This window comes from Nipponia nippon, unplaced genomic scaffold (genome assembly GCF_047370975.1).
Source record: "Nipponia nippon isolate SJK-2023a ecotype South Korea unplaced genomic scaffold, ASM4737097v1 scaffold_8, whole genome shotgun sequence".
Lineage (NCBI taxonomy): Eukaryota > Metazoa > Chordata > Aves > Pelecaniformes > Threskiornithidae > Nipponia > Nipponia nippon.
In genome coordinates this window covers 26,373,586-26,661,943 of record NW_028262402.1, presented here as the reverse complement: position 1 = coordinate 26,661,943, position 288,358 = coordinate 26,373,586, and the positions used below count along the sequence as shown (strand labels likewise).

Here is a 288,358-nt window from a genome sequence, read left to right as displayed (position 1 = left end):
AGGTGTCCTCTGCCTTTTCCTCCTCCTGTCACTTCATGTTTAACATCTTTATCTCTTGATGTGCACACACTCCCCTTTGGAACACACTTCTCATAAACATCTTTCGAGGATAAGGTATCTGGGGAGACTCCACTAGGCTACTTTTTTTAACATTTACTGTGTAGCTGACACAGTTTGCTTATCCATAGCCCTGATAGTTACAAAAGCAATCTGTGGATGGTTTAAGCCTTTTCGTATCAGAAGGGGATGTCAATCTGGTTTGACTTACCATTCACATAATTAGAAACAAACAAACAAACAATCAAAAGCCTGGCAAGGCTGTGATTTGAACCAGCATCTCCCTCATGAGCCTAGTAAATTCAGGCTACAATGTAGTTTACCTTGTTTCTGTGGTACAAAACTACAGAGATTATAAATTGTCTTGAAATCAGCAAGTACGTAACTCATCCTTTCATATGCACTTTCCAAGTTTTAAAGCTAAAATGCCAAAAGAGTAAAAGAGTAACTTGTGTTGAAGGAAAAGGGATTTTTGTGGCTTTAGACCAGGGAAGCTCTCATTTGTGGCTTACATATTAAAAGCTACAGCAAGGAAAAGAATCCTAGTGTCTCCTGGTCATAACATAATGACTGCATAAAACAAACCTTATGGCACACTAAAACCTTATGACACACTAAAAATAAGCTTTTTGCCTCCCCTTTTCATGTTAACAAACCCTAGGAAGAAAACATAACAAAAGGCAGAAATAGCTGGTACCTTTCTACTTTACTTTAATCACCAACTCTAAGCTGATTTTTGGTCTAAAACCTCTGCTAGGAATAACATCTTGCTATTAAGTTGGATTACACAGTAGAATTAAGCAGTTTTCTCCTCCATTCAGCTTAGAAGAATGTATGTTAAAAACTTAAAATCAGTAAAAACATTAACCACAAGATTCAATCAAGACTTACCTATTTGAACTGCAAAAGTGATAGTGGAGCTAAGAGATGTACAGAATATACCAGAACAAGGACAGACAAGTCTTATTTCCCATTAGTCTGATGAAGCCGAGGTAGTTAAGAGATACTAAATCAAATGGATTGTACTAACATAACCTGACTTGACAAGACGTATCTGTAAGATGCTGCCATTATAACTGTCTATCAGTTTTCTGTAAGTCTTTAACACTGACAATTGCCTGTTTTTCACAGTTTATACCTGAGTAGCCAAATGCAGACTATGGACTCAGAAGCATGTAGGCAGTAATTTCCTTATAACTGGATCCAGATGACAGAATTTCTGGTTGCAAAATTTATTTTGTCAGTCAACTTTGTATGCTGCATGGCATATGTTAAAGAAACAGATGTGGGTAAAGTAACTTAATTTGCTTTATTTCTTTGGCTTGTATGTGGATGGGTTTATTGTCCTCTGTTCAGTAACAGTTTAGCAAGTGGCTGGTGCAGACTACAGAGGCTAGAACATGCCTGTGCACTGCATACTTAGATATCTTTTATCTGAAAAGGGCACAACATAACCCTGCCCTTGGACTCTGCAGGAAGGATAATGTGGTAGACAACACCAAGAAGCCCACTGAACCCTAGTCCGATAGGTCATTTAAAATTAAAGAAGCACTTTGCTTCTACTTGGCTACAGAAGCATGAAGTATTTTGCACCTGAGTTTAAGTGATTACCTTTGTTCAGATACATATTTTAGCTGTGTATTCTGTTTCATGTCGATTCACCCTGACAAGCTGAAGAACACACATACCATGCAGTTCATTTTCACAGAACCGTTTTTTCTATGCCTCCTATTTCCTCAGGTCTTAACCCCAAAACAATTATTTGATTTTGCTTTACACTATATAAATATGCAATGCTGATAGATAACCTCACATAGTTCTCATAAAAAAAAAAAAAAAAAAAAGACTGGTGCTTAACTCTTGAGCATATAATGTAAAGTGAAAGATTCATTCAGAAGAAGTACCCAATTGTTCACCACCTGGTATGTGCAGTATAACTTCCCAGCCATCTTGTTGAAAGTACATTTGAGCTAATACAAACTGGTTTTATGTGAGACTAGAAGGAGAAGAGGAAAAAAAAACAACAAACAGCAGTGCACTCAACATCCTCCATGCATGGCATCTAGGCAAAAGATGATGTGGTTTTGTTCAGTACATGCTCTAATCTTAGTCTCAGCAATGTTATTTCAAGGTGTACTCTGTAGCGAAAACAATAAACTTCATAGACTGACAATGTAATTTGTGTCTACTGTGTCCTTAAGGAAAAGAGGGGTTAATGCTAATAAATGCCTTAATTAACTCTAATAGGGGTTAATAAATCTGTATTAGTATAATTTTATAGAATGATTTTAGCTCTCAAATCCAAAATATTGTACAAACTTGGCATAATCTCTCTGAAGTCACTGAAGAGTTTACCTCTCTTATGCAAAATTCAAATACAGAGGACGAATTTTGCTCACATCAAGTTCTTTTTGACTATCATCAATTCAGAATGACAGTGGTTAAAAAAATACAATACCATTGGTTGCATTACATGGGTAATATCTCTAGAAGATTAATTATTCTTGAATAATTCATCCATTGCTTGTGTCAAACAAAAGTATGTCTTCAGGAGCAGGGAAGCAAAGGTCTTTTCCCAACTATACCTTTGCCTTCTACATAATCTCCTGTTCCTGTGTGCACGGCAGAAGCAGGCATATGCCTGGTTCTTTTGAAGGACTGATGCACAATCATTTTTTAAGATGGCTTCCTCTAAAAGCTGTTCAGCTGCACCTTACATAGCAGGCAAGAGTCCTACTGGTGACTGTCTTACTCCTCCCCACCTCAATATTTATATCAGACTCCACCAAAATATTGCACAGAGAGAATTTGACAGGGAAGAGGTAGTGCTTACTCGTAAAGGCAGAGGTGCACCAAAGGGGTGTCTCCAGGAGAGCAAATACCACCACTACAGGCATTTGTAAAAGGTGCGTGCCCTGAAAAATGCATTACCCTATCCCTAATTCTGGTCACACACATGTACCACCAGGGTCACACAATAGCTCCTGGGAGAACACCACACCACTGTGCAAGCCTCACTGCAGGCAGACTGTGTTTCTGGCAGGCTGCAGCCTGAGAATCACAGAAACTCCATGCTAAAATTTGCCATCTCATTTGCATAGAGATTCAAGCTATTAGAAAACTATCCATTAATACTTTTTGATACATCAAGAAGATGTGTACATTTAATAATCTTGCATGAGGTGGACCTTCACCATGACAGTTGACCAATTCCTACAAGAAGCAAATGCAATAAAGAGACCTGTTAGGAGAGCTGAGTACCTTTGTCCCCAATGGGACAAAGACAAGAAATCCTTGAGCATTAACAATTACTAACAGGAAAGCCTTTCTCTTTAGAGACTGTGCCTTTCTAACCTACTGTAACATAGAAGTAAATTAACACTAGTAAATTGATGGTTTTGTAATAAAAGAATTATCACCTCACCTGCAACTATGATTCCCTGCAATATTCAAGTACAGTTGTTATTACAGATTTGCTGTGTGATACATCAATTTTAAATGTTAATCTGCTAATATCCTTGAAGCATCTCAATCTCCAGTGAGTATAGTATGACCAGATCAGGAGAGACAGCATGCATCATTGCAAGATTACAAGCACTTTTAATTCAGTCATGTTGACCTTCCAGCAGTGAGCTTAAAAACTGCTGAAAAATGAACCTTTCAGTGATAAGACTGACTGCCATTGAAATTTAATTGCCCCTGGTGTTTGTGTGACTAAAGGCCTCACCTTGTCAATGCTTGCACTGGTTTTGGTAGCACCAATAAACAGAATGCTTTATCAGCTTTGACAGTTATGCCTGAGAGCAAGGATTTAAAATGAACTAGTTAAAAGAACCAAAATATCCTAGCTGCTATTTTAAAAAAAAGAAGTATTTGATATTTCTTACTCAGACAAGTGTCTTCTAGGATCTGCAGTTCATTTGTTCCCAGTACTTTTAGGGTCTTGAAAATACAGTAACTAATTCATGAACTGAACTTACACTAAATTTTCATTAAACACCATCCTGCCCTCCCACCCACCCCACGCTGCCAAAAAAAAAAAAAAAAACAAAACAAAAAAAACCCAGAGTGTTAAGAGTTGTTATGGTTGACAAATAAACATCACAAGTGGAAACTGACCCACCTCTCAGACGTATTGGTGAGCATTTTTCTGCTAGAAACTATGGAAACGTACAGTGATACACTCTGCTTAGCTCTTAAGTCTAAGATGTATTTGCACTTCAGAAATGTTACCCATGCAGTGAAGTTAAATGACCTAATTACAAATTCAATTAATTCAATGAAAAGAAGTTGAAGTCAGTGACAGACTAAATTAACTTCATCTCTAACAATAAAGCTGGAAATGCAGGGGGAGCATCTTTGTAGAAGATACTTTGGATAGGTGCTCTCTGCATGTTATATTTTTTTTGCTCTTTCATGTTAAAGCAAAAATTCTGTTTTAAATTGCGCTAAAAGTTCATGTTAATTTCAGTTAATAACTTAAGGCCAAGTTATAAAATATGACTTCCTGACAAGGACGGGTAGGAAAAGAGGAGTAGGAAGTTTTAGAAAACTAATAGAAATGACAGATGTGGCATTTTTATGATCACTATGTCACACAACTGCACGAACAAATGGCAAGCTAGAGGTTGTCAATTTAATAAGATGCAAATATGGGGAATCTCTCTCATGATTTATAAAGTGTTGGAACAGTCTTGAAAATACTGTTGACAGCAGAAGGGGTCTTTAAACTAGAAGGAACTTGTTGAGTGATGCTCAGAGGAGAATGAAGGTGAGCTCCAGATGGAAAGTGGGCTCTGCCTCCTGCTACATTCACTTCACCCAGCAGTAAAACCAGGAGGAGTTCTGTGGAAGGAGACATGAGAGAGAATAAAGAGTTTCCACCATGAATACAGGAAGGATAAGAAAAGGTAGTTTTTCATCACACTTTCTGTGCCCACATCCTGCCAGACAGTTTGTGCCCTGTTCCAGCTAAGGAGGGATCTTACTGTGAAACACCTTCTTACTTTTTTATATGAAACAGTTTCCAAATTTATAATCAAGAATTTAATCAAGAATTTAACCCTCTCTTTTGCTAGACTAAATACATAGCAACTTTTAAAAATAAGAAATTAGCTTAATCTGAGCTCAGCCAAATATAATAAGTATTTCTGGGATTCTTCACAACATTGCAGATAAACCCTTTGGGTCCCTACATGCAAAAGCAATTTTAGGAAATCTGGAAGGCTGAGGTTTTTTTCTATTATTGCAGGTCCGTTTGGGGATTAGTGGAAATGCAGTCTATAATGGACGTGAGAGGAAAGCTCCTGAATCTAGATGTGCTTAGCAAAAAAAAATATCCTGAATTATTAGTCCTCTGCTGACTCCTATCAAATTGTAGCTGAAAAGCTTTCAAAAATAGGGGCCTATCTATCATTCAAAATAGAAGAAAAATCTTCTGGATAGATTTCTAACACTACTTCTCCTTAAGAAAATGGAAAAAGAAAACAACCTACACCCCCAAAACACCCCATGAAATATTGACAAACGCACACTATTGAAGCAAAACTTTATATTGTTCCAAACATGTGTCTCTATATCTGACAAGAAAAAGAGAGATCTGAAAAGGTACACCTGACATGCCTTTAAGGATCTACCAGAAGGGGCCCAAACCAGCAGAAACGCATATGCAGAATGAAAGACAAAAATAAAAATAGTAGAGACAAGATGATGACTATTACTAGGTGAACCAGCTTTCCAGTGAAACATACCTCTTGCTGTTTCCTTGGTAGATGATTATGTACAGGTATCAGACTGTCAGTGCCTGAACAATTCGTAAGTATCTTTAAAATAGAACTCAAGTAATTGACAATTTTTTGTTAAAAAAGAAGGTAAAGTTATATCCCATCACAGCTGTCACATGAGCTTTAAGTCTCATACCAATAGCTCCCGACCTTTCTTCTTCTGTGGGCTCCCCAGCAGTTCCAATAGGGTGTAAAATGGAGAGTGAAGGCAAGACTACAGGTAGACTGGTTTTCTCCTCTTTCATAAAGATCCTAAAAATAGCCTATGGAGCCTGTGTTTTCTGTCCCTCAGGCATCTATTATCTGGACCCAAAGCTATGGAGTACTAGACTTTCTAAGACATCATCTCATTCACCTAACAGAAAATTATAACCTACATTTTCATCAGTGCTTGTTTAATGGAGAAAAGCACCCAGAGCCATTGCTGTTCTAGGTGGCGTCACCTGAACAAGCTGAGCTGGAAACCTCCAACTGGAGCAGAAACGCAACGCAGAGTAACAGAAAAATATTCTAAATCACTGCCAAAGACATGACCCAGACAAGCACACAAATTATTTTCCTAATGTAAGATGCCTCTGTACAAAAGATTCTGCCATAATAGCACTTTCTTATGAGCGTGGCTTCAACCTAAAATAAAAAGTTTTGCCTTTAGAGCTATACTATATTGACCTTAAGAGCCACTGAACAACCTAAAATAAAAAGTTTTGCCTTTAGAGCTATACTATATTGACCTTAAGAGCCACTGAACAACACAAAACAAAACAATGTGCCATGGGGATTATGCATTCATGCAAAGATATTTTGATAATTTGAGATAAAATGTAACTTCCTTACTACCTAAAATGTATTTCTGTTTTTTCCAGAGTTATATCAGATATGACATTTTAAATTATAAAATCATAGTCATTTTATAATTTAAAACACCATGAAATAATAGATTTTCAGATCAAGTCACAAAACTGCTAATGCATTATGTCTTTTTATATTCACTTAATCCAAACCCTCCAATGTAATTAACATAAACCAGTCTGCACAGGGGCATATTTAGCTACTAATCCCATGGAAATGAGAAAGGAATTATTAATAAAAGCTCAGGAACTCAGTTTGCCCATCCTTCTACATACAAGAACACTGACTCAAGCTCACATTTTAGAAAGAAAAATTCCCAATCTGGACCCAAGTTTATTATCCTATTTGTAAAGCAGTTGCCATTTTTGCCAAGTCAGGCACTAAAACCATGTAATGAAAGGGTTTAAACCCATTCATAGTTATTTTCTGAATTGTAGGCTTGATTCTGTCCCATTTATATGAAATATTTCTCCTTTTATATATCCATATATCTATACCTGTCTATCTATATAAATAATATAGCCACACCATCTTTAAAAGGTAATAGCCAACAACACAAGAATAAATTTCAATTGTTGATTAAAGAGTATTTAATACTTTAGACTAAGCAATATTTTTACAAAAAAGTTTTAGAGACTCCCTAAGAAATGAACATCCTGAGCAAGCAGGATGTGTGGGAAGTGTCTTATCCCACAACATATTTCCTATGATGCATTTATGAGTCTTCTATAACTCTTCTTTCAGGTTTGTAAATGTTCAGAATCCTCAAGGGACAAAACAAGGATGTGCCTTAACTCCTCCACAGTCTTTGATAGTAACTGAACTTCCTGCTGTAAATGTAGTTAATACACTCAGTCTGTGATGTCTGTATGTGATGTTTTGTGACTAACATGGCTAGCAAAACTGTAAGAGACATGACATGAAGGAAGAAATACAGAAAACTCACTCCAAAACCATACTGTAAAGAACAATCCATTCTCCATAACATTGTTTTGACCCATCCCTTCTTTCACCATTAGGTAAAAGTCATGATTTGCTTTATTCAACTGTTACAAATTTACAATTTGTTACTAACATCACAAGTATTTCTCTTGCTTATCCTTCAGCCATCAAAAAAATTAGGTAAATAATTCTTTTCAAAGATGGTGTTCTTTGTCTTAATTAGGTATCATAAGAAATTAAGCCCATTGATTGAAAATAAAGTGAAAAAAAAAAAAACAACCCAAAAAAACCCCACTCCACACCAAAACCATGTTGTATTTATAAATGCCATTTGTTAACTGGTAACATAACTGATAGCAGTTTAAGAACTGAGTGCCAGCAGCAGTTATAACGTTATTAATAATGTTCAAATGTTATGACTCCTCACCTGAAGAAATGCTAATCATCTGTTTAGATTTTGCTATGGGAGCAGCCTGGCTCCTCTCTCTCACCCATGCACTCATCTAAATGTCTGTCATGCTCTTCGTGAAGAGCATGTGAGACAATTAAGCCAGTTTTTCTTTTGAAGTTCTTGGCTACAAGAAGGTTTAACTACTTTTTTCGATGAGATCTAGTATTCCTAGTGATATTTTATTAACTTCATCCTTTGGCAAAAAACTCTCCCCACCCCCTTACTCAAAACAATTCTGAATTTATAATCCTATTCCCTGATCACACAGGAAAATAAATCAGGACAGGGTTCAGCTCAGCCACTGAACTGCCCTGTGGTTTCCAAGTGCCCTGTGCTTTCCAAGCACCCACCCATGGCACAATCCTCTTACCAGAAGGAAGAATTAGGGAGAAGGAAAGCACTTCTAGCAAACCTGAGAAGGGCAGGAGAAGTTATATTTTACTTCTATTTGTGTTTTCCTCCAGTACATCTTCCTCTTCATCCTATGTCCAAAAGCACGTTGCACTTTTTATGGTTTTTGCTGCAACGTACAGGCTTAGTTTACTCAAGCACTAGTTCCTAGAGGTGTGAAAGACACTTTATGTCACTTCTAACCCACATTGCCCAACCCAAATTGTTCCTGTCCCAATTCTCCTAGCCCGGATGAGCTCTCAGACCAATATGCTGCAACCCAACCAATGATACAAAAGCGAAGAGGATAAGTGGTACCAGCCCTACAGTCTTCCACACCCTGATCCAGCCCTCTTCTCCAACTGCAGCTTCGCAGTTTCCACCCCTGGTTTCCACCCACCCAGCCTAGTTAAGTCACCAGGTGCCAGCATGATTCAGCTGGCCATCCCTGCTCCCAAAAAGGAGTGGCGTAGTGGCAAGCATGAGGCAGGGGAAGCTGATGGGAAAAGGAGACAGGTGATCTCCCAAGCTGTACTTGTACCATGTTTGGGCATGCAGCGTCCACCTCCACCAGCAACATGGCAGCTGCCATGCTACAAGCACTCCCAGAGGCCAGATCCCATCACCCAAGCATTTCCACCCACTCCAAATCACAAAAAATGCAAGCTGGGGTATCGCAAGTGGCTTTGCACCCATGAAAAGCCGCAAGAGGGGTCACTGCTTGCTGCCCCTTGTCACTTTGGCCATGTCTCTAACAGGCCACCAGTAGTTTTTATGAGATCACACAGTGACCCAGATTAATTCAGAGAATATCAGGCCTTAAAAAAAAAAAAAAAAAAGAAGAAAAGAAAAATAAGGGGGACTTTTCAGGTGGATCAATTTGCTGGATTTTAAGTTAACTAGCTCCTCATACACATTTCTGAATAAGAATGGAGGTAAGCTAGGGACCAAAAAATTTCCTTGTCAGGGCTCCTGAGTCTTGGTTAGATACTAATTTTCAAAGCACTGCTGTTATACAACCACATAATAAAGCATTTAACAATAATAGGAATTCTAATTAAGCAAAATGCACTTTATGCTGTAGCACATAAAATACGATTGCAGAGATTAAGAACATTTGTCCCTAGTTGCCATACACAGATAATGCTTTTATACATGGAGAATCATTTGTTAACATATCTAATATTTTAAAAACCCAAAGAACTAAAAAATATAGTTAAAAATTATAGGAAATGTTTCTTAAATCCAAAGGCAGTGTCTAAAATCAGAAATATACACAGAACAATCACTAACCATTAAGACATTTTTACTGCAAATTGTGCCAAGAAAACTATAATGTAGAAAGAATCAGAGCTATTATCCTCACACATTTTCCACATATATACATTGACGTATGTATATGTACATTGTGTACAATGTGTACAAATATACATGTACATAAATCAGCTTCTTAAAGGCTGAATGGCGGCTAATCTCTCTTGCAGAAATAAGGTACTTCTGTTCAAAGATTGGACCACACTGGAAAATCAAAGTCCTGGCCTTGAAAATGCCACATGCCTCTTGGGATGTGCTCACTTTGATAGAATGGAAGATATTGAACACTTAGCTGGAAACTTCTGCAGATAGTGTGGGCTTTAATTATGGTGTCACAGATAACATGGTGTAGCTGAGAGTTAATACTGGTTTGCTATTATGCTAATCTTCTGTATTTAAGATTTTAATCCTCAAAGATAGGTAAAATATAATTTTCTCCACTTCCAATATTGTATATTGTATTTCAACATTGCAGTTCTGGGCATCTGTAATAAAAAAACAAAAATCGAAGATCAGTCAGTGCAAAGCTTTGACTAAATTTTGCATGGTTATGCAATGTTGTAGAAGACAGCTGATGCTTGATATTAAATCAAATACTTCTTCCTAGAAGAGTTTCACAACATGAATGGTGTTCCAGTGGCTGGTTACATGTTGAGTTGTAACATGGCCTGGACTAGTAAATGGACATGTTAAATAAATGTCTACCTGAGAAAAGAAACTGAAGAGGAAGAAGACAAATCCCTCATTTTACTCTATTGTTCTGAATGCTGACAGAAATTTTGCTATCAATGTAGATAGCAATGTAGATGGGTCAGGCCTCTGATCTACAGAGGATTTTGTTCTACTTTGTTTTAAGGAAAACATCTCTTTCTTTTCCACTTTCATCAGGAGATGTTAAATCCATATATATCTTACTTTCATGATATTTGGCATAATTGGCCCAAACCTGAATTCTTTTCTCTCTGAGGTTTACTTTCTATCAAATTGTATTCATTTTCCATCTAAACGCCCAAAGGATAATTTTAAATATGTTACCTAGGGACCCCACATAAAAGAGATCAAATGGTAAAAAATTAATGTTTTGCATAAAATTAATCATCTTGAAATGAAAACAAAGCCTTAGCCTATTGCATTTCAGGATAGCTCAGGGACACCATTAAAATGCCTTTTATGTCTATGACTGCAATAATTAAACTCTCTATTCTCTTATTTTGCATACCTAATAAATACAAAGAGAATAATCAAATTTTTGTTTAGCTGACATTGGGTGGTAAAGAAGTTAAAAACATCCCCTGCTTTTCTTTTTTTTGTTGCTTTTTTATTATACAGGCACAGGTTTGTGCAGTGGCAGTATCATAGCCAATGAGGTTAATCTGAGGTGTGATTATGGCTACATGATTTCCACCAAGCCACTCTCCATCATCTGTCAGCAGTCCTGGCTAATGGGGGAGGTCCCAGTTGACTGGAAATTAGCAAATATGACGCCCATCTACACGAAGGGCCAGAAGGAGGATCTGGGGAACTACAGACCTGCCAGTCTGACCTCAGTGCTGGGGAAGGTTATGGAACAAATCATCCTGAGTGCAATCACACAGCACGTACAGGACAACCAGGGGATCGGGCCCAGTCAGCATGGGTATATGAAAGACAGGTCCTGCTTGACTAACCTGATCTCCTTCTATGACAAGGTGTAAAGCTTAGTGCATGAGGGAAGGTCTGTGGATGTTGTCTACTTCGACTTTAGTAAGGCCTTTGACACCTTTTCTCACAGCATTCTCCTGGAGAAACTGGCTGCTCATGGTTTGGGCGAGCGTACTCTTCGCTGGGTAAAAAACTGGCTGAATGGCTGAGCCCAAAGAGTGGTGGTGAATGGAGCCAAACCCAGTTGGCGGCCGGTAACAAGTGGTGTTCCCCAGGGCTCAGTACTGGGCCCAGTTTTGTTCAATATCTTTATCAAGGATCTGGATGAGGGATCAAGTGCCCCCTCAGTAAGTTTGCAGATGACACCAAGTTGGGTGGAAGTGTTGGTCTGCTGGAGGGTAGGAAGACTCTGCAGAGGGACCTGGACAGGCTGGATCGATGGGCTGAGGCCAATTGTATGAGGTCCAACAAGGCTCAGTGTTGGGTCCTGCGCTTGGGTCACAACAACCCCATGCAACCCCCAGCTACAGGCTGGGGGAGGAGTGGCTGGAGAGCTGCCTGTCAGAAAAGGACCTGAGGGTGCTGGTCGACAGCTAGCTGAATATGAGCTGGCAGTGTGCTAAGGTGGCCAAGAAGGCCAATGGCATCCTGGCTTGCATCAGAAATAGTGTGGCCAGCAGGACCAGGGAGGTGATAGTGCCCCTGTACTCAGCACTGGTGAGGCCGCACCTCAAATACTGTGTTCAGTTTTGGGCCCCTCATTACAGGAGGGACATTGAGGTGCTGGAGGGTGTCCAAAGAAGGGCAATGAAGCTGGTGATGGGCCTGGAGAACAAATCTTACAAGGAGCAGCTGAGGGAGCTGGGGTTGTTTAGTTTGGAGAATAGGAGGCTCAGGGGAGACCTCATTGCTCGCTGCAACAACCTGAAAGGAGGTTGTAGCAAGGTGGTGGTTGGTCTCTTCTCCCAGGTAGCAAGCAACAGGATGAGAGGAAATGGGCTCAAGTTGTGCCAGGGGAGATTTAGATTAGATATTAGGAAATATTTATTCACGGAGAGAGTGGTTAGGCATTGGAACAGACTGCCCAGGGAAGTGGTGTAATCACAGTCCCTGGAAATATTAAAAAAACGCGTAGATGTAGTGCTTAGGGACATGGTTTAGTGGTGGCCTAGGCAGTGCTAGGCTAACAGTTGGACTTAATGATCTCAGAGATCCTTTCCAACCTTAATGATTCTATGATTCTATGATTAGTACCATCTGGCAGAACAATGAAGATCTCCGAATCTTCACATCCCCCTTGATTTAAATATTACTGTTGAAAAGTTAGCAGAGGTTTCAGAGGGAAATGAAAGAAAAGACAAACCCCAAACAACAGACACCAAATAAAAATTTGTGAAAAAGATGTCAATCATGTCTGTCAATTAAACAGCATTATTTGGTGTAATTTTGCCTTACTGTGAATACGTCCCATTCACCTCCATATGCAGATATGTAGAGCAACACCCTTTACATAAACAGAAGGTATTTGATCCTGAATTTTCTTTCTTACTGAAAATATCAAAGAATTGTAATCTCCATACAGTCACCAACTTGATCTAAATTTACATCTTGCTTTTGTTTAAAATGGCTTGATTGTTTTCTTTTCTTCCTTGTTTTGTTTGTGTTTTTTTTTTTTGAGAAAGCTGTTACTTTCACTTTCAAAAGATGTGATATATTCCTTTTATCTAAACATTTCCTTAGTCTTCTGTATAAGTACATTGAATAGCTTTGCAGAATTTGGATAGACTTCGTTTTAAACTTTAGATTTTGGTGCACACTATTGCTACTCAATACAGAAATTGTTTGGGGTTTTTTAATTAATTTTGTTAGGATCAAGATAGATGCTGTTTGAAAGACAAGAAATATCAGAGTGAAGATTGTTTAAAAAGTATGGTCACTGGGTGACTCCTCTAACCTGAGAACTGCAGCCTAATGATACAGTCTCATCCATGGATTTATTTTTTCATATTTATCAAGGCACCATCGTAATTCCATTTCAGCGTATTAACTTAAGGGACATGTTCTCTGCTTGGTGCTATCACAAGTTAGTAGCGATACATAGAAGTGTGGATTACTCAGTGCTTTAATTCCATACAGAGTAGAGTGTACCACTCCTACTTATGTCAAATGCCACCCTATTGTATGAGAGATTTATTTGCTGCTTGGGAACTACAGACACAACCAAGGCCAAAATGAAAGAGAATGGCAGAAACCCTGTGTGCCAGGCATCTATTTCACGTCCTATAAACTGTAACGTAAAACCAGCCTGCTTTTTATATCTTCTTTTTCTTTTGGCATCTCTCTATTAAAACGGAGCTCCTCTGCACCACTTGCTTGAATATATCTTACACAAAATAATGGACAGCTTTCCCTGAAGTGTCTCCTTCAGTTTATTTAAGTGGGAAGTAGCTCTCAGAAACATAGCTTGTAGCAGAGCATTGAATGCATACACACACAGTCAGGTAAGCACTGTAGCAATATTAATCTTCAAATAACTGCTTAAGGATTTGCTTCAACTCCAAATTAAGACGTTTGGAGTTTAATCCTAAGCAGCTGCCTTTAGCAACAGCTAGGTTTATGAAGGATAACAACTAAATAAACTTCTTCCCCAAATGACTTATTTTACAACAAGGAATGCAAAAAGGAAATCTTTGCTAACATTCTCGCCATTTTGAATTCTCTAACAGTCTTTTAAATACAAAATCTGATGCTTCAAATCTTAATAGTTTCTGCCCTTATTGTGTCTGTTAACTGTGTATCACATCAACATATAACTCCCTTAGACCAAATAAAATACCAGAAGAGAACAGCAACAGGCAACCAGAAGGGCAGATGCCCATGCAGAGGGATAGCAGGGTCATAGCATAGCAGAGTGTAACCGATACGCGATCATGCTGCTCCAAAATGAGCAGTGTGTGGTCTCCGCTTTGTTGTTCACTCACTGTACAGTAGGAAGGAGAAGCAGAGGCTGTAAATGAGATTACTGGTCACAAATCCTTGGTGATGCAAGATGCTTTGCCCACCTTCTTCACCAGCAGCCACAAGTGCAAAGTAAGCGCATACCATGTTTTGGGTTTGGGCATTTTGTGTGGTGAAAGAGAAAAGGAAACATGTTCCTTGCTCTGCTCCCAAATCACTGCAACACAATGGTAGAATTTTGCCCAAGCTGGGCAAAAAAACCCCATGGATGTAATCTATTTTCTAGCTGTCCTGAGGTAGCCATGTGAAGATTCGACATCATTCTCAGACCTAACACTCTCTGTCAAAGAGTAACAAATGTATAGGTATACAAACAAGGGTGTCTGAAGCACTGTCATTGATTATTCCATTTAATAATTTCTTCACCACAAATGGACCCCTCTGATTTTAATAAGAATAGATTATCTCATTTCCCTCTCTGGGACTGGTCAGACTCTTGAGACAAAAGGTCTTCTTTTGGTTGTTGTCATTATTTACTGCATGTACTCTTGCTCTTCCATTGGAAAATAAACTGTTGGCTCTGCCAGTTTGAAATTGGAAAATACATAGGATTGGTAGAAAGACCCTAATTCTCCCTAAAATCCAAGGTGTTATAAACATTCAGTATATTATGTTGCTACTAAGCTGTTAGACTTAGGTCAATGTGCTATTCCTTTTGAGATTATAAAACCATTCTGACCTGGATTTGGATAATACAAGGATTTTTCACAGTAGTTCCTGTAGCTGGCAAGCTGTAATGTGTTAACATGAACATATCTGGACACTTGGCTTTTTGGATATTAGATGGAGCTTGGGGAAATTATTTGAAAATTATTTGCAATGTGCTTTCAAACAGTATAAATCATTCTCAACACATACATAGCAATTTACCCTAGCTGCTTTGAGGTATATGAATGGGATGATAAAAAGTCCGTAGCAATTACCTGTTTGACTCTGATTTACTATATGCGTATACAAATAAGGAGAAATTCAATACAGTAGTGAGAAGAAAATCAATATTGTATTACTTTAGATTAGACATTTAACTGGTGAAGACATCAGTACTGTAATACACTGCAGCTATTCTTTTACTTCATGTAGAAACCAAACTGTGATAAAGTTCATTCCTTGAATAGAACAAAATACTTCGTCTCAGGTTTTGAGTAGCTCCGCTGAGCCAGAAGAGAATTTGCTTTCTTATATTATGGTGTAGAAGCTATAATTCACAAAGCTTTATGGGACCAAAATAAGAAGAAGAAGGGAAGGGCAAAGTTATAAATGGTATTTGTGAGATAAAGAAGACTGCATCAGAGGAGTACAAATTTCAGGCCTTTTGATGCTTGCTCTAGCCTTGTTAAATCTTCATGCTCCAGCCTCTGCTTTGTTTTCTGTGAAAACTAGGTGTAGCTGTTTTACACCATTGAACACTAATGGAATGTATGGTGATAATTAACTACTATTTGTCATTAACAGGTGACTGTATAAACTATTCTCTATGTTTACCACATGTGAGCTGAATATTGCAGCAAGATCTGTTTCTTATGGAACACTGAACATACAACTTAGGATGAAGCAGAAGAAAAAGTGGCAAAACATACTGCACTAATGAAGACGAGAAAAGAAAGCCAACTTTTCATATATGTTCACTTCTCTCATTTCACTGGGAGAGGGAATAGTTTCGCAAAGATTTCACTGAGAAATTATGATTGATACAGAAAAAGATCTGATCCAGCATTAGAAGGCAGGATTGTCAAACTCAGCATTTTGTGTATATTTGTGGTTCTTTTTGTTGGCTGCATATATATATAATAATTTCTTATTAATTTGTTGCCAAGACTCTCATATTCATGAGTCCATGAATGGCAGCTGAAGGAACAAAACCCATCAAATGCAGTGAAACTCACAATAAATTGGCCTAGCTTGGCATTAGTGTACGGGTGTCAAAACAATAACTTTTTTTCTCAAGTGTAAGCATTTACAATACTTCAAAGGTCCAAGATTTTCACTAGGAAGCCAGCCAAGGGCTATACACTGCATTTGTATATCTTTTATATGAATTTATTTGGCAAAATTATAGACAGGAACTGCTACTGCACTTGAACACTTCAATATTTATGAAACTGCACATAACTAATCTGTATAATTTTGTTTTCTAAATCAATGTTAAGACTAGATCTCCAGCATCTGTCCCTTTCTTACAACCAAAAACTTTTTCAGCTGTAGAGATGGCATCTTACTAAATTTTTTTTCTCAGTTAAATTTTATCTGTTCATATGTAACACTAACCACAGTGCTTCAGGGAGTTTTGCTTTCTTTCCAGCTTGATACATTTCAGTATCTCTGTTATCAGGCTATTGCTGCAAACACAGCCAAGAGTAACTGCAGGTATAGAAAATGACCTGATTTCATGTGCAGAAACCAATCTCTTTCCTAACGGTGTGAAATCGTGCTGCTTACTCTAGATGCTAAGATTCTTGAAAGTGAGTGCACTGTCTGCCTGGGTGGATTAGCATCCTGCTGCAAAGCCTTGGGGGGCCAGAGCCGCTTGTTTCAGGGTTATTGCCAAATGTGCACAAAGCTGTTATATATGGGATGCAGCTCATCACAGGACACAAGATATAAACTGGATTTCTAAAAGGTTAGAGACTCAAAAAATGTGTACTGAATCTACCCTCAGCACATCTGTTATTTTCACTAGGCATTACCTTTAAAATGCTCAGGATGTACTCCTGTGGGATTTCCCAGTGCAGATGCCCCAAACACAAGGATGGTGTAAAGGAGTAATATATATGCTAACTAAGTGGGACTTCCCTTTGCAGAGAAGAATGATGGTCTCCTGGGGACACAATTTTACTCTAAGAGGTATCCATATGCAGTGCATGACTTTGGGGTAAAAAGAACAACAATGAAACACAAATTGAGTGTTTTGCCAGGAAAATACATTTTAAAAGAATTTCAGAGTGTTAAAGGTTTTGGTAGCAGTGTTTGGGGATTTTTCCATCCTTTATGTATTGTAAAGGCTATGTGTTATAGAACTTGTTTTTCATTTCTTAGGACTGTTTAGTGCAAAATAGGAATGAAATATCAAACGCCAGCAAGGACACGACAGACATGGAGAACTGCAATTGTTTTACTTATTTTCACTACGCTCTTGCTCTAATTTACTAAGCAGTTGCTAATCCTTCTAGATATTATTCACCCAGAGCTACACTTTAAAGAACTGAAAAAATTGTTCCCTCTGCAAGGTCTGCTGCATTTGAAGAGCACTTTCACCACTTCCTTTGCAGAACAATCACTTAGGTGTTGTATTGTATTAAGTACTCTAATGCCCCCACACAGCATATTTTTGGTTTTTGTTTTTCAGATGAGCAGGTCAGAAAAAGTACTTCTTTAATTACCATTTTAAAATCTGCTTTGAGGTGGATCAAGTCTTCATTTGCTGTGTGGTGCTCAATCCATACAATTTTAATACAAAACTGTATTGCAGAACATTGCAGGCATGGTATTATAGTCAAATACCAATAACTTCCATATACAACACTAGCAGTCAGATGCACTCACAAAGGTTCTTTTTTTTTTTTTATTCCATGGTTTTACTCTGTGGCTAATAAAATTATGCAAAATCACAGTACATCAAAAGATGCAATTACCCTGAATGAAGTACTCTACCATAATATAGAAAAAACCCAACCAGATGATGTTCCACATCAAAGCCGTTTCAGAAACAAACGTGACATTTTAGGGAAGGAATTTGTGAACTAACAACTTGGAAGCCGCAGAAGGAAATGGCCTTCCCAAATAAAAATGCTTGAAATCTCATCTTTTTGTCATCACAAGAACTTACTAAAATGATAATAGACATTTTCCTCTTATGTTCTTCATTATATATGGTTGATGTACTGGTTTCCGTTTTGCTATGCTTTCTAAACTTACTGCCCTTCCTTTTTGTTCTGCAGAAAAGAGAAGTTATTCATAGATATACTTCTAGTCCCTCGCCTCATTTTTGACGGAATGAAGAGGGCAAGTATGTCTGTCCCTGCAGAACAACCTACAGACCTTGTATCCTGGAAGAGGGGAAAAAGTGTGGTGATGATGTGGCACCTGGCCTTCTCTTGACTGAGAAGGTAATACTAGTTTTCCCACTTCGGTATGTGAGGTAAAATAGTTCTGGAGATATTGTGAATAAGAACACATGAACTGTTTTATTGTACCCTGCCTCTGACCACCATGACTTTTGGGAAAAACCCTAAAAAAATGTGGCTTAAATGGAGAGGCATAAGGTATATTTTCCAAGGCTCAAACAGCTGGGAAATTATGGATACATCCAGACACTTAATGCTTAACATAGCTGTCTTCCATTACTTTGCCTAAGTGCTATTCCAAACTCTTCTGTACTCTTTCCCTCCACAGCGTGATGACGGAAGGTTTTGTGCTAGGCTTGTAGGACCTGTAGGTGTATACAGCACCACAGTATTCTTCACTTAATTGTTCTCTTCTCCTATCCCCAGAAAGCCCTATGCTCTCTTAGTCCTTTTAACCATCTCTGCAGCTGGTCCTTAGAAAACTGTTCATAATGGACCCATGGTTTCTTTCCTAAAGGTAAGAAGTAATTAGAGCACCTTATGAAGTGAAGATAAGGTTAATTTTTCCTGCATGTGCTACTTTTCACTTACTGATACTGAATGACACTTGCCCTCTCATTTACAGTCATGCAGCATTAAAGGAACTTTCTGTAGCTCTTCCCAGGACCTTTCAATGCAACTATTTTGGATAATTTAGTAGCACCTTCAAAGAACTAGTGCAGAAGGTATTTAGTTGTTTTCCCAGCATCTCAGGTTTCTCTATACAAGCACAAACCTAGACCCTGGCAGACACTGAACTTGATTAAGAAAGCTTATTATATTATAAGGGAATGCAAGCCCTGAAAAAGATGTCTCTGAGGAATTTGTAAATCTAGGTCTGTTCTGTTCCTATCTGTGCTGAAATGATGGTGATTTTGTCTCTGACTTCAGATTTTTATTTCAAAGACATATATTTTGCCTTTTGTATCATACAATTTACTGTCATGTTTTTCATTTTCTTTGAAGCTTTACTTATAGTAAATTCCAGATAAAAAAATTCCCTATGTTTCTATCACTCCAGTTAGATACATAATTTTAATAATCATTTGTTACCAAATCTGTATTTTGTATTTGTCTAACATTTGCTATAGGTCTTGGATCTCCTGGATATGAAGATCTTGAACGCAGCAGATGAAGGATTTTCATGAATCTGAGGGACCTTTTACAGAAGTCGCTGGAAAATCATTCTTTCTCTCATTTATTCATTGTCTATGCTCTTTATTGTCTTTTTTATTCTTCAGGGATTCATGATGTATTTTCCGTTCCTGCAATTAGAAAGGACATTACTCAGGGAAAATCAGAGACACAAGTTAAATCCATGAGCAGTCTGGGTGACATTTTGTGTAAATCTCTTTATATGAAGATACTCTTCCTGTTTCTACCACTATCCTAATGATTTGTTTCCCTAATGTTGCTAGTAGATTTTCTGTAGAATAGGAGTTTTAGTCATAATCTGCTCAAGGGCTTTCATTCCTAATCACTCACTTCTCCAATTTAAATGCAATAGCCATGTATGTAGCTTCATCAGAACCCAAAACAAATATACATTAATACTGTTATGTGTATATAGCTCTACGTTCCCATGCTTGAGCAGGGGATTGGAGCAGATGACCTCCAGAGGTTCCTTCCAACCTCAACCATTCTGTGATTCTGTGATGTGTGTGTGTTATGGATAAAAATGTACATATAAACATATATATATATAAAATTACCAAAATTGGTTTCCCCTGAAGACTGTCAAGCAGGCACAGTTACCTCTCTTACGATTTACTGAATATCTTCTATCAAGACAAAGAGAAATCTTAATTTCCATTAAATAACTTGCATGATTTTCAAAGCATCATTTGGAATATATACCAACAAGTAAAATCCAAGAGTGATCCTCTAGACTAAATGAAAAACAAATCAGTTTAATTTTTTTCACTATTTTCACAGTAATTATGGAGCATTTTGAGGGAAGCTCTCACACTTTATCTGAGAAATCATCATGACCACGTGCCTGTCTGCAGTGCCTGCACACTAATGCAGGCAGGATGGGGAACAAACAGAGGGAACTGGAGGTCTGTGTGCCACTGCAAGGCTACAGTCTCACTAGAATCACAGAAGCACAGTGGAAAAACTCACATGGCTGGAGTGCTGCAATGGATCGGTACAGGCCCTTTGTAAAGGACAGACTGGGACTGCGAGAAGGGGGAGTTGCCCTGAATGTGGGAGAGCAGTAGGAACACATGGAGCTCTGCCTGGAACAGGTGGCCAGCTGGCTGAGAGTTTATGGGTCAGGATTAGAGGGCAAACCAGTGTGGGCAGCATTGTAGTGGGTGTCTGCTATGGATCGACTGATGAGGGAGAAGCACATAAGGCTTCTTCAGCCAGCTGGAAGAAACCTCACATTTGGAGACCCTGGTCCTCATGGGGGACTTAAACCACTCAGATAATCTGCTGCAGGGACAACACATCAGGACACAAGCAGTCCTGGAGGTATCTGAAGTTAATTGATTAATAACTTCCTAAGACAGATGACTGAGGAGTGGATGAGGGAAGGTGCTCTGTTGGACCTGATACTTAAAAACAAGGAGAACCGGTCAGGCATGCAAGGGCAGAATGGACTGCAGCAACCAAGGGAGGCTGGAGTCCACGAACCTGAGAGGAGGGAACAAGGCAAATAGCAGGATCACAACCCTGAACTTCAAGAGAACAATCTTTGGCCTGTTCAGGGACTTGCTTGGAAGAATCCCATGGGAGGTGGTCATGGAGAACAGAGGGTTCAGAAGAACTAGTTGATTTTCAAGGATCACTTTATCCAAGCTCAAGAGCCCCATGAGCAAGAAATCAAGCAAAAGTGGCAGGAGATCTGCATGGAGGAATGAGGAGTTCCTGACTGTACTGAAATATAACAAGGAAGCATACTGGAGCTAGAAGCAGGGACAAGTGACCCAGGAGAAATAAGGAGACACTGTCCAAGAGTGCAGGGATGGGGTTAGGAAACTAAAGCCACCTAGGCTTTACCCTGACAAATGATGTGAAAGGCAACAAGGGTTTCTACAGGTATATCAGCGACATAAGGAAGATGAAGGAAAATGGGGACCCATTGCTGAATGGGGCAGGGGACCTGGTGACAGAGGATATTGAAAAGCTCAAGGTACTCAATGCCTTCTTTGCCTACACCTTCACATATCATATTTGCTTTCAGGAATCCCAGCACCAAGACCAGTGGGGAAGTCTAGAGAAAGGAAGACTTACTGTGATGCAGGAGGATCAGGTTAGGGACATACAAACAAATTAGATACTTTTATATGTAAGCCCATGAATGGATGCACCCATGACTGCCTGGGGGCGGGGGTGGCTGATGTCATTATAAGGCCAGTCTTGATCCTCTTTGAAAGGTGATAGTGATCAGGGGATCAGGGGAAGGAGATGCTTCTTGAGGACTGGAAGAAAGCAAGTGTCACTCCTGTCTTCAAAAAGAGCAAGAAGGAGGACCCAGGGAACCTTGATCCCCATGAAGGTGTTGGGAGTAGTCAGCATGCATTTAAAAAAGGAGAAATCATCCCTGACCAACCTGACAGCCTTCTATAATGGGATGACTGGGTTGGTTGACAACAGGAGAGCAGTGGATGCTCTTTATCTGGATTTTAGTAAGGCTTTTGACACTGTCTCCCATAAAATCCTCATAGATCAACTTATGAAGCACAAACTAGACAAGGGGCTGAACTGCCAAGAGTCCAGTGAAGGGCCGTGAATATGATTAAGGGTCTGGAGCATCTTCCATATGAAGGAAGGCTGAAAGAGCTGGAACTATTCAGCCTAGAGAAGAGAAGGCTCAGGAAGATCTTATATGTGTGTACGAATACCTGATGGGAGGAATGAAAATGAGGGAGCTGGACTCAGTGGTACCCACAGACAGGAAAAGAGGCAATGGACACACAAACTGAAATACCGGAAAAGCTGTTTAAATGTGACAAAACACTTTTTTACTGTGAGTGTGGCTGAACACTGACACAGGTTGCCCAGAGAGGTTGTGGAGTTTGTACCTATGGAGATATGAAAAACATGACAGGACACAGCCCTGAGCAACCTGCTGTAGCTGACTGCTTAAAGCAGGGAGTTGGATTATATGATCTCCAAAGGTTCCTTCCAACCTCAACCACACTCTGTTTCTGTAGTTGCTGTTTTCAAACAGTCTATGCACTTTTAAATGATCACTTTCACCTCATTTTAATATTTTGAACAAGAACAATGTCAAGAATGATTCCTCAAGAACAGCACATAACACAAGAAATTTTAATAAAGACAAAGACAATGCACACAGCAACACTTTGACAGAAGAAAATACACTTGCCAGAATGTATTATAGTCATATAACATACTTTGAACCACAGAACATGACTTTATGCAATATTAAACATAATCTGAAAAGAAAAGAAACAGCTCGTCATATGAAGTTTTCTTCATTTTAAGTTAATCACAATGCATGTCCTGGGATACTGATGCTGTTCCAGTTCCTGTTTACTGCAGGTGAAAATCCCATAGCCACATAGTGATTAAAGCCATAATCACACAGGTCTTGTTCATCTTTTACAATATCTATGATTCTGTGAGTGTAACAGTTATTGCTCTCTGTTATACAGTGAAATGCATTGACATAAAGTACAATAGCCTGCTGAAGAGTAGCTCTGCTACAAATGAATGAAAAATATATATTTATTGTTCTTTTGTGCACATCATTATACTGCTCTAAAGCAGATCACAACAACCAAGGCTGAAGTGATACTTTCATTCTAGCTGACCCTTTTCAGTTTCTCCTAATTTTGCCTAATACATGTCTTTGGGACCAGCATTTCCCATACTTGGTCTTTGTTTAAAATGTGAATGTTTTTCTACATTATGAGCAAATGTAGTTGTTTTTTAGATATGTGACAGTGAAAATATTTCTCTCCTTGTATATTCCAAAGGGAAATGTCATGCTCAGACAAACCCATAACTCAGAAACTAGAAACTCCACTAAAAACGAAAGTAGCTTATTTTATAGACACCGCTGTTTTCAAGGATGTAGTATTTTTAGCATAATAATTGATATATTATCTGCTTCAGCATGGACAAAATTTTTCTTCTGGGATTCAAGGCATTTTCAGGCTCAGTGGTCACTGGTTGGAGAAGCAGGAGGTGTTCTGCTTCATGGAGGAAACCCAACCTAACAAAATTCAGCTGAAAAACCACAGTTCTATGGGAGGTGGAAAGGTGTAAGTCTGCTAATGACCTGGAGTCTTCAGCTTTTATAAATTCTGCCAGTAGAGCTATGAGATCAAAGAACTTTTAGCAAGCAGGAGGGTTATTAAAAAATAAAAACAAAAGACAAATGGATTTCAAAACAAAACATAGCAAAATAATTTCCTCTCATTTTCTTTTTATTTCTCCCCACCCTATTAATTTTGAAAACCTCAGAGATGTAGAGCCCAGGAACAATTCATATATTGCTACTCTGCTGCAATGTCAAGCATTTGGTGTAGGCTTCTACTAGAGTTTTCAGGAAATTTGTTTTGGACGAATAGTGATAATGTAGGTAAACCAGATTAATTACTGACAGGTCAGCTATTCGGCTCCAGAAGTCTTGTAGGGATAGAAAAAACCCAAAAACCAAAACTCAAAACTATTGAATAGAAGTTAGGGAAGCAGCAGTCAGATGAGATGGCTTACTATAGCCTCAGAGTTAAGCTACAACAGCCACAGAGGAGGGAGATTTGGAGATAATAATTCACTGAGGAGGTTTCATTCTACAGTTTGAAATTGTTTAAAGTCCTGAAATGCAAGAAGGTGAGGACAATTTTATTCACTTATAACAATGTGTACATATAAGACATAAGTGTTCAGCCAAGACTTTCAGATGGTGAATGATTTCCCTCATGATAGTGTCTGGTGAACGTACAAGAGTGTTCTGAGGAAATGTCAAAACGTGATTTATGGTTTTTTAATGCTCTCACTTCCTTGCTTGTCCTGACTTTCAGTTTATTGTTATCAGCTTAGTTCATACTTCCCAGCTACATGAGATGTTCCCAGATATACTTTCTGACACTCACTTGGGAAACCTCTGTAATTTTCTGTCATGCAGGATTAGGGGCCACAGTGTGAAAGGTTAGATTTTTTTCTTATAAGCTTTGTTTACAGCAAAATCCCGATGTGACATCAAGGGAAGGAAATGATTGGTTATAAAGAAAAACAAGGCAAAACAAAAAAAAATATTATCCCATCTCACTGAGTCTTAGATGTTTCAGTGGAATTTCTGAAAAGATTCTATTAGTAAACAAATAGAAATGTTTTTTGGACATTTTAGACATGATTTTGATTAAAAACAGACTGCGTAGTCCTTGGCTCTTTGCATTAACGGTGCACCAGCCAGCCTCTCTTGTTTGATGAAGGACTGCAAAAGCTGGCTGAGAGCAATTCAAGGGAATTACTTATATCACCCTATGAATTAAATCTCACCACTGCTGCTCCCAGAAAGTCTGACAAGCAATGAGAGCAAGGGGAGCTGCACTGAATTTTCAATGAAAGAGCGTGTTCACTTTTGGAGCAGATATTTTCAGCACATTTGGTTTAACTCATTGTCACAGCCCCAAGAAATAAAGGCTGACAACAAAGAGAAGAAAGTTGCAATAAAAGTTAACCAAGAAAAATACCAAAATGCTTTAAGACATTGTCCAAAGCAAACACGGTTATTCAATTGGTATGCAGTGTTCAGTTTCATGTTTTCAGACCTCTGCTGTAGACTCGTTGAAATGAGGTTGGAAAAATGAAGCTCATTCATGTTTTAATTTACATATTCCAGAATACTGCAAGGTGGTAAGCCAAACAGAGCCATGCTGAAATCAAATATGTTAGTGTGCAGACCTTAAGGCAATTTTCGTAGCTACAGCTGAGTCACTAAGGCAGCTGGACCACTCAGGGAAATTAAACATAGTAAATTAAAGACACATGTAATTGGCGCTCTGTATTTATTGCTCTCTCCCTTTTCAGTGCATTTGAATATGCTCAGGATCAATTTAATAGAATCTCTTTTGGCAGAATTCCTCTTTTCTGTTTCTTCTACTTTCCTGTAAAAAGGATCTTAGTGAATATCAAAAAACAGATTACAACTAGTATTAAATGAGGTATATAAGCAAAATGGTTCTTCAGGGGCTCTCAGGTCCCAGTGTTATTTGTTTGCTTTTTGTCATGAGGGTCTCAGGGGGTAACAAACTGATCGTTATGACCTGAACTGAGTCTCTGTGTTCCTTTTTAGACATTTGAGGCAATATTTTTTTTTTTACTGCCTCAGTAGAAGTTGGTAATGACAACAAATATGTACAAATAAAGGCTATCTTTCCTGTACTCAGACATTTCTTTGAGTTTAATAACCTGCCAAAATCTGTCATCAGTGCCATAATTACAGTAGCAAGTCAGAAGTCCTTCTCTTCCATTTACTTCCATCTGACACATCCATTACCAGTATAATCAGTGCTCCTTTGCACTGCACAATTATGTCCTAAGTGGCAAGGTAAATCTTAACAAGTTAACAGCATGTTGATGCAGCAAGAGCCCAGAAAAAAATAAAGCACTGTATTTCACCATTAAGATCTTCACAGTCGTGGGTGATCAAGTGCAACTATGGCCAACCTGCCACCGCAGGAAGGGCTATGCTACCATGCTCCTCTCCTTCCCCCCCTTTCTCGGCCAGGACCAACTGTTCAGCAGCAAGCTCAGATACAAACTAAAGTCCCCAGAACAATCAGCTCCAGAGATGCCTCCCCAGCCCTTGTGTTGTCCTGGCAGTGTTCAGTTTGTTTGAAAGATGGGGCAACCAAGAGACTGGCAGTGCAATATTAGTGCTACCATGACATATTCATCTCAGGGAGGGAAGCTGTCTTTTGGATTTGGGTCTGCAAGGAGCTGTTTTGAACTGCAGTGGACACCATTTAACAGGCTTGTGTGCAGGGAGGTGGTGTGAACTCCTTCCCAGCAGCTTGGCTAGCTTCTCACTCAGTTATTTGTAATTTATACAAAAAGAGATATTGAAGGGAAAGTACTCAGGCTCTAAGAGCATTTCATATGTCACAATGATGTGAATGTAGACAAATGTCTCTGAATGTAGACACAACTCTGATAGGGTGGCATAAATACTGACTTAAGACAAGCCTAAAAAAAATCAGCAAAAATAAATAAATAAACAGACCAGCAAATATCCCTCCCAACTTTTCTTCTTTTCCTTTCTTTTCCTGCATTCTCCTAGATTTCAATGCTTTCTATGGCCACTCTTAAAGCAATTAAAACACTAGGACTTTAAAACTGCTTTGTTTGTTCCTAGGCTGTGTAGCAGTGGTGATAGATACTGCAGCTCCCTGGTGAGGAAGAATTTGTTAACCTCCAGAAAAAGTAATTCTGCACGTCCGCAAAATCGCCCTAGTCTGTCAAATACAGCACGGTCTGAGAAGATTATATCCTGGACTTTATCACTCAGCATTATAAGGACAAGGCAGGACACTGAAGCTTTCACCACGTGAAAGTTAAAAGAAGATAGCACCATAACCTCATCTCTGGACAGCTTTGGTTGGGAACAAGAAGTACAGAGCCTTCTCTCTCTTACTAATTTTTAATGGGACTGCTAAAATCTATTAGTTATTCCATATTGCCCTGCCTTAGTCCCAAAAAGCCATTTCCTTCCCACTGCAAAGCTTAACACATTATGTGACTAGCTTTAGATACAAAGTCTACCCTGCTCCTCCTTGCTAATGCCGCTCAGCACCACACTAGTTCTTTTCATTTCAAGGAGAAAAGAAGACTTTACATCATTAACATTGGGCTAATTACTCCAACCAACCTAACCACACTTCTCAAAGAAAGGAAGTTCTTGCCATTTATAAAACAGATAATTAAGCTGATACCAAAGCGAATCAATCAACATGTAAAAAGCATGCAGAAAGTAAAAGGCACACATCTAACAGATTTAAAAGCCCTTTTGTAAACAAGAAGGATCTTCATTATTTTTAACTTAATAGAATATCAAATGTTACCAAAATTACAATGTTCCTGACAGATTCACATTAATTTCTCCAGTAGTTGCTGGAAAGCAATTAGCTATTAAAGGCTTTTTTTTTTTTTTTTCCTTTTACTTTTTTTCTTAATAGGTAATTTAAAGTAATTTAAAAACTGCCTTCTTTTATAATGGGTGGGGAAAACAGAATGGTTTATTTTGCTTCATATACAAAATGAATTGCAGAAGATGTGTGTCGTAGTTTAACCCCAGCCAGCAACTAAGCACCACACAGCCACTCACTCGCTCCCCCCACCCCTGTGGGATGGGGGAAGAATTGGAAGGGTGAAAGTCAGAAAACTCATGAGTTGAGGTAGGAACAGTTTAATAATTGAAATAAAATGAAATAGAATAGTAGTAATGGCAATAATAATAATAATCATACAATAATAATATACAAAGCAAGTGATACACTACTACACAATTGCTCAACACCCGCTGACCAATGCCCAGCACTTCCCCGAGCATCCATCGCTGCCTCCCGGCCAAATGCCCCCAGTTTATATACTGAGCATGATGTCATATTGTATGGAATAGCCCTCTGGCCAGTCTGGGTCAGCAGCCCCCCGGCTGTGCCCCCTCCCAGCTTCTTGTGCACCTGGCAGAGCATGGGAAGCTGAGAAGTCCTTGACTAGTGTAAGCACTACTTAACAACAACTAAAACACCAGTGTGTTATCAACATTATTCTCATCCTAAACCCAAAACACAGCACTATACCAGCTACTAGGAAGAAAATTAACTCTATCCCAGCTGAAACCAGGACAACGGGTCAAAAATTTCTAAGACCCATAGTACAATACAACAAAACCGAAACTTTCACCAGAAAAGAAAAACAAAAGAAACAAAAAAAACCAGAATTAAAAAAAAAGAATTTAAATGGCAAGATATAATTTTATATATCACAAATGCTTCACTATATTGTTCTTATCCCTACATTCCAGCAGCAGCTTTAAAGTGGTCAGCTCGTGTTCTCATAAGCATCCAGCTTAACATAGACTGGTTTGCCCTGCTCTCTAACTGAGCGGATACTGGTCTACCTCAGTGCCTAAACCAGCTGCTGCAAACCATTTTAAGTGCTGAGACTCTCACTGAAATGAGTTATCTCCCCCTAGCAACATTGGATTTACCCATGTGAAAATAATGGCAACACAATGACAACACAACTTCTAAGACTCAGAGTGCCCATCTGCCTAAGTACTGGAATTGTAGACATAGAAATAAGTACTGTGTTTGCTTTTCAGAACAGATGATCCCACCAAGTCGGGGAAACAGGTTGCTAGACTGGGAATAGGTAACTCACTCTTTCATTCCAGCTTTACAAATACTTTGCTTAGAATATCTGACTGTATTAATTTACAACTTTTTACCTCTATCTATTTTTGCACATGTAAATTTCCCCTGTCACCTTCTATTTCTTTTTTAAGTAGAAAAGGCAAAAGGAGAGGCCTTAAAAATGACCGAAAGTACACAAAGAAACGTAGAAAGGGAGCCAGTGAAAAAAAAAGTAACGTAACCATGTCAGCGAGACAGCACTTCAAAGTAAGGCAGAGTTGCTGAATCAATTATATTGCCAGCCTTAATTCTCATAGTTCATAATTTCCAAGGGACTGACTTAGCAATCTTTCTGGCATTTTGAAACATAATGACTCAATGTTACATTTCCAATGCTGCCCTCAAGGTCATTGCACGGGAGGCAAAATGCTTCCTGGGCATCCCTGGCTGACTGTCAGACTGCAGTCCGGCATGGGCTGCGCCCCGCTGTGTTTCTCTTCCAAGGATAACCACGTAGCTTCAGGCTCCTGAGCTGTCAGAGAGACTGACACCTTAAATTATCAATTAATTCCCTCTCTCTCTTCCTCCTCCACTTCCTTCTTTCTTCAAGAGCTGCTCAGTTGACCTGACAGGGTATTTCTTTTATTCCTAGGGGAAAAGGATCTGGTTTATTTTCATATGAATCTGCCAGCCTCAATTCATCTGCTTACTACAGTGCAAGTAATTTGGTGCATTTGTTTTGAAGAAAGACATTAAGCCAATTTAACTAACTCAACACATTTCCCCACAGGAGGAGAACAGAGATGTAGAGGAAAAACCCTCTCTCCTTCACTGTACTTCTCTGGCAGAAGGGTTTGCTGCAGACAGGAAGAAGACCATGCATAGTTTTGGGGCAGGGGCTAGAGCTGCATGAAAATTTTTCCAGCTCACTTGATCCTGAGCTGGGTCAAAGTGCTCAAGTCTTCCCGTCACAAACAAGACCATGTCTAGACCTGTAGAGGACAGTTTCAGTCTGCTAGCAGGTTAAAGTTATTTCAAAGCTACTGAATACAGCCGCCTCTCATAAACCAGCTGTTACAACCTGTTGAAGTTAACACGTTAAAGAAGAGTGTTTTTTCATGTGGAGAAGTGTGGGAAAGGCTGGAGGAGGATTCTTTTCAGCACTAGAAACCTCTGAGGTCTGTGTAGCCAAAAGGCAAGGCAATTCAAGGAGAGCGACAAGAAAGAATTCCCTTGTCAACCTGGCAGAATAATCTGGGTACGTAACCTTAGTGAGGACTGTTGCAGGTTTTCTGAGCTGTGCTATTCCCAGAGTATGCCCTCAGTATAATGACTGTAATTTATAATTCTGAACATGAGAAAAAAACAATCAGGTACATTTATTATGGAGTTGTCTAGTAGCATTAGAGATGTCTTATTAGCGTTCTTCTTATGATCTCTCCCCCACCTCAACCTCATGCATGGATTTATAAGTGAAGGCTGAATCAAAACTGAAATAAAATGGGAGTTTCCTTTACTGGGAACTAAGCATACCCTAAACTTAACAATATCAATTCAAGCTCCACCCTTTATTTTAGTTCTGGTCATATGTGCTTTTCTGAAGTCCTGACCAGGTTGGAATGGAAATTTTTGCTGGCTGGAAAAATTCTGATGAAATATTTTCCTTTTTTTTCCCCAGTTTTCTGCCATCTTGCCTGCCTCATTCAGGGGCAACCTGCAATAAATCCTCTCTGTATGGATTCCAGACTCGTATTTCAGCACACGGTGCTTTATTATATTTACTTTCAAGTATTTTGGGAAGGAATAGTAGGGAAATAGAGCAAATGGTGGGGAACACAGGTTTGGGGAAAGATGGACTGCACTGGGGACATAAGGGGAATATTTAAGGGAAAAGCTTATATTAGAAAACCTTTATTTTGGTCTATGCATACACTATGCTCTGTACAGTCAGTAAATTTGAGGAAAATTATTCTGGCAAGAAAAGTCAAGCCTTTGAAAGCTGAACAGTTTTTAATAAGCATACATCTGGTGGAATGAGAAAGAAAAGAACGGGGTTAGCTGACAGGGACAGAATAGAGTGGGTATTTGGAAGGAGCAAAGAAGAATGGTTTGGGGACAGAGATGTCAGAGTGTAATTGCTGTTGCGACAAGAGAGACAAGTGAGCAATGTGTGATCTTACAAGGATTTCCTTTCCATTCTAGCTTCAGTGTCAGCTTTATTTTTTTTTTATACAGACACGCTCAGCATATGCCTACTAAATGATTATGCCTTCAATCAGGAGATGATTCTGTCACAGCTATTTCAGGGTAAGTTACCAAATGATCATACTAAAAAAGTCAAAAAGTCATGGAAATTGCTTTTTTAAAATATCAAAGAACGCTACACCACTGCATGAAAAACAACATTTTCCCACTTGGTGCTGAGGACTGGCCTGTGAACTGCAATAATAAGGGATAATTTTTGACATGTCCTTTGTAAGCCCAATTTAGTTTCAAAGTCTCTCCATAAGTTTTCTCATCTGATTTGGTTTTTCATATGGACACAGTTTTTGTTGAGATCCCACTAGCCTTTCAGAAGTTGATATTTAAGGATCACATCCTCCAAGCTCAAAAATGGTCTATCCCATGAAGTAGGAAATCAAGCAAAGGTGGCAGGAGGCTTGCATGGATCAGCAAGGAGCTCTTGATTGAGCTTGGACATAAAAAACAAGTGTACAAGAGGTGGAAGCAGCAGCAGGTGGCCCAGGCGGAGTATAGAGCTGCTGTCCCATCTTGCAGGGATGAGGTTAGGAAAGTCAAGGCCAACCTGGAGATGCAGCAGGGAGCAGGGGATGTGAAGGAAAACAAGAAAGGCTTCCACAAATACATAAACAGCAAAAGGAGGACTAGGGAAAACATGGGCCCACTGCTGAATAGGGCCTTTCGTGACAAAGGACACGAAAAAGGCCAAGGCACTCAACATGTTCTTTGTCTCAGTCTTTATCAGTAAAAATTGCCTTCAGGAATCCCAGGCCCCTGAGACAACAGAGAAAGTCTGGAGCAAGGAAGACTTAGAGTTCACAGAGGAAGGCCAGGTTGGGGAGCACTTAAAAAAACTGGACAAATATAAGTCCATGGGGCCTGATGGGATGCATACATGAGTGCTGAGAGCACTGTCTGATTTCATTGCAAGGCCACTCTTGATAATCTTTAAATAACCATGGTGATTGGTATAGGTGCCCAAGGACTGGAAGAAAGAAAATATCACTCCTACCTTCAAAAAGGGCAAGAAGAAAGACCCACAGAACTACTGGCTGGTCAGCCTCACCTTGATCCCTGAAGAGGTGATGCAACAGCTAATCCTGGAGACCATTTCCAGGCACATGAAGGATAAGAATGTGATTGCAAGTAGTCAGCAGTGATTTACAAGGAGAAAATTATTCTTAATGAAATTAACTTCTACAATGAGATGACCAGCTTGGTGAATGAGGGGATACCAGAGGATATTGTTTACCTTGACTTTATTAAGATTTTTGACAGTATCCCATAATGCCCTTATAGACACCATGACAAACTATGGGTTAGATAAATGGACAGTGCGTTGGATTGAAAACTGGCTGAATGTCTGGGCCTAGAGGGTGGTGATCAGTGGACAAAGTCCAGCCTGTGGTATAGTAGTGGTGAACCTCAGGGGTTAATACTGGGATCAACATTGTTTAACATTTTCATTAACGATATAAAACTAGGAGGTATAGTTAATATGTCATTGCTGTCATTCAGAGGGACCTTGACAAACTTGAGAAATACACAAACAGGAAACTTATGAAGTTCAGCAAAAGTAAGTGCAAAGTTCTGCTCATGGGCAGGGATAATCCCAGGCAACAGTACACACTAGGAGCTGACAAGGACTGGAAAACTACTTTGCAGAGGAGGACCTCAGGTCCCGGTGGACAACATAGTGACCATGAGCCAGCAATGTGTCCATGTAGCAAGGAAGGCCAACAGCCTTCTGCACTGCATTAGGAAGCCCATTGCCAGTAGGAATAGGAAGGTGATCCTTCCCCTCTGCTCAGCACTGGTGAGACACCTCTGGGTCCAGTTCTGGGCTCCCCAGTACAGGGAGACATGGACATACTGGAGTGAGTCCCGTGAAGGGCCACAAAGATGACTAAGGGACTGGATATACAACAAGAGGCTGAGAAAGTTGGGAGTATTCAGCCCAGAGAAGAGAAGGCTCATGGGGATCTTATCGATATGTATAAATACCTGACGGGGGGGGGGGGGGAATAAAGAAGACAGAGACAGACTCTTCTCAGTAGTGCCCACCAACAGGACAGGAGGCAATGGGCAAAACCAAAAAAAACAACTAAACAAACCATAAAATTCAATCCAAACAGAAGAAAACACTTTTTTTTTTTTTTACTGTGAGGGTGGTGAAACACTGGAACAGGTTGCCCATGGACTCTCTGTCTTTGGAGACAGTCAAAACCCCACTGGACAGGGTCCTGAGCTACCTGCTCTAGGCAACCCTGGTTTGAGCACAGGGGGGTAGACTAAACAATCTCCAAAGGTTCCTTCCAGTATCAACCACTATGTGATCCTGTGAAATTACAAGTGTAAGACTGTAATTGTAGGACTGACAATTTATATGCTTCACATCAGCTTCATCCATCAACTTAGCCACATTCAATATCGTTAACTATCAGCATCACATATACCAACAAAATACAATAAATTGGAGATCTCAGATCATTAATGATGCAAATCTAGGTTTAGTTATTCTCATGTGATAACAAAAATCTGATATAAACTGTGATAAAAGATATATAGAACTAAGGCAGAGAATACACTTTTCTCCATGAAGTGAACCGGAGTTTGGTTTTTCATTTCAACAAGGACAAGACGTGTACAGTGACAGTGAATAATGTCAGACCCCCAGAATCGTCATAGAACACACAAAGGTGCAGCTTCAGGATAGAGTAGCAGCCTTTGTGTGAATTTTATTTCTTGGCTTGGTGAAATTGAAATGTTAATGCCATTTGGGGTTTGTTTTGATTTTTTTTTTAAATTTATAAGGATAATTGCTTTAGCAGCACTAGCTTTAATTGTAGCAATTAACAATGTCACTTTTTTCTTTAAAAAAAATTCCAGCTGAGAGTGTGGAATGAAATTATAAAAGAAATGAGATTGAAGGTACTGAAGACTTCCCATGATGGCATATTTCATTTATATTCTCACTAAATAAAGGGACAGCAGGATGATTTTAATTTTTGAGCTTAACATGCAGTTTTGAGAAGAAAAAAACCACGACCACATGAAGGAATTGTACAGACTACAAAAAAATTCTGTCTAGCCTAGGAGATCATCTGTTCTTCACCTGAACAAAACCTTAGTTTTCTATTTCATAATTCTCTTTGTTCTCATGTGCTGCTTATCCAGAGGCAGGTGAGTGACAATAAAAGCTTAGAGACTAATCAATAAATACATAGGTAAACAAACTTCTGACATCTGTGCTACATGTTGCGTCCTTTCTCTTCTTGCGTCCTTACTCTGTATTGGTAAAACTAATCATCTCACTGACTGCTGCATCTTCTGTTCATTCATTGCAGTGCTTGCGTAACTGGGAAAAGAAAAAGAAATCTCAAAGTCATTTACATTTCCAAAGACCTTCCTGAAATTTTTCTAGAAATACGTTGTAGGCCCAGCCTCTCCCCATTTTGCAAGCTAAACTACCCCATCAACTGCTTCATCCTCTTGGAAGGCAGGTAATGACAGAGGAGCTCAGTAGCTCCTCCTCTTGCCCCATCCTCCATCTTCGTCAAGCAAACACTAGTGGTGCCCAGTAAGGCCAAGATGGATAGAGATGCTCAACCTCTGCTACTCAAGGGAAATGCCACGGGCAGACAGTAAATCACTTACAGAAGCCTATCATTGGTCAGACGGAGCACAATGACACAGGCATTAGCTTTTTGTATTGGTTTTTATCATCAGTCTCTACTCAGCAAATGGGTATCCCAGTGTTCTCAAAGTCATGGCAGCTGCTTTTGACTCTTGCAAATCCATTTCAAAATCCTCTCAATCAATTACAGTAGCATTTTACACAGATTCTGGGCATGCAACTGAAATTAAGGCATGCCAGTTGTATCAGCCAAATTGAGAGAGGAATACATTTTTAAAGGAAGGATAAAGAGGCATTTAGGTGGCCTTTAGATGAATAGCTATGGTAATCCTAGTACCGTTCAAGGGCTCTTTTTCAGATGTCATTAATATACTAAGCAGCTGCATATTTAAGCCACTTTTAAACCATTCTCCCAGCCAAACAGGCACCTCTCTAGCAGCCTAAATGCAATTTCTTCTTTTCAGCTGGGACAGAGCATATTTAATAGTCTATTATATATCCTGAGGTAATCCAAAGTGATATACAACAGTTATTTTATGAAGCACTGATTTGCAGCTTATTATTTCCTGGCACATCACGTCACATATTAACATAACACAAAATGGCCACTGGCTGCATGCCTTTTGAGAATAATATTGCTATAAGGGGAAAAAAGGCAGAAATATGTAGCTGCTTGAGCTTACATCATGAACAAAAGGCTTTACTGCACTAGAGTATAGAGACTTTCACTATATTCCCAGTTTTTCCCTTTATGCTCCAGCAAGAAGGACATGCAAAGTGAATGTAACTCTGGATAGTTGCTCGGGTACTCTTGTGACAGCACTTTGTAGGAGGAAAGAAGGGAAGGGTGAAAGAGTGAGGTCTCGCTGTTGCATGTAGAATATATCTTCCTTGCAATAAGGCAGAAAGTCAGTGATTGGAGGCCAAATCATTTTCTGGAGAAAAGACAAAGGAGGAAGGACAGAAAAAAGGAAATCAAAGCAATGGGAAACAGGAAATCGGCATATACTTGATAGAATAGTTGATCGGTAAAAAGACAGAACAAATAAAATATGTACCTTCAAAACCAAGGATATATGAAAAGGTTAAGAGAAGTTTGCATATGTATCAGTTAGGATTTTGGGAAGTTTTGAGTTTTGATCTCCCTTTAGAGAAGGCCTATCATCATCTAGCTTTCAAACTAGAAGGTGTGAATGTAGATTAAATCCAGTGATAAACTACAACCTAGAAAAACTTCTGTAGAAATTGAATTTTGGCTGTGAAATGAATACAGGATCAGGCTGTGTTTCAGTTAGTGGAATTTGTTCTTAACCATTTGTTCCACATCTTGAATTAATATTAGAGCCTTCCCTGGAGTGGTTTTGGAGTCTTAAATAATTCTGCTTCAAGAAAACAGCCAGAACAACAAACAGGTGGGATTGGCCCTGATCAACATGAGTGATGTCCAAAGGCGTTGCTCTGGGTAGCCACAGCAGGAGCATCCGACAATGTCTCTTCTCCAAGCACACTGCAGATTAGCTTGTGCGGATGCCAGGGTTGTAAAGAGAAGAAAAACAGGTTATTATTGCCTTCTGACATCACTGCAAATGTACAAAGGGAGGGGGTAGAGAAACACATTAATTTTAATGGCTTTTTCTGGTAAATGAATTATTATTGTTACAGAGAAAATTCAGCTAGCTGACCAAATATCATTTATTCTTTGCAAGTTTTCATTTTAGGATCTTTTCAAAGGGAAGAATTTTAAAGAGGATAACTTTCCTTAAAGTAGTGCTCAGGGGAGTGATCCACCTGCACTAAAATGTCTAGCAGCTAAGTTCAGTTTCCTTTAAAGACCATTTTATTCTGGCAAATAAAGATTGAAGGGCAAGATACCTAACACATACATTTGTGCTATCGAAATATTAGTACAAGTTCAGTTTCCCGTTAACAATTCCATGCCACACATTTAATTTGTAAAAGATCAGGCATTCATTTCTGTGCATAACATTCCCAAGAGAGCTCCTCCAGTTCCCCACTATGACCTTCCAGATATCCTCCAAGAGGTCTCAGCAATTTGTTCAGCCTTGGCCACCAGATCCTCAACAGAAACCATAGAAGCATAGCCTAGAGCACACCTCAGTTATGAAATTCAGTATACTGCCAACTTCAGTAATAATGTTGAGGTCGACATCCAATCCCCTTGTGGCAGTAACCATGGGTTGTCCTCTCATTAGAGGAATTATGCTTTTTAAGTGAGGTGGTGACACTTTACTCACTCATGGGGGTTTCAGTCTGTGCTAAACTTTGCATAGTTTCCTGGCGCTTTGAACAATGATGTGAAGATGGACAAATATGGGATAGTTTCTGTATTTCTTCTGAAGGTTGTTCATCACATTGTACCACTTTTTAAAATATTAGGTGAATGAATACCGTGAATAACTAGCATCTTGTCCTTTTACACTTAATGAGCAACTGTAGCATCTTTCCTCTGCTCTACTTTATCTTAACAGTGAATTTGTCTTTGTAAACTGTGTCCAGAGGAGGGCAACGAAGTTGGTGAAGGGTCTGGAGCACAAGTCTTATGAGGAGCAACTGAGGGAACTGGGACTGTTTAGTCTGGAGAAGAGGAGGCTGAGGGGAGACCTTATTGCTCTCTACAGCTACCTGAAAGGAGGTTGTAGCGAGGTGGGGGTCGGTCTCTTCTCCCTAGTAACGAGTGATAGGATAAGAGGAAATGGCCTCAAGCTGCGCAAGGGGAGGTTTAGGTTAGATATTAGGAAAAACTTCTTCACCGAAAGGGTGGTCAAGCATTGGACCAGGCTGCCCAGGGAAGTGGTTGAGTCTCCATCCCTGGAGGTATTTAAAGAACGGATAGATACGGTGCTCGAGGACATGGTATAGATGGACTTGGCAGTGTTAGGTTAAGGGTTGGACTTGATGATCTTAAGGGTCTTTTCCAACCTTAACGATTCTATGATTCTATGATTCTATGAAACTCATTCCTTTTATATTCATTTTTCCGAATTTTTTCCCTGAGTCATCCTTGGCCTCCAGAGAGCATTAAGAAACATCCATGGCTTAATAGTCAGGCCTGTGAATCCCACAGTTCACGTCCTAACTGCAATAGGATTTTAGCTCCCTTGCAGCCTGGGAGTCCTTAAGCTGTTAATGGCCAGAAACTGAGGCTATAGTGTTAATGAGGATGTGCTGGAATTAGGCACTGCATTGGTGTGAATCCACCAATAGCTGGGGCTGATTTGTCTTATTCCTATTCGTCTATATTGCACATAGTGGATTTTGCTTCTGACACTTCTTAAAAGGTGTAATTGATACTTCATCCCAGCGTGTGAATGCAGATGAAACAAGGTGTAAGAGCCAGTGCCTTTCTTTCCCTGCCAAGATGTTGCACTATGATATGAGGCATCACTCATTCCACATCAGTCAACCTGTAGGAGAATCACGACTGCCTTTTGCAGAGCAAGGCACGCTGGAAAAAACATTTCCCTTTCTCCGGTCCAGAACATTGTCCCCAGGACCTCAGAGAATTTGACTGGCATTTGCTCATTGCTAAGCAGATACACGTTGTAGGACTGATGTAGGATGCTGAGCTGTCCCTCTTTTTTTCTTTCTCTTTAACTCTGCAATTGCTTTTAACCTAGCTCTCTTCTCTGCCTCTCTCTGCCAGACATGGCTGTACGATTATCTCAAATATTCAAAGCTGCACAAGCTCTTTGCCTGAAACTTATTTCCTTTGGATTAGATAGGAAAGGCTTGTGAGCTCAGTTGCTGTTCAAGTGAGGGAACATGAGGGTAAACCAGACAGAAAATCTTTGTATGCACAGAATCCCTTGAGATCCTGCATATAGCCAGTGTTTTATAGGTAAGTCCCAAAATTGTCATTCTCACTGTATGAGCAGAGTAACTAAGGACACTTAGGAAAGTTTTGGATTATTTGCATATCTTTCAGTTGGTCTAAGCTTTAACATTAGACTGCTCTACCTCACTGTAGCCTCACAGCAGTGAACAATGTAAGCAAAGAGTATTAATTAATACTTCCTAGACATCTGGGCCAAAATTTTGTTTCAATATGAATCTCTTCCAGTAATTTCACTGCTCTCTCTTCCTTACAATTACATATTAAATGAAACCATGACTATGAAAATAATTAATTTATCTAGAAATCCTGTGTGGGATCTCTGGCCAGAGCAGCTGCAAAACAGCTTAAATTTTACTCATCTCACACTGGAATCAATTTTAACAGATTTGGAGAGCTTGTGAATGTCATATCATCATAAGAATATTGTATCATCAGTGTTACATACAAACAGCATCTGATGTGTACCCAGGAAAATATGGTAACTTTTTAACAAGGACTGAATCAGCTAAGATGCTCCATTCAAAAATACAGAATACTTCTTATCCAGAATTTGCTGCTCTTCCTTGTGGGACTGTTCAATTTGAATAATACAAACCCTACAGAGCATTGGGGGCACAAGGGCTTAAGCTACTTATACTTCCATGAAATATACCTGGAGAGTACCTGGAAACACCACTTTGCAAAGGTCTGGCAGATATTTGAATCATCATTTTTCTGGCACATTTCTTCTTACACTGAGGAGCTAAAACTAAGGGTTATTACAGAACTTTTACCATTTTACTTTGGTGTGTATTCAGTGAATTTCATAAGCTTGTCTTCATAAACCAATACATTATTCAGTTCCTTTGCCATTTAACTGAATCTTTTACACTGAGAAAGAAAAATGCTTTAAAACATAAGAAATGACAGACTTAAAAAAATAGTCGCATGAACCCACATCACCATTTGCATGATTCAAAGACAATACAGCATCTGAACTAAGCCACTTGTCATCCTTTAAGCCTTAATATTTCATTGAAAAGGTTCTCCTGGAATTCTGAATTAATGTTACTCCTCCTCCCCACATTCACAGTGGTCATTTCAGAGCTACTGAACTATAGAACACCTCACACTTACCTGTCTGCTTGCTCCAGCAGTGGGTGCTGGCTGTGATGCAGTGCTTCATGAGAGTATAACCTGGAGACTGCACTGCTTTATCTCACTGAACATTGTTGGTGACAATTTAGGGTATTGTAACAGAATAATAAATGTTTTAGACTTTTCTTAAATTGGCAGGGCTAACAAATATGCATATGATATTTTGGATTAAAAGTTCTTCATGTATTGCAGAGCAGGACACTATGACTGTCGAAAGCTCTAGAAAGTGCTTCTGACATACAGTATGAGGCCTCTGAGGAAACTATTATTTTTCTCTTGCTGTGTTTACTTCAAAAGTCACATGTAGTGATGAATTCTTTAATGAAAAGTATTGATAGGCTGCATTCAAAGGGGCTGGCATTAGCCAGCATGCTAACAGACTCCCCCACCAAAAAATGCCTTTAAAAAGTAGACTTTTTTGTTGTTATTGCAATATTCAAATGATTATTCTTCTAGCACAAATGGTTAGGATGAATGGGTGACCTCTCTCTCTTTCAATAAAAATGATTGGAGCAGATTAGCACTTGCCTAGGAACACTGTAAATTTTTTTACCCTCTGTCTAGTTAAAGTAGAAATGTTTTCCCTTCAATGATTTTAAAGACTCAAGTTGGTCTTTCATGAACACAAAGCTTTCAAAGCCACATCTGTAGATTTGACAAATATTATTTATAAAGCAACACACAATTTAATCAAAGGAAGATATGCAGTCTTTGAGGACTGAAATTAACTGTGAATAACTAATTCAATGATAGAAATAAATTTGTTTTTTTAGATAATATTCTTCTTTAGGATTCTGATGATGTTTCCTAATTGTAAAGATACAGCCATCAGCTGAGGCATAGCTTTTACATAATTTTGTGTGGGTGCAGTTTTACACCTGACCTAATACTGGCATAAACACCTCAAACAACGGAAACATACAGTTTTAAAATCATTGTCATTACAATATTTTTGTATTATTTTTAGGTGGCACTTTTTTTTATCTGGGGCTTTTATTTTCTGTATTTCATTATTCATTTTTTCCAAAAGATGGTTTTAAAATAGTTTATGTATAAAATAGTACATCCTAGTATTTTGAAATGAGATTGGCTAATTAATCAACATCCCATAATGACTACAAAGGAAAAACACAGGAAACATCACTTCAGGTCCAGCTCTCCTGTAAAATGAGACCACACATTGGCAAACACTCTGTTCTTTGTTCTCATTTCCATTCCTCTTAATTTTAATTTTGTTTATAGCAAAAGAAAATCTGCATGCAAGAAAAGCCAATGTGTATCACATTTTAAAGAGAAATAAATCAGTAATCGGGCAATGCATTTCTGGGCAAATATAACAAGCCTGCAGTAACACTGAAAGGCAGGGGAGCATAAGCCAAATGGCTCAGAAACCTGCTACCTGGAGACCCTTATGAAAATGACCTTATACATTAAAAGAAGTGCAGCAGACTTGGCTGTGAGCTTTGGAGATCTTAGAGATATAAATATGAGATCACTAGCAGCCAATGCAAAAGCTTCATGTCTGTCACACACCTCTTACTGTTTCACATTTTATTATGTTTTCTTACTTAGAAAGTAATTAACAATTAACCAATGTAAAGGACTAAAAATGTGCAAGAGAAGTGACAGCAAGCCCCATTTCCACAAAAGACTGTTGTAGAGTTTTGTTATGAGGGGAAACACATGCTAGTGCCACCTTGGTTTTGGGTCCCCAGATAGTTCTGGTGCTGAGGAAACCAAACCTGGGGTATCCTGGAGAAACTGACTGCTCGTGGCTTGGATAAGTGCACTCTCTGCTGGGCAAAAAACTGTCTGAATGGTCGAGCCCAAAGAGTGGTGGTGAATGGAGTTAAATCCAGTTGGCGACCGGTAACAAGTGGTGTTCCCCAGGGCTCAGTACTGGGGCTGGTTCTGTTCGGTGTCTTTATCGATGATCTTGATGAGAGGGATTGAGTGCACCCTCAGGAAGTTTGCAGATGACACCAAACTGGGCAGGAGTGTTGATCTGCTGGAGGGTAGGAAGGCTCTACAGCGGACAGGCTGGATTGATGGGCTGAGGCCGACTGTATGAAGTCCAACAAGGCTCAGTGTTGGGTCCTGCACTTGGGTCACAACAACTCCATGAGATGCTACAGGCTGGGGGAAGAGTGGCTGAAAAGCTGCCTGTCAGAAAAGGATGTGGGGGCGTTGGTCAACAGCCAGCTGAATATGAGCCAGCAGTGTGCTAAGGAGGCCAAGAAGGCCAATGGCATCCTGGCTTGCATCAGAAATAGTGTGGCCAGCAGGACCAGGGAGGTGATAGTGCCCCTGTACTCAGCACTGGTGAGGCCGCACCTCAAATACTGTGTTCAGTTTTGGGCCCCTCACTACAGGAGGGACATTGAGGTGCTGGAGGGTGTCCAAAGAAGGGCAATGAAGCTGGTGATGGGCCTGGAGAACAAATCTTACAAGGAGCAGCTGAGGGAGCTGGGGTTGTTTAGTTTGGAGAATAGGAGGCTCAGGGGAGACCTCATTGCTCGCTGCAACCACCTGAAAGGAGGTTGTAGCAAGGTGGTGGTTGGTCTCTTCTCCCAGGTAGCAAGCAACAGGATGAGAGGAAATGGGCTCAAGTTGTGCCAGGGGAGATTTAGATTAGATATTAGGAAATATTTATTCACGGAGAGAGTGGTTAGGCATTGGAACAGACTGCCCAGGGAAGTGGTGTAATCACAGTCCCTGGAAATATTAAAAAAACGCGTAGATGTAGTGCTTAGGGACATGGTTTAGTGGTGGCCTAGGCAGTGCTAGGCTAACAGTTGGACTTAATGATCTCAGAGATCCTTTCCAACCTTAACGATTCTATGATTCTATGATCCCATATTTCATCTGTAGCTGGTGAGAATTTGTGTATGAAAATCTACCATGAATATTTACTCTTAGACTTTAAATGTCATAAGCACACTGTCTCACCTGGAGCAATTAAAGTTAAGCTTTTTCCTTTGTAACTTCTACACCTTCAGGGAAATCAGGAGTTGTTCTTTGCCAGACAATAGTTTTGGTATTGTCCTACTTGAAATATTATATGGAAGTTACTTTATACATAAGTATGAACTTGCTCCTGAGAGCGTTAGGGTTTGCAAATGTTTCCATTTGATGTAACTGATGTGACATATGAGAAGAAGAATCACATACTTTTTTCTCAATGCAAAAGAATGAACATACATTCCTCATTAGTAAACTGAGTTCACTGACAAGATAAAGAAATGGGTGTTCATCTGTTGTTTCTCCAGTCTTACTCAATTTTTTTGTGAATCAACAATAGAAACACAGTTAGTTTCAAGCAAATCAAACATGTTTATGAAGTTGTATCCTTTTGTTAGTCACTTTATTTATTGCTTACTTCTGAGCATTAGTGCTGAAACTAATTTAGGATGTTCTCAGCTGGTGATACAGGATGTAGTCACAGGATGTTCTGATTGCATCTGATTTTTGCAATGAACTATTATCTTTGAATTCTACTGGTGGTTCTACATAATTTCTTTCAGTCTCTGTGAATTATTTCCATTTTCATACACCTGATTTCAGAGAAATTAAGATAATGAAATATAGCAAGGTAACATGATGCCATAACATTTCCTGCCCAGAAATTATGTGTCTTTCAGGATAAAGTCTGTTCTTGTGGAGATTTTCTGACCAATGTCCCAACCAAAGAGCTTTGATAAGAATCTAAACTTCAGAGCACTTCACCTAAACTAGTAATCCTTTTGAGGTCTGCCCTTCACTAATCTTTATAAGTAATTCTGCTTTGACAGAGAGCAATTTAAGCAGATCTAGCTAACTAAAAAAACTCATTAAATCAAGGAAGGATGAGGGTTTACAAAATTTCAGCAGTTTTCTAAGGAATGACATGACACTGAAGATCTATGACATGCCTGCAAGATTATTCAGACATCTCACATGGGTTGAAGGACTGTAGACTATGTTGAACTTGAGAAACTGAAGAGACCAAATTAATTGACAGTAATTAGGTTATTGGACTGTGCTACTTTTAGTTTATGTTTCTATCAACCATAGTAGAGCAAGTGGGTTAATCCCTTGGCTTTCAGCTATGTGCAATAGAAATAATAAGTCGTTTTGGTTTCAGGGGCTATGGTTTCAAGAAGCTATACATGTGCTGGTATTTTCTTCTAAACTTTTCTTTCTGATATTCTTCCATTGAATTTGAAATTCAGCTTTTCCTGCTCTGTGAAGTGTTGTGCTCTCCATGGCCCGAACATGTGCACCCTCAGGATACAGCCTGAAGCAGAAAAAACGTGATGGAGAGCAGGAGCATTCCAGCAATTCTAAGACTTTATGTCGAGCCCCTCTAATATGTACACAACATGTTAGTACAAAGCCACTTTTTCTATACATTCAAGGCAGAGTACACAGTTAGGAAAACAGAAATATGAAAGCAAGATAAAGTATTGCAAAGGCAACACATTAAAGGGAAAGCAACATTACTCCTTCCACAGGTAGTATCTATTGCATGGCATGCAATAATTCATGATAATTAAACAATGGGAGATTAATTTCAAATTTTTTCATAATGTGTTAGATTTTCTCGAATTTTCCTAACGTGGCAAAAGTGAAATTAACATATACAGTCTCTGCCTGCATAATACATGTCAGAAGCCTCTGTTTGTTAGTACTCAGAGTTTAAGCACACTGCAGCAGGCTCCTGCTGGCTTGATCACAAATTCTCCCTGCAGTTTGTCTTTTTTTATGAGCAGACAGAAAGATGATTTAGTTTCCTTTAACTCTCCCATAGAGCCGTTCCCTCCCGGAAAAAGGCATTGAACACTTAAAAACAGTGCTTAGTAACCCCCTTATCTATTTGTCTACATTTTTTTACTTGAACTCAAGTCAGTGTCTGTAAAGTTTTTTCTTTTTTTGTTCAATGGAATTGCAACTAAATATAGCTTGTATCATGCTTATTTATCTCATTTTTAAACCTGTTTACTGTTTTCTCCAGGATTCTTCAAGTTTTAGAAGGATGAGTAGGATTTTTGAGTCACATTATCTAGTTCTTTTCAAGTCCTAAAAATGAACCCAGCATTGTTTAGAAATGTGACCATCACTCAATTCAGTAAGACTATGCACCACATGTAGGACAGCCCAAAAGTCTTTTTTGTTACATTTTATCTCCAGGAAATCTAGCATTCTGGCAGTGCAATATAGTGAAAAGCATGAAAGCTGAGCCATGAACGTTACTCTAGTCATACAAAGAACTGTGCTGACGAGTACATGGAGGGCTAATCCTCTTCAAGCCATTGCTCTTAAAATGAAGGGGGACTGTGGACTCTGGAAGCACATTTCTGTCATCCTTTCTCCTTCCCATGTCAAACTACATGTTTTTATCCTTCATGTGGAAATACTGCATTTTTCCCAGACCCCCTAGTATGTGCTAACTGCTAAATGCATCATTCCATGATGAAACAATTGCATAGGCTTCTTCACAGCATTCCTGTCAGAGTAGAAGAGGGCAGGAATATATCAATCTAGTTTGTAAATGAATGCTCTTGACACATTTTCTTATGTTCTTTTTAACTGGAAAATTACATATTCAAAGGCTCTAATATAATTACCATTAGATTCCGAAAATGGAAAAAGGTAACTTCGAATTTGTCAGACTGTAAGGATTTGTCAGGTCATTCTGAATTTTAAAGAGACAATTATGTTTCTATTTTTTCCCTAGTTCCCATTACAAGGAGCTCTGAACCCTCCTCTCAAGGAGGTCAGTTGAGGTACTGTACTGGAAATGCTACGGGCCTGAATCAGTATGGTAATTCCTATTCACTTTGTGAGCAAAGTATGACACAGCATTACCACTTAGGATCAGCATATGAATGCACAACCATAAATAAGTTCAGAATTAGTTACAAAGTGGTCACTGAAAAAGTATGCTGAAGGTGTCTCCTCCACCCTTAGTCCTCTGAGGGCCCGTTTTGTAACTATAGCAAATGGTATCAGACACTGCCAGCCAGCTGACACTGTGATGCTGTAACCACATTTCTTTTCAGGAGTCACTTCTTGTAAACACAGAGGCTGTCAAATTGAAGGGGAATATGTGAACACTAAAAGTGCTGGCACTAATTACTATGGCAACTCTGAAAATTCTGATGTTAAAATTAGACACTGTGGTTTACATTTCTCCTTTTCTCTGGAGGAAAAAAACCAATAAGATTTCATATATCTTACTTATAATGAAAATATTTAAACATATGTACATTCTTTTCATAGAAAATCTTTAAATACAAATTGGAATCCCAAACACTAACTGATTCAGATCTGAAATCCTTGAAAGATTGTAAATATGAAGTGAAAATATTCTACAGATATGTTTTGCAGATAGAATTGAGCAATGCAGTTTGGAATGTAGACAGCAATTATCTTCAACTCACGCTTATGTCACCAGTTATTAAAATGCTTTATTTCCGAAAAGCAAACAGCAACATTCTATGTGAAGAAGTAAAATCTTGTAAAATGTCATCCTTTGAAACAACTAGAGGAATGTCAAGGGTGCATTTAAGAGGCACAGAACACCTTCTTTGATGGCCTAGAATTAAAAAATTGATTTTGAGAAAGATTTATCTGGGGAAGAGGGAAATAAAAATTTAAAATCAAACTGAAGAACACACACTGAGATTCCCACCTTGATAGCAAGACTTCAACTGATGCTGCCATGGCTTGAACTAAAACCCTGAGTTATTCTAATATCTAAGAGGGGATGTAAAAATAATAGAATTAGAAAACCTTACAGATTTTTGTTGTTAGCCACTTTTGGATAGCCTTCCCCATTGCTTTAAATGAATGTTGAAATGAAGACTGACAAAACATCAAGGTATGCGGGGTAGAGCAGAGGGCACCAGTGCTGCTGCCAGTTGTAACTGCTGTGTTCACAAAGGTGGTAAGGTGACCAGAGGAAAGGGCAGCCCTGCACTCAGCATTTACTTTTCCTCACACACATCACAGCATGAGCTGGTCCGGGGAGGCACCCTCTCTGACTGCCCCAGGGCTCCTCCTCCCACTGGTAAGTGAGGATGGAAAGGGAACCACTGTGTGTATAAATCTTGTTTGCACTGGATTCTGGGAGAGGGCTTGAATGTCCTTCCAGAGCTAGGAAATGCTCTGAAGGCCCAGAGTGTAACCTGTATCAGAATCAAACTTAAAATAAATATTGAAGACCACTGACTTCAATAGAAATTAGCTCTGCTGCACCTGGTCTAGGTACTTGATTCAAGTCTCAATACTATATGGTTAGTTTTCAGACATACTCCTCCCATACATGAATGTCTCTTAGTAGGGCCAAAGCATACACATCTCTTGACAGAGACAGACAATTTTTGTCAAAAAAAGATTAACATGAGTGATAAGAAAAGAGCTCCCTCATTTTTATGTAGTCAGATACTGCTCAACAAACAGTTAACTTCAGTGCTAAAATGGTGAGGGATTTTATGCCTTTGTTCTCTTAAAACTAATCAGCAATCAAATGCATCTACATTTTTACTGGCTTCAAAAACGACTGCAAGAGCAGTGAGAAAGCTGGGAGAAAGTTACTGGTTCATGCAAACAAAGATGAACACCATAGTCCGTCGATTTCCATAATGAAAACCCATCAGAGCTTCTAGTTTCTTACAGTGGCCCAGAAATACAACACAACAATGATATACTACACTACATTATCTGTGCAGTTTCTTCACTTTACAAAGCATGGAAAATGTGTGGGAGATGAGACAAAGATGGGACTCTTGGCAGAGCAGGGAGCTGTGCTCATTAACAGGTTTCCCCTTCCCCCTCTCACTTTGTCACAGTTGTCAGCTCATCTCAGATTATGGAAATGCTTTCAATCTGCCTTTCTGTATTAGCATGTCATTAGTTTCACACTTTGTTCTTTCATCAGTGGCTCTTAATTACTGTAATTTTGTTCTACAGTCTTTGGTAAACTCATGCAGTGTCCCTTTTTCACATTTTCATCCCACTGAATTGAAGGCGATGACTCCAGCAGTTGCAAACGGAGTTAACGCAGGACTAAAATATCCCACCACACACAAACGATTACATACCCACATCATGGCTCCCGCTTTTGTGCAGTTATTTCAGGAGATAAGGCTTTGATGTGAGTTAAAGAAAGGTCATTGTCCAGCACGTGTGGAAGGGAAGGAGAACAAAACAGAATTCATTACCCTTTATCTGGACCTGGTTGTGTCTTCAGTCCAGTTCCCTGGACGATTCTCTGGTGCCTGCTTCTGATTAGGCATCAGATGTCCTTGCTTGCTTGCCAGTGCCAGTGGCCAGCAGGAATAGGCTTTAGCTGTATAACACTTGCAGGGATGGACTAGGGGTGGTATATTTTGCTCACTCCCAGCTAACAAAAGCAAAATGCTGAACAGTTACAAACATAAATATTGTTCTGAGGATAACTTCCAGCTGACAGCTTCCAAAAAAGTATGTTCAAAGGTAGAGTGACCCTATCTAAACACAACCTTTATAAGACAACTGTGTTTCAGGTTTGTTGGGGTTTTGTTTGTTTGTTTGTTTTGTGTTTTTGTTTTTTTTTTTCTGATCTGTGAAGACAAATTCTTGCCTTCTTACTGGCACTGTTTCTCTCTCTTCTTTTCAGGCAAGAGACATAAAAAACATAAAAAAACATTTAAAAAAAGTGTGCAAAGTTTCTATATGACCAAATTAATTGCACTCTTAAGGCTGATAGAGGGGCACTTAAAGTGGTAGATAAGGTAAGCCTCTGTAAGCAGACACAGATCAGTTTTCTGCAACATACATTTTTTGCCATTGAATGTGCTAGCTATAAACTTCTAAACCCAGAACCATTTAATTGAACTTTGAGTTGCAAGCTGCAAAACTCATTGATCTTAATGCAAATTGCATGGCTAGAAACCATGTTTCTTTGCAAATGTATGTATAGCTGTTCAGTCATTTTTTGTTATTTAGTATTTCTACCAACTGAGGCATTTATACATGAGGTAAAGTGAGTGGAAGTTACTATAACAGAAATTTCTGTAATGTTCGGATTTCTACAATTAATGTTTCCATACCTTGCAAGAGACTGTATGCCATCATATTATAGATAAAAGCATTATCTCCGCAAAGCTGACCTCATGAGATCTTACATCAGTGTATAATTTTATTAAAGGGTGAAGCACAAATACAATATAAGGCAAAAATCACATGAGGCTCTTTTGTTATTGGGGTGCACTGAAGCCTACAAACGGACTTGGCGGCCTATTGTACACAGTACACAGGCCAAGAAGTAGCATGGACCTCAGAGGCCTACTAGCCATGTGTCAAATAAGAGAAGAAGGGAGCAAAATGGAGATGTATTAGTCACCAATGTCAAGCAGAATCCACTCCAGACATCTGTATAAGGTGCTTGTTTAAAAACATAACAGAGTTTCGCCGCAGTATCTTATGTTGATGATGAAAGAGAGCTGATGTGTATGGAGGTGAGCTCAGCTCCAGAAGTGCAGAAAAGCAGCATTCATTTTAGGGAATGCAGAAGATGGTTGGCTGGCATGGTGCTGAGCTCTTAACTTATGTTTACTCAAAGTACATAACGAAAAAAATATGATTGTGTACTCTGTTTTGGATTTGCCTGGGTTTCTAATGGTTCTCATCCTAACTTTGAGTTCTAGCACGGCTTCCACTGAATTTATTAGGTTTGTTAGGGCAAAAATAAGGACATTATCAAATTTTTCCTCACACAATAAATGTAATTGCCCTTGTCAAAAATGTACACTCCATGTGAGTTACAATCTCTTTAATAAAGCTTCAGGAAACTGCATTATGTGAAATGAAGCATGTGTTGTTAATCAGTCAAAGGTTACTCAAGCCAGACAGGTATCCTCCACAAACCATTACTGTTAATTGAAACTGATAATGCTGAAACTGGAAGGATTTCTAAAGGGTCAATGGCAATGGTGATGATGATGTTTAATGGCATCCTATTTCTAGGAAAGGCATCTTGATCTCATATGTTTTAGCAGGTTGTCAAATTGCATTGCTTTGATTAAACTTTGAGCTGCAACCAGTTGTTCCCATGATCAAAAATATACTAGTTGACAAAGCAAGTCACGTTTGATTCCTTTGGCATTTGTTCAAGAACAACTCCTGTGACTGAAGAAGTTTTCCACCAGCTTCTGCAAGGTCCTCTGAGCCACTTCAGCTCTGACAGCATGGGCTTTCTCAAACAGGTTCCTAGCTTCCATGATGTTTGTATCCTCACCTTTTCCCGTGAACAAGTTAACAACCTGTTTTCCAGGGTAAGCAGTAAATTTCTTCCTGACTTCTTATTCTTATCTATATAACCATGGCATGCAGGGGGCTGGGCACAGACCCCATGGAGGTAGGCATGGTGTACACCCTATCATTATTCTTCTCCAGCCACTGGGAATTTCATCTCAAAATTCATATCCAGCATCTTTTCTACTCTCCTTTTTTCTTGTACCCCCTGATGCACAAGCCTGAAAGCTAGACTGTCCTTTCTTCATGTGACACTTGGCCATATCAAAGAATCCTTTTCTTCTCTAGTTAAAGGAAGAGGTGCCACAACACCTCCACAGCAGTTATTTATTGCTGTCACCCTGTGCTTCCTCAAGTTGTCCTGCATTTCCTCCAGGCCTGGAAGCACTAGTTGCCTATTAGCAAATGTAGTGCCATAGTTGCCTGTGGGATATCAACAGTGCAAGTAGTGACTGTCAGTTGATCTCATGTGAACCAACCAGTCCTGGCATAAATTAGAGCAGGTATAGGGTTGCTGCAGTGTGTGCTCACCAGCTGTGTGAGACTAGCATAACAACCATTTGTCAATGTCTTCATAGGGTTTTGTTAACTCCATCCATTCAGGAAAAACTGAAGATAGGCCCTAACAACCTCTCACAGCCCCGCTGTGGCTTGTTCGCAGCCGTCAGTCCTGTTCTCTCACTCTACAGACACATGCATTGTCAATCTTACTTTCTCCTTCTCAAAACCTTTAAGGTGCAGATTGTAATCGCAGTAATGAAGCTTACCTGAGTGGATAGTTCACAGTACTTCTCTTCCAACAGCTGCAGGAATCCTGCTGCCTCCAAACCTGTTCAGTTCAAGCCACCTGTCTCCCCCTTTCCTGAAGCTGGGTGCAGCGTTTTGTAACCTCAGCAATCACCACCCCCTTACCAGGGCTGAAGCTTTATAAAGAGTGATAGAGCTCACAAGAAAATTGGCTTTAAACCCAGTTAAGCACTTGATTCCTTAAGTAATCTCAACCCTTTGCATTCGTCATTATCTGCTTTCTCCCAGATGATGTTTTTTACACCACTTTTCCAAAAGCTGATCTTACCCTTACCACAACAGCAAAGATGCTGCAAAGCTTCTGAGACAATTTAGGAGTTTCAAATGATGTCTAGTGTAGCTTTAATCTGCCAAATAATGTCATCCAAATGACATTCATCCTTCACTCTATTCCCCTTCCCTGCAGAATTCCATTTTAATAAAAAACTCACTGCAGAAAATCTTTAAAATCCTCCATCAAAGCCTTCTGTAAAGATGGCTTTGTCTATAAATGGCCCATAAAATAACAGAAATTCCTTCTGTCTTACTCTCAAAGTGAGGGCAGATGAAGAGGCAACTATGATTTACTCATATGGCTGAATGAAATTGGTACAGATTTCTAAAATACTTTCTAAAAGTTTATTAAAAAATAGATATATTGCATCACAAAAAAATGGGTTATGTAGAATATGGCCTATGCAATCTGTCTTATCAGTCTGATTCATGAATCTTATCTGGCTGCAAAAGGCACTTTCTGAATCGCTTCACTTTGATACAGTCCTTCTTTTGATACTTCTCAACTCTTCTCACTTCTGTATCAAAATAGGATAAATATATCCTGCTCTGAAGGACTGCTTTTCAGTTTCTCAGGAACTGATGGAGCTTTTAGAAAAGGCAACTAGTTCAGCTAGCTTGTGTCCCCTCACTCCCTACCAATCTCATCCATTCAAGGTGGGTGAGACAGAACAGGAAACTCTGGTTCACCTTAAGTTGTGTTGGAGGGTAAGATGGCAGCAAAATACTGAATAATCATAAGTTAATTTTTAAAAATTTTAGGAAAAAAAAAGAAAAGAAAGACAAGGTTTTGCAAGAGTAAGACAGGTAGAACATCTAAACATATTTTGTTGGCAGTGTTGAAAGACTTGCTTCCTAAGCAAAGTTTTATTTCATTAAAAGGTAGATACAGAACCAGATCCTGAGTGCTGTCCAAATGTGGTTTTAGTGAGTGGCTGCCTTGAAACTGTCTACAAGTGTAAAGCCATTCCCAGCCCATCTGTTTTGCTTATTTTCTGAGCAAGACTACTGTGATACCACTTGAGCTCCTATGTCAAGTGGCAGAAATTGTGTGCTACACTCTTTCATGCTGCACATTGGGCAGGAATCATATTAGCTTTATGCTCCTCTTTTAGTGCTTGCATGCTGTCAAAGACTGTTGGAAGTTAGGTTACACCTTTATGTGGTCTGACTCATGCCAAAATTGGGTAAGTGAACTAGCCAGAAAGATAGTGTGAATATGCCACTGAGTATATTTATAGAGAAAAGTCCTCTAATTCCAGAGACATGTAAAATACACGCTCTGTATTACTGGTATTACTCTGTAAATTCTGAAATTGCTGTAGTAATCTGGAGTATACAGCTTGCCATTACAAGATCAGTTGCTTTTCAGTCATAGGAAACCTTGGAACACTTCTATATTGAGTGAGTTCTAACAGATGCTTCAGTCTTAGAGGTATTCCTTAATAGCTTCACAAAATTGTCATTTCTTCCTTCTCCTAAGTGTTAAATGTCACCAGCAATAATTTAATTGGTCACTTGCTGCTCTCCAGAGTTTTTACCTTTATTGGTCTCTGGGTGAATCTGTTTTGACAGCCTTATGATGAGGGCAATTTGGCATATGTTTGTTGCCATTACTAATGACCACCACATTTAGCAAGTCTAAGCAACCTGGAGTAGACAAAAAAAGAAAGAGATTATATCAGGCAGTAACTGAAGGAGCCATTTGTTCCCTTTCGTAGGAGGAAATGTCACTGCCTAAAAAAACTCAAGAACTGACAAAACACAGATTCTCTTATTTCTATAATCCTAACACCTAGCAATACATACAGAACATTTCCTGTCACCAGTGTCAGTGACATTCACCTTAGTGCACTTTCTTTTGTAATCAGGATTTTACTATTGCTCTTTGGTGCTTTAGACTAGGTTTTCAGTAATCAAAATTAAGCCAAACTCTTGTCTATAAATACCTAACATTATTATAAAAGAACATGAAAGGGGCAAATAAATTCACCATTTAATAGTAGTGGGATCACAGTCCCAGGTTTTCAAACCCCAAATATGGAATGTCTTAGTTTTATCAATAGCGTATCATAGCACTTAGCATATATCTCTGGCTATGCTGGTAGTCAAGCTGGTCAACTTAGTGTCACAGTTCAGTCCTCAGCAGGTAACTGCCTTCTTAACAGCAGCAGCACTGTGGTTTATCTTAGAAATATCAATAAAAAACTTCCCTGAGATGCTCCATATCTTTTCTGCCTGCTCATCCCTAGGTCTTTTCCCTGTGACATCTTTGTATCATTGGGTATCCTACTTACCACTGCAGGACAAGGTGGGTCCTGGACAGAAGCTTGTAGTACCTATTTTGCACCTATGTATTCATTCCACAGATGTTTTTTGATTGACAATCCAGCAGAGCTTTTAGTAGTACGAATTACATCTGAAAACACATTCAGGTTACTAACTGAGAGAGAAATCAGTGGTTTCTACTGGAAGGCTGCCTGAATACCATCATTTGAAAAACAGGCCTGCATGGACAAACAAAATTAAACATAAAGCACACAGGAGGTGAACACAGGGACAAGTAACCCATAAGAAATAGGGAGACACTGCCCCAGCATGCAGAGGTTGGTTAGGAAAGCCAAAGCCACCAGGAGCTGACGCTGGCAAGTGGCATAAGGTAACAAAAAGGGCTGCTAAAGGTGTATCATCAGCAAATGGAAGAGAAGGGAAAATGCAGGTCCATTGCTGAACTGGGCAAGGGACATCATGACAAAAGACATGGAACAGGTCCAAGTTACGCAATGACTTCTTTGCCTGCATCTCACTATTATGATTTGCTTTCAGGAATCTTCAGGACTCTGTTAAGATTTGCCTTCAGGAATTTGCCTTCATAGATAAGCTGTTGATGTGTGGACTGGATAAGCAGACAGTGAGGTGGATGGAAAACTGTCTGAATGGCCAGGACCAGAGGGTGGTGATCAGTGGTACAAAGTCTAGCTGGAGGCCAGTAACTAGTGGTGTACCTCAGGGATCTATAATGGGTCCAGCCTCGTTCAACATCTTCATTAAAGATCTTGAAGATGAGGCAGAGTGTATCTGCAAGTTTACTGATGACACAAAACTGGAAGGAGTGGCTGATACACCAGAGGGTCATGCTGACACCCAGAGGGACCTTGACAGGCTGGAGAAATGGGCTGACAGGACCCTCATGAAGTTCAACATGGAGAAGTGCAAATTCCTGCCCCTGGAAAGGAACAACCCCATGCATCAATGTATGTTGGGGGCCACTCAGCAGGAAATCAGCTTTGCAGAAAAGGCCCTGGGGGTCCTGGTGGACACAAAATTGAACACAGGCCAGCACTGTGCCTTTGTGGCAAAGAAGGCTAATGGTCTGCATGAGGAGAAGTGTTGCCAGCAGGTTGAGGGAGGTGATCCTACCCCTCTCCTCAGCACTGGTGAGGTCACAGTTGCAGTTTCATGTCCCATTTTGGACTGCCCAGTACAAGAGAGAGCTGGAGCTACTGGAGAGAGTCCAATAAAGGGCCACAAAGATGAAAGAAGTGGAGCCATTCTGTGAGGAAAAAGTGAGACAGCTGGGACTGCTTAGCCTAGAGAAGGCTAGGGGGGTTCCTATTAATGTATATAAATACCTGAAGGGAGGGTGCAAAGAGGACTGAGCCAGGCTTTTTCCAGTGGTGCCCACTGACAGGGCAAGAGGCTATGGGCACAAATTGAAACAAAGGAGCTTCCATATAAACATCAGGAATCACTTTTTGCTGTGAGAGTGACTGAGCACTGGCATAGGTTGCCAAGGGAGGTGGTGGCGTCTCCATTGTTGGAGATATTCATAAGCTGTCTAGACATGGTTCTGGGCAATCAACCCTGCGTGTCTCTGCTTGAGCTGAGCAGGGGGTATGGCCCAGATGACCTCCAGATGTCCCTTCCAACTTTAACCAATTCTGTGATTCTGTGAATCCCAGGCCTCTGACACCAGTGGGAAAGTCTGGAGCAAGAAAAAATTACCCTAGGTGGAGGAGGACCAGGTTAAGGAATATTTGAATAAACTGGATATACACAAGTCCACAAGACCAGATAGGATAGACTCAGGAGTGCTTGGGGAGCTGTCTGATGTCACTGTAAGGCCACTCTTGATCATCTTTGAAATGACACTCAAGGAAGGTTCTTGAGAATTGGAAGAAAGCAAATGGCACCCCATCTAGCAAGATGGAGGATCCAGGGAACTACAGAGTGGTCAGCTTCTCCTTGATCCCGGGGGGGAGATGGAGCAAATTAAGCTGGAAACCATTTCCAAATATATGAAGGACAAGCAAGTGACTGGGAGTAGTCAGTATGGACTTTCAAAGAAGACATCATGCCTGACCAACCTGATTGATAGCCTTCTACAATGAAATGACTGACTGGGTGACTAAGGGGAGGGCAGTGGATGTTGTTTATTTGGACTTTAGCAGGGCTTTCAACTCTTCCATATCATCCCTATAGGCAAACTGAAGATCTACAGACTAGATAAATGGACACTGAGGTGGACTGAAAAAGATCTGAATGGCCAGGCCCAAGTCCAGATCCAGGCCAGTCACTGGTGGTGTACCTCAGTAGTCAATACCGGTGACAATACTATTTCACATCATCATTAATGACCTGGACGATGCGACCGGGCACACTCTCAGCAAGTTTGCAGGTGATACAAAACTGGCAGGAATAATTAATATAGCAGGTAGGTGCTACCATCCAGAGGGATCTTGACAGGCTCAAGAAACACACAAACAAGAAACTTACGAAGTTCAGCAAAAGTAAGTGCCAAGTTCTGCTCATGGGCAGGGATAATCCCAGGCAACAGCACACACTAGGAGCTGACAAGGACTGGAAAACTACTTTGCAGAGGAGGACCTCAGGTCCCGGTGGACAACATAGTGACCATGAGCCAGCAATGTGTCCATGCAGCAAGAAAGGCCAACAGCCTTCTGCACTGCATTAGGAAGCCCATTGCCAGTAGGAAGAGGAAGGTGATCCTTCCCCTCTGCTCAGCACTGGTGAGACACCTCTGGGTCCAGTTCTGGGCTCCCCAGTACAGGGAGACATGGACATACTGGAGTGAGTCCCGTGAAGGGCCACAAAGATGATTAAGGGACTGGAGCATCTGTCATACAAGGAGAGGCTGAGAGAGTTGGGAGTCTAGAAAAGAGAAGGCTCATGGGGATCTTATCCATATGTATAAATAACTGATGGGGCGAATACAGAAGACAAGAGCTAGGCTCTTCTCAGTAGTGCCCAGTGGGTTTGGTTAAATAGGCGCAGGTTGCCCTTTGAGGCTGTGGACTCTCCATCTGTGGAGATATTCAAAACCCAACTGGACGCAGCCGTGTGCAATCTGCCCTAGGTGATTCTGCTTTTTTTGGGGTTTGGAGCAGATAATCTCTGGAAGTCCCTTCCCATTTCAGCCTTTCTGTGATTGTGTGCGATTCTGTAAAATAGGTGCAGTACACAACCATGAGAGTTTTCAGTAAGGTGCTTATTCATCTTCACGGAACCCAACCCGACGAGTCTGGGGGCACTAACAGAACCAGCCTTGCAGCAGAGAAGTATGGGTGCATTTTCCCTCCTTGTTTCCCTCCCAAACACCTTTTCTGACATTTTCAGTACTTCATTTACTTACAAATACTACTGTCAGACAACACTTAGCAGTTAAGTCTGTAATAAATCAACATAGTTGTCGTGTTAGCAGCAGAAAGAGTATTATAAAAATGTGACCTCATAAAGTATGATATGTGTCTCAGGAGCTAAGCACCTCCTGCTTCTTCAACATTTTCTCTCTCAGTTTTCAATGGTTCACTTCTCTGTGTCACTGAGCCCTTTAATATCTGCTGAATCAGTGAATCTTCTATGCTTCAGTCCTAATTTTCGAGATGCGTTTTAAAGTCTGGAAAGGTTGTGTGTTCCTGTTCCTGGCAAGACACTCAAGATGTCCGGAGAAGAGACTGAGGGAAATGGTAATAAAATTCAGGATAGTTTAAAGAGAAGTGACAGGCAAATGGAAATGGCTTGCAATAGAGCTGGGAACTAATTCAACAAAGTGCTGTAGTTTAGAAATTTTACACAGCAGTGACATCATTACAGTGTCTAACTTAATCATGTTTGTATGAATAAACTAGCAAGGTGTTGAAAAAGAATTTTACCTAGATTATATAATTTTGGGTTAAATACATAAGCTTACAACGAAATTTGTGCCAAAAACTTAATTCCTTGCTATTGAGATACTGAAAAGGAGATAGATTTCCTTAGTCCTCAAAGTTTGTCATCAGTACCTACAGTACAGCAGAAGCTAAAAACTGAAGGTGGAATAGGAAGGGGAAGGAAGATGGGACAAGACTGCAGAAGCTCCCTCCGACTGCCAGTTTTTTGTCATCAGTGGACATTACAATCTCAAAAAAAAAATATTTTTTTTTCTTCAGAAGATGTACTGTAGCATTGGTATTACCATTTCTCTACCACTAAGCTTCAACTGTTAGTACTAAAGACAGATCTCCCATCTTATTTACTCTGTTCAGAAAAAGAAAATCCCAGTAACACAGCACTGGAATAGATATTTACCACACAGGGTGGGGGTAAACCAACATGAAAACAAATGCAGGTATTTTAGGCTCGATAAAAAGCAAACAAAAGTAGGAATATTTTAATATTAGCTTGGCATTTGCTCCTTAAGCCACCTCCAGGTAAGGCAGTGGGGTGCAGTGCTGTGGAAATGTTTCCCATAACATGTTTCCCATGTTTCTCAAACAGCACTACACAGTATTCTGTACTCAATGCTTAACGGTTACATCTATGCTAGTCCTTCAGTTGCTTTTATTAAACCTTTCTAAGTTCTTCTTCTCTTCTTCCTGCAGTTGCTTTCCTTCTATTTCTTCTATTTCTTGTGCTATTTTTTCCCACCTATTTTAATGTCTACTTTAATTAAATTTTATGGTTACACAGGTGGTCCATTTTCTGTACTGTGTCTGTATCTTCTCCTTCCTTTCAAATTTATGTCCTCTTATTTCTTTGTCTCTTTATTACTGGCTCTTGTCCTTACATACCAATGCTAGTAAAATTGCTTACCCACAGACTGAATTTCTACTTCACAAGCAAAAAAATACCCATTTTCTTGGCTCCTTGTATGATTTCCCATGCACTTTCCTTCCCTTTGCCCACCAGTATCTGCTCCTGTCACATACACAGCATTTATGCTTGCTTCCCACAAGGTTTAATGAATGGGCTTCCCCATCTGGTGTTGAGCTGAATCCAGCCAGACCTCGTAGCTCCCTGCGGAGCACACCAACATGTCAAGCATAAAAAAGAAGACAGGGAATCTCCTTTTTGGTTTTCCTCTTTGGTTTCTTGCATGTTCCTTTCTTTGCCAGCCCCATGTTTCTCTCACAGTGGGCTCTCTTCTAGGGGTGTTTTAGGATAAATCTTGATCTCTCTGGTCTCTTTCGGACATGAGGGCAAGATCCAAGGATTTGCCCTTGTGTCTTTCCCTTAAACACCTGTTGGTCATGGCAGAAGTTATGACTGATGATACAATTCTACAAGCAATACAAATCTTCTGCTACTGGCAGTTCTGGAGTGGAAAACATAGCACTTCTCATTCACTTTTACCAGAGACATCTTCCTATAACTTGTTTTGTTAAAAGTACCTATAATCTCTGGATATTCTCCAGTATCAGCACATGCCAGGTGCATGGCTCATCACTTGGCCCCAGTTATTGAAATAAATTTGCTGAGCTTTGTCAACAGAAAATATTCAGTCATAACTCATATTCATTCTGGATTTCTCATCAAGCAAAGCCAATGCAGCAAATAGAAGACCATAGGTGAACATACTTTATTTCAGCCACGTAGCTGTGCTTGCAAGGTTACACCAGCTGTATACTACTGTCCAGAAGCCTTTGCTTAAAGAAACTCTTTCTTATTTAGAGCAGTGATGTGCCATGTAACAGTACAAAACAGTGCCACACAGCAGCACAAATTACAATGGAAAGACTAGAGCCTCTTAGGCACAAATAGAACAAAGATGTCAAAACTTTGTCAAAGCTCACTCCCAGTTAAATAACAATAAAGTGTGTCATGTCTAAAAGGAGAACAGGAAAAAGTCATAATTGCCAGTTAAACTATCACTGCAGTGAACTTGGGCTTGCTGGTCAGAACAAACCAGGTGTGAAAGGGCTACAGTTTTGGCATTGCTCCAAACAGTTTCAACATTTGTCACTGCATGTACAAGTGGAACGCAAAGCAAGGCAAAAAGCTTTCAGGAAGAAAGGAAAGCTGAGTTCTACTTTAAAACAAGTTTTGTGTTCCACACTCTTACCATAACAAAGACACACACAACTCTCTGGATTTACAGCATTCCTATCCATCCTGTCACCCATGAAACACTTTTTACTGCATTCCTAACTTAACTGCATTCCTCATTTTTGTCTTCAACTGGTGGTAGCACTGTGTTTGGACTTTGTGCCTGCTCCCAGCAGTCATGCACTAAAAGCATGAAGGCACATCCTGGGGTACCATGATGCTTTGTAAAAACTCAGGCTTCTACTTACGTCTGTCCGAGACAGGAGAATTGTCCTTACCTGGGAGCAGATCTGAGTTTTGGTTTTGAGGCTGAACTATGCTCAGCAGTTCTCTCTCTGGTCACTCATGGTTCAACAACCATCTTCAAAGCATTTATCTTTTCTTTAGTCAGCAGTGTATGGACAATTGTTTAAATTAAGCACAGTTTATTGCTCCATATTACCCTAAGCAAGGGCAAGAGCAAGTCATGAAGCCTTCCCAAATAACCAATAATAAAAATGTTCATGATCTCAAGCACAAACATTTTTTTTTCATCATTAATTTTATTCTTTCTATCCTTTTTTTGATGGAATCACCTAAAGGCAATTTACCTGCTCTAAGCAAAAGTATTTGGCACCTACGTTAGCTAGCATACGTCTCTTTTAGGAATATCTCCACAGAGCCCATTGCATTGCTGGGGCCTCCTTTTTAAAGGCATGCCTTCAGTGGGTGTGCCCAGAAGTTGTGCCCAGATGTATTTGACCTAGGTACCTACCATCTGATTATGCCACATCAGAGTCCCTCTGAATTTGAGGATCAGTCTTGCACACGTTTGGGTAAGTCCAGTAAGTCTTGCCTGCTGTATGAAGCTGGATGCTATGCCCATAGCTTTGCAGTCACTTAAAATCACTGGTAGACACGGCTGATTTGTGAAGAACACGACCACACTGCAGACATCCTATGCAGAGCTGAGGAGATGTTCCCACCAGCACTACAAAAGAAACAAAACCCAGCAGCCTACAGTATATAGTACATCTTTTGATCTCTGTCTACATGGTTAAGCTTTCCACTAATGCTAAATAGGCACTAAATCAGCAAGGATGCTTTTAATTTATCCTCAAAGTTTCTATAAATGGTGAACATTGAATAATTAGATGCCTAGAAAATAAGGATGTAAAACTACAGTTTGTGTTATATAATCCATATATGTGCTGTCTTACATCTTAATAACTGTTATTTTATTAAAATTACAGAACTGACAAATATGTTTCTGAAATTCTAGATTAAGGATTTGAAGGCAAAAAAAAGCCAAACAAACAAACAAACAAACAAAAAAGAGATCACGAAAATACCCAGATTCTGTTCATTTTGCTAGACTTAAGGATTGGAAAGTTTTTGCATTTCTTTGCCTTGGTGGGATTCCAGTATGAAGGAGACCAGAGGAAAGGATGAAGTAATAATACTCAGAACACTTTTAACTTACACTGACAGGCAAATGGAAACAATCTGAAGCAGGACTGGAAACTCATTCAGCAAAATACTCTAGTTCAGCAGTTTTATATGGCAGTGACATCATAAAACCATAACACAAATACCATGCTAGCTCAAAAAGTTTCAAATACTGTAGTAATATATATTGCAAATGGGAAGACCCAAGGAAAAGAAAAGTAGGAAGGAGAGAGTGAGTCATGAAAAGCCACCTCATTAATCAAGTGAATAAATGCTGACAGAAGAAAATGTAAAGAAAATTATTCTAAGAAATGAAAGAATTAAAAATGGACTGATTTAACTTTATATGTTACTTAAAACTTATGACAGAGTATAACCTTTGGTGACATTCAGTTATTGTAAGTAGTTAGACTTTTGTGAAATGTCTCATTGTGCTGCAGTTTAGGACCATAATCATCACTACAACCCTCACATGATGGCTGATTTTTGTGTGTATCTACTATAGACATTTTTTGTTTTCTTCTTATCTGATTCTCCTTTAAAAATAGAGCAGAAACACAAAACTTTCCTCCAGTCAGTGGAGGACCAATTCTTAGTCCACATTTTTTTCCAAAAATTTTAACCTATTTCAAGTTGCAGGAAAATCAGATCTAGACTGCACACATGTTTTGTTTATATCTTAAAGCTAGTGTTGTTCTTTGGAGCAAAATCTTGTGTGGCAAACTATGTCTTAACTAATCACTAGAATTATTTCTTAAGAAACCAAAATAAGTTTAAATTACTTATTTGCTCTATTTAAAGAAAGTGGTTGTTAACTCATGCCCCTTGGAAGTCTCCACAGTTCCTCAGGATCTGCAGTACACTCCTATGAGCCCTTTTACCAGGATTATAGTTTTTGCAAGAGTCTTGAGGCACTGTTAAGCACACACTGGTACAAAGGCTCCAAAAGGCACTTTTGTGCATGTCCTTCTGGTCTTTGGTGAGTGCAGAAGGTGCCTCTCTCTGTACTGCTTTTTGGGAAGACTGTTTGGCACCTTTTTCCCCACGTCAGGTCCCATGATATGGTAGGACTCCAAGTGCGTGGTCCAGGACCACGAGCCCCACTGAGTGGAAGGACTGCTGGTTTTGCCCCTTCCTTCACAATGCCCCTTGAGAGGAAACAGGGAAGAGGTGTGGCACCAGATTCCCTTTCCACCCAGTGACAGGCAGATACAGGATCTGCACAAGATATCCTGCCACCCCAACCCAATGAAACCTCAGTTCGGCATCCTCCTTTCACTCCTCCCAGACCCTTATTAAAATGGCCCTTCTGCTTCCCAAAAGCAGCTGGTGGCAGCAAAGATGCAAATGCTCTGCTAAGTTAAGTACTGTGAATGGGAAAACATGTCAGGATGGGGGTGGCATGGAGATTTCTGAGGTTTCTGTGTGGGGATTGCTGAGATTTTTTTTTTAAGAAAGGCAGTGTCTGAAAAGCCAAAGTGCGAGCAGTTTGCAACCCACTTCCCAGCAATGAAACCATGGAACCTGTTCCCACGGTAAGGAGGTTTTGGAAAAATTGGTCATTATGTTCTATTGTGAATTCATTAGGTACGCATTTACAAAGGGACATCATACACATAGAAATTTCATTTTACAATAAAGATTATGATTCAGACTAGACAAAAGCAAACAGTTGATTAGCACAGACATTCCCATGTTAATCTATACATCCATAACATTACTCTAACACTTTTGTGCTTTTTTTTTTTCTTTTAATATGATCTCCTTTGAAGGCATATTATTCCTTAAACAAACTAACACAAGTTCTCAAGTTATCTCAGGATAGTTCTTTCAAAAGACAATGCAATATTTCATAATAAACATTTATAATCAGTTTTTTAACAAAGTAATTCATCATATAAACAAATGAATCAGTCAGACACTAAATAAATATTTGTACTGGTAAATACTAGCATTTTGCCTATATCATGTAGGACCTGATCCTGCAAGCCCTCTGTATATGTCTTTATCCCCACTGAATGATTGGTTTCATTTCTTGTTCTAATCTACTATTTTACTTTGAGCTGAGCAAATACTTTCAGGCCACTAAGTTAAGTAATTGAAATAAGCACTGGAATGCATCCCAGCCGACGATGATTTCCTTAGATGTCTTTGTAAATCAGTATTTTTTTTCATGTTTATGAAATTGTCACAAACATTTATCAACAGGCATTCAGTTTTTGATATTTACAATCTGAGTTGCATCAGTTAATTGAGATTGATCAGATAAATTGTATGTTCCTTATTCTTGGCTCTCTAATTGAAAAAAGCATGACCTTTGCACTTAATTTAAAGAGCGGTTTTCAAGAATTAATTCAGAAGTAACAGTGAATTTTACTTTCTCCAGACATTTGAGCTAACAATACTGGGCCAGGTAGGCAAGAGCCTGCAGGAGAATAAGAAGCCAGGAGGTCTCCTTGGGGAGGGTAGACAAGCAAGAATTACCTTCTATTTCTTCTCATCTACCACAATTACTACCTTCTTCAAGGCAATGTGGATGGCCTTTTTTAAAGCATACAGAAAACTATGGCCAGCCCTTTAATTCTGAGTTTACTCACTCCTTTTCAGGGATGCCTTTTTCCTTGTGCGGTAAATCCAGAACAGAGAACCGCAGATAAGAGACATTAACTGACCTACACACCCTCCTCGTGCCTTACAAAATTTATCAGGATATCTTCATACCAATAGATGTGTCAGTGAATTCCAATCTTTTAGTTGTTTTTTGAAAGGAAACACTTTCAAACACACTGAAGAAGTCAGTTACAGTTGAAAAAATTACAAACTTACTTAAATTCAATAATTGCTTACTTTTTCTTGCCTAGCTCTATTTGAAATATAGTTTGAAATCAAAGGTACTGAGGTTATTAGATGTACCCACTGTATTAATTTAAGTTTGGCTGAATTCTGATGGTTTCTTGGATGCCTTTGAGCTCTTACCACAGTACAACATGAAACGTTTCAAGCATGTGGCAAAAATAACAATGATTGTAACAAATTGCTGCCTGAACTGAAGAGAGGAACACATTTTGAAATGCCTCTCTGTATATCTCTATATATATAGGGATATACACACACACACGTGTGCGCGCACACACATATCTATCCCTATATAAACATTTCTTTTAAATACAGAAATTGGTTTTATTATTTCTTATGTTGGTATAATTTTAAATACTTTACTCCGTGAAACCACAATATGATAACTTCAGGCTGTCCAGAGAGATAAATCTTAACACAGTCTTATAACCTCCACTAATATAAATATATTGGCAAGGAACTTTGACCAGCAATAGTAAAATTTGAAACTTAAATAATTATTCTACAATTATTTTAATTTTAACAACAAATTGCTACTGAGTACCAATGTTCATGGAAAATGTAAAAAAAAAAACCATACAGGTTTAACTTCTAACACTGTATCAAGTGCAGCTTTATGAAAGGAATGTAAAAGAAAATGATGTATTAGAGACTCATTCTAAAACGAGAAACAGCAACTTATACTACGCATTTCAGAAAAAGAATACTGTATGCCTGCACTTTATCATAAATGACCATGTTGTGTCAGTTTCTTCTTGCCTGCAAATGAAGGATGTTGGTTCACAAATCTTCTAAAGTGTACATGAGCATTTGATTAAATCCTGTTCCTTGTGAAAATAAAGTTCATTTACACTTAGAGTGAGCAACAATGAGGAGTTTGTTATTATAAGACATTTAAGGACCTTGGTAGCCAGTACCAGTTGTATTTGCAAGTAGCTCCTCAGCTTTTCTTCTTTTTTTTTTTTTAAAAAATAAAGGTACAATCATAGTTATTAATTTACTTTAAAAATTCTAAAGATGAAGAAAAGTAGCGTTTATACATATAAGTCCTCATATAAATTATAAAACTCAAGTTTATCTTATAGAGTTCCATCCCCAGAAGAAGCATAAAGCACTTTTGTGGTACCTTCACCAGTAACTATTTGTATCACATCAAATCTGATAAATGCAACAAAGATGATACTGCATCCCAAAGCCGAAAGAGAGCATTCTTCTGATGCAGTCTCTTATGATGGATATGCTCCATGGGATCATATGATTGCTGTGACTTGACTGAATTTCAAATAAACAAAATATGAAGGAATTCACCTCACCAGTTCAGTAGGTATAAGAAACATCAGTGAACAGCAGCCTCATCCCGTTTGAGGTCAACAGTCTTTGGAAGACAATGAGGAGGGAGTTTAAAACTATGACAGCAAAATCAAATAACAATAACAATAATGAGGTAAACCCCCTAGAAAGGCCAAATAGGCTGAGATGTCAGGAGAGAGTTCGATTGTACCTGACACCCAAGTGTTTCTGTAGCCAGAGTTCAGCAAGCTGCATGGTAGAGGCAAGAGTACTTGCTTTGGACCCTAAGCACATTTTATATTGTTTCGGATCTAAATTGGGGTCACACTGAACTGGATGAAAAATATGGACGACTCCTACTTCTTGACTTCTGAAAGCCTTCAAGCCAGATGTTATCACTTTGGTAAAGAGGTCTACATCCTCAAGTCCCCAGCCTTGAATTGAGGTATCAAATCCACCAGCAGTAAGCAGATCACTTTTGTAAATACAGGTAATTCCAAATCCATACTCCCTCCAAAATCCAGTTCTTTTTGTGAAAACAAAACTACTGTCAGCTGGAGGGTTGCCTCCATATATTACTTTTGGATCATATTGGCTAAAGATGATAGGGTAGTAAACCTGTTCTCCCTGAATAGTGTTATCTCTGCATCGCTGGAGGAAGTCTGGTGTGAATACCAGATCAACATCACAGAACAGCAACAAAGTGCCATTGCCAAATTGAGATGAGGCCATTTCAAGACCTAAACCTCTAGAAAACTTTCCTGCCATTGGAATCAGGGTCATATCTGCCTTGGGATACTTAATGCTGTATTCTTTCATTAGCTCTATGTGTTTGCTGGAATCTTGGCCTGACTCAGAACTGAAGAGAATTATTGCCAACTTTACATTCTGCCTGGGAATCAGACAAGTCTTCTCAAAGTTATCCATAAATCTTGAGAAAATGTCAAATCTTCCTGTGACAGGGACAAGAATATGTATTTTCTTGTCACTGTGTCCCCCAATGTCTTTGGTGCCTTGGAATGATGAGGCAAAAATCTTCAAAGAATTTGAAAGGAAAGAGAAAGATTGAGTGTCAGTGTTGGTATCCTCCAGCAGGCTTCTTACATCCAGCTCCTCTGCTTCTTTGAAGAAAGGTTTGCTAAACAATTGCTGAAGGTAAGCATGGCGTCTCACCGGTACTGTAACTTTCCTTCCTTTGTGCCTTTTGTACAAAAGCAATAAATCCAGGATGTACTCCACTCCATGCAAAGGGTCCACCCTGCGGTAGCCATACTGTATTTCCTTGAAATCAATGAGCCTTCCTCTAGATCTAGAGTTCTCATTTATCATTTCCATCACTTGCATCACAGTGTCATCCAGTGCAGCCCGCAGGACGCTGTTCAGGCTCTGCCGGGGTGGCTGGTTCTCCACCATCGAGTAAAGAAATTTTCCTGTCAGGAACTCCCACTCGATGACTTCGTCCCTTTCATGTGGCTGGAAATGATTGAAAGATGGCATCACTCCCAGTTGCTGATCTTCCTTATTTACTTCACTGTTACTGAGCTTGCTCATCAGGGCACTTTCTCTATGGAGCTGGATGGTCCGATAGCGCAGTTCAGAAATTTTGCGACTCAGTATGTAATTGTGCAGCCTGTATTGGTAGGCTGGTCTTTTGTTTGGATGAAGTGTTATGGCTGTGTGAATCTTACTGTTGTGAAGATCTTGAATGTAACCCTTGCGGTTGTGTTCATAGTTTTCATGGAACAATTGCTGCATCTAGAAAGAGAGAGAGAGGAAAAAAAAGACATTAAGTGGAAGCGCTTGTACCCACAAAAGGACCCATATTGGTAATTTGACCATTAACAGTTCTACACAGATCATGGCTATTTTTAAGCACAGAACTTCAAAGTATTCAGTAGGAATTATTTACAGTGTTTTGGTCCTAGTTTCAGTACTGTTCACAGTAGGTAAATATTGTCCTCTAACTAAACAGAAGGGCAGGTATCTTGCATTTATCTTTACTTCTTCTAACTGCAAACCTAAATGAAATACTTAACCAAAAGTCTGTACGTAATATTTCTGAGCTCCCAGGTGCAGGCTCAATGCTGCTATGTATGAAACACTAAGTCTTCACGTACATCTAAACCTTTATTAGCACAGATCCTTACTGAAAGGTTAGCCAACACTGATGATGTTTTTTAAGAGAACCTTGGATTTATGTCTATGAAGCACAAAGCTGCTTGTATTTCCTACAGACATATGCAAATGGATAGTGCTACTTAACAGTCAAAAACTAATGGACTTCAACAAAACTATTTTTTTTTTCCATATGGACAAAGAATTCAATGACTGAAATATAACCATTGGAATATGTGTGTTGGCAGGGATACATGCAATAGAGTATGTCAATTAAGCTATAGATCATGCCACTATAACTCACCCTGAGTAATTTCCAATGTATTTCTGTGGCAAGAAAAGACATTCTACTTCTGTCAAATTAGTAAATGTAATATCTTCTAAATAGTGAAGGGGGATATTTCATGGCTGAAGCACAGGTCTAGGATTTAAAGTATCTAGCCTTTATACCTTTCTGTGCTAACAGCTAAACTATGAGCAAATCATAAAACTTTCTCTGACTCAGTTTCCTCCCTAAAACAAAACTTAGCTCATTATTAATTTAATGTGATGAATATTTATTCTTAAATGGGAAGTGATCTGGAGGAGTAAAATATTAATATCACAAATACATTTAAGACCCACCACTCTTTGCTAAGCTAACACCTACTAACTCCAGAGAAAAAGAATTATTTCCCATGAGTAGCAGATAAAGGACAAGAGGCTGCTCTTTTTCATCTGCAAACAGACTGGTCTGTAATTAATACATAAAGAAAATGTGCTAATTAGATAGAAAATGTTGTTTAAGCAGGTGTTGCAAGCTTGAGCTATAATCGGATTTTGAGATGGGTATTGCAGTTTGTCTTTTATACACTGAGGAAATCACGAAAGAAGGAGATGCTGTTTGGTTGCTGAATGGTATCAGCGTCCTTTCCCACAAACCCTCCACTCTTTCTGAAGTCCTCTGATCATAAAGAATCACCTGAGTTTTTCTTCATCCACAACAAAGAACGGTATTTGAGTATAACTGAAACAGCCATTAACTACCTTTACACATGTAACTTATGGTACCTGAATTTTCACAGTAAGTTTTATTTAAAGTAGCATAATGTATTTTATCCAAAAGATTTTAAACAGATGACAAACTGTCGCTGTAATACTAAATGCTGTCCTCCTCTTGCGCAAGTTCTTCTGTAACCCTTGACTTATTACAAGCTCAGCTTCACAGCAGAATCATTAGCAGCACTCATTTAACAGAAATATTCTATTAATATACACACCGCATTTTTATTACATTCTAATTTCAGATGCCTTCGTTTATTTGATATGCTCCACTGAAATCACAGCGAGAGGATGTACTTCATTATACTAATGATTTTGTTTTTGATAATCAACAAATTAACAGCAGCAATGAAAAAAAAATTTGAATCAACCCAGTAATACAGTATTATCACACATATACAATACTGTACTAATCAATTTTAAATGACTTTACTGAACACTTTTAATAGATCTCAATACAGAGAAAACAATTCCAAACAAATATGACACTGCCTGAAGACAGCAGGTTTTAATCTTGGTGCCACACAGAAAATTGTTTTCCATATTGCAGGACAAAAATGTCTTTTTACAACTCAAATTATTAATACCTAGATGAAGGCAATTCAATGTGATCCTAACTTTGCTTTGAAATTTTTAAGCAAGGTGGTCGAGCCTAGGAGGCAAAGGGAAAGATGATTAAATTTCCTGCAGAATGGACCTGAATTGGTCAAGGCAGTCATAAGTGATCTGGAAAAGGAGGTGATTTGGGAGGTGGCGAGATTTACTGAATACAAATTAAAATCATTAAGCACGGTAAAAGTAAAGCTGCCTGCAAAAGTTGTGATGATTTTCAATGTCCAGGTAATAAAATGGCAGATTAAATTCTGTGTACATAAATGCAAAGCACATGTGAAGAAGGCAATCCTAATTATACCTGAAGAATGTCAGGCTGTGTGCAAGCTGTTAGCACTCTGGAAAGAGAACCTAGTTACTCAGTAGGCAATTCTGTGCAAATGTCATGTCGATGAAAAGAAAAGCAAATAGCATGAGGACAAGTCTAGAGTGAATCAGAAACATCATTATATGGTTGTGTCCATAGTGCACCTGAATCTCGAAGGCTGTGGGCAGGTACCTTGTCAATATCATGACGTCCCATCTGAAATTAATAACATATGAGTAGAAAGGTACTAAGCAAGGCCACCAGATGATCACACATGTGGATTGTTAGATGAATAGAGGGAGAAAGGGCGTAATCCAAAGAGGGACAACCCCCAGATCTATAGTCAGTAGCACCATAAGGGAAATGGATAGGAATAGTCACCATCTCTTCTCACATAAAGAACTAATACACATACAATGATGCTCTCAAGATTCAAAAACCGAAAAGGAAATACTCACGTAGCTCAACCACAAAACTTAGTGGCGTAGGAACTGCAGATGGTAAAATTTTGCATGGCTTCAAAGAGTGAGCCACCAGCTTAGTGGGAGACTTCCATCATTGCTATGTTAAACACAAAGGTACACTTTCTCCACAACATTGCTGTACTGCAGACTCCTGAGGCCTCAGCTGAGCTTATATCACAATATGTCTTTATTGTCTTACACCCCTGCCTCGGCTTCTTCTACTGGTTACTGCAGAGAGAGGGTATTTTGTCAAATGAACGTTTAGTATCACATGATACAACCACTTTACATTCACTGAAACTAGTGAATGGGAGTTGTCTTCAATTCCATATAATACATGGAGACACAAAATTTTTATTTTTTCATATTGCAGGACTTTGTGACTTTCCTGAAGAGTCTGCTGTCTTCTGAACAATTCTTACAGGACAACTAATGCATGAGTTGGCAAGGACTTCTGCTTGCCTCTTTTCATGCTAGCTGAAACTAGAAGTTGGCAAGAAATGTGAATAATCTAATCATTCTGAGGAACTCTGAACTGCAAGCAGGAATGAAAAAAATGAGAAGAAACAAATTAGAATAAAGGCAATGCTTTATTATAGTGGCAGAGAAATACAATAGCTAATATATAAGCACAATGTAATTTGCATTGCAAGCTCTGAAATCATTGTAATCTCTGTGATTTACTGATGTAATAAAAAAGGAAAGTTCTTATTACATATACACAAAAGCCCAAAATAACCTACTCTATTATTGCAAGACTATCACATATTAAAAGATTGAATGCAAATGGTGCTTTTTAAATTAACACAATTTTTCTTTGAGCATTGCTTAAGAACAATTTCTCCCATTTAACAGAGAAGACATGGAACTTAATTCTCCATCCACTCTAGCTCTTCCTAAATCTACAGCAGTACTAAACTGTTGACCATTTTATCTAAACTAGACTTTTAATAAATTTAGAAATAAGATGGACAGGAACTATTCCTGGTCTTTTTCTTCACCCTGCTCTTTAAGAGTTTAGCTCTCCTAAAGATGAAGATTTATTCACTATTTCCAGTGACTTCAAGGGGCATTTCACCCATATGAAGAACACATGAAAAACCTGTGTGTTCATGAAGATACTGTTTGGCTGAACAGCAGCAAGCTGAGTACCTTAATTGAAGGGTGAGTTAAAAAAAATTAAAAATCCAGGTAACTACAGGAAGATTAGGATGTTCTCAATAATGTGTACTATAATAAAATGCAACACTAAGCTATGGGTGGTCATAAGTTTCTGGACAGGAAAACAGATTTCAGCAAGTCATTTGGTATGGTGCTATGAGAAAAACTGTCATCCTGGAGAAGATAAGGATTAAGACTGGAATTATGAAATGCATATGAACTGGATAACAGAGAAGCAATAACTGGCTATGTTTAAATGGGGAACTGTCAGTTTGGAGGGAAGTCATTACAGAAGCTTCTGAGGAACAACATCATACCTAGTGACATTGGCACAAAATCTGGGTCACTGCTCACAACACAAAGTTGAGGACATCATGATGAGACAACAGGAGAAGACACCTCACAAGAAGAGACAGAGAACTTGGAGAAGCAACACTGCAGAAATTCAGTGGTTGTAATAATACAACACACATAATCCTACACCCGTGGTTTTAAGAGCTAGGTGCCTAAGTTATCTCAGGAAAGTTGGCTTTTTAAACTGGAAATAACTAACAAGTAAGAATAATGTAAGAATATTAGCAGACAGTAAGGTGACATGTAGAGATTATGAAACATCAGTGTGAATCCTCCACAGAAAAGGAAAACAGTATTTTGTGTTGCATCAGTCAGAATATTTCTGAAAGACACAGTGGACAACTTCACACAACCCTGAACCTGCATTTTTATCAAATGCGTGGGACCAAATCAATGCAAAAGAGATCTGCCAGGACCAGAAACTATCCTATGAGAAGAAGCTAATGTTATTCGGCTTGTTTAACCTTGCAAAATGAAGGATAAGAATCATATTGTCTCTAAATCCATTAAGTAAATAAGAAAGAGATAATGAAAGCAAACTAGCCTTAGGTTTATCTCGGCAGGAAATGAAAGGAGAATTTCTAGCTGTCAGAAGAAGAAGGGTTTAGAACAGGTTTTCAATACCAGTAATGCATACCATTTAATCAGGTTATAAAAAACTAGATTGCTTGTGAGTAAGGGAATCAATGACTTGAGAGATCCATTCAATTTTTCGTATTGATACAGTGTTTGGTTTTTAGTAAGAATTAATTACATATTATTAATTGGCAGCAGCCAACCTTCCTACAAATAGACATTACACTGAAAATACCTAACATCATCTTTCTGTTCACAGTCCTCAGCCAATAGTAGTTCCTTATGTTTACACTTGTGTAATGCCTAACAAACCAGCTTTATATCTGTAAAAACGATGACTGGTAATGTAATAGCTTTATAATACAACCATTTGTTTGTGGTTTATAATGCATCTGTGAAGCATTTTGCCACCAAAGCATAACAAGGATTCATGTTTCACAATTCAAATTATTCTAAGGGATTAAAACCTGCTGCTATCTTTATATTATGCCCATCACTTTAGCATATGATGCACCCAGAAACAACAGGGAAAACTGGAGTGTAATTATAGTCTATAAGTGATAGTAAAACACCATGTATACAAGAGTTACATCTTGCTGCATATTGAAAGGCATATTCCCTAATTCTTCCTAGAGAACTAAGTTTGAGCCAACACAGCCACAGAATAACACACTGAATACTATTCCATTTCACACATCATTAACAGACACAGTAAATAACTTAAGCACCAGAATCAACAGTATTCCTGCTGACATCATCCCCAGGATGAACAAAACTTGACGTATTGATTCCAGCTCTGGTGTGTAGGGCATAGTAAGCAGAAAAATTACAAGCGCACACCACAAATTCAATTAGTACTTTCTTCAGCATTAGGATTGTTCACTCAATAGAAAGGGATCTAACTTCTTATTTGCAGACTAGCTAGGTATGATATGTAGTGATCAAAATAAAAAAGAGCTAATTTTTTTAGACTCTTTAAAAGTAGAACTGTGCATTAATTATTTATAACTCTTCTGCTGGCCCTCACCTTAATGAGATTAATAAATAAAGGTTAATACAAACCCTTTTGGACCATTTTCCCCCCACCTCCTTTCTCACATTAGTCAAACCATTGGACTGAAATCAGCTCAGCACGCTGTAAGCCAAGTGATATCAAGAAAAGCTAAAATAAAGTGCTCATGAAACGGTGCTGCTCTGTTAAAATTAGTAGACTTTTTTGACATTGCATCTCTTTATAGCTTTAAACTAAAAAAACACACTCCAAATCCCAACGTTTTTCTGCAATGTAGGACAGACAATACAAGAAAGATGTATAAAGTCACGCTGTTTTATGTATGATTCTAGCTACCCTCCTGCTATAGGGATACTTCACCAAGCACACAATGTAATAAAATCCAACAAATCTGTACAGGCAAAATAATTTATTTTCCTATCATAGCGTAAGCTTTGTGTAATTCAGCAATCTTCAGACTTGTGGTTGCTCCTACATCGTCATGTCATTGAGGAAGCTCAGGAGAGGAAAGCACATCCACATTCTCATGGAGTTACACAGTGAGACGCTGGCAAGTGCACTGGGACCAGCTATATGTTTACAACATGAGTCTTGGAAGCTGAACATGCCCTCCTCAGCACTAACTGAATATACTTGCAGTCCAGCAGGTAAATCCATCTGCAGTTTTGGCATTCATTTGCCTCATTATTGAAGGTGATTTATCACAGTAGCATTGCCTGCTATTGCATCCAGGCAACAGCACTAAGCATGCATGTTATTTTATATCCTTTTGAAGACCTTGGCAAGACACGTGCACTTCCTTAGGCAACAGGTCCATGCTTAAAACTTTTCCAAATGACAAAACTGTTCTCGGGCTCCTCCCAGTCAGGTGAAGGGCCAATCCACCCTCGTGCAAGCCAAACCCTTCCATGCCCTCAGGGCCGTACTGCCAAACTGGATCTCGCCCAGGTTCCTGCCATGCCACAAAGGCTGCTGCAGCTCTCTGTACAACCACCCTTCCCTGGGGCTCTGCCCCTCGCTCACTGGTGGTGGCTGTGCCTCAGGTATTTTGTCTGGAAGGTCTCCCAGAAATAGGGACTCTGATTTTATTCCTGCAGTAAAGAAAGATGCCCAGTATTTGCTAGCTGGTACCCCGTTGGAAGATTTATGAGGTTGCTGCCTTGGTTACTGAGTAAACTGTTCCACCTCTGGGAGAAAGGAGAGCCGATAGCTGTTTGCTACTTGTCAGTGAGCTCTAAAAAAAATTCAGATCTGGAAGACCTGTGTCAAAGGTGTTGACTTTGACTAACTGTTTTTTTCTTGTCTGAGCTTGCTGACAGTTAACGTTTATTCCCAATCAATTCTTTTTGGTTGGAGTTTTCCTAAAAACAAGATGTCCTTTTAATAGCTTTGTATACAGCTCAGAGAACTTGGAAGTTGTGTAACATCCTACAGCAGTATCTATATAAATAATTTAGAAAATACATTTCTTTACATACTGAAACTCTATCTTCAGACTGTAAATGCTATGACAATTGTTCTACGATCAACAACTAGTAGAGTAAAATGCTCTCAGGCTGAGCCCTTAAATAATTTGCTGGGATCAAGGTGAAGAAAATGAATTTTCATTCCAAATATTAAGACGTACATTTCAACGATTTCTCTTTTAAATACACATTATGAGACAGGCACAGAGCTGATTAATAAGCGGTATTTCACAAATTTTAAGATATATTTCATAACTTTCATTCAGCATTTTAGAAACAATAAAAATGAACTATTTCAGCATTTGTATCAAGTCCTTAAAATATTTCATCGTTAAAATAGCATGCCTAATTTCATTATGATGGTCTGCTAGTTACCTATAATCTGTATCAACTACACTCTACAGGCCAACTAACTTTTTTATATACTTGCATTATTATTTACAGAATTCATATTATATTTTAAAAAAAGGCATTGCAAAATTTAATCACAAAAGTGATTCATAATCACTTACAGGAAAAGAAAAATACATCTTCAGTGTAAGTCACAAAAACTTCCTGAAGGTTAACACACAATACTTCATCAGAGTATTTAAAAATATTTCTACCTACAAAACATACACTTTTTTTAATATGCAGTTGGAAAATGCTTACTTGTTAACTTCAAGGAGCAAAAGAAGAGGAAAGTTACTTTGCCTACATCTTATCCTTAAGCGTAGACCATTTCTGAAGGTATTTTACAACCATCACTGAATCATAAAGTTAAAACCCAAATTTTTCTGTTAGCACAAATAATAATAATTAAAGTTTATTGTGGCTATGGAATTTTTTATTAAAATAATTACAACTAACTCATTTACATAATACATGTATTTTCAAGTGTGTAAGTATTTTTATTTCTTGACCTTAAACTGTCCATTTCTTGCTGTGTAACAGATTTGGCCATACAGAGGCAAAAACATTAAAATCTGTTAAATTATTAGCCTGCAACACGTGCATCAGAAAAAAATGGAAAAGTCTTTAAAGGTCACATATTTAGTCAGAAATACCAAATTCTATCCTTTGGATTATGGAAAAAAGACGAAATGGTGATTTGAAGACTGATGATCTTTCTGAATCATTTCAGTGTGTCTTATGAAATGAGCTAGTATATTTGTTTAATGATAAACTTTACTAAAACATGGAGTTCTGCATCTGTGTATCTGATCAAAGATCTGAACACTGTAATTATTCCTATAAGTGCATAAATAGCAAAAAAGCTGATTCCACATATACAAATTATATAGAAACTGGAAACTTGATTTTTTTTATGCTATATGGGTAATATCACATTTGGACTAGCAACATAGCCCACTTTACAGGATTACTCCAGAAGGAATTTTTACTGAACAATTTCCCTTTTGTTCCACAGACAAAGATCATGGGCAAGTCCATTATTTTAATGACAAGTTGAGTTTTTCAAGCTTTTGATTTTCTGATCCTGTGTTTTATTACAGGGAACTAGGAAACATTTTGTGGCTTGTGACATATGGTGTGGATATCCTCTGGACCCTTGTGCATCAAGCAACTAGTATGTGTTTGCCTAGAATTGTTGCCAATAATCTACAATGAATGCATATTGGCCTTTCCATTCTCATGTTCCCAGCAGTACTCATATATTTATATTCAGCTCATCCCAACAGCCCTCCCTTCCACAAAAAAACCAAGACTTCCAAGGAAACCATCCAAATCTTGACAATTTTTAGCATGGATGTACTCAGCACAGTAAGAAGGCTGAAGCTCTCCACAGTGTTACACCAGAGAGTAGTTTGTTGCATGACTGTACGAAGGTACACAGGACAGTATTTCATAGATACTTGGCTAGAGCTATTCCTAAAAAAATAGCCGTAATGCATCCTTTCTGTTCTTCACTTGTAGAGAGCAATCTTCCTGTACGATGTGTTTGAGAGCCTTCATCCATCTAGCCCTGTTTCATAATAACCAACCGCGGATGGGGACAGGAAATTAACATCCTGTAATGGGCCTGAGGCCACGCTGCGTGGCATGGCATGTGCTTCATGCCATGACTTCACTCCTATCATACACGCTGCTACAAGGACAGAGGCTCAGCACGTGATCTGCACTCCTGTCACATCGCCTGATGTGGGAAAGTAACTCCCTCCACTCACAGCCCTGCCATGTGCAATGTATGAAGTCTCTACCGCTGAATGAAGAATGAGATTTTCTTCTGTGCCTCAATTTTAGGGTGCAATATAAAAATTTAATGTTTCTGTAGCCTTTATGCTTCAAGTACTCTGAGTGGGTAATCTTAATACAGTGGGAGAGAACAATTTTATATAGCAAGAGAAAGCAGCCCCACACGTGCCTCGCCTCAGTAACGACACTAGCTATAAACACTATGAAGCTCCTTTCTCATGAAAAATCCTTCTACAGTAGTGGTATTTTACAAGGCACAATCCTCCTTACTGGGAGGTGCGAGCATCTGTGCAAACTACAAGAGTCTGACACAAAGGGTTCCCTGGTGTTTATGACTTTCCTGGAAAATAAAGCTAACGGAAGAATCTGCATGCCTGAACCTTCCTGAACGTGTTATCCACTACAGAAGATGTACATCTTACATGGCTCTGCAGGAGCTCGGAAGGTCTCCCTTAACTGATTCAGTCATAAGTATCCTTACTTTTGAAGTAATTCAGCAATTCAGATGTTGAAGAGAACATTGAGAAAAAGCCACTATAATTTCTCATTCATTTGAAAAAAAAAATACTAAAAAAAACAAGCTTCAGGGCTAAAAATTCTGAGATCTAAGTGCTGAGGTAAATTGTTTCAAAGTGGAAATGCTTCTCTGCCTCACTAGTTGGTCACATTTCTGCCTAAATGAAAATTTCTAAGTGAAAGCAATTATTTGTGTTTAATATTCACAGTATATTTATCATTATAGCCTACAAAAGGGAAGTGCTCTGAGGTATTATGTATCAGTGCAGTCAATTATTGGGACACAAAAGTTTTTTTCTCATCTTGTTTGATTGGGTTTTAGAGTCTTTAGTAAGTATTACTGTTTGAGGCTAAAATCTGAGGCTAAAATGAAAGCAAAAAATATTTTTTTCAAGCTGTTTTTATTGCTCCCTCAGTTTTATCTAATGTGCAGAATCCACTTCAATACAAAAGACAGCAAAAACGAATAGCCCTATGCTCCCCAAGTCCACAGTTATTTGAAAACAGCACTTCACTTTCCATAAATGTTAAAAGAAATAATAGGAACGTCTTTACTGTAACTAGAAGATTTATCTATACAAGCCATGTACCAAAAACATTCTCCTTTTAAGCTTAGCATCACAATTATTTATTAACAGCTAATTAATATAAATTGCCTTTACACAGCAATAAGCATTCTACCACATCATTCTGTCACCCCCACTTTTTTTTCTGCAAAAACATGAGTTTTGGGAACTTGTTAAGTAACGTTAATCCAGTGCAACCTGATGCAACTTTGATCTTCAACCTTGAAGCTGATCCTGCTTGAAGAGCAAGGGACTGGACCAGATGATCCCTAAGGTCTCTTTAACTTAAATTGTTCTAGGACACTACAATTCTATATTAGTAAGTATTCTGACATTACGGAACATAATTTGAAGAGGAACATGTGGCAGAAATTTCTACTATCACTATTTCTATCAGTATTAGGGAATGTGCACCTGACATCCTCTAAAAGTCTTTCACAAAAATATAAGCTTTGGGAGACTAGAAACACTGACAATTCAGAGTATTCTTAACTTGTTAATACATGACCTATGTTATATGGCACATATGCCGAGGCAAACAACATACAGCATGATTCAAAATTTTTAGGAGTAAAGAGATGCCTTAAAGAGATGCTACTTCCTCTGTCCATTTATCCTTTTTTCCCCTTGATCTTACATACAATTAATTTTTTCACCTACCTCTTTTCTTGGGAGTGTCTTTCTCTTCTGCAGACTTCTGGAAAGTGTTTAGATACAGCAAAAAGTAATAATTCTCCTGTGCTGAGTTGACACCCTTCTGTTTAATCAGATACCTAAGTCTGTCTTTTCTTTTTTTCCACCCACTAGGTCTAAAACTAAATCATTTATACAGGCCTGGAATTATGTATCAGGAGCCCTATAAGAAGAGTACCACGACATTCCTGAAGATTAAATACATAGTCTCAACACATGTATTGTACACAGCCAGTTAAACAAAATGACACCAATGGCAATTTTATCAGCTGAACTTCCATGCAACTTAAAAAAAAAGATACACCAGGAGGAATTTCTCAATCAGAAAACGTATCTTGCCCCCCCTATAGAAGAATGCAGTGCACCAGCAGATCTCTCCTCTGCTAATAATGATAAAGTTTCTTCTCTCCTCTGCTTCTGAATGATAAAGACAACAAGGCAGGGAACTGCACCTGGGGCTTTCTTTTTCAGAAACTGTGTATTCTGTATGTGAACAAGTGAATACTAATGGTGTGCTCCTAACACTACCGCAACATCAGTCTTGTCTACACCCACCTCTTCCCACTGGGAAGTTAAGCCATACCAGGAATGCTCACACAGCTGGAGTTAGGGAATTTACCTACAGGGGACCATGAGAAATAAGCGCTAGGTTCATGAAAAAGGCAGCTTTTCTAATACTGAGGCGTTGCTAAACAGAAGATCAACATCAAAGGGGCCTGGGACTGCTAGCCAGAGCAGTGCTGGTCCCTGGCTGAAATGCCAGGAGATTAAAGTTTGCTATCCCCTGTGGACTGGAACCAAACAGAAGGGAGTTTGGTGAGATTCTCAACACAAAGTTTGTTCAGATCTCCAATCTAAACAAATCTGCAAAGAAGAAATATAACATAATGCTGCATTTGCCTTCACTGTTGCTTGTCTGATTATTTCTAGAGATATTTTCTCCTCAGATACAGGCACCTCTGAAAAGAAGTCTTTTCATATCTGAAAATATTCATAACACATAATAGCAAACCAGATTAGCAATAAAAAAAATAACTCAAGCACTGAAATAAGAAAAATCCTTTAAAAAGTCATTGAAGTCCTCAGGAAAAAAATGAGATTGGCTGGAAGAAATCCCGTAACTCTATCTGTATTTCAACACAATCCATAATTATGCATATAAAATCTTATTTCTCTTGAGGCACAGGCATGCAGCTTGTTTTCTTCTCTACTGTTCACCAACTACAATTTTCTTTTTTTAATCTTAAGAAGCTATCGTTCTACTGCAAATAGTTTACTTCAGAAAACTGCTGGTTTTACCCTTTAAAGAAGCTTTTGAAGCCTTTAATTATTAGAAGAAAATTCAATAAATGCTTGCATAGCCAATTAAGTACAGATTTATATTCCGGCACTATCAGATGTTGAAATGATGCATGAAGAACAGTACCCATAACTTCCATTAAGTAATGCCACAAATTCTGTGTTTAAAAACTTCATCAATCAAACAAATCAGCTGTTTGAATATATTACACATTTGTTTATATTAATGCCTAAACACCTACAACAGAAACAGTGTAGGAAAACACTTGGCCTCAAATGTCTTTGTTTATTCACAATTAGCAATATTTCACAAAGAATTAATTTAAGTATTTCAATTCCCCAGTCCATTAGCCTCATTTGGATAGATTTTCCACACAAAATAAAGAAAGGACAAGCATTCTAAAGAGACATACGTAACTGAAAAAAATAAAAGCTTAGCACAGGAGTGATACTTGGTTATATCTTTAAAGATGGAGAATAAGAATTCAATCTGCAGCACCCATTTTAAATTACACTCAGCTAGGCAGCATCAGATAAAAACTCACTGCAATCTTTTATGCAGTGCTGGTCTAAGGACAGAGGCAAGAATGTGATAGAGAGGTAATACCCGTTTTTAAAACTAACTAGCATAAAAGGACAATATAAACAGTTCTAGGGGAAAAAAACCTTAAGAGACCTAAAAAGCTGCCTGGAAGTCTTTTGGACATCTTAGCTGACTAGTTTCCTTGCTTCAAGCTCAGGCCATGATATTTGGATTTCGTGTTTTCTGGTAATAAATGCAACATATTGACAAAATCTGGGGTATCAGAAGGGATAAAGGATAATGGAAATTGGCAAACTAAAAAGACAAACAGATCAGGGCTAATGTGTACCTAAGACTTACAAGGAAGAGCATATTGCTAATATAAAAACAGGCAATCTCATAAAAATCAGCACTTGTAGCAGAGCACTGAATTTCTGTTTAAAACTGTAAGGGCATGAAATTTATTTGATTTGCTTTGAAGCCTATGCGTATGTTCAAACTGCCTTCGAAATCTGGCATGTTGCAAAAGCTGTTGGGTGGTGTAGGTGGTGTAGGTGTTCAGTTATGGACATGCTGGAGCAGAGGAGTCTTGAAAGACAGCATCCAGAGGAAAAAAAACTGCCCCCCCCCCCCCCCCAACAAACAAAAACCCCAAACAAAACCCCAAACTATAACAAAATTTTTAAATCTGGCAGAAGCTACAACCCTTTCTACATACATTTGTCTGGATATGAGACCACGAATGTCATCCCACTTCATGTGATTTCAGTATATCTAGGCGTGACAGACAAAGGACAGATGACACAAGCACTGAAGTGTGTTTAAGCACTCAGCCATGACTTAATTTATTTATATACATTTATACAGAAGTGGTTTGGGAGACCTAGAGCTATGACAAAAGGCTGTCTGCAGCAGGAAATACGGCTGACTTTGAACTTTCTAATATGATTGAAAAAACAGGCATAAATTCTATCATTACAGCATGCCACTGAGCACTGGCCCACTCAGGTTGCCATAATTTTCTATCTGCACGAGGTAAGAGGGAGGTAATCTTTCTTCTTCCACTTGTCTTTGGCCACGCCACAGGGTTTGCCTGCTGCGTCCAGACCTTTTTTATACATTCAGACTCACCTTTGAGGATGCAGGTGTGAATAGAGTGTTCAGTGAGACATGATGCCGTATCGCCAAGAGAAAGGAGATTTACAGAGCCCTTTTCTACAGAGGTTAAGTCTACATTCCCCTCTTTGCTCACTCAACTAGTGGTGGGGCTTTGTATTCCCATTATGCAGAGGTCTTGCCTGCCTGGGTGCAGGGCCTGTCCTTCCCAGGCAGGGGCAAGTGACAGAGTTTGGCACTAGGAGCAGAGACCCAAAGATAACTGGAACTAAAACCTGCCTCCAGCCTGATTTTTCTAATGCTAGGATTATTAACTTTACAGAGGAAACATACAGTCATGCAGCTACAATAACACAGGAATAATTTACAAATAACAGATAATGGATATCAGACATGTCTTTTTTACTAGGACAAAGAAACAGAAGACCAGCAGATATAAAATGGAGAAAAGGAAAAAGTCTGTGTGTGATACAGTACCTAAGGGAGCCAAGGCTTCTTAACAGTATTGAAGCTCAAAACTTAGCATGAAGCTAAAAGGATTAAACATACACATAATAAGAACATCCAAGATGACATTGTAAGGGCCAAGAGCAGTGAGAACCCTTGCTGCTCTGGGGCAAAAGAAATTTGGTAGCTCAATAACACCCTACTGGAAGGTCTCAGCACGAGCTCACTGCGAAGATCAAGCCTACAGAATGCAGTATTAATAAGTCTTCCCAGATAAATGTATTTAGTAAAAAATGAGAATTTGACCGCTTTCACATACATCACATCACACTAACATACTGAAAACAGAATTTTCAGTACCTTCGGACAACAAAACAATAAATGTGGACTGGTTAAAAAAGAATTTTTCTCTTTATTTAACTTGGTAAGCACATCTCTGGAACACTTTAGTACATTGCAAAGTCCCATTTTCAAGTCTCATGTTAAGTAAGAAAACAGAAGCATCAGCAGACCTACCCAGTATGGACCAAGGCTCTCTATTCTATCTCTGCTGATTAAATACTCCCTTTTTACAATAAAGTTAAACATAAAATTTGTAGCAACCTCTGCAAAATTTAGGAATGACTGAAACCTGGTTCTGGTGGCTGGTAGACCTAAAAGTGGTTTCCCAGAAGTTACCACTGAGAATTAAAGACTGAACTAGAGCACCCAAAAAGTCAGAATTCTCCCAAAGAAACAGCAGGCAAGATCAGTACAGTAAGACTTTCTGTTATACTTCTCCATTTCCGTGACATAAAAGTTGCTCAGCAGTCTGCATACTGATAGCCTCCATGATAGGCAAGATTTAATCTCTTTTTGATTTAATTTTCCTACACTCGTACTACATTGAGTCATTACTCAGATGAGGAAGTGAACAGCATGATCTCCTTGTCAACCTAGTTTTCCCTTCTTGCTTTGTCAGTAAAAGAAAAAAAAAGACGTTTAAATTAAGATTTTACTTCTTATGGTGTAATCAAGGAGATTAAGTATAGCTTCCTTCCAGCTGATTTTATTAACATTAAAGTTTGATGATAAATTATGAACCACCCTTGAGCTAAACATCCGATTAAAATAACATAAGCATGGCAGGATGTCTGTTACAATGTTTTTCTTAGAAGAAATCCTAATTATATTGCCATTATACTTTTCCACAGGCTTAGCTGTGTTTTCTGACTGGATGGGATGAAAATATAGCATTAATTAACATGAATGAATTCTTACAACATGACTGAGAATTAGCCTTACACTAAAAATAAACAAAATCCAAGCCTACTGAGTTATATCCTTCATGGGGACTGGAGATGTTGCATTGAAAAGTGACTCTTCATCCTCCCAGCATTATAAAATATCCTTAAGAAGATACTCCATTGTTGGATTTCTGAATTGGGAAGTGATGCTGGTTAGTAAAAAGAAAAAGTCTTTCAGCTACAGAATGGTAATTTAAAACCCATTTCATGTTGCCTCATATGTCTTTATGGCTGAAAATGTTACTGTTTTTAATACACATTTGAAAATATATATTATGAAAAAAGTGGTATTGCCCTCCTAATGGCAATTTCTAATTCAAGTCATAGAATGCAAACTAATTTTTTTTTTCAGGTAGCAAAAGACCTGCGCATTCACTGGATCTTCAGTTATAAAATCTACCAATTTTCTTACAAATCACAAAAGCATGTCTGGCTTCACAATTAGCTCATTAAGGAATCTCATAATCTACATCATTCATCTATATCATCTACATCATTCATCTATATCACATCATTCTGTTTTATACCAAATCTGTCATAGCATAATTAAATATACAGAAAGCAGTTCTATAAATGCTTGCCATAAAGATTTTGGAACAAAACAAAAAAGATGACAAATGGGGAAGTGCAATGGGGTATGGCAAATGGCCAGGATTGATATATTTGGAGAAATAGTCAAGAGAAGCAAATTCCTGGTGAAAACAATTCAGAAAAAAAAAAATAAGGACTTCAGATTTTACCAAACAATTGACCTAAATAATTCACAAATGAGCTGGCTCTTATTTTCATTAAATTGTTGGTTGGTTTTGAATTGAGGACGTAGGGCAGAACGGAACAGGGCACAGAGAGTAAAAATTAAAACAAAGTGCAATAGCTCATTTTAATATTCTCCTGTCTCTGACTGTAAAATGTTATAATACCTTGAAAGGATGAGACCAGAACTATAGAGAGCTGGAGCTATTCCTGTAGGATAACATTACATTTATTTTTAATAGGATGAATATTAAGAAAATGACTCCTCTGTCAAGGTGGCCTGTAGTTCTGTTTCGTAATGATGGTGACACCATATAGTAAGATAAACTCTTTCTCACACAATTTCATTTTATGATCAGCTTGAAAAAAACATTACAGAGCTGTTTGTAACACACCTAACAGAATTATTACATTTGTTTTCTTGGATGTATGCCTACAGGGAGCTGTTATTTCTGTTACAGCCTACCAATTCCTATAAAGAGTAAAATCAGACATTTGTTTAAAATACTGAACAAAATGGGGAAAACAAAAAAGAACTTTAGACAGAGATGGTAACAGGAATAAGTTCATTCAAAAACATGGCAACAAAATTATTTTTCTTGTACTGTGACTGAAAACAGATGTGGAATGTGGGGATGCAAGCAATAAGGCACACAGGGTATTGACACTCATTGCGCTGAGATAGGGTTTAGGAGGATGGGTTGAAATGTCACTGTGTCTGTCTCAAAACCAGGTAGGCTTTGCCTTCTGAGAAAAACTATATACTATAATGTGCAAATGACCTCGCTCATATATGGAGTTCACAAACGTAATCAAAAAGGAAGACAGAAATAATGTATTGGAAATTCCCGCTAATAAGCTAAGACTAGCAATTAGAGACGTAATTGGTTATTTTTCCTACAACTATTGTGATTATGCTGATCTCATCAATTGTTTGCTGAAAGATTTCAGCAAGCAAGCAGAAGATTCAGCTATCTTCACTTTGGAAATTAGTTTTGGTCTTCTCTCTTTAGTGTCAGCTGGGTTTTTTAATACTTAAAACATCTATCAACATATTTTCCTTACAGATATCACCAACAGGAGTTTCTTTCAAAAAGAGATCTAAATATACAGATATGGCACCATTTGGAACCGTGGTGACCTCTTTCACCAAATAGGCATGTTGTATTTTATCTATGTGTAAAAGTTAAAATAATGCAGTTAGTAACTCAGTTTTAAGCTTTTTCATACTTACTTAGCCTACCTATGCAACAGCTGCTATACGGTAATGTATTTCAATCACTACCGGTCTGAATTATAGTTACAGTCGTGACATTGAACAGCTCAACACCACAACAATGAAAAAAAACCCATCTAGCCAAAAGGATCTTTCTGTATTTACATAATTAGGAAGCACGTAAGTTGCGTCAACTCATTTCTATACTTCAATCAAACTGAAAAACCTCTTTTCCCATTTTACAATTTCATTCTTTCTCTCATTCAGCTTAAAGTAACTGTAGACATATGAACTGGTCCTCACTTCTCTTTCCAAGACAGGTGTCTACAAAGTAGTGCCTTACCGACCCCTAATTTTAAAATGCCTACATTAGAAGCCTTAGCACATGAAATCTATTTTTGTATAAAATAAATTCAGAACCATAATCACTGAATTTTCATCAATTTCATTCCCAAAAATCCTTCCCATGCAAGACTTGGACGAGAAAGCAAAACCTGGATGCAGCACACACAGCAAGGAACATCCACAGACAATTATGCTTAATCACTGCTTTAAGATGGGCAATTTCTGGTACAGGAAGTATATTTTCGGTGCAGTCTGATCTATTAATTTCATACAGTTGATTTAGATTAAAACTATGAGAGGAAAAAAACAAAACCACTTAAAATATATAAATATAAAATATATAAATCCAAAATCATCGCTTCTTATTAAAGACTGTTTCTGGAGATCCTTGAATAGCAGTTTTATAATGCCTTCAAATGCATACAAACGTAGGCATGTAACTCTGCCTTCAAGGAGCTGAAATATCTTATTTGATACTTCCCAGGAAGCTGACCCACAGTAGCTTTTTTAAGTTACTTTAAGTGACTTTTGTTAAGCTAGGAGAGCCACAGGCCCCTGCTTTTGCTGGCCTCCGAAGTCTTCACTTAGCATCTGGAAAAGCCTTCAGTTTTAAAAAGATTAAGTATAACAACTTAGCAAACACCAAAAAATAAGACAACTTTTACTTAGTAAGTTCACAGAAACAGTGGATCAGCATTTCTCAGTTGAAACAAATACCACCTTTGCCTTGAACACCAGTCATATCCACCAAAACTAAGATGGCAGGATCCACAAAGGTGCTCGTTTTCTGTAAATAGGTTAGACTATATGCTAAAGGAAGAGTTGTATTTTAAGATATAAATTGAACTGATTTCATACTTAATTCCTTTCCTATTTATCACCTTCCACCTCTCCACAGGCTAGTAACATGACTAGTTCAACGGACACTCACTGCCTGCCAGATAGCTTTATTTCTGACTCTGTATGAATAAAGACAGAAGATGAGAAGTAATATATAGAATTATTAATGTAATGTCTTCATTAGTCTTTGAAAAATTTTCTACATGCTTATTGCATTGTACGTACAGGCAACACACCTGCTTGCCAGTTCTACTATATCTAGGTGTATATAAAACATAGCTGTTTATTGTTCTTATTTCAAATAAGCACTATACAGTTCTTTTTATAAAGGCTATGAAAGATATCAGTGAAATGCATGAGTAACTTTCCAATTTAGGATCCGTGAAAATGACCCAGAAGTTATCAGTTCAGACACTAGAGTAAAGGCTGTTCACCATGTTCAGAACACTTAACTTTAAATCTCATGATACCAACACTATTTTTCTAAAGCTGACATTTGAGAATTACAGTAACCATGCCAACACCCTCAAAACTCTCTCCATTACCTACACATTCGCCTTCCAGAGATGGATTATAAATTCAATAAGCTCAATATCCCTAAGTGAACAAAGTTGCAAAGAATGAAAACCTGCATAAATGCAGTATTTGGAAATATAAGTAGCTAAAATATGCATTTCCCAGAAACTCTACACAAATTACAACCCAAATTTACAATAATTTTAAGTTTGCAAATTAAGACTCAGAAGTTAGGAAACACAGGGCCCTTCAGAAAAATATTAAGTGATTGTATTTTAAAAGGATTAAAACATAATTCACTTCACATATTCTGCAAGCAAAAAGATCACCCATAGCATAGCAATCCATTGGAATAAATTACTTCATCACCTTTCCAACCCTGTCAACACTTCCTCCCACTTGCTGCAGTTTTTCCTCAGATGATCTAAGAGATTTGATATAATGAAGTGCCAAATAATTCTTTTCAAGTTGTATTTAATTGGAAATTAATGCTGTATTGCAGACTTGAAGAGGGCTTGTATGTCCAAATTCTATTTTTCTGCCAATATTAAGTAGATCTAATAAACAGCATTATGTCTCCCTACACACCTTGTCTCTTATAAAAACTCAAAAGTATTGCTGCAAGGAAAGAATTAAGCCTGACCTTCCCCTGTTTCTGACTGTAGGAGATTTCAGTGCTTCTCTTCTTTACTAAATTCTGCATGTAATTTTCCTGTTCCTTTCCAAGAAACAAAAATTAAAAACAAGTACCTGCTATCCCATCCATACTACGTGAATAATTGCTCTTGTCCAATTTTGGACTTCACAAGAAAGTTCAGGATCAAAGGTATGGGACATGGCAGCCCAGGGCCAGAAGATTAGAGCATTTAAAGCACAAAGGCTCAAGCCCGGGCCAGAAATAGCCAGGTAGAGCCATTTTGACTCCTGGCTGCTACTATTAAATCAGTTTGGTCTCCCAGATCCTCAGCACATGCTTCATCCTTTGAATTAATGAAGGCTAATTAGAAAAAAATTCCCAGTCTGCTTTAAGCTGCCGCTGAACAAAAAGGAGTGTAGAAATGAGAACTCCTGCTGTCGGCTCCAAAAGGTGCATGCTCTGAAACCTACAGGTTCTCCTGTCCCTGTCCCCGTTGGTACCTGTGATCACTCCTGTTGTGTTTTCTCCTTAAAGCCTTGGTCCTGGCCAGTGCTCCTCTGCCAGTTGCAGCCTCCACTCCCCCATTCCTTTCCTGTCTGCATTCCTGTGCGATTTTGTGTCCCTCCCCACTCCCGCACACTCTCTCACCCCCTCGAGTCACTGCATTGTCGTGCTTTGGTGGGGTAATGAGTAACTCGTCTTTTTGGCAGGCAGGAACTGTCAGATAGCAAAACATCTTTCCAGTAAATGGTACCTTTCAAGAGCATCATTGTCTCCATCTTTCCTACCAAATCACAGTTAGTTTGGAGGTAAATTTTCACAGTAATGATAAGTACACATCTCCACCTTGGCCACCAGCCCATTAACTTTTCAAGTAGCCACCCCCAAGTATGAATGTGAAGCAATTAATCAGTAAGAAGGCATTTCTGTTCTCCTTAATACAGATCAGCAATATAGTTTCCCTAATCATCATCTTCAAAGGACAGCAACATTTTCCACAAAATTTAAACAAATCTGTTCATGGCATAGAAAATTTTAGACCAAATGGTTCAAATCTGGCAAAACTATAAGCAAAGAAAATAAAGCTCTTTTTTAGGAAGATTTATGCAGCCCATAATTAACAGCAGCACAATTAGCCCAAGCTACAATAAATAATAGCATACACTCTGTAGAAGAACAGGGTCAATCTTGGGCTTCTTATACAGAATTAAGTTTTCTTTTTGCTCACTAAAGCAAAAGACAAATAAATGTCTTTGATCAGGAGTCCAGGCATGTTTACACGATGCGTTCTAATTTATCCAAAATTTCCTATCACTTCTATTACCACAGGATCTGTGCTTGATAAATGCGTTCACTTCCTCAGGGTTTGTGGCCAGATTTGCAGCTGTTTGAGTACTAATTTAATTGTGTAAAGATTTTAAATATTTTGCTTGATATTTAAAAATTTGCTTAAGATTTAAAATATTGGATTTTTTCATTCTTTTTTTCATCATTTTACTTATATATAGTTCTCTCTTTTTACATTATTTTCTACCACCTTTTAACCACAGTCATAGCAGATTTTTTCCCCATTAAGAGAAACAATATGCCCTGGCTTTAATCAAATTTTAGATCAATCTAATGTTCATTTCACACCAGAGATTTTTAAAGTTTTGATAGGAAAACACATCACTTATTTCCCTCTATTAGAAAAGTTAATTAATTTTGAAGAAAACTGCTCCTGTATGTTTGGATGAGATTAGCCAATACTTTTTATAATTGTGGCTAGTAAAAAATTTTGAAGTTTGATATTTGCAACTGCTTCTTTAGACTTCCAGTTGCAGAAAACACTGTATTTTACCGAAGGCTCTTCAGTGTTCTTTCCATCCCCAAATAGCTATATTCTCTGGACACGACACTGCAGATAATAGCTAACTATAAAATTTAGGTCTCCTCAGTTTTGGCCAGGCATTTTTTGAGAGGAGCCATTCTGGGTTCCAGCTGAGTTCCTAACTAGCCAAAGGTACATTGGGTACTTCAGAATTGTGAATACGGGGTATTGCAGGCACTAAATACATAATTGAAGTTCTGTGATTTTTCTTGCAATGTATTACCACAAATTTGAACTATGTTGAAAGTGTAGAAGAAAATCCCACAATATGACAATTAAGAAAGAAAAAAGAAAAGAAAAAAAAAAACGAAGGGGACTTCTTTGGATTATGGACCAGGTAAGTTTAAATTCTGAAAGGTCAAAAAATAAAAATAAGAACGGCAATGTCCAATATAGTGTTGCTGTGCGAATATATCCAAAATTTGGAGAGAAAAGTAATGCAACAAATTCTTTCACAGAATGAATTCCTACATACTGTTTTCTTCAGAAGGCATGATCATGCAGACCATGACTGTTTCTATGACCTTCCAGCAGGATGCGACATGGAGACAGGAGCCTGCACTAATAAAAGCCTCAAAGCAGAACTACAGCACCCCTGTGACAAACCTTTGATGGAAGCAGACCAACTTACACTTGTGGGCTCAGTAGTGTGTGTATTGTATTTATAGCCTTCTACTCGTTTGAATGAAATCTTTGCTGATAAAAGCAAAACCACCATCACTTACACTAGCGAAGTGCTTTGCACAGATGTTCAAGAGCTATGAAAGAAATTACAAGCCAAGCTGATTTTATATGTGGTTATATTTTCTGTTAAAACAGATGGGTTTCTTTTTATGGCTTGTAAAGCCAATTTTTATATATATTTTAATTATCTTTATTCCATCTGTGCAGTTTAATTACTGATTTATTTCCCTTTTTAGTAAGATATCCATCTCCATATATTTAATTACTGTCTGTAGTGAGGAATGCAAAGAACTTCATTTTCCTCATGAAAGTGATGATGCATCTTTTAAAGACAGCACAGATAGGACATGTCATCACAAATAACCAAACAAACATCACAAATAACTAAACAAACTGCAGAGAGTAAGAACTGCAACTGCAGTTCCCTTTACTAGCCCCTATATGTTATCAGCTAATTGTAAAAAACAGTTTTGTTGATGAGACAAAATAATATATATATATATATACTAATCCAATGTCTGATCACACCTCATTTTGCATAAAGCTTGCCCAGAATGACATTATAATTTTCTCTGCACATCCACAAACTCTTATCTCAGGGTCTCTGAAAAAGTCTGTCACTTTTTAATGTAAACACTAAGATACATATAGTATCATTCCCAGTTCAAACTTGGACAGACTCATTCTGATTCTGATGTAATTCTGCACATACAGAGAAACTAGTAGCACTTTGCTGTGAGAATGTGTCTTTTTTTTGTAAAGCCATAAAACATAATGTGGGTCCTGTTATGAACATTCTCGAGATTTTAACATAACCCTGTCCAAGTGGCACAGGTGCTTAAACAGTGCAAGAGTAAAGAAATAGTACGATTGATTCCGTTCACAATTCACAGTTGGGAGGTTGCTTATGTGAATATATACAATTTAAGAAAATGGTGTAGTTAACTCCTTAGAACTGATCACCTGGATTAGTAAAACTAGCATGGTTGCTTTAACAGATGAAATATTTTCCAGTACTTTTTTTAATCCTGGCTTTTCTACACATGTGAGATGTTTCCAACCAAATGGAGTGTAAAACATCATATGCATTTATCACTACAGCTCAAAATCATTTCCTCTCCAAAAGGAATTGCCGAGAAATAACTACATTTCAATGGTGACATTCTAGTATAAGCAAACTGATGTACAAAGCCTGCAGAAAAGCAGTAATATGTTGCCACAGGCTAATATGTGTATCAATCCAAATTCTGAAAGTCTTTTAAGAATGCATATAACTTTTAAACAGGCTCATATAAATGGGATAAAATTGTACCCCCAAAACCGCTTCTTTTACATTTGACCTAGCAATAATCACACTGATATAATAATAATGATGGAAGAAAGCAAAAACTATATGCTACCCCATTCTTCCTCAACAGCAGCTACATTTAATTTATATCAGAGCTCCTGTGAAATATAAGAACTTGCTAACCACCTTATGACAGCTGAAGTGTTTTTTTAGAAAAGGAAACAACTGAGAAGATCCTTCCCCAGGAACTGACAGATTGCACACATCAGAGTGCATCACTGACTAAGAACACGGGGTTTATGTTAACTAAATTATTATCCCTTTCATTGTAATCATCACCAAGGAAAAACTTTAAAAACTGTAGTTTGTTGTGCTTGATGTTAATTTTAGATTAAGATCATGCTTTCATACCAGTTATCATATAGCATTAGAAAGTCTTCCAGAAATAAATCATTTATCAAGCAAATTTACATCATTCAGTCCTGTTAAGTCAGGGTGAGGGCTTTATTGGAGCAGTTAGCTCAAGTTACTATACCTCAATTACTCTCCTTACTTTAACCCAAGTGAAAGCAGTCATCCTATGAATGAGTACTGAAGCCAGCATGACTGATTGCTATCTCGAGCACTTCTGTAACTCCAGCTTCCACAGCTCCCTTAAATTACTGCTCAGCTGTCAGCATTGTGCGGCTTTTAGGGCCCTCTTCCACACTGTGACCTGGGCTGCCTGATGTTAGCTTAAATCACCACTTAACTCAAATCAAGGATTTTTGTACAGAAAATGGGTAAAAGGCAAGACCAATGACAGTCCACCTTTATCATCTTGAGTAATGGGGAGAAAGGAGAAAGAGCATTCCTGCGATGATGGGATAAAACAGATCACACAGTATTAGACAGCAATGGGAACGGACCGCCAATGGCGTTGTACAGGTAGGCTTCTGCGTGGGCCTATGTGCTGCCTGCTGCAGATTTATCAGCCCAAGCGTGGCATTGCCCTGAAGCAGCTGTACCACTTCTCCACCTGGGAGCCACAGGGCTGTGTCTATGAAGAATGCTCTGGAGAAAATACACCCTGCCTGCCCTGAGCCAGCTTGGCATGGGACCAGCTCCGTGCGCCTGTCTGTGCCCCACTCAATTTGCAGCTCAGATAGTCCAGACTTGATTAATTCAAGTGAGAAGCCCGCAAGAGAGCTGGGAGCACAGAAAAGATGTCCTCTAATCCAGCTGCACCACCTATCACACCAGACCAGGAACTGCAGCAATGGAGTCGTCTGTTGCTTGCAGAGACACTGTTTACTGCAGTGACCATTTTAAATCTGATTTCTGAAGGTCTGTAGACCACTACCTCAAGTCCAAAGGTGTTTTTATGTGTATTTTAAAACTTGCAGGTGTGTTCTTTGACTGCTGCCTGAGCAATGGAAATGACAAAATCCACCAGCTGCAAAGTGCAAGTGATTTCTCTGATCTTTCTGGTGTGACAACTGGAGAGATGATTAGTCACATTCTTATGTGTAGCTGTGTCTACCACAATTTCCACAGAGTTTGCAAATGGCTTTTAAACACTTCTTATTTTACTTACAAAGGAGTGTACATACGTATAGAAAGTGAGAATGAGAAGCACTATAGTCCCACGCTATCTCACATACGCAAACTTTTCACTTAGTTTCACTATCGCACGTCTTTGCTAAAAGCACATTGATTTTTCATGACTGCATACTCACAGCCTCAACATACAGATGAATTCCTACAATCTAGAAGGGGTGCCCTCCCCCCGCCCCGAATCAGGACATTGATATGTATATGAAACCCTTCCTTCTATGTGTACCTCAACTGATGAGGTCAGTGCCTTGTATATGATGCTTTTACTCAGAAATGAGGATTCCTCTTAGTCCGTAAGGAATTTTAAATTAGCTAAACCTTTGAGAAAACCAGATACTACTTTCAAAGAGTGCATGATAAATCACCCTTGTGCCATCTCTCTGCTCCAAGGAGGACATAAATAGCATTTGATCCAAGAAAACAATGTAAGTTTCAAAAAATACAACAACAGAAGAAGGTGGATACTATAATGCTAAATTGGGTTTTGCATTACGCATAACTTTTGTAATGATTCTGCTTCCCAAAAAGTTCTCATTTGTATTCTATTTATTTTAGTTGTTTAAAGCTATATGTTTTGATTTTTTTCTAGGTATTTTAGCTGTTTAAAGCTATATGGTTGGATTTCCTGTGTTAGCTAGTGTAAAAGAATACTGAAGTTCTTCTTTCCCTATATAAGGATATCATAGCCCTCCTTTTTTAAATAGAAGTAAACGAGATTCCTTTTCTGTAAGATTCTTTAGAAACCTTGATACTGAAGTCAAAAAAGAAAAGAAAGCAAGATAATAACAAGACAAGACAAATACGTAATAGATGAAGTGTAGTACTTTGAAGAAAACTAACACTTATAAAGACATTCAATAAGACAGGATTCACTGAAAATGGACAAAATTGAAAGATAGTAAATTTCAGCATGAAAAAAACAAAGGAGAGAATTTATAACTTGAGAATTTGTAACTTACGAATTTCTGAAGTCTCAAAATAATAAACTGAAGTACTTTAGCTGATGACCCTATTCTCAGACCCTAAGATTTAAGAAACATCCAGATATAAACAACATCACCTGTGACCATTGCTGCAGAATTCCCATGTAAATGCTTGGCGTGTCTCACCGCAGAGACGGCACAACATGCAACGTGAGGTGTATCTGAGACCAAGTTCTGAAAAAACAGGAGTCTCAGAAGGTGATTAAAACCAATTATTTCAGATTTTGTTGAGACTGTTTTAATAACTAGTCACAAAGAAACACTGCTTCTGTAATCATATCCTGGTAAACCAAATGTTCAACACCTTTTTTTCCCCCCAAAAGAGATAAAGATATATGCACTGTATAGCCCACATAGAGCATAACCTGAGACTTACCTGGACTTACTTGCAGGTAAATGTGAGACTAGATTTCCAAATAATGCAGATGAAGTTAAAATGATATTACCAAGACACGCATTAAGTTTATACCAGCAGCTAAGTTTTTAAGCTAATGTCCAGTAGCCTGTAGCTAATCTGACAGCTTCACAGACTATTACATAGAATCACGTATTTCTCTCTCTTTTTTTCCTACTTTCCTCAAGACGGAACCTTAAATAATTTCTTGAATGTTCTGCAATTACTGTAGCTTGATCAAAGGTAAAACTTTCAAAACCTAAAATCAGAAATAGGGAAGAGCATGCAAGTATGCATAAAATGATGAAATGAAACCCTAAACAAGAAGAGAGGGAATCAACTGTAACCAGGTTTTGTTTGTTTGTTTTTTCTTTTTTTCTCCAAGACCAGTATTTTGTGCCAGGAAATAAAATAATTCAAAGAATCTGAAAGTGTTCCAGTCAGAGTAGAAGATAAATATGATGAGATCCAATTAAGATAAAGCTTTAACATCACATCTGGAAATAGTAGCTAGTTATGAATCTTGTCACAAGTTGTCACTTCCCTTGACCACCACTTTCCCCCTTTGCCTTGCCTTGGGATGGCTACTGTAGCTGAGCTGCCTTTTAGACAGCCTTTTCATCTTTCATCCATCAAAAACCTTAAAAAGAAAATTGCAGTTTAAGGCATCATTAAAATTGAAGAGGCGGCATTTTTGTGTGCAACAACTGAACAATTTTGTTTTATTATATAGACTCTAGTAACATCAAGCCATAACATCAGAGCTGGTAATCTGCTGTAACGGTTTGTTCAACATTCAATATAAACAACTGACAATGCTGTAACACGTGGTTAAGCCCAGGGTGACATGCATCCATGTTCATAAATCTCTCCCTAAGCTACTGAATCCTTGAAGGAACATCTCAAAATAAACACTGCAGGGAGCTTAAGTTACTGATTACTTCTCTTACAAAGTTGGATGGATAAACTTGGAAAACTAAGCACTCCTGCACTTTAAAGAGGATAGGCTTAACGCAAGCACAGATCATGTTAATTTGCACAAAAGCACACTCACACACACACAAAAAAGGCACAGAAAGACTTTGACTGATGAAAAAGGTCACATTTTAACCAAAACCAAGTCAGCCATTTAAGTCAGACATCTTCAGATATCTTTAGATACTATGGTTAAAACACTGCGTTGTGTTTCACTTAGTTCCTTTGTTATAAATATGACTACTGCATGTTACTGACAAACATGGTTTAGCATAAAACTTTTTTGCAATACTTTTGTGGGAGTTGATATCCAGTGGTATTTCCCTAATCTGATCAAAACATGATTTTATCATCATATTTTTCCACCTCTTTATGCTTTTTCCCAGCTTGTGTTGTAGGCTTCTCACATGCAAAACATAAGAAAAAAACCAGTTTTCTACAAACTGAATTTTCTTTTCAGCTAAAAGATGGTTGAGAGCAACTAATAGTGCTGTAACAATATAGCAATCATTATTATTGTATCACAAATGTAAATCAAAATACAGCAATCTTGTAGATTGTATTCACAACACAATTGTTCTTTAATACCCTTATCTGCAAGCACACAACTTATTTTGCAAAACTGTTTTCCTTGTGTTCTGTAGTCTTTTGCTTCACATAAACTACGCTCCAACAGAAATGGTTGTTTTCATGCTAAAGAAAAAAAAAAACGCATTTGCTGTTACATTTATTTTCCAACTATTTCCAGTGTCAAAAAAACCCTCTAATGGTGACACAAGACTGGAATTCATGTGCTACATTGAAAAACTGATGTAAGGAGTATGCTAAAAATTCATATCTAGTTACAATATCTGCATTAAGTGTTAGAGTTTGCTACTTTCACTAAAGGATAAGGACTATTTAGGGAGAAACTGCCAGTTTATGGTTTGAAGATCCTATGTGTTCTCAAATTTCTAGACTCGTAAGGCAGAGTACCTCGCCCTTTGTTCTAATATTCAGATATACCTAATCGAGGTATTAAATCTAACAGATAAATAATTCTTCAAACCTGATAAAATAACATGGCATAATGAGCATTTGGTTTTAACAACCTAACCATGGACAGTTGGTTACGGATATTCACAAAATCTCAGAAGGAAACATACTGGGAACTCGTTTCTCTCAAATCATAAAATCATTCAAAGGCCACCCAAAGAAAAAAAAAAAAAAAGCTGGTCTTATATCTTCAGGGCCAAATACTATTTTCCTCTGGCAAATAGGTTGACTTTGTCCAGCAGAAGCATTAGAGATGAAATCACAGCCCACCTGAAGCACTGGGCAGCAATGTAGGTACATGATTCTGCAGGGAGTCTGTGAGCACTTACCCATCCTTTCTGCAGCAAAAGGGTCCCAGTTGCATGTGAGCAACCACCAGCATACAGGAAACCACATCCCATTACCTCCTCTCTCAACGTCCACTCTCATTGTGAAACTGTAGTGGTACGCTCACTGCACTTTAAGAGTCACCTCCACATATGAGGTGGAAGGGAAGAAAAGGAGAAGTAACCCTTTTTATTACTTTTCTGGATTACTCCAATACTTACGTTCTTTGACTAAAAGAAAGGAATCAAAAGCTTTATGACCTGTCTTTTGAAACTCAAATTCCAGTTTTCAAGACAAAAACAATTTCTAAATGAATCATTAGTTAGAAGATAATCTAGAAAAAAAAAATGAATAGAAATCAGGAAAAAACCCCTAAGGATTGCTGTTTGTGTCCACTGCCAATTCAAAGTTACATTTATGTTGGAGAGGGAGCTTGTTCAGTTTTTCTGGTTAGTTTGCTGCAGTAACTCTGCTCTCCGACTACATATACCATCAAGATGTGGCAATAAAGTAACCTAATGATGGCCAAATATATTTTTCAGTATAATTCAAAATCTATTTCCAGTGTTCAAACTGCAGAAATACTATTCAGAACAGTTCCTGTTATCACTCTTCCCTCCAAATGTGTCAAACAATACTTTGTAAATACTAGCTCTCCTCAGCTGCTAGTATATTTTAATGGACTCCCATCTTTAGGTAAGGTAAGAGGGTGATGGCTGTCCATTATGGTTCCTGGACTGAAGATGGCTCTTTTACAATTAAAAAAAAGCAGAATACATAAAACCAAACCCACCATGAGGATATCTATTTCAGCTGTCATGTTCTATTACAGTTCACAAGTGCTTTTTTCAACACAGAGTACAATATAAAGTGTTTGTGCGCAGAGTTTCTCAAACATCCTTTAGAATTTATCTGGAAATTTATTTCCATTACAGATAGCCGGATACTGTTTTACTATTTCAGTACTGTAAATAAGACCCTTTATTTCCAATAACATTTTCAGCAGGAAAAGACATATAAACAATCTCTACCCCCCAAAATGCTTATTATCATCTACCTTCTGCTTTTTCAACCCACAGGACCCTGACACTGCATGTCACAAAGGAAACTCTGAAAAATAACTAATTGTGTAACACTAACTCCTACTCTGACATGGCAAAAACATATACAGAAAAAGGGCTTCAATGATTCTGCAAGAGGAAAAAAACCCATCACATTGAGCTTAGAAGTAAGAAGTTTTTCACTGGAAAGAGAACACTTCAACTCTTCTCTGCTGACTTTCTAACACAAGACATCTACTTAAGGTTGGCTTTTTCTGCAGCTCCTCTCCAGCACGTCTGACTTGTGTGCCAAACTTGCTTAAGAATTACTAACCTCAAGTTTCCATTAGGGAACACCTTGCAGCTGCAGAATACTCGCCAAAATATGAAACCTTGCTGCTATGTTAACGTATTTTATTATACTCCCTACTGGTCTCCTGCTTCTTTCATAAAAAGAGTCAGTCACATCTTTCATTTGCTTTAGGTAGCAGACCTGATGGCAAAACCTTTCTAAGTCCACAGAAATGTATTACTGAAAGATCTACTGCTATAGATTCCTTAATGGGTGCATAGAATGTTGTCTTTTTTTTTTTTTTAAACAGGACTTTTTGAAAACGAGATGTATTCATCCCAGAAATGGACTGACATAATACTTGTAAAAATAGTGACCTTCCTCTTCATTGTACCTCAAATGTCCATTAAGCAAAGAGAGTAAGAGTAGATAAATAAAAATTAAAGAAATGGCAGTTCCGTAATTCAGCCACTGCAGTTTGAGGAACTCCTGTTCAGTTCCTTATGCCACCACAAATCTAGTGGTGATGCTTGAGACAAGTCACTTTGAGACATGATGAAAAAACTAAAGGACACAAGCAAGAAGACACTAAATAGAGACTTTGGCACTTAGAATCCAAAGTCTCATTGAAATTAATTTTAAAGCTTATGCTAATGCTTGCATATACCCAAGGCAATATTTGCAGGTACTCATCCCAGCCTTGTGCTTGCATGGAGCAGTGCCGACTGCAAAGAGGTACTCAATAAATTGGCTAAATAACATCAGCAACAAGCGGCAGTGACTGCAAATTCGGATACACCTCTAGATGCACCATGATACTGTTTGGGTGTCACTGGACTGACATCCAAAGATCTGCTGAGCTCAAGCTTGTGCAAGGGCTTCTGCTTAAATCCTCCAGGAACGTGAGACTTCTGTTTTTGTATCCTTTTCCTGTCTTTCTTTGTTCTTCTCTTCCCCATTGTGCAAGGCTCTTTTTCTTTCTGGTCTCTTCTCTGGAAGTGAGAGGAAAGGGATTTTCACAGAAGTAAAATTAAAACACAGCTCAGTTCAACGAAGCTCCACCCCTCTCCACCTCCAAAGCTTTCCAAAAGAATGCTAAGGGCAGTCTTTCATTAAAAACAAAACAATTCACTGCAGTTAAAGAAAAAGAGAACAAAGGAGACTGTAAAAAATGCTAACCTTCCTTAAAACATTGTGTTTCAAATGATTTAGTGGTTTCCCTCTTTTCGGGTTTTAATGAAGTGTTTAAAAGGTTTAAGTAGCAATTATTTCACAGATCAAAGTCTCTGTATCTGTACCAAACCCCCTGTATGATGCTCAGTATTGTTTAGTGAGATGATCACACTAATCCCCGTGCAGTTCCAAGGCCAGCTCTAATGATCTCCCTGACCATCATGTAATCATGATTGCTGCCAGTAGTCTTTGGAGTGGAGTGAGAACAAGGCAATGCTACAGGTTTTCAAATCAGATGCTGAAGAACTTTGAGATGCAGCCACAGGGCACCTCAAAGGAAAGACATGAGAATGTATACCATGATCGATTGTGGAAATGGATCCAAGAACCACTCTTCTGAAACTTGTTAAGACGGTATCTTGAATAGCCTAACAGAAGAATCTTCAGCAGCTCCTCCCCGTCCCCCCCTTCAATAGGTTCACAGATATTGAGGCCAGCCAGCAAGCACCATTATGATAATTTACCTTGGCCTCCTGTATCACATATTCTGCAACATTTTATGCTGAAATTCCTGAAACAACCCTATAAATTCTGATTAAGTAAGTCACATCTTTTGAAAAGACTGTCAGTCTTAAAAGATCTGGAGAGAAAAAGCTTACATACCTGAAAGGGTTAAAGCCAAGACAGACAAAGCCATGGCATCAAAATACCTCCTGAAAGAATTAAAGCCTAGAGGCAAGGAGGATATTTTAAATATCTTAGTCCCTTAACGAAACAAAAGAAAGGCCTTTGTGACTTAGAGAGTAGTTAGAATGGTTGTAAGATAAGGGGGCTCTGGGATAATCCCATCTCAGACAACTGGACCTTGGGAGAACAAATGCATGGAAGATAGGAAGTCACAAAAGAATGACAACAGCAGCCTTGAAGGACACCGTTTATGTGATCCTAGGGCTGAGTTTGAGCAGAAGCAAAGGTCAATCAGCGAACACAGTGAAGACTACGAGCCTTCACTTGAAGACAGCCAAAGACCACTTGAAGACCACCACAGGAGACGACTGCACATGCGCATCGGACAGTTGCATATGTTAATAAGTTCCAGAAAATCTCATGTTTATGTAAATGAATTCCCGGAAACCCTATGAATATGTACGATTGTACAGTATATAATCTCTGAAAGTCTACCAAATCGGTGGAGCACTTATGGTGGAGAATCCCCAGTGCTGCCCAACGCTGCAATAAAGAATACCTGCTTAATAGTGACTTCGTTGCTATTGAGTTTCATTTCAGGGACCCTCTGAATACTCCGTTTCTCCCTTGGGGAGAGTTGGACTGTGAGGAGAAGCATCCATGAATTTTTGTATCATACCCACTCATAAATTATTTCAGCAGTTAATTGCCATAATTACTAAGCATTGTGCCTTGCTGCCTGTCTCAATTTCTCATGTTTAAACTTTTGTTTGCTTTTGTATCTTGCAATGCCTTTGGGATTGAAAAGTGTTCACCAAACCAAAACATCCTACCCGTGCAAAATTTGCAGTATGAAAAGAGATTGGGAATTCCTGGGGAATGTAAGATGGAGGTAGTTTTGTGGAATTCCAGCACTTCCACCCAGAATTACATAAATATTTGTGTCTTTCAGCAAATTATTTATACATACTTAAAACAACTGAATACTGCTGGACATTCTGAGAGTGGGAAAAAGGACAAGTGCATGGGTAAAGGAAGAGATGAAGAATTTCTTCTGTATACAAGAAGTGTTCAACTTTCTATTTCACTGTTCATACTTGTGGTTTATATATTTCTAATTCTCTCTCAGGAATATACAATTCACAGTATTTACAGGAGACACGGGTATACATTATTTTATCATTTAACTGCTTCTTTTGTCTGCCTTTTTTACTATACAGAGTCGTAACCTGAAAGGCAGAAAATCAGTCTGACTTTAATGTTCCAGAAATTTACCAATACAGCTTTAAAGAGGGCTCAGAACCAATCAAACCTGCAAAGGGATTACTTGGAAGCAGTGCATTACATTTTTAATTTTATCAAAGACCGAGGTTGACTGTTGATTCAGCCAATATTTTGGTCTTCGGTGTTTTACCATCTTCTGAAGTAAACAAGCCTCCATGTCTCCAAACCAGAAAAAAGGATAAATTTTGATCACTATAAGAAAAACCCCAACTGTTCCTGTGTCTCATGAAATCCTTAATCAGACCCTATACATTGCTAAACATCAAAGATGTATACAAAATACTGTCTCAGACCTCAAATCTGTGTTAACCAATGGTGCCCAAATGACAGGAGAACATAACCAAGTTGTATCCCTGGCTTCTTAAATTAGCACTGTTTGCCTGAGTTTTGACAGGCCACACACAAGACTTGGTACCTGGCAGCAATCTGAAGTGGAGAAAGGCAATGTCAGCAAGAAGGGCAGAGGCAGCATTCCACACAAGGGAAAAAAAGAAAAAAACAGAGAGACAAAGAGACCGAGAGAAAGAGGGAAAGAAAGGCAAAAGGGAAGGAGGGAAGGAGGGAAGAAAAGACGTCTGGAACAGAAATTGAAAAAAATAGTTAAATGTTTGCTATTCTCAGTTGAGCAGAGGAATTCGGCTGAAGAGAAGGGGAAAGAAATGCAGGAGGACAACAGCAATGGGTGGAGCTGGAAACATGTTTCAAGGCATTCAGAAGAATTCATGAACCCACTCACAGAAAACAGAGTAAGCTGTAAAAATTGCAAAACCTCCTTGGTTTTGCTTCATAAGGTGACAGATGTATTGTTTTTGGAATATTGCTGTGCCTGATATCTATTTCTTTCTAAACTTTGCATTTGTTTTTCAAATATGAAAAAAAGCCCTATTTTTAGAGTTTCTCAGTGTATGGACAGTATAGAAATTGTAAACATAGCAGCAATATAATCTCTGTATACAAAAAAGTATATTTAAGCTGTTAGAATAACTTCCTTTCAAATAGTTCCTATATATTTCTCTCTAAGATGCTGCTGTAAGAAACATGAACTGACTGTTGTTCTATTCTTCCACAGAAAACTATCAGTTTTTCTTCTACATTCTTAGCATATCAAGATTCATAGAATAAGACAATCTATGAATATCATTACAAAGCACTACAGGCCAGAATAAAAAAATGCAATTTACAGAGGAATAACTAGATTATAGAAAACTTTAAGATACTTACAGTTTTGGTTATTTTTCCTTGCCAAGCCAATACTGGAAGAAATAAAACTATCTGAAAGTTTTAACTAACTACTATTTTTGATCATCAATCTTTTCAGGAATTTCTAGCTTTTAAAGGCCAAAGAAACTCAAGATGACCAAATTTAGAAATCACTCTAACAACCTGTCATAAGGTTTAGCACTGGTATCTAAAAAGTAAATACCTTTTGTTTCTCAACTAGCATAAACTTAGAACTGATATTTCATTTCAAGAGTTCATACAAATTAGTCCCTTTTCACATATGGCACCTTCAGCATCAAGTTTTCCATTACAATATATAACTCCATAAGAAAGATGTCGAAATTTGAATTGCCAACATCTGTGAGCCTGATTATAGTTAGGTATTTCATCACTGAAATAAAAGAACAGTTTTACCCCTTGTTGCCTCAATTTCATAGAGAAAAAGTTAGCAAGGTTTGTGTTATTGTTCTGAAAGAGATTTTTCTGCACCCTCAGTCATAGAAATAACAGGAAAATCAAACTGTGTCTTCTTGGAATTTTGTCTTTAGAAAGATTGGATTGACACAGCAAGACATTTCTGTGTTTTCTGCCTCTAATGGAGACACTTGGATATTCTGAAACTTTAGTAAATACATAATTTCTTTCACCTTTTTAAACTGTAATTGAGATCAGCAGGTGTTAAAACAAAATACAGCTTTAGACACTGTGAACAAAACCTGCTTCCTTTTCTCCATCATGTGTTTGTTCCTTAATTCAAAAGATAAAAAATTACATGGTCCTGCCTTCAAAGGAAAAGCTATGGAAAAGACACAAACTTTTAATGCACAGAGTGGGAAAAAGAGAGAGATTTTGTATATTGCAGGGTGGATAAGAGAAGCAAATGAAAGAATTCATACACATAAAGTACTTTGTGTATTTCATAAAGATCTATTGCCTTATTATATAAAATTGTATATATAATATGTAAAATAGTTTATATGTAATATATAATATATAAAAGTTCTTAGCATGGTTAGTGAAAGAATACCTACAGGAATTTGAATTTCCTACAAACGCAACCACAGTGTCTTAATGCTCTGAAACATCACTTAAAATAACAGCAAATGTAAGACTGCTTAAGTAAAATGCACATACAACAGTGACCACCAATTTCCTTGCAAATCTGCTATCTGCACAGACAAGCAAATCCTGGAGATTCTGACTTTCAGATGCATTTAAACTGACATGTTTCTCTCTTCATGTGGTATGGAAACCAATGAATAACTCCTGAGATGAAATGAAGTCCATAGGAAAATCTGGCAGTTAGGGAGGGCTGACTTCCCTATTTTCTGCACCGGTTTTGAGAAGGAATGACAGGAGTCTTTACATGGCTTAATGAATATACTAACTTCTTCTTAGTCTAGCATCACCTGTTGTATATTTTCTAAACTGTAGATCATTTGGACCTCAGTCTGGTAAAATGTTTTTCAAGCAAAACAGATCCTGTGATAAATGAAGCAATCTCATGAAATCAAATGGTCATCTCAGTTAGAAATGCACTTATACTGATTTAGAACAACGTGCTCTTAAAAAATAAAGGTTTGGGGTTTTTTTTTGTTTGTTTGTTTGTTTTTTGTGTGTGTGACTGAAAATATTGCTACCCAGGGTCTATTTTTATCACTTACTGGATGCCTCTCATATTCCTGTGAGTGCACTAGCTTTGAGCAGTTCCTGACTGTACCTAGAACAGAAAGGCTGAACTCTACTGTATCTATTCAATTTTTATTTTTTTTTCTTTTTACTGCCTTTTAACCTTGTTGCTCACTGCACTTTCACATTCCTTCTTCTAAGCACTTTGCAGCTCAGAGTGGGAACAGTGAACAGCATAGCATGGATGTCAGCTGTTGTCCACAAACGCAGGTCAACACATTTAAAGAAGGTACTGGTACAAAACCGGACTTACTGCTGCAACTGAAGAACTCCCCACTGTATTGCTGCTGCCCATTTGGGTGATCACAGCTACACACAGGACCCAAAGGACAGATCTTGACCTAGGTTGTCTCTTACATGTCACCTCATCTGTTTGGGTCTCATTCCCAAAGTCTCAGATCTCTGCATGCCCTATCTGCTTTATTCTGATAAAACAATAGTTACCTTGTGTTTCAAGTGCCAATCTGTTCATTTTTTCCCCTTCATGCTGACAGTTTTGAACCTTTGTTTGATTTTAATTATCTTATGTTATTATTTTAGCCCACCAGGAAGTTACAGTAACACAGCTGAGTTGTTTAATATGCTCCTTCAGTTGTTAAAATTATTACCCTGCTTATTTCTATTAACAAAAATATCAGTAGCTATCTCCGCATTCTTTTAATCACCACTCTGAAGAACTCAGTCTAGTTCTTAAAGTTCTTCCCTTTATAAGGTGATCAAGTTCTCCACTACTGCACCCAACTTCCTCAGCCCCACCTCCCTCTCAGTTCACTCTGTCTTAGGGCCAGCATGGTATTCTAATTTTCTACCGTATCATGCATGCTCCTTTCTGTCTCCTCTGCCATCGTTTTTGGAGGTGTTGTGCCCTTGCCATTTTATTCATTTCACTGCAGGAAGATATCAGAAATGCAATTTAACTAGGTAATACATCCAAGAGCAACCTGGCAGCAAGTAAGCCAAAGAGGGTCATCCATTTTCACGGACTGATAGACAGACTAATAGACCAGAATACACATTAGAGCACACAGTCAAGCTTACAAACCACAAGTTCTTACATATCTTCTAGTTAAGCCCAGTATTAAATTCTACTTATTATCTTTGGCAAAGAAGTAGCTTTCCCAAAGGCATGCCCTGATGTGAAGGCTTCAAAGGGAAGAGTATCTGCTGTGTGCCTCAATTGTTGATGCAGGAATTAAACGTGTTCCCTTTAACATTGTAAAATTTTCAGTTTCAGTTTGTCTGCTTGCACCTTTCAGCCCTTTGCTTTTGTTTTGTTTATTTTGATAAGAAAAAGAACCATTTAGTAGCACCAATTTTTTCACTTCTGTGTTCAAGTAATCCAGTTGTGTCTCCAACTCTTTCCTATAGGCTAAGCCACTGAACTCCTATGTTCACCCCCACTGACATTTTCTCTAACTCCTTGACAGTTTTCTGGTTCTCTTTGAAATTATTCTCATTTTTCAAAATGCAAGTGCTGTACACCCTCAGGTGACGTTCACAGGTTTTACTGGTAGAAGTAAACCCACCTTTCTATTTGCTTCTTCCCCATTTTCAAGGATTTCGCTAACTCTGGTGGCCACACTGTGAGCTCAGGTTCAGTGTTTTTTCCTCTGACCCCTGAATCTTGAATGGTGCTGTTTTCAGGGACAAAAAGCCTCCCATCATATTTCATAGGAACAGTTTCCCTTGCATGTTCGTGAAGCACTCACTCTTTGCTTGCCCTGGTTAAAAGCATTCCTAGAAACAGTTGACAAATATTTTTAAAGATCTGACGTGATTAATTGTATCTTAATGGCTTTAACATGTACTCTCTTCATAGCATACAATGCTATTAAGAAAAATTATGCCAAGCAGTATTAAACAGTTAACAAAAATAATTAGTTCTACACAATTTACCTTTCTTAAGCAAACCTGGATCTTATCAAGTGATGCAATTGAATCTGGCTGACAGTTTTTATTTTCCATTTAACTGTTCTGATGAACGTTAATCATATTCTTCACTTTTAACTCTAATTCATTTTTCTTCCAAAAATTGCAGATATTAGTGGACAATTGAACTTAAAGATGTTAATCTGGTTCCAGAATGAATTTACAGAAACAAGTTATGAAAGAAGTACAATCCACAATGAAGGAGCAAACAGGGACTTAGAGCCACCAATGTGTGGGCTTGCAGAATCCTTCAGAAACAGTACAAAACAAACTGTGTTCAAGCCATTTCCTTTGTGTTACCAAACTTTGAAACGAGTTTGATCTGAAAAGGCTGCAGGGCACATGATTCCCTAGTGTCATCCCATAACACAAAGACAAAGCAAGACAATCTTTCTATGGATGTGCAGAGAAGAAATCACCAGCAACGTATAAGAAAGTTATCTGGCAACTGCAAAACAGCTGTCCCAGTCTATGACAGACATGATATGATCTAATACAGTAAAATATTTCATAGAGTTATTAATTAAAAATAGTAAGGTCTTACCACACCATTATTTCAATGGCATGCCTAATGGCATCTTTTTTTCTTTTCCCCCTTTTTTTTTTTTTTTTTTAAAGAGAGACATTAAAGTCCCAATTAAAAAATTCATATGAAAATCCTCTTTGTTGTCTCAGCCAAAGCTTCTCCCTCTCCTTATCCCCATTAAGTGCAGAATCCACCTACAAGGTTACAGGAAATACTGAGAACATCAAGCTGGTCTCAAGCACAGTAACGTCTTACTTTTTGCTGAAGAACTATCACAACATATCAAGGTCAGGGAATTATAAAGGCAAGAGCAAACAGAGTGGCCACAACCTACGAGAAGATAATACGCATTTTGTGGACTGCAACAGTGAAACCTCCGAAGCGAACAAAGTTTCTTCTGTCTGAATATAACCAGCTGAGGCCAGCAGCCAAAATAACCAAACAGTCTAACTGCACTTTTACAGTAAATTATGTAATTTCATAGTTGCAGATCCTATTACCAGATGACATCATATTTTTGAGCTAATGCTTGAAACTCCTGGCTGAAATCTACTATTGTGAGCATACTGTCAAAAAGTCTGTAGCTAAGGTATGTCCTGAAATCTTACCCTGCGTTTTACAGTTCATCATTAAATGCACAGACTACTATAAAATAGTAAAACATGAACATATAAAAGCTCATTTTAACTCAGAAAATGAAGTACTAGAGTCAGATACATGCTACCTAGAAAATAAAAAGAAAGAAACTCCTATAAACGGCTTAAATACCGTTAGTGCTTGCTGCATATGTTAGCTGGGAGAAGACAGAAAAGCCAACTGCTTTTTTTTAATTGCACTATAATTACAATGAAACAGGTTCACAAAATGCATTGAATATATAAATCAGATAATATCTTATCAGGAACGTGTGGCTCAAAAGATACCTTTAGTGATCATACAAGCAGTCTGCCAGGGGTCACACAAAGTGATCACAAGAACAGACTCCAACATACTAGCTGCTCCCTCTGAAAAGGATTTTTAATAAGTGTTCATTGCAATCAGTGTTATATCAATAATTTCTGTTGATAAGTAAACTACATACAGCATTCACTGGAAGCCACAAAAACTAAACATACCATAAACTGTCACCAGTGTCCCCTATAACACAGGGATTACAAATGACCGAATTCAGGAAACTGAGCCTAACATGGGGGTATTTGTGCCTACATGTTTAAGAGTATACAACTGATTCATCTACAAAGTATGAAGTACAAAGTACAATTTTATGATTTTTTGACTTGACTCTTAAAAATAGAGGTGGAGAACACTTAAGATTCTGAGAATTTAAAATGAGAAAAGATTGGAGGAATTGAACAAGTAAGGACATTAAAGAAAAAAGAGTGAAGGACAAAGGAATATAGCATTAAGAAAAAGGCAACAAGAGGGTACAACACTGCTTAGCCAGATTAATGTTTACTGCACATTATGTAAACATCTCTGAATAATATAAACCCATACATGCTACAGTAAATAAGATATTAAGGTCTTAAGCTTGTATACAACAGTTTTCACAAAAAAACAAGGCCAGCAAAATAAACAGGCTCACTAAAAATATATTGTGGAAAGGGGTGAAAACACTGTCATATTATTCGGCTTATTTCCATTTCCAAGAAAGTTTTCAAGATTGAAAGCAAATCTATCATTCTTGGTTTACCCTATTCATAAACAGAACAAGAGTATTTAGGGCAACATCTGCCTGAATTTACCACCAAATGTTCTCTCTACCCGCAATCTGTAAATAAATCTCCTTGGGTTTAAAAATTAAGATAACTGATCTCCTCTGGATCTAACTTCCAGTGGTGTCAGTATCCAACAAGGACAAAGGCATAAATGTACTCTAACAAACATTTCGAAATATTTTATTTCTTCTTCAGAGCCCATGGCAACAAATAAATAAATGCTATTTTTCCCCCCCAATGCTTATTTTACTTTTCTGCGCTGATTACTTTTCAGTTCCATTAAAAACGGTCATTAGTTTGACTGTTTCATCCAGATTTGTTTCAAGGGAATCTAATCTTTATATAATCGGATGCTTTTCTGCATTGTTTAGATTTCAGACTCTTTAAAAGACTAAGTTATATCCTAACCTTTTCACCTTCCTAATCTTCTCATCTTACTACACAACCCAAGTCTACTACAAGTGTTTGACTATAACAATATAGCTAATATGGCAAGAAAGCACCAAGAGAGAGCTGCTGATTTTATGGTAGTATCATTAGGCACCACAGATTCAAATCTCAAAGGGAAAAAAAATACATATGACCTTCTTTTACATTGCTGCTTTTCCAGAAACAAGAGCTCTCAGAATCCTAAATGTATATGTATAAATATAGGAGCTTGGCAATTACAGTACTTTAGCCATAAAATTACAATACATTACTGCATTACTGTAAGAGGATCCAGATCGATTCTATGTGTTCTTTTTTTTTACTCAGTCTCAAATCCATGGATAATCACATCTGCTTTGCTGTCAAATACGCACGATGAGCACGATACCCATCACTTATGCAAAAATAAATTATTTTACAAATAGATGATCTAAGCAAACAGAAGTTTCATAAACCCAGAAACCACGCAACATTTATGGCATATACAGTTCCCCTAGATAATTCCTTATGCAACAGATAAGTAGCAGCTTATCCCAGATGTTTTTCATTTCTCTGCTCTCAGGTACAAAGTAGCTGGTTTCAGAGCAAGGAGAGGAAATTTGCATGGATCACTGAAGTAGCTTGAAGAGCATGTAACATCCTCCCACCCTACACACTATATATCTATGACATTAAATACATCTGCCAGCTGTACGTCACAGGATAGGACCCACTTAGTTAAGCTCCTGTAATCCTACTGTTACTCTGCTTTTTCAAGCATCTGCCACTCACATCTCTCCTCCCTCACCGTTTCATTCATCTTGGCAGGCAGCCCTGCAGGAATAACCAGCAGCTGCTGTGTCTGGAGATCCTGGCAGTAGATGACAACATGTTCTAACAATACATGCTGGAGATGCAAGCACTGCCTATTTCAGTGTGCTCTCTACAGGCTTCTCAGCCAAGAAAGAGGATATGGAAGTTTCAATTATTTAAATGAACTAAGATAACAAACGAGACAAAATGAGGTCTTGCTCTGCCTTCCAGAAGAGGCAAAGGCCTTTCAGTGCAAAGTAGAGGTCCAACTCATTGAGAACAGAGAGCTCAATAAATCAGGTTGCACTTATTAACAACAATTAGCTTAAGCTATTAAAAACACTTTAAAAGAATCTTAAAAAATAGGATTACAAAATGTCTTACAGATAGTAATAAGCCCTAATAGGATTATTAGCAATGATATTGGTGGAGAAAATCCTAATAATACCCATCCCACAACTGCAAAGAGATTTACATGAAGAAAGCATGAAACCCTTCATATCAATTTATAACCTCTATGTTGAGGAAAAACACGAGTTTATTATTGCTCAGTTTTTAAGCACAGAATCAAGCATACCTTCGTAAACAGAAAAGGTTTTCCTTTCTCCCACATAAAAGCTGCACAAACTTATATTGTGCTGCAAAAAAAGACCTAAAAGGAAATTCCACCCAGCATGCAGTCTTCTTTCCACCATAAACTCATAGGATGAAAATACCACCATTTCTACATGCTCAGGCCAGTAGCTAGCCAGTTATTTGTTACCTTTGAATCCACCAAGTGAAAAAGTAAAATGTTACTTGCACTGAGGAGATAATATTTAAATTTGGAGTGTTGTATCAAGAGGATAGGTTGTATCAAAAGGTATCTTCTAGCTCCTGCAAAGCTGGGCTTTTACACAATGTAGCAGATTCTATATTCTGGGTGTATGGGGTGTGCATGTCCTGGTGTTCGTGGGAGGGGGCTGCACAGTGTCATGTGCCTGTCATGGCCGGTAACAGCCGGTTCCAACCACCTCCAGTGGACCCACTGCAGTACACAGCCGAGACCATCAGCCATGCTGGTGGTGCCTCTGTGAAAATATATTTAAGAAAAGGCAAAAAATGCTGGACAGGAAGAGGGAACAAAGAGTGACAAACAGCAGAGAGAACATCAAGGTCAGAGAGGGAGGTGCCGTTTTAATTGGCAATAAATTAAATTAACTTTCCACAAGCTGAGTCTGCTTTGCCCATGATGACAACTGGTAAATGATCTCCCTGTCTTGATCTTTTCTCCCCCCACCCACTGAGGCAGGTGAGTGAGCGAGCAGCTGGGTGGGAGTTTGGTCCTTAGTCAAGGCTAACCCACCACACTCTGTCAAATGCCTAACAAGCAGCTTCCAGTTTTACAAGGGCAACCTCCAGAGCAATAGTGTCCAAACACTTGTTTACTGTGAAAAGCTTCTACATTCCAGACACAACAATATATTTCATCACAAGGCCTGTTCATGACCTAATTTTCTAATTTTGTCTGGAGAGAGCTTCCAGGATACATATCACCAAGATCACTGAGCCAGTAAGCTGAAAGCAAGCTCGAATCCAGAATTTGAGACTGCACCAGCACAAAACTCATTCTGAATATGTCCTAGGTTTACTAAGCTACATAAGACCGTGACCAATACCTATATCCGAGCAGAGATTTAAATTTCTCCCAATGTAACTAAAACAAAGTACAGCTCACTAGGTACCTGGCTGATAAAATATGCTTAGTGGACAAATGATAATGACACACTCATTTTAGGATGAAAGAATAAATTGAATCTAAGTTAGTAAAAAATGTAACTGATATATTCAGTCTACATCTTTTTCAATATGCCTTTTAAGTGATGGCTGACCTCAACTTGAAAATATGCAAACCGATAGAACATTCTTTAGAGACAGAATTCGGTGACACAAAGTGACAGATAAACTAACAGTGGTTCCTTAATTCTGCTAGAAAACAGCTTTTCACTCAGCCAAGCTTCAGCAGTATTGGTATTAACACCTCCAAAACAGCAGAAAAGAAAAATCCTCTAATGGTTATAAGCATTCAATGCTCTAGACCTAATAAAACAACTGTTGCATAATGGCCACCAAAAGATTTAAAAAAAACCCAAAACCAAAACCACCCTAGAAACATGCCCTACTCTTTGCTTTCCAACACAGGATAGCTGCATGTGCCTGGAGCTAATTAGATTATACAGTACGTGAAGATATCAAGAAATGTAGAGTTTGGGAGCAGTGAGGAGTACACAGCTTCTTCATTTTTAACACTTTTTTTTTTTTTTTAATATGACCATAAGGCAGGGAGCAGCTAGGTCCAAAAAGCAGGTTTCACCTTTCTTCTCAAGATGCTATAGTCAATGTAAATCAGAAAGCATTAACAAAGTCACTTAGGCCAGAGGGAACAAAATGATGACAAGGTCCTTTGTGTTTGTTGAAAACTTAAAGTCACAACAAAGGATGCAGATGAGAAGAGTAGTAGATATCCACCAGAGGAGAGGATGGAGAAACACAACAGGTTACACAGACACAGCATTAAAAGAAGAAGAAATGCCAATATACAACATGAGCTCTACGCATCATTCCTCTTTCTCAGTAGTAAAACCCAGTGTCTAATCTCTTCACAGATTGGAAAGGGAAGAAGAAAGCAACAAGCAATTTGGAGATCCAGGTGGAATCATCTGCTTCTTCTGATAATACTGTTTTCCAACAAATCAAAAGCCTAAATGAGAAAGACTAGAAAGTAATTTCTACAGAAAACACCATGAGAAATCCTAGTTGAGACACAATTTTTAAATTTAAGCTTTTTTCACTACTTTAAAAAAGATGGAGAAGAAACATGCTGTTTGATGCAAAGAGATGTTCCTTGTCTCCATAGGGGATTGGGCAAGTATTAATATTAAACTGCAGCATAAGAGAGGAAGGGAGAAAAAAGGTAGTAAAAGGAACCTTGGTTAATACTGAAATAGACTTCCTAATGAGGTTATGGGATGTCCCTCACAGGAGGTTTCTAAAAAGAACTTAAGCAAAAATATATCTGCAATAACATAGGAATTGATCCTGCAAGCATGAACTAAGTGATCTTGGAAGGTCTGCACAAGCCTGATTTTTCCCACAGCTGATGCTAAAAGCCTCCTCTATCAAGGCCAATAGCAGTGAACACAGGTGATGATCCTGTCTCATGGAAGAAGTGGTAATACACAGGTAGAATCCTTGTTGCCTATTGAAGAAAAGGACAAAAGAAAAGTCAGTATTTTTTTAAATTTAGCCAATTCTTAGCCTAAGATGCTACTGCTTTTACAGATACAGCTTTCAGAAGACAGACCACATGTGGTATGCTGACCATCATGTTTAAATGAAGCTAAAGGGATCTAAGAAAACCGTTCTGAAACATATTCTGTATGGTGACACCTTACCTTGGATATTATCTTCAGTTTTGGACATGATTTTTTAATGAAGATATCAACAATCACAGGGGTTGGGGAAAGCACAAAACAAGCTCATGCTGCAAACATGATCTAGCTAGAGAAAGCAGAAAGAACTACAAAGAGAAGAATGAGCGAAAATAAGGTAGCAACCTTCCAGTATTTGAAAAAATCACTATCAAGAATGTAGTTATGAACTTTTCCTCATGTCTATTGGGCCTCCAGGGAAATGATATGAGGAATGGGATTTAATTTGCAGCGAGGTTATTTTGCTCACACATTAGAAATGGGCCTTTTAGCTATACATACAGTGGAAAAACTACTTGACATCATTAAATAGGATATGTTAGAATGTCCTACCTGGGAACCTTTTAAGAACATATTTCTATGTTCTTAAATTTATATAAGGGGTGATCAAAGTAGACTTAAGCAGGCCTCAGTGACCTGAATCAGTTGAGGTCAGATGACCTTCATGCAGTTGTATTTCTATGTGCTAAATATCCCTGGAAAAGTTAGACCCACATGTTAAATTCAGCCATTAAAAATTTATGTACCCATATCAGAAGGAATAAACCAGAAATGAAATATATTTTAACAGTGAACTAGGTTAAAAAATTATCATTTTTAAAAATGTCTGAGGATTCATGAAATAATAATTTATATACAGAAACATCTACTTTTATACAGATACAGTTTTTGAAAAACTTCTGAATTTTAAATATTATCAACAATAATTAAAAAAAACAAAACCAAAACAAAACCCCCCAAACCTGTGAATGATTGATATAAGATCTGAGTAAGACCATCAGTATCTGGAAAAATACCATATACTTTCTGGAGGACTTCCAGTAACCTTGGAGTTTTCTAAACTGCTCAAACCCAACACTCAGCAATAAAAAATTGGTTCTAACTCAAAGGCTATACTTTGACTCTAAAATACAAAGACAGGTCAAAACATTCATGGTTTCCTCAGAGGATTGCCTTTCATGTACTAACTGCGAAGTGCTGTATCTACTCTTGAAAATATCAAAGCTTTTATACGTGTCAGGCAGAACAAAGTCTCGCTCCCTTAAATTTGTCCTCCTGAAGACCACTATAAAACTTTTGCTCAGAGGCACTAAAGTTTATATTATAACTTTCATTGCTTTTTTGGTCCTGTTTACTGACTGCTTTGTAAAGAGGAGAAATCCAAGGTTTTCTTTTTAAAATGCTCCCAAGGATAGACAACGTGTGGCAACTCATTCATAATCAAATGGCAAAAAGGCTGTAATACTACATTGCCTAGAAGAGCTCAAGCTCTCCAGCATGTGTGCAGCAGCCATATGTTCCAACACATTTCTGCCGGTAAGATGTCAGAAGTCTGAACAGAACCAATACATTATCAGGGACAAGCAGCAACCTTCCAGGGACTGAGATTACATCCCATCAGAGCTCTCTGCAGCTCATGTTCAGAGAGGTACTGTTATTTTGTTTGACTGACAAATTGTCAATGAATAAAAGTTTCAGCCATTTTATCCACATTTTCAGGGTGATGTGAAAATGTCATAATGTGGCTGTCCCTCACCATGGAACATGCAATGTCCAGATCATAGAGAAAAGAGGTTTTATGCGCTTTGGTGTGTTCCAAATCAATGACTAACAACTACAGGCAAGATCTTGGCATTTTAATAAGTACTCTAATAAAACATTCAGCTCAGTACTAGATTGTGGTCAAACACAACAGACAGAATTTTAGGAAATAAAAGGACAAGGATAGAGAAAATAGAAACTGTCCCTATCCTAATCAGTGAGTGCTCTTCTAGCCTTCCTCTAGTTATAAATTTAGAAAAGGAAAGAACAGAACAGAAGGAAAGTGGACACACAAATAAGAGGTAGGTAGGGAGGAGATGAATGAGAAAAATAATTATATAGAATGTGAATGAAGAAAACATGGAAAAAAAACCCCAAACACAGAACTTACTAGCAGAGGATTCTGCCACTCATAACTTAAAATACATATGGCATAAGGTACCTAGAAGAACGAGGATCACAAAGTCAAGGATATTAGCGTCTTTATGAAAACTCAGGTAGGCAAAGCCAGACCTTCCATGATCATGAGAAAAGTCAAATGAAAATCCATGACTATAAATAAGAATGTATGTTTTAAATAATAATTAAAAATAAAACATATGAAAAAATTCTCACATGACTAGAATATTTACTGAAGACTAAGTCTTTTGGAATAGAAAGAGACAGCTGTTTAAAAATATTTTTAAGACAAATTCTTCATGATTGTGTGTATTTGTGTCTGCTTTTTGATCACTTATTATTCACTGTAGTATCATATAAAATTTAGTAAACAACGTTGAAGTTACTGCTTTCACGCTATTTCTTCTTACTAGTCCTGTTCTCTCTTCTTTGGAATGTAAGTTTCGTCACTCTCCTGTTTCTTTGCCATTGCAAACTGTTTTCCCCACTCTCATCTTTTCTGCCTTTCTTCCAGCTCAGAACTGCACTTGCTGCCTCACTACTTTTTTCCCAAACCCAAACCATCATTCCCTTCGCACAATACATACAGGCGCAGCATGCCATTTGACATATGAAAGGTAACAAAGCAATCAATCAGGACAGGAAAGAAATACAATGTTGAAGTTGAAATACTGAGTATCATCCACTTGATTATTTGTCAGCTAATAGGTTAAGTAATAAAAGCCTCCTCCTTATATATAAGTTTATGCACAGTTCAGTTAATGCTCATTATCAGTCTGGGCTTGGCCATTAAGTTTCAATCACATCAGCAACTGCAAGTTTGAAGAAAATCAGTGGTGGTGTTCACTACTCATCTGAAGAACCACTCATCTAAAGCCCCTGCTGCCTGGATCTAAACACAGGGCAGGCACCCAGCTAGCACACGGGTGTGCAGCGCGCTAGCTCAGCAGATGGGCTGCAGGGAGAGTCTGACAGTAGAACATTTATCATGTGTGTTTGCAGAGTTGGTTTTGAGCACAAATTCTTGACTATGCCTTTTAACTAATATTTCCGTATTGAATGCACAACTTCACATACATGCTGCAAACTCTACAAGCAGGAAAGCTTATTTCTTGGTGCCTCTATGGGGCGAAACACATAGTAGGGAGCAATATCTATATATTGACATTCCGAAACGCAGAGATTTACTGTTTTGAGTGTTCCTGTCTCAGATGTGTCTTTGTCTTGTTAATTTTTAACTATATATATGCACACTTCCATGGCTAATGTGACCTACAGCCCTGCAGGCAGAATCTGGATTTATACCCGGTACATTTTTTTCACTGTCATGGTTACTGTTGCAGGGCACATCTCCTTGGCTTATTCATTGGTTCAGACTGCATTATACACACCTCACTTTTTAAAAAAAAGCAGATGCTTTCTGTAAAAGCCAATTTTAACAGTTTGGCTAAAAGTGTAACTTTAAGGTGCTAAAAATACTAACAGGAATTCAGCCTACCCAAATAAATTCCGTATTAACAGAGGCTAAATGAAACTACAACCCAATTAAACATTTGTAAAGGAACTTTCATGAGCTTAACTTAAACTGAGTTAACCAACTTGAATCACTTTAACTACAAACACCAGCAGGCCTTGAATTTCTTACCCTCTCATGATTTCAGCATGTTCTGAATGTATACAAACATTGAACTTTGGCAGCAATTCAGCTCTGCACCATGCAAGTAAGAGTGACAGCTACAGAAATGAGCCACATCCTACAAAGATCCCAGACCTTGCCTTTCTTTAGGTCTAACAGAAGCTTTGTGAAACAGCATTAATAAATTTTGCCAGTATTGTCATATTTGTGTAATGCAGTATGGTTTGGAAACTAGTTAAATGGCATTTTGCCATCTTTGTACTGTGAGTTTGTGGATCAAGTTACCTAAAACTATACAGATCCCATTCATGGGTACAACCCTTTATGTGAGCATTCTCCAAATATTTTCAGAAAACCATGATTCCTCTTAATTAGATGATATTTTTAAAATCTGTTATAAGGTTGTCTACGTGACAACATAATGCAAGAGCCTTAAAAGGCCCTAGAGAAGTGGGATGTCAGTACAGCAAAGCCCGTCTGTGCGAAGCCTCCGCTCTGGCAAGCCCCTAGGCTGAAACCGGGGGTGGCAGACCCAGGAGCAGCTAGAAGGGACAGTATGGGTCTGTCACAGTCAGTGACACACCACCAGCATCTAATTTCTTGTCGTCCTTGATGGGACAGATAGCAGGACACATTATAACTTATACAATGGGTAGAACTGAAGTGGAAGGAGGGGAAAAACTATCTGGCTCTGGAAGACAAACATTTGAATTGTCTAAATGAAGAACCTAATTTAGCCTCCCTCCTTGAATCACCTTCAAAAAGATGGAGGCATCTTTTTCCACTCAGTGTATAAAGAGTCCAGGAAGATGAGCTGATGAATCTCATATGCAGTAAGGTGATAAGTAGACTCAGAAGTATGTGACCACAGAATTCCCATCTGCATCTTTCCATCTCCGAAGGTGTTATCCCTTGCTTATTAAGCCTATCCTCCTGCACTTTTGAAAGAACAAAAGGAACGCAAGGCATTGTTTTAACGTGCTGACCTAAAAGATCATACTACTTAAAACTTGCATCACACCATTAATCATCCTGATTTATTTGGCCTCCAGTATCAACTCAGTTTTGAACTTTGCAGCTATGTAAGATACACATAAAAAATAAGAGACAAATACTTGGATACTAATACTGAGGGAGCTGGTTGAGGAGCTTGCCAAGCCACTTTCCATATTTACCAGCAGTCCTGGTTAAGCAGGGAGGTCCCAGTTGACTGGAAGTTAGCTAATGTGACACCCATCTACAAGAAGGGCCAGAAGGAGGATCCGAGGAACTACAGGCCTGTCAGCCTGACCTCGGTGCTGGGGAAGGTCATGGAGCAGATCATCTTCAGTGCCATCATGCAGCACCTGCGGACAATCAGATCAGGCCCAGCCAGCATGGGGTCATGAAGGGAAGGTACTGCTTGACCAACCTGATCTCCTTCTATGACAAGATGACCCGCTTGGTGGATGAGGGGAAGGCTGTGGATGTTGTCTACTTGGACTTTAGTAAAGCCCAAAATGAGATCTGAGCCCAAAAATTTGAGCCCAAAGAGTGATGGTGAATGGAGTTAAATCCAGTTGGTGACCAGTCATGAGTGGTCTTCCCCAGGGCTCAGTATTGGGGCCAGTCCTGTTCAATATCTTCATTGATGATCTGGACGAGGGGATTGAGTGCACCCTCAGGAAGTTTGCAAACGACACCAAGTTGGGTGGAAGTGTTGGTCTGCTGGAGGGTAGGAAGGCTCTACACAGGGATCTGGACAGGCTGGATCGATGGGCTGAGGCCAACTGTATGAGGTCCAACAAGGCTCAGTGTTGGGTCCTGCACTTGAGTTGGAACAACCCCATGCAACGCTACAGGATTGGGGAAGAGTGCCTGGAGAGCTGCTTGGTGGAAAAGGACCTGAGGGTGTTGGTTGACAGCCAGCTGAATATGAGCTGGCAGTGTGCTAAGGTGGCCAAGAGGGCCAATGGCATCCTGGCTTGTATCAGAAACAGTGTGGCCAGCAGGACCAGGGAGGTGATAGTGCCCCTGTACTCAGCACTGGTGAGGCCGCACCTCAAATAATGTGTTCAGTTTTGGGCCCCTCACTACAGGAGGGACATTGAGGTGCTGGAGCGTGTCCAAAGAAGGGCAATGAGGCTGGTGAAGGGTCTAAAGCACAAGTCTTATAAGGAACGGCTGGGGTTGTTTAGTTTGGATGAGGCTCAAGGGAGACCTCATTGCTCTCTACATGTACCTGAAAGGAGGTTGTAGCGAGGTGGTGGTTGGTCTCTTCTCCCAGCTAGCAAGTAATAGAATGAGAGGAAATGGGCTCAAGTTGTGCCAGGGGAGATTTAGATTAGATATTAGGAAAAATTTCTTCATGGAGAGAGTGGTTAGGCATTGGAACAGACTGCCCAGGGAAGTGGTGCAATCACAGTCCCTGGAAGTATTAAAAAAATGTGTGAATGTGGTGCTTAGGGACATGGCTTAGAGGTGGACCTGGCAGTTAGGTTAATGGTTGGACTTGATGATCTCAGGTCTTGTCCAACCTTAATGATTCTATGATTCTATGATTCTATGATTCTAATACGTAGCTTGCATGTAATATTTAAATATACTATATTTAAATGTCATCTCTTGACAGGAAATAAGCTACCATGAAGACCTCGAATATTGAAAGCAATTAAATATTGATACAAAAATTAGTAGGAATGGAAAGCTATTAATGAAGATTAGATTCACAAGATCACATGTGACAACACTGAAAATTATTCTGGAACTGTTCACAGGCAAATACCACTGTCTGACTGTAGTAAAATTTTACCTGTAGTAAAAGTGTTACCTGTACTCCAAAGTATGTCTCTGCCTAGCTATAAAGCATCTGAAGGATTTAACTTATAAGCAAAGACAACTGGAGAATGTATTCTACACACATTTAGAGTTATATATATTTAACACTAAATTCAATAAATTCTTCCTCCTCCTCTAGCATAATATCCTGCTGCAATTCCTGTTGTTATTACTCTTCTGGCTCAGAAGAAAACACTTTTTATTTCATTAAAAATAATATATAAACAATAATAAATAAATAATAGTAATAATAATAAAAAATATGCAGGCCTTTCATTATATCAGCATATTTTACTAATTAATCAGTTGTAAGTAGGTGCCCCGGAAAAAGCAAATTTTATGAAAGGGTATAAAAGAGAACAGATGTACTGCGTCAGTGAGACACATTAGTAAGATGGTACAGCAGAAAATATTGCAAAGAGCAGTTGAGACACTGGATTTTCTGTGTCCTAGGAACAGTCTTTTGGTTTACAGAAAACAGAAAATTAAACATGCCAATAAGTAAGATAACATCGAGAACCAATGGGATAAAATAAATATCACTTTAAAAGAGTGATTTTTTTGCCATCTTCCACTCTGCATCACTAATAAAAGAATTTTCACTCTTCTGTGTGGATCCCGACATGCAATTTAAAGCATCAAAAAATGAAAGCTTTATGTTTCTTTTACAAACTGAATATTTTTTCATGTAAGATGTTTTCCAAGGAAAGGCTCTTGTAAACCAGTCTGACTCCAGTACATTCTGTTGAAGAAAAGAAGAAATGGCTTATGCACTATATATTGTAGCAATCTGTAGTTCCTAAAGCAATTTGAAACTCTTCCCAGCACATATTTTCAGGCTTACCCCCACCCCCCACACCATTATAGCAAAACACTTAAAGATGCTATTAATAAACGAGCAGTGAATCTTTCAGAGTTCCACCCAAACACACTAAGCCTGAAATGTAGCTTGTACCTGGGGCCATTTAGGTAAGGCTGTTACAACTGTGTTGTCTCAGAATCATTTTGCAAGCAGCTGCTGCCTGAAATTTTAGAGGAATGAATTCAAAATTATTTTTCTAACTGATTGTAAATCTTCTAACCTTCACTTGCTATCTCCGTCTTCCTTCATATGTTACCATGAGCTGCAGAGAGAGCAGACTCGCTTAACCTGCGTGTTAAAAATAGCAGGTCCTGCTTTCCACATTTAAGATCAAACAAAGCTAAAATGACCATCACTCTGGTGTCAGCACTATCTGACTTCACACAGGGATGAGAATTAATTTTAAGCACCAACAGCTCCCATTAGACTAATGGATAAAAGAGCTCCTTCAGCAAAAAATTTTAGGAAAGGTGTTCAGCTTAGGTAAGGGTGAGAGCTGGCCAAACTCTGGATATGCCATTTGGTTACAGAAACCTATTCCTAGCTCTTTTATAACCTGCAAAGAATTCCTTGCTCCTCAGAGAACACTCTTGCTCTGTATGCACTAACAGTGAGGACTAAGGAGATTGTTCCATCTTTTTTATTCTGTTCAGCATTCAAATCTCTCTTATCCAGCCAGAATCAGATATCTGCAATGATACGTCATGCAAGAACTTGCCAAAGGAGACCTACATGCACAGTGAACATACAAAACATAACCCGTTTTCTGCTTTCTGACTTGCTGAGGACTGCACTGCAGAGAAGCTTCACTTTATGGAGAAAATAAGCAGGTGGAGGCAAACAACTTGTGTCTTGCTTTCCTGCTGATAAACTGCTTTTTTTTTTTTTTCCTGCTGGGTGACTTGCAGGGAAGTGCTTCTAACGCTTTGGCATTTCGTTTCAAAACTTTTTCATGTCTTCCTTATGGAGGACAAAGAGGTTTTAGTTTTTTTATGAAAGGAACTCTTAACTTTTTTCTTTGAAACAAACAGTGCACGCTATACCTTCTGGTTGATATGTCACCAGAATTCAGCAGTTTGGTATCACAAGATTATAGAGGGGAAAAAAAGAAATAAAAGCAATTAATTAGTTTACAAAAACAACAACAAAAAAATCTTCTACATCAAGAATACAAGGTCCCCAGGCATTCTGTGGATGATCACCTTCTAAATTACATCAGTATTTTTGGAAAAGCATAAGTATTGTTTTGTGGATGAAGATTCACAGGAAAATACAATGTTGTAGTTTAATGTTTACTGCTGATATTTTAACTAGACTTGTTAGTTACACTCTTTTTTCTGCACAGTAAAATTTAACTCTAAATATTTTGAGTCTACAGATCTGTAAAACTTCACTATTTGTTGCACAGATCAACAGGACTCATTCAGAAGGACAACACACAATGCTCTAATAAACCAATTTCCGTTTCCAATCTGTGGACAATCCTGTCACGCAAAGAGCTACAGTCTTGTGTCTACAGATACTGAGGTAGGCATGGAGGGCAGTCACACTTCTCTGGTCTGCTGCTCTTTGGCTTTCATACAGCTGAGAAGTGTCTAAGAGCAGGCTTAGTGTTGTGCTTAAGCCACTGAAGCTACTCTGCTGCCAGCTCTCTGGTTCTGCACCACAACCACACCTGCCTGCTGCTGTCTCTGTGCTTTACTTCTGGCTGCAGCATTACACCATCTAAAATCCAGACAGGCACCTTAGCAGTCAAACTCACACTATGGAGCCACTACGCATAACTTAACTCTCCTTTTTTTCAAGCTTCCAGTCAATGGGAAAGTTTGTGGCGACAGCACAGAGCTATCCAGCTGAAAATTACTCAACATAAAGCTCTGTATTGGCTATGTTCGACAGGACAACATATTACATTAGACTTACAGGCTTGTTGGGCTTAAAAATAATATTCCATGATTTGGCCTGGTAACTAAAATGCCTTCAGAGAAAGAAGAAAAGTATTTTCATGCTGAGCTAGCTCAAAAGTCCAGGCTGTCACCTCAGGGTGACAGCACTCACAGGTAAAAGTTTGTACCTGCAAGTTTTGTAAGGATGACTAATGAGCAAAGGCAGTAATTATCACTAAACTATGTAGTGGGGCAAAACTATATTAAATGTGTCAGATATTTAGAAGCTAAGTACTCATATAAAACCACGTACTTTGTGAAACAAACCATAAGCAGTTTTAGAGGCCAAAATTAAAATCTATTCAGTCAGGAGACCAATGATGCAGTAAGTGGCCATGACTGGAAGATTAACTTTAAAAGCACACCCACAATTAAAATGTTAACAATCAGAGGGGAATGGGGGTGTGTTTTTAAATACTAACAATCAGTGTTTTGCTATTCATCATAGACATGCAATCAAGATTTGTGACCACGGGAAGATTTTTCCCACACTTTCAGGCTTAACGCAGGTCTTTCGGGCTTGTCCCACAGACCAAAACATGTATTTAAATTGCAGTGACTTCTGTAACTGTTGCAGATATTGAAGAAATCTAGATCTATTTAACTATAACTTTCTTGTTACAGTGGTTCAGTAGTACTAAATAAAAAATACGGTAAGAATAACAAAGTAAGCCGTGTGTGCTTTTTGAAAGTTTGGAGGAATTATTTTTAAATCTCTAGCTGCAATAAAGACAAGGATTCCCTCAAAGAGGGGAAAATAATACTATATTAGTAAATATTTACAATGTAATCAGTTATTTTTGCTTATTTTGTTGCAGTTTTGATATAATCATTAAATTATCGTCATTGCCTTCTCAATTAATAGCTGAAAAGCATTAGGGGTTACATATTACATTGTTTCCAGTGGAAACTACATTAGACTTCCACAGTAACCACTTAATTTTTCAATTGATTTCTTATATAAGTACTGCACTGCCAATCCCAGAAAACTGTAATATCCTCATTAGCTTTAACTTGCAGTAAAAGATGGAAATATTGGTACCACATAAACTCTTTCAATTTCATAACATCTCAACTTTTTCATTTTAATGTCTCCAGATACAGAATAAATGCATCCCAGGAAATTCCTATCAGTCTGCTTTTCTTTACGGGAACAGCAATTGGACAACAAAGGAATTGGATCTGAACCCAATTACTGATTTTTTTCTGTTTATTATTATTATAACTAATAATATATTGATGTGAAATATTATTCATAGCTAAATATACAACAGAATCTCTACTACTCTGTTATTGAAGTTGCCTACCTGAAATTCCTCCCACTTTGTCCTGCTAAAATATGAAATTATTGGAAGTTATTAATCAGGAATTGCTGTAAAATGAGGCATTAAAAATAGCAAGTTTCTCATGTGTGTAGTTCACTGAAGAACAAAAACCAAACATTCACTTGAGACAGAAGAGATCCCTCAAGGAAACACCAACCACAGGGACATCCTGAATTGCTGGTTGAAACAAATCGCAGAACATATTGAGAGGAAAACCAGGCCTTAGTTTCCATGCACAGAAAGCTAATTTGATCCCATGGGGGCTCCTATGCTTTTCCAGTGGTGGAGAGCTCAACTGGAAGTTTTGTAGATGGTACATGTGTGGGTACCTCTCCATGTTTACAGGCATACATTGCAGCAGAAGAGAACACTATTCCCCAAGAGAACAGTACAAGTTAGTCACTGTCAAGACTTATCTGTGTTGGGTGGTGCCCGGATAAATAAATTTTAAAATGCTACATTACACAATTCCTACAGACAACCCTCAGTTGTCTTTTCCATAGGCTAGGGCGTGTTTTCACAGCAAACAACACTGCACCTGAGAGGTGGTTCTCAGTGAGAACTTTGCCATCCCCAAGCTTGCAGAGATGGGCTTGTCATCTCAGGCTGAACCCAAAGAGAGCTGTGCAGGGGACAGCCACAAGATGCTTTACATGGCATCAATGGATTTTTCCGTTCTCAAACATGTAACAGCTATTTCCATCTTGTTAGCATTATTTTGATGCTGAATAACCTATACCATTCTTGTTTTGTATAACAGTGCTCTCTTAAACCTCCGCTAACCATGCTGTCACTGCATGCCACCACCAAAGCAGAATAAAAATTAATAATTTTAGCAAGTTGTGCAAAGTTCTGCTGTGGATGGATTCTCCTATACCTAAGGTAAAAACCTTGCACTGTTACAGTCAAAGTGCACTTCCAGCACCCTGTGAGGCTGCAAAAAACATATGCTATCAATCATTTTTGATCAAATCAAATTTAATACTGAAGTAACCACATAAAACCTAAAAAATTTCCAGCACAATCTCCCCCCCAATAATCTCCTGCCCAGGTGTCGTCACCTCAAAATCATCCATCGACTTGCTCCAGCTCTATGAGGGTCACTTGGGCTGATATAGTTTGAAGGTGCTAGTTTAGAACTATAATTTGTCACACAAATCTTCCAGGTAAAGTAGCTGAAAAGTTTGTAAGAGTATGTTGGACAACCTGTATGTAAATGGTGCAAACACTCTCATCAGGTTCATGTCCATCACTACTAGAATGTCAACACACAGTGCAGACAAATGCTTCAGCTATCAGTGACAGCTCTAGATGTAACTAATACCATTTAAAAGCAAAATACTTCCATTGCCTTTGGAAAATACAGATTAGACTGATTTTTCAGAAAAACCCGAACCCCACACCTTATGCTGGAGAGTTTGACTATTGTTTGAGCTAAAACAACAGTAAAGTATTGCAGTAGTCAGTCTATGACAGCTGTAAAATCCTCTCACATAAAAGTGAAGGACAAATGGTATAAACAGGAACCTATTTACTTGATAATAAATATGAACTTACTGGACTGGCATGTTTATGTTGACAGACAGACAACATACCTGTCAGCAGTAGATATAGGTATCAGCAAAGGTTTACATTTAGGAATGAAACTGTATATTTCGCCATAATGAATTCTATTTAAATCCATCTGAAGATACTTATTTCAGTATTTAATTGTATTTTCATCCTACACTAGTTCCTGTTATATGCATTAGATGTGCTCTCATTTAATTGGATTCTCTCTATTCTCACTAGTTGTCTTTCCTATCCTGAGGCTACTCTCTCTGTTTCAAATTTCTTGTTTCAGATTACTGCTTGTTCTGCTCACCCTTGATTACTTTCACTGTTATTTCTACCTGGATGGATTCTCTCTCTGATACTTACATAACTGGATTTTCCTCTGTTAGGAGAAGTACCTGACAAACTATTTTTTCTTCCATTTGTTTCTACTCATTCACCTTTTTGATTCCTTATATGCAGACTCCATATTTTCCTTTCCTATTAACAGTACAGATATAATTGAAATGGAAATATCAGGGGGAAAAAAAGGTAAAAAAGCAAAGAGTCCTTCAATTTGAAAATGTTACTGAAAATACCAGTCATGTCCCCACTCACCCCTCACCAATCATAGGCCAGAATATTGCATTGAAAGGAACTGTAGCCATGAAATGGTGAGAGAATATGGTTTCATATTAGTATTATACTGAAGAAATTGTATGCTAGAGTGACCATATCACATCAGTTCCCATCACAACTCTGAAAATCTGCAAATGTAGCTATTGCATGCAGGATTGTCTTCCGTCTCCCCTAAAACACAGAATTCTTTGTTGTGTGATTGCTACTCCTTTCATGGTGCACTGGGTCACTGTGTATTTTGTCCAGTGCAGTGGCTTCAAGCATCACTATAGCTGTTGTAAATCCCCTAAAATGGAATAACTTCTTTTTTTGCAAAGGAAAAGAAAATAAACCTTCATTCATCAACATAGGTTCTGTTAAGCCAATGACATTGTTCACAGTACCCAAACTAAAATTCTCTATTGCTTTATTCAGATTTGACATTTGGTATTCCTGCCACCTGAAAGTATTTTTTAAATTCCACCTGAAAGTATTTTTTAAATTCCATACAAAAGATATTTGCCATATATTATTTTTAATCAACAGTTCCATATTCCTACAGACTGAGATTGATTTTTGAAAGTTTGTTACATTTATTTACAGTGAATCTTCTCTCATAAAATATTTTCAGAAATAATAAACAGAAAACCCCTTATTACTATTGCGACTTTTATACATAACATGGAAGTGTGAAAGAGGATTCCTTAAGAGTTCTTCCAGTTGCCTACTACGGTCTACCTTCCTGAGACTGCACAAGGATTTTACACATAGAGAAAAATTGTACTTAAACCCCATGTGCTTTGGAAGCTTTATTTCACTGTATGCTCTGCTTTACTGGTAGATGACCCCATAAACCAAGCTACCTAAAATCATATAGACTTTATTGAAAAATGTCATTTTGAATGCAGCAAAACTCAGAAGTCTTATTTAAAGTTAAACACACATAAGTGCATCACTGCCTAAACTAGACCTACATTAGAATAGAAGCAGTAACGACAAAATCCCTGATTCTCAGATATTAATAATCTGATCAATTAATATTAATATTCAGTTATTCTGATATTAATATTCTGTTATATTCTGATATTAATAATCTGTTCAATTTTTTTGCCCATACAAACATTGCAGCAAGGTTTGACTAAAGCAACACATTGTTGACTGTTCTAGACGAGTAGGAAAAGCACACTGAATTCAAAAGTGACTGAGAAAGTCTAATACTTAGATACAGGGTTATTTGTTGGTTGGGTTGGGTTTCATCCGAAGCTCTAAAATGACTAAAATCACAGACATCATAATTTATTCTGTTAGGTTTAAAACATGTATAAAAGCATTTCTAATTATCTGTCACATTTTAGTAATCAAGTTAAAGTCACATGTCACCCTCCATGTCTGTTCCCACGTAATACGGCAACCTTTGACTTGTGTTTCCCAAAGGTATGGTTCCATCTATAAATTTCTTCAGTATTTTTTCTGCAATACTTCACCAAACAAAAAATAACCATCTAACAACATAGAAAAGAGAGAAGAAAAGACAAATTCTTTCCAAGTCTTCTCCTATCAAGTGTTAAAATCAAATTCTCATATATTTTTTAATCAGAAGAGTACATATCTCAATCTGGTAGATTTATGAGTTAAATGTAAGCCAATGATACAGAGCACTGTCATAGCACATAAAATTGGTACAGGTATACTTACACGTCTACTTGTACAAAACTTGTGCAAAAGAAAGTCACGCAGAGAAAATAAGACAAAAACTGAAGAAAATGGTACCCCATTAAAATAACTTTTTTCAAACCATATTTATTAACATACACCACATTATTCCCAGCAAATACAACGGGGAAAATTGCAGTTTTTCAATATGCCTTATGAGAATAAGTTGATAATTTTCTCTTTTATAAAGGAAGGAACTATGGCAGAGAAATTAATGATTACATTTATATTAATTTGGGGTATAAACCTATTTCGTGCTTGCAATCACTTACATCACTCAGCATGTGCTGTCCTTTCTTCCACCGGCAAGAGCTCCATCTATTTACTTCTTAAGCATTATTTTTCCCGTATCCAGGTAAAAAAGTACATGGATATAAAACTGGAAATTGCATAATAATGCACATGAACGAGGGGAACAAATTAAACTCGTATGGTCCACTTTCACATTGACACATTTTTAAATGTGCCTGTGCAACATACCTTTGAATATAGTATCTACACAGTCAAATGAATAACTTCATCTTTTTTTTTAATACTGAATTTGCAGAAGATAAAGTCCAGAGCACAAATTTCCAACTCAGTAAAATTCAGTACCAACTTCTCAAGAACATAGTTACGAATATTTTAAAGGGCAACACTAATCTTATTTTACGTAAGCAATGAGACACAGTCATGTATAGACTTGTGAAATTTTACTTTATCAATTTAGCTGTTTTTATATGTGCTAATACTGGTTAAGAAAGATTGCTATCCTGGACTAACCAACTCTAAATTAATATCAAAGTATCACTTAGAGACAGAAAAGAAGCACTGCTCATCAAACAAAAAAACACCTTTGACATTTGATGAATGTACACATTAAAAGTTTTCGCAATGTAATAGTTGAAGGAACAAATGCCCTCTCCCCTTGAATGTTTTATACTACGAGTGAAAAATACTTAAGTATTACATTTCAATTTTCTTTAAACTAGTAGGCAAATTCTAAGTTGTATTATCACTTAGAATAAACCTAGGCCCCATGTAACTCAGAGATAATAGAATGATTTCAATTTTATGTTGCTGCTTTGGGCAGTAAATAACATGATGGATTTTTAGATGGTTATTTCTCAATATCACTGAAACAATTATATTGAAAACTTGGCAGTAGAAATAATTAAATTTATGTGACAATTTGTTCATCAATAACACACCTTAAAAGTTTAATAAATCGTTCACTTAAAAGCCACTGGAAAATCTCCCAGTGTGAGAAACAGCAAAGGTAATTTAAAAATAACAAAGCACACCCACTGGAAACGGAAGAGAAATATGTATAAATTATTCTACACACAATATGACTAATACGTATACTTGTTGCAAATGGTTGAGGCTGATAGTGAGCACCACAGTAATAAAACACATCAAACAAAGCAAGATAGTCTACTTTGAAATCAGAATAAAATTTGGAGCCAACATTATCCCAATAACCAAAATACAAACATTTCTGCTAACTACAGGGTGATCTGGAGGGAAGGAGGAGGCAGAAGAGTTTGGAACAAAGGGCTGAAGTTGAGCCTGGGAAGAAAGGGGACTGGGGGGAAGGTGTTTTTTAGTTTTGTCTTTGCTTCTCTCCATCCTACTGTATTTTTAATTGGCAATAAACAAAATTAATTTTCCCCAAGTTGAGTCTGTTTTGCCCATGACCCTAATTGGTAAGTGATCTTCCTGTCTATTTCAACCCATGAGCTTTTCTGTTGTATCTTCTCCCTCTGTCCTGTTGAGGAGGGGCAGTGAAAGAGCAGTTGGGTGGGCATTGCCAGCCAAGGTCAACCCATCACAGTGTGTGAGTGTGTGCACATGCACCAAGATAGCCACAAATTACCTGGAAGATTAACAGCCTCAATTACAGAGTAAGTATTCTTTTCTTGCACGATCCAAATATATTCTCCAGTACCTCAGAAAATTACTTGGCAATGCAATACCACATTAGCAGGAGTGAAGCTTACACATACACACACACAACCCCCGCCCCACCCCCGACTTCTCTTCTGGCAAAAATGGGTATTTGCTGCAGAAGCCCAAAATTAAAAAGCAATTTTTGTTCCTCTGTTCCTATTATCAAATTCAGATACTTTATGAATACAGGAATTCATCACCACCCTTTCAGCAGAAGGTGGTCATGATTGATAAGCACAGCCTCCATTTCCTGAGCATTGTCTGCACTCTAGCATCTGCATTAATAGCCAGGCCTTGTTATCATAAATGCAGTACAGCTGCAGCATCCACATGGCAACTCAACCACAAACAATAAAACCAGAAGTAATACAGAATCCAGAATACACCTGTGTACTCAGTAACACGCAAAACATACATTTAACCAATTTAAAAAATAACAATATCCTCTAGCTACTGGATAGCCAACTTCTACAAGTCCAATTCCCTTCCAACTGTCCTGTTTCCAATAGGTTTCTTAGATAGCTAAATTCATAACTATTGACAGTGTTTTTCATTAGCAAAATGTTTCATGATAGACAAAATTTTTTTACTTTGCTGTGTTGGCAACAAATAGCATCAGAAGAAGATCTGAACATGCCTTTAAAACAATATGCCTTTTCCTTGTTGCAACACCAAGAAAAATAACAACAACCAACAAACAATTAAAAACTTATAGATTTCTGATTTGCAGTATGTGTTAGAGAAGATCATCTTCACTTATGTTTAACAACCTAAGAACTGGGAGGCTGCTCTTTCAGTAAGTTCTACTAAATCTCATTTTCTTTACTAACTGGAGCTCACAGTTGCTATCTGCTTCACCTTTATTATTGGTAGATAAAGATATATATGTGCATATCTATATAAGTGTATTTGTCACTTCAAACCACAGAACATTGAACTCAATGCAGACAAACCTAGTTGCCTTTGTATTTTCCTCCTCATTCTTCACTCTCTTTATAGGAATGAAAAATTCTATTAAGTGCAGATTTAAAGTAAAAAGGAGTCAACATTTTCCATTAATAAACAGTACTCTTTCTATATCCAGGTCTATCTAAATGTACTATATCTCTATACTACTGGTTAGTATGGTCTGAAGTAGGATAAGCTTGCAGCAAAAATGTTGGATGAACAACAGTGAAAAGAAAATGTCATTATATGGTAATTTACCGCTGAATGTCTTCTCTTCTTGCTGTTTTATATTTCAAAGAAGAAAAAATAAATAGATCAGGGAACATTTTTTCATGAAATCTGCTTTGATTCCACTTGAATCCCAATGATTACTGTTGAATTCAGCAGATCAAACTTCTGCAGCTTTACACAGTGGAAATGCTTCTTTGTCTGCTTTTCTGTGCAGTATGAGGCATTCATACAAAAGATTATAAGGGTTACAACAATATTTAATGATAAATGGCATAAGCTAAGGCTGAAGTCCGGAACGGTCAGCTTCTCCAGCTTTCTTATTCTTTCTGGATATTTTTTAGCCTATACTAGCAGCATCGTAAGATCACATTCTCCTAAGGTGGTAATACTGGCAGGTTGTGAGTAATTAATTTGAAATGGAGGGAAGGAGAAAATTTGAGGTGCTATTCTAGCAACTGCAGGGACACTAGAACGGAGACTCCCTTCACATTTGATAAGGATCCATTTGCAACTACAAACATCACTGGGCTGTGCAGTGGATTTGCAGCTGAAAGCTAAGGCAGATTTTTTTTATCTGCACTTCCATCTCCACTTTTTGCACTGATTTTCACATAGTACTGGAAGGATTAGGAAAGACATAGTGTATGTAAGAATACAGCTGTCTAGCTGTATGTTTTTTCAATTTCAGGGTACTATTTAGTGGTCAAAAATCCCCGGTTTTTAGATAATAGCACCCAAAACTATCAATATATTTATATTTATTCTTCATGCTGAAGCAAGCTCTCTAATTGAACTTAAGACACCATGAGGTTGCACATGGAGATACCTACAAGACTGATTCCAGACGTAGGATCCATGATATAAGTAATATTACACATATAGGTACATGCTAGATGAGGATTCAGAAAAGCCAACGGTCCGATCAATGGCAGGCCAAGCCCAACACCCAAAAAAGGCATTTGCCAAAAACCCTGTCTGTCATATGGTCTTAAGCACATACTGCAGTGTAAAGCTCAGTGTCCCTGTAAAGGTAAGCCTGAAAGCCCCTTCAGCTCAAAATGCAACAAGATCAGTATTTTCTCAGTTCTATTTACATAAACCTGATTTCTGCATCTCACACAGCTTTAGGTGGGATCTTATGAATACAGGTTAGCGAGGACACAGGACTCCTAACAAGTTTAAAAGCTTTTGAAAATTTCCAGTAACAGTTTGAGGTGTATTACAGCATTTCACAGAATTTTATTGGATTCCTCTCCTGAACTCTGTTGTTTTTATTCTACCTAACTCTCACTGTCCAAATTCCTGCAGTCTTTTAATCTGGCCCAATTACACTCTGTGCTGCAGAGGCCTGTACAGTAATGCTGAAAGCATACAAAGGGATGACTTTGAGAACACATCAGGCTATACTATCCACACAAATACAGTATTACATTTAGGAAATCACACTTAACTGCTTAGGAGCTAATGTAAGATAGACATCATACTGGAAAAATAGATGAATTCTATGAAATAGGGATAATCACATAGACTTCTGCTTCAGAAGGAATAACATTAGCTATTGTAATTCTTGATAATTAATTGTTGTATAAGAATTAACATATATTCAGCATCTTTTTAAATGTCAGTTCATTATAGGTGGACTTTGTGCAACACAAACCTGTAACACCATAATAAGTAATTCTCCTTAGATAAGGAAACAGAACTGTTAATAGAACATGAAGCATACAAGCACCTTAAAAACAGAAACTTAATTTCTTCCCATGGGTGTATCACACAGAGTATTTTTTTCAGATGGCCATTTTTTAAATTTAAATACCCAAATAAAAATATTCAAAAGAAGATGCAACAAGAAATTTACAGAGATACGATACAACAGCTCAACATTCAGACAATAAAGTTCTCCATTTTATAAACAAAATAGTGCGAGATGAAAGAAAAGCAATTCTACTTTCTAAAATATTATACATTTACATTGCTATAGATGAAAAACACAGCCAATACAGTTCAACAATAAGTACCTCTAACAATTATAAACCAATCTCCTCCTGTTTGCTTTACAGATGTAGTAGAGAAGAAAAGATTTGTAACAGTGCTCTGAAATACGCTGAAGGACTTTCTTCTGTTAGGTGTGTTTGCATTTTACAGTAAAAATATAGAATCGTCTGGAATATAAAAGCATTAAGGACAATTTCATCTAGTTCTTTTCAGAAAAACCTTTAACAAAAGGCCTCTTAAACCCAGCTACCAAAGGTACACTGAACATATTAACTAACATTAAGGAAATTAAAAGGTACAGTTATACTATTCAAAATATTTCATGTTAGAGTATGCTCTAAGCACAATGGCCAATTTTAAAAAGAAGTAAGGTTAAACAGGGAGTCACCAAAATCCTTTTTTGAAAATAGTCTTAAAATTTTCTTCCTCCTTATATTGGCAAGCTTCTGAATCTGATTACATCCTATTTTAATACTTCCAGAGTTTCCCTGAAATTATTGGCAAATAAAGATGGATGTGGTATTTCTCATAAGCAAAAACCAAAACGAACTCTCCCTATTACATCCTTTCTCTCCACCCAGACAAGACGACCCATACAGTACTTCTAAACTAACATTTCAGGTTTCTTAACCAGTGATAAGACTGAAAAACAAAGCAATGCTATCCTTTTTCCACAACATACTTCTATTGTTAACAACTCTAGGCATTAAACATTTTCATGAACAGCCAGCATGATGATAAAAATGTCTCCCTCCAACAGCTTTCAAGAATATAAATTCAAATACAGTACAAATTGAGACAAAATAACTGACATCCCACAGATATATTTTTCTTTTTATTTGACATACATAACACCAAAAACCAGGAAGAATCATGCTTCTTTGCTTTTCTTCTATAAGGTGTTTTAAGACCAAATGTTGACAAACTTGCAAAGAAAAGGAGAGTAGCAAAATTCTCTCGGCGAGATTGGAAATGGTCAGTACTCCATGTATTTCCCTGCCATGGAGTCTGAAAGGCTACAGATAAATCCTTAAAGTAAGAAATGATGCAGTATAACCTTGCATCTGATTTTATGAAAGGATTTTTTTTCCCCAACATAGCTGATAGCAAAGGCTGGGAAGCTATCGGTGTCTGAGTTGACTTGAAGGAAGGGATGCTTTTAAGTTAACACAGAGCAGCTGGGTTCACAAATACACTTCTTTAAGGGCTTACGGGTGAGATCACAGGGCTATCAATAGGCTTTATATGTGCATATGTCCATTTTTAAGCAGAACCAGGGAGGCAAAGTTATCCATTTTCCACTTTCAAAAGCAACAATTTCCCCCGGTCAAAGAAAGTATGTTAAATTGATTAAAAACCTAATTAGGGAAAATACAATCTTTTTTAAAACTTTAACAGTAATCAAAGGTTTACTTTCAAGTCATCTTGCTAATTCAATGCCTGTATTCTCTCATTGAACATTGTCAGTAAGAACGGGTAAACATTTTTATTGATGGAAGAAGCCAGCAACAACAGGACCTCCTGCCATTCTCTAGACTATGGAAGTGCTTAGCAACCCAACACCCAGACCTCTGGAGTGAGGGGCTACTACTCCATCCACTGGATCACGACCAGGCTGAAAATAGGGCATGTGCATGTGTTTGTTGTCCTTGTACTTAATCACACTGCTTTGTAACAGACAGGCAATAAGCTGTCATGCTTGTTTTCCAAACCAAGGTGCAGCTCATGTATTTATTACCTTATCCTTACTTTTCCCAGCTGTCTCTTTCTGTAACTCTTTTGACTTTAGAAGTTATTAGCCATACATTGTCTCTCCTTAGCCTACATGATTCTTCATAAAAGACACGGCTGCTCGTACTGATGCTCACAAGATAAAAGGAAGAAAAGAAGCAATGTAACAGCAACACAAGTACTCTGCAGGTCTCAACTGAGAACTGTTGCTATAACATAAATAATATTTTATGGCCTTTAAGATTGGTGAGGAGGGGGAAGAAGAGGAAACCACAAAAAAGTTCCCCACTAATACAAAACACCTTCAAGAAGCAGGCAAAAATTTATCAGAAGACATGCCGATACCTTTTATACAACACCAAACTGCTCTGTCTGGTTTTATGTAATAAGTTCAGGTAACCTAGATGCATATGATAGCTGAAGAACAACTAGCTCAAAATCAATGAACCAAGTTCATACAAGAATATTCTAGTTGTCCATTAATTAAGTCTTATCCTTTGTTTAATTTTAAATAGCTGTTTCCCTTTCCAAATTAAAGTATGCTGATGTCTTATTAATGGCACATATTAATTGGACTGCTCTAAATGTAGAGTGAGAAGATGAAGCTTGGTTGTGGGGGTTATCACAGACAGCAAATTACCTGTAGAATGTGGCCATTTTATGCTACGCTTGCTGGAAGCTTTTCTGTGCAATGATCTGTTTCTGCACAATGTTAAAAAGTGTAGTTTACAGGACCCAAATGTTTCAAGGTACCATCCTATAGGGAGAGTACATTATCCAAGTCAGAATACAGTTCCAGGATTATTCCTTTAATTCTGTGTAACGTGCCATTTCTTAGCTTTCGAAACCTCTCCCCTAGGTTCATGTGTTTTCTTTAACACTGTACTTACCTAAATATCATCAAGCTAAAATTCAGTAGAATGCATGTGAAACAAAGGTGATATAATATTACCATAGAAATTTTGGCAAAAAAAAATTAAATTACACAATAGTCAAACTTTAAAACATTCATTTCTAGAAGTCAAAATTTAGTCAGTCCTTCCATGGAGTAACAATACAATGGAAGTTATAGCAACATCAATAATATTAACATCTCTTATTAATCAGTGATGCAAATGAGATATTCCTTTCTAGTCATTTTATAAATAAGCATATCTTACAAAAATGAACTCTGCAACAAAAAGGAAAGTAACTAAGCAAGAAAGAATTGCGATGTGAAGGGTAAACGCAAAGACACTTAAGTCTCACATCTGAAGCAAAATTATCTCGTGTGGGGATGTGGCATGGCTGGGATGTAAAGTTTAGGTAACGTACATCATATTTTAAGTCTAAGGACAAAATGGTTCAGGAAACAATGACTGGAATGAAGGGCTCTGCAACTGGCAAATAGAATTAACCTTCCTTATATATACCAGCACAGAAAACAGGTGGAAGATTTAATCCACTTTGGATTCAAATAAAATATTTTTCCACTAACTTCAACTACATACATACCAAGGTGAAAGAAAAAAAGGGATGCATCCAACATCCTTCATTGCTCAATTTTAAGTCACTGTTTTCATTATTTTTTTTTTTTCATTTATTATGGTGCCCTCCCAAATAATTTGTGCATCATTTACTATTAGTAATTTATCTTTGTAAGTAGAATTCCAAGATTGCAAATAAAAAAATTTTACAAAGAACAGAGCAGATGTAATCTAAACACATTTCCTAGGCTATTTAGCCAATAACAGAACAGCTTGTGGTTCACAAAACAAATAATATTAATTGTAATATGCTTAATGCAAAAAAAAAAAAAATTATGCAAGGAAGAGCACATTTATTCTGAGGAATGCACATATATAGGTTTCAGCCAAATACTGAATCTGTCCTAACCAAAAAAAGTCACACAATTCAAGTTATATTCACAACACATAGTAAGAAAATCAATCAAAAAATAAAAACCTTGCATAGTATGTTTGTCCAATGTTCCCTGGTTTATGAGAAATGGAAGGTGTACATATCCCTGTTTACACCACTAGCTAATGAAGTATCTTCTGCTGCCTACAGTTGCTTAGACTGTCAGGTCTGTAAATAAGCAAAACTTCAAAAAGAGCCATTATTGTTGCAAAACCATTTGCCAGTCTTTATAGTAAGAGCATAGGCATTTATATTACTTTCATCCTGAGAACATATTTTCAGTATATTTCCATTATAAAAGAGTCACCATGAAATTAAAATCAAAACCCTCTGAATGACAATCAAGCTTTTTCCTAAGAGTTTAATTGGCACTTTTCAATTTTACTCATAAGAATCTTAAAACAAAGAGGTAAACAATTGCAGGCCTCATTCTCTTACTGTCTCTTTCACACTAACATTACAGAAGGAAAAATAAATAATAAAGCTGTTGTGTGTCTGACCCTCATATTTTTCACTCTCCTTTTCTCTCTACTGTGAAAACAACTCAGAACTATCCATAATGCTGGAAGAACTAGGAGCATGATCTTTACAATAGCTTATCATTATCATGAATATTTTCATAAAGGCAGAAGAAAAAACTGACAGGTCTTAATGGAGCAAAGGTGCTACATTTTAATACTTAGCATTAAAATCAGATTTTTATTTTGTTTGTAGTTAACTATTTTATAAGTCTTTGTGAAAGAAGTCCTAGGTAGAAAAAAAAATCCCAAACTTGCTTATCTATCCTGATGGGAAAGCCATTTGATTCCAGCAACTCTTCTCAAGAGTGTAAAAATACAACCTTAATTTAATGCTGTAAGATTACTGGGGCCACAGTGATGAACTATGCATCAAAAATAGAAATTAATTATGTTACGAAGTTCTAAGAATATTGTAAGATTAATCATCCTCTTCATTCACCCAGAGAGGTCAATCTACTCAGCTTTTGCTCTTTATGTTCCAAACGTGCAGTTCACACATCAAGAACATAAACCAGTTTTTACAGTAGAGATGATAACAAACACTGATTTCTGTCAGCATTTTGGTTAATTATGTTACATTCCAAGTTTAAAAAAACAGCAGGAGTATCATACCTATGAAGACAGTAGTAACCAAGTGGTTCGTGAAGACATTGGTTGCAATTTATTTTTGTTATTTCTTTACATGCTTTATTACTTTTAAAGTAAAAAAGCTGTTTCATTACGTAACTTCTGTATTGAATCTCTAGAGCCTTTATAATACTGCCATTAAACAGCCGCCTTCTAATTGTTTTTATTAAAATTAACACAGCTGCTTTAATTTCTCTTAGAATTGATGGCAATTGTGAAAACATTTATGAAAAGAACTCCATTTATGAAGCCATTTCCTAAAACTGAACCACCTCATTAGAGCACTGTCTGCCAGAATAACTATAGCTCTGTTCTGAAGCAGCCATGGATTTTTACTGAATTAGGCTGCTGGTAAGACCTAAAATGTAGAAATAAAACATAGTTGAGAAGGATCTGCACATTGTTCGCAGAAGAACAGAGGAAGGCAATAACAGAAAATACTACTTTTTGAAATCTACCTTTTCCATAACTGTAATTTTATAAACTACATTCAAAACTTGCTCCAGGGTTTTTGATGTTTGGGAATATAAGCAATATATGCTATTCCAAACAAAGCAGAAGAGGAATAACATAAAACGCAAAAATATTTTTGCATTTCTTATAAATGCCACACTATAAAGCCAAATAATTAATAAAAATGGGATATTGCTGATACTGACCAGATCCTCTTCAATGAAGAAGTAATTCCCAGTTTAGGACAGTGTATCATATATCGAAGCCTGCCTACACAAGCCTATTGAATCAAATAGAGACTTGAGCTGTTCTAACTTAACTTTTATATAATTATACACATGTGTGTATATATATGAATAATACCCTCATTCCAACTGAAATAATTTGGAATTAGATTAAACCAGTTCAAAATAAATACAGACACACACCAACAGCAGGAGCTAATTAAGGGATTTCCCCTCTACAGACAAACTCTTGAAGCGTATTTTATATCCATATATCAGAATCCACAGACATTCATGATCAGAATTACCATTCAAACTGATTGTCAAACAGAGAGATGGTGTAATTCCCAACAACATTTTTTTATCATAAGTAATGTATAGGAATACATTCAAGCTGACAGTTGTTAATGATTAAATGAATATTTAAAATAAATTTAAAATAAATTATTTGAGAACTAAACAAGGAGATGCTTAAGTGCCTTTGTAATATTAACAAATAAATACTAATCTATACCTATGGCAAAAAGAACCATGTGCCTACCTGCTATTCACAGAAAACTGGTTTCATTGCAAGTAGGGACTTAACTTACCAAGTGTTCTGCTTGTTATTTCTAACTTTCTGTGTTTATTTTTCCAGCTGTCTTAGAGCTCCTGGCTAATGAAGACAACTACAGTTGTTTCTACATTTAAAATGTCTATCTAGCTAGCCTCAAAAGGCCAGCTTTCCTAGAGATCTGTTTCTAAATGAGAGACCTCAAGTTACATGTAATATCTCTTCACAAAAATTATTCAATGTTACAGTCCACAAAAGTGTTTATAGGCTAAATGAGCTTTAAGAGAGTCTCAAAATCTTCTCTTCATCTGCTTTAACCTGAAGAAATTAGCAGCTACAATATAACTGGTTTCTAGGAAGGACAAACTTTTAATGTTTATACACGGCCTAGCAAAAGGAAAACCAGTATCTGCTAAGTAGTTTCATCCTGTAAAACAGTATAATTAAATGTATCAATTTCTTGTGCTTTTTATGCCAAGTATTTGGTGATTGATAAAGCTAACGGCCAGCTTAGGGTTGGACCACAGTTTCCCTTTAGGGGTAGCTATTCCAGTTGACATGACAGCAATACCACTTCAAAGTTCCCATCACTGCCAGAGACTTCTGGCCCCTTGATTTATCAGTCAGGCTACTCAAGTTAAATGAATGTTTAAATAGATCCAGTTCATTTTCATTAAAACAGGGCAGGGTGCAATTCCAGGGACAATAGTTGCAGAGAAAAGTGATCTTCCCTGGAATGACAGTGGCAATAGGAAGTGATGGCCTTCAGCCTGCATATTTATAAAAATCTCAACTTTCCTCTGAAAACCAGTATATTCTGATTTCAGAAAAGCTGCACAGAGAAAACATGGACAAGTATAAGAGCCCCAGAAGCTTCACTACCATGCAGTTAATGGCTGAAGCTGTGGTATGGCAGTGTAAAGTTTCTGCTATATCATCACTTTTATTTATATTTTTAACAATTGTCAGTACTTAATTTATGATTAAAAAAGTAAGTATTGTAAATAAGGTAAGTAGACACTGAGAGGCTGAAATCTATGTGCAAGTGGAAGTGCAGGCCACAAACCTGTGTTTAGTTCAGTTGAAATTATTGGAGAATATGCTTTTCCACAGAATACTTATAGTGGTGGAATCAAGCATTTAGCAGTTCATGATTAAGATACAATATAATAGTTAGAAAAATATGACTCCGAGTGTCTGAGAGATGGGGTATCCACAAAAAGGGACCTCAGGTTTCTAATACTAATATGGTAAGATTAATTTCCACAAGCAAAAAGACAGCAGATATGCTTTCCTGTGATGATTAATACTATTATTTTGGTGCTATGTAGTCATTTAAATAATCTAATAAATTATTAAGCACAGATACTTATTAGCCTATGTGGCATTAGAAGCACCAGTATTTACTGTCACCGAAACATTCACATGCATCAAGTAGTTCCTTGTATTAAAGAGCACTTGTTTTTATTATGCCAATAGCCTAGGCCAAACACATTAGTAAAAACAGCTGTGGAAAAAAAGAGGCAGGAAAGAAGCCTTTAACACAGAAAGCAACACAGTGCTATCCCTTATCCTTCATTTTTGCATGAACACCATACTGTCAGGCTTTTCTCTCTCATCTTTGATAGGGCACAGCTTTAACTAGTGGAGACAGACAGATTGCTTCAAGTGCCCAGTAGCTGCCATCAAAGGCTTTCTGGGTCAATGAATTGTATTCGCTGAGGTGAAGCTAGGTTGTGCATAGAAATGAAACAAAAGCGCAGGATTTTCAAGATAGCAACACATCTCAGCAGAAAGATAACAGTCCAGTAAGGTCTTGCAAAACCTGAAGAAAAGTTTTCAAATGGCACCTTTTGACCTAATGCAAGATAACCATGAACTAAATTACTGTTTGGCTCTGCTAGACTTTGAGTAGAACAAAGTAACTTCATTTCAGGTGCAGTGCTGAAATAGGCACCACCACCAACCTCCTTTTTGATGTCTCATAAATAAGGAAACAGATCCCCTAGGGCAGTTATCTAAATAACACAGCCTCCTCATGTTCTCAAAATGCCCTTTGTTCCCATTTTAACCTCGAAAACCCAAGTGTTCTTTTAATTGGATAATTCAGGGTGCTAGTACTCTGGGACTGCAAAACTGACAAACCACTCAAAGTTCCTTCCATGCACTGATTAACATGTAAAGAAAACATGTAAATAAGAGGTAGTATACTGAAGAATATTGAATCTCACATGTCATCTGTTATCAGAGATCGATTAATTAGGCTGAAAAGGAACAATTGAACAAATGAAATGGAACAGTTTTATACAATGTCACTGAAATTCAAGGTGCAGTGTAGGCTACATAATACTGATTCTATTTCATTGCCTTGTGCACTTCCACACTGCTTAAAATTTCTTAGCATAAATCAGATCATATTTTGTTTCTGGGTAAAATAGTAAAGATTAATTATAACGCCAACTTTTAGCTTAATTCACCAATATTTGATGCTCAGACTGGTTCTCACTTAAGAAGAGGTGGGAAACGGAGTAATATGGCAAGACCAGCTTTAGAATAAACCTTGTCAAAGGACCCATTTCTCTTCTTTCTTTATTAGTCTGACCACAGTGATGGTATCTCACAAATATGTGACTGTGGTTAAGTTTGGGGTGAAAGTTATTAAATAATTTGGTGTATTTCAATGAAGAAAATTTTTACATACACTAAAAAAAAAATAGAAAAAGTTGCAACTTGTATCATTGTACTTAATATCACTGATTATTATTGGACACACAATAGTGGTTGACAGCAAAATACATTTAAAACATTAACCATCCATAATGTTTCTTTCTGTCCTTCCAAAAAAACATCAAAGCCTTCAAATAATTAAAATGTCCAACTTCAAGCATGTGAACAGACCTGCCAGCAGTGTTCACGCAGTCATGCCTAAGAGTATTTAAAAAGCCTGCTGAGTGTGTGTCTTTGGCATTTACGATTAAATTCTGCCTTGGAGTGAGCTGAAGTTCTGCTCTTAGCTCCACAGTTGGACCAGAATTCCACTCCTGCAATTCCAGATAAGGATTTTAGCATGTGCTCTGATTAAATTTAAAGAAAAACTACACTGTACATTAAAACCATGTAGAGTTTTAAGCATGACACAAAGCTGATTATTCACACTATTAGTGCTGATGTGTATTTGCCTCTGAGAAATACACGATGTTGAGCTGTATTAGTCAACTATAATAGAAAAGCTTCAAATAGCAAATGTTCTTATGTGAATACTGAATGCTTGTGCACATATTTCTTACACAAAGTTTCCAAACTCATCTTCCCTTTCTCTTTTTTCCACATAGTGCCCAGAGTTGTGATAAATATTACTTAGGTATCATGTATATAAAGATGGTGTGATAGATAATACAAGAAAGAAGGGTAAGTGTTATAAACACTCAAAACCTCATTGCAAAGTTGCATGTTTTCTTCTTCTATGAGCACTCCTTTTTCGTATATAATTTTCTTATAGATGATATGTATTACAAAAAAAAAACAACCAAACAAGAAAATACCAGAGGAATCTTTGCAACTATCCAGACACTGTAGGCAGAAACACTTACAGAAACACCAGTTGATTACTTTTGATCTATCACTGAATATTGGTAAAGGAAACTACTGAAAAAGACTAACACTCCATCAAAAATAAACAAATATCACATAACACCTGAAATACTACACAAGATTAATTAAATGCATTAAGTATACTATATAGCGTAGCAAGTATCTTGTTAGCAGCTTCTGTACTTGTAGTATTGCTCCTTGTAATTTTCATCAGAAGCACCATTTAAAACTTAAGTCTGATTATAGACCTAGATTGAGAATAAAAGCATGTATTACTCAGCAATATACTGAATGGGTGCCGTTAATGGCTTTGTAAACAGACATCTCAAAAGTAATTTCTGCATTTCATCTAATGTGCTTCAATCAAAATGACCTTTATCTTATCCTAATTACTTCAAAATGTTTTTCATTCTACAGATGTAAAAAGAATACTTCTGGGAAACATAAAGAATTGGCTTGCAGGTCTTTTGAAGTTTAAAAAAAAATAAATCACTTGCTTTCACTAAGGAAAAGAAACGGTAATAAACCTAAGTGCCACATAAATCAGTTTGCTAATCATGGAATAAAATGTATATAGTATAAAATGCATGTACCATTGATGCTTTCCTAGAATTGTGAAAAAGTAACTTTGAAAGTTAGAATTCTTACAGAAAGCATCTTCTCATATCTGATTCTTAAAAAATCAAACTGAACACAACCTGTGACACTGGTTTTTGGCATTTACAAATTTAGAAAGCAAAAGCCTAACCAATTTAAGGAAAACTGCAAAAGCAATCAACCCGAAATCTATTAAATTTATTGCAAGTCTTTGTAGTAAACTCAAAACAAATGTTATTGGGCTCAAGAAAACATACATTCATAATGATTTTTTAAATCTGTTCTATAATAGTATGCAGAAGTGTGCTGAACTAAGAGACCTATTTATGGAGCATTTAAGGAGTTTTACACAGTTCTGCAACTACAGATTTCAAAATACAATTTTAATGTAGCAAATGCATGAATATGAATCTCACAAATCATTTTAATAGAGAATGAAATTATTATGCAACATAGTAGAACCTCTCTATGAATTATTTCAGCCATATTCCAAGAAAAACTCTTCTCAGTTTGCTACCAAAAAACCCGTTACTTATGCATCATCAAAATTCTTTCTAGAGAGCAGCATTTTAACTGAGTAGAGCTGAAATCACTCATCTAACTCAGATGCAGATTGAAAAAGCAGAAATAAAATGGGAAGAAGTATATGATTTTTATTTCTTCTCAGTTCAGCCTGTGCCTTTCAGAATTGTAGAAGCCTGAATAAATGAATAGAATATGAACCAGCTCATTTATAATTTTACGATTACTGGCCATGACTTCATGCAAGCCAGAATTTCCATTTTCCTTTTATGTTAAGAACATTTTTGTAGACAACTAGAGAAATATGAACATTTAGCAAAACCCTGGGTACTTCCATTCTTTTATTTTAAATCGACTTCACTTGGAACTCCAGTTGATTTACTTTCATTCTCTTTAATGTACCCTACAAGATTCTTGATTAATTCCACCTAAAAGCCCGATGCTATATTTTCTGTATCAGGCCTATGCACTAGTTTGAGGGACATTAAATTCTGCGATACTTTTAGAATTCAGTATGCGAACAGGCGTCACAGTTCTTAAGTGACCTACAGGTTCACAAAAAGGTTGTGCCCCTTACAACTGAAAACAGTGAAAAGGATAAGAGTATCCTTGTATCATGAATAAGAAAGTGCATCTAAAGTACTCAAAAATCTGACAGTCCATGAAAACCTGTTAAAGGAAGCTACTAATTCAATTAATCAGTATAGCTTATGCACATTAGGACAACTATGTTTCATGTGGGAATTTAAATTTGGATTTCAAAGGCCTGAGCATGTAACACCCACTGAATCAGAGTTTGGCTGAATCAACCGGACTGACCTGAATAAATTATTTCTTTATTTAGGTCTAACTTAACATTAAAATCTGTATCATCTATATCAAAACCAAACCAAAACAACAAATTGCCCTGAGCACTTCGACCTATTCATAGCTAATTTGCTACAGTGAGAAGTCCATATGATAGTTAAGAACTGAAAAGCGTGAAGGGGCAGGTGATAAAATTGGTGAAACAATCAAGTATCCCATGTAAATGCATTCCCCACTGGCTGCAACACACTACAGGTTGCAGTGCCATGGCATTTTAGGTTGACGAGTCCAGGCTGTTTTAGCCTGCCCATGTGTGTTCAATCTCCCTTCCATCAGCACTTGTGCAAGTTACTCCTCCTCTGGCGGTCCCAATGTCAGAGACTTCCCTTACAGGTATGTATTTACTGTTGAACCAGGGTGCACATTCCATTTTCCAGGCCATATTAAAAGCTAGGTGTAGTACTCCTTTGATTTTAAACTTGCAAATTAGGTAAACTGAATTACATGAGAGACAACTTTTGATTTCTTTGATACAAGTCAAGTGGCTAAATAAATATATATTGTTCATTTTCTCTCTGAAAAGATCTTTACTGAGCATTCAGTTTTCCTGTAGATATAGCACAAGCAATATTTCAATTCTCTTTAACGAAATACCGCAACTTTCTGAAAACCCAATTATGTTTCTTAATGCTATAAGAAGCATTGCTGGCATGTGGCCCAGTCTCTGGCCAGCACATAGCATACATCTGTTTTGTCCACTGTTTTGGGCCAGATATCTTAAGCAATAATCAAGAGGTACATACAATTTTAACAAACTGTTTCCTCAAAATGAAGACACTTCAGTCTGCAAGGCTACTATCAACCTCATTTAATGATTTTTTTTTTCCTTATGTCTCTAATAACCCAGACCTAATTCCATCATAACTGGAAACTGATAAAGCAGTCAAAAGAAAAATATGGAGATGATGCTTTTCAAATGCAGCCAAAAGCTATCCTCTGTGTCTTCTTAACGTAACGGTAAGTTGGAAATAATGACGAAGAAAGACCTCTCCATGCTCAGTTTCCCTTTACTACAAATATTTTCAAATATGAAGATGTACCTCTCCACTATCCACTCCCTAGTAATCTCATTGCCCAGACCATCTCCTGCCTTAAGTAGGATTCTGCAGGAGGAGACCGAGTACAGGTGGAGGAGGCATTTTCAGAATTCTCTTGGCAATTTTCACAAAATAACATCATTACTACACAAATACAAAATAAAACACCAAAAAAATCACAAAATTACCATAGCAGATGTTAATTAAATTTTTGCAAATCAAGTTTAGACCAGGTGCTAAATCTAGTGAATGGAAGACAGTCTTGTCCCGATCCAAAGCATCACACTAGCTATACAAGGTAGCTAGGTAGAAAGTGACTTACATAAAAGATACCATTTGCAAATATTCACCAAAACTCCAACATCTGAGATATTGACAATTCGCTGGCCTACAATCAAATTTCACAGAATGTAGTAACCACAGATTTTTAAAAACATAATGGTACTATAACAATACAGACAAATGACTATGTAAAGAATCTAAAGACAGAATTAACATCACAAACCCATATGGTGCCTAGTTTAAATCAATGGCCACAGTTAACAGGGATCTTATATTCCCTCTCTTCCACTCTGTTGCGTACATGCCCATGGATGGGGATGCCACCATAAAAAAGTTTAATCAAGCCTACCTCCACAGATATTTATAGACACTAGGGGAAGAAGATGCCAGGTACTGGGCAGCAAAATAGTCACTACTTACTTGATGTAGTATAGATACGCTCAAACCTCCAAACAATTCTGTTTTTCTGAAACATTGTTAGGTATTTACCTCTATTTGCAGAACAAAACCAAATTTCAAAGGCTTGACAGTCACCAGGAAATGAATTCTAATCCTCCTGACATGCCATCAAATACATTCATCTCTACTGAGAATATGCAGGCTACTCCAAAGATAAAAACAAATTTAATTCGTAAATGACAGCCATGCAATCTCATGAAATACATTCATAAAAAGTGATTCAGAAAAAAAAAATAATGAGCAACTGAAATGAACAATTCAGTTTAGCTCAATCACAAATTATGGGCTTAACACAGACTCTGGAACTGATTCTTGACCAAGATTTGACTCGATTTCAATAATGGTTTCTTCAGACTTAAAACAGACACACTCTACCATTTTACACTTCTCTATGCAGAAAATACCCAGGAATTCTCTCACTTGCCTCTGAAATTCCTCAGTGACTGTGTTACAAACATGGACACACCACATTTCAGCATTTCAAGGATGACCTGGAGAATCAGCAATACTCCTGTGGTAGCTATTTCTATATGATGCCTGGGATAGCAAACAGGTTTTTGCAGTCATCTCTGGGGCAATGCACTCACCCCAAGACAACAAAGCATCGAAGGGGCTAATGCAGCAGGGTTGCTGAAATGGGTCGTATTTAATAAAAAAATGGGATCCAGTTGATACATAGAATAAATGCTACCACTTACGTGAAGGAGGTGGTTTCGTGCTTACTTTGGTACTGCTTCTTGAAGCTAGAGGCAGAGAAACCTGCTGCTAGGGCTGCAAGCCTCACTTGGTGCAGCAGAGGGTTTCCGTAACTGCCGAGGGACCAGCAGCACCGACCCAGCTCTGCATCTCATAGGGAGCAAGTCACAGGGCATTAACTACAGTGGGGGGCACAGGCAGGCACTTGTTTTCTGGAAAAACAGCAGAGACCAACCACAGCTCTTCAGAAGGCCAGAAAAGCAGCAAAAGCTTTAGTGTTTTACAGCAGACTGCCAGGTATTTTTGTCACAAGCTAATGTATAACCAGTGCTGATTTGATGCACTCACAGCCCTGTGCTCTGGCCCTCAGAGGAAAGATCTGGCAGATTATTCTCTAAGACACACAGTTAACGCCAGCCTACATTTTATGCAAACCGCTTTTCCTTACAGAATATTCGTATTCAATTTAATAGGAAATCGCAACATTTCCACACAGTTATGTAAACACCCATCAGATTCAATAAAAGTATCTATACTTTGCATGAATCTCTACAGAATGGCTCAACAGAAGCTATGGAAACGAATGCTACTGTTGTGCTGCTTGAGGCATTTGAGCTTCACAGAAATTGCTCAGTATCCTGTTCACCTGACTTGTAAAGTCAGTTTCACAGTCAGCTCTGTGGGGCTGTGTAACAGGTACAACCGAAGGAATCTTCAATCTACTGTTACAAACAACAATCTAACTGCTGAATTTTCTGTGCTAATGATCCTTTCTCATTGACATACATTGGGTATGTGTTTGAAAGAGAAAGAACTATGTCAGGTTTTTCTTTGAAAAATGGTGAAGCCTGAGATTTAGCTTCATTGAACATAGGTTCTTGCTTTGATAATAAGTCATTCCCTATGCTCCTTCCACACGAGCAAATGCTTGTCATTTCAGTGCTACATATTTCATATCTTACCATCATATCTTCACCTACAAATGATACTAAGAGGCAAAAATTGAATGCTTGATTTATTTCCTTTTTTTTAAACAATAAGCAAGTATGCACCAAGAAATCTAAGAATCATCAGTTTTAAGATGCATGAGTTGGCATGGACATGTTATAAAAAATTCTTGCATGTTTTAATTAATTAAATGTGTAAATATATACACACAGATGTACACACAATATTATTAATAGTTCTTCAGAGAACCCCACTTTGCTGCTTCTCTTATTGCATTACTAACTGTAAACCTGAATCTGAATCTTGAAAATCTCACTTTCTCTGAAGGAAACTTCAAAGCATTTTTAGTAAGAGGAAGGACATACATGTATCTCCAATGTAAGGATTCCTTCTCACCCTCAAGCTTCCTTCAGTTAATGCTCATGTGGCAAAAACTGGCTACAACAGAAAAATGTTGAAATCATGTATCTTCTATAAACAGATGTCAGTCAGGAATTAAGGATCAAGTATGCCACTAATGCCTGACTAAATTGTATCAGCACTTAGCAACACTCAAGGTTATGTTCAGATTGAATTCTAACATTGAATTTCTACATTGTGTATGACTGTATATTTACAACGTGTCTAATCCAGCTGCATAGCAGATTTAATTAGAAGGCAGATTCTCTCCTTTCATGCCCTCCCCCTTTTAAATCTAACAAACTCAGTACCCCAACCCCAACTCACGTTGAATTAAAACATGCTGTAGCATCAGACAGCCTTTCCCCTTTTAACTGAAAAGTTGTTTTTTCCTGTCCTAAATGTGTGTGGTAGACTAACAACCAATCTCATTCTAAAAGCTGGTAAACTAGTACACTTATATACATATATATATGCACAATATGTATATGAATACATTCCTCACAATTTGTTCACTGAATCAGTCTGGAGCCAAAAATAATATTAAGACTTTTATCATTGTCCTGGTTTTGGCTGGGATAGAGTTAATTTTCTTCCTAGTAGCTGGTATAGTGCTGTGTTTTGGATTTAGGATGAGAATAATGTTGAAAACACGTTGATGTTTTAGTTGTTGCTAAGTAGTGCTTAGACTAGTCAAGGACTTTTCAGCTTCCCATGCTCGGCCTGGTGCACAAGAAGCTGTGAGGGGGCACAGCCAGGACAGCTGACCCAGACTGGCCAAAGGGCTATTGCATACTGTATGGTGTCATGCTCAGTATAGAAACTGGGGGGGAGTTGGCTGGGGGGTGGCGATTGCTGCTTGGGCACGGGCTGGGCATCAGTCGGCGGGTGGTGAGCAATTCCATTGTGCATCACTTGTTTTGTATATTCTTTCATCGCTGTTGTTGTTATTATTGTCTTCCTCTGCTGTCCTATTGAACTGTCTTTATCTCAGCCTGCAGGTTTTACTTTTTTTTTCCAAATTCTCTCCCCCATCCCACTGCAGGGGCAGGGAGGGTAACTGAGTGTCTGTGTGGTGCATAATTGCCGGCTGGCGTTAAACCACAGCAATCACAAATCAGAAGATAAAGATTTTAAAATGTTAATTAACAATAGCATTCCTGAAAATAAGAAGGAAAAAAATATTAACTTCTGGGGATAAATTTGAGAGATATTAAAGCATAATAAAAGGCAGATTAAGTCTTGTATACTGATAATATGAATGGCTGAGGTCAATATAATGCATATGTTTGAACAGTCAAGCAAGTTAGGATGGAAAGTATTTTATGATTCTACATCCTAGAAAACTGAAATTGGTAGTGTGCTGAATGAACACTAATAATAGGACATGGCATGATCAAAACCTTCAGGTTTGATTGTTAGTTTCTGTAACTTTACTGTTCTGACTTATGCCACATCTAAACGTGGATTCTGCTCTTGCCCGACAGACCTCTCGTATTGAACCTTAAGAAGTGCCTTGGTTTCTTTCACATCTGACTCTAATAATTCTCCTCATACCAAAATCCTTACCATCTTACTTTTAGCAATCCCTCAACAAAGAGTGCAACTGAAAGCTGTATTTCTTAGCCTGGCTGTTGACAGTTAAGACAAAGGAGTTGTGTTCATTTTGCAGTTAAGCAGAATTTCCAGAATAAGGTTATCTATATACTATAGATATATCTACTATATCTACTCCTTGGATTTTCTTACCCCTACTGAGGCACTGCACTTTTCAAAATGTATGCAGGCTAACAGATGCCACCCTCCTCCCTTTCTATTACCACCCACACTCATTGAAACCTGGATGCAGACAGTGGTTCTGCAAACCATCCCCCTATACTCTGAAGCTAGACCTGTGACTGCATAATTTTTGGTAACACCTAGAAATCTCCTTCAAGACTGGAACCCCACTGAACCGGGCACTGTCCAGGCACACTGGAATTCATGATTTTTTTTTCACAGTTATTGTTAAGTCTCTTCATAAAAATACACCTTTATTGACAAATATTCAGCTGGATTCCTCAAAAGCAAGAAAAAAGTAAGAATCATGTAGATGCAAAAACAAGATACTATTTAATCTTGCACCTTTTAATTATTGTAAGCAGGCCATTGGATGAAAATTAAATACATCTTGATAATTTTCACAAGTTTTCTTCCAAATAATTTGAAGTATTACAGAATAAGGTAATCCAGGAACTGAACAAACCCTAGAAACTGGCATTGTAGAGCATTTCAAATACAAGTATTTATAAAGCTGGAAATAAAATTTCAATGTTTCTGAGCTGGAAAATAAAAGGAGGCATCTGTCAAAGCTGCAAAAGCTAGCTGATACCCAAATTTAAATTTTGAAGAGAGGTAAATTGAAATTTCAAGATATCATTCATCAGAATAGTGTGCATACACTTTTACTGTATTGCTCTACTTTTTTTGTTGCGACTCTGCTCCATATTATAGCATCTTTCATGCAGGATAGATTGTCGCTGGCAGTAAGAAAACACAGAATCTGATTTTTTATTCCAGCATTAAACCAGAAATATCTGCTAAGTGTCTTTTAAAATCCATGGTTAGAAATGCTATTTATTAAAAAAAAAAAAAAAATCTGTTTGAATATTATAATTGAGTTTTTTAAGGTTCTTCCAATTAAAAACTGCAGAATAAAACATTATTAACGAAGTGTAAATTTGGAAATAAAATTTCATTTTTCCAGCGGGACTCAACACAGGGACTGGTAATGACTCTCAGTACTTAGAAAGGTAAAACAAGGAAAGCTTTTCTAAATGTGATTTCTCTGACTGAAGACAGAGGCTTTGAATCTCTTTTTTCACACATAGCCTTATAAAGTTGAGCCTCTCTACAACAAGACAATGCTAAGACTCAGGAAACTTAAATAATTTGTTTTAAAAAACCAACTTATTCCATTACATTTGTAAAAACTATTTAAACATCCTATTTATGACATACTCCTACACGGATATTTTAAAGCCTTTACAGTTCTGTAGAAGTGAGAACTTTGTCTGTGACAGCTCCAGTGACAGAAAGAAGCAGAAAGAACCTGCCTGTACTGTTTGACTCCATGCACGTTGGCCAATAACTTACGGCAGAAACTGCAAAACACACTTCTTGGAAAAGATGAAAGTTCAAGATCCAAAATAAAAATTTGCTTTCTCTGTAGGAGTAGCATTTGAAGGGTTGCTGTCAAGGCTTTTATTTTTTTCCTGCCAAATGCTGGATCCCAACTCCTTCCCCAAAATAGGCCTGAGCAACATCCTCCAGATTGACAGAATCAAAGCCTTGCTTCAGCTTCTTGCTGATTCCTAAAGCCTCCTTCACAGAACAAACTTTCAGATTTTCAGTTATCTTGAGGTAGCTAAGTTATTTATGTCAATCAAACTGAAATGAAAAATACTTTTAAGGAAAAGCATTTTTCTCCTAAAATAAGCTACACACTAAGAAAAAATATATTAGTTACTATTAAAGCTATTATGAGCAAATCATCTGATGCTAATATCTGTAGCTGACATATGTGTAATTATAAAAAAGATTTCCTATGCATTTGAATAAGACAACTCCTAAGAAGATCCAAATTAATATTCAATTACCCCTTTAGAATAAAATACTGTAAATTCCTCTTTTTTTCCTTAGCATTATTTTGGCTTTCACTGTCAAAACTGATCATAAGAAAAAATTTAATTCTCCTCAGTTGAAAAATGGTTTTGGGTGTGGTTTTTCTTTTTTTTTTTTTTTAACTTTCATTTTTCCCCTAGTATCTTAATGTTTTAGTTCCTTTTTCTCTTTCTGTAAACTTTCTTTTTGATTTTTCAACTCATTTCCACAGAGCTATGAATATTTTTAAGGAGATTCCATTCAGTCTCCACATTCAGCTGGTCTGTGGGAAAGTAAAGTGTGATCAGACCAAATTACTGAAAAAATGCAGCCCATTCTTAAAAATAAAACATGGTTTGAATAAAAATTACTGGCATTAATATTAAAACACCCTTAACTGAAATAGAAATAGTAATGGAAATGTTTTTTTTTTCCTGTTGGGAACAGGAGGACATTTTCACTGTTGAAAATAGACAATGTTTAAAAAACAGCTTATCCTTTAAACAGTACACAATGGAGACATTGCAAGAACTGTGAACCAACATACCTGTATGCTCACTATGCATTTACAAGGACACGTAGGAAGTATTTAACAAAGAGAACAATTTTTTTCTCTTGGTTCACCTATGGGGGAAATAATTTAACTTTTAAATGTCATTTTGTGTATAGGGCCAATGCTGTGTAAGGAGGCGGGGGGGAAGCCTCGACCACATAAATGAATCTGTGTACATCAAAAGAGCTAAGAATCATAAATTATTTTATTATATAGTATTTTCTGGCTCACTCATTTCTTTCCATTATCTTACTGCAAGAACCAATTCTTTGCTGGTGAATAAGTGTTAACAATGATTATTTAGGCCTTTTTTTCCTCAAAACCGAGTTATATTCCCTTAAGATTTCAAGAGCATCCACCAGAACAGTGGTGGACTGCTGGTATCCTGCATTCTTCTGCAAGGCGGCTGAGGGAGGAAACCAGGGCCCAGCGCAGTCAGGACATCTCCTGATGGTTCACCCATCCTTCTGCTCACTGTGCTGGGGCTTGCCTTTGCCACAGCAAGAGAATGTGGTGTGTACAGGAGGTTTAAATAATTTAAAGAGTTTCAGAGATATTGTGTTGCTTAACGTCTCAGTAGTCAGAAATTGCATGCACAACAAGGAAAAAAGGAAAAAAAAAAAAGGGTGGTGTACAGTGCTTGTAAGGGCAAGAGATGTCAACCACACCGGGTCCCACTCTCCTCAGGGCAACCCTGTACACTTGTTGTATACATGGATAATGTATATCCATATCCTTTTCCCAAAGACAGCTTGATATAATCAGCATTACCTAACTCACCATTCTTCCACATACATTTTTGGTAAGCAGGATGAAGTCCAGCTCTGAAATTTTGAACAAGGTCAGAAACAGGTAAGAAAACCCGGTGTTTAGTTTCAAGTATGAGTCAGAGAAGAGGAGCTTCTTTTCTTCTATTAAAAGTGGAACTGTTGATTTGCATTTAACTGGAACTCTGTCAAATCCAAGTAAGAATTATAAAGTTTAAAGTTTATTAACTGTTGGCCTGATGGATCACTAAATACACATCAGCTAATCTTCTAAACTAGTACTGTTTCAAGGAAAAAACTAAAATATAAAAAGTAAATTTAAATTAATTGTTCAGAGTTTCCTTTTTAGGTTTTTATTTACAGAAAGTTCAGGAGAAAATATGGCCATTGGTGTGGCCATGGGAAGTTCAGTAGAAAATATTGGCATTGGTGTGGCCATGCCCAATTCTAAAACAAGCAGGGCTAATTTTTTAATGAGATCGTATAATTTTCCAGTACTGGAAGCAGATAAGAGTATGAATAGTGAGTGAGATTCAAGGTGGGTTAATATACAATATATTACTATGTACCTGTTCTAGTACTAGTATTGTTCTTATCATCTGATTCTGATTATGCTAATTTCTTACTGCATTGCTTTTCTAAGATTGCATTAGCAGATGAACTATTTTCCATCATCTTTAAGGTTTTTACAAATGCTGTCAATTAGAAGTTATATCTTTAGTTTCCAAATTAAACTGGCAAAATCATCAAAGAAGAGTATTATGCATAGTAATTGTTTAAACTCATGCTCAATATTCTGCAGAATAAAGAGTTCAAGCACAATTCAAATGCAAAATGTACAGTCCAACTCCTAATGGAACTTAATTAAAGAAACTGTTTCACAGATAATGTTCTGAAATTCCATCCATGCTAAAAAAAACCAAACCCAAACTCAAGAACCCCCCACCCCCCCAAAAAAAAAGGAACAGTTGGAAGGTATAATATAATTCAATAAATGCAACTATGCAACTTAAGCAACTCTGACAAGTTGATATGAACTGTTCTGCAGAGCAAGAGCTCAGGAGGCCAACTACAATTTTCAGGGGAAAAAAAAATTCCAGGCAAGTGAATAAACTACAACATCTTTAAAAACTTGTGCTACACATTTCCTTACACATTATTTGGAGACACTCAGGATAAAGTGGCTCTTAAACCCTGAGACTACACACCCTGTTCAAGCAGTTAGCAGCTAGCAGCTGCCCCTTCCCCTTTCCATCCAAACAGTGTCCAGAGTTCCAACTCTTATCTACGAAATTCACACATTTTGAGAAAATGAAAATGCAAATTCTTACTTTACTCTATCTTCCACACAGTTAACATGAAGGACTAAGCTACCACAACCCAAAACAAAATTAAGCTACAAGTATCATTGAATAGGAGCTTTGTGTTATAAGAAATATGGTCAAAAGGTTTTTATATATACTATTTTATTATAGATAGTAAGACAATTATTAGAGAGCTTCACATGGAGGAACTTTGTATGTATTGACATCCATGATACAAAGTTAGATTTTTCCAAGTCAGAGTTCATTTCTCATTAACAGTACAGCAATACTGATAGAGAGGATGTGTACGTTTATTAGTTTTTTGCTCCATCCCAGCCTTTTAAACAGAACTGTTCAATAAATTAAATCGGTTTTACCTCTGCAAAACCAAGTACCTTTGTTTATTTTTAAGTTCATAACTTAATTCTGATGATAATAAAGACAGAAAGAACACCTGTTTGCTGAGAACATTTCTTGTGGAGAGACGCAATATGCAGCTAACATTAAGCTTCTCAAGGTCACTGACTTGCTATTCAATAAGGTTTCCTCACAGTGAAGCATTACAGTGAATTGTGTTACAAGCTTGTAATCACAATTCAAATAATTGTTTGACCAAATTAGTGGGCTGCATTTTAAATATAGTTACAGAAATCTTAATACAAATTTTAAAATTAACTTCACATAATTACATGAAGAAAGGGTTTCAGATTTCACCACATGCCAAAACCAGCAGAAGTGACAGTGGAAACTGGAAGGAAGTTGACTGTAACAAAAATAAGCTGTCTGATAGGAGAGAAAATGGGAAAATATTTTCTTATCTGGATAGTTAGTAACTTGAAAAAAAATTAAAAATATAAATTGTCATAATTATTTAAAAAGCAAAGAAATTACTTTTCCTTATTTATTTCTAAAAAGTCTATTTAAATTGAAGTTTCAGAACTTTTTCAAAACACTTAACAGACTTCTTCAGCTGCCCTGAATCAAATTCATGTACCTGTGCCTATTATTCTTCAAAAGACCAGAACCAAGCAATAAGAGAGATTTGAGTGCTGTATAAATTGCTTTTTTATTTAACATACCAGACAAACTAACAGATGATATGAAAAAGAAGTATTGTGAAGGCATTTCCCTTTTTTCTACTATTGTTAATTTAATTTGGATCTGATCAAGAGGAGGTCAATGTATTTTAACCACTTTATTGGATTTTGGATCTGCCTCTGAATATTTTGTCCTTAAATTGATTCTATGCATATGTGCTCATTTACACTGCCTGTGTGGAAATGAGGAATAGCGGAAACCCTAAATATCTGTGCAGCCTGTCATAGTTAACCAATGGCCCATGCGCTAAACATTGCATCCCTAAAGAGAACACCAAAATAACAATGATAGCACTAGCTGCTTATTTGATACCTTAAATGAATACAGACACAAAACAAGACAGTTTTTTAATAGCATTCACAGTCACCCAACTGTTAGAACTGTTGATTTCCTGAATAGCAGTTAATTTCTCTAAACTAATTCTAAATAATGAAATATATGTCATCTTGAAACATTAATACGAAGCAGAAATAGTTCTACAGCTAACCATTGACAACTAAAGCCATGCTGTAATATGCAATGAAAGGCTATGAAATGCAAATTGTTGGCAAATCTATGCAGCTTACAGTTCATTGGCAAAGAACAGTGAAATAAATGATTTGGCAAAATACATCTTCTATAATCTCTGTGGAGACAACTTTTATTACATCACTTATTTAATTTAAAGATTTTGTCATTGTTTTCATAGCTCAAATATAAACTAGTTTTTGGTTGATTGGTTTTGTTTTTGTAAGACTGACTGCACATAATAAGGTCTAGTATTGGAAACTGATTGATTGATATTAGTATTAGAAACAGATTGCTGATTGATAGAGAATTAGCCCAAATAATGAAGTCCATATTCAACTTTCTCACATACAGTACAGTGAACACTTCTATTTAACATTGACTGCTGGCAACAACATAGGCTCTGGCTTCATAGCTCTGCTATCAAAGGCTTCTGTTGCACAACCATATTCTTATTCAAAGCTTATCACTCAACCATATAATAAATCCCACTTACCCCAACTGGTATTCTCTGTCAATGCAGAATTGGGGTAAGTATGCAATACCAAATATTAGCTTCAAGTTTCAGTATTTTCTTATTGGTAATGTTACACATATTCCAGGAACTGTGAACCAAAAATACACACTTCCTGCAAAGCTACACTTCCAAGCCCTATTTGTTTTGGAACTAAAATACTGTCTTAAGATGCAAAGGAAATCCAAATTATTAAATACCTTAAAAAGTAAATCAAAATTTAAAGATCAAGCAGAATGCCCCAAGGAGATAAAGTTCACAGTACATAGTACATGTGTCATTTTTGGTTTTGCTACAAGCCATTTGAATATTCACTCCTATGTAAAATCACTTTTCAATCTAGGGTATTTGAATATTATGGTAAAATGACAAGTAAAGTGAAGAGTAATAGAAGTTTAATATGTGACGGTTCTGTATTGCCATAAATGAAGGGCAATAGCACTGGCAATAGCACTCTTTCTAAACAGTAATTCCACTGAAAAGCAATAAAAATGATGCTGCTGAAATTCTTCAACTGCAACACCTGGAAAAACAAATTATAAAGCAAAATACAAAAATATTATTCCATTTCAGCTAATAACTAAGAATACTTTTTTCAGTCTTTCAGGGACAATATTTACAAGTTTGGAGTTTTTTTCATAAGAGGGAAAAAAAACACAACAGAAGATAGAGAGGGATGAAGGCAAATGGGGAGCCTAAGGACATACATTTAGAAAAGCTGAAGTTAGATTGAAAAAGCCTCAAAACAAAAATATTAAGTTCTTCGCTTCGTTGTAAAACTCAATCCAACAGTCAGATGAATTAATCATTCTCCTTCTCCAGTCGGCTCATTTAACTCTGCTGCTTGCATATTCTTTTTATCAGGAGAGTGTTACAGTAATTTTGCCTATAGCTGCCATAAAATCTCAGGTGTGCCTTCTGTGTGCTTTAAACAAGATGTAAAAATCTGAAGTGTTGTATTAATATTTTTTAAGATATTCACCAAATGCAAAACTAAGCCACAGGAAGTTTTCCTTTAAATTAGATGGGGGTTGACATGTATTTAAGAAATGACTCAACCTACAGACTGCCTTTCAGAATAAATAAATAATGAACGAAAGCCCACTCCATTTAGTTCCAGGTTCAAAAATAAAAATACTTGAAGAATGCAAAAGAGAGAGCTGCAAAACTGTGTTGTTGTATCTTGTAGCAAACCTGGTAGTGAGGAGAAAAAGGATAAATAAATCTTTCCCCTGCAAAAAATATAGACAGATCAAGCAAAAAGGGCAGAAAGAGTAAATGGTAAAAACAGTCACACTTCAAATGTTTTATATAGAGAGAAAATTTGAAACCCTTTACAATGAAACATAATTCTCCAGAGAGGAAATACCTTAATTAGAAGAAATGAGATGATCTGACTAAAGCAATACACTGGACGAAAGGAGATATGGAACACAGCCCAGACCTCAACCTCATAATATTGCAACCCATGTAAAGAGCCAAGCTGGTTCTCAGAATGTATCAGGCTAAATGGGAAGATTCGATTAATCTTTAGTAACAAATAACAAGTACTTGAAAAAAAAAAACTTCAAAAAATCCTGCACTAATTTATCAAAAATAGTGTGAGAAATTAAAAATCTTCTGAAGATTGAACTATTTCAGAAGTAATACTGGAGTCCACATGCGCAAGACAACTATTAGACGATATTTCAATACACTCATCAAAAATGCGGATGTGCTTTCAACAAAGCTCCCAGTCAAGAAATGTAAACCAAGGAAGAGCATTTGACTTTCAGTAGAATTGCATGAAATTTCCAACTAAAACTATTTCAGGAATTAAAACTAAGAAAACAGAGCAAATCAATTTCTGAGTTCATCAGGACTTTGTCAAATTGGATGAAAACAACAAAACCACCTCTGTTTCAGTGTTTCCAACAAACCACTTTAGTGAGAAATTTTTTTTCTGAAATTTCCCAGTTTTAAGCAGATCATTCTTAACATTCAAAACTATTTCTTCTGGATTCAAACAGATACTTCATTTGTTCTAAAACATCTTCTGCTCCTCTGTTTTGTCTTCCTGCCCCATAATTTAAAAGATACCATGAAAATTAGAAAGAACACCAAAAAAAGAAGGAGAAAAAAAAAAGAGTAGTATACTTCTCATCATTTCTTTGTTTGTTCAAGGTATAAGCATATCTTAAAATTCAAGCCAAAAAACTAGATATTTGCCATGAGCTAACAGTACATGCAGTTTTCTGTCTGCTGTGATAGTTGAAAAAGGAAGCACAGAATCTTCAAGCACCACGAATTTTAGAATAGGTACAAATACAAGTATATTTTTCAGGAGACTTTTCAGCAGAAACAGTTCGTTAATTTCACCTTAAGCATAATGTTTCTTAAGATTTAGAACTGTATTAGATGACTAACTGCAGCTATTCAGCAGCACCTCAGCCTAGCTTAGAGGCTCACTCTCACAACTCCATGAATTGAATTACACACTCTTTAAGGAAAATTCTGAGCAGGCATCTCCCTTGGTGGTATTTACCTACCTGAACAATGCGGTGCTTGTTTCAGTACTGACCCTCATGCCTGCCATCTCACACCTCACAGCTGCCAACTAAGCTGCTCTACGATAATCATACAAAATAACCAAACAACCAAATATAGTGGGAAGAAAAAAAATAAATCTAGCTTTATCTTAATATCCAGCAATGAAAATTAAGTAAAAATCTGACTTCCACTTGACACAGCATTCAAAGTTACATTTGTGTAAAACACATGTACAAAGTAAGCTTTAAAAAAATTCTTCCCTGAAATACATTCTATGAGACTTTTTTCCATTCAATAAAAGCTGCAATATAAAGCAGTTCACTGCTAAAACTTGAGGCTATTGGCAATTAGAAAAAACAGTTAAAAAAACCTGTTTAAAAAAATTTTTAAAACTGTTTGAAAAATCTCTTATAGCTTCCACTAAATTCTATTAAATCAAATTCAAAACATTTTAGTGGAACATGCAATTTTTTAATACATTTCTAATTAAAGAGATTTCAAGTATATCTCTACAATTTTGATTCTTTTTTCTACTTAACAATATCTGAGAATTATAATACTACATTGTGCACTGCATTAAGCATTAAAATATTTCAGTGATCCAGACTTGCTGGAGAGAATAGGAGAGGAAAAATTAAGAAACTTTTGCTTTTTGGTCATACCCACAAGGTTTTAAGCAGTTCTGATTTCCTACAGTTCTCAATAAACCACATATTATTAGCAATGTATTTAATTTTTGTACTTACATATTTATATTTTTCCCTCTGACTAGTCACAGAATATTTGTATAATTACACTATCTTGCACAGGGTAATAAACTAGATCATGTATGATAGAAGACTGTTTTAAGAATCTGCAGAGTCATTGTCAACAACTTCTTTGAATACTTAGAAACTACTCTTAAAAAACCATGACTTTTCTACTGTGTGTTGCTCAGACTGACGAGCTTCTTCAGAGCTCCTTTAAAATCCTCAGGAATGGTCCTGTTCGATAAGCATCTGGGCAAACAACTTTGAGCCTGATCTTTATTAAATTTCTTGTCTGGTTGCTCTGACATCAGCTAGTTAGGAAGAACATGACCCTGATTAAGCGACTGGAAGAAAAACTGCCAAAATGTTTGTGATTCAGTTCCCACAAGTAGCAGTTTACTGGAGTTGATTAAAGGGACAACTCAGAAGAAGGGGTGGAATGGAATGCTTAATGAGGCAGCCTAAAAACCAAATCACTCCGTCTCTCACATATGCACAGCACTATGAATAGTCTCATAGCTACATTTTCAAAGAAACAGCCAGCCAGATGATATTTTTCTGATGAGTCAGAGCTAAGATTAAAAAAAAAACCACACCAACCCAAAACACCTAAATAGCTACAGTGTGAAATGTAGGAATTTTTTTTTTAATCAAAATATATTTTTGGTAAAAATACCATTTCATTGTAATTTACACTTTTGCGCAAACAAACATTTTACAGGTGGTAAGATAGTGTTTATGACCACCAGTGATAATCACCACAAGGGAGGCAGCAAAAAGAAAAACATTCAACACTTGGAATTACTATTATGTATGAAGCAGAGCTGAAAAAACAAAAATCCAAAAACCATAATATGAAATGACAAATTTTTTAACTCAAAAGAAAGAAAGTTTACCAAAACACAAGATAAAGAAAGATGAGAGAAGAAATCAGAAGACACTGAATACTGACAAGGTTTTAACAAAGGCTGACAGAAATATGAAAGAATAAGAAAAACAAAATTACAGAAAAAATAACAGTGAAAGATAAGCATAAACAGAGTAATAGGGAAAGTAATGCCTAATATAAATATGAAAGTGACTGGAGAAAGGACACCTGAAAAGTTACTTTGAACAGCTCTTCCCAGACATCAGTCTCTGATAAAAACACAAATGTGACAAATGTAATACCAAATGCACTTGAGACTGCAGCAAAGAATCACCTCCAAAATAAAAAAAGTCCAGGAAAAGGGTTCTTTTCTCCAAATGAAAAAGAAGCGTTATGTTTTTACATAGGAGAAAGCAATGATGGATAAAAACAATCCATCATCGTAAAACAATGATGTAAACAATAAGGATAATTTAGAGATGGATAGGAAGTACGACTTGAGGAACAACACTGAGAGTGAAAACGGGGAGGGGTATAAAGTCCCAAAGCAACCCACAGAACTAGAATGTAAAGGAGGATACATGGAGGACCTAAAGGGACCTCCAAATATGTTAAAACAGAGAAGAATAGTATCGGAAGTCAGCACCAACATAGTTTTTATACTGCAGCTGAACACAGACAAAAAAGTAAAGTGTTAGAAATGTTATTAGGTAAGAGAAACACAGCTTACATGACAGAATATGCTATAGAAACGAAAGTGATGGCCTCTCTCTTGGGCAGAAATGTTAATAAATGAGCAGACTGAAATAAACATAATGCACAAAAAGAATATAAGCACAGCTTCAAAAGCAAAAGCATTATCCATTGAATCAGATCACCTACCATTTCAAATGAATAGCAGGCACCTATAATCTCAGAATTATGAAACTGTAAAACCACCACAATTCTGTGTCTAAGAATACAGCTGGTTTTAAATACCATTTGTAAGAACAAAACATGATAGAAATTACTTAGATAAACTAAAAGGTTTCCTTTTTTTTTCTTGTAGCATGTGACATCCCATGGTGATGAAATTAAAGGCATAATATGTGCTTCTACAGTTGATATGGGAAACAGCATTACCAAGAAACGTAGCACTGAAAACGAACTGCAATATAATCGCCATAATTCTTTCATACACAACTGCATTTTTCTCCAAGGGAATGCACAAATATCTTGTTGTTTTCAAAACACAGTGTTGCCTCTGGGAATAGAGCCATATTTCTGTTTGTGATATCATGGAGAATGAGCTTCCTGTGTTAGTGATTAATGTATTGTGAGTGGTTCACACATGTCTTCCTAAAGCAATAGTTGGAAGCACTGGTCAAGAAAGTCACCATGACCTGATGTTAAAAACTCTGAGAGCAAATAAACCAACAGATCTGACCAGAGCGTGTTAAAACAGATTTGTTATAAGCATTCATTATATTAGGTTAATAGTTGTTGGTCACAATGTTGATTTATTTGCTCTCAGAGTTGTTGTCCTTGTTCTCAGAGTTATGTTAGGTAACACCTTACTTGCTGTATGTGTTACCTGTTGTGCTGTTTATAACCTCTGGGGGCTGGATTAAGGTTATCGTTTTGCTGTACTGTTTAACACTGGTTTATGATATAAAAATATTGATTGTGAGACTAACCTGTTATTTGTACTCAGCACTGCCATCACCTCCATACTTCATGAACCATCTCTCAGAAACTATTAATAATTGCACTCTTTACCTCTTCTCAGAGAGCCAATCTATGGGGGAGACAAGGGGGGACACTCCTCCACTCCTTCACCTTCCCCTTCTCCAGGCTATTTACAATAGCTCTTGAGAATTTTGTATATCCTTGGGATGTTCAAACCAGCATGTTCCTATTGCCATGTCTCCTGAATGTGTTTCAGGTCTTGTTTAAGGTTACACAACCCAGAGATCTGCCCCGAGGCTGGATAGTACAGGCAAGTGCCTAGGACAGTGGGCACCTCCAATGTTTTGGAACTTCATCCCCCAACAAGTCCAGAATCCTGAAAAGCTAGTAAAATATTTGGAAGAAGTATGCTGTCACCCTGGCAATTCCAGAGAGACACAAATCACTCTAACATGCTGGGGCCTGGCCCATGCCTACTGAGCCCTGTTCAACACTATTCAGAACCTTCAAGGGGAAGAGAAGGTCTCTGGATCTCACAACAAAACAACAGGCACTGTGACTACTCCAACCCTGACAACAGGCACGGCCACTACCCCAACCCCCATGACAGGCACTGCAGCTACTCCAACCCTCACAACAGGCACTGCAGCTGAACCAGAGAACCAACCCGCGCCAGTATCAGTTGCCCCTATACACAGGAAGAAATACTGAATGCAAAAGTCAGCTCATTTATGAGAGGAAGAAGGAGAAGAACGGGAAGAAGGGGAAGGTGGAAGAAATGGACAAAGCAGGCTACTCCGAAGCAGAGCCATCAGGAGAAGAGGAGGAGGAAGAGGTAGAACTCATAAACAAGGCGGTAACCACCCGATCCCTATCCCTGAGTGAGCTGGGAGATATGTGAAAAGATTTCAGCTGTTGTTCAAGCGAGCACATTGTCACCTGGCTGCTCTGATGCTGGGATAACGGGGCCAGTAGCCTGGAATTAGAGGGTAGGGAAGCCAAGCAACTGGGATCCCTTTCTAGGGAAGGGGGCATTGACAAAGTTATTGGAAAAAAGGCACAAGTCCTCAGCCTCTGGAGGCGACTCCTGTCAGGCGTGAAGGAAAGGTATCCTTTCAAGGAAGATGTTATATTTCACCCAGGCAAATGGACCACCATGGAGAGAGGTATCCAGTACCCAAGGGAATTAGCTGTGCTGGAGGTGATTTATTATGACCTGGACAATGAGCAAGCTATCCAAAGATACAGACAAAGTCAGGTGCACACAACGCATCTGGCCAAAGTTTGTACAGAGCGCACCATCACCATATGCCAGCTCACTGGCAGTAATGACATAGAAAGATGGAGAGGGACAAGTGGTGGAAGAATCGTCTGGCCAACTTGTAATACGAAGAAAAGTCTCTTCCTCTCTATGGGCCTGCCTCTTGGCTGTGGAGAAACTGTCCCTGGAGCACCAGCAATTCAAAGAGGATATGCCCTACTCCCCACTTGTACAGACCAGTATCTCAGCCATTAGGAGTAAGCATTCCTTTGCTCAAGAGAGAGGATATAGTGGGTACACAACATGGGCCACCCTGTGGTTTTACTTGCCTGACCACAGAGTGAACACGAGGAAGTGGGATGGAAAATCTACCTTGACCCTAGAGGCACGGGCACATGAGTTACAGGGAAAAACAATCACAAAAGGGGGTTCTTCCAGGAAAATTGCTGCTCCAGTTTCCAATGAGCAGTTCCCCAGACACAGCAGAAGGGCTGATTTTACTTCTCTGATTCGTATTTACAGGAAGTAATGAATACTATGACCAGGACTAGAGGGGCCCTGCCTCCAGCCAGGTGGAGGAAAGGGACAACTGGGTTTACTAGACTGTGTGGATTCGATGGCCTGGCACATCAGACCCACAGGAGTATAAGGCTTTAGTGGACACTGGTGCACAGTGTACCTTAATGCCATCAAGCTATAAAGGAAAACCCATCTATATTTCTGGAGTGACAGGGGCATCCCAACAGCTGACTGTATTGGAGGCTGAAGTGAGCCTAACCGGGAATGAGTGGCAGAAGCACCCCATTGTGACTGGCCCAGAGGCTCCATGCATCCTTGGTATAGACTACCTCAGGAGAGGGTATTTCAAGGACCCAAAAGGGTACTGGTAGGCTTTTGGTATAGCTGCCTTGGAGATGGAGGAAATTAAACAGCTGTCTACCCTGCCTGGTCTCTCAAAGGACCCCTCTGTTGTGGGGTTGCTGAGGGTCAAAGAACAACAGGTACCAATCGCTACCACAATGGTGCACTAGCAGCAATGTCGCACCAACTGAGACTCCCTGATTCCCATCCATAAGCTGATTCATTGACTGGAGAGCCAAGGAGCGATCAGCAAGACTCGCTTACCTTTTAACAGTCCCATATGGCCAGTGCGAAAAGTCTAATAGAAAGTGTAGACTAACAGTAGCCTACTCGGACCTGAACAAAGTCACGCTGCTGCCGAGTGCTGCCATGCGGAACATGCTAGAACTTCAATACGAATTGGAGTCAAAGGCAGCCAAGTGGTATGCCACAACTGGTATTGCTAATGCATTTTTGTCATTCCCTTTGGCAGCAGAGTGCAGGCCACAGTTTGCTTTCACTTGGAGGAGCATCCAGTACAGCTGGAATCGACTGCCCCAGGGGTGGAAAGAGCCCTACTATTTGCCATGGACTGATCCAGACTGCACTGGAACAGGGTGAAGCTCCAGAACACCTGCAATACATTGATGACATCACCACATGGGGCAACAGAGCAGAAAAGGTTTTTGAGAAAGGGAAGAAAATAGTTCAAATCCTTCTGAAGGCTGGTTTTGCCATAAAACAAAGTAAGGTCAAGGGACCTGCACAGGAGATCTAGTTTTCAGGAATAAAATGGCAAGATGGGCGTCGTCAGATCCCTATGGATGTGATCAACAAAATCACAGCCATGCCTCCACCAACCAGCAAAAAGGAAACACAAGCTTTCTTATGCGTTGTGGGTTTTTGGCGAATGCATATTCCAAATTACAGTCTGATTGTAAGTCCTCTCTATCAAGTGACCCAGAAGAATGATTTCAAAAGGGACCCTGAATGATGACAAGCCTTTGAACAAATTAAATGGGAGATAGCTCATGCAGTAGCCCTTGGGCCAGTCCACGCAGGACACATGTAAAAAATGTGCTCTACACCACAGCCAGGGAGAACGGCCCTACCTGGAGCCTCTGGCAGAAGGCACCAGGGGAGACTTGAGACCCACCCCTAGGGTTTTGGAGTGGGTGATAGACAGGATCCACTACACTCCAACTGAAAAAGAGATATTGGCAGCATATGCAGGGGTTCGAGCCACTTTGGAAGTGGCTGATACTGAAGCACTGAAGCACAGCTCCTCCTGGCACCCTGATTGCTGGTGCTGGGCTGGATGTTCAAAGGGATGATCCCCCCTACACATCATGTAACTGATGCTATGTGGAGTAAGTGGGTCACGCTGATTACACAATGGGCTCAAATGAGAAACCCCAGTTGCCCAGGAATCTTGGAAGTGATCACAGACTGGCCAGAAGGCAAAGATTTCAGAATACTGCCAGTGGAGGAGGTGACATGCTGAAGAGGCCCCACTGTATAATTAACCACCAGAAAATGAGAAGCAATATGCCCTGTTCACTGATGGGTCCTGTCATCTTGTGGGAAAGCATCGAAGGTGGAAGGCTGCTGTAGGGAATCCAAATGACAAGTCACAGAAACTGCTGAAGGAGAAGGTGAATTGAGCCAATCTCCAGAATTGAAGGCCATCCAGCTGGCTTTAGACATTGTTGACTGAGAAAAGTGGCCAGTGCGCTCTCTCTATACTGACTCATGGATGGTGGCAAATGCCTTGTGCAGGTGGTTACAGCAATGGAAGCAGAGCAACTGGCAGCACAAAAGGCAAACCCATCTGGGCTGCCACATTGTGGCAAGATATTGCTGCCTGGGCAGAGAATCTGGTTGTAAAAGTACATCACGTAGATGCTCACGTACCCAAGAGTCGGGCCACTGAACAACATCAAAACAACCAGCAGGTGGATCAGGCTGCTAAGACTGAAGTGGGTCAGGTGGACCTGGACTGGAAACATAAGGGTGAACTATTTCTAGCTCGGTGGGTCCATGACACCTCAGGCCACCAAGGAAGAGATGCAACACATAGATGGGCTCATGATCGAGGGGTGGACTTGACCATGGACACTATTGCACAGGTTATCCATGAATGTGAAACATGCGCTGCAATCAAGCGAGGCAAGTGGTTCAAGCCTGTCTGGTATGGAGGACAATGGCTGAAATATAAGTACGAGGAGGCCTGGCAGATTGATTATATCACACTCCCACAAACCTGCCAAGGCAAGCGCCATGTGCTTACAACAGTGGAAGCAACCACCAGATGGCTGGAAACATATCCCGTGCCCCATGCCACTGCCCGGAACACTATCCTGGGTGTTGAAAAACAGGTCTTATGGCAACATGGCACCCCAGAAAGAACTTGGGACTCATTTGCGAAACAACCTCATAGACACCTGGGCCAAAGAGCGTGGCATTGAGTGGGTATATCACATCTTCTATCACGCACCAGCCTCCGGGAGAATTGAATGATACAATGGACTGTTAAAAACTCCACTGAGAGCAATGGGTGGTGGGACATTTAAACATTGGGATACACATTTAGCAAACGCCACCTCGTTAGTCAACACTAGGGGATCTGCCAATCGAGCTGGCCCTGCCCAATCAAGACTTTTATGTACTGTAAAGCGGGCTAAAGTCCCTGTAGTGCACCTACAAAATATGCTGGGGAAGACAGTCTGGGTTATTCCTGCCTTGGGCAAAGGAAACGCATCCGTGGGATTGCTTTTGCTCAAGGACCTGGGTGCACTTGGTGGGTGATGCAGGAGGATGGGGAATTCTGATGTGTACCTCAAAGGGATTTGATTTTGGGTGAGAATAGCCAATAATTTGAATTTTATGATGTTAATTGCTATATAATACTGTATGTCATCACTACTATAGTTGCTACATACTATATCAATGGTATTGCAGTAAGAATCTCCCAAATTAATGAAGAATGAACTTTGATGAAGCCAAGCAAAGTGCAGCAATGATAGAACCCGACAAATGCAGTGGTGATGGAACCAGAACTGGCTTCAGCATGCAACAATCCAACACTACACACCATTGGACTTGATGATCTCAGAGGTCCTTTCCAACGTTAATGATTCTATGATTCTATGATCTCTCCAAGGTCATCCAGTCTCCAAGGACTGTTATGACAGATGGAGCCCAAAGTCATGGACTACATTAATAGACATTTTAGAGGGATGGCCCACAGACTAAGGGAACGACATCTGGGTGTATATATCAAAAGACAGGAAAGGTGGTGGTGATTATTTGGGATGTACTGGAAAGTGTGGGACCTGGGCATGACGTAGGTGGTATAGAATAATGGGTGGATATTGTCCTGGTTTCAGCTGGGATAGAGTTAATTTTCTTCCTAGTAGCTGCTATAGTACTGTGTTTTGGATTTAGCATGAGAATAATGTTGGTAACATACTGATGTTTCAGTTGCTGCTGAGTGGTGCTTACACTAGTCAAGGACTTTTTAGCTCGTCATATTGCCCTGCCAGTGAGGAGGCTGGAGGCGCACAAGGAAGTGGGAGGGGGCATAGCCAGGACAGCTAACGCCAACTGGCCAAAGGGATATTCCAGATCATATGACGTCACGCTCAGCATATAAAGTAGGGGGAAGAAGAAGGCAGAGGAGTGATGGCACTTGTCTTTCCCAGCGACCATTATGTGTGATGGAGCCCTGCTTTCCTGGAGATGGCTGAACACCTTCCTGATGATGGGAAGTAGTGAATTAATTCCTTATTTTGCTTTGTTTGTGTGCGCAGCTTTTGCTTTACCTATTAAACTGTCTTTATCTCAGGGGGGAGTGAGCAAGCAGCTGTGTGGTGCTTAGTTGCCAGCTGGGATTAAACCACAACACAGTTTTAGTTTGGAGAAATAAAAAAAAAAAACCCACACCACACCATTGTTTTTATAATTTTAGTTTGTTCTGTCTCTATTTTCTTATCCAGTGCCAGCTCCTTTTGACAGTATACACACAAAAGAATCCCAGTGTGTCCAATACAATGAAAACATTAAAATCCTTTAAAAATCAAATGCTATTGCATAACACACAACTAAGGAAATAAGTGTGCTTGCTCAAGTAACCTAAAGGACTGGAAAATAAGGTTCATTTAAAGTAATGTTATACTGACCTTTACATATATTCACCCAATGCCTGCACTGAATCAGCCACCTTTAAGAACACAGAGTTCTGTGTTTACTGCTCATTTATATAAAACCTCACTATGTGTTAAAGCAATAATACAAATGCTACATTGCCTTACAATTGCCAAAGTTTCAAGTTCCACACTACATTTATCTTGTTATGTAATCTCATGTTTTACAAAGTCCTCTGCAGCAACACTACAACACAAGAAGTATGAAATTTTTATGACTACCAACCAATACAATGATTTTGGATTGTTAGAACTGAGAATCTTCAGTACTACATATATGCTGCAGAACTTGCCTGAAATACTGCCTGAGGTGACAGTGCTCTCACAGAAATAACCACTCCTCTCTTCAAGACAGAGGTTCACAGGTGTGGGAAAATGGAGAAGCCGTTTATTAAACATTACCTGCATCTTTGGTATAAACAAAATTACCATAGAAAGCCTTCTGTATAAATGCACTCTATTTCGCCGTGAAATGGACAAGACGACAGACACCCTGCCAGCAGCTAGTGGTAATCATTTTGAAAGCACATTTGTTTTGCAGTGTTCAAGTGCTTCTGTTCTTCAAAAGGAAAACTGGAACTCATCAGGATCTTCTGGGCACAGACTAAACTGCTGAATGAACAAAGCAGTGCTCTGTAAAACTGAACTACAACAAAGGGAACCAATACCTCATTACAAAACCAGAATACTTGCAAGAGAGATGCTACTTCAAATTCTGATGCAAATCCAAGCACAGTCATGAATGGGTCAATAATTTACATTGCACTGTGTATACAGTGAACAACAAGCTGCTTTTAAAGCAGTAATCTTGAAAACTAGTTTAATGTTAAACAAAAAACCTTAGTTATTTAATCTTCACTAAATACTAAAGTATACCGACGTAACATAGCTCAGCAATGTTTAAACATTGTCAAAATAAAATTAAATATAGACTTACCAGCAAAATTAACTGAAATATATCTGAAACTATTGCTATTACGATGTTCAAATACTCACATGCTTGCCTTATATTTTAAGACACAAATCACCTAGAAGATATTCAGTGAACTATCACTGTAATTAACTTACTGATTTTAAAACTTGTGTTTCTTCTCTGAATCATTACATATTCAGCAGTCACAACCTCTGTGTGTTGCATTTTGTCCAGGGCTCCTGTGGGCACACATGCAAGGTGTGCAGGACCTTCCGCTTGCTCTACCAGCTTTGACATGGGGGAGAAAAGCAGATCTGGGCACTGTGCAAAGGCAGCCCCTTCCAATGCTCCTCTCCCCTCTGCCCTGCTGCATGGTGCTGCGGGTCCCGTTGGCACCTGTCCCAGGGCCACGGGCACAAGGAGAGTGCTGGGGATGTCAGCAGCAGTGAAGACTCCCCGCAAATTCCTCCATCTTCCCTGACAGTCTCCTGCAGTTGAGGACTTAGGGTTTGTCTAGTTTGAAGAAAAGGTGGCTGAGGGGCAATCTCATTGCTATCCATAGCTTCCTGAGGAGGGGAAGTGGAGAGGGAGGTGCTGATCACTTCTACCTGGGATCTAGCAACAGGACGTGTGGGAATGGTTGAAAGCTGCATCAGGGGAAGTTCAGACTTGATATTGGGAAACCTTTCTTTACTGAAGAGGGTGGTCAGACACTGCAACAGGCTTCCTAGAGAGGTGGTCAATGCCCCATACCTGTCAGTGCCTCAAAAAAGGCATGTGGACTACGCGCTTCATAACGGGCTTTAACTTTTGGTCAGCCCCGGAGCGGTCAGGCAGTTGAACTAGATGATTGCTGTATGTCCCTGCCAACTAGAACTGCCAACTATTCTATTCAATTCTGTTCTATTCTATCCTCTCATATCCTCTTCTATGCTATCCTAAATAAATGTCTGTGAAAGCTGCTGAACAAAATGCAGCTAGAAAATCAAAACCTTCTGGAAGCTGCTGCACCTTTGAAAACCCACTGCTAATGCTTTCTCTTGCAGGACTTCAGCGAGCATCTCTTCGCGGGCTTTTGACAGTTGTGCTCTGGGCTGTGGCCACTCAGGTCTTGAAGACTTCCAGGCGCAGGGATCCCACAACCTCTCCGGGCAACCCACTCCAGTGCTTCATGATCCTCACAGGGATTTTGGTTTTTCTTCCTTATCTCCAGCCTGACCCCCTCTAGTTTCAGGAGATACCACCATCTCTCACCTTCCCACCAGGCAGTGCTGGGAAAAGCCTGTCCGCATTCCCTTGATGCCTTCCCCACAGGCACCAGGGTGTGCTGTGAGGTGCCCTGATGCCTTCTCTGCTCCATGCTGAACCAGCCCCAGCCCCACAGACCCTCCTTGCCTCCCCTAAGCCCCTCTGCTTTGGCAACCTGTCTCCGGGACCCCAAAGAGGATGCAGTGCCTCATCCAGGCATGATGGGTGCTGAACAGAGGGGATCACCCTTCTGTCCTTGGACTAGGGGAGAAAGAGGGGAGAAGACCTGCCAGAGCGAGCCAAGTGCTGCCTGTGACTCCCTGTGTGAGGAAGCAGGGGAGCCCAGGGGGCTGGCCAGCAGCGCTGGGGTGTGGGGAGAGCCCGTGGGACTTTGTCCTGTTGCCTCCCAGGAAGGCACGAGGTGTTACTGAGTGAACTCTCTTGCCTTATGCGCCTGGAAATGTCTGCCACGGCCAGAGCAACCTGATGGGGCCCTGGGAAGACACGGCCGACGCCTCAGTGACTGGCGTGAAACACCAATGCCGAGCACAAGACAAGAACTGGGGGAATGGAGTGGGCAGTGGCGCTGCGCTAACCCAGACGCGTGTGCTGAGGCGGCAGCGCTGCAGAGGCGAGCGCCATGGGCGAGGATGGCCAGCTGCGCCGTCCCCAGGCAATGGGTTCTGATGTCACCAAGGCATGGACTGAGACGTCCCCCAGCGACGGACTGTGATGTCACCTAGCGATGGATTGTGACCACACACCCCTCCCTCTATATATTTGGGCGCCGAGTCTCAGCCAGCTGGCTCGTGGCCACACTCCAGCTGAGCCAGTTGGCGAGGCGTGGAGTGTTGAGCGAGGCCTTTGGCACTGGTGTCGTGCTCGAGGAGTTGTTCGTTGCAGCTCTCAGTGCCCGACCCCAGAGCCGTTGGAGGATTTTCTCCAGCCCTGCCAGGTTCAGGCAACCGGGGCAGCCAGGAGGTGCGCTTGCAGCAGCAGAGGTGAGCTGGGTGGGGAAACGTCACCCTGGGGAGCTGGGAGGGCTTCCTTCTGGAGGGACCTGGGCATTTCTTCCACCCCTGCCCAGGCCAGCCAACGCCTGTGGCCTCTCTTCCTTGTCTGGCGTGACACCCGCTGCTGCAGCGCTGGTGAGAGGGAGCAGCTTGACATCCCCAGCTCCCCCCAGCCCCGCGCAGCACGGGGACAGCATGGCCAGGGAGCTGGAAGAGCGCTGTTCCATCTGCCTGGGCAGCTGGGAGGAGGCCAGCTTTCTGATGCCACATCTCCACCGGTTCTGCTACCATGCATCCTGGCGTGGGCTGAGAGCAAGGCCGAGTGCCGCCCCTCCCGCCAGACAAGCTCCAGCACTTTGCACGTCTCTCTTGGCAGGCTAGAGCGTCGTGCGCTGAGGAAGCCATGGGGGAGAGAAGCTCTGCTGCAAGGGACGGCGGCATGAGCCAGCCACCCCGGGCAGGGCCAGCGGAGGCAGCAGCAGACTCCCAGTGCCCCATCTGCCTGGGAGACATCAAAAAGGCAGCCTATGTGGCCTACTGCATGCACTGCTTCTGCTTTGCCTGCATCCGACGGTGGGCCAGCAGGAGTGATGCCTGCCCGGTCTGCAGGCAGCTGCTGGAGCAGCTGCTGCACTCAGTGAGAGGGGACGACGACTACGAGGAGTATGTGGTTGGCTTGCCCGCCCGCCTGCGCCGGAGGATGGCCATGGAGAGGGCCCGCAGCCGGTCCCCGCAGCAGCGCTACAACCTGCGCAGGCGGCCCACCAACGACCAGCCCTCAGCTGGCAGAAGGGAGCCTGTGGGGACTGACAGTGCACAGAGGTGGGCTGCTGCTCCGGGGCCCTCCAACGCCACCTCCCAGCAGGCTCCCGCACGCAGCGCTTCTCAGCAGCCAGCCCCGCCAAGTGCAGGCGAGCGCCCGGCTGGCCCTCCTGCTCCTCCGGACCCACACAATGGCACAGTGCCGCTGCGGCCTCTCAGCATCCAACTCTTCCGCCTCCAATAAACACCTCGATGCTTTCCAGGGTGCGTGCCTTTCATGACCAAAAAGCAACCCAGTGCAGGCAATGCTTTCCAACACTGTCTCGGTGTGCGGGAAAGCCAAAGGGGACAGTTTCTCAGAGTGCACCAGGATTTCATTTCGCCTAAGTGCTGCAGCAGGTGACGTGTCCCTTGTGCTCTCCCAGCCTGCCGCTCCCGAGATCCCAAGAATCTTTAGCAGTGCCCCCTGGCAATCTGCTTTTGAGGTCTTAGGTGTCCACGAGTGCTGGTCAGCCTTGAAGAACCACCGCTTGAAAGCACAGGAGCAGGCCATCCCATTGTGTCGCAAGTCAAGCAAGCAGGGCAGAAGACCCGCTTGGTTCAGCAGGGAACTCCTCTTGGAACTCAGGAGGAAAAAGAGATTGGATGATCTCTAGAAGCAAGGTCAGGCTTTGCAGGAAGATTACAGAGCTGTGGTTCACATATGCAGGGGGAAGACACGAAAGGCTAAAGCTCAACTAGAGTTGAAGCGGGTTATTGTTGGGCCAGACAAGAAAGCATTTTATAAGTATGTTAATAGCAAGAGGTGGTCCAAGGAACACATTGGACTCATAAGGGATGAAGATGGTCCCCTGGCAAAGAGGGATGCAGCAAAAGTGGAGGGATTCAATGCTGTTTTGGCCTCAGTCTTTAATACTAATGATAGACCTTGGGCTGTCCGGTCCTCTGAGTTGGAGGACCACGACTGCGGGAACAGTGGCTTTCCATTTGTGGACCCAGCAATCATAAGGGGCCAGCTGTTATCAGCTGAATGTTCATAACTCCATGGGGCCTGCTGGGGTTCATGCCAGGGTACTGCAGGAGCTGGTGGATGTTACGGTAGGCCGCCTCTCTACTGTCTACCAATGATCATGGGAGTCTGTGGAGGTGCCCACTGACTGGAAGCTGGCCAACGTTCTTCCACTTTAGAAGAAGGGCACGAAGAAATAGATTAGAAACAGAAAAGAAGAGAAGAGAGGAAGAGAAGAGAGGAAGAGAAGAGAGGAAGAGAAGAGAGGAAGAGAAGAGAGGAAGAGAAGAGAGGAAGAGAAGAGAGGAAGAGAAGAGAGGAAGAGAAGAGAGGAAGAGAAGAGAGGAAAAGAAGAGAGGAAGAGAAGAGAGGAAGAGAAGAGAGGAAGAGAAGAGAGGAAGAGAAGAGAGGAAGAGAAGAGAGGAAGAGAAGAGAGGAAGAGAAGAGAGGAAGAGAAGAGAGGAAGCGAAGAGAGGAAGAGAAGAGAGGAAGAGAAGAGAGGAAGAGAAGAGAGGAAGAGAACCATTTTGAGGCACACAAAGGACAAAAGAGGGATTGGGAGCAGTCAACATGGCTTCCCCAAGGGGAAGTCATGCTTGACAAACATGGTAACTTTCTACCATTAAATGACTGACTTGGGAGGTGAGGGGAAAGAAGTGCATTAGGAAGAGTGTTGCCAGTAGGTCAAGGCAGGTGATCCTTCCCCTCCTCAGCACTGGCAAGGCCACTGCTGGAGTACTGTGCCCAGTTCTGGGCTCTCCAGTACAAGAGAGAGGGAGCTACTGGAGAGAGTCCACTGAAGGGCCACAAAGATGATGATGGGACTGGAGTGTCCTATGAGGAAAGCTGAGCGTGCTGGGACCATTCAGCCAGGAGAAGAGAAGGCTCAGGGGGGACCTCATCAATGTGTATACCTGAAAGGAGGGTGTGAAGGTATACCTGAAGGGAGAGTGTGAAGAAAACAGACACAGGCTCTTTTCACCAGTGCCCAGTGACAGGACCAGAGGCAGTGGGTACAAACTGAAACACAGGAGGTTCCGTATGAACATCGGGACACACTTTTTTGCTGTGAGGGTGACTGAGCACTTGAACAGGTTGCCCAGGGAGGTGGCAGAGTCTCCATCCTTGTAGATCTTCAAAGCCATCTTGACACGGTCCTGGGTAACCAGCTCTAGGTGACCCTGTTTAAGCTGGGGGGGTTGGACCAGTCGACCTCCAGAGGTCCCTCCCAACCTTAACCATTCTGGGATTCTGAGTTCAATTCATTCTTCTGTACCATCTGCCTGTGGAACAGAAGTTGCTTAGAGAGCACACTAATAATCTGAGGGGTAATTCTTCTTCAAGTTCTTCTTGAGTACATCTTTTCTGACGTCTCACTGACTCGTTCCGTTTTACCAGCCTGAGCTTCCCACATTACAGTCTTTATCTCCCAGGAAAAAACTTTCTCTGACAGTTATAACTTACCAGTCCTCTCAACAATCCACCATGACAGTGACTGTCATGATCTATCATTTCTCACTTTGGATTATTTTCCAAATATACTGAAAGAAGTTCTTCTGTTACAAGCTTTAGCATACAAAGTTTCAAGAGAACTGCAAGCAAAAAGATACGATACACTTTTGAAGTCTGTTATGATAGTGTTTCCTTCACACCTAACAGAAAATTAACTTCAGCTAGGAAGCAGATACCATTCATCTTCACAGACAATGGGAGAGCAGTGGATATTATCTACCTTGACACCAGTAAGGCTTTTGACAATGTCTCACAGAAGATCCTCAGAGAAAAGATGATAAAGTATGGGCTGCATGAGCAGACAGGAAGGTGGACTAAGAACTGGCTGAAGAGCCAGGCCTCTTACAACATGCTTTGTTACATATATTAAATGCCTTTACACTGTTTGCCATCAATATGGTGGTTGTTTTGGTCCTACACATTTAAGCAATCCAACTAAGAACCAGAGAGGCAGCTCAGACACACTCAAATCCCAGACAGGAGAGCTGCTAATTATACAAACCCTTTAAAAGGATTTTTAGGAGGCATACTCATTTAAATACTCACAGTATTTTTGATTGTAAAACTGTCTGTTAAAAATGCTAGATTCTTACTGTAATGTCTTCAACATAAACTTTCTCCAAAATTTAAAGAAATGTCACATTAATAGCAATGTGCAGGAAACCAAAGTTGAGTGAGAAGGAGAATATTTCAGTTCAGTGACTACTAAATGTATCACTTACCTCCACTGATTAGAAGCAAATATAAACCAGCCACTTTATAGATACAACTAGTTTTTACCCTCTTTAATATCATATGCTGATGATACTGTCTTCCTTTGCTCTTTAGACATTAAAAGACTAAGTAATCCTGATTAAAAAAATACACAAATCAACTTGATTTCATTCAGTATACTGAACACTTTCATTTGCAACACCCTATTTATTGGAAAGAAAAAGCTGGAAAGAAGAGTGTACAAAAATACACATTGTGGATGTTGTCTGGATGCTAAGGTTACACAATACTTTAGAAATCTATTTGTGAATTGCATATAGGGATTGATGCTGTTTTGCTGTGGATAAAAGGCCAATACAGACACCTGGCTGCTATCATGCCACGTGCTCAGTGGCATATATGACCAGAAAATACTAATGAGCAATTAGGGGTTTTGCCCACCCCTTCATCCCTTGGAATAAAAGTTTATCAAGCTCTTCACCACCAAGTTTCAGCATGGAAATTGTCAATGTCTAGCTCAGGATAAATGTTGTTTCCTGGGGAAGAAAGGAGGGAGGCCAGACAAGGGAAAGGTCATGACAACTAAACAAAACACTGTTTGATCATACAAAAATTCTTGAGACCTGTTCTGGCAAAGTTGCAAGCAGAAAGAAGATACTTGAAATCTGGCAGGACCTGAGTGAAAGGGATGTTGCTTTCTGCTATCTGTTTGGAAAAACTGTTGTGCAAAACAGTCCTCTTAAAAGACAAAACGTTTTCTACAACATTTAAAGGACCACAGTTGCAAAGTCCAACATTCCAAAAGCTCAGAAATACCAGAATGTAGGTTCCTAATGCAGCCTTAGACTGGATCACATGTATTCATAGAATATGATATTGGGTATACATCTCTCCAAAAGGGCTGACACTTCCATGAAGGCACAAAATGTACTGCAGTTGTTAATGAAAAACTATTCACTACCCCTTTTTTCTCCATAGGTCTTATTGTGTATCACTTGACTTGTGCTCTGAAGTAACAATGAATGTTTTTTCCTATGCTTCTCTGCAGTGATCATAGCTACAGTGAACATGTCCCACAAACATTAATACCTTTCTCCCTCTCAAAACAGATCTGTTAATTTTTTCCACTTTAACAAATGAAGGAACAGAAAACAGATTAAGATCCCAAGTGTGCACTAGCTCTGCATTTCTAGTTTGAGAGATGCAGACTTAATTTATGAGTGACTAAATACATAAGACACTGTGCTAATGCTAAAGCATTGTTAAATTCAGGAGCCCAGTTAACATACTAGAGTTGGGGTGATTTTGCAATTCAGTTATTTTAGGTTTTGGTAAGAAAAATGTGTATTAGCTACATGTAATGTTAGAGGAAAGACTGGCCTTTTCACATCAAGAAAATCCCAGTTTTGCCTAACAAAACAAACAAATGGCTGGATATCTGCAGTGGCAGAACCTGTAGCGGCAGAATGCTAAGGTCTTTGGCTTTAGTTGACATCGCTGAGATTCCTCAAAGATATGAAGCGCCTTGAAAGCTTAAGACCATAGGCTTTTCTACTCACAAATGTCCGTATTTCCTCATGTCACATTCTGCAGTATTCCTCTACTTCCAAAAGGTCAGATAATTACAAGCTATTCCCAGGCTTCGATGCGTACAATACAAAGACAGTAGTGCTTTTAGGAAAATAAGGTGAAAAACCTAAAAGATGTACACAGATAAATATTTCAAAACATTGCTAGCCCACAGGAAAGAAAATACACCCTTGCAATACCCTGGCAAAGTACAGGCATACAATTTGCTAGGAATTACGTTAGCAGTAAAATACATCCATATCAGAGCACTAATTCTTACAGCAACCAATTACGTCAAGATGCTGGGTTTAGACAATGCTGAGGCATCAAACATACTCCACTTTTTCTCCACAGACTACATTTGTGCATAACCCTATCTTAAACAAATAAAAGTACAAATAGAGTAAAAAGTGAAAGACAACTACTTCGTTGCAGTGAAATTCATTTTATTGAATTTCTAGTGAAGATTTTGTCCTTTTTCTCAGTCAGGGAGCAATTTTTTTTCAAGGTTTTACAAAGACCTAAACATTAAATTTAGAAACTATTTGAAAAGTCTGATTTCACCAGTGTACCAAATACCCTGGAACTCGAAGACCTCGTAGAAAACCTAGCTTGTATTTTTCACTTTTCTTCACTTCTTCAAATATAACACAACAGCTATACGTGATTCAAAGAATTACAAAAATGAAATAGTCTAAATTCAGAAGAACTGAAACCAAACTTCTGTCCAGAATTTTTGTATTGCTCAGCTACTGTAAAAGGTTCAGCCCAAAAATTACAGCCACGCACTCTTCCACAGAATAGATAGCACACAGTAACTCATCCAAGGGCTCTGTCCACAGCGATGGAGCAATCACTGGCTTCTTGCCATCGGCACACAGATGTGGTCCTGTTAGTTCTGGAACAGCTCCAAGGTAAGAGTTCAGCCCTGCAGGCTTCAAGTAATTGAAGGTCAACGTTGTTATACGCCGCACTTTACATTACACGTGCATATACGTATATATACTCATACTACTATCAGTAAACCATAAAATAGATAACACTATGTTCTAGAGTGCATGACACCCGATTGTATCATATGACACAATACATAAAACATGAAAAATACAGAATCGTGTACAATATATTCTCTACATACACACTTTCCTTGGGCAAATGTAAAGCAAAGTAAAATGACATGCCCTTGATCTAAACGTTAAGGCACCCAATAGAACAAAGGCTACCCTTAATTAAAGTTGGCTTGCTAATTATTACAATCCTCATACTGTCGCTCAAGCTAGTACGTATGGTACACCCTATCACAGTACAAGCAAATGCTGAAGCAGAAGCTGACAACCCTCTCTGAATTCTACGCTTCAGTGACATTACTTGAGAAAAAAGAAAATATAACAACTGGCGGGCTGGGGGAAAAGCCAAATCCACAACAACTAAGAATGAGCTCTCCTGTTCAACTTACACCTCCATCAGAATTCACTATTTTTACAAAAATAGGTAACTTTCTCTAGTCGCTCAAGCAAATCTCTAGCTCATCTTGTTTCGGCCACAAGGAAGGAACCTGAGGAGAGAGCTGGTTACCTGCTTGTTGGAAATCTTGTACAGCTTTCTGCCTTGTCACAGCAACAGCAACAAATTTAGCCATTCCTGTACGTAGTTTTTCAATCAAAAAGGGCTAAGCTTCACACAGCCTTCACAGTTTCTGCTCTGTTCTGTTTTGAATATCTGACTACCGTCCCAGACCTTAGAGGACGAGGCCTTTATTTGCTCATCTGTCCTCAGAGGGACTTACTTTTACGGCAATACAGTGCAGCATTTCATTTACTCCTTCCACAAGCTTTTCTGCCCTACATCACAGGGTCACATAATCCTGTCTCTGACACCTGCAGCCTGGTCAAGAATTTAGACGCTTACGTATATTGGGTGACTAGGTGCCGTGGCACTAGTACTACAGAGATTTTACGTCATGCCACGGGTACCCACCTGGATTTTTCCCTTAACTTTGCCAACAATTTCTGTAGAGTGAATTCTTGATTCTTTTTAGCAACACACATTACTAAAGAAATAAGAATAGAATTAATGGTTCTTCAGCACGTTCAGTGAAGAAGAGCAGCTGTAAAAATGCATTTACCTTCCATTATTTTTCCACAGAACAAAGCTTGTGCCCCAAAGAGGTAGACTACACAAAAAGAACAAGGTCTCACGTGCCAAACATCCCTGTTCAATATGACAACACTCTGAAGCGCTCCACGTTTCGAACAGCGACACGGTCCCCTTCAAATGCTCCTGGAAGCACGTCCATGGAAAAACTGTTTTTCCTCTCCCTGGAGATTACACTGACCACTGAAGAGTCTGCGGAAGGTCGCTAAAAAGGGCATCCTCACATAGCTTTTACAAACTACTTTTCATGGGGAGCCTGCAGATACAAGATCATCTTACTGGCTCCAGAAGCTATGCAATAAAACAAGCACTGAAACAGCCAAACAATTCCAAAGCAATTTGAACAAAAATGTTTGCATGAAACTAATACACGGAACAGAACAGAATTCCCTAGGTTTGTTATCTTAGAGAAAAATAGAAAGACTAATTCTGGCTCAAGGGGAGAAAGCATGACTCTCACTATCTCTGCTCTCAAATAGCAAATCCATCTATTACAGAGTAAATTACATCTGCTGAAGGATACAAAAGGTATCAGATCTAATCCTGTAAATAATACGTTCCCATAAGAAGGACCAATCGTACACTTCACACTCTCCCTATCGTACAGAAGTATACAGATACACATTTTTTTCACACAGCTCATTAGAGAAAGACAGAACTACAAATCAAGCAACCACCTGTCTTCTTTTGAAGTAAATTAAACCTCCAAAGTCCGTTTGAAGTACATTCAATCTCCAAAGTCCATATGAGCTTACAGGAACAAGAAGAAATGTATTAATGAATTTGGTTGAAAAGGTTGAACAACGCTGTTCGCAATTTATGCTTCCCTAAAAACTTTCTCTGGTCTTATCATTCGTATGACATGTTACCTAGCTGCCACCTCTTTTCCCATCAACTTCTCTCTCCTGAAACACACCTTCAAAGCTGCAAACCTTTTTTCCTTCCACTCCACACCTAGAGCTCAGCTCATTTCAGGAGCCTGGTTTTGTACTTCTCACAGGCTTCACAGGGCTGATAACTGACTCTTGACGGCACAGGATAACTTCTTGCCCAAGTAGAGTACATGTCCTTGTGTGGTAATTGTGTGGTAATTAAGGTAGACGGGTGCCTGTGGCACCAGATCTGCTTCCAGTACCACAGAACTGCTCTTGCTGACAGCGACGTATTTGTGGTGAGGTGTGAGAGAACAGAGCCCAACACCACCGTTGCATGAAAATGCACATTATTCCCATTCCAAATAAGTATGTGAACAGATTGAGTGGTACCATGGGAAACAGGGAACCCTACGGGTGCTTGGATGGAAAAAGAGATTGAGTACCATAAAATCATAACTACGGTAACAGCAAGAAAAGCGTTAGCATGTTTTCAGAAACTTTGTGTTTATCCTGAAAAAGACATTCCTTATTTCCCATGTTTCAGGATTTTGACTCAAAAGAGGGCAAAGTAACATGAGCAAATCTTTTTTCCTTCCGAGTGCAACACATTTGGCATAAACAGAGGCAACTCAGATGATCGGCAGAGAAACAGACTACGGAAAGATTCATTTTGCATTCAGTGAAGACCACAAAGGAGAGACTGAAACTTCTCGGTAGTCATGTTTAATGGTATATTGTTTATCCAACAATGCACGAGGCTCCAAGAGGTAATCGTTACAGAGTCTCAGCAGAAAATACTGTTGGGCTGTGCCGACGGTACATATTTAAAAGGATTAAATTCCAGGCAGTCAGGAAAAAGGCACTGAAGACGACACTGATAGCCTGCCGTTTTAAACTTCACCTTCTGGAAGCGATGACAGAACTGGCGGATTAGAGCATCGGTTTCAGATGCAGAAGCTCCAACCCATGATAGGCAGCTTTTAGAGGAAGCAGAACTAGATCAGACTGTCAGTTCTTAACACTAAGGCTTCTCTGAACTCTCTTGTTTCCAAAAACATTACCCTGAGCTGCAGCTTTAGAAAGTGACAGATGAGTTCGCCAAGGAAAAAAACTTCTTAACTTGCTCAAGGAAAAAGAAACATACAAAGCGCTACTAAAACATGCCTCACTTTGGCCAGTCTTGATGGAACAGAAAATGCTTGCAAAGTGTGACACCCCCTTTCCAACATGATCCCACTGAGAACAAACTTAGCAAGCTTTAGAGGCTACCACAATCAGCAGCTTCTCAAGGACAAAAGGACTTGAGCGATGATGACTTCCATTCTTAGAGCTGAACTTAAAAAACCTGTCCAAACATTATGCTTGTATTCTGAACAATAACAGTACATCCCAAGAACTTGTTCCCAAGAGTAAAACTCCTCGCCACTTGTACTAAGTTAATAAAGTCTAATCTTGCCCTGGATCTAACACAGTTGCAGAGACAAATCCTCATCACGCATTTCTGTGCAACTGCAACCGCATGCCCTGCAGCAAAACAAAGACTTGGGGTGATCCCTTGCCAGTGACTCCTCCCCAGGAATTACCAGGACTGTTTCTAAATCAGGTGTGAACACAAGGAGTTTCACGCCCTCATGATAGATGGACCAGTCTCATTACAGACATAACTGCTTGTCAGTGGTACTTTACTACACCTTTCACTACTGCTGGCAACAAAGCGGAAAGAAGAAGGGGTCTCAATTCCTTCTCCGCCCTGTCCTGAAACGGGCTGTGAAAGAAGGTGACAGGAGTTAACTACTAAACATCACACAAATAAAGAATAAAAAACAGTTATCCCATTTTTTCTCAAGGGCTCGGGTTCTTACCCTATTTTAGTATAAATCAACTTTTATACTGTGCATAACAGGCTTTCTGTGGCTTAGGGCTCCACAGCTGCAGTATGCTGTATGCCACCCTCCGATCAGTTACTGAAACCCAAGTGATGCAGGCCACATTACTGCACGCAAACTCCATGCTGCCATGCCTTCTGCACCTCTGTTATCTAAGCTTCTTCATGTAGCTCTTTATTATCCTGAAGTCTGCAGTACAGAAAAACCCCTATACCAATGTATTGGAATGGAACAGGAATGTCATCACCATCATTTTGCTCTGCAAGACCTATAGTTTTGCACTGATCTAAATCCTCAGATGCTCAAAAAATAGCAAGTGTACAATTGTGTCAGAAGGGAACTCTACCTCATATTTAACATGCAGTAAGATTAAATAAGAGGATTACCTAGTTATGTTTAACAATGGTTTCATCTATTTTTCTGTTAAATCTTTTCCTCACTGATGAGTTCCACAAATAGGAATTAAGCCACTAATAGTCAAGAAACAATATTTCAAAATTATGAAACATCATTAAAACTAAATTATTTTCTGATTGGCTAAAATAACCAGATTCTTTAACCCAACTAGGGAGCATTCAAAGGTGATTAAAAAAGGAAAAAAAAAAACCAACAACACCACAAAAAACCCAAACAGAGAAATAGCATGTAATAGTTCCTGTACTACTACTAATGAAAATGTGCAAGATCTATATCCTTATTCATTTGGAAAAACAACAGGGACACCGGGTTCCCTTGATATCATTTCACGCAGGATAACTCTGAAGATACAAGGACGGCACAAAACAATCACAGGGGAATCTGTGAAAGACCTTTAAAGGGAAAGGAGAATACCATTCTTGCAGAAGAAAAAGACGCTCACATCCCAGATGAATGAGAGCAGCCCAGAGGTGTTTAAGAGTCCTGAAAATAAAACTGACAGAGTTTGCAAAATCCCACTGTCCGTACCAAATACACACCACGGACTCACAAAAGAAACTTCATGTGTGCATCTAATGGAACAAGGGTGAAGACTATTCAGATAACATCCTCACATACTCCCAGTCCCATCCAGACATCTGACCAAATGTTAGAGAGTCAAGTCAGGCAGTCCAGGTGCTGGGCCGATCACTGGGACAAAAGAGGAGGGAAAAGCAGCCAAAAGAAAGCAGCTTAAAAAGGAACTGGGGGAAAAAAAAAATCTCTTGTTGCTCTTTAAGAAAAGACTACTCACCTACAGAATCATTTCATCCATGAGACAACTGAAAATGGAAACCCAGTGACCAACCGGTAACATTAAGATGCTGGAAAGGAACTCGGAAGCTCCATTCAAGGACCTGCAGTAGCTGCTTAATAAAAAGCAACACACAAATACCCAGGGGAATAGTCACTTGTTCCCCACTCTACATACAACACACGGTTAAAATTTAAAGGCTCATGAGGATAAAAGCAACTGATCAATTTCTACACATGGGAAGAGAACAGAGGAAATTAAGATGAAGTTAGTGTACAGACTGAAAGACATACTGCATTCTCCTGAACACAGGTGATCAGTGTTACACCACAAGCTACCCACCATAGCCACGCACAGGCCAGAAGAGGGCTGAAGTTGCCTGTTCAGAGTCCTCTATCTATGGCTAAGACACAGCAGGCTGCAGAAAGCAACGGACCTCGTTTTAACCTGATGCCCTCAAGAAAGACAATGCAAGAGAGAAAGGCATGGAGAGTCAGCAGGCTGAAAAAACTGGGAGCACAACGACAGAGGCTTAAGTCTAGGAGGCGTAGACAACAACCTCTTGACTCAGGTTGCCTTCCAGACAGCAAAGGCAAGAGCAACGCAGGAATCCACCTCTTCAGTACCTGATCTCAAGCACTGCCTAGGGACCTTGCAGAACACTAACCTTCTCAGTACCTTCCAAACACGCACACTACTGATGTATAGTGAGCTGCCGCTGCCGGGGCTCCTTTGCAGCAAAGTCATTACAGTCACTCAAAACTCCCTTCCAAACAACAGAGAATAGTGCATAAGAAAGAAAAAATACTTCCCCGTAATCCAATCCAACCCCGTAACATCACAGGAAAAAAAACCAACCACTCTTTAGCATGACACAACATCGAAAAGGGAAATGAATAAATAGTGAAGAAAGCTGACACCTCACCAGCCTTTATCCACTACACTTCTGTGCAAAAGAGGCTGTAATAGGATTCATTCTGGTTAGTCTTAGTCCTGTCAATTTCCACTTTTCCTCTCCAAATGCAGAAATGCTACACTGGCTCATATCTAGTAATAAAAAAAAAAAAGAAGTGAAATCAGCACTGCAAAGATAGTATTCATATACATCAATTACGTCAAATGATGTAACCTATTACTAACATGGTTTATGCTTTTGACAAATGATGCTATTTGTCACATTTATAATAAATGCTGCAGTCGTTCACACAACCTTTTAGTAACAGCATTTGCTACAAACACTACTCATGTTTGTTAAAGTTCAGAGCAATGCCTCGATGAACGGAACAACTAATTACAATAAAAGGGAAATTATTTCAAGCAAGGAAATGCCTAATAACAGTTAACCTCTTTATTGCTCTCTAAGTAGTTGTAAGAGCAAAGCAAGGACAATTTGTCTTAGGATAGATGACACTGACACGCTGCTCAGAGAAACGCCATAGGCATGGCTGTAGCATAATTGTTTATACAACAATGGCAGCAGGCAAGATTATAATTGCAAAATAAAGTTCAAGGGAAAGCAAACAATACAATTTTGAAACAGACCACACAGCAAATCCTGTGATAGTCATTATTACTCCTAGTACCCAAACAAAACTTTCTGTTCACCAAAGTGGGAATTAGAAAACCTGTACTTACTTCAGGGACAGCCAAGGGAAATGGCTTGACAAATTCTGAGGAAAGCTAGACGGACTTAGCACCAGTCTCTTCTCTGGGGGGTTGCTGTCAGACAGATATTCAGAGATCTTCTGTTGATGCTTCTGTTCTTTCATCTGGGACAGCTAACTCACATTTCTACAAACGCTGCAAGCCAGCATGAGAGCTAAAATAAGAAAACCTATTTTGCAAATCAATTCACAGCTATATTCTGATTGTATAAACTATAGAAGGAGGCTGAGGGGAGACCTTTTGCTCGCTGCAACTACCTGAAAGGAGGCTGTAGCGAGGTGGGGGTCGGTCACTTCTCCCAAGTAACAAGCCATAGGAGAAGAGAAAACGGCCTCAAGTTGCGCCAGGGGAGGCTTAGGTTGGATATTAGGAAAAAATTCTTCACTGAAGGGGTTGTCGAGCATTGGAAAAGGCTGCCCAGGGAAGCAGTTAAGTCCCCATGCCTCATTGGTATTTAAAAGACGCGCAGATGTGGTGCTTAGGGACATGGTTTAGCGGTGGCCTTGGCAGGGCTAGGTTAACGGTTGGACTCCATGATCTTCGAGGTCTTTTCCAACCAAAACGATTCCATGACTCTATGATTTTATATTTCTAATATAGCACCATATAAACTTCTGCCTTAAGGCTTCAACTGGAAGACAAAAACCCCATCATTTCTGCTAATATTCTCAATAGCCACACTGCAGGGCTTCTTACCTGCATAAAAACACTAAACAAAGGGTGCAGCAGCTACCATTGAGCTATGCCTTCTCCCCAACTACAGCAATGACCTCAGTAAGTTCTACTGCTTACACGTCAAGTGCCAAGCCTTGAAAAAAGCTGTATGCCACAAAGTAAATCTTGATTCAAGAAGTCAAGCAGTTCTCTGAAAAATTGACCATTATTGCTAAGTTGTTCTTGTATCACAAGATGGAACAACATGTTGAATTAAAATTACACCATATGCTGGGCAAAAGCATAGAGGAGGATCACACTTGTGGTCCCATTATGTCGGCAGCTATGCTGTACCCTCATCCAAGCAGAAAAGAGATCTGTTACTCTTGTTAAAATACAATCCTACCCCTACGCAAAAACTCAAAGAGCTCCTGAACCTCCATTAAATATATTTCTCTTTCATAAAAACACAAGTTAGTTTACTAAGTCTTATTTAAAAAAATAATACTAAGCTAATACACCCAGAGCACAATTTAGGATCTCAGTTTTTATTTTCTTGAGCTGAATAAGGAAAACTTCACTTTTCATCTGCAATTGCTGTATACTAATCAAATTTTCCCAAAGTCTTCAGCTGGACGTAACATTTCTGTGCTCTAATACCTCACTCTCTAGCATGGACTAAAATTAAAGGTGATAGAAAAATCCACATTTCTAAATCCCCTTCCATGACGGAATTAAAAGAAAACAAACCTAATTCAGTGGAATTAATACTAGTCATTACCCACTGCGTTGCACTACCGTGATGACAAGGTCACACTGGAAATACTTCTATTTTAACACCAAGGCAAACGCTCCTTAATAGAAGACAAAATATTTTGGTTTTCCAATTCAAAGTGTCTCCTCTAGCTCCAAGTGTCTCCAGTTTTCAAGATGGAAAGAAGTTTGGCCTATGTGAATTTCCTCTATCCTTTACACAAGGATGCCATGGACTTTTGGAAAATAGTCTGCTTTGGACCTGTGGCTTTTGGCCAAACTTCATGGTCTTCTCCTGGCAGAAGTCCTGCACTATTTAGGGGTGCCCAATGTCATCCAGAGAGTAAGAGCACAAGACATTCCTTACAAGAAATTCTTCCTGTGAGGCACAAGGCTTCGAGGGGAAAAAATATCACACAGCAGTTCAAAACTCAAGGAGTTAAAATTGTTTTCTCATTTAATAAAAAAAAATCCTAATATTTCAGGGCAAAAATCAAGAAATCACACCCAGGAAGTAGCCATCAGCATAGCACAAACTCCTTTCATTCGAGCCTCCTTTCCCCTGTGCTAGTGCTTCCACACTTAACACTTCAGAAACAACTGAAATCTGACACTTTGCACCCCCTGGTACTCAATAGCTGCCTCCAACCATCATGAACCAACTTTAATGTTCTGTCTTTCCATTTTTTTTGCCAGTTCTTCCTGCACTTCTGATAGACACATACCACTTTTTAACATCACACAAGCAATCAGGAGTCACACTCGTCACAAGACACAGCTGCAAGACTGCCACTTCAAAAGTCATTGCTTTAGGGCCTGCTTATCTGAAAGACTGTATCTGGTTGACACACCGAGGTATTAAGGACTTCATAAAATGCATCGTGGAAGAGGTTCAAAGGAGAAATGTAAGTCTTGCCAACAAAACACAAGACTAACTGTGGAAGCACTGACGGGAGGAGCTGTGAATGTAGAAAACCAAAAGCGTATGTTTCACAATCTTCAGGAAAGTTTCAGATTTAACAAGTGTTTCAAATACAATAACTACCATCTAGGTAGCAGACAACAGACTAAAACACACTGCTAGAAGAGCAACAAAAGAAAGTTTTGGAGGAAAAACAAGTACATTACAAACAAACGTGACTTCTGCAAGACTTGATGAGCAGCATCAAGGGCCAGGTTTAAAAGCCCATGTCATGCTGAACTTGCGCAGTCATCTTGTCCTTTCAAATGGCTCCTCCCATATCTTATCCTACCGGAAAAACTACCCAAGAGTCTTCTGCCTCATAGCTTGCAGAAGGCTGTTACGCTGCTTCCCGCCTTTTTCCCCTCCTCTTTTCTGGGCTTCAGGACTTGCATTCCAATGCCAGAAGCCGTCACCTTCCATCTCGGTGATCGCTTACCCTTGGACAATATAGCTGTACAGAAGTCCGTGCCAACTAATCACGTACACAAGAAGGATAAGGGACATACTTGGGGGAATTGTCTTCACATCTGGCTTTACTCACCAGGTTGCCAGAAATGCCCTTTTAGAGCCAGATACAAGAAAGAACACTAACACACGATGATGTTGAGCACACAAGTGCCTAACTCTTGGGCTTCTGCCGTCATAACGTACAAGCGTTCCCAAATTACCCTGTGAAGTTCCCTGCACAAGTCATCAAAAGGGCACAGAGCTTAAGAAAAAAAAATTAAAAACTGTAACATCTAAAATATCCCTGCCCTCTCCCTGCCTCAGTGTGCTGATTAAGTCAGCCAAATGAAGCACCTAAGAGAGGGGTATGCCTGAAATCTTACTGTTCCCCAGGAGAGTGGGCTGCAAGTGAGGGGTCACTGGAAAAAAACAAATACAAAACTGATGAGAACAGAAAGGGAGCACAGCTCCACGGCTGTGATGGAGATACCTACCGGAGTAGACAGAGATGTTAGCTCTGACTGCGCTTCTGGGACAGGTTTGGCATTAACACTAATGTAGAATCTGCAGCATTAAAGCACACCGTTAAATCCAAAGAGCCTCAGATACAAACGACATCTGCTAAAGTCTGCCAAATAAATGCTTCTGGACATGACTAACAATAAAGCCCTGGACACCAGGTGCTCATGATGTTCTCCTGGCCTGGGAGGACAGGTGAGAATGCACACGTCAGTCTTCAGCATCTAAGTTCATCCCACGTAGAATTGGGACCTTTGATTTAGTTGCTGGAAGTCAGAGAGTCAATGTTTACTGCTGAGGGCTTGGAGAAAGAAACCAACAGCTGGGAAATGTCTCTCGTCAGACAAGCCTTGAACAACTGTAGAAGGCCAAGGCTTTCAAAATAAAACCATTGTTTTGTTTGTCCTGGGCAGAGATCACCAGAACAAAATCTCTACAACATGGGTAGCGATCCTGTTTGTTTCTATAAAAAGCTGTGTTTGTTCTATAAAAAGAAGAAGACACCACACTTTTAGACTGCCTATAGGCAAGACACACATCAAATTCACAACTAAGAAATAAATAAACAAATACGAACGTGCTGCAGTTAACACCTGAAGAGCAATTGTGGTTTGACAAGACACCAAGAATCATATGGCTACTTGATTACAGATTTTCTCCCTACTTCAGTTCATACATTTGCTTAACTCAGGACTAAATGTTTCAAAATATTGACCTCCGTTCTGCCACATCAGGATATCAAAGCTAAATAGGGCAGCTAAAAAATTCAAGTTGGGTTCTGGTTACTCCACCCCACGTACTCTGTTCAGTAAACTGACCTGTGACACAGCCTCAGCAGGAGGGAACAGCACCTGCTAACTGAAACTTTTGGATTAAGGTACAGCGACTTCCAGTTTCTCTTACAACTTGATTAACCCTGTGTTTGAAGTGCATCTTGTCTGGAAGCTACGGCGTAACTTCATAAAAGCTCCCAGGAAACCAAGAGATGACTTGGTTCCCAAAGGACTGATGGTGACGCAGTAACTTAGAAAGCTGCCTTTGACAGTACAAGCGGCCACCTGTCACAGTACCTCTGCACTTAAAAGATAACAAGCGCCACACGGATGGTTCACACAATTAATACTGTGCTTTGCTCAGTGACTCATGAAGGCTGAAAGATCTTTCATTGATGCCTTTCCTGAATATACCCAAATTATGTAACGGCCTACATAATTCTACTGCCCAGATTACAATGGATTTACAATGGCTTTACAGACCAGTGAGCACAGATCCTTCCAGGTAAGAGCAAGAGAGGTGGTGGTTGATTGGCATTTGTGGGGGGAAGCCCCCAGGCTTTCAAGAGCAGAACGTAAGCTTGAAACCTAATCGTACTAAAATCAAACCAAAATTGCAACAATGGACCTGCTTCCATCTCTCTCTGTATAATCCCGAGGATTTACAAATCCTAGCTGTGGCAAGTGCTCTTTCTCGTCCTCAAACCAAAGAGTCGGCCGCCAGCAACTGGAGCTGCTTCATGGAAGCAATAGTAAAACTCAGTTCAGAAGTGCCTTTCTAAAAGCACAAAAGCAAAACATTCACCATCCGTCGGAGTAAAGTTAGGCGCTACTTGAAAGAACAGGCAGGTGCTCAGTTTGCTGGTAATTATTTGGGCGTTTAACTGTCACTTCAAGGTTGTCAGAACGGAGCTCTAGCGTCACAAACACTTGCAGTATTTTTAAAGTATGTTCCGGGGGCCATTTTTTCAGTATGTGAGTATTATTACTTCCGTATTGTACGTTTGCTCGTTCAAGTGAGGACACTAGAGATTAAAGACAACTTCCAAAACCTTAGCTATAAATGACCACATAGAATGATCTTTATAATAGCTCTCCAGACTCTAGCAAGCATAATTGTTTTAATCGGACAAGCCTATTTTCATGCACAGAAATGGAACCTTCTCCTGCCCTCTCAATTAGAGTCCCCAGAGCCTTTGGCACCCAACACTGCTACACCCTCTTGAAAGATGGCACTGTTACTCCCTCCGTAGTCAGTCATTAGTTATGGTTACTAAACCATAACTTAGGGTTGTACTTGGTACCATTTCAAGCAGAGCACTCTATGGTATTGTGGAATAAAGCCCTGTTAATCAAGATCAGTATACATGAACATGCTCATTCCCCTCCTCTCCAGGAAACTTTCTCTTGTCATCAGCTCTGCCAGTTTGCTAGTTGGTACCAGTTCACTGGCAATTTTGCTGCAGGTGGCAAGGCAGCGACTATGCCTTACAACTCAGCCATAAAACAGTAAAAGCGTACCTGCTCCTCTTCCTTTCATTTCTTTGAGATTTTGCTCTTATCTTGATCTTCTCGCTAAAAAGCAAACTAGCACCCAACACTGGACAACAACAACAGGTGCTCAACAATTAACAACAATAATTTCCATGGCGTCAAACACATGGTATTCTAAACACACAACACTTACTTCACCGTTAGGGAGAAGCAGCAAAGCCAAGCTGGAGCAACAGCCTTTAAAAGCTCAGGGAAATTCCAATAAACTCCAAGATCTGGGGACTCAGTGGACTAGTCCAGCTAGCAGGAAGGAGGGAAGTCAAGCTAGGGACAGGGACTTCCACCTTAACAAGGACACATTCTTACATGCCCTAAACTACACCAGTCTCCCAGTTACAGGAGCAAAATAGGACTGGAGAGTTAAAAACAACTTTGTAGAAGTTCTCATCTTCTTGCAAAAATTTAAAAAAACAAACAATTAACACCCTCATTTAGGAAATACTTCAACTGTCAAAATCAGCACCAGAAGCGCCTGAAAAACATCCCTTTGCTTCATTGTGACAAACACAACACCAACAGACCGTCTTGTATTTCGTGTGTATTTTGAGCATCTTATCTCTGTTTTTTGCTCTGATACTGCTGAAAGAAACCACAAGACTCTCCAACTCTTATCAAGCATAAAACCTACTCCGCTTTTCCCCATGGGAATGTCTGCATTTAATTTCAGAAGCCTGAAACATTAATCCACCTCTCTCAGTCAACAGACCCAACCCTGCAACCTTTCTGTGAGCAACTGTGCAGGCCACCACAACTGAGAGTAAACATGTTATGTGCGTGCCGTGGAAGGTGTACCACCCTTCGCCCTCTACTCCTGTAGTACTTCTGTACTTCACCTGTACTTCTGTACTTACATTAGTACAGTCGGATCACAGGCTCGCAGTGGTTTTCCCCAAGGGTAACGGAGAAGAGGGAATACGATCATCGTTGTAGATAGGGAGTTTTATATGCCAGGGCAACACGGGACTTCATACACAGCTGAAGCCTGTGAAACACAAACTGCATGGATATCAGCACTTAGAAGAAGGAAGGGGTGGGGGGACGTTCAGAGTGATGGCGTTGGTCTTCCCAAGTACCTGCTACGTGTGATGGAGCCCTGCTTTCCCGGGGATGGCTCAACACCCACCTGCCGATGGGAAGTAGTGAATTAGTTCCTTACTTTGCTTTGTTTGCCTGCGCAGCTTTTGCTTTACCTATTAAACTGTCTTTATCTCAACCCACGACTTTTCTCACTTTTACCCTTCTGATTCTCTCCCCCATCCCACTGGGAAGGAGCCAGTGAGCAGCTGTGTGGTGCTTAGTTGCCAGCTGGGGTTAAACCATGACAAAAGAATACTTGCACTTCTCCTTTCTGAAGTATTTTCCATCAAACATCTTTTTGTACACCTAACGAACTTAAAACGTGAAATGCAAAGAAGGAACAAAATCCAGCATTTGCATTTACAGTTGCAGCACACTTTTGCACATCCTCATCGAAGCAGAGAATCAGAAGCCAGCTCTGTGTCACTATGCATCCTGCAAAAAAACAGGGCCTTAGGTTTGGTAGTTTTTCAGGTTCGGAAAGCCTCAGCACTCCAAGCAACTCAGCAGGCCAGCTCAGCACAGGCTCATTTATGGCTGCTCCAGGCCTTGCAAACATCATATGCAAGTGACCACAAGCAGTGCAATCATTTATGCTGAGAGAGACAGCTATTTTACATGCAACTATATGATAAAGCATTGGCTATTTCTGTTGCCTAGGCTTTTCCTAGCAATTCTTTTTTTGTTCCAATGCTGATTTTATAACCGAAAGGTCAAAAAAAATCTTTTCTTGCTTCTCTTGAAGCCTCTACAGACTATCTTATAAAACTTTGTCAGCATGTTAAAGTTCACTGTCAAGCGAGAGCTGGATTAGAGCACTGGAGCGTAACAGTACCATTCTGGCTTTTATGCTAACCGATTCTGTTAGTCTTGAACAGACCTCCAAAAAAATCATTCTCTGCAACTGTCCGTCTGAGAAAGATAACTACCTGCTTTGGTCAATTACAAAACTACACCAGACAATTCTCTGGTCAATTACAACACAAACACTACAAAGTATATGTGTTGATTTAACAACAGCCATGGTCTGAGTACTCATCCCCATACAGGCAGGGAAAAAACACAACAGCTTTGATACAGAAAATCAATGTTTCCTACTTACTTAGAGAAGAACATTTGCTTTGTCACCGCACGTCCAAGTTTTGGAAAGCACATCTTGAAGACGTTAGGTACTGATGCAGGCGAAGCATGAAAATACACGGACACTCATACACAATTGGAAAACAAACAGATGTGCGTCTCTGTGTACGTATGCTTATATTGCATACACTGGGGATGAATTGTTCTGTGTGGTTTGTACAGAAATGGCAACGTCAGAAATGACAACATGGGAGACCTGTAGCATGAAATCAATAATTTCAGTCTCTCTCTCTCACACACAGATAAATCTGAATCTACTCATACGTAGCTATATTACATTTTCCAAGTTAAAAGAATCACAGAAACAATGTACTTTTAAAGGTCAGTTATAATTCTCGTCTACCTAACGCTAGCTTCATCTTCAAAACGAGAAAAAAAGTACACAGAGCTTGCAGTTTCTCTTGTGACTTCTATTTCAAATTGTCCCAGCCATGTGACTGTAACAGCAGAGAATTCTTCAAATAGTCCAACTCTTCTGTCATGCTTTCTCCAAATGAGAATTAGGATCTTGGGCTCATAAAAACTGTCATCAACGGACCATGATTCATGTCATTCAGTATCCTGTCTTTCAGTTAGATATGCTGGACATACCAGACAGTTCAGAAGAAGGTCCAGAAGCCCCAAAACATACCTGAAACACATGCAAACAAAGGAAGGATCTTCATTGCCTCAGGCAATCAAAGCCAATTTACGCTATAAATGATAAGACTTTAGAGTAACGCTTTTTTAAATAATCCTTCATGTAACTGTAGATGCTATTCATCCATAAAACTTATCTTTTTCTCCTAAGTGCTTGACCGTGGTCTCTCACAGGCTTGTGTTTCCGAGCTTACACACACACTGCACTGAGAAGTCCTCTTACTGCTTTTAAATTTGATACTTCTCAATTTCACTGCTGGCCTCTACCTGAAAACATGCAAGAGGTTAAAATAAAAATTGACATTCCGTTCATGCTTTATCATTTTATCTATATACTTCTCTCCACATTGACTAGTACTGACTGCTGAGTGGCCAGTGGCAATATTCTTTTTCCACTTCTTAGTAAGAAAAAAGTCTCAAGAAGAATTTTTACTACGTCTACTTTTTCTAAGTCTTTCCTGACTTCTGGCTACCGTTTCTTTTGCAATTTATAGCCAACAGGCACCTCCACCGAGCCTGTCAAGGGGTGCAGGCACCTACTGAGAGACAATGCTCTGGTTTTGGATTTTCCATCCCATTTCTTAGCAACAGTCATGTTTTCTCCTATTGTAGTCCTAAAGCTGGTGCTGCCTATTCACAACAATAAGGCGGGTGAGAAGCTTCCCAACCTTGGCCCACCCAGTGGCTGCAGCACATTTAAAACACAAAAATGTAACTTGTGCATGCCAGTAAGAATTACCATAACATTTGGCACGAGAGCTGTGCCTGCCAAATGACTTTGGGCTCAATGGAAGCTCTGGGTTGGTTTACAAATGACTAATCAAGGACAGTATGTTTCAGACTGAATGATATACCTTGTTTGGGTGAAAGTTTTATTTTGGCACGCTAGGTATTTTTACAGAGAGCTGAAATTAGTGTCCAAATACAAAGTCATTTGGGAACTCAAGAAACAAAATCGTCACAACTTTCTGGTTTTGGAGCAGACGAAGGTGTTTCTCCCACTAGCTCAATTAACTTAGGGAAACTGATGGGAACTCACCCACAAGAGAAAACCACACACCTCTTGATGCTCCAGAGGCTGTATGCTTGTGGCTAAGCTACTTGACTAGAAAAAAACAAACCAAACAAAACACATGCCCAGTTCCAACATGCTGGAGATATTTACACGCTTTTCAGTTCTTCAGAGCATGCTGTGCTCTGCTTTTGAATTAACATGGCAGGAAAGATCTGCTGAAGTTTCTGTATCGTAACGATCCAAGTCGATCCCTTCCTGCAAGTTCATTTTTCATGTGTCCAAAATACAAGTCTCCCAAAGACCCACCGCCGTATTGCAAACATGACCTGTGCGCTATACGCTTTGCCTTGAGTCACATCACTATCATCTAATAGAAAATAGGAAAACATCCCCCACTAAGTGCTAAGGAAATACGAGTTGATCAGTGTTGCTGGAAAAAGCACCGTCTCGTCAGCCAACGATCACTGGGACTTCAACTGCAGGCAGACCAAGCATGCTACTCCCAGTCTCCCACACGCACTTCCAGTTGACCAAACTGAGACGTGCTTAAAATAGACACATCTTGGATCAAAACAGTTTTCTTTCCAACTGCAGAATTGCATTTGTTGGAAAAAAGCTCTCCCAGCACCATTTACATGCCGCTTGGTGGGGGGGGGGGGGGGGGGGGGAATCTTTCTGACCGTGTGCCAAAACTTCACACAGCCAAGACTCACAACTTCCAAAACTCAAGTGGAGGGAAAACCCTGGGAGTAGTCCAAGGTTGGAAAATGGCAATGTCTCCCTGAGGCTTAACCTCTGCGTTGCTCACAGAGGAAGGCGGTAGCCACCGCTGGCTCACCATGGAGTGAAGCTAAGAACACAGAGGACCATGCAGGGGCTCCCCCAGGGAGACCGTCCCCTCACCTGTCATGCAGCAGCTCCACAGCGCAGGTGCCTGCTTCCACTCAGCAACCACAAGACACAGCTCAAAAGCCAATGAACACTTACACAACGTTACCTGAAAGAATAATAACCAAAACCACAAAAATCCAACAACTTTCCTCCCCGGACTGAAGGTCCTCCCCTTTGCTATTCTTCCATTTGCAGTACTTAGGTAGTACTACTTCATAGCACTTCCCACTCTCGAACCAGGACTTCAAACCCAGACAAAAATGGCAGTTTCATCGCTCAGCGATGCCCATCAAATAGGGCCTGAGAAATTCTTCATTTTAAGATCAGCACAAGTATTCGTGCTATGCTCATGAATGATCTGACATAGAAGCACCCTGGCAACTGCAGGTCTTGACATCCAGATGGCACTGGGGTTTCCCTCATGTGACGCAAAGCAGCAGGAACGATGCCCTTTGGCCACAAGTCCCACCAGCCTCCAAACAAGCAAGGACAATCGCCTGCCCTCAAGTACCTCATTAAAAAGTCCAAACAAACCACTAGCCACCAGTGAACAGCAGGACTGACTACGCTTCTACTGCAGAGAGAGAGTGTCTCTGTCTGCGCGTGCGCGTGTGTCTGCTTGCGCCTGTGTCTGTGTGCCTGTGTCTGTCTGTCGGAGGGAAATCCACAGTTAAAAAAAAGATTCATTTCTCTCTACTGCATTATACTACTGCTCCCCTGTGCTCTCTCTACATTTGTAATAATGCACCCTACAAGCCCCACAAGCTCCAAAGCGAGGGCCCAAACACCCTGGCAGCGGCGGGAATTATAAAAGGGCTGGGCTGTGGAAGGACACAGCTTCAGGGAAGGGGAATGCCTTTCATCTTCACAGCAACAAAGTAGCACTCCCCTTTCAACTCCCTAATGCAGTACAAAGACTGACACTGCCACAACTGTAACAGCATCAGAGAAAGTATTAGAGTAGTCTGAACTTGTGTGCAAGGTCAGATAAGAAAACTTCATTGGGACCTTGATTTCCGCTGCTGTATATAGTCGTACATGTATACAGCTATTAGCTAACAGGAAGAGATCTGGTCTGCATCAAAAAAACACAACGGCTGCCTAGGCAAGTGGTTAAAATGCTTTGGCTTTCCTCCTTCTGGCCATCAGTTTAGATCTTATTTTGAATCTGAGCTCCTACACTTGTTGTTCTCACATTGTGATTGTGATGCAATAAGGCATTTCATTAACTTCTCATCACTTACACTTCCCAGGTAGGTATTCACCAATTGCAAAGGCATCGCGTGATGGTTTCTTTTCTCCTTTCTATTCATGGATACGAATGAGAAATACACACAAACTCAAACTACAGAAATTGCATCATTCTGCCCACTGGAACAATTTCTGCAACATCCAAAGCCAAATCAGCCTTATTCCAGAATTACTACCGGTAATACAAAACCGGTATTGGCTTTGCCAACTCAAGACCATGTGAATCCAGATTACAATGATTATATCAAAACATGAATTTAGCCTGCAATCCCCTAAAAGACACATGGCTCGGAAAGAAATGACCTTTAAGTGTGACTCCATTCCAGAAGAAGACTCTAGAAAAAGCATTTGGGGGTTCACTATTTATCTTGTCTCATAGATTCCATGCCAAATTTGCTCAGGTGGTAGACCAAAACCTTTCCTAACTGGAAGTACTGCAAATTTAGGCTAGGCTCAGAGCCAAGATAAACACTTTCCCTCTCGGGAATTACCATCAATATTAAAATCTGATACCCGCTCAGCAACAGTTATGAAATCCACTCACATCTCTTGGGTCAAAAATGTCTTTCTCCCAGCACAGACAAGGCCCTTAAAGTCACCGGCCCATTTCTCCACCCTGACATTGCTTCCAGAGTTCTCCGCTAAGTTTTCAGGCCACATGCTATTCTTCATCCTTTCAGGCAGACACAGCTTCTGTATTACAGAGAGCACTGGCGTTAGTGGATCCAGTTCCCAGCCACTACACCAACGTCTCGGAGCTTCTGTCCTGATTCAAAGCAGAAAAGCGGCGATCCTAGCAGGGGCACGCGCAACCCCAAAATAACAGCCGGTCACGACAGTATTCATCAGAAATAACCACGAGACTGGGGGCAACTCCAAGTTCGCATCAACATTTGACCTGCCCAACTTTAGGATCACTACCAAAGGCAAAGAACATGTCGGATCACACACACAGAGCCAGGATGCTCCATAGCTTAAAATACAAAAGGTTTTTTGAAAGACAACTTCACTTAAGGGTATTCTCATTATTATGTTTCTTCCAAAACATTAATTCCTCTTTCCCCATGCAATATAAATGATTACATTATTACTAATGATTTACAATAGGGAAACAAAGAAGAAACAAGACTGCCTCCATCCACCCCTCCTTTCATTTTAAAAAATTACAGACGGGAGGGAGAGGGAGGGCTGTCCTCTCTTCTGCTACTGCTTTTTTCCTTCTTTTACTTTTCCCATTTTTCTCCCTAGTACAACAGCAACTTTAACAAAAACATTTGCACGTGTTCTTTCAAGCTTAGAAGTAACATACCATCCACTATTTAGTGAGTTCCCTAATCTCTTTCGTCAGGACAGAACTAAGCAGGATTTTACTGCTTTTTAGTAGGCCACCCTGCTGTCTCATTTGTCTTCTCAACAGGCCTGGTTTGCCTACAATTTGAGCTAATTCGTTCCCTCTTCAGGATTGCCTCCTCCAGTCTCTCCTCAGACACATCAAGGGAGACACCATTAGCACCTTAAGGCCTTAAAGAAGCATAGTTTTGTTGCTGCTTCCAATCAGTAACAAGCTACCTTTGCCCCTGCTTTCAATCTTTCACCTGTCTCTCCTGATGCCGTACCACCTCAAGTTTTGAGCCTTCCAAGACACTTGGAGAGTGTGGCGATCCCATCAGTCAGTTCTTCCCCACACAAAGAACAAACGGCCTTTAACACGTGGTTCCTCTCAATTTCACTCAAATGCCATTTCATTTAATTTTTCACCAATTTTATTATTAGGTTGTTGAAGATACACCTTGCTTCCTTTTTAAAGCGTGCAGGCAAAACCAAGTTCAACTATATAACCATAGCAAGTACAAAACAGAAAATTTCTCATAAATGACGGGGTTAACAAGGCACAGCATACTCCTTCACACATCTTCATAAAACGTGTAATTATATCCTGAACTGCATGCCTTCACAACACAGTAACATATTGCAGTATCACTCACAGCGGCACTTTTTAACTGCCTGTCTGCATCACCTACAGCTTGGGTAGCATTTCACATTAAGAGGGATCTCTCTTTTTGTCACATTTTATTCACCCTGAACTCTGGCTGCTGCTTTCCAGCTCTCGGGAGCCACCAACAAAGATTTTAGGATAAAGGAATTGACAACAGACCAGATTAAAAGGATTCCAAACAAAATGACAATTTTGGGTGTGACCCTTTATCACAGCAAAATCGCAACAGTCCGTTTCATTAAGACCTCTCAGCAAAAAGGTGCAACGCCTAAGGACAAAACCAGCTGTCAAGACAGCTTGTCTTGCAATCCTCCTTTATATTCACCCACTGTCTTGTGTATAATTAATAGCCACTCTAGAAAATCATAAGCCACTTCAGGAGAGTCTTAAAGGTCTCTACTGTACTTCTGTCTTAACGACAAGCAATATCCTTTTGCTAAGGAACTCCAAAGACATTCCGCTTGTCCTGATAAATAGAAGGATTTTACGTCAATTGAAGAGTAGCAATGGGTGGCAGAAAGTAAGCATCATCAAATGGCATCAGTTAATAAATTCCAGAAGAAATGCTCTTTCCCACATTCTCGAGTCCCTGAGTCTTAAGGCACAGACTGCGGGAATGAACTCCCTCCTCCCATGGCATAAGATCAGGTTCGAGACCATCTCAGGAACTTCAACATACACCAGTCCATGGGACCCCACAGGATGCATCCCAGGGTCTGGAGGAAAATGGCTCATGTAGGTGCCAAGCCACCCTCAACCATACTTGAAAAGTCCTGGCAGTCAGATGAAGTCCCCCAGGAGTGGAAAAAGGGAAACACTGAGCCCACTTTTCAAAAGGGTAAAAAGGAGGACCCTGGGAACTTACTACACCCAGCAAGATCATGGAACAGATCTTCCTAGAAGCTATGTCAAGGCATAGGGAAGACAGGGGGGTGACTAGAGACAGCCAACTTGGCTTCACCAATGGAAAATCATACCTGACTAATGTGCTGGTCCTCTACGATGGAGCAACTGCGTTGGTGGATAAGGCAAGAGCAACTGATGGCATCCACCTGGACTTCTGTAAGGCCTTTGCTACAGTCCCACACACCAGCCGTGCCGAGAAATTGGAGAGATACGGATTTGATGGATGGACTATTCCATGGATAAGGAACTGCCTGGACAGTGGCATCCAAAGAGTTGCAGTCAATGGCTAAGTATCCAAACACAGATAAGTAACACAGATAAGTAACAAGCGGCGTCCCTCAAGGGTCCATACTGGGACCAGTACTGTTCAACAGCTTTGTTGGTGATGCAGGGACCAGAGCATCTCCCACAGAAGGAAAGGTGGAGGAGCTCACACTGTTTAGCCTGGAGAAGAGAAGGCTCACGGCAGATCTCATCAAGCTGCAAAGATATCTGAAGGGAGGGTGCGAAGACAACGGAGCCAGGCTATTCCCAGTGGCGCCCAGGGATAGGAGCACTGTGCACAAACTGAAACATGGGAGGGAGGTTCCACAAGGTGTGCAGCCTCCATCAACACCTTCGGCTTGCTCTGCCAGCTTTTGCATGGGGGAGAAAAGCAGGTCTGGGCACTGCACAAAGGCAGCCCCTTCCAGAGCTACTCTCCCCTCTGCTCAGCTGCGCAGTGCTACAGGTCCCATCGACGCCTGTCCCAGGGGGGTGGGTGTGAGGCTGCTGGGGATGTCGGCAGCAGTGAAGACTCATGGTGAGTTCCTCCATCTTCCCTGAGCACCTACTGCACGTGCCCTGTGTGAACCTGGTGCTGTCTGGGGGAGCGCATGGGGACTCTTCCCACAGGGAACCCCGACAGCTTGCCAGAGTGTGCCCCTCTCAGGAACATCTCGCCCATCCCAGCTTCAGCACTGGGCAGGTGTGGAAGAGATCCGGGCTTCCCTCCAGCTCTCCATCCCTCTCTCCCTCCCTGCAGCCAACCTCCAAGGGGGCACAGAGACACAGGCACATCCCAGCCCAGCCCTGCATCTCTCTGCCCTGCCCCAGGGCTGCGGCTGCTGCTTTCTGACCTCCAAAGGGAGCCCTCAGGAAGACCTCACCTCCCCTCTCCCACAGACTTCTGGGGCTTCCTTGGCTTTCCTGCTCCTAGCACAAGACAAGCTCCAGCACTTTGCACGTCTCTCTTGGCAGGTCATGGAATCAGGCGACAGGCACTGGTGTCCTTTCCAACCTGCCCTTTCCTAGGAGTCCATCATTTTCCATCTCTCGTTCCATGCCGCTGCCTCCCCCATCCTGCTGGACCCATCTCCTTCCCCTGCCTTTGGGTCTCCTTGGAGACATCCCCGCATGAGCATCGCATGTCTCCACAAGCCCCTGAATAACATCACCCTGGAAAGTCTGGGCACAGCCAAGTGGTTTTGCCCTGCATCCTGCACGAGTACCTCCAGCACTGCAGGCGGTGACCCCCTTCAGCCTGCAAGGCCCCCACGCAGGGTTCCTGGGGGTGACCCATCTCTGCTCTACAGAAAAGGACCCGTGGGAATGGTAGAGAGCGAGCTGAACATCAGCCAACACCGTGCCCTTGTGCCAAAGGTGGCCAGTGGTGTGCTGAGCTGCAGGTGTCATCGTCTTGCCAGAGAGCCTTGCAAGCTCACCTGGAACTGAATCTGGTGAGGGACGCCAACAAGAAGGCAACAAGGAGGGCTTCCCTCCATCCGTAAGGGGCAAAGAGAACACTAGAGAAAATATGGGCCCACTGCTGAATGAGGCAGGAGACCTGGTGACGCAGCACATGGAAAAGGCTGAGGTACTGAATGCCTTGTCTCCCTCCGTCTTTACAAGCAAGGCCGGCTGTGAGAAATCCCACTTGACCCTTTCGTCACCATCGTCAACTCTCAACAGTCAAAACGCTCCCTAACATACACGGCTGCCCCACCCCCTCGCCTTCCTTGCCCATCCCTTCTCAAGTTTTTACAAACATCCGTTGCAGCACTCCAGTTGGGCGAGTCTTCCCAGCATGTTTCCGTGGCTGCAATGCTATCGTAGTTTTCCAGCTGCACGAGGGCTTCCAACTCTTCCTCTTTGTTGCCCATGCTGGGTGCATTGGTGTAGACGCACTTCAGTTGCGCTCTTCATCCCGCCATCTCTTTTGGGGGAGAAGCCCAAAGTCCTGTGTGACTGTTGTCAGGTGCTTCTGTGGTTTCTACCGCATCGGCAACCCTTGCGTCTTTGCTGCCACCAGCATCTCCATCCCCTGCCCCTACCTGAGATGGCTAAGGAGCATTCATTGCTGCTCTGGTTGGCTTGGCTTTTTACCCTCTTGCTTTCAGCTTCACAGGTGTCGCCACTATGGACCCCATCCCCCAGGCTTGTCAGTTCAAAGCTCACTTCGCCACATTTGCTAGCCTGTTGGCAAAGATTCCTTTGCCTTTTCTAGTCACGTGCATCCCACCTCTCCCTAGCAGGTTATAGTCATCAAAGAGTGTCCCACGATCACAAAAGCCAAAACCCTGGCCACAGCACCAGCCACAAAGCCAAGCCTTGATGTGCATGAGGCCTCTCTTCCTGCCTGCACCCTTTCCTCTAGCTGGTAAAAGAGAGGAAAAGACAACTTGAGCAGCAATCCCTTTCAACTGCACCCCCAGAACTTTGCAGGCTTGTTTGATTCTGCCCAAGTTCCAGCTTGCCCTGTCATTCATGCCCATGTGAAAAAATGACAGTGGATAACAGTCTGTGTTTCTAACGAGTCGAGGCCTCCTCTCACTGACATCCCGGGCCTTAGCACCTGGAAGGCAGCAAGCTTCACGGGATTCCCTGTCAGGCCAACAAATGGGTGCCTCGGTGCCCCTTACCAGAGAGTCACACGCTACGAGCACTCGTCCTTTCTTTTTCTGCTTTCCAGTGTGTGCTGCAGGTACGGCTTCTCCCTGCAGAGCTTGCTCACAGGTGTCTTCACCTCTTAAAACACCCTATCTGGTCCTGGTTGTTACGCAGGAGGGTGGAGAGTGAAGCAGAGTCCCGCTCCTCTGGGTCACCAGGGTCCGCGGTGCCTCGCTCTGAGTAGCGTCAACCCGAACGGACTGGTTGGGAAGCCCCTTGTCTAGCTCTTCTTCTTCAGCCCCTCTAACGCCACACCATCTTCTCCCTGTCTCCTCTAACTCAGCCACCTGGCGTGACAGACCCTCGGCCTCCTTCCATCTCTCGCAGGTACTTGCTTGTGCCTCAGGAGGAAGGCCTGGACACTCCGCGCAACCTGACGGCTGCACCGCAAACTCCTTCCCTAGCACTTCTGCCGGGGCGGAAGCATCGCACCTCTGCGGGTCCTCCCTGCGGGAACCCCAGCTGCCGCTCTGACACGGCCGCCCACCCCTCTGCTCAGAAGGCCTCATGGCGCCCACCCACAGCAGGCAGAGCACGCCGCCCTGCTGCCGCGCCAACGGCCGCCGCTGACCGCCCGCCCGCGCGCGCCGCCGCCGCGCCCTACCACCGCCTTTTACGCTCTGGGGGCGGGGCCGCGGCTGCTCGGCCCCGCCCCGCTCTCCTCAGCCTCGCTGGCCACAGCGGCCGCCTCCTCGCGCCGCCCGCCGCGCCGTTTCCCGCCTGAGGAAGCCGCCTGCCCGCCGCCGGCAGCCGCCCCGCTGCGGGCCGAGCCGGCGCCGGCGCCGGAGCCGACCGCCTCGGCGAGCATAGCCTTAATTCCTGAATGGCGCCTACGCTGACTGCGATTAGTTTGAACCTGCCGTCGAAATCGACAAAGAAAGACATCGTCAACGGTGAGGCGAAAGAGGAAAGCGGCGCCCATGCTGCGACACAGCTGGCTTTTGGTATTTGCGTCCCCAGTTTTTCCCTCCTCCGTGCCTGTCACACCCGCCTTCAGGAGGAGGAGGAGGAAAGTGAAAGCACTTGCGTCACAAACAACAACTTTCCCCGTCTGGAGAACTGTCCGTCTGCCTTAGGAGGCCTGCTTCTCAAAGGACATCTCTCACAAAAACTCTCACCGCTTCTGCCTCAGGTGACTGAAGCAGAACCTTGCCTGCTGGTGGACAGCTTCAAAATTCCCCACTTGGGAACCAGAAAAAAATAACGGCAGTTGTCAGAACAGGCAATGGCATTGTCTCCGCATCATTAGTAAAAACAGTGAGGGCAAGGAGGCAAATCAGTACTCAGATTAAACAGTTAGCGATGCCTGCACCGAGAAGGAGTTGCGTGCCATAAAAGTACTAGGACTCTGCTGAGGCTGCATAAATTAGACACTGCAGACAGCTTGGCTCATCTCCATAGTCCAAGCAATAATGGCCGACTTCAGCTCAGTAGTTCAGCCGCAGTCCTCCAAAATAAACTACTTGAGACACTCCCCACTCTCAGGGCACTCTGAACTTGCAGGGCAATTTTCACTCAGGGAACGTCCAGATTTGTCAGGGGTTTTGCCCTCCCTTCAAAAACAGGGACTCTGAACGCACTTTTCCACAGACGACAGAAAATGCCAGCATGTTCCTGACTCGCACAGCATTTGATGTCAGTAGTCATCTTCCATAATTCTGCTAAAAATACTGTTTAAGAAAATGAGACGCCCAGAACATTTGGAATGGGAGCAGAGTTTGTGGAAGAATGCAAACAGTTCTGCAGTGCTCATCCCAGGTAATAACGTATTCAAACAGGATCGTGTCGCAAAAGGTTCTACAAATGTGACATCGGGTAACATCCTGCCAATTTAACCTGAGAGTGTTTCTCTTGCCAGAAACACAGCCGGGTCAGACTGTGCTAGCAGAAGAACCTAATCCGTGTAATGCATTGTTGTCATCTTAGCTCTCTGAAATAACAAGGTGACAGAAAGAAAAGCTTGAGGAGACGCCGTAGCAAAAAAAACCAACCACATCTTCTCTGCGGCAAATACGCTAGGACAAGATTTACAGTAGTGTTTAGGGGTCCGCAGGTACAACCATGTAGCTAACATTAGGCATACCTTTCGATGCCAAAGTACTCTTCTAAATCAAACACCATTCCAAATCGTATTGTTGTCCACAAACTCTAAGGGAGAATTTAAAACCAATGTTACAGTATCTGCTGAAGATCGGGAGATTCATGAAAAAGAGTATCTTCTTCAGCTTACAATAAAAGCCCTTGGGAACCCCAATGCAAGATCATCAATTTGTGGTAAAAGGCAGCACAGGATTGACAAAAAAAAAGATGATGGCTAAATACCTGGTCATAAGAAGCAGGTATTCAGTTTATTTAATTTTCCTGCTAAAACCGCTTCTTTTACAGTTATTTCCTCCTTCAGATTTCACAGTCTGTTTTCTTGCGGCCTTCATTTCAAAATGATGGGAAAAGCGCACTGCCGAATCCCTAAATGGCTGCCTCAGCCTTTGGACATTCAGGTTCCCAAATGGAGCACCCCTGGAGTGCCACCAAAATGCTTGGATTGTTTTCTTAAGACTGCACAACCCTACTTTAATCACACTTTTATCAGGAGATAACGGAAACTGAACGTTGCAAGTTCCCCATCATTTTTTTATTATTGAACACCCAGAAGAGACATCAGGCGAGAGAGAACACTCACCAGGTAGAGCAGAGCATAAGACATCATCAGTTACTGCAAACGTCAAAGAATCTAGGCTTCCGTTGCCTTCGTTAGTAACATTATGTTAGTAGCACGACAACACATTACTACTAGCTCTTGATCTCATCAAAGCAGGCCCTGCTGCTGCTGCTTAGGTCCCAGGCCGCGGCACAGTGTAGCTGCGACCCCTCAGCATCTGCCTCTTCCACCTCCAATAAACACCTTGATGCTTTCCAGGGTGCGTGCGTTTCATGAGCAAAGCACAACTCACCATGGGGAATGCTTTCCAACACTGGTTCATCAGTGAGGGAAAGGCAAAGGGGAGAATTTCTCGGAGGGCACCATGATTTCATTGTAGCTGGCAAGTTCCTCCACCTTCCCTGACCACCTGCTGCAGGTAGCCTGTGCTAACTTGGTGTGTTAGAGCGTGGAGGCTCTTCCCCCAGGGCCCCCGACAGCTTGCCAGAGTGTGCCCCTCTCAGGCCCATCTCGCCCATCCCGCCTTGAGCCCTGGGCAGGTGTGGAAGAGATCGGGGCATCTCCTCCAGCTCTCCGTCCCTCCCTCCTTCCCTCCCTGCAGCCCACCTCCACGGGGACGCAGAGATAGGGGCACATCCCAGCCCGCTCCTGCATCTCTCTGCCCTGCCCCAGGGCTGCGGCTGCCGTTTTCCCACCTGCATCTACCTGGGAGACATCAAGAAGGCAACCTACGTGGCCTACTGCGTGCACTGCTTCTGCTTTGCCTGGGAGATCTGCGGCGGTGGGCCAGCAGGAGAGACGCCTGCTCAGTCTCCAGGCAGCCTTTCGAGCAGCTGCTGCACTCTGGCTGAGGGGACGACGACTACGAAGAGTAGGTGGTTGGCTTGCCCGCCTGCCTACGCAGGATGGCCATGGAGAGGGCCCACAGCTGGTCCCCGCAGACCGCCAACAACTGCCCCTTGGCTAGCAGAACCGGGCCTGCGGGGACCGACAGCACACGGAGGCGCAGCTCCAGGGCTCTTCAATGCCACCTCCCAGCAGGCTCCTGCACCCAGCGATTCTCAGGAGCCAACATTGCCCAGCGCAGGAAAGAGCCCGGCTGCCCCTGCTGCTGCAATCGAAAGACAACCAAAGCAAGCAATTCGGCTCTTCTGGAGATGGCACCTTCTTAAACGAAACATCCATACTTAAACTACCATCTAGTAACACCGAAATTGTGAACTCCTCCAAAATACCTTGTGGCTGGCTCTCTCTTCCCACTTGTTTTAACACTGCAACGCACGTCACATCAGCCAGCTGGAAAAGTCATTGTACAGTCCTCCACAGAACAGTGGTAATGGCAACCATTTTCTCCTTCAGCACTGCCTCTTTTTAAGGTTGCTGAGAGTCTCTCTTCAAAGCAGCACAAAAGTAAAGCTCTGACCTTGCCAACTACCTTTAAATTTACCTCACGTGCAAGGAAACGGGAGAAGGTCTTTTCATTTGGTTGAACTCTTCTGAATAATGCTCCTCTTATAACCTCTCTCAGAAAGTTTATCATTTTAGAGTTCCAGGTTGGACACAGACAGAACTCTGGAAGGAAAGAAAATAAACGTGGACGTGTTGGAAGATCCTGGTTTTGGAAGGGGTGGTTCCAGCCATTGGAGAAGACTCTACTGTCATAACCAAGACTTATTTTCCCCTAACCCTTAAAGCATTATCTCAAGGGCACCTCACTAGGACTGAATGCAAAGAGAAACGACAAAGCAGACTGTAGTCAGATAGCTTTGAGATGTCGAGACCGGCAGCACTTTGGTTTTACACTGCCAGCAAGCTTTGCCTGTCGTACTTCCATACAAGTAATTTTACATTTATCAACCTCTCAAAGCTGTCACGTTTTGAACGTTCAAAGCCAAGCAATAGATCATGTGCAGATTCATGGATCATCCCACGACAAATGAAAGGAACAGGCAATTAACAGGACATACTCAGGTAACACTACCCGATTTTATTCAAAGATGCAGGTGACTACAAAATAACCGATGGTCCACAAAAGAGGGCCGATGGGTCTCAGTTTCTCCCCTTTCAGACATCATGAAAGGCTAGGTAGAGTGAACGGAAGGCAAGTAGCAACACTTTCCTACACTGACGGACTCTTCAGTTACTCCAACCTCTTCACAGGGCATCAAGCACAAAGCATCGTCAGCCACTACCTACTAGCACTCATCCAAAACTGGGGCTGTGTTACACTAGGTCAGAACAAGCGCTGCTCCTCACATGGCTTTGCTCTACCTGCCACGATGTTCTCCTCTGCACAGTCGAGTCAGAGGCATACTGAGCTGCTCGAACGCACCTCAGGAAGCCACTCTAGATCCAATAGTGTGCTTTGTTAAGCTGGCTAGCTAATAGCAGTCAGAGCAAGGTCTGTTTTGGACAAGACCCTGCACGGCCACCTAACGTATCAGATCCCACGAAAAGCACGGGGCCCCATCCCGCTTGCCAACTGCACTAGCTACACAAGGAATGAGGTGATGCCAGCACAGACGCACCTCCGCCTGCTGCACTCAGAACCTTTTTTTTCCTAAAGGTTTCTTCTCCTGGGTCCTGTCTTCTACTCTGGAATTCACTATTCATTCGAATATCCTTCTGGCCGCTTAAGATGTATTACTGCTGCAAAAATTACACCTAGAGTATTTTGCTTTCTCATTATAAAGTCAGTGCCCTTTCCTAAAATAATGCGCCTTTGGGCCGCAGTATTAGTCTATAGTACTGCAGCAACACTAAGTTTTCAAAGAGTGCCATTGCAGACTTCATTATGGCAAACAGTCTCACTACAATGCCCCATGCCACGTTTTGCCTCTCCTTCTATTCCCTTCTTCCTTGAATTTATTCAAGTGTCATTAAAAATAATTGAAGGACTTTCCAAAGAAACCTTATGAGCAAGTTTATGTCACAACATGGTGGGGGAGCAGAAGAAGTGCACCCCAGCGTTTAACTACAAAATTAGGGAACTGTCCAGGATGGTGTCAAATCAGGACGGACCCCTGACTCTGCACACATGCTCAAACAGAGTCCAGGGCTACCTTAGCCATTAGTTGCTCTCTGGCATAGAAAATGTCAACCAGAGTGCATAGTTCTGTTCTTAAAGCCTGTTTTATAGGCTACAAGAGACATTCATAAGGATTAGGAATAGGCATTAGACAGAAGAACCCGTTATTCATCATACTACCCCGTTTCTAGGATTGGCCTCATTTGTGAGGAGATGTGTATTAGAGACAAGAGAAACCAGGGTCTGCCACCTCATCAAGGGCACTACATGCTATTGGGCAGCAACGAATGCTCCACCTGTTTGTGATTGGGGGAAAATTCTTGGAAGCAAAAGTTTACCTTCATCCACTGAAAGAACACCTACATGCAAGTCTGTAAGTAGAAATTCTATTCTAACACACGCAAGACGCATTGGAATTGCATCCTGGTGCTCCAAGGTTTAAGTACTTGACAAAGCAACCCCAATGCTTTTAAATAGATGGGGTTTCTTTGCTTTGCTTTTGTTTCTATGCTTTTAATTCACTGCCAAACGGAAAATCATGTTAGAAAAACAACCAAGTCAGCAGCTTCCAGAATCATGTCTCACTGCACAATTTCAGAAGGATGTCCCGTTAAGTACACTCGGTTGTTTCTTTTCACTGTACTGACAGTAATTGTAAAACCTACCATGAGGACTGAAGCTAGTGCAGAGCTTAAAAGAACCCACCACAACACACAATACAACACGACACAAGCCTTGTCACACAGATTTGTCCCAGTAGCTTAAATATTGTTATTAATATGGAGTGGAGTCTTGTAAAAAACATAGGAAAATGTCTGGCTTTCCGTGACAGTTTTAAATGGCATCCGTTGTTTGGTTGTATTGATGGGCCATTTCATTTTAATTTTCATGAACTTGGTTCAGGCACAAAGCAGGATTATAGTACTTTGCAGTCGGGGTTAGCATTGCCTGCAACTATTTCACCACTGGCAGAAAACATGCAAGACACAGATTGTCCTTGCTGTTGTTTTTGTCCTGTGCTTTTACTGTATTTCCTGCAATAAGTAAGAATTGTCTTGCTTGACACCCAACATTTAAAGCGGGTTTTTCTGGTCTGGCCTGCTCTCCTGCCATACTAATGGACTGAAATACAACTCACTTTGTATACACAAATGAATGCCACAAAGACAGAATGTTTATAACTGAGGGCTTACAAGACATAATAAATAACATGCCTTGAAACCAATTTAAGGATTAACTGCCTTTTGGGAAGAAAGAGGGCTTCTCCCCAACTTTGGTCTTTGGGTTTTTTTTCCTGATGCAGATAAAGCACATTATTTGCACTTGTAATGACTCCCTGAACACGGAGAATATTGACAATAAAGGACACTTTCAGTCTGTATCAGAGATCTCCCCGAATTTTTTTTAACACTTTTGCAGTTGTCAGGTAGTGTTTCCACCTTCTCCAGTAATAACGTAAACAAACTAATGAGGTATCAAGAAGGTGAGAAGCTGAGGGTAGATAGAATGATTCACAACAAGTTTCTTCAATAGCTAAATACTTCGAATCAGTCTTTTTAATACAACTGTATGTGATTGTCTAAGTCCATAGTAGTCAAAATAGGAAGAGAATACTTTTGTTTACCAACCTTTTTAGAGGACACCATCCTAACGTCAACTCTTTCAGAGAAGGCAGAGGAGCAAAGGCACCTGGTACTTGCTGATTATGAACTGAGTGCACCAGAAACAAACTAATCTTATTACAGTAGCTAAACCACTGCCAGTGAACCAGTCTGATCACTTACGGAAGTCTGTTAGAAACCAGGAGATGCCATCACTGAAGATGTATCACCACAGGAAAAGTCTCTCCATCTCGGCTAAGTGTTCAACAGTTTGCTGCCAGTTCATCCCCTACGTACGAGCCAGAAGACCAGGTTTACTAACTGACAAGATCAATACTTCAGGCTATGTGTTCTCTCTCCAGCAAAGCTAAAAAAGTGACTCCATCCATCCTTCGATTACTGTATTAGCTCAATAGTGCTTTTAGTCAACCAATCTCTGTTTTTCTTTTAATCATAAATTTTATCCCTCATTTTTGACCAAGTAAAAAAAAATCAGCATCTGGCCAAATGAAATCCTGATAAATCCTCAGAATACTTAGTCAAAAGGGAGACCTGATCAATCTTACCTGCTATTCACTCTTGCTTAAATTGTTACAATACTACATTCTGAGTCAAACTTTTAAAAAGCTTAGGAAGCTGTCGGATAGCTATCAAAACCATTAAGCATAGTGGGGGAACATGTAGAATTTAAGAACCAAAGGGAACACTTGCACCAGTGGAGGGGAAAAGTTGCAACACTATCCCAAGGACCAACAGAAGGAATAATAAAAAAAAAAAATATGTATGAAGCAGGAGCAATGTTGTCCCTCAACTGTAGTACCACTCACGAACGCTGCGGCTATGAGCTAGGGCAGTTAACACAGGCCGCATGCCTTTGAACAAAGTATATTGCTTTAGTTCTTAATAACAGGTTTAACAATTCTAAAAGCAGCAGATAGCCACACAGTAAAGTTTAGTCTATCAGTGAAGCTGCTGAAATCAAGACACTATGCATGTGCTAACAAACTCTTCAATACAGGCCGTCATCCACACAGATTTTTTTTGAATATATCTCACTAGCTAAGGGACGAAGTGTTGGACTATGACTTTTCATGAAGAACAATCGGAACTCTCATGACGCTTCACTTGCTCAAAACAGAATCTGTGGAAAGGAATTTTGGAACAAAAGGTTGGATGAAGAAATGACAGAATAGGTACTCACACACGCAGGTGCGGAAGTACTTTTCCATAAATACTAAATACACATCCATATTCCTCCCGCACCTGCATGAAATAAAATAGCTGCCATTCCTTGGTACAGAAATCCTGCATCTTGTTAACGACATTGGCTTACGTGTCAGAGGAACTCAAAGTACGATGCCAACACGGACTTTAAAGACAAGGTGCAAATAAAACCTTGACTGAAACAGTCTTGAAACTGTACTCACGAAGCAGGAAAGTGCTCAGAGTATTAAACGTGCAATTGACCAAATAATTGCATTTTTTTCCTTCTGTGCTTCTCGGGCAGATTCGCACAAAAGAAGTCCAGCAAAGGCAAACATGCACGTTCTGCCATTAAAGAAGCGCCTCATTCTTTGAAACTCTGTGGGACAAAAATGCGCAATGCATGTCTGCAAAAATAGTCGTTTGAAAGTCAGTCAGGGACAGCAAGGCTATGTTGTGTCATGTGCATCCTAGATACTTCAAAATACTCAGAGACTAAAATTTAGAATTAAAAAAATAATCCTAATTCTCCCTGAGCTGGCAATTCACACGGCAAAGCGCACCATCTCAAACCTGCCTTTTCTTTATGCGACAACGCTTGGGAGTGGCAAACGTCAGAGAATAAAGAAAAATGCTTGCAGAAAAGCCCCTAAAATTGATTAAGATAAATCACTAAACAATTTATACGCTATTTAAAGCTACTGTCTTTAGACAAGCCACTAAAAACCCTGCAAGTCTGTAGACTATGCTGGGACAGGGATCAACTATGCTGCTATTCATCTCTTTCTACACAATAGCTGTTCGGAAGTTAGTTTGCTTTTCTACTTCTGTACCGCACAGGACACAGCCGGAAAAAACTGACAACTGGCCAAGGCGACAGAATTCTGCCTTTCGCTCGCGCTTGCACAAGTTGCTCTCCACTGCAGCGTATTAAAGTTTGAGCTGCTTTGCAGGAAGCTTACTGCAGATAACTGCTGATAGAAGTGAAGTAAAAGTGTACGTTTTCCACTGAAAATCTGTATCAGAGGACGGTATGCAGCATAAGATATATACGGGGTTAAAAATAAGACACAGCGTCCCAACAAATCACCAAGCAGCATCAAAAATCGTCTCAAGTTTGATACTGACACTGCCAAGGAGGCAAAACAGTAAAACTGACAGAATAAACAGGAACACATTTTGCAGTAGTTTTCTATCGTAATTTTCCATAGGAAGAGAACAAATCGGCTGAAAACAAAGAATTATTTCGAGCACTATGAGAAGCATCCAACGAGTAGAGAGCAGAAAAACCCCATGAATGTGAAAATCCTGGGTTCAAACCCCATACTGCTCCGCGTAGCCTGGGAAGCCTGCTTGAAACGGCAGGAAAATCCACAGATTTCTGCTGTGGCAGAAATCCACCGACTCTGGACGGGGAGATGCTCCTGGCTCGGACTGTGCATTTGGACTATGGAAGAAGAGCTTCGCTTTTATCCAATGCCTGAAAAGCAACAACCGAAGCAAAACATGAGCCTACCAGGTATTAAGTGGGGGCTACACAGTAGAACTTCGACCTAGAAATGGTTGCCAGAAGTTGATTAGGAGTCATTAAAGCTGCAATGTTATACTTGGTTTTCCCCCTGCTGTCCATTTACACTGGACCCACACCACAAATTTTTACAGAAGAACGAATTTGGCTCCTAACCAGAGGCAGACCTAGTAGGACGGACACCCTCAGTCCTGTCTCACCTAACTGGTGAAGCAACCAGGTGCTACAACTGGGTGTTTCAATCCAGCACTCAACAAGTAAACAAGATACACGTGTGCATTCGGAAAGTGAGGAAGATGAACAACATCATCAGCCTACTGTACAGACTCTGACGGGACTTTTTGGTCTTGTTCTTGTTGCTGTTAACAGCGAAAGGCTGGGGATTTAGAGTCCCAAGAAATTACAGACCAAGAACACCCCAGTGACAACACTAGTCCATTAAACTGGAAAAAAAGAAAAGTAACAACAAAAAAGAAACAGCAATAGCGGCAAATCACTTGAAAACATACCTTCATACATGGAAACTTACTCCCACACTTCCCTTTCATGCACGCATCATTGTGTTTTTGTACAGCTTTATTTGTCTTGGGTTGATTTGGGTGCTTAACACCTCTCCTGTAAAAATAATAATTAAAAAAAAAGAAACTAAAGTAACCTGGAGAGCTGTAAAGAAATGTCCAATTTGTTAAAGCTACTCTGGGAGAGGGGTTTTGGTTATTAAAACCACAGTCGACTAAACCCTTCCTTCAAGTTTCATTTATCTGAGGTATAAACCCTTAATAAACTGCCTCTTTGGAAGACCAAGAGACAGCACCTTAGCAGCTCCTGCCAACATATATCCCATCTTAACCAGTGAAACTGTAATGTCACTCCGAACATCCCATCATTACAATGGTAATGGTGTAAAAGGCAGTAATGATAATGGTGTAAAAGGCAGTAAACTGACTGCCTTTTGATGGTATTAGCATTTAACAGTCCTTCCAATTCACCCTTTCTTCACCTACTTAGCAGAGCCCCAGGTGGATCTCCTTTGCTGGAAACAAGTCATTCACAGTCACAGAAAGCCTCCCTCTGTTGCCAACTCTAACAGCATTTGGTCAAAAGTCCTCAGCTTCAAGGCCCTGCCCCAAAGCTATACACGTCACCCTAGAGTCGACACACTTGTTCTTAGCCCTTCCTACATAACCACAGTTTTCCTTACTCTCCGCTCTCCTCTCTCAAGCTCTCGCTGTGTCACATCCTGCTCCCCCTACACGGGAGAAGACGGTGATGCTGTTGCACGGCGTTCTCCTTTTTGTCTCTCAAGAGCTTGTAGAAAAAACTTTGCAAGTGAGCATCTGCTCCGGTATCCTCATTCTGCCTACTAACAACAGCTCACAATCTCGCCTTCCAGCTTCCCGCCTGCTGTCTTCAGCGCTGACCATGCAGATGTACGAGCTGCGCCCACCCCTCCCAGCCCTTCCCCGCTGCAGGGCTTTGCTAGCACCCAGTCCCCTGCTGGGTCAGGGCCTTGTCTTGTGAACTCTCTGGAAACAACAGCATCCCTCGCATCTTAGCTGCTATGCAATTTTTCAGCTGCATAGAGAATAACCTCTGCTAGCTGCAAATATACATGCAAAGACAGGTTTTGGTCTGAAGGCTGTAATTCCTGTACAAGCTTCTCAGTCATCCAAATGACAGTGGCTGACAGCTTAATGACTATTTCTAAACCTATTGGTGTTGTAAAATACATTAGTATTTAATTACCTACTGCAGAGATTTTAGCAGAAAAGTTTGCATATTCTTTTTATCAAGAAGAGTTTATGTATGTATGCATACATGCATTTGTGCATGTATATAGATATACAGTATATTAACTTCTGTGGTCTTTGTTTCAAGGCAGTTAATTGGGTTTGTTCATCCCTTGAGTGTGTATATCCTCCTAAAGCTTTACAATAAAGGTTTTAATGTCTTTTTTTTCTGTAACTACAGTTCAGGAACACTTTACAGAAACTGTTATAGAAACACTGCAGCCAACCCAATGGCACGCACTAGCAGTTCACAAGCCAAACAACCTGGCCAGCTTTGCCTACCATTGATTCCTTAAACTGCTCACTGAGCACACGCGCAGTGAAAGGAAAGTCACCTGCATGAAGGTCGTAAACCATCTGAACACCTTGTGTTGGACAGAAGTCCAAGGAGCTCAGCTCTTCTAGAGGGCAAGAATTCATCTAGCTAAAAAATTAACATTAATGAGCTGTCTAAGAACACGTGGCAATACTGTAACATTTTGCAAAGAGATTTATGTAGGCTGACGGTAAAACCACAACAGTTCGACAAAGGCTGTCAAGTAGAGGAACGCTGGATCTCCTTGGGTCGTTGGTTGCCAGGACCACACCTTGGTTGGTATCTTTTATAGAGATAGCAGCTCAACAAGCACTACCCCAAGAGCTCCACTCTTCACTACAGTCTGCAGGCATCCAGTGAGTGTGGATTCAGGAAAGCGAGAACGGCACCAGGCGTTGCCAAGATCATTTCTTTCAAACACCTAAGATCTTCCCTAAGGCTCCCACCCAAAGAACGCTGACAACTAACCACATTTAACTGATTACGTCTGAAAGATTTTGAACGCAGAACATGGCTGCAGGCATTCAAGGAGAAGCGCTAAGAAAACACACATTACCGTCTTAAAAGCATTTTTATTGCTGAGCGATTTCACCAGCCACAGCACATTACAGTATTAACGCATATGAAATTTTTAAGCATTAAAAATGCTTTCTACAAGCTATTCCTTCCCTCGGTTTACACAAAGCCTTGAAGATACGTGCCCCGTGATGATCACGTTATCCAGTTTTTGGCAATTCGTGACAAAGAATGCTACGTATCATGACTATTTAATATCTGAAGAACTTTGGATGATGAGCAAACAGAAAGGGTGCATAGAAACAATGCGGCCTCATGAGTTCAGCAACAATTTGCAGGACTTTGTGCAACAAAGCAATTGTACTGAAGATAAACTAAGAATAAAAAAAGTACTCAAGACAGAGAGAGGTACAGGAAGCCCCAAGAAACCTTGAGTCTATCTTAAAATACCTCTGGTGCCAAAGCAGCACTTGAGGCAACAGCACTCTGCTGCTCAGCGCTACAGGGTAACACAGAAGGAAGAGCACTATCTTCAAGGCCTTCATCTCTCTGTGAGAAACACAAAAATCTGGTGACTCACACTCTTCCATTCCAGGACGGTGGTCTGCACCGCAGATCAACACAGCAGTAACCTAGTCTCCACCCAGCCTGAGAGGATTACGTCCCACTTGTCACCTTCCTACAGCAGCAAAACTAAAAACCCTTTACAAAAATGACAAGACTTTCTCTGGAAACCTAAGAATACAAAAGCCATATTCTCAGGAAAACGTACATATTGATTAAAAAAAAGCTTTTTCCACCAAAGATTTGATGAAGAGAACGTAGCTGAGAAGTGCCTACGCACATATGTCTTGATTGAAGCAAGCAGAGGGAAATAGAGTGACTTTTCTGAGACTTGAGGGAAAAAACCTTCAGAAAGGACTAGAGAAAATGTACTTCCTCCTCAATAACCTCCAAAAGTTATTAATGTTTCATGCACTGAAAATTACATCTCCCCTTTCTAGGTACGGTCAAACCACTGGATGACACTTTAGCAGCCCACATCAGCCCTTTCAGATGTTTGCCTTGCACATCTCTTTCATTAACAGCATCTTTTTCTTTTTATAGACAAGAGTGCAGCTTTTATCAAAACAGTTTCATTCCCACAGTAACACGGAGCAATTCTTTATGGTTCTACAGGCTTTCATGTCACTTCAAAAGCAGAGACAAGAGCCAGAGCAAAAATTTTACCGCAAATGAGACAACGTGGCCAGAGAACACGAAGGGCGAAGCCACAGAAAGGGACAGAGGATGGAGGGAGTGTGAGCCCTGAGCAAGGAGCCAGCTTCATGGCAGAAAATAAGTCACTGTATTCAGTTTGTGACATACATTCAATTGAAACTTAAAGGGAAGAGACTTCCCACAAAGCAGGCTAAAGAGATCAGATGTAGGAAGGAACACTGTTCCCTCCCTGTATACAGAGAGAACATGGAGTAAGACAGGGGAGGCGGCAAAACTTCCCAGGCGGGAGGACTGACTGCACTTAACCAAACACTTCGGTGAAGCTTCCAAAAGGGCACTGAAAACAGACTTTTTCATACCTAAGGATGTAGCAGCATATAGCACAGGTCACTGCAAGGAGACTCCAGAGGCAGCTTTATGTCTACAACTTGCATGAATTGATTTAGGAAAAGCTGCGTTCTACAAAAGTTGACATCTCTCTTCCAAGAAAGCTCCCAGAGCTAGCAGGAACAGAGTGCTTCTACGCTGCCAAGACTGAGCTGTTTAGTTCATATTAGTTGCAGAACTGGTGCCAACCTCAAGACACAGGCATGATCTAAGCTGCTCAAGGAATACAGGTACACACGAGATTTAACACACATGTCTTTACTACTTATTACTGAAGCTGAAAAGCTCTGAAGAAGCATTAACAATGGAAATAATCCTTGCATTTATGCAAGCCTTGTTTTCATGGGAACGTATTTTCCAGCCTATCCAAAAACCTCTTTTAAAAGTCTATATTTTATTGCAGCTATTTCAAGGAAATTGCCTCAAGCTGTCACATTAAAATGTACTGGCATGCTCTCCTAGAGTTTGTTTTATATAATATATATATACACACACATGCATACATGTGTGTGAACACGTATACATACACACTTCTTCAAGCTTCAGTTCCTTAAACAATAAATTGGAGCCTACCACTTCAGTTCTTCATGAATTAAAGCATTCATGAACAGTACACGCAGAATTTTTATTTTTTCCAAAGCAGGTATGAAGTCATCGCATGAAAAGATCTGCACTACACAGTCAACATACTTCAAGCAGAAACATCGACTCTACCAGCAGACTCCAGTCTTCACTCAGTATTCGTCCTGGCTACAATGGCTGTAGAGCAAAACTGGAAACTACTGCATGTTTATCTTCCCCAGATGGTCAGCTTTGGAGTCAAGTAAGGGACTGGAAAAAAGAAAATCCAGCGTTCAAAGATAGTCCTTTGAGGTCCTTTGCAGGTTTCTGACAATTTACATGTTTATTTGCAGTAATTTCACAATGAACAACATCAGAAAAGAAAATGGCAAACCACAGAGGAAGAAGTTGAAAGACCAAACGGCAACTTTCCTCTAACGTGCACTCAATTGCTTCTTTTAGTTGGAATGAAAGCCCTCAACAATTAACATCATGTGTGATTATGCTCTTTGCCAGAGGAAATCTTTCTTCTTAGCTCATCATTGCCTGCTGGGAGGTATGAGCAGACTTGGAACAACGGCTAGCATTTTCCACGCGGGATGTGATCGTGCAATACAGCACATTCCCTCTCCTACTCCCACCGCATCTGCCCTTGCCGTGAAGGTCACTCTGCTAACCAGGAGCACGCCCTTTACACAGGAAAAGGCAATTTTTACCTGATACTGCAACATCATGTTTAGGACAGCACAGTTTTCCAATAGCAACAGCATTAAACATGCGACTACTCTACTAGGAAATTTTAGCACAAGCGAAGTGTTCTGCCAGTCAGAAGCTCAATAGGTGGAAATGGCTGAAGATGGCACTGACCTAGCAGTACTAACCAACTGCAAAATGGTGGTGAATTTGCAGAGTGATGAAGCCTTAAACTGATAAATGTAACCTTGAGCTGCAGTAGTGAAGCTGAACATTGAGCGCCACTGCCGAAGGTACAGATGAGTTCCCACACATAGCACCATACCTAATCCTGATCACACTTTTAAAAAAACCCAACCAAACAAAAAAAAGACTGAGCCAAGTGAAAGGGAGGGTGATTAAGAGAACAAGAGGAACAGAAAGCATGGATTCTTCTACCTTGTCAAATAAAAGCATTTATCAGAGTGGATGGGTAAGTACAAGGGATGAAACAGGAGCTTTCTAAAGTAAATAATAACAACTCACAGAAGAACAAATGGCTGCATATTTGCCTCAAAGGAGTTAAAAGTGTAAGTGAAGAAGCTACTTATTACGGCAATTACCTTTTTATAACAGTATGCCAGCGGCACAGCACAGGTAAAATGGAGGACCCCATTGTTTCAGATGGGGCTCAATACGTTTAGAAAAAGCAAAGATGGGAAGTGTGGAAGGTCTCTTAGATACCTCCTTAGAGTGTGCGGATGAAGGCAAATCTCAACCGCTTAAATACAATAGTGTTGCTGTTTTATTATCCGTACTGATGAACAGATGCCAAAAACTCTACTGGACGTCTCTCATTACTATGTATTTATCGCCAGTGAACAAAGAATAAGAATTACACTATAAAACACACACAAACTTTCTTGAAACGGTTTAAAAAATAACAGAGCAACTCTGTATGATTCTATCCTTGTCCTAGTCATTAAAGCTTCTCTTCCCATAGAACCAAAATATTTAATCCAGCAACCGTTTTTCTTCCCTACCTTCATTTGTGCAAGGTAGGATGTGGTCTGCAGAGAAAGACTTCTTTTGACCAAACTGATTAATATAATTACGGCTGAACAGAAACAACTAAATAAAAAACAACAAAAAAAGCATAAATCCCAAATCCCTTCCTCCCCCAACCCAGGGCATCGCATTTTCATTTTCCATCAAGTTTGAAGGAACACCAAGTGTACCTACAGTGAAGGTAACATGGGTATTAAAACGGGTGAAACCATCTGCTGCTTTGTTTTCATTGGCCACTCCCCAGATTTATGGCAGAACCTCCAAATAATGCTTTTCAAAGTCCACTGCCAATGACAACAGTAGCTCTCCACATGACATTTAGCAATGGAAAACTAACAGCAAAGTTATTTACTACAACTGTGAGTTTAGCACTAAGCCAAACAGACCAATTAGCAACGGCAAAGTTCTTTTCAACTGCAATGAGCGGGAGGCTCCTGCAGTTCTGGACTTAGCTGCAGGAATGCTGTTACTGAAGCGTACTTTCACCCACCAAAGTAGGTATCACCAATGTTCAGAAATACGAAAAATCTCAGAGCTCCTATTTTATTAAGTCAATAACTAACCTGTACTCAGGAACATATTTTAACATGGTTGCTCCAAGGGCCTCAGTTACATTTTTCCCCTTCTGAACTAACAAACTTCTATCAGCCTTTTATCAACAGCATACACTGCTAATGGAAACCCGATTCAGGTCAATGTGGGAGCGTAAGCGCTTTCACATCCCTCACTGCACTAGCCAAAACACAGGCAGTAGGTGAATACTCTACAAGGTAACTGGCATGTGCAATAGAAACAAAACAACATTCTAATGTTGGATTCTCACATGGGGGCGAGGTTCCTACAATCCCAGACGGGTCTAGGCACAACAATTGCTATCACAATCCTCGGTCTCCAGAAACAGCTGGTAACAAGCTAAATGACATAAATCTCATGGTCTTTATGATTATCCAGTGTGCAAAGCGGAGCAAAAAGGCAAACAGCAATACACTGCATTAGTCTTAAAAATACACATACACACCCCCACACACACATAGGTACACATTGACACACACATACACACACACAACATCAGCACCACATCCTATTTTAAGGCAAAAACTCATGCAAGCAGTCTTTACTTGTGAGGACGCAACTCCCAGTCATGAGCAGCTGATTCGCAGCAGCTGTTTTCTAACGTGCCAAGCTCAACGAAGCCATGTCAGTCTGGTATTCAGCCTACCTTCTTCTAGCATTTCCCTCCCTGGCTCCTAGCATTACGTGCAGCTAAAATAATAAAGCCACTGCTCTTCAAAAGAGTTTTTCCAGTGGCAAGTTAGGAAGCTCAGCCTGCGCTGGGATAGTTGATACGGACACTGAAGAAAGACGACCAGCTGTTACTCATTCAAGGCGCTGTGCCCCAAGAAGACCATACGTCTCCTACAGCTCTCCGCCACGACACAGTTACCACCTTCAAGCATATGTGCCAACAGCACAGCGTGGATAGGAGTTTAAGAACAGAGACTGAAGGTAGGTTTATACTTGGGTTTAGTACGGTAAAAACTAAGGCTAACAGATGTGGAAGAGGGAGTAAGCACCAGCTTACCAGGGCCAGGATGGAGGAATGCCCAATGCACAGTCTCGGGACACAACTCTTCCTTGAAGGTATGAACAATAACCGATTTTTGCAAAGATGTAACAGACATGCTCTACAACTCTAAGCAAACCTCAAGCATCAAATGCCACAAAAGAAATAGATACACGCTTACGTGACCCTCTTGGATACACTGATACTACATTTCCCAAAGTTACTGCAGCCAACTATTAAGAAAAAAATACTTTTTACTGTTTGACAATGTTTTCTATTACAGTCAACTACCCTCACTTAGGTGCAATTATTTCCTCCTACCACATGAAGAAAAATATCCTCCATGACAAAAATTTAGAGTAGAAGAAAAGAAGAACCCAAAATATTAGCACCTGCTTTCGTTCATTCTAGCAGGAGAGATTTGTACCTAACAAATTATTTTAATACAACGATTAAAAGTATCAATAGCACATAACAAAACTGTTTCATTTGCAGAGTTAAGCACTTTCCTAAAAGCTTTGTCATCGGCTACATCTGTCCTAGCTCTAATTCCCTCACTTCTGGAACTGAGACTCATGCACTTCAGGAAATTTTCCCCAAAATTGATAGAAAGCAACAGAAAAAGTCACCACGTTTTATCACGATCAGCAACAGGAAGCTGTGCAATTCTGGCACGATAAGAGCTGATCCATAAGATAGTCCCCTTTGGTGATGGAAAGTTAGGATGAGAACAGGCGTGCTACACTCTGCAGCTGGAAAGAAAAAGCTTTCAAAGAAAAGGGAAAGTCAAAAAGCTACGTGAAATTGAAGCTGGAAACCAAAATACACATATATACGGAACAGAAGGGCACAGATGTAACTAGGAAGACAAATGAAAAACAAGCTGAAAGCTAAATTCTTAAGCTTTACAGGAGAGAGACTGCAATAAATACCTAGAAGCACAGCTTAAAAGCTCCAAAGGACTTTCACTTATGCCCCTGGGAGCCTGGTTATCAACTAGGCACAAACATTAAATAAATGCATACGTACGTACAAATGCACTTTTCTGTGCACGTGGATTTACAGCGTATGCCTCAGGTAGTCCTTAACGCCACATATCCTTCCACTGCACTGCGGCCTCGTACACAACTAAAGAAATGCCGCGTTTCTTTCGTGCACCTGCTTCCACACCAGGAGGAGCTCCTTCACACATGCCGCACTCAGGAAGGGCCCCATGAACAAACACCTCTCTGATATCAGCAAATGCAGAGTCAAAAGGAGCATCGTCCCTGGTGATCCAATTATTGTCCTTCCGATGTTAATTTGCCCTTGAATGGTTGTCAAAAAAATAATAAAGAAACAAAAAGCAAAAACGTTGAAGGACTCAAACGAACTTTAAAGCAATCTTCAAAATATAAAATCTTTCCAAGTGTCAAGCGCACAAAAAAAAAACCAAGGCACCAAATGACAATCCTCTTGGAAAGCTATTAAAAGGAATAATTCCAAGTTTCTAAATCATTTATCACAAACTACAAATTAAAATAAAACCCAAAACCAAACAATCTGTCCCGTCAGTACCTCAGGTTTTATTCTTCAATATTCCAACGGCCTGATTAGACCAGCACATTCCAGAAGAGACTGACATCAGCCTCTTCTTTTTTTCATTTTTAAATGCTCACAAAGGTTGGTTTACAAAAGGTAAAACTTCAGCCAATGGGGAAAGTGACTGTGGAAAACGTGTCTCGAAAGCGCTAAATAAAAACTAAACGGAAAGGTAACCTTCCCTTCCCTACGTTCATTTCAAGACTACGTCATACATAAAACAGCATTCAAGAAGCCTGCTATCAGTTACCAGGCTGCTTCTCCTCCGCCACAACTTCCTAAAAGTATACCTTTACTTTCAGATGTTCTTTGTTTCCTAAAGTATATGCATGCTTTACAAGAATTCCTAAAAGCAGGCCAAAAATCTTCCCTTAGGCTGATACCCAGCAAGCCAAACAGATTGCAGCTGGGGTGGAACTACACATTTGCTTGCTGCCCAGTTCCAAACACGCACGGAAGAGTAACCAACCCGTGCACTCATCTCCAGCTGAAATCATTGGCCGGCACTCCTCAGATGGAATAAACTCCTCAGAGCGTAGCTGTTCTTGCTCCACTTCAAATCAATATATGTATTCTTTGAATAGTTCATGTTACTTGATGAAAGCAAATCATTAAATAAAAGCGTATGTGAGAGCCTATGTTACAGCGGCACATCCAATGACTTCATACATACCTTCTCACGTAAGAACGGAAAATAGGTGGAAACCACCTTGGCCATGACAACCACAGAAGAAAGCAAGTCGGAAGACCTAAAATGATCCAGCTGCACTTCATACCTATTTGTCTACTTGCAGAAAGCTCCCAAGAAACATACAGCACTGGAAGAGCACCTTGAAAGCTTATTCTCCTAATAAAAGAAATATAGCCTGCGTTTGACATCTCATGAAATACCAAGGGAAATAGAAGTACACGGAATTAGCCCTTCCTTCAAATAATTTCTGTAACTCTCCCTGTTTACAACTGCGACCTTCTCTCTTTGTGAGCACTTCCTATTGCAGCAGAAGCCCCTCTTTTGATCTCACCAAAAGACGGCAAGTTGGAAAGTGAAAGTCAGAAAAAACGTTCTCTCTGGGAGATTTCCTAAGTCGGGACAAGAGGAGGTACAAAGAACAGTCCAGAAAAAGGAACAAAACCCAGCACCTCTGGGGCTTGGGAGCCAGCGGGAGGAAACAACCTGTGGGCTATCAGTGTCTTTGAGAAGACTATACACACTTGGAGCAACTCTGTCCTATTTCAGTCACCTGGTAATCTGCCCCAATATCTATAGAAACCAAGGCTTCCCATGTGGTTTGGTTTACTTGATTTTAAGGTAAAGCACAGAAAACTATTTCAGGGCAAAAAGTGAAAACATCAGGGTTTCACCGCGCTTTGTTTCATGGATGCACTTCAAGCACTGAATCCGAAAGCAGACAAGTTCTTCATCTGCGAGTCCCTTTTCAAAACTCAAGCTTCTTCCTTGTATAATGTGGCAGGCACCATCAAGAGTGATGATGCGATGGGTTTAAACGAGGTGACTCTTACTATAGTTCCGCCACCACTGCGTCGCCTCATGTCGAACGCTAGCCTTAAACACACTTGAACAGCTAGCCTTCCGCACTAGACTTGCGTGGAAATACCACCTCCAATATGCCAATCGCACAAGAGTCTGGAGAAAACATTGCCAATAAAATGAGAGCAAACATGAGACAAAAGTTGAACCTGTCTAGCTTTAGATTTCCATACAGGCTGAGAGATGGTTCATGATATCCATATGCAGAACTAAAACCACATTTTTAATCATTTAAGTACTTCTCCTAATGTTGTCTTTTGCTTGGCTGTGGGATGCTTTGGTAATTCAAACAAGAGCTTATTCTTACAGGGGAAAACCTTTGAAATATTTCCTTTAAGAATGTACAAACATTCAAAACAGACTAGAAAGCTGTTAGCTAGCCCACAGAGTCCTGCACATAAATAGCTGCTGGCATCTTAGAAGAAAGCACATTGGGCGGAAGGTGGATCCATGCTGTCTTCACACCACGGACATGAAAACACACCCCCAGAGGCCTCCAGCACCTTGGTAACTCCGTACCAGGAGTCAGAATTACACAGCTGTCAAACTCCAAAGAGGCACGAGCAGTATTTCCTCCTGGGGCACAGCAGGAAAGACATGACGCCCCATCTGCAAAAAAACAAGCCAGAAACCTAGGAAAACCTAATGCTCAGCCAGGCTGACAAACAGCCCCCTTAGCTCTCGGCTCCACAGCAAGGACGCCATCCCACAGCGGACCCCAGCCTTGCCTGCGGGCTTGTGTGTGCTGGCGCACACCTCCACGCTAGCTCTGGGAATACCACCTGAACCCTTCACAATAAAGGCCCCCCAAAAAGGTATCTCCAACTCCTGCAGTCCTGCCCAGCTACAGGGAGAAACGCTTTACACCCTCAATAACATGACAGTACCAGGGACGACTCTCTTTTCTCACCGTGAACTTCCTCAACTCCCAGACAACCTGATCTTGCAGGATCAAGGACCGGCAAGAAGACAGGGAGGCCCCAGCGTACGTGAACCCAAGGCAGGCAGCAGCCCTGGGCAGCCTCCCAAAATTCCCCACGTAAAACAGCAAAGGAATGACAGGAGGCTATTTACAAAGCCAGAGAAAGAGCAGGGAGTCTGCACAGCACAACAGGGGCAGGCGGCTCACATGAGCATCAGACAGAGCCTCGCAGGGCAAGAGCAATGGCCCCATTTTAGCACCACGCTTACTGCAATAGCATAGGCATTTCAGCAGTTGCACTTTAGCTGCTGTCCTGTACACACAGAAACGCTATACTACAACGCCACGGAAATATAACTCGCTTTTCTACCCAGCTGGGAATCACGATGAAGTAACAAAGTTTGGTAACTACCTTTAGCGTTGCTGTAATCAGATAGCTATTAATAACAAATAGTTAAGAGAGCACATACACAACCCTGTGTCTCTGATTGCCCATTTATGCAAACCCTTCTGAGGCCTCTGGGATCATCCCGTTCCTCTCCGTATACCCTCACAGACCCCTGCTACAATCTTAATTACCCACTCTTCCACGCGGTTCTATTCTAGGGTCACTGATAGCTCGCTCTATGCTTTTTTAAATCGATGCCTGCATTTACGTAACTACCTGACGAAGCCGCCCAAACCCACCAGCTTAAGGTGGGGGGGGGGAGGGGGCACGTACCGCTGGTTGAAGCCTGATCATTCCAGCACCCAAATGAGCAAAATACCATCTTATCATCATCAAAGGCAAATCCACCTCTAATGCTTCTTTGGTGCAGCGTTCCACTCAAAGCTGAGTTGTGATCCACCAATATCGTCACCAAAGAGAGAGACAAAGCCTCAAATGAAAAATTCAAATACATCAGGAAGGAAAACTGGCATTAAAAAGGAAAAGAGAAAGTATTTTTCGAGGAAGCCAGAAGACGGCTTACAAAGGTTCCAGCACCTCCGGAGGCAGTCCCAGTACCAGTGCACTGCAAAGGGAACCCTTTGGAGCATACAGTTTGATCCAAAGAGGCATTTTGCCAGGACATTTACTGTATTCTTTACTCTAACTACTGGGAATCAGTAACAAATACGATATTAGAGAGCTGTATTACGAAAAAAACCCAAAATGTCGTAGTAATGAGATGCTACTCTATGCTTGTCATAGAACTTTGTAAGAGGAAAAAAACAATGGGAAAACAGATACAAATCATTCATGTGGACTGCTTGTCCATACAACGTACAATATTTTCCCTCAATATCAACATATGCATTACCAAAAGATAGAAAGTATATGCGGTCTTTTGTACAAATGTAGTTTTTTGTATGAAGGTCGTTTTTCAGATTCAAAGGAGCGTAGCGGGCGTCGGACTTGATGATCCTGACGGGTCCCTTCTAACTTGAGGGTATTTTCTACAGTTTTCTCTCACACAGAAAGGGAAAAAAGAAAAGCTTTACAAACTTCACATGAGAATGGATGTCCCAAATACACTGACGAATGGTCTTTACATCCTTTCATGCTGCATTTGTCGTTTTTCATTTGCTGAAGAAAGCATTCTCCAATAGTCAGTATTTACACCCTGACAAGGTTTGATTTCTGCTTGAATTGGTATAGCCCCTTAATTCACGCCTTGCATTTGATTTTGTCCTGTTCTGGAACTACACTACTGGATCTGTTACAAACTCAGGTGACAAATTACAAAATGGTCTTCTGAAACCACAAACATCGCTCAAAAAAAAGAGGGGGGACGGGACGCAATCAAGCAGCCAGCCTTTTTGTCCAAATGGCCCTCTGTAGCCAAGTCTCCCCTAACTAGCAAAGCAAGGAACACCACAGCGTCTCAGGTTTTTAACTATAGTTCGCTTTCCAAAGAATAAAACAAGGACGAGTCACTCAAATCAAGCTCATCTCTTCATTTATTTAAAGAAAGACATTTCAAGGCTTCAAAGGCAGTGGAAGAGAGAGTGCTAGCTTGAAATAGGGATTCTGAAAGCACCAAAGCAAAAGGCCCTTTTTAATCTCTACTCTTACTGACTTGGGGAAGCAGAAGTCACTAACACCTAACGAAGGCTTTTTACAGAGACATTTCAGACAAATTGGCCAGGTTTAGTACACCTTAATCCCTACGGCATCATCAAAACCGGAGGATCAAGGAAGACAGAGTTGGCAAATACATCAGAACAAGCATGCATCTTCTGTAGAAGGAACATGAGCCATCCGAAACACAGCGGCTTCTAGCAGACACAGTTTGCAGGGGCAAAGACACAGTTCTACCAGGGGCAGTTTGACACTCTCCTGCCCCTTCATTCCTGGCTGAACGTGACCTTCTGATGCTCCTGCTCAGCAAAGCTTTGCCCTGGGGACCCACTCAGCTGAAGAAAACAACTTGTGGTCAGGTTCAGGTTGCAAGGGGATCCCGCCCCTGCTCCAGCTCACCCCACGGCTGCACAGGTCCTGCACAACAGGACAGCAAGCAAAAGGAGCAACCACCCTTCACGGAAAGCCCCTATTTATGTCCGCTTAGAACAACTGCCAAATTGCAGCCTGAGGGCAGGGGTTTGTCTCCTCCATTCCGCCCACCTGCCCTAAAAACCCTGCTATTACATTCACTCTCTCAGCAATCCCATGACTAATTCTTTATTTAAAGTGGAGGAGCTCCATCAGCAGAGACAGGGGGAGACTCATCCCCTCAGCCGTAAGTCATTTGGTACCTGGGAGACCCAGCCTCTAGCCTTGGCTCCACATCTGGCACAACGAGAAGTAAACTCTAGAAAGCCCCAAGAATCAGAGTGGCTCATTACAGGCTTCTACACCTCTGAAAAAGAATCCACATTGTAACCCTCTCCTTGCAAGCAAGCATATCACGCATATAAGCTAGCCCAGCTTACTAGCTAACTCTGAACGGCAGCAGAATAAGCCCTGACAGGCAGCCAGCCTTACCTACGCCACCTGAGCCACCCAGCAAAGATCAAGCCTTTCAGGTCTTCTCTTGAACACTTGGATTGCTTTCATCCTCACCAAAAAGAGACTTTCCGTTCCAGCTCTTAGAAAAGAAAACTCATGAAAAAAAAAGATGCAACAGTGATTCAACTCTTCTAGAGCTTTGCTGCTTCTATGAATGGTAATGGAACTGTTTCCAGCTTCTCTTAGTCTTCAGCAACACATCCTAAACACAAATCACGCATCTTCCCAAAAGCCGCCAAGTCCATAAAAATCTTGCAGCTCAACAGGACTCGGCTTAATACGTACATACGACAAGAGGACTTCAGGACACAAGTGCAGCTGGCTACGCAGAAAGCACTGGCCCCAATCTCCGTTTGGCGCATGTCTGTCTGATTCCCCTTCTAGCACACAAAGAGCGGTGCTCACCTAAGGCAGGAATGAAAAAGCACACAGCAAGAGTTTCAGCGCCCTAGGAAAAAAAGTCACCCTTCTCAACGACTCCTTTACCAACCCGCAACACGCCACTCTCTTCAGGTGCAGTACCAGTCTGTTTCAAACAACCAGCTACACAACACAACCCGCGCCAAAGCACGAAGGCAACTTCTCTCTCTCCGGACGCCCGACTGTGCTCCTTCCCTTCCACACGGATTTAACGCTGCCATGGAATCCTAGGCAGCTCTGTCTCAATCAGCTGCCTCTTCCGGAGCATCACCTGTACCAGCAACAGAGTCAAAGATTCTTCTAACAGACGGAAATACTGCTCAGAAATGAGCAGCTGCTATTGCAATCCTAACACCGTTTCTTCTTTTCCCATTCTTTATCATATAGACCGAGGGCCTTCAAGAGCACCTGGCAGGCAACACTGCTCTCACTCCATTCCAGATCCCATCAAAACACACCTGTTCTCCAAAAAGTTGCCGTTTCCCGGCCCCAATCCTACCATGCAAAGCTGACCTTCGGGGCAGTCAGAGAACTCAGTCTCCAAAACGGAAGAAAGTAAACCTAGGCGTCTGCTCGAGCCCACTTGCGCTCAGTGCCTGGAGCCCAAATTCCCTGACGTTCAACAGCCAAATGAATTAGAACCACAGTGATAATGTCATCTATTGGCAGTTTTCTTCCCAAGAAGACAAACCACAAACACAGAACCAAAACCCCTTCCAAGGCACAACTGGCAAGGCAGAACCGCAATTCTGCTGTCTGATCCAGATCAGCAGCCATCACATGCCCCTACGGATTGGAAAACGACCTGGTACACACACAGCCCAAACACCTCCGAGCAAAAGATTAAGCTGCCAACCTAGCGCGCTGCTTGCAAGTCTCATTAAGGACCGCTACTCCGACACTGATACCCAGCTGCGCAAGAAAGGCCTTCCCTGCTCTACCAGTGCAGCGGGAGGTTTCTTTTCCATCGGCATTTACAACATTTACTGAAACAGTCTCCGAAAGCACCTCTCCATTCGGAAGGAAAGGATAAGATTGCCACCTCGAAGATTTCCACCTCGTTACTATCAACTATTCAACATTTACTTTCGTTCACCTGTTCACAGGCACTGTAGCCTACCAAACCCATTCTTAAAATGGCCACCTTGCCCCACGGCCATTCAGAGAAAGACTTACCCACCAAATTAATTCCCTTCCCTGTCTTTTTGTCATTAATAGTGCATACCCTCTTTCAGTGGCCCATTTACATGATTTTTTTCCTGCTTAACGAGGGACTGCCACAAGGGCAAGCACGTATCAATAGTAAAGAACCGGTCAACATAACTAAAATCACATTCCTCGTATTAGCCATCGCCCTTTGCCCTTTCGGGCAGGCGCACGCTTAGTCTGTTTTGATCTACAAAGACAGTCTTGCCACTAACCACGCTATTTCCAGAGAAATAGGCCTGAACTTCAGTTACGGCACTGCAAACAAACTTTCTGGCTACTGCAACGCAGCTTTATTACTCCAGAAAATGGAGTGAAGTCATTTGCTCCTACGACGACTTCACTGTAGGGAGATGGGTCACGCTGTGTGCGTCCTTCATGCATTTTAACACTCTCTTACACGTCGAGAAACACTGTTAAAAGGGTATCGTAGGCAGAGGCGGGGTAACAAATCGCATTGCTATACAAGAAATAAAAAAAAACAGCCCCTGTTTCCCTGGTTGTGCTTTTGCCAGGAATGAACTCCATTCAAACACAGCCGAGTCATTAAGAAAATACAGGCAATTCTTCTTCCAACACCACAACATATTTTAAGAACCTGCAATGCAGAACAAACAGATATGCCGCATGCTTACCCCAAAACAAGCTCTTAAAAAGACCCAACCTGAACAGCATACCTCAAATACAGCAGCACCCTCTCAAGGACTGGATGTAGAAACCCTCACGGTAACACTTTAGCAACTTACAGCACAGCAATACTGACAACACGGCTGCAGGAACTGGCACCACTCCAAACGGAAAGACGCGAGCAGAAATAAAGACGCTTGCAGCAACCTGCCGTGGATGCTTCCCTCTCTTTTTTCCTTACACTCTGCGGTTTACGTTCGGATGCACGCATTAAAACACAATTGTGGCGGAGAGAGATTGCGGATACAGCCACTTAGGTTGCAAGATGTAAAACTCTGTAAACAAACAGCACAAACAGCAATTTACACCCTCACTTACCTCATACGACCAAACACACTGAGTTCCTCCAAACCTTCGGACACATCTGCCCACCTCCACGTCCTCATGAGTGGTGTACATTTCTCCAAGGCATTCACCTATATGTGGCACCATCCGCCGCAGAACCTCCCGGCTGAAGATCATTCCTGGCCCTCCCATGCAGAAATTCTCTCCAGGCTCCAGCCCCAGTTTTCCAAGTTCTTCAATATTACCCAGACCGGTCTGTCCCAAATACAGGGGTTTACTGCTGTTCAGTGAGCGAAGAAACTCCTCCAGTTTTTCACCTGAAAAAGAGAAAAGATTACTGTTATTTCTCTGCCAGCCATCTCTCTGCCTGTACCGCAAGCGTGCTTGAAAACCTCACGGGCTCCTGAGACTCTCACGGGAAATCACTGCCAATGCAGTCCCCTATACCGAACTGAAAATACCCTTGCACGAGTCGACCTTGCACAGACTCCTCTGCGTTTCATTATTCATCAACATTACAATGACCTTTGCATTCAGCCAAAAGCCACAATACGACCAGAACTTAATTCTACCAGTGAACCTTCTTCTGCTCAACCAATACTGAGGGAAAGCCCTCCTTTGCCAGTTTAAAACTCTCTCGAAGTACAACGCTTTGCCAACCTAGTTCCAGGCTGGGGAGGAAGGGGAGGGCAGGGGAGGAAAAACGCGCCGTACTCTTTCAAGAGGATGAAGTTTGGAAGAGACCAGAGCAAACTGAAACTAACCCAGATCAAGAGCTTTGATTACAGAGGAATTGTGGCAACAAGGGAAAACTCCGGCCCCTTCCAGAGCATTTCCAGGGCCGCAATGCCTACCCCCTTTTCCTTCAACCCCCCGCCCCGCTTCTTTGAAGAAACTGCCATGTCATATCCACTTGAAATTAAAGGCTTCTGGGCAGGTCTAACTCGCAACCTTGGAACCCCTTAAAGACAGCTTCATTGCAACTCCAAAATGAGCCCAGAGAAACCACCGACAACTCCGACGTCTGCCACCCAACGTCTAGACGTACGCACGCACCCGCACGCGTGCCAGCATGTCGCAGACGAACGACAGCTGACGAGCAGCAGCCCGGGAGGCGACTCCAACAAAACCCAGTGACAGCCAGGGAAGCACACCGTCCCCTCCAGTGAACTTCCAGCAGCGCTCGCCACAGCGCCAGCAACCACGCTCCCCGCCCGGGCCTGCGCTTCCAACTCCAGCTGCTCGCTCTTCCCCAGGAGCACGACGCCGCGCGAGGAACGGCAGCAACGCGCGCAGCGCAACAGCACGCGGGCTGCAGAACATCCTTGCCTCGCGGGGCTCCAGAGCTCGCAGGGAAACGGGGCCAGCGCTTTCCAGAGACGCTGCAGAGGAGAACGGCAGCTTTACAAGCAGCCTTCGGCGGCTGCGTTTGCTCCGCCGAAGCGTCAGCGAGCCAGCGGAGAGCTTCTGCCAGCGCCCAAAACGCCGCTGCCCACGAGCGCCGAGCCCAAGCCCTCGGGCTGAGCCGCAGCCGCGGCGGGGGCCGCCCGGCCGGAGCAGGACGCAGCCGGCAGCGCTCCCCGCCGCTGCCGCCCGCCGCCTGCGCGGGGGCGGCGGGACGAGGCGGCACGGCCGCCCCTCGGCTGCGCGGCCGGCCGCGGGGCCGCCGCCGCCCCGCCGCTCCCCTGCCCACGCCCAGCCCCGCCGCCCGCCGGGCCGCGCCGGGCCGGGCCCTCTCCGCCGGCCCGGGGCAGAGCCTCGCCCGGACGGCCGCGCCGCCGCCAAGCGCGGGGGCCGCAGCCCCGGCACCCCACGCCCACGCAGGGCCCGCTCACCGCGCCCGCCGCCCTCCAAGCCGCCGCCTCAGCCCCCCGACGCGGCCCGCGGCCCGGCCCCGCGGGGGCACCTCGGGGCTGCCACCGCCACCTCAGCGCCGCCACGGCGCCCCGCGCCCGGGGGCTCGAAGCGGCAACCGCCTCTCCCGCCCCCCGCGGGACCCCGGGCCGCCACTCCCCGCCCGCCCGCCCGCCCTCCCGCCGGCGGAGGGGCGCGCCCCGCTCACCTTTAATGTAGACGTCGTCGTCCGCCCGCATGAACCACTCGTACTTGTCCAGGTAGTGGTCGTGCATGTACTTAATCATCATGAAGGACTTCTTCTGCGGCGGGTAGGAGTCGTCCACGCCGGGCAGGGCGACGACGGGCAGCGGGGGCAGTCCGGGGGGCGCGGCGGAGCCCTGGCTGGAGAAGAACTCCACGCGGCCCGGCACCGAGGGCGCCCACGTCCGCTGCGCCGCCACCGCCCGGCTGCCCAGGTACTTCTGGGCCGTCATCACCCCCACGTAGAGGAAGTTGCGGGGCTTGGCGCAGCCCGGCGCGCCCCCCCACTCCCCGCTCCCGTTGCGGCTGCCGCCGGGCCGGCCGCTCCGCTTCTCGCCGCCTTCCTCCTCCTCCTCCGGCTCCCCTTCCCCGCCGCCGGCGGGGCCGGAGACCGTGCCCTCCTCCGCCGCCGGCGGAGGCAGCTCCCAGGGGCTGCTCCTCAAACTCGGGCCGCCCAGCACCGCCGCTGCCTCCGCCGGCGCCTGCTGCCCGCCCGGCGCCGCCGCGCCCCCGGCCGCCCCCGGCCCCGCCGAGCGCCCGTAGGAGGAACAGAGGCTGGCGCCGCGCCGCTTCTTCTCGCTCAGCTCGGCCACTTTGGGGGCGATAAGCCAGGAGGCGGCGGTGAAGCCCAGCACCAGCCCCAGCGCCACGCTCAGCCAGGCTCTCCGCGACCGCGCTGCCATGGCGCGGGCGGGGCGGCTCCCGGAGCGCCGCCGCCGTCCCCCCGCCGCCTCCCGCTGGAGGCGACCCCCGTCCCGCAGCGGCCCCGCCCGCGGCGACTCCCGGCGCGGCTCCCTGCCCCGCCGCGGCGGCCGGGCCGCCCGCGCTGCTCCCGACTCCAACTTCTGCGGGCGGGAGGGCGGCGGCGAGGACGGCGGAGCGCTACCGGCGGCCCCTTCGCTCCGCTCCGCTCCGCTGGCACCTTGTCGCCGCGGCGGCTGGTCCCTCCCCGCCCCTCCCACCGCTCAGCCTCCTCCACACGGCGGCGGCGGCGGCGGCCCCCGCTCGGCGCTCGCCGCTCAGCCGGCTTCCTCCGCGGCTTCCGAGCGCCTCACCCCGGAGGGCGCCGCCGCCCGTGCCCGAGCCCGAGCCGCGCCGGGGAAGTGGCGGCCGCCGCCGCCGCTCCGGAAGGAAACGGTTTTTTTGGGGGCCGCCCGCGGCTCCCCCGCGCCGCGGCCCCGCCGCCCTCCGGCGCCCCCTCCGCCCGCCGGGGCCAGGGCCGGGGCCGGAGCCGGGGCCGGGCGCCCGCGGTGCGGTGGGGCGAGGGTGCCCCCGGCCGCGGCGCTTGGCGCCGGTGCGCCCCGCTCCCGCCGCCGCGTCGGGAGAGGCCGGGGGCTCCTCCGCGGCCGCGGCTTCACATCGCCCGAGGGCGGCCACCACCCTGCCCTCGTCTCTCGTCCCAAGGCTGGCCACGGCGAGGCAGGTCAGGGGTGCAGTGCCAGGAGGAGGGAAGCCGCCTCCTCCGCCCCTGCTCTGCCCTCCGCTCCCCGGCCCCGACCGGCCAACGCCTTTGCAGCCAAGAACTGCAGCCCCCCGGCCACCTCTTTTCCCGTGGCGTGGATTCCCACAGCCTGCGCGTGCTCTTGTTCTTACTGCCACGAGCTCCGAGATGCTGGGGCAGAGCCTCCTCATCCTCCCGGCCTCAGGGTGACTGCACTGGCCGCCGCAGCCCTGGACGACGGACAGCAGGAATGAAACGTCCAGGCCGCTCTGCCTGGAGAGGCAGCCTTAGTTCTGAAGTGTGAGGTCTCCCTCCTAGCCCCCGTGTCTAATGAGGCGCGTCCCTGATCTCATTGTGCAAGATGCTCGTCTCCGGCAAAAGCCAGGAATTGTTCCTGGCGTGCATTTGTCGCTTCACTCAAATACATCTGCCTTACTGAAGACCCAGTAGCATCCGTACGTGTCATCGGCTGTCAGCAAAACCGCCCATTTTTGCAGCCAAGTCTATGGGGCTGTCTGTCACTTGACGGGACTTTATCGATTGTCAGGTGCGGGTGGCAAGGCGAGAGGAGGAGTGGGGAAGCTGGTCTTGGGTGATGCTAGCAAAAGTCACAGAATAGTGGCGAGAGAAAGGATTTTTCCCAAAAGAGAGAAGTTCCTTCGCCCACCTGGCAGAAGAGAAAAGCCTGCTCTGCATAGTCTTTACCTAGGCAGAGGTCGCTTACTGAAGTACCGCTGCATTTTCCCTTCTGCCTCCACCGCATGCAGGGAGCAGGCTGCGTGCTCTTTGTGGGTTTGAGACGCGCGAGCATCAGGCTCAGGAAGCATACCCTCTAGCTTGCCCAGGGCCGAGCGCCCTTTCCAAAGCAGCCCAGCATTGATTTCCTCTCTATGCGCACCCAGGCTGGAGCATGCATAATGCCAAGCAGCGAGGCACTAGGGACCAGGCCCACGTGCGTATTCACTCCGCTGCCCCCCCGAGAAACAGCCCGAGGAACGTGTCTGGGCACAGAACCACCACCCGAGATCTTCTGCCAGCAACAGGGTGGCACAGCCCGGGTCTCTCTTCACCGAGCTACTAACAGGCAACAAGCTAAGGCGAAAGGCTGTCCTTCGGAGCGCCTTCACCATGGCGTGAGGGATTTCCAGTCTTCGGAGCGCCTCAGCTTTCCAGAGGAGGCTTCCACTTTAAACTGCTCTCTCCCACTCCTGCCCTCCCCGCTCCCCGCCACCAGGTGGGGGCTGCTGGGTCCCAGCGAGTCGTGCGCAGTATGACCTCCGGTAGTAAGGGCTCCTTCATGCCTACGCAACCCCATCATCACGGTGGCCTAAGTTTCCAGAGCGCTCTGGGGTTGCGCAGACACAGTGTATGACCCGAAGCTACTTCCATTGCTTCGGCGTATGCTGCAATGGCGCCAGTCAGCGTCAGCTGGGCTGACTCCTCAGCTCTGACGGCTGGGGAAACGGCGCTTCTTTTTGTCACAAAAAGAGCAGGCGGACCCTTGGGAGGGGACCCGAAAGCCTTTTACAGGCTTCCAAGATGAAAATGGACATTAAGGTGTTGTGTGTTATCAAGAGAGTTTGTAAAGGAATTGAGTATAAGGCTGTTTGGAGCACAAATATTACAAGCGTGTACCTGCATGTCTGGTTTGTAGTTCCAGGCTATACCAGGATTTGGATAGACCGTGGGGAAATGTGTTGAAGGTTTGTGGGCTTCCAAGGACAGAGCAGGGCACAGACTGGGCTGGCTTCTATAGGAGCAAGGGTGGCATCTAGTGGTTAGTAAGAGCAGTCCTGTGCCTGTGTTCAGCAAAGGAGCGGAACCCAGGACGCCTTTCCAATTGAAATAAGGGCTTGGTAGAGCAACTTGTTCAGCTGGGCGTCGCGAGTTCATGTCTCCGGGGCTTGTTACGTGTTGTAACGCATTGGATAAGAAGATGACACCACCGTCACACTGCGTGTGTTTGGAGGGAATGGCAGAGGGCAGGGCCAGGCGGTAGCTTCAAAAACTCAAAAGAGCATTTTGTAACAAAAATGGGATGGGAAATGAGAAAATCTGCCTTCCGTCCACTGTGCCGTGTGTTGGCAGTTATAATGGCGGGGGAGTCTCTTAACATTCGGGGGTTTTGTCTTGTAAAAAGGGTAGAAAATGCAATCTCCCATTCCACCCCCCTAGTTTTACGCCTCTGATCAGCTTTTTACACCCATGGCCTTTGATGAAGCAACTGCAGAAACGCGGGGGCATCCTTGGAGCTGAAGAGGGAAGAGAAAGCATGGGATTTAATTCCACCATCAGAAAGGAGCTCCCTGAGCTGGATTCTGTTCCCGCTTTATTTCGCTCAGCCCCAGAGAGCCAACGCCAACAAACAGGTCTGTTAGAACAGCAGGATTTCTCTTCTGCATTAGGAGCCAGTTGCTAAAACGTACAATAAGCTGGCCGTAAAAGAAAACGGAAGCGCGATGGTGAGGAGAAATCGATTGCTCCAGTTGTATTAGAGCTGTTCCTTCGGATGGAGCTCCTGACCCTTAACAGTGCGAAGTTTTGCTCTAAAGAGAGCTTTATGGAAGAGTAAGATCAGATATGTACATAAATGCAGGCACACGTGCCAAAGACCAAGAGCTGTGACAGTATTTGTTGATGAAGCAGCGTAGTGCCATTCCAGCTAAGAGGCCGTTTACTCGGGATGGTCGGTATGAGGAGCGTCTCAGCTTTGCATATGAGTTTGGTTTGTACGTGTGTCGCTAGGGAAGTCATAGGGTGTGTGGTTCCCCCAAGGCAGACCACAATCCACCCTTAAGCTCTCATTAGGTTTTTTGGTTAGATTTTGAGGTACTAAGGGCAGGTTTAGAGAATTTCAGAGACGGATAACAATTTCAGGGATCTATTTTGTGCTCTTTTTAAGAGGATCTTGGGAACCTACGGCGTGAATGCAAAACGCAGCCTCAGAGATGGCTTCAAGTTACGTTATGGCAGCCACTGCCATCAGCTCGAGCTCTGTTAGGAAGTGAAGAAAGAGCGATGGCGATGACCGCCATTTTCAAAACGAAACAAAAAAGCCTAAGACAAATGGTGACAAGTGGATTTGCTCGATGCAAGAAAGGAGGAACTCAAGGCTGACGTATTCATTACTGAAAGGACTGGAGCTGTGAGTATCACTACTCAGACAGGTCTCAAAACGTTGCGGTAGGGTCTCAGTCTTTGAAGCCAAAGCAAAACTTTTTCCCCTGCTTTTTCACTGTCATTCTTTCAAATATCACCAGGAAGCAGTGAATAGCTTCCTTTTACGTGTGTGAGGTTACAGAAAATTGCCAGCATTTGGCCCTACGTGGTAGACTGTAATGGGCCCACCCCACACAAATGGCTCACCTCAGAGCTAGCATGGCCAGCTGCAAAAGACAAAGACATTGCACTTGTCTTGTAGAGCAAACTTCTGAAGACATTCAGCTTGCAATTCCCCTTGGGCATTCAGTCTTATTGTGGAGGCATAGGCGCATCCCTTACGGAGCAGGAGTTGTAACTGCCAACTGTCCTTCGACATTTTTGCAAGCATATATTTATTCATCGATACATCTGGGTAATGATAGGCAATAATGGTGTATTAACCAAGAAACAGTTAAATTGTCTTTATTTTCATTCTTATGCTCTAAAACCCCAGGGTGTTTATGCTGAGCTTGGTCTTGTTATGTGGTGCCTGCATTATTGCAACAGCTGCCTCTATAGCCATTTGCGTTTCGACATACAGTTTGAATTTGGAAAGTGGTTATTGGTCCAATCTATTAACCCTCACAGCCGTCCGACTGCATTTGATGAACGCCTTTTCCGTTGATTTTCCTGGGCACTGGACCCAGCCAGATCTTGCATAAATATAGCCCTTACTTTCAAGAGATCAGCTCCTTGGGTATGCTCAGTCACATCCACACACCGCCCTGGTGGTCTTACCACACTTCCTTGCAGAGCAATGCCAGCTCCTGGGGCAGGAAGTCGACTGCAGTACCTTGCTCCTTCACTGCTGTCCACAGAGCCGTTTCGGAAGCTCCACGTGCTCAGTCCTGCTCCAGACTGAGATCAGCAAAGAGCAACAGCCATTACTGAAAGCAAAACCCCTCGTATCTTCCAGAATTAGATGCAGTTCTGGAAATCCAGCGGTAACTTGAATTTTAGATTCAAGATGAGTTTGCAACATCAGCTGTTACCAAAGCCTTCTTTTACTTGCGAAACGAACGTACTTGATCTGCAATTTAATGAAAGGTCAACCTGGAACTCCGTCCTCCTGCAATTCATTTTTGGATTAAAGCCAAAATTGAAAGAGCAGGCATGATAGGCCAGGCTGTGAAATCCATACTTATGAAAATCCTTTCAGATTTAATGGTTGTGATATTTATGTATGAAGAACTACTATGACACAAGTTTATACTGGCAATTTCTGTGTAAATTTTCCTTAACCTGTTTTATTCTGCTCCTCTTTCAAACCGTTTGTTTTTTCTGTATTTTGTAGTAGTTTTCCGTCTCGTCTCAGAGCACGAATAAATGAGACTAACTCACTCTCTCTTACGAAGAGGAGAGCTCCATACAGAGCTCCCACCTACATGTGGGATACACTGAACAGTCCTATGGGGTGGAGAGCAGTATTTACTCTCTTCCTCCTCCGGGGCCGCAATAGCTGTGGACTTGTGTGGAAGGCATAGTCTCCAGTGGTTTCAACGGGTTTAGGAGATTGTAGATAACTTCTCCCCACGGGGACTGGCCTCCACAGGAAATCCTCAGGCAAGTTAGGAAAGGTGCATCTTTCCCAGCACCGCAAGTCCGTTGCGCCCTCATGCCTTCTAACCTGTAACGCAGGTATGTTTTGTAACACACCGCAGGCTTTGATCCTGGCACCAGGTCAAGCACGTGGCCGGAGAGCCCTGTGGCATCCTTCCAGTCCACAGGCACGGCATCTTCTCCTTTGAAGCCGCAGGATGAGACAGTACGGTGCATGGGCAACTCTTCTGCCAGCAGAGACGCTCTCACCTGGAAGCAGGGAAGCACTCTCTGCAGCCACAGTATGCATGCGCTGGTAGAGGCTGCAGGCAAAAAGACTTTTCCAAAATCCTGCAAAAGCTGCAAGTTTCCAAATCTGGGGCATGTTCTGCAACTGTCGTCGCAAGAAGTGTGCTTTGGCCTTACCTGGGTGGCTTGGGATAATGTTCCTGAAGGAATCCCCAGAGGGGGAATCCGGAGGAGGTTTCAGGGGAATTGAGGACCTGTTCACCCCAGCGCAACTGTTGGCAGAAGGAGTCTCTTTCTCCTAGGTTCCTGCTCGTTTCTGATACTAGCGAATGCGGCGTTTCCTGTATTAACACTTTTGTCACACGTTATTGCCGACTGTGCTCGTGGCAGATATAAGGATGAAGCAGAGTAATTTCTGCCCTTTGAAAGGAAGTCAGCAATGTGCTGCATCTCCGTATGCGCTCAGCATAGACAGAAAGGCAGGTACATCAATCCTGGTAAAGAGGTAGCTGCCTAAAGTCGTAAGGAGCACCGCAGAAACTCTCTCTTGTAAAGACCTCAGCAGAAACATTTGGTTCTCCATCTACTCTGAGAACTGACTGTACGGAGAAAGATTGACAGGAAAAACCTTTCTTGCTTCACATAACTTCCCCACTATATCTACAGCAGGAAAAGAACCTGTGCAGCGCTTTCTTCCAAAATTTTAAAATAGGTTCACAGGGCAGAAAAAGTTCTTGTTGTAATAGCTTTTACTAATTGTCGTGATACCAGAGGTAACACCACCATTTGATCAACCTGGCTACAGGAAGTCTCTTTTTTTGTTGGAAACAGAAGACGGTAAAATACAAGCTTAATTTCTAAGAGCAATAGCCAAATAGCTTACTGGTTTGTCTGCAGGCTGAAGCAACGCGTGCGAGGAAGCTGTGTGGCAGATACTTTGTTGTGTTGTTCTGTGAAGGCGGAGGGCACTGCTTGAGAAGTGGATGCCAAAACCTCTGAAGGTTGTTCAGCCATTTGAAAAGAAAAATCTGGCAGAGGAAGTAAAAATATAAACTAAATCAAAGAAAAAAAAACCAAGCCAAACACTTAGAGGCAAACTCTAGAAAGGAAACAGCGGGATGCCTCCAGAGGTGAGCGGCTATTGATCCCAGAGGAAGAACTGAATAGTTGTCTTCCACTCTAAATCAGGCAAACCAAAAGCTACAGTAAACACATACAGACACCCTCCTCCAACATTTAGCATCACCGAACCATGTGACACCTGAAAAGTGAAAAGGAGAGAACTGTGACCCCAGATTTCTTTTAAACACACTTTCTTCTGATCCTAAGCCTGTTGGTTTGGTGAGTTTCCACAATGTTTTCTTGAACTGAATAAGAAAAAAAACCAAGATGGCTAAATACCTGGTCATAAGAAGCAGGTATTCAGTTTATTTAATTTTCCTGCTAAAACCACTTCTTTTACAGTTATTTCCTCCTTCAGATTTCACAGTCTGTTTTCTTGCGGCCTTCATTTCAAAATGATGGGAAGAGTGCGCTGCCTAATCCCTAAATGGCTGCCTCAGCCTTTGGACATTCAGGTTCCCAAATGGAGCACCCCTGAAGTGCCACAAAAATGCTTGGATTGTTTTCTGAAGACTGCACAATCCTACTGTAATCATGCTTTTATCAGGAGATAACAGAAACTGAACTTTGCAAGTTCCCCATCATTTTTTTGTTATTAAACACCCAGAAGAGACATCAGGCGAGAGAGAACACTCAACAGGTAGAGCAGAGCATAAGACATCATCAGTTACTGCAAAAATCAAAGAATCTAGGCTTCCGTTGCCTTCGTTAGTAACATTATGTTAGCAGCACGTCAGCACATTACTACTAGCTCTTGACCCAGGCCGCGGCACAGTGTAGCTGCGGCCCCTCAGCATCTGCCTCTTCCGCCTCCAATAAACACCTTGGTGCTTTCCAGGGTGCGTGCGTTTCATGAGCAAAGCGCAACTCACCGCGGGGAATTCATAAGGAGTCAGAATGACACAGCTGCCAAACTCCAAAGAGGCATCCGACGGTGGGCCAGCAGGAGTGATGCCTGCCCAGTCTGCAGCCTCGGTGGCTGGCGTTTGACACAGATGCTGACCACAAGAGAGGAGCTGGGGCGAGCAGTGATGCTGCAGGGGCAGACCCGTGTGCTGGGGCGGCAGCGCTGCCGGGGCGAGCGCCATGGGCGAGGATGGCCAGCTGCGCCGTCCCCAGGCGATGGGTTCTGATGTCACCAAGGCATGACCTGAGACGTCCCTGAGCGACGGACTGTGATGTCACCTAGCGATGGATTGTGACCACGCACCCCTCCCTCTATATATTTGGGCGCCGAGTCTCAGCCAGCTGGCTCGTGGCCACACTCCAGCTGAGCCAGTTGGCGAGGTGTGGAGTGTTGAGCGAGGCCTTTGGCACTGGTGTCGTGCTCGAGGAGTTGTTCGTTGCAGCTCTCAGTGCCCGACCCCAGAGCCGTTGGAGGATTTTCTCCAGCCCTGCCAGGTTCAGGCAACCGGGGCAGCCAGGAGGTGCGCTTGCAGCAGCAGAGGTGAGCTGGGTGGGGAAACGTCACCCTGGGGAGCTGGGAGGGCTTCCTTCCTGAGGGACCTGGGCATTTCTTCCACCCCTGCCCAGGCCAGCCAACGCCTGTGGCCTCTCTTCCTTGTCTGGCGTGACACCCGCTGCTGCAGCGCTGGTGAGAGGGAGCAGCTTGACATCCCCAGCTCCCCCCAGCCCAGCGCAGCACGGGGACAGCATGGCCAGGGAGCTGGAAGAGCGCTGTTCCACCTGCCTGGGCAGCTGGGAGGAGGCCAGCTTTCTGATGCCACGTCTCCACCGGTTCTGCTACCATGCATCCTGGCGTGGGCTGAGAGCAAGGCCGAGTGCCGCCCCTCCCGCCAGACAAGCTCCAGCACTTTGCACGTCTCTCTTGGCAGGCTAGAGCGTCGTGCGCTGAGGAAGCCATGGGGGAGAGAAGCTCTGCTGCAAGGGACGGCGGCATGAGCCAGCCACCCCGGGCAGGGCCGGCGGAGGCAGCAGCAGACTCCCAGTGCCCCATCTGCCTGGGAGACATCAAAAAGGCAGCCTATGTGGCCTACTGCATGCACTGCTTCTGCTTTGCCTGCATCCGACGGTGGGCCAGCACGAGAGATACCTGCCCGGTCTGCAGGCAGCCGCTGGAGCGGCTGCTGCACTCGGTCAGAGGGGACGACGACTACGAGGAGTATGTGGTTGGCTTGCCCGCCCGCCTGCGCAGGAGGATGGCCATGGAGAGGGCCCGCAGCCGGTCCCCGCAGCAGCGCTACAACCTGCGCAGGCGGCCCACCAACGACCAGCCCTCAGCTGGCAGAAGGGAGCCTGCGGGGACCCACCGCGCACAGAGGCGGGGTGCAGCTCCGGGGCCCTCCAACGCCACCTCCCAGCAGGCTCCCCCACGCAGCGCTTCTCGGCAGCCAACCCCGCCGAGGCCATCTCGCGCGCGAAGACTGCCAAGTGCAGGCGAGCGCCCGGCTGGCCCTCCTGCTCCTCCGGACCCACGCAATGGCACGGGCTAGCTGCGGCCCCTCAGCATCTGCCTCTTCCACCTCCAATAAACACCTTGATGCTTTCCAGGGTGCGTGCGTTTCATGAGCAAAGCGCAACTCACCGCGGGGAATGCTTTCCAACACTGGTTCATCAGTGAGGGAAAGGCAAAGGGGAGAATTTCTCGGAGGGCACCATGATTTCATTGTAGCTGGCAAGTTCCTCCACCTTCCCTGACCACCTGCTGCAGGTAGCCTGTGCTAACTTGGTGTGTTAGAGCGTGGAGGCTCTTCCCCCAGGGCTCCTGACAGCTTGCCAGAGTGTGCCCCTCTCAGGCCCATCTCGCCCATCCCGGCTTGAGCCCTGGGCAGGTGTGGAAGAGATCGGGGCATCTCCTCCAGCTCTCCGTCCCTCCCTCCTTCCCTCCCTGCAGCCCACCTCCACGGGGACGCAGAGATAGGGGCACATCCCAGCCCGCTCCTGCATCTCTCTGCCCTGCCCCAGGGCTGCGGCTGCCCTTTTCCCACCTGCATCTACCTGGGAGACATCAAGAAGGCAACCTACATGGCCTACTGCGTGCACTGCTTCTGCTTTGCCTGGGAGATCTGCGGCGGTGGGCCAGCAGGAGAGACGCCTGCTCAGTCTCCAGGCAGCCTTTCGAGCAGCTGCTGCACTCTGGCTGAGGGGACGACGACGACTACGAAGAGTAGGTGGTTGGCTTGCCCGCCTGCCTACGCAGGATGGCCATGGAGAGGGCCCACAGCTGGTCCCCGCAGACCGCCAACAACTGCCCCTTGGCTAGCAGAACCGGGCCTGCGGGGACCGACAGCACACGAAGGCGCAGCTCCAGGGCTCTTCAATGCCACCTCCCAGCAGGCTCCTGCACCCAGCGATTCTCAGGAGCCAGCATTGCCCAGCGCAGGAAAGAGCCCGGCTGCCCCTGCTGCTGCAATCGAAAGACAACCAAAGCAAGCAATTCGGCTCTTCTGGAGATGGCACCTTCTTAAACGAAACATCCATACTTAAACTACCATCTAGTAACACCGAAATTGTGAACTCCTCCAAAATACCTTGTGGCTGGCTCTCTCTTCCCACTTGTTTTAACACTGCAACGCACGTCACATCAGCCAGGTGGAAAAGTCATTGTACAGTCCTCCACAGAACAGTGGTAATGGCAACCATTTTCTCCTTCAGCACTGCCTCTTTTTAAGGTTGCTGAGAGTCTCTCTTCAAAGCAGCACAAAAGTAAAGCTCTGACCTTGCCAACTACCTTTAAATTTACCTCACGTGCAAGGAAATGGGAGAAGGTCTTTTCATTTGGTTGAACTCTTCTGAATAATGCTCCTCTTATAACCTCTCTCAGAAAGTTTATCCTTTTAGAGTTCCAGGTTGGACACAGACAGAACTCTGGAAGGAAAGAAAATAAACGTGGACGTGTTGGAAGATCCTGGTTTTGGAAGGGGTGGTTCCAGCCATTGGAGAAGACTCTACTGTCATAACCAAGACTTATTTTCCCCTAACCCTTAAAGCATTATCTCAAGGGCAACTCACTAGGACTGAATGCAAAGAGAAACGACAAAGCAGACTGTAGTCAGATAGCTTTGAGATGTCGAGACCGGCAGCACTTTGGTTTTACACTGCCAGCAAGCTTTGCCTGTCGTACTTCCATACAAGTAATTTTACATTTATCAACCTCTCAAAGCTGTCACGTTTTGAACGTTCAAAGCCAAGCAATAGATCATGTGCAGAGTCATGGATCATCCCACGACAAGTGAAAGGAACAGGCAATTAACAGGACATACTCAGGTAACACTACCCGATTTTATTCAAAGATGCAGGTGACTACAAAATAACCGATGGTCCACAAAAGAGGGCCGATGGGTCTCAGTTTCTCCCATTTCAGACATCATGAAAGGCTAGGTAGAGTGAACGGAAGGCAAGTAGCAACACTTTCCTACACTGACGGACTCTTCAGTTACTCCAACCTCTTCACAGGGCATCAAGCACAAAGCATCGTCAGCCACTACCTACTAGCACTCATCCAAAACTGGGGCTGTGTTACACTAGGTCAGAACAAGCGCTGCTCCTCACATGGCTTTGCTCTACCTGCCACGATGTTCTCCTCTGCACAGTCGAGTCAGAGGCATGCTGAGCTGCTCGAACGCACCTCAGGAAGCCACTCTAGATCCAATAGTGTGCTTTGTTAAGCTGGCTAGCTAATAGCAGTCAGAGCAAGGTCTGTTTTGGACAAGACCCTGCACGGCCACCTAACGTATCAGATCCCACGAAAAGCACGGGGCCCCATCCCGCTTGCCAACTGCACTAGCTACACAAGGAATGAGGTGATGCCAGCACAGACGCAACTCCGCCTGCTGCACTCAGAACCTTTTTTTCCTAAAGGTTTCTTCTCCTGGGTTCTGTCTTCTACTCTGGAATTCACTATTCATTCGAATATCCTTCTGGCCGCTTAAGATGTATTACTGCTGCAAAAATTACACCTAGAGTATTTTGCTTTCTCATTATAAAGTCAGTGCCCTTTCCTAAAATAATGCGCCTTTAGGCCGCAGTAGTAGTCTATAGTACTGCAGCAACACCAAGTTTTCAAAGAGTGCCATTGCAGACTTCATTATGGCAAACAGTCTCACTACAATGCCCCATGCCACGTTTTGCCTCTCCTTCTATTCCCTTCTTCCTTGAATTTATTCAAGTGCCATTAAAAATAATTGAAGGACTTCCCAAAGAAACCTTATGAGCAAGTTTATGTCACAACATGGTGGGGGAGCGGGAAGAAGTGCACCCCATCGTTTAACGACAAAATTAGGGAACTGTCCAGGATGCTGTCAAATCAGGACGGACCCCTGACTCTGCACACATGCTCAAACAGAGTCCAGGGCTACCTTACCCATTAGTTGCTCTCTGGCGTAGAAAAGGTCAACCAGAGTGCAGAGTTCTGTTCTTAAAGCCTGTTTTATAGGCTACAAGAGACATTCATAAGGAGTCAGAATGACACAGCTGCCAAACTCCAAAGAGGCATCCGACGGTGGGCCAGCAGGAGTGATGCCTGCCCAGTCTGCAGCCTCGGTGGCTGGCGTTTGACACAGATGCTGACCACCAGAGAGGAGCTGGGGCGAGCAGTGATGCTGCAGGGGCAGACCCGTGTGCTGGGGCGGCAGCGCTGCCGGGGCGAGCGCCATGGGCGAGGATGGCCAGCTGCGCCGTCCCCAGGCGATGGGTTCTGATGTCACCAAGGCATGACCTGAGACGTCCCTGAGCGACGGACTGTGATGTCACCTAGCGATGGATTGTGACCACGCACCCCTCCCTCTATATATTTGGGCGCCGAGTCTCAGCCAGCTGGCTCGTGGCCACACTCCAGCTGAGCCAGTTGGCGAGGTGTGGAGTGTTGAGCGAGGCCTTTGGCACTGGTGTCGTGCTCGAGGAGTTGTTCGTTGCAGCTCTCAGTGCCCGACCCCAGAGCCGTTGGAGGATTTTCTCCAGCCCTGCCAGGTTCAGGCAACCGGGGCAGCCAGGAGGTGCGCTTGCAGCAGCAGAGGTGAGCTGGGTGGGGAAACGTCACCCTGGGGAGCTGGGAGGGCTTCCTTCCTGAGGGACCTGGGCATTTCTTCCACCCCTGCCCAGGCCAGCCAACGCCTGTGGCCTCTCTTCCTTGTCTGGCGTGACACCCGCTGCTGCAGCGCTGGTGAGAGGGAGCAGCTTGACATCCCCAGCTCCCCCCAGCCCAGCGCAGCACGGGGACAGCATGGCCAGGGAGCTGGAAGAGCGCTGTTCCACCTGCCTGGGCAGCTGGGAGGAGGCCAGCTTTCTGATGCCACGTCTCCACCGGTTCTGCTACCATGCATCCTGGCGTGGGCTGAGAGCAAGGCCGAGTGCCGCCCCTCCCGCCAGACAAGCTCCAGCACTTTGCACGTCTCTCTTGGCAGGCTAGAGCGTCGTGCGCTGAGGAAGCCATGGGGGAGAGAAGCTCTGCTGCAAGGGACGGCGGCATGAGCCAGCCACCCCGGGCAGGGCCGGCGGAGGCAGCAGCAGACTCCCAGTGCCCCATCTGCCTGGGAGACATCAAAAAGGCAGCCTATGTGGCCTACTGCATGCACTGCTTCTGCTTTGCCTGCATCCGACGGTGGGCCAGCACGAGAGATACCTGCCCGGTCTGCAGGCAGCCGCTGGAGCGGCTGCTGCACTCGGTCAGAGGGGACGACGACTACGAGGAGTATGTGGTTGGCTTGCCCGCCCGCCTGCGCAGGAGGATGGCCATGGAGAGGGCCCGCAGCCGGTCCCCGCAGCAGCGCTACAACCTGCGCAGGCGGCCCACCAACGACCAGCCCTCAGCTGGCAGAAGGGAGCCTGCGGGGACCCACCGCGCACAGAGGCGGGGTGCAGCTCCGGGGCCCTCCGACGCCACCTCCCAGCAGGCTCCCCCACGCAGCGCTTCTCGGCAGCCAACCCCACCGAGGCCATCTCGCGCGCGAAGACTGCCAAGTGCAGGCGAGCGCCCGGCTGGCCCTCCTGCTCCTCCGGACCCACGCAATGGCACGGGGTAGCTGCGGCCCCTCAGCATCTGCCTCTTCCACCTCCAATAAACACCTTGATGCTTTCCAGGGTGCGTGCGTTTCATGAGCAAAGCGCAACTCACCGCGGGGAATGCTTTCCAACACTGGTTCATCAGTGAGGGAAAGGCAAAGGGGAGAATTTCTCGGAGGGCACCATGATTTCATTGTAGCTGGCAAGTTCCTCCACCTTCCCTGACCACCTGCTGCAGGTAGCCTGTGCTAACTTGGTGTGTTAGAGCGTGGAGGCTCTTCCCCCAGGGCTCCTGACAGCTTGCCAGAGTGTGCCCCTCTCAGGCCCATCTCGCCCATCCCGGCTTGAGCCCTGGGCAGGTGTGGAAGAGATCGGGGCATCTCCTCCAGCTCTCCGTCCCTCCCTCCTTCCCTCCCTGCAGCCCACCTCCACGGGGACGCAGAGATAGGGGCACATCCCAGCCCGCTCCTGCATCTCTCTGCCCTGCCCCAGGGCTGCGGCTGCCGTTTTCCCGCCTGCATCTACCTGGGAGACATCAAGAAGGCAACCTACATGGCCTACTGCGTGCACTGCTTCTGCTTTGCCTGGGAGATCTGCGGCGGTGGGCCAGCAGGAGAGACGCCTGCTCAGTCTCCAGGCAGCCTTTCGAGCAGCTGCTGCACTCTGGCTGAGGGGACGACGACGACTACGAAGAGTAGGTGGTTGGCTTGCCCGCCTGCCTACGCAGGATGGCCATGGAGAGGGCCCACAGCTGGTCCCCGCAGACCGCCAACAACTGCCCCTTGGCTAGCAGAACCGGGCCTGCGGGGACCGACAGCACACGAAGGCGCAGCTCCAGGGCTCTTCAATGCCACCTCCCAGCAGGCTCCTGCACCCAGCGATTCTCAGGAGCCAGCATTGCCCAGCGCAGGAAAGAGCCCGGCTGCCCCTGCTGCTGCAATCGAAAGACAACCAAAGCAAGCAATTCGGCTCTTCTGGAGATGGCACCTTCTTAAACGAAACATCCATACTTAAACTACCATCTAGTAACACCGAAATTGTGAACTCCTCCAAAATACCTTGTGGCTGGCTCTCTCTTCCCACTTGTTTTAACACTGCAACGCACGTCACATCAGCCAGCTGGAAAAGTCATTGTACAGTCCTCCACAGAACAGTGGTAATGGCAACCATTTTCTCCTTCAGCACTGCCTCTTTTTAAGGTTGCTGAGAGTCTCTCTTCAAAGCAGCACAAAAGTAAAGCTCTGACCTTGCCAACTACCTTTAAATTTACCTCACGTGCAAGGAAACGGGAGAAGGTCTTTTCATTTGGTTGAACTCTTCTGAATAATGCTCCTCTTATAACCTCTCTCAGAAAGTTTATCCTTTTAGAGTTCCAGGTTGGACACAGACAGAACTCTGGAAGGAAAGAAAATAAACGTGGACGTGTTGGAAGATCCTGGTTTTGGAAGGGGTGGTTCCAGCCATTGGAGAAGACTCTACTGTCATAACCAAGACTTATTTTCCCCTAACCCTTAAAGCATTATCTCAAGGGCAACTCACTAGGACTGAATGCAAAGAGAAACGACAAAGCAGACTGTAGTCAGATAGCTTTGAGATGTCGAGACCGGCAGCACTTTGGTTTTACACTGCCAGCAAGCTTTGCCTGTCGTACTTCCATACAAGTAATTTTACATTTATCAACCTCTCAAAGCTGTCACGTTTTGAACGTTCAAAGCCAAGCAATAGATCATGTGCAGAGTCATGGATCATCCCACGACAAGTGAAAGGAACAGGCAATTAACAGGACATACTCAGGTAACACTACCCGATTTTATTCAAAGATGCAGGTGACTACAAAATAACCGATGGTCCACAAAAGAGGGCCGATGGGTCTCAGTTTCTCCCATTTCAGACATCATGAAAGGCTAGGTAGAGTGAACGGAAGGCAAGTAGCAACACTTTCCTACACTGACGGACTCTTCAGTTACTCCAACCTCTTCACAGGGCATCAAGCACAAAGCATCGTCAGCCACTACCTACTAGCACTCATCCAAAACTGGGGCTGTGTTACACTAGGTCAGAACAAGCGCTGCTCCTCACATGGCTTTGCTCTACCTGCCACGATGTTCTCCTCTGCACAGTCGAGTCAGAGGCATGCTGAGCTGCTCGAACGCACCTCAGGAAGCCACTCTAGATCCAATAGTGTGCTTTGTTAAGCTGGCTAGCTAATAGCAGTCAGAGCAAGGTCTGTTTTGGACAAGACCCTGCACGGCCACCTAACGTATCAGATCCCACGAAAAGCACGGGGCCCCATCCCGCTTGCCAACTGCACTAGCTACACAAGGAATGAGGTGATGCCAGCACAGACGCACCTCCGCCTGCTGCACTCAGAACCTTTTTTTCCTAAAGGTTTCTTCTCCTGGGTTCTGTCTTCTACTCTGGAATTCACTATTCATTCGAATATCCTTCTGGCCGCTTAAGATGTATTACTGCTGCAAAAATTACACCTAGAGTATTTTGCTTTCTCATTATAAAGTCAGTGCCCTTTCCTAAAATAATGCGCCTTTAGGCCGCAGTAGTAGTCTATAGTACTGCAGCAACACCAAGTTTTCAAAGAGTGCCATTGCAGACTTCATTATGGCAAACAGTCTCACTACAATGCCCCATGCCACGTTTTGCCTCTCCTTCTATTCCCTTCTTCCTTGAATTTATTCAAGTGCCATTAAAAATAATTGAAGGACTTCCCAAAGAAACCTTATGAGCAAGTTTATGTCACAACATGGTGGGGGAGCGGGAAGAAGTGCACCCCATCGTTTCACGACAAAATTAGGGAACTGTCCAGGATGCTGTCAAATCAGGACGGACCCCTGACTCTGCACACATGCTCAAACAGAGTCCAGGGCTACCTTAGCCATTAGTTGCTCTCTGGCGTAGAAAAGGTCAACCAGAGTGCAGAGTTCTGTTCTTAAAGCCTGTTTTATAGGCTACAAGAGACATTCATAAGGAGTCAGAATGACACAGCTGCCAAACTCCAAAGAGGCATCCGACGGTGGGCCAGCAGGAGTGATGCCTGCCCAGTCTGCAGCCTCGGTGGCTGGCGTTTGACACAGATGCTGACCACCAGAGAGGAGCTGGGGCGAGCAGTGATGCTGCAGGGGCAGACCCGTGTGCTGGGGCGGCAGCGCTGCCGGGGCGAGCGCCATGGGCGAGGATGGCCAGCTGCGCCGTCCCCAGGCGATGGGTTCTGATGTCACCAAGGCATGACCTGAGACGTCCCTGAGCGACGGACTGTGATGTCACCTAGCGATGGATTGTGACCACGCACCCCTCCCTCTATATATTTGGGCGCCGAGTCTCAGCCAGCTGGCTCGTGGCCACACTCCAGCTGAGCCAGTTGGCGAGGTGTGGAGTGTTGAGCGAGGCCTTTGGCACTGGTGTCGTGCTCGAGGAGTTGTTCGTTGCAGCTCTCAGTGCCCGACCCCAGAGCCGTTGGAGGATTTTCTCCAGCCCTGCCAGGTTCAGGCAACCGGGGCAGCCAGGAGGTGCGCTTGCAGCAGCAGAGGTGAGCTGGGTGGGGAAACGTCACCCTGGGGAGCTGGGAGGGCTTCCTTCCTGAGGGACCTGGGCATTTCTTCCACCCCTGCCCAGGCCAGCCAACGCCTGTGGCCTCTCTTCCTTGTCTGGCGTGACACCCGCTGCTGCAGCGCTGGTGAGAGGGAGCAGCTTGACATCCCCAGCTCCCCCCAGCCCAGCGCAGCACGGGGACAGCATGGCCAGGGAGCTGGAAGAGCGCTGTTCCACCTGCCTGGGCAGCTGGGAGGAGGCCAGCTTTCTGATGCCACGTCTCCACCGGTTCTGCTACCATGCATCCTGGCGTGGGCTGAGAGCAAGGCCGAGTGCCGCCCCTCCCGCCAGACAAGCTCCAGCACTTTGCACGTCTCTCTTGGCAGGCTAGAGCGTCGTGCGCTGAGGAAGCCATGGGGGAGAGAAGCTCTGCTGCAAGGGACGGCGGCATGAGCCAGCCACCCCGGGCAGGGCCGGCGGAGGCAGCAGCAGACTCCCAGTGCCCCATCTGCCTGGGAGACATCAAAAAGGCAGCCTATGTGGCCTACTGCATGCACTGCTTCTGCTTTGCCTGCATCCGACGGTGGGCCAGCACGAGAGATACCTGCCCGGTCTGCAGGCAGCCGCTGGAGCGGCTGCTGCACTCGGTCAGAGGGGACGACGACTACGAGGAGTATGTGGTTGGCTTGCCCGCCCGCCTGCGCAGGAGGATGGCCATGGAGAGGGCCCGCAGCCGGTCCCCGCAGCAGCGCTACAACCTGCGCAGGCGGCCCACCAACGACCAGCCCTCAGCTGGCAGAAGGGAGCCTGCGGGGACCCACCGCGCACAGAGGCGGGGTGCAGCTCCGGGGCCCTCCGACGCCACCTCCCAGCAGGCTCCCCCACGCAGCGCTTCTCGGCAGCCAACCCCACCGAGGCCATCTCGCGCGCGAAGACTGCCAAGTGCAGGCGAGCGCCCGGCTGGCCCTCCTGCTCCTCCGGACCCACGCAATGGCACGGGGTAGCTGCGGCCCCTCAGCATCTGCCTCTTCCACCTCCAATAAACACCTTGATGCTTTCCAGGGTGCGTGCGTTTCATGAGCAAAGCGCAACTCACCGCGGGGAATGCTTTCCAACACTGGTTCATCAGTGAGGGAAAGGCAAAGGGGAGAATTTCTCGGAGGGCACCATGATTTCATTGTAGCTGGCAAGTTCCTCCACCTTCCCTGACCACCTGCTGCAGGTAGCCTGTGCTAACTTGGTGTGTTAGAGCGTGGAGGCTCTTCCCCCAGGGCTCCTGACAGCTTGCCAGAGTGTGCCCCTCTCAGGCCCATCTCGCCCATCCCGGCTTGAGCCCTGGGCAGGTGTGGAAGAGATCGGGGCATCTCCTCCAGCTCTCCGTCCCTCCCTCCTTCCCTCCCTGCAGCCCACCTCCACGGGGACGCAGAGATAGGGGCACATCCCAGCCCGCTCCTGCATCTCTCTGCCCTGCCCCAGGGCTGCGGCTGCCGTTTTCCCGCCTGCATCTACCTGGGAGACATCAAGAAGGCAACCTACATGGCCTACTGCGTGCACTGCTTCTGCTTTGCCTGGGAGATCTGCGGCGGTGGGCCAGCAGGAGAGACGCCTGCTCAGTCTCCAGGCAGCCTTTCGAGCAGCTGCTGCACTCTGGCTGAGGGGACGACGACGACTACGAAGAGTAGGTGGTTGGCTTGCCCGCCTGCCTACGCAGGATGGCCATGGAGAGGGCCCACAGCTGGTCCCCGCAGACCGCCAACAACTGCCCCTTGGCTAGCAGAACCGGGCCTGCGGGGACCGACAGCACACGGAGGCGCAGCTCCAGGGCTCTTCAATGCCACCTCCCAGCAGGCTCCTGCACCCAGCGATTCTCAGGAGCCAGCATTGCCCAGCGCAGGAAAGAGCCCGGCTGCCCCTGCTGCTGCAATCGAAAGACAACCAAAGCAAGCAATTCGGCTCTTCTGGAGATGGCACCTTCTTAAACGAAACATCCATACTTAAACTACCATCTAGTAACACCGAAATTGTGAACTCCTCCAAAATACCTTGTGGCTGGCTCTCTCTTCCCACTTGTTTTAACACTGCAACGCACGTCACATCAGCCAGCTGGAAAAGTCATTGTACAGTCCTCCACAGAACAGTGGTAATGGCAACCATTTTCTCCTTCAGCACTGCCTCTTTTTAAGGTTGCTGAGAGTCTCTCTTCAAAGCAGCACAAAAGTAAAGCTCTGACCTTGCCAACTACCTTTAAATTTACCTCACGTGCAAGGAAACGGGAGAAGGTCTTTTCATTTGGTTGAACTCTTCTGAATAATGCTCCTCTTATAACCTCTCTCAGAAAGTTTATCCTTTTAGAGTTCCAGGTTGGACACAGACAGAACTCTGGAAGGAAAGAAAATAAACGTGGACGTGTTGGAAGATCCTGGTTTTGGAAGGGGTGGTTCCAGCCATTGGAGAAGACTCTACTGTCATAACCAAGACTTATTTTCCCCTAACCCTTAAAGCATTATCTCAAGGGCAACTCACTAGGACTGAATGCAAAGAGAAACGACAAAGCAGACTGTAGTCAGATAGCTTTGAGATGTCGAGACCGGCAGCACTTTGGTTTTACACTGCCAGCAAGCTTTGCCTGTCGTACTTCCATACAAGTAATTTTACATTTATCAACCTCTCAAAGCTGTCACGTTTTGAACGTTCAAAGCCAAGCAATAGATCATGTGCAGAGTCATGGATCATCCCACGACAAGTGAAAGGAACAGGCAATTAACAGGACATACTCAGGTAACACTACCCGATTTTATTCAAAGATGCAGGTGACTACAAAATAACCGATGGTCCACAAAAGAGGGCCGATGGGTCTCAGTTTCTCCCATTTCAGACATCATGAAAGGCTAGGTAGAGTGAACGGAAGGCAAGTAGCAACACTTTCCTACACTGACGGACTCTTCAGTTACTCCAACCTCTTCACAGGGCATCAAGCACAAAGCATCGTCAGCCACTACCTACTAGCACTCATCCAAAACTGGGGCTGTGTTACACTAGGTCAGAACAAGCGCTGCTCCTCACATGGCTTTGCTCTACCTGCCACGATGTTCTCCTCTGCACAGTCGAGTCAGAGGCATGCTGAGCTGCTCGAACGCACCTCAGGAAGCCACTCTAGATCCAATAGTGTGCTTTGTTAAGCTGGCTAGCTAATAGCAGTCAGAGCAAGGTCTGTTTTGGACAAGACCCTGCACGGCCACCTAACGTATCAGATCCCACGAAAAGCACGGGGCCCCATCCCGCTTGCCAACTGCACTAGCTACACAAGGAATGAGGTGATGCCAGCACAGACGCACCTCCGCCTGCTGCACTCAGAACCTTTTTTTTCCTAAAGGTTTCTTCTCCTGGGTTCTGTCTTCTACTCTGGAATTCACTATTCATTCGAATATCCTTCTGGCCGCTTAAGATGTATTACTGCTGCAAAAATTACACCTAGAGTATTTTGCTTTCTCATTATAAAGTCAGTGCCCTTTCCTAAAATAATGCGCCTTTAGGCCGCAGTAGTAGTCTATAGTACTGCAGCAACACCAAGTTTTCAAAGAGTGCCATTGCAGACTTCATTATGGCAAACAGTCTCACTACAATGCCCCATGCCACGTTTTGCCTCTCCTTCTATTCCCTTCTTCCTTGAATTTATTCAAGTGCCATTAAAAATAATTGAAGGACTTCCCAAAGAAACCTTATGAGCAAGTTTATGTCACAACATGGTGGGGGAGCGGGAAGAAGTGCACCCCATCGTTTCACGACAAAATTAGGGAACTGTCCAGGATGCTGTCAAATCAGGACGGACCCCTGACTCTGCACACATGCTCAAACAGAGTCCAGGGCTACCTTAGCCATTAGTTGCTCTCTGGCGTAGAAAAGGTCAACCAGAGTGCAGAGTTCTGTTCTTAAAGCCTGTTTTATAGGCTACAAGAGACATTCATAAGGAGTCAGAATGACACAGCTGCCAAACTCCAAAGAGGCATCCGACGGTGGGCCAGCAGGAGTGATGCCTGCCCAGTCTGCAGCCTCGGTGGCTGGCGTTTGACACAGATGCTGACCACCAGAGAGGAGCTGGGGCGAGCAGTGATGCTGCAGGGGCAGACCCGTGTGCTGGGGCGGCAGCGCTGCCGGGGCGAGCGCCATGGGCGAGGATGGCCAGCTGCGCCGTCCCCAGGCGATGGGTTCTGATGTCACCAAGGCATGACCTGAGACGTCCCTGAGCGACGGACTGTGATGTCACCTAGCGATGGATTGTGACCACGCACCCCTCCCTCTATATATTTGGGCGCCGAGTCTCAGCCAGCTGGCTCGTGGCCACACTCCAGCTGAGCCAGTTGGCGAGGTGTGGAGTGTTGAGCGAGGCCTTTGGCACTGGTGTCGTGCTCGAGGAGTTGTTCGTTGCAGCTCTCAGTGCCCGACCCCAGAGCCGTTGGAGGATTTTCTCCAGCCCTGCCAGGTTCAGGCAACCGGGGCAGCCAGGAGGTGCGCTTGCAGCAGCAGAGGTGAGCTGGGTGGGGAAACGTCACCCTGGGGAGCTGGGAGGGCTTCCTTCCTGAGGGACCTGGGCATTTCTTCCACCCCTGCCCAGGCCAGCCAACGCCTGTGGCCTCTCTTCCTTGTCTGGCGTGACACCCGCTGCTGCAGCGCTGGTGAGAGGGAGCAGCTTGACATCCCCAGCTCCCCCAGCCCAGCGCAGCACGGGGACAGCATGGCCAGGGAGCTGGAAGAGCGCTGTTCCACCTGCCTGGGCAGCTGGGAGGAGGCCAGCTTTCTGATGCCACGTCTCCACCGGTTCTGCTACCATGCATCCTGGCGTGGGCTGAGAGCAAGGCCGAGTGCCGCCCCTCCCGCCAGACAAGCTCCAGCACTTTGCACGTCTCTCTTGGCAGGCTAGAGCGTCGTGCGCTGAGGAAGCCATGGGGGAGAGAAGCTCTGCTGCAAGGGACGGCGGCATGAGCCAGCCACCCCGGGCAGGGCCGGCGGAGGCAGCAGCAGACTCCCAGTGCCCCATCTGCCTGGGAGACATCAAAAAGGCAGCCTATGTGGCCTACTGCATGCACTGCTTCTGCTTTGCCTGCATCCGACGGTGGGCCAGCACGAGAGATACCTGCCCGGTCTGCAGGCAGCCGCTGGAGCGGCTGCTGCACTCGGTCAGAGGGGACGACGACTACGAGGAGTATGTGGTTGGCTTGCCCGCCCGCCTGCGCAGGAGGATGGCCATGGAGAGGGCCCGCAGCCGGTCCCCGCAGCAGCGCTACAACCTGCGCAGGCGGCCCACCAACGACCAGCCCTCAGCTGGCAGAAGGGAGCCTGCGGGGACCCACCGCGCACAGAGGCGGGGTGCAGCTCCGGGGCCCTCCAACGCCACCTCCCAGCAGGCTCCCCCACGCAGCGCTTCTCGGCAGCCAACCCCGCCGAGGCCATCTCGCGCGCGAAGACTGCCAAGTGCAGGCGAGCGCCCGGCTGGCCCTCCTGCTCCTCCGGACCCACGCAATGGCACGGGGTAGCTGCGGCCCCTCAGCATCTGCCTCTTCCACCTCCAATAAACACCTTGATGCTTTCCAGGGTGCGTGCGTTTCATGAGCAAAGCGCAACTCACCGCGGGGAATGCTTTCCAACACTGGTTCATCAGTGAGGGAAAGGCAAAGGGGAGAATTTCTCGGAGGGCACCATGATTTCATTGTAGCTGGCAAGTTCCTCCACCTTCCCTGACCACCTGCTGCAGGTAGCCTGTGCTAACTTGGTGTGTTAGAGCGTGGAGGCTCTTCCCCCAGGGCTCCTGACAGCTTGCCAGAGTGTGCCCCTCTCAGGCCCATCTCGCCCATCCCGGCTTGAGCCCTGGGCAGGTGTGGAAGAGATCGGGGCATCTCCTCCAGCTCTCCGTCCCTCCCTCCTTCCCTCCCTGCAGCCCACCTCCACGGGGACGCAGAGATAGGGGCACATCCCAGCCCGCTCCTGCATCTCTCTGCCCTGCCCCAGGGCTGCGGCTGCCCTTTTCCCACCTGCATCTACCTGGGAGACATCAAGAAGGCAACCTACATGGCCTACTGCGTGCACTGCTTCTGCTTTGCCTGGGAGATCTGCGGCGGTGGGCCAGCAGGAGAGACGCCTGCTCAGTCTCCAGGCAGCCTTTCGAGCAGCTGCTGCACTCTGGCTGAGGGGACGACGACGACTACGAAGAGTAGGTGGTTGGCTTGCCCGCCTGCCTACGCAGGATGGCCATGGAGAGGGCCCACAGCTGGTCCCCGCAGACCGCCAACAACTGCCCCTTGGCTAGCAGAACCGGGCCTGCGGGGACCGACAGCACACGGAGGCGCAGCTCCAGGGCTCTTCAATGCCACCTCCCAGCAGGCTCCTGCACCCAGCGATTCTCAGGAGCCAGCATTGCCCAGCGCAGGAAAGAGCCCGGCTGCCCCTGCTGCTGCAATCGAAAGACAACCAAAGCAAGCAATTCGGCTCTTCTGGAGATGGCACCTTCTTAAACGAAACATCCATACTTAAACTACCATCTAGTAACACCGAAATTGTGAACTCCTCCAAAATACCTTGTGGCTGGCTCTCTCTTCCCACTTGTTTTAACACTGCAACGCACGTCACATCAGCCAGGTGGAAAAGTCATTGTACAGTCCTCCACAGAACAGTGGTAATGGCAACCATTTTCTCCTTCAGCACTGCCTCTTTTTAAGGTTGCTGAGAGTCTCTCTTCAAAGCAGCACAAAAGTAAAGCTCTGACCTTGCCAACTACCTTTAAATTTACCTCACGTGCAAGGAAACGGGAGAAGGTCTTTTCATTTGGTTGAACTCTTCTGAATAATGCTCCTCTTATAACCTCTCTCAGAAAGTTTATCCTTTTAGAGTTCCAGGTTGGACACAGACAGAACTCTGGAAGGAAAGAAAATAAACGTGGACGTGTTGGAAGATCCTGGTTTTGGAAGGGGTGGTTCCAGCCATTGGAGAAGACTCTACTGTCATAACCAAGACTTATTTTCCCCTAACCCTTAAAGCATTATCTCAAGGGCAACTCACTAGGACTGAATGCAAAGAGAAACGACAAAGCAGACTGTAGTCAGATAGCTTTGAGATGTCGAGACCGGCAGCACTTTGGTTTTACACTGCCAGCAAGCTTTGCCTGTCGTACTTCCATACAAGTAATTTTACATTTATCAACCTCTCAAAGCTGTCACGTTTTGAACGTTCAAAGCCAAGCAATAGATCATGTGCAGAGTCATGGATCATCCCACGACAAGTGAAAGGAACAGGCAATTAACAGGACATACTCAGGTAACACTACCCGATTTTATTCAAAGATGCAGGTGACTACAAAATAACCGATGGTCCACAAAAGAGGGCCGATGGGTCTCAGTTTCTCCCATTTCAGACATCATGAAAGGCTAGGTAGAGTGAACGGAAGGCAAGTAGCAACACTTTCCTACACTGACGGACTCTTCAGTTACTCCAACCTCTTCACAGGGCATCAAGCACAAAGCATCGTCAGCCACTACCTACTAGCACTCATCCAAAACTGGGGCTGTGTTACACTAGGTCAGAACAAGCGCTGCTCCTCACATGGCTTTGCTCTACCTGCCACGATGTTCTCCTCTGCACAGTCGAGTCAGAGGCATGCTGAGCTGCTCGAACGCACCTCAGGAAGCCACTCTAGATCCAATAGTGTGCTTTGTTAAGCTGGCTAGCTAATAGCAGTCAGAGCAAGGTCTGTTTTGGACAAGACCCTGCACGGCCACCTAACGTATCAGATCCCACGAAAAGCACGGGGCCCCATCCCGCTTGCCAACTGCACTAGCTACACAAGGAATGAGGTGATGCCAGCACAGACGCACCTCCGCCTGCTGCACTCAGAACCTTTTTTTCCTAAAGGTTTCTTCTCCTGGGTTCTGTCTTCTACTCTGGAATTCACTATTCATTCGAATATCCTTCTGTCCGCTTAAGATGTATTACTGCTGCAAAAATTACACCTAGAGTATTTTGCTTTCTCATTATAAAGTCAGTGCCCTTTCCTAAAATAATGCGCCTTTAGGCCGCAGTAGTAGTCTATAGTACTGCAGCAACACCAAGTTTTCAAAGAGTGCCATTGCAGACTTCATTATGGCAAACAGTCTCACTACAATGCCCCATGCCACGTTTTGCCTCTCCTTCTATTCCCTTCTTCCTTGAATTTATTCAAGTGCCATTAAAAATAATTGAAGGACTTCCCAAAGAAACCTTATGAGCAAGTTTATGTCACAACATGGTGGGGGAGCGGGAAGAAGTGCACCCCATCGTTTCACGACAAAATTAGGGAACTGTCCAGGATGCTGTCAAATCAGGACGGACCCCTGACTCTGCACACATGCTCAAACAGAGTCCAGGGCTACCTTAGCCATTAGTTGCTCTCTGGCGTAGAAAAGGTCAACCAGAGTGCAGAGTTCTGTTCTTAAAGCCTGTTTTATAGGCTACAAGAGACATTCATAAGGAGTCAGAATGACACAGCTGCCAAACTCCAAAGAGGCATCCGACGGTGGGCCAGCAGGAGTGATGCCTGCCCAGTCTGCAGCCTCGGTGGCTGGCGTTTGACACAGATGCTGACCACCAGAGAGGAGCTGGGGCGAGCAGTGATGCTGCAGGGGCAGACCCGTGTGCTGGGGCGGCAGCGCTGCCGGGGCGAGCGCCATGGGCGAGGATGGCCAGCTGCGCCGTCCCCAGGCGATGGGTTCTGATGTCACCAAGGCATGACCTGAGACGTCCCTGAGCGACGGACTGTGATGTCACCTAGCGATGGATTGTGACCACGCACCCCTCCCTCTATATATTTGGGCGCCGAGTCTCAGCCAGCTGGCTCGTGGCCACACTCCAGCTGAGCCAGTTGGCGAGGTGTGGAGTGTTGAGCGAGGCCTTTGGCACTGGTGTCGTGCTCGAGGAGTTGTTCGTTGCAGCTCTCAGTGCCCGACCCCAGAGCCGTTGGAGGATTTTCTCCAGCCCTGCCAGGTTCAGGCAACCGGGGCAGCCAGGAGGTGCGCTTGCAGCAGCAGAGGTGAGCTGGGTGGGGAAACGTCACCCTGGGGAGCTGGGAGGGCTTCCTTCCTGAGGGACCTGGGCATTTCTTCCACCCCTGCCCAGGCCAGCCAACGCCTGTGGCCTCTCTTCCTTGTCTGGCGTGACACCCGCTGCTGCAGCGCTGGTGAGAGGGAGCAGCTTGACATCCCCAGCTCCCCCCAGCCCAGCGCAGCACGGGGACAGCATGGCCAGGGAGCTGGAAGAGCGCTGTTCCACCTGCCTGGGCAGCTGGGAGGAGGCCAGCTTTCTGATGCCACGTCTCCACCGGTTCTGCTACCATGCATCCTGGCGTGGGCTGAGAGCAAGGCCGAGTGCCGCCCCTCCCGCCAGACAAGCTCCAGCACTTTGCACGTCTCTCTTGGCAGGCTAGAGCGTCGTGCGCTGAGGAAGCCATGGGGGAGAGAAGCTCTGCTGCAAGGGACGGCGGCATGAGCCAGCCACCCCGGGCAGGGCCGGCGGAGGCAGCAGCAGACTCCCAGTGCCCCATCTGCCTGGGAGACATCAAAAAGGCAGCCTATGTGGCCTACTGCATGCACTGCTTCTGCTTTGCCTGCATCCGACGGTGGGCCAGCACGAGAGATACCTGCCCGGTCTGCAGGCAGCCGCTGGAGCGGCTGCTGCACTCGGTCAGAGGGGACGACGACTACGAGGAGTATGTGGTTGGCTTGCCCGCCCGCCTGCGCAGGAGGATGGCCATGGAGAGGGCCCGCAGCCGGTCCCCGCAGCAGCGCTACAACCTGCGCAGGCGGCCCACCAACGACCAGCCCTCAGCTGGCAGAAGGGAGCCTGCGGGGACCCACCGCGCACAGAGGCGGGGTGCAGCTCCGGGGCCCTCCAACGCCACCTCCCAGCAGGCTCCCCCACGCAGCGCTTCTCGGCAGCCAACCCCGCCGAGGCCATCTCGCGCGCGAAGACTGCCAAGTGCAGGCGAGCGCCCGGCTGGCCCTCCTGCTCCTCCGGACCCACGCAATGGCACGGGGTAGCTGCGGCCCCTCAGCATCTGCCTCTTCCACCTCCAATAAACACCTTGATGCTTTCCAGGGTGCGTGCGTTTCATGAGCAAAGCGCAACTCACCGCGGGGAATGCTTTCCAACACTGGTTCATCAGTGAGGGAAAGGCAAAGGGGAGAATTTCTCGGAGGGCACCATGATTTCATTGTAGCTGGCAAGTTCCTCCACCTTCCCTGACCACCTGCTGCAGGTAGCCTGTGCTAACTTGGTGTGTTAGAGCGTGGAGGCTCTTCCCCCAGGGCTCCTGACAGCTTGCCAGAGTGTGCCCCTCTCAGGCCCATCTCGCCCATCCCGGCTTGAGCCCTGGGCAGGTGTGGAAGAGATCGGGGCATCTCCTCCAGCTCTCCGTCCCTCCCTCCTTCCCTCCCTGCAGCCCACCTCCACGGGGACGCAGAGATAGGGGCACATCCCAGCCCGCTCCTGCATCTCTCTGCCCTGCCCCAGGGCTGCGGCTGCCGTTTTCCCGCCTGCATCTACCTGGGAGACATCAAGAAGGCAACCTACATGGCCTACTGCGTGCACTGCTTCTGCTTTGCCTGGGAGATCTGCGGCGGTGGGCCAGCAGGAGAGACGCCTGCTCAGTCTCCAGGCAGCCTTTCGAGCAGCTGCTGCACTCTGGCTGAGGGGACGACGACGACTACGAAGAGTAGGTGGTTGGCTTGCCCGCCTGCCTACGCAGGATGGCCATGGAGAGGGCCCACAGCTGGTCCCCGCAGACCGCCAACAACTGCCCCTTGGCTAGCAGAACCGGGCCTGCGGGGACCGACAGCACACGGAGGCGCAGCTCCAGGGCTCTTCAATGCCACCTCCCAGCAGGCTCCTGCACCCAGCGATTCTCAGGAGCCAGCATTGCCCAGCGCAGGAAAGAGCCCGGCTGCCCCTGCTGCTGCAATCGAAAGACAACCAAAGCAAGCAATTCGGCTCTTCTGGAGATGGCACCTTCTTAAACGAAACATCCATACTTAAACTACCATCTAGTAACACCGAAATTGTGAACTCCTCCAAAATACCTTGTGGCTGGCTCTCTCTTCCCACTTGTTTTAACACTGCAACGCACGTCACATCAGCCAGGTGGAAAAGTCATTGTACAGTCCTCCACAGAACAGTGGTAATGGCAACCATTTTCTCCTTCAGCACTGCCTCTTTTTAAGGTTGCTGAGAGTCTCTCTTCAAAGCAGCACAAAAGTAAAGCTCTGACCTTGCCAACTACCTTTAAATTTACCTCACGTGCAAGGAAACGGGAGAAGGTCTTTTCATTTGGTTGAACTCTTCTGAATAATGCTCCTCTTATAACCTCTCTCAGAAAGTTTATCCTTTTAGAGTTCCAGGTTGGACACAGACAGAACTCTGGAAGGAAAGAAAATAAACGTGGACGTGTTGGAAGATCCTGGTTTTGGAAGGGGTGGTTCCAGCCATTGGAGAAGACTCTACTGTCATAACCAAGACTTATTTTCCCCTAACCCTTAAAGCATTATCTCAAGGGCAACTCACTAGGACTGAATGCAAAGAGAAACGACAAAGCAGACTGTAGTCAGATAGCTTTGAGATGTCGAGACCGGCAGCACTTTGGTTTTACACTGCCAGCAAGCTTTGCCTGTCGTACTTCCATACAAGTAATTTTACATTTATCAACCTCTCAAAGCTGTCACGTTTTGAACGTTCAAAGCCAAGCAATAGATCATGTGCAGAGTCATGGATCATCCCACGACAAGTGAAAGGAACAGGCAATTAACAGGACATACTCAGGTAACACTACCCGATTTTATTCAAAGATGCAGGTGACTACAAAATAACCGATGGTCCACAAAAGAGGGCCGATGGGTCTCAGTTTCTCCCATTTCAGACATCATGAAAGGCTAGGTAGAGTGAACGGAAGGCAAGTAGCAACACTTTCCTACACTGACGGACTCTTCAGTTACTCCAACCTCTTCACAGGGCATCAAGCACAAAGCATCGTCAGCCACTACCTACTAGCACTCATCCAAAACTGGGGCTGTGTTACACTAGGTCAGAACAAGCGCTGCTCCTCACATGGCTTTGCTCTACCTGCCACGATGTTCTCCTCTGCACAGTCGAGTCAGAGGCATGCTGAGCTGCTCGAACGCACCTCAGGAAGCCACTCTAGATCCAATAGTGTGCTTTGTTAAGCTGGCTAGCTAATAGCAGTCAGAGCAAGGTCTGTTTTGGACAAGACCCTGCACGGCCACCTAACGTATCAGATCCCACGAAAAGCACGGGGCCCCATCCCGCTTGCCAACTGCACTAGCTACACAAGGAATGAGGTGATGCCAGCACAGACGCACCTCCGCCTGCTGCACTCAGAACCTTTTTTTCCTAAAGGTTTCTTCTCCTGGGTTCTGTCTTCTACTCTGGAATTCACTATTCATTCGAATATCCTTCTGGCCGCTTAAGATGTATTACTGCTGCAAAAATTACACCTAGAGTATTTTGCTTTCTCATTATAAAGTCAGTGCCCTTTCCTAAAATAATGCGCCTTTAGGCCGCAGTAGTAGTCTATAGTACTGCAGCAACACCAAGTTTTCAAAGAGTGCCATTGCAGACTTCATTATGGCAAACAGTCTCACTACAATGCCCCATGCCACGTTTTGCCTCTCCTTCTATTCCCTTCTTCCTTGAATTTATTCAAGTGCCATTAAAAATAATTGAAGGACTTCCCAAAGAAACCTTATGAGCAAGTTTATGTCACAACATGGTGGGGGAGCGGGAAGAAGTGCACCCCATCGTTTCACGACAAAATTAGGGAACTGTCCAGGATGCTGTCAAATCAGGACGGACCCCTGACTCTGCACACATGCTCAAACAGAGTCCAGGGCTACCTTAGCCATTAGTTGCTCTCTGGCGTAGAAAAGGTCAACCAGAGTGCAGAGTTCTGTTCTTAAAGCCTGTTTTATAGGCTACAAGAGACATTCATAAGGAGTCAGAATGACACAGCTGCCAAACTCCAAAGAGGCATCCGACGGTGGGCCAGCAGGAGTGATGCCTGCCCAGTCTGCAGCCTCGGTGGCTGGCGTTTGACACAGATGCTGACCACCAGAGAGGAGCTGGGGCGAGCAGTGATGCTGCAGGGGCAGACCCGTGTGCTGGGGCGGCAGCGCTGCCGGGGCGAGCGCCATGGGCGAGGATGGCCAGCTGCGCCGTCCCCAGGCGATGGGTTCTGATGTCACCAAGGCATGACCTGAGACGTCCCTGAGCGACGGACTGTGATGTCACCTAGCGATGGATTGTGACCACGCACCCCTCCCTCTATATATTTGGGCGCCGAGTCTCAGCCAGCTGGCTCGTGGCCACACTCCAGCTGAGCCAGTTGGCGAGGTGTGGAGTGTTGAGCGAGGCCTTTGGCACTGGTGTCGTGCTCGAGGAGTTGTTCGTTGCAGCTCTCAGTGCCCGACCCCAGAGCCGTTGGAGGATTTTCTCCAGCCCTGCCAGGTTCAGGCAACCGGGGCAGCCAGGAGGTGCGCTTGCAGCAGCAGAGGTGAGCTGGGTGGGGAAACGTCACCCTGGGGAGCTGGGAGGGCTTCCTTCCTGAGGGACCTGGGCATTTCTTCCACCCCTGCCCAGGCCAGCCAACGCCTGTGGCCTCTCTTCCTTGTCTGGCGTGACACCCGCTGCTGCAGCGCTGGTGAGAGGGAGCAGCTTGACATCCCCAGCTCCCCCCAGCCCAGCGCAGCACGGGGACAGCATGGCCAGGGAGCTGGAAGAGCGCTGTTCCACCTGCCTGGGCAGCTGGGAGGAGGCCAGCTTTCTGATGCCACGTCTCCACCGGTTCTGCTACCATGCATCCTGGCGTGGGCTGAGAGCAAGGCCGAGTGCCGCCCCTCCCGCCAGACAAGCTCCAGCACTTTGCACGTCTCTCTTGGCAGGCTAGAGCGTCGTGCGCTGAGGAAGCCATGGGGGAGAGAAGCTCTGCTGCAAGGGACGGCGGCATGAGCCAGCCACCCCGGGCAGGGCCGGCGGAGGCAGCAGCAGACTCCCAGTGCCCCATCTGCCTGGGAGACATCAAAAAGGCAGCCTATGTGGCCTACTGCATGCACTGCTTCTGCTTTGCCTGCATCCGACGGTGGGCCAGCACGAGAGATACCTGCCCGGTCTGCAGGCAGCCGCTGGAGCGGCTGCTGCACTCGGTCAGAGGGGACGACGACTACGAGGAGTATGTGGTTGGCTTGCCCGCCCGCCTGCGCAGGAGGATGGCCATGGAGAGGGCCCGCAGCCGGTCCCCGCAGCAGCGCTACAACCTGCGCAGGCGGCCCACCAACGACCAGCCCTCAGCTGGCAGAAGGGAGCCTGCGGGGACCCACCGCGCACAGAGGCGGGGTGCAGCTCCGGGGCCCTCCAACGCCACCTCCCAGCAGGCTCCCCCACGCAGCGCTTCTCGGCAGCCAACCCCGCCGAGGCCATCTCGCGCGCGAAGACTGCCAAGTGCAGGCGAGCGCCCGGCTGGCCCTCCTGCTCCTCCGGACCCACGCAATGGCACGGGGTAGCTGCGGCCCCTCAGCATCTGCCTCTTCCACCTCCAATAAACACCTTGATGCTTTCCAGGGTGCGTGCGTTTCATGAGCAAAGCGCAACTCACCGCGGGGAATGCTTTCCAACACTGGTTCATCAGTGAGGGAAAGGCAAAGGGGAGAATTTCTCGGAGGGCACCATGATTTCATTGTAGCTGGCAAGTTCCTCCACCTTCCCTGACCACCTGCTGCAGGTAGCCTGTGCTAACTTGGTGTGTTAGAGCGTGGAGGCTCTTCCCCCAGGGCTCCTGACAGCTTGCCAGAGTGTGCCCCTCTCAGGCCCATCTCGCCCATCCCGGCTTGAGCCCTGGGCAGGTGTGGAAGAGATCGGGGCATCTCCTCCAGCTCTCCGTCCCTCCCTCCTTCCCTCCCTGCAGCCCACCTCCACGGGGACGCAGAGATAGGGGCACATCCCAGCCCGCTCCTGCATCTCTCTGCCCTGCCCCAGGGCTGCGGCTGCCGTTTTCCCGCCTGCATCTACCTGGGAGACATCAAGAAGGCAACCTACATGGCCTACTGCGTGCACTGCTTCTGCTTTGCCTGGGAGATCTGCGGCGGTGGGCCAGCAGGAGAGACGCCTGCTCAGTCTCCAGGCAGCCTTTCGAGCAGCTGCTGCACTCTGGCTGAGGGGACGACGACGACTACGAAGAGTAGGTGGTTGGCTTGCCCGCCTGCCTACGCAGGATGGCCATGGAGAGGGCCCACAGCTGGTCCCCGCAGACCGCCAACAACTGCCCCTTGGCTAGCAGAACCGGGCCTGCGGGGACCGACAGCACACGGAGGCGCAGCTCCAGGGCTCTTCAATGCCACCTCCCAGCAGGCTCCTGCACCCAGCGATTCTCAGGAGCCAGCATTGCCCAGCGCAGGAAAGAGCCCGGCTGCCCCTGCTGCTGCAATCGAAAGACAACCAAAGCAAGCAATTCGGCTCTTCTGGAGATGGCACCTTCTTAAACGAAACATCCATACTTAAACTACCATCTAGTAACACCGAAATTGTGAACTCCTCCAAAATACCTTGTGGCTGGCTCTCTCTTCCCACTTGTTTTAACACTGCAACGCACGTCACATCAGCCAGGTGGAAAAGTCATTGTACAGTCCTCCACAGAACAGTGGTAATGGCAACCATTTTCTCCTTCAGCACTGCCTCTTTTTAAGGTTGCTGAGAGTCTCTCTTCAAAGCAGCACAAAAGTAAAGCTCTGACCTTGCCAACTACCTTTAAATTTACCTCACGTGCAAGGAAACGGGAGAAGGTCTTTTCATTTGGTTGAACTCTTCTGAATAATGCTCCTCTTATAACCTCTCTCAGAAAGTTTATCCTTTTAGAGTTCCAGGTTGGACACAGACAGAACTCTGGAAGGAAAGAAAATAAACGTGGACGTGTTGGAAGATCCTGGTTTTGGAAGGGGTGGTTCCAGCCATTGGAGAAGACTCTACTGTCATAACCAAGACTTATTTTCCCCTAACCCTTAAAGCATTATCTCAAGGGCAACTCACTAGGACTGAATGCAAAGAGAAACGACAAAGCAGACTGTAGTCAGATAGCTTTGAGATGTCGAGACCGGCAGCACTTTGGTTTTACACTGCCAGCAAGCTTTGCCTGTCGTACTTCCATACAAGTAATTTTACATTTATCAACCTCTCAAAGCTGTCACGTTTTGAACGTTCAAAGCCAAGCAATAGATCATGTGCAGAGTCATGGATCATCCCACGACAAGTGAAAGGAACAGGCAATTAACAGGACATACTCAGGTAACACTACCCGATTTTATTCAAAGATGCAGGTGACTACAAAATAACCGATGGTCCACAAAAGAGGGCCGATGGGTCTCAGTTTCTCCCATTTCAGACATCATGAAAGGCTAGGTAGAGTGAACGGAAGGCAAGTAGCAACACTTTCCTACACTGACGGACTCTTCAGTTACTCCAACCTCTTCACAGGGCATCAAGCACAAAGCATCGTCAGCCACTACCTACTAGCACTCATCCAAAACTGGGGCTGTGTTACACTAGGTCAGAACAAGCGCTGCTCCTCACATGGCTTTGCTCTACCTGCCACGATGTTCTCCTCTGCACAGTCGAGTCAGAGGCATGCTGAGCTGCTCGAACGCACCTCAGGAAGCCACTCTAGATCCAATAGTGTGCTTTGTTAAGCTGGCTAGCTAATAGCAGTCAGAGCAAGGTCTGTTTTGGACAAGACCCTGCACGGCCACCTAACGTATCAGATCCCACGAAAAGCACGGGGCCCCATCCCGCTTGCCAACTGCACTAGCTACACAAGGAATGAGGTGATGCCAGCACAGACGCACCTCCGCCTGCTGCACTCAGAACCTTTTTTTTCCTAAAGGTTTCTTCTCCTGGGTTCTGTCTTCTACTCTGGAATTCACTATTCATTCGAATATCCTTCTGGCCGCTTAAGATGTATTACTGCTGCAAAAATTACACCTAGAGTATTTTGCTTTCTCATTATAAAGTCAGTGCCCTTTCCTAAAATAATGCGCCTTTAGGCCGCAGTAGTAGTCTATAGTACTGCAGCAACACCAAGTTTTCAAAGAGTGCCATTGCAGACTTCATTATGGCAAACAGTCTCACTACAATGCCCCATGCCACGTTTTGCCTCTCCTTCTATTCCCTTCTTCCTTGAATTTATTCAAGTGCCATTAAAAATAATTGAAGGACTTCCCAAAGAAACCTTATGAGCAAGTTTATGTCACAACATGGTGGGGGAGCGGGAAGAAGTGCACCCCATCGTTTCACGACAAAATTAGGGAACTGTCCAGGATGCTGTCAAATCAGGACGGACCCCTGACTCTGCACACATGCTCAAACAGAGTCCAGGGCTACCTTAGCCATTAGTTGCTCTCTGGCGTAGAAAAGGTCAACCAGAGTGCAGAGTTCTGTTCTTAAAGCCTGTTTTATAGGCTACAAGAGACATTCATAAGGAGTCAGAATGACACAGCTGCCAAACTCCAAAGAGGCATCCGACGGTGGGCCAGCAGGAGTGATGCCTGCCCAGTCTGCAGCCTCGGTGGCTGGCGTTTGACACAGATGCTGACCACCAGAGAGGAGCTGGGGCGAGCAGTGATGCTGCAGGGGCAGACCCGTGTGCTGGGGCGGCAGCGCTGCCGGGGCGAGCGCCATGGGCGAGGATGGCCAGCTGCGCCGTCCCCAGGCGATGGGTTCTGATGTCACCAAGGCATGACCTGAGACGTCCCTGAGCGACGGACTGTGATGTCACCTAGCGATGGATTGTGACCACGCACCCCTCCCTCTATATATTTGGGCGCCGAGTCTCAGCCAGCTGGCTCGTGGCCACACTCCAGCTGAGCCAGTTGGCGAGGTGTGGAGTGTTGAGCGAGGCCTTTGGCACTGGTGTCGTGCTCGAGGAGTTGTTCGTTGCAGCTCTCAGTGCCCGACCCCAGAGCCGTTGGAGGATTTTCTCCAGCCCTGCCAGGTTCAGGCAACCGGGGCAGCCAGGAGGTGCGCTTGCAGCAGCAGAGGTGAGCTGGGTGGGGAAACGTCACCCTGGGGAGCTGGGAGGGCTTCCTTCCTGAGGGACCTGGGCATTTCTTCCACCCCTGCCCAGGCCAGCCAACGCCTGTGGCCTCTCTTCCTTGTCTGGCGTGACACCCGCTGCTGCAGCGCTGGTGAGAGGGAGCAGCTTGACATCCCCAGCTCCCCCCAGCCCAGCGCAGCACGGGGACAGCATGGCCAGGGAGCTGGAAGAGCGCTGTTCCACCTGCCTGGGCAGCTGGGAGGAGGCCAGCTTTCTGATGCCACGTCTCCACCGGTTCTGCTACCATGCATCCTGGCGTGGGCTGAGAGCAAGGCCGAGTGCCGCCCCTCCCGCCAGACAAGCTCCAGCACTTTGCACGTCTCTCTTGGCAGGCTAGAGCGTCGTGCGCTGAGGAAGCCATGGGGGAGAGAAGCTCTGCTGCAAGGGACGGCGGCATGAGCCAGCCACCCCGGGCAGGGCCGGCGGAGGCAGCAGCAGACTCCCAGTGCCCCATCTGCCTGGGAGACATCAAAAAGGCAGCCTATGTGGCCTACTGCATGCACTGCTTCTGCTTTGCCTGCATCCGACGGTGGGCCAGCACGAGAGATACCTGCCCGGTCTGCAGGCAGCCGCTGGAGCGGCTGCTGCACTCGGTCAGAGGGGACGACGACTACGAGGAGTATGTGGTTGGCTTGCCCGCCCGCCTGCGCAGGAGGATGGCCATGGAGAGGGCCCGCAGCCGGTCCCCGCAGCAGCGCTACAACCTGCGCAGGCGGCCCACCAACGACCAGCCCTCAGCTGGCAGAAGGGAGCCTGCGGGGACCCACCGCGCACAGAGGCGGGGTGCAGCTCCGGGGCCCTCCAACGCCACCTCCCAGCAGGCTCCCCCACGCAGCGCTTCTCGGCAGCCAACCCCGCCGAGGCCATCTCGCGCGCGAAGACTGCCAAGTGCAGGCGAGCGCCCGGCTGGCCCTCCTGCTCCTCCGGACCCACGCAATGGCACGGGGTAGCTGCGGCCCCTCAGCATCTGCCTCTTCCACCTCCAATAAACACCTTGATGCTTTCCAGGGTGCGTGCGTTTCATGAGCAAAGCGCAACTCACCGCGGGGAATGCTTTCCAACACTGGTTCATCAGTGAGGGAAAGGCAAAGGGGAGAATTTCTCGGAGGGCACCATGATTTCATTGTAGCTGGCAAGTTCCTCCACCTTCCCTGACCACCTGCTGCAGGTAGCCTGTGCTAACTTGGTGTGTTAGAGCGTGGAGGCTCTTCCCCCAGGGCTCCTGACAGCTTGCCAGAGTGTGCCCCTCTCAGGCCCATCTCGCCCATCCCGCCTTGAGCCCTGGGCAGGTGTGGAAGAGATCGGGGCATCTCCTCCAGCTCTCCGTCCCTCCCTCCTTCCCTCCCTGCAGCCCACCTCCACGGGGACGCAGAGATAGGGGCACATCCCAGCCCGCTCCTGCATCTCTCTGCCCTGCCCCAGGGCTGCGGCTGCCGTTTTCCCGCCTGCATCTACCTGGGAGACATCAAGAAGGCAACCTACATGGCCTACTGCGTGCACTGCTTCTGCTTTGCCTGGGAGATCTGCGGCGGTGGGCCAGCAGGAGAGACGCCTGCTCAGTCTCCAGGCAGCCTTTCGAGCAGCTGCTGCACTCTGGCTGAGGGGACGACGACGACTACGAAGAGTAGGTGGTTGGCTTGCCCGCCTGCCTACGCAGGATGGCCATGGAGAGGGCCCACAGCTGGTCCCCGCAGACCGCCAACAACTGCCCCTTGGCTAGCAGAACCGGGCCTGCGGGGACCGACAGCACACGGAGGCGCAGCTCCAGGGCTCTTCAATGCCACCTCCCAGCAGGCTCCTGCACCCAGCGATTCTCAGGAGCCAGCATTGCCCAGCGCAGGAAAGAGCCCGGCTGCCCCTGCTGCTGCAATCGAAAGACAACCAAAGCAAGCAATTCGGCTCTTCTGGAGATGGCACCTTCTTAAACGAAACATCCATACTTAAACTACCATCTAGTAACACCGAAATTGTGAACTCCTCCAAAATACCTTGTGGCTGGCTCTCTCTTCCCACTTGTTTTAACACTGCAACGCACGTCACATCAGCCAGCTGGAAAAGTCATTGTACAGTCCTCCACAGAACAGTGGTAATGGCAACCATTTTCTCCTTCAGCACTGCCTCTTTTTAAGGTTGCTGAGAGTCTCTCTTCAAAGCAGCACAAAAGTAAAGCTCTGACCTTGCCAACTACCTTTAAATTTACCTCACGTGCAAGGAAACGGGAGAAGGTCTTTTCATTTGGTTGAACTCTTCTGAATAATGCTCCTCTTATAACCTCTCTCAGAAAGTTTATCCTTTTAGAGTTCCAGGTTGGACACAGACAGAACTCTGGAAGGAAAGAAAATAAACGTGGACGTGTTGGAAGATCCTGGTTTTGGAAGGGGTGGTTCCAGCCATTGGAGAAGACTCTACTGTCATAACCAAGACTTATTTTCCCCTAACCCTTAAAGCATTATCTCAAGGGCAACTCACTAGGACTGAATGCAAAGAGAAACGACAAAGCAGACTGTAGTCAGATAGCTTTGAGATGTCGAGACCGGCAGCACTTTGGTTTTACACTGCCAGCAAGCTTTGCCTGTCGTACTTCCATACAAGTAATTTTACATTTATCAACCTCTCAAAGCTGTCACGTTTTGAACGTTCAAAGCCAAGCAATAGATCATGTGCAGAGTCATGGATCATCCCACGACAAGTGAAAGGAACAGGCAATTAACAGGACATACTCAGGTAACACTACCCGATTTTATTCAAAGATGCAGGTGACTACAAAATAACCGATGGTCCACAAAAGAGGGCCGATGGGTCTCAGTTTCTCCCATTTCAGACATCATGAAAGGCTAGGTAGAGTGAACGGAAGGCAAGTAGCAACACTTTCCTACACTGACGGACTCTTCAGTTACTCCAACCTCTTCACAGGGCATCAAGCACAAAGCATCGTCAGCCACTACCTACTAGCACTCATCCAAAACTGGGGCTGTGTTACACTAGGTCAGAACAAGCGCTGCTCCTCACATGGCTTTGCTCTACCTGCCACGATGTTCTCCTCTGCACAGTCGAGTCAGAGGCATGCTGAGCTGCTCGAACGCACCTCAGGAAGCCACTCTAGATCCAATAGTGTGCTTTGTTAAGCTGGCTAGCTAATAGCAGTCAGAGCAAGGTCTGTTTTGGACAAGACCCTGCACGGCCACCTAACGTATCAGATCCCACGAAAAGCACGGGGCCCCATCCCGCTTGCCAACTGCACTAGCTACACAAGGAATGAGGTGATGCCAGCACAGACGCACCTCCGCCTGCTGCACTCAGAACCTTTTTTTCCTAAAGGTTTCTTCTCCTGGGTTCTGTCTTCTACTCTGGAATTCACTATTCATTCGAATATCCTTCTGGCCGCTTAAGATGTATTACTGCTGCAAAAATTACACCTAGAGTATTTTGCTTTCTCATTATAAAGTCAGTGCCCTTTCCTAAAATAATGCGCCTTTAGGCCGCAGTAGTAGTCTATAGTACTGCAGCAACACCAAGTTTTCAAAGAGTGCCATTGCAGACTTCATTATGGCAAACAGTCTCACTACAATGCCCCATGCCACGTTTTGCCTCTCCTTCTATTCCCTTCTTCCTTGAATTTATTCAAGTGCCATTAAAAATAATTGAAGGACTTCCCAAAGAAACCTTATGAGCAAGTTTATGTCACAACATGGTGGGGGAGCGGGAAGAAGTGCACCCCATCGTTTCACGACAAAATTAGGGAACTGTCCAGGATGCTGTCAAATCAGGACGGACCCCTGACTCTGCACACATGCTCAAACAGAGTCCAGGGCTACCTTAGCCATTAGTTGCTCTCTGGCGTAGAAAAGGTCAACCAGAGTGCAGAGTTCTGTTCTTAAAGCCTGTTTTATAGGCTACAAGAGACATTCATAAGGAGTCAGAATGACACAGCTGCCAAACTCCAAAGAGGCATCCGACGGTGGGCCAGCAGGAGTGATGCCTGCCCAGTCTGCAGCCTCGGTGGCTGGCGTTTGACACAGATGCTGACCACCAGAGAGGAGCTGGGGCGAGCAGTGATGCTGCAGGGGCAGACCCGTGTGCTGGGGCGGCAGCGCTGCCGGGGCGAGCGCCATGGGCGAGGATGGCCAGCTGCGCCGTCCCCAGGCGATGGGTTCTGATGTCACCAAGGCATGACCTGAGACGTCCCTGAGCGACGGACTGTGATGTCACCTAGCGATGGATTGTGACCACGCACCCCTCCCTCTATATATTTGGGCGCCGAGTCTCAGCCAGCTGGCTCGTGGCCACACTCCAGCTGAGCCAGTTGGCGAGGTGTGGAGTGTTGAGCGAGGCCTTTGGCACTGGTGTCGTGCTCGAGGAGTTGTTCGTTGCAGCTCTCAGTGCCCGACCCCAGAGCCGTTGGAGGATTTTCTCCAGCCCTGCCAGGTTCAGGCAACCGGGGCAGCCAGGAGGTGCGCTTGCAGCAGCAGAGGTGAGCTGGGTGGGGAAACGTCACCCTGGGGAGCTGGGAGGGCTTCCTTCCTGAGGGACCTGGGCATTTCTTCCACCCCTGCCCAGGCCAGCCAACGCCTGTGGCCTCTCTTCCTTGTCTGGCGTGACACCCGCTGCTGCAGCGCTGGTGAGAGGGAGCAGCTTGACATCCCCAGCTCCCCCAGCCCAGCGCAGCACGGGGACAGCATGGCCAGGGAGCTGGAAGAGCGCTGTTCCACCTGCCTGGGCAGCTGGGAGGAGGCCAGCTTTCTGATGCCACGTCTCCACCGGTTCTGCTACCATGCATCCTGGCGTGGGCTGAGAGCAAGGCCGAGTGCCGCCCCTCCCGCCAGACAAGCTCCAGCACTTTGCACGTCTCTCTTGGCAGGCTAGAGCGTCGTGCGCTGAGGAAGCCATGGGGGAGAGAAGCTCTGCTGCAAGGGACGGCGGCATGAGCCAGCCACCCCGGGCAGGGCCGGCGGAGGCAGCAGCAGACTCCCAGTGCCCCATCTGCCTGGGAGACATCAAAAAGGCAGCCTATGTGGCCTACTGCATGCACTGCTTCTGCTTTGCCTGCATCCGACGGTGGGCCAGCACGAGAGATACCTGCCCGGTCTGCAGGCAGCCGCTGGAGCGGCTGCTGCACTCGGTCAGAGGGGACGACGACTACGAGGAGTATGTGGTTGGCTTGCCCGCCCGCCTGCGCAGGAGGATGGCCATGGAGAGGGCCCGCAGCCGGTCCCCGCAGCAGCGCTACAACCTGCGCAGGCGGCCCACCAACGACCAGCCCTCAGCTGGCAGAAGGGAGCCTGCGGGGACCCACCGCGCACAGAGGCGGGGTGCAGCTCCGGGGCCCTCCAACGCCACCTCCCAGCAGGCTCCCGCACGCAGCGCTTCTCGGCAGCCAACCCCGCCGAGGCCATCTCGCGCGCGAAGACTGCCAAGTGCAGGCGAGCGCCCGGCTGGCCCTCCTGCTCCTCCGGACCCACGCAATGGCACGGGGTAGCTGCGGCCCCTCAGCATCTGCCTCTTCCCCCTCCAATAAACACCTTGATGCTTTCCAGGGTGCGTGCGTTTCATGAGCAAAGCGCAACTCACCGCGGGGAATGCTTTCCAACACTGGTTCATCAGTGAGGGAAAGGCAAAGGGGAGAATTTCTCGGAGGGCACCATGATTTCATTGTAGCTGGCAAGTTCCTCCACCTTCCCTGACCACCTGCTGCAGGTAGCCTGTGCTAACTTGGTGTGTTAGAGCGTGGAGGCTCTTCCCCCAGGGCTCCTGACAGCTTGCCAGAGTGTGCCCCTCTCAGGCCCATCTCGCCCATCCCGCCTTGAGCCCTGGGCAGGTGTGGAAGAGATCGGGGCATCTCCTCCAGCTCTCCGTCCCTCCCTCCTTCCCTCCCTGCAGCCCACCTCCACGGGGACGCAGAGATAGGGGCACATCCCAGCCCGCTCCTGCATCTCTCTGCCCTGCCCCAGGGCTGCGGCTGCCGTTTTCCCACCTGCATCTACCTGGGAGACATCAAGAAGGCAACCTACATGGCCTACTGCGTGCACTGCTTCTGCTTTGCCTGGGAGATCTGCGGCGGTGGGCCAGCAGGAGAGACGCCTGCTCAGTCTCCAGGCAGCCTTTCGAGCAGCTGCTGCACTCTGGCTGAGGGGACGACGACGACTACGAAGAGTAGGTGGTTGGCTTGCCCGCCTGCCTACGCAGGATGGCCATGGAGAGGGCCCACAGCTGGTCCCCGCAGACCGCCAACAACTGCCCCTTGGCTAGCAGAACCGGGCCTGCGGGGACCGACAGCACACGGAGGCGCAGCTCCAGGGCTCTTCAATGCCACCTCCCAGCAGGCTCCTGCACCCAGCGATTCTCAGGAGCCAGCATTGCCCAGCGCAGGAAAGAGCCCGGCTGCCCCTGCTGCTGCAATCGAAAGACAACCAAAGCAAGCAATTCGGCTCTTCTGGAGATGGCACCTTCTTAAACGAAACATCCATACTTAAACTACCATCTAGTAACACCGAAATTGTGAACTCCTCCAAAATACCTTGTGGCTGGCTCTCTCTTCCCACTTGTTTTAACACTGCAACGCACGTCACATCAGCCAGCTGGAAAAGTCATTGTACAGTCCTCCACAGAACAGTGGTAATGGCAACCATTTTCTCCTTCAGCACTGCCTCTTTTTAAGGTTGCTGAGAGTCTCTCTTCAAAGCAGCACAAAAGTAAAGCTCTGACCTTGCCAACTACCTTTAAATTTACCTCACGTGCAAGGAAACGGGAGAAGGTCTTTTCATTTGGTTGAACTCTTCTGAATAATGCTCCTCTTATAACCTCTCTCAGAAAGTTTATCCTTTTAGAGTTCCAGGTTGGACACAGACAGAACTCTGGAAGGAAAGAAAATAAACGTGGACGTGTTGGAAGATCCTGGTTTTGGAAGGGGTGGTTCCAGCCATTGGAGAAGACTCTACTGTCATAACCAAGACTTATTTTCCCCTAACCCTTAAAGCATTATCTCAAGGGCAACTCACTAGGACTGAATGCAAAGAGAAACGACAAAGCAGACTGTAGTCAGATAGCTTTGAGATGTCGAGACCGGCAGCACTTTGGTTTTACACTGCCAGCAAGCTTTGCCTGTCGTACTTCCATACAAGTAATTTTACATTTATCAACCTCTCAAAGCTGTCACGTTTTGAACGTTCAAAGCCAAGCAATAGATCATGTGCAGATTCATGGATCATCCCACGACAAGTGAAAGGAACAGGCAATTAACAGGACATACTCAGGTAACACTACCCGATTTTATTCAAAGATGCAGGTGACTACAAAATAACCGATGGTCCACAAAAGAGGGCCGATGGGTCTCAGTTTCTCCCATTTCAGACATCATGAAAGGCTAGGTAGAGTGAACGGAAGGCAAGTAGCAACACTTTCCTACACTGACGGACTCTTCAGTTACTCCAACCTCTTCACAGGGCATCAAGCACAAAGCATCGTCAGCCACTACCTACTAGCACTCATCCAAAACTGGGGCTGTGTTACACTAGGTCAGAACAAGCGCTGCTCCTCACATGGCTTTGCTCTACCTGCCACGATGTTCTCCTCTGCACAGTCGAGTCAGAGGCATGCTGAGCTGCTCGAACGCACCTCAGGAAGCCACTCTAGATCCAATAGTGTGCTTTGTTAAGCTGGCTAGCTAATAGCAGTCAGAGCAAGGTCTGTTTTGGACAAGACCCTGCACGGCCACCTAACGTATCAGATCCCACGAAAAGCACGGGGCCCCATCCCGCTTGCCAACTGCACTAGCTACACAAGGAATGAGGTGATGCCAGCACAGACGCACCTCCGCCTGCTGCACTCAGAACCTTTTTTTTCCTAAAGGTTTCTTCTCCTGGGTTCTGTCTTCTACTCTGGAATTCACTATTCATTCGAATATCCTTCTGTCCGCTTAAGATGTATTACTGCTGCAAAAATTACACCTAGAGTATTTTGCTTTCTCATTATAAAGTCAGTGCCCTTTCCTAAAATAATGCGCCTTTAGGCCGCAGTAGTAGTCTATAGTACTGCAGCAACACCAAGTTTTCAAAGAGTGCCATTGCAGACTTCATTATGGCAAACAGTCTCACTACAATGCCCCATGCCACGTTTTGCCTCTCCTTCTATTCCCTTCTTCCTTGAATTTATTCAAGTGCCATTAAAAATAATTGAAGGACTTCCCAAAGAAACCTTATGAGCAAGTTTATGTCACAACATGGTGGGGGAGCGGGAAGAAGTGCACCCCATCGTTTCACGACAAAATTAGGGAACTGTCCAGGATGCTGTCAAATCAGGACGGACCCCTGACTCTGCACACATGCTCAAACAGAGTCCAGGGCTACCTTAGCCATTAGTTGCTCTCTGGCGTAGAAAAGGTCAACCAGAGTGCAGAGTTCTGTTCTTAAAGCCTGTTTTATAGGCTACAAGAGACATTCATAAGGAGTCAGAATGACACAGCTGCCAAACTCCAAAGAGGCATCCGACGGTGGGCCAGCAGGAGTGATGCCTGCCCAGTCTGCAGCCTCGGTGGCTGGCGTTTGACACAGATGCTGACCACCAGAGAGGAGCTGGGGCGAGCAGTGATGCTGCAGGGGCAGACCCGTGTGCTGGGGCGGCAGCGCTGCCGGGGCGAGCGCCATGGGCGAGGATGGCCAGCTGCGCCGTCCCCAGGCGATGGGTTCTGATGTCACCAAGGCATGACCTGAGACGTCCCTGAGCGACGGACTGTGATGTCACCTAGCGATGGATTGTGACCACGCACCCCTCCCTCTATATATTTGGGCGCCGAGTCTCAGCCAGCTGGCTCGTGGCCACACTCCAGCTGAGCCAGTTGGCGAGGTGTGGAGTGTTGAGCGAGGCCTTTGGCACTGGTGTCGTGCTCGAGGAGTTGTTCGTTGCAGCTCTCAGTGCCCGACCCCAGAGCCGTTGGAGGATTTTCTCCAGCCCTGCCAGGTTCAGGCAACCGGGGCAGCCAGGAGGTGCGCTTGCAGCAGCAGAGGTGAGCTGGGTGGGGAAACGTCACCCTGGGGAGCTGGGAGGGCTTCCTTCCTGAGGGACCTGGGCATTTCTTCCACCCCTGCCCAGGCCAGCCAACGCCTGTGGCCTCTCTTCCTTGTCTGGCGTGACACCCGCTGCTGCAGCGCTGGTGAGAGGGAGCAGCTTGACATCCCCAGCTCCCCCCAGCCCAGCGCAGCACGGGGACAGCATGGCCAGGGAGCTGGAAGAGCGCTGTTCCACCTGCCTGGGCAGCTGGGAGGAGGCCAGCTTTCTGATGCCACGTCTCCACCGGTTCTGCTACCATGCATCCTGGCGTGGGCTGAGAGCAAGGCCGAGTGCCGCCCCTCCCGCCAGACAAGCTCCAGCACTTTGCACGTCTCTCTTGGCAGGCTAGAGCGTCGTGCGCTGAGGAAGCCATGGGGGAGAGAAGCTCTGCTGCAAGGGACGGCGGCATGAGCCAGCCACCCCGGGCAGGGCCGGCGGAGGCAGCAGCAGACTCCCAGTGCCCCATCTGCCTGGGAGACATCAAAAAGGCAGCCTATGTGGCCTACTGCATGCACTGCTTCTGCTTTGCCTGCATCCGACGGTGGGCCAGCAGGAGTGATGCCTGCCCGGTCTGCAGGCAGCCGCTGGAGCAGCTGCTGCACTCGGTCAGAGGGGACGACGACTACGAGGAGTATGTGGTTGGCTTGCCCGCCCGCCTGCGCAGGAGGATGGCCATGGAGAGGGCCCGCAGCCGGTCCCCGCAGCAGCGCTACAACCTGCGCAGGCGGCCCACCAACGACCAGCCCTCAGCTGGCAGAAGGGAGCCTGCGGGGACCCACCGCGCACAGAGGCGGGGTGCAGCTCCGGGGCCCTCCAACGCCACCTCCCAGCAGGCTCCCGCACGCAGCGCTTCTCGGCAGCCAACCCCGCCGAGGCCATCTCGCGCGCGAAGACTGCCAAGTGCAGGCGAGCGCCCGGCTGGCCCTCCTGCTCCTCCGGACCCACGCAATGGCACGGGGTAGCTGCGGCCCCTCAGCATCTGCCTCTTCCCCCTCCAATAAACACCTTGATGCTTTCCAGGGTGCGTGCGTTTCATGAGCAAAGCGCAACTCACCGCGGGGAATGCTTTCCAACACTGGTTCATCAGTGAGGGAAAGGCAAAGGGGAGAATTTCTCGGAGGGCACCATGATTTCATTGTAGCTGGCAAGTTCCTCCACCTTCCCTGACCACCTGCTGCAGGTAGCCTGTGCTAACTTGGTGTGTTAGAGCGTGGAGGCTCTTCCCCCAGGGCCCCCGACAGCTTGCCAGAGTGTGCCCCTCTCAGGCCCATCTCGCCCATCCCGCCTTGAGCCCTGGGCAGGTGTGGAAGAGATCGGGGCATCTCCTCCAGCTCTCCGTCCCTCCCTCCTTCCCTCCCTGCAGCCCACCTCCACGGGGACGCAGAGATAGGGGCACATCCCAGCCCGCTCCTGCATCTCTCTGCCCTGCCCCAGGGCTGCGGCTGCCGTTTTCCCACCTGCATCTACCTGGGAGACATCAAGAAGGCAACCTACATGGCCTACTGCGTGCACTGCTTCTGCTTTGCCTGGGAGATCTGCGGCGGTGGGCCAGCAGGAGAGACGCCTGCTCAGTCTCCAGGCAGCCTTTCGAGCAGCTGCTGCACTCTGGCTGAGGGGACGACGACGACTACGAAGAGTAGGTGGTTGGCTTGCCCGCCTGCCTACGCAGGATGGCCATGGAGAGGGCCCACAGCTGGTCCCCGCAGACCGCCAACAACTGCCCCTTGGCTAGCAGAACCGGGCCTGCGGGGACCGACAGCACACGGAGGCGCAGCTCCAGGGCTCTTCAATGCCACCTCCCAGCAGGCTCCTGCACCCAGCGATTCTCAGGAGCCAACATTGCCCAGCGCAGGAAAGAGCCCGGCTGCCCCTGCTGCTGCAATCGAAAGACAACCAAAGCAAGCAATTCGGCTCTTCTGGAGATGGCACCTTCTTAAACGAAACATCCATACTTAAACTACCATCTAGTAACACCGAAATTGTGAACTCCTCCAAAATACCTTGTGGCTGGCTCTCTCTTCCCACTTGTTTTAACACTGCAACGCACGTCACATCAGCCAGCTGGAAAAGTCATTGTACAGTCCTCCACAGAACAGTGGTAATGGCAACCATTTTCTCCTTCAGCACTGCCTCTTTTTAAGGTTGCTGAGAGTCTCTCTTCAAAGCAGCACAAAAGTAAAGCTCTGACCTTGCCAACTACCTTTAAATTTACCTCACGTGCAAGGAAACGGGAGAAGGTCTTTTCATTTGGTTGAACTCTTCTGAATAATGCTCCTCTTATAACCTCTCTCAGAAAGTTTATCATTTTAGAGTTCCAGGTTGGACACAGACAGAACTCTGGAAGGAAAGAAAATAAACGTGGACGTGTTGGAAGATCCTGGTTTTGGAAGGGGTGGTTCCAGCCATTGGAGAAGACTCTACTGTCATAACCAAGACTTATTTTCCCCTAACCCTTAAAGCATTATCTCAAGGGCAACTCACTAGGACTGAATGCAAAGAGAAACGACAAAGCAGACTGTAGTCAGATAGCTTTGAGATGTCGAGACCGGCAGCACTTTGGTTTTACACTGCCAGCAAGCTTTGCCTGTCGTACTTCCATACAAGTAATTTTACATTTATCAACCTCTCAAAGCTGTCACGTTTTGAACGTTCAAAGCCAAGCAATAGATCATGTGCAGATTCATGGATCATCCCACGACAAGTGAAAGGAACAGGCAATTAACAGGACATACTCAGGTAACACTACCCGATTTTATTCAAAGATGCAGGTGACTACAAAATAACCGATGGTCCACAAAAGAGGGCCGATGGGTCTCAGTTTCTCCCATTTCAGACATCATGAAAGGCTAGGTAGAGTGAACGGAAGGCAAGTAGCAACACTTTCCTACACTGACGGACTCTTCAGTTACTCCAACCTCTTCACAGGGCATCAAGCACAAAGCATCGTCAGCCACTACCTACTAGCACTCATCCAAAACTGGGGCTGTGTTACACTAGGTCAGAACAAGCGCTGCTCCTCACATGGCTTTGCTCTACCTGCCACGATGTTCTCCTCTGCACAGTCGAGTCAGAGGCATGCTGAGCTGCTCGAACGCACCTCAGGAAGCCACTCTAGATCCAATAGTGTGCTTTGTTAAGCTGGCTAGCTAATAGCAGTCAGAGCAAGGTCTGTTTTGGACAAGACCCTGCACGGCCACCTAACGTATCAGATCCCACGAAAAGCACGGGGCCCCATCCCGCTTGCCAACTGCACTAGCTACACAAGGAATGAGGTGATGCCAGCACAGACGCAACTCCGCCTGCTGCACTCAGAACCTTTTTTTTCCTAAAGGTTTCTTCTCCTGGGTTCTGTCTTCTACTCTGGAATTCACTATTCATTCGAATATCCTTCTGGCCGCTTAAGATGTATTACTGCTGCAAAAATTACACCTAGAGTATTTTGCTTTCTCATTATAAAGTCAGTGCCCTTTCCTAAAATAATGCGCCTTTAGGCCGCAGTAGTAGTCTATAGTACTGCAGCAACACCAAGTTTTCAAAGAGTGCCATTGCAGACTTCATTATGGCAAACAGTCTCACTACAATGCCCCATGCCACGTTTTGCCTCTCCTTCTATTCCCTTCTTCCTTGAATTTATTCAAGTGCCATTAAAAATAATTGAAGGACTTCCCAAAGAAACCTTATGAGCAAGTTTATGTCACAACATGGTGGGGGAGCGGGAAGAAGTGCACCCCATCGTTTCACGACAAAATTAGGGAACTGTCCAGGATGCTGTCAAATCAGGACGGACCCCTGACTCTGCACACATGCTCAAACAGAGTCCAGGGCTACCTTAGCCATTAGTTGCTCTCTGGCGTAGAAAAGGTCAACCAGAGTGCAGAGTTCTGTTCTTAAAGCCTGTTTTATAGGCTACAAGAGACATTCATAAGGAGTCAGAATGACACAGCTGCCAAACTCCAAAGAGGCATCCGACGGTGGGCCAGCAGGAGTGATGCCTGCCCAGTCTGCAGCCTCGGTGGCTGGCGTTTGACACAGATGCTGACCACAAGAGAGGAGCTGGGGCGAGCAGTGATGCTGCAGGGGCAGACCCGTGTGCTGGGGCGGCAGCGCTGCCGGGGCGAGCGCCATGGGCGAGGATGGCCAGCTGCGCCGTCCCCAGGCGATGGGTTCTGATGTCACCAAGGCATGACCTGAGACGTCCCTGAGCGACGGACTGTGATGTCACCTAGCGATGGATTGTGACCACGCACCCCTGCCTCTATATATTTGGGCGCCGAGTCTCAGCCAGCTGGCTCGTGGCCACACTCCAGCTGAGCCAGTTGGCGAGGTGTGGAGTGTTGAGCGAGGCCTTTGGCACTGGTGTCGTGCTCGAGGAGTTGTTCGTTGCAGCTCTCAGTGCCCGACCCCAGAGCCGTTGGAGGATTTTCTCCAGCCCTGCCAGGTTCAGGCAACCGGGGCAGCCAGGAGGTGCGCTTGCAGCAGCAGAGGTGAGCTGGGTGGGGAAACGTCACCCTGGGGAGCTGGGAGGGCTTCCTTCCTGAGGGACCTGGGCATTTCTTCCACCCCTGCCCAGGCCAGCCAACGCCTGTGGCCTCTCTTCCTTGTCTGGCGTGACACCCGCTGCTGCAGCGCTGGTGAGAGGGAGCAGCTTGACATCCCCAGCTCCCCCCAGCCCAGCGCAGCACGGGGACAGCATGGCCAGGGAGCTGGAAGAGCGCTGTTCCACCTGCCTGGGCAGCTGGGAGGAGGCCAGCTTTCTGATGCCACGTCTCCACCGGTTCTGCTACCATGCATCCTGGCGTGGGCTGAGAGCAAGGCCGAGTGCCGCCCCTCCCGCCAGACAAGCTCCAGCACTTTGCACGTCTCTCTTGGCAGGCTAGAGCGTCGTGCGCTGAGGAAGCCATGGGGGAGAGAAGCTCTGCTGCAAGGGACGGCGGCATGAGCCAGCCACCCCGGGCAGGGCCGGCGGAGGCAGCAGCAGACTCCCAGTGCCCCATCTGCCTGGGAGACATCAAAAAGGCAGCCTATGTGGCCTACTGCATGCACTGCTTCTGCTTTGCCTGCATCCGACGGTGGGCCAGCAGGAGTGATGCCTGCCCGGTCTGCAGGCAGCCGCTGGAGCAGCTGCTGCACTCGGTCAGAGGGGACGACAACTACGAGGAGTATGTGGTTGGCTTGCCCGCCCGCCTGCGCAGGAGGATGGCCATGGAGAGGGCCCGCAGCCGGTCCCCGCAGCAGCGCTACAACCTGCGCAGGCGGCCCACCAACGACCAGCCCTCAGCTGGCAGAAGGGAGCCTGCGGGGACCCACCGCGCACAGAGGCGGGGTGCAGCTCCGGGGCCCTCCAACGCCACCTCCCAGCAGGCTCCCGCACGCAGCGCTTCTCGGCAGCCAACCCCGCCGAGGCCATCTCGCGCGCGAAGACTGCCAAGTGCAGGCGAGCGCCCGGCTGGCCCTCCTGCTCCTCCGGACCCACGCAATGGCACGGGGTAGCTGCGGCCCCTCAGCATCTGCCTCTTCCCCCTCCAATAAACACCTTGATGCTTTCCAGGGTGCGTGCGTTTCATGAGCAAAGCGCAACTCACCGCGGGGAATGCTTTCCAACACTGGTTCATCAGTGAGGGAAAGGCAAAGGGGAGAATTTCTCGGAGGGCACCATGATTTCATTGTAGCTGGCAAGTTCCTCCACCTTCCCTGACCACCTGCTGCAGGTAGCCTGTGCTAACTTGGTGTGTTAGAGCGTGGAGGCTCTTCCCCCAGGGCCCCCGACAGCTTGCCAGAGTGTGCCCCTCTCAGGCCCATCTCGCCCATCCCGCCTTGAGCCCTGGGCAGGTGTGGAAGAGATCGGGGCATCTCCTCCAGCTCTCCGTCCCTCCCTCCTTCCCTCCCTGCAGCCCACCTCCACGGGGACGCAGAGATAGGGGCACATCCCAGCCCGCTCCTGCATCTCTCTGCCCTGCCCCAGGGCTGCGGCTGCCGTTTTCCCACCTGCATCTACCTGGGAGACATCAAGAAGGCAACCTACATGGCCTACTGCGTGCACTGCTTCTGCTTTGCCTGGGAGATCTGCGGCGGTGGGCCAGCAGGAGAGACGCCTGCTCAGTCTCCAGGCAGCCTTTCGAGCAGCTGCTGCACTCTGGCTGAGGGGACGACGACGACTACGAAGAGTAGGTGGTTGGCTTGCCCGCCTGCCTACGCAGGATGGCCATGGAGAGGGCCCACAGCTGGTCCCCGCAGACCGCCAACAACTGCCCCTTGGCTAGCAGAACCGGGCCTGCGGGGACCGACAGCACACGGAGGCGCAGCTCCAGGGCTCTTCAATGCCACCTCCCAGCAGGCTCCTGCACCCAGCGATTCTCAGGAGCCAACATTGCCCAGCGCAGGAAAGAGCCCGGCTGCCCCTGCTGCTGCAATCGAAAGACAACCAAAGCAAGCAATTCGGCTCTTCTGGAGATGGCACCTTCTTAAACGAAACATCCATACTTAAACTACCATCTAGTAACACCGAAATTGTGAACTCCTCCAAAATACCTTGTGGCTGGCTCTCTCTTCCCACTTGTTTTAACACTGCAACGCACGTCACATCAGCCAGCTGGAAAAGTCATTGTACAGTCCTCCACAGAACAGTGGTAATGGCAACCATTTTCTCCTTCAGCACTGCCTCTTTTTAAGGTTGCTGAGAGTCTCTCTTCAAAGCAGCACAAAAGTAAAGCTCTGACCTTGCCAACTACCTTTAAATTTACCTCACGTGCAAGGAAACGGGAGAAGGTCTTTTCATTTGGTTGAACTCTTCTGAATAATGCTCCTCTTATAACCTCTCTCAGAAAGTTTATCATTTTAGAGTTCCAGGTTGGACACAGACAGAACTCTGGAAGGAAAGAAAATAAACGTGGACGTGTTGGAAGATCCTGGTTTTGGAAGGGGTGGTTCCAGCCATTGGAGAAGACTCTACTGTCATAACCAAGACTTATTTTCCCCTAACCCTTAAAGCATTATCTCAAGGGCAACTCACTAGGACTGAATGCAAAGAGAAACGACAAAGCAGACTGTAGTCAGATAGCTTTGAGATGTCGAGACCGGCAGCACTTTGGTTTTACACTGCCAGCAAGCTTTGCCTGTCGTACTTCCATACAAGTAATTTTACATTTATCAACCTCTCAAAGCTGTCACGTTTTGAACGTTCAAAGCCAAGCAATAGATCATGTGCAGATTCATGGATCATCCCACGACAAGTGAAAGGAACAGGCAATTAACAGGACATACTCAGGTAACACTACCCGATTTTATTCAAAGATGCAGGTGACTACAAAATAACCGATGGTCCACAAAAGAGGGCCGATGGGTCTCAGTTTCTCCCATTTCAGACATCATGAAAGGCTAGGTAGAGTGAACGGAAGGCAAGTAGCAACACTTTCCTACACTGACGGACTCTTCAGTTACTCCAACCTCTTCACAGGGCATCAAGCACAAAGCATCGTCAGCCACTACCTACTAGCACTCATCCAAAACTGGGGCTGTGTTACACTAGGTCAGAACAAGCGCTGCTCCTCACATGGCTTTGCTCTACCTGCCACGATGTTCTCCTCTGCACAGTCGAGTCAGAGGCATGCTGAGCTGCTCGAACGCACCTCAGGAAGCCACTCTAGATCCAATAGTGTGCTTTGTTAAGCTGGCTAGCTAATAGCAGTCAGAGCAAGGTCTGTTTTGGACAAGACCCTGCACGGCCACCTAACGTATCAGATCCCACGAAAAGCACGGGGCCCCATCCCGCTTGCCAACTGCACTAGCTACACAAGGAATGAGGTGATGCCAGCACAGACGCAACTCCGCCTGCTGCACTCAGAACCTTTTTTTCCTAAAGGTTTCTTCTCCTGGGTTCTGTCTTCTACTCTGGAATTCACTATTCATTCGAATATCCTTCTGGCCGCTTAAGATGTATTACTGCTGCAAAAATTACACCTAGAGTATTTTGCTTTCTCATTATAAAGTCAGTGCCCTTTCCTAAAATAATGCGCCTTTAGGCCGCAGTAGTAGTCTATAGTACTGCAGCAACACCAAGTTTTCAAAGAGTGCCATTGCAGACTTCATTATGGCAAACAGTCTCACTACAATGCCCCATGCCACGTTTTGCCTCTCCTTCTATTCCCTTCTTCCTTGAATTTATTCAAGTGCCATTAAAAATAATTGAAGGACTTCCCAAAGAAACCTTATGAGCAAGTTTATGTCACAACATGGTGGGGGAGCGGGAAGAAGTGCACCCCATCGTTTCACGACAAAATTAGGGAACTGTCCAGGATGCTGTCAAATCAGGACGGACCCCTGACTCTGCACACATGCTCAAACAGAGTCCAGGGCTACCTTAGCCATTAGTTGCTCTCTGGCGTAGAAAATGTCAACCAGAGTGCAGAGTTCTGTTCTTAAAGCCTGTTTTATAGGCTACAAGAGACATTCATAAGGAGTCAGAATGACACAGCTGCCAAACTCCAAAGAGGCATCCGACGGTGGGCCAGCAGGAGTGATGCCTGCCCAGTCTGCAGCCTCGGTGGCTGGCGTTTGACACAGATGCTGACCACAAGAGAGGAGCTGGGGCGAGCAGTGATGCTGCAGGGGCAGACCCGTGTGCTGGGGCGGCAGCGCTGCCGGGGCGAGCGCCATGGGCGAGGATGGCCAGCTGCGCCGTCCCCAGGCGATGGGTTCTGATGTCACCAAGGCATGACCTGAGACGTCCCTGAGCGACGGACTGTGATGTCACCTAGCGATGGATTGTGACCACGCACCCCTCCCTCTATATATTTGGGCGCCGAGTCTCAGCCAGCTGGCTCGTGGCCACACTCCAGCTGAGCCAGTTGGCGAGGTGTGGAGTGTTGAGCGAGGCCTTTGGCACTGGTGTCGTGCTCGAGGAGTTGTTCGTTGCAGCTCTCAGTGCCCGACCCCAGAGCCGTTGGAGGATTTTCTCCAGCCCTGCCAGGTTCAGGCAACCGGGGCAGCCAGGAGGTGCGCTTGCAGCAGCAGAGGTGAGCTGGGTGGGGAAACGTCACCCTGGGGAGCTGGGAGGGCTTCCTTCCTGAGGGACCTGGGCATTTCTTCCACCCCTGCCCAGGCCAGCCAACGCCTGTGGCCTCTCTTCCTTGTCTGGCGTGACACCCGCTGCTGCAGCGCTGGTGAGAGGGAGCAGCTTGACATCCCCAGCTCCCCCAGCCCAGCGCAGCACGGGGACAGCATGGCCAGGGAGCTGGAAGAGCGCTGTTCCACCTGCCTGGGCAGCTGGGAGGAGGCCAGCTTTCTGATGCCACGTCTCCACCGGTTCTGCTACCATGCATCCTGGCGTGGGCTGAGAGCAAGGCCGAGTGCCGCCCCTCCCGCCAGACAAGCTCCAGCACTTTGCACGTCTCTCTTGGCAGGCTAGAGCGTCGTGCGCTGAGGAAGCCATGGGGGAGAGAAGCTCTGCTGCAAGGGACGGCGGCATGAGCCAGCCACCCCGGGCAGGGCCGGCGGAGGCAGCAGCAGACTCCCAGTGCCCCATCTGCCTGGGAGACATCAAAAAGGCAGCCTATGTGGCCTACTGCATGCACTGCTTCTGCTTTGCCTGCATCCGACGGTGGGCCAGCACGAGAGATACCTGCCCGGTCTGCAGGCAGCCGCTGGAGCAGCTGCTGCACTCGGTCAGAGGGGACGACAACTACGAGGAGTATGTGGTTGGCTTGCCCGCCCGCCTGCGCCGGAGGATGGCCATGGAGAGGGCCCGCAGCCGGTCCCCGCAGCAGCGCTACAACCTGCGCAGGCGGCCCACCAACGACCAGCCCTCAGCTGGCAGAAGGGAGCCTGCGGGGACCCACCGCGCACAGAGGCGGGGTGCAGCTCCGGGGCCCTCCGACGCCACCTCCCAGCAGGCTCCCGCACGCAGCGCTTCTCGGCAGCCAACCCCGCCGAGGCCATCTCGCGCGCAAAGACTGCCAAGTGCAGGCGAGCGCCCGGCTGGCCCTCCTGCTCCTCCGGACCCACGCAATGGCACGGGGTAGCTGCGGCCCCTCAGCATCTGCCTCTTCCCCCTCCAATAAACACCTTGATGCTTTCCAGGGTGCGTGCGTTTCATGAGCAAAGCGCAACTCACCGCGGGGAATGCTTTCCAACACTGGTTCATCAGTGAGGGAAAGGCAAAGGGGAGAATTTCTCGGAGGGCACCATGATTTCATTGTAGCTGGAAATAAATTTCCTCCACCTTCCCTGACCACCTGCTGCAGGTAGCCTGTGCTAACTTGGTGTGTTAGAGCGTGGAGGCTCTTCCCCCAGGGCTCCCGACAGCTTGCCAGAGTGTGCCCCTCTCAGGCCCATCTCGCCCATCCCGCCTTGAGCCCTGGGCAGGTGTGGAAGAGATCGGGGCATCTCCTCCAGCTCTCCGTCCCTCCCTCCTTCCCTCCCTGCAGCCCACCTCCACGGGGACGCAGAGATAGGGGCACATCCCAGCCCGCTCCTGCATCTCTCTGCCCTGCCCCAGGGCTGCGGCTGCCCTTTTCCCACCTGCATCTACCTGGGAGACATCAAGAAGGCAACCTACATGGCCTACTGCGTGCACTGCTTCTGCTTTGCCTGGGAGATCTGCGGCGGTGGGCCAGCAGGAGAGACGCCTGCTCAGTCTCCAGGCAGCCTTTCGAGCAGCTGCTGCACTCTGGCTGAGGGGACGACGACTACGAAGAGTAGGCTGTTTTATAGGCTACAAGAGACATTCATAAGGATTAGGTATAGGCATTAGACAGAAGAACCCGTTATTCGTCATACTACCCCGTTTCTAGGATTGGCCTCATTTGTGAGGAGATGTGCATTAGAGACAAGAGAAACCAGGATCTGCCACCTCATCAAGGCCACTACATGCTATTGGGCAGCAACGAATGCTCCACCTGTTTGTGATTTGGGGAAAATCCTTGGAAGCAAAAGTTTACCTTCATCCACTGAAAGAACACCTACATGCAAGTCTGTAAGTAGAAATTCTATTCTAACACACGCAAGACGCATTGGAATTGCATCCTGGTGCTCCAAGGTTTAAGTGCTTGACAAAGCAACCCCAATGCTTTTAAATAGATGGAGTTTCTTTGCTTTGCTTTTGTTTCTATGCTTTTAATTCACTGCCAAACGGAAAATCATGTTAGAAAAACAACCAAGTCAGCAGCTTCCAGAATCAAGTCTCACTGCACAATTTCAGAAGGATGTCCCGTTAAGTACACTCGGATGTTTCTTTTCACTGTACTGACAGTAATTGTAAAACCTACCATGAGGACTGAAGCTAGTGCAGAGCTTAAAAGAACCCACCACAACACACAATACAACACGACACAAGCCTTGTCA

At 43.2% G+C, this 288,358-nt stretch overlaps 1 protein-coding gene and 1 non-coding gene across 2 annotated transcripts; one reads left to right on the top strand and one right to left on the bottom strand.

Moving 5' to 3' along the window:
• Window positions 1-11,119: 11,119 nt before the first annotated feature.
• LOC148050533 (U4 spliceosomal RNA) lies at window positions 11,120-11,252 on the top strand. Its single transcript, XR_015701155.1, has one exon. It is a non-coding gene; the product is annotated as a U4 spliceosomal RNA (small nuclear RNA).
• Window positions 11,253-62,492: 51,240 nt separating this feature from the next.
• LOC104008755 (chondroitin sulfate synthase 3) lies at window positions 62,493-232,444 on the bottom strand. Its single transcript, XM_087742576.1, has 3 exons — window positions 231,727-232,444; window positions 229,698-229,981; window positions 62,493-66,765 (listed from the first exon to the last, which is right to left on the bottom strand). The coding sequence occupies exons 1-3, from the start codon at window positions 232,442-232,444 to the stop codon at window positions 65,200-65,202; spliced, it is 2,568 nt and encodes an 855-aa protein (XP_087598702.1). The 3' UTR covers window positions 62,493-65,199.
• Window positions 232,445-288,358: the final 55,914 nt, after the last annotated feature.

Coding starts and splice junctions, on each gene's coding strand:
- LOC104008755 (XM_087742576.1), bottom strand. CDS start 232,444: ATGGCAGCGCGGTCGCGGAGAGCCTGGCTGAGCGTGGCGCTGGGGCTG. Junction 229,982..231,726: donor CGACGACGTCTACATTAAAG/GTGAGCGGGGCG, acceptor TCTCTTTTTCAG/GTGAAAAACTGGAGGAGTTT. Junction 66,766..229,697: donor AGTGTGTTTGGTCGTATGAG/GTAAGTGAGGGT, acceptor CTCTCTTTCTAG/ATGCAGCAATTGTTCCATGA.